The sequence below is a fragment of the Natator depressus genome, chromosome 2, assembly GCF_965152275.1.
Source record: "Natator depressus isolate rNatDep1 chromosome 2, rNatDep2.hap1, whole genome shotgun sequence".
NCBI classification, from domain to species: domain Eukaryota; kingdom Metazoa; phylum Chordata; order Testudines; family Cheloniidae; genus Natator; species Natator depressus.
The window spans coordinates 74,579,635-74,867,992 of NC_134235.1; the positions used below are offsets into that span (position 1 = coordinate 74,579,635).

Consider the following 288,358-nt stretch of genomic DNA (forward strand, 5'->3'; position numbering starts at 1 on the left):
GGTGTCATTGCTTCACTATTTTTTTAAAAAAGCCTTGCCGGATAGACAAACCCTGAATTTATAATGTAAGAAATAAGCAAAAAAATGGATACTTTTGGGGGGGTCGGAGGGGGCCTTTCTGCATGTGTTGTAATGAAATAAAAATGGGGAACAAGCTCAATACCTTTAAAAAGACTGAGCAAAAGAATCCTGGAATGAATCCTCAAATGTAAGAAGAATAAACAAAACAAAGAAATGATGCAAGCAGACATGTTTTCTTACAAATGCTGCTTACTTTTTCTTGTCATGTGTTAAAATCTGTAAGTATTCTACAGTGCATAGAATAGTAGGTTGTGCGTTATCAGATAGCATTGCATCGTTACTTCACTGATTAATGGTCTTGAAAATAAAATAACCTCTCATTTTTTGAAAGGTCAGTACATTCATTCTGTATTATGTTAGGATGCAGTTGACTATTGCTTTGCAGAGTTAAATTAATGAAGAGAAGATTTTTAACTCGCTTTTCTGCTGACAGATCATTTTGAAAGCAGCCCTTTAATTTCTAATGACTTAGATGTCACATGCAGGGAAGGTGGAGCAGATTTTTAAAACTAATCATTCAAATTCAGGAAACAGCTTAGTTGGGAGATAAAGCTTATAAACAAGGACAACAGGAATCTGTAGAGTATTGCAGCGATTTCTCATTGTCTTGCTTCCTACACTGGTGGAAATTTTGAAGGGTTTTATTTTTTTATTCTACCTGTCCTAACTTCTGATTTTGTACTCAATACCCTGATGTTAAGCGCTTTAGAAATTCATGTGGCAAATAAAAACAGTTAGCATTATTTACCAGAAAGATATAAGCGGTGCATTGTGTTTGAGCTCCGGGGTTCTCAAACTGGGCATCAGGATCCCTCAGGGGGTCGCAAGGTTATTACATGGGGGGTCGCGAGCAGTCAGCCTCCACCCAAACCCTGCTTTGCCTCCAGCATTTATAATGGTGTTAAATATATTAAAAGTGTTTTTTAATTTATAAGGGGGGGTTGCATTCAGAGGCTTGCTATGTGAAAGGGGTCACCAGTACAAAAGTTTGAGAACCACTGTCTTAGCTGTTGCTGGACAAAGGGCATGATCCTGTGTTCATTGCCCACCTAAAATGGGCACTGATTGCACTAGGAGTTTTTGAGGCACAGGGAATGCAGGATTGGGGAACAAGGCCTTGATTGTTCCTGCCAGATTCTCTCATAGAGGAGTCCCTCCATACCTGGATCTCCCATACCCACATGTAAATTATCACTGATGGATTTGTAAGAGACAGGAAGATAATTATGAAAAAGGTGGATAAGCCTGAGCTTCTCACATTGGTCTTAATACTGCTCTCTGTTGTGGGTATGTCTGCACTGCAATCAGGAGGTGTGATTGCACCATCTGCAGACATACCAGAGTTAGTTTTGATGTAGTTAGCTGGAATAACAATAGCTGTGAAGACAACACGGCATGCCCCACCTGCCCAGAACTCTGGGTACATACTAGAGTGGCTAGCGCATGATGCTCTGTGCTGCTGCTGTGTCACTGCTCTTGTTACTGGAGTTAGATTTGCAGCACATGTAGCTAGATCAATCACACCTCCTGACTGCAGTGTAATCATACCTGTGACATAAACCCAGAGCAACTGCTGCTAGTGGGGATACTCAGGACTTGCATCAATGAAAATTAAAGCAGAATTTCACCCATTGTGTTTGTTAATATGCAAGTATGTGTTGAACAAAGGTGGCGTTCTGAAAATTTTAGAGTAGCAGCAGTGTTAGTCTGTATCCGTAAAAAGAACAGGAGGACTTGTGGCACCTTAGAGACTAACAAATTTATCTGAGCATAAGCTTTCGTGAGCTACAGCATCCGATGAAGTGAGCTGTAGCTCACAAAAGCTTATGCTCTAATAAATTTGTTAGTCTTTAAGGTCGCACAAGTACTCCTTTTCTTTTTATTCTGAAAATTATTAATATTCATATATAACGAGTACTGGAAGTTTTAAGTTTTTGATTGCTATCTTCCAAATTTAGTAATGCACAGAAATTTATCCAGATTTTTATCCTGATTTTTAAGATTCAGTTAAGAATGGAACCCGATATGTAAGATATATTTGGGATGTGTCAGTTATTTTTCTGTGCTACATATTTTTCCAAAGAAAATGGGACCCTTTTATTAATATTAACAAAATATAAATAAATTATCATGAAGCATGGATAAGTATTCAAATTCCAGTCTATATTTTCTGTAGTTTAATACCTTTACATGAGAAAAACCAAATGTGACCCACTTTTTAGTAAGAAATAAAAATGAGAACCCAAAAGGTTTGACATATCCCAGATATAACCAGAATACTCTCTCATATAGATAACTTACATAGCTGTATCCAGACCTGACTGGAATTAGCCAGCTCTTGTTAAAGTGGTTTTCTTTGTAAATTTAAGTGACAGCTTTGATTTGGAAGTAAAATAAAAATTTTCCAATTTTCTGGCATCATACTTTACAGGGGTGATTACATCTCCTTAATGTTTAAATATTAGGTAACTTTTATAGTAATATTATTAACTTACCAAATAAAAGATGTAATGACAGTAAAAAGGAATACTTCCTCTTCATGTAGTATATGCTCATACATCACACTACTGATGAATGATTACAATAAGTGTAATAGGAGTTATATTTATATTTTATGACAAATAATAAGCGGGCAAAATATCAAATGATGTACTTTTCTATTAAAAAATTGCAGCTAAACATGCCTTAATGCATATGATATATTTTAAGAGCTCAAATGCTGGTGCTAAAAAATTGATCAGGTCAGGATTACATTCCTGTCAGACCCCTGGAATTTAGTATTTTCTGTAAGTAAATTTACTTCCTTTTACCAAAAAGAAAAGGAGTACTTGTGGCACCTTAGAGACTAACCAATTTATTTGAGCATAAGCTTTCGTGAGCTACAGCTCACTTCATCGGATGCATACTGTGGAAAATACAGAAGATGTTTGTTTTTATACACACAAATCATGAAAAAATGGGTGTTTATCACTACAAGAGGTTTTCTCTCCCCCTACCCACTCTCCTGCTGGTAATAGCTTATGTAAAGTGATCACTCTCCTTACAATGTGTATGATAATCAAGGTGGGCCATTTCCAGCACAAATCCAGGTTTTCTCCCTCCCCCCCCCCGCCACATACACACACACACACACACACACACACACAAACTCACTCTCCTGTTGGTAATAGCTTATCTAAAGTGATCACTCTCCTTACAATGTGTATGATAATCAAGGTGGGCCATTTCCAGCACAAATCCAGGGTTTAACAAGAACGTCTGAGAACGGGGGGGGGGGGGGGGGAGGTTAGGAAAACAAGGGGAAATAGGTTACCTTGCATAATGACTTAGCCACTCCCAGTCTCTATTCAAGCCTAAGTTAATTGTATCCAATTTGCAAATGAATTCCAATTCAGCAGTCTCTCGTTGGAGTCTGGATTTGAAGTTTTTCTATTGTAATATCGCAACTTTCATGTCTGTAATCGCGTGACCAGAGAAATTGAAGTGTTCACATTGTAAGGAGAGTGATCACTTTACATAAGCTATTATCAGCAGGAGAGTGGGGTGGGGGAGAGAAAACCTTTTGTAGTTATAAACACCCATTTTTTCATGATTTGTGTGTATAAAAACAAACATCTTCTGTATTTTCCACGGTATGCATCCGATGAAGTGAGCTGTAGCTCACGAAAGCTTATGCTCAAATAAATATGTTAGTCTCTAAGGTGCCACAAGTACTCCTTTTCTTTTTGCGAATACAGACTAACACGGCTGTTACTCTGATTCCTTTTACCAGTTACTGTTTTCCCTTACTTTTACATGCTGCTAAAGAGCAAGGACACAATGTGTATATTCTCTGTTATGGGCCAAACTCTAATCCAGGGTTTCTTAAACTTTATTGCACTCTGACCCCCTTTGGACAACAAAAAATACTACACTACCCCAGGAGGGGGATGCTGAAGCCTGAGTCTGCCCAAGCCCCGCTGCCCGGGCAGGGGTGCCAAAGCTGAAGCCAAAGGGCTTCAGCCCAGGGCGGAGGGTCTGTAACCTGAGCCCCACTGCCCAGGGCTGAAGCTGAAGCATGAGCCCCACTGCCCAGGGCTCTGGTTTAGGCTTAGTCTTGAACCCTGGGCAGTGGGGCTTGGGCCCCAGCAAGTCTAACACCAGTGCTGGCGACCCCATTAAAACAGGGTCGTGACCCACTTCGGGGTCCTGAACCACAGTTTGAGAACCGCTGCTCTAAACTAATTTATACCTGTGTAAATGTGGAGTCATTTTATGGGTGTAATCTCACCCTATGTCAGCTTAAAGTCAATGGCAGAGATTAGTGATACTACATGATAAGTTTCAGAGTAGCAGCCGTGTTAATCTGTATTCGCAAAAAGAAAAGGAGTACTTGTGGCACCTTAGAGACTAACAAATTTATTTGAGCATAAGCTTTCGTGAGCTACAGCTCACTTCATCCGATGCATTCAGTGGAAAATACAGTGGGGAGATTTATATACATAGAGAACATGAAACAATGGGTGTTACCGTACACACTGTAATGTGAGTGATCACTTAAGGTGATCTATTACTAGCAGGAGAGCGGGGTGGGGGGGGAAAACCTTTTGTAGTGATAATCAAGGTGGGCCATTTCCAGCAGTTGACAAGAAGGTCTGAGGAACAGTGGGGGGTGGGGGTGGGGAATAAACATGGGGAAATAGTTTTACTTTGTGTAATGACCCATCCACTCCCAGTCTTTATTCAAGCCTAAGTTAATTGTATCCAGTTTGCAAATTAATTCCAATTCAGCAGTCTCTCGTTGGAGTCTGTTTTTGAAGTTTTTTTGTTGAAGAATTGCCACTTTTAGGTCTGTAATCGAGTGACCAAAGAGATTGAAGTGTTCTCCGACTGGTTTTTGAATGTTATAATTCTTGACGTCTGATTTGTGTCCATTTATTCTTTTACATAGAGACTGTTCAGTGTGACCAATGTACATGGCAGAGGGGCATTGCTGGCACATGATGGCATATATCACATTGGTAGATGTGCAGGTGAATGAGCCTCTAATAGTGTGGCTGATGTGATTAGGCCCTATGATGTGTCCCCTGAATAGATATGTGGACACATTTGGCAGGGAGTTCAGGGGCCGGGTAGGACGGTCCCGCGGGCCAGATGTGACCCACGGGCTATAGTTTGTCCACCTCTGCAGTACTTAGTACCATTGCCCTGGCCTGTGTACCCATAGTTTTATGCAACTGAGCAATTCCCTCCTCATTTCCCTCAGCCCTGGTGGGTCATACTCACCATGGCTGGAGCTGTGAGTGGCGCCATGCACAAGCACTCCGAAACAAAAGTATCAATAAGTATGTCTTGTTTACAACTTTAGGGGAGCCAGGGAAGGGAGTTCTAAATCTTAACTTTTGGTTTCCTGGGGGCTATACCGACAGTGTGTGTTTTACCTGTAGCTATTGCCATTGCAGACTTGAAGGGTTCCCCCTCGACACTTGAGGAATGCCTGAGTCAGATAAGGAGAAGAAGGAAGAGGAATTGGGATGACATGTTCAGCAAGATCCTGCAAGCCAGTGTGGCATCAGACCATGAACAGAAGGTCTGGAGGATGAATATTGCAGACTGTATGGAAAAGGAAGGAGCAGTCAGGAGAAAGGCCAAGGAGTCGGATAGGGAGATGCACCAAGACATAATGGGGCTTCTCTGGCAGCAAACACAGAAGCTGCAGACTCTTGTGGACCAACAGATTCAACAATCCCAGGCTCACTTGCCTTTGCAGTCCATGGACAGCTGCAGCCTAGCACCTTCCCACATACCCCTTCAACATTACACATGGCATATGGAGTCGCATCCCTACCCCTACCACTCCACCCCTAAGGATATTAAGGACAACCATAGCTTCATATATGCTGATCTGTGAGAGCCACGGTTGATGTATGTGTGGCTAAAATGGACATGAATCTTCCTCCCTCTTCTTTAAGCTCTGTTCCATACATTTGTTAAGGTTTTAATGTATTTGCTTGTAACTTGCATAGAATATTAATGTGTTTTTTTACTCAATAAAACTCTTATTGTTTGGAAAATAATTCATCTGTCTTCATTCCCAAGATATGCTGCAGAATGGCTGGCGATATTGAAAGCACCCACTTACTTGTGATTGTGCACTTTGACACAACTCATAGGATCAGTGACAAACACAGTGTAATAATCATAAATGTGCAGCAAGCACCACAAAAGTAATAGGTGCATTGTCAGTGTTATCCATACAGTTGTGCACCAAATACCATGTAATTCCTAACAGGCTCCCAAACTTCAGGGCCAGGGAGAGCACGTTACACCATAACACATTACTATGGTGTGCTGCTAAAGTGCTCTTTCAAAGCCTCCCTGAGCTGTTGAGCGCCTCATGGAGCTTTTCTGACAGCCCTTGTATCTGGCTGTTCAAACTCAGCAGACAGCTGCTTCACCTCCACCCTCTACCCTGAGGGCAACCTTTGCCTCACTGATAGAATGCAGGTCAGAGCAGACAGCTATAACCAATGGGATATTTTTTTTCACTGAGATCCAATCTGGTGAGTAAACAATGCCAGTGCTCCATCAATCTACCAAAAGTACATTCAACTGTCATTCTGCACTTGGTGAACTGGTAGTTGAATCTTTCCTTGGTGCTGTGGAGGTGGCTGGTGTGTAGCTTCATGAGCCAAGGGATCAAGGGGTAGGCTGGGTCGCCCAGGATCACTATTGGCATTTCAACATCACCAATGATAATCCCCCAGTCAGGAAAGAAAGTCCCTGCTTGTAGCTTTCTGTTGATGTACTCTGTGGCAGGACAGTCTGATGCCAAAATAGGGATGTGCGTGCTGTGTATCGCTTCACTGCAGTTCGGGAACCCCATTGCTGCAAATCCAGCCATTAGGTCCTGCACACTGCCAAGAATCATAGGTCTGTGTAGCAGGAGACGATTAATGGCCCTGCACACTTGCATGTCAATGGCCCCACAGTGGATTTTTCAACTCCAAAACGATTTCCCACTGATTGGTAGCAATCCAGTGTTGCAAGTTTTCACAGTGCAATCGCCACTCACTTCTCTACTCTCAGTGCAGCTCTCATTCTGGGGTCACTGCACTGGAGGGCTGGCGTGAGCTTGGTACGCAGATCCAGGAACATGAGCTGTGCATCCAAATGTTCTGCCGCCATTGCTTGTCATCCCAAGCCTGCATTATGATGCAGTCTCACCAGTCAGTGCTTGTTTTGTGGGCTCCACCATTTTACATCTGCTCAGTGAATGCCACTAACATCTTGAACTGGTTCTTGCTATGCCCCATAGCAATCTGCCCTCCATGAAATCATCATGTTCTCCACGGCTCTTCTTGAGGCTCTGCAAATACCAGAGGATCATGCGTCCTGTGCTTGCAACACTCATGACAATAGCACAGAGCTGTGTAGGTTCATGCTTCTGTCAGAGATGGTGGACAATAAAATGTCCCGTGTGGATTCATCAGTTTTTTAAAATAGGCATGAAAATTATGTGATGGATTTGGCATAATGGGATAGAGAAAGTTACATGATGGGCACTTGACCCCTCAATCCCAGTAACCCCTGCGTGACTCCTTTCTGCCCCACCATGCATTGCCAAAACTGCCCAAAAGTCAGTGAACTGGATGCTGGCGAGTTGCACATTGGGATATCTGCCCATGGTGCTCTGCACTGTGCATCAAAACAAGCATGCCTGGTGGGTATCCGCAGCACTGACACAGGGACCCATGTATGCACAGACGCATGACATAATAACTGCAGTGGCTTTATGCCAACGTAACGTGTGGGCAAAAGTTTGTAGTGTAGACATGCAGTAAGAAGGATTATAAACAGCTTCTACTAGGGATGAATATTTTAAAATCATTAGTCCTGGATAACTTGCACCCAAGAGTCCTAAAAGAGTTGTCTGAGAAGATCTCTGGCTTTCAGATGTTATTTTTCAGTTAATCTTGGGCCATGTCCACACTAGAAAGTTTTACCGGTACAACTTTGCTGGCATGCAGTTGCCAACAGGGCTATGTTGATAGAGCATGTGCACACTTGGCTGTTTTTGCCAGAGACACGTGTCCTCACTGTGAGAGACTGTGTCTGCAAAAGACACAATGCCCCCAAAGTAGGCATCCAAGTGCCACTGTCCAGCACCCTGCATTGGGTGACAATTTTTCAGTGCATTGTTGGATAACAGCACTGCACTGGGATCAGGGAATTGTGGGAGCTTGGGGTCAAGTTTGCACAATTCCTTTTTTTCCATCCCATAATCTTTGTGGTGTTTTTTAAAATTCCCTAGGGGAAGGTGTGGTGCAAGGGCAGAGCCTCAGGGGTAGCGCAAGGGCTTGGGGGTGTGATGTTTCACTCCATATTCTTTATGAAAATATGCTTATGATATGAATATGACATAACTGAGATGTACTTTATGCAAGATGGGTCTTGTAAGATATCATTGGAAAAGTTATAATTTACTGAATGTGATTATCCAATTTGTATGCCTATATCATTTCTGTATCTGAAGTTAGGAATATTGACTATGTATCTGTATTTCAACTATGCAACTTTGGGTGACGCCTACTGCTAACACTTCAGGTACAACAATGGAAAAGCCAGACAGGGCGGACGGCCCACCAGTGAGTACAATGGACTGTGAAAAGGCTTGGCCTTCTTGTGGAAGCTCCATACTGTCACTGACTCATGGACACTACAGAGGCAGGTGGTCTTGTCACCTGATACTAAACATTACCTGGGACTTGTAACTTTCCACTGGAAGGGAAGGGGGGGGGGGTCAAGTTTGGGAAACAAAGGATTCCCATCTTAAGTAAATCTTATGTAAGGGTGGGGAGGAAGGCAAACAGAACTCCTCCTCTCCATGGCCTGTCTGCCCAAGAAGAAAGACTGCTAAAGCCACCTGAATGGAAGGCGCGGGGGAGTCCAGACTGAGACAGAGGTCCAGTCTGAAAAGAAATATAACTGGAATGCTGAACCGGAGAAACTTTGCAACCTGCCTAAAATAATATTTAGGGTAAGAAATTACATTTTGTAACCTGTTTCTTAAATATATTGAGCTTAGCTTGCATACTTTATTTGCTCAGTAATCTGCTTTGTTCTGTCTGTTATCTCTTGTATTCACTTACAATTCACCTTTTGTAGTTAATAAAATTTGTTTTGTTTATTATTAAATCCAGTTTCTGTAATTTCTAACTGGGGGGGAGATAGGGGGGCAAGAAGTTGTGCGTATCTCCCTCCACATTGAGGGAGGGCGTGAATTTCATAAAACCTTTGGGTTTGTACCCCTTAAAGGGAGTGGGCACCAGAGTATTGGGGAGAGCCCCTAAGGCTGAATCTTTCCAGAGTGGATCTCTGTCTCTTTGTGCAGTTAGGTGTGGCTCTGCCTATGTGCCTGGCTGGAAGAGGCTTGTGAGCCTAACCAAGCAAGGCCAGTAAAGGGGACCCAGGCTGACAGAAGAGGCTGACTCAGTGGCATCCCAGCATATCAGGTGACACCCCAAAGGGCCCAAACCTGTCACAGGGGGAAAGGGCAGTGCAAGGGCAGGGCCTTGGGTGGAAGGGGCAGCATGGGGTTTCGCCGGGAAGGGGCAGGACCTCGGGCAGAATGGGTGGCTCGGGGGTGGGGCCATGGTTCAGGTGCTGGTGCGTCCCGTTTCCCCCCCGCCCCTTTCCTGGTTAGGAAACTTCTGCTGCCCCTGCCAGCTGCACAAGGCGGAGTGGCACTTTTGGGCCCCAAAACAAGCACTGGGAAATGGAATTTTATCATATCTGGGACAATCATCAGTGGCTGCAGAACTTTTGGATGCAGACGGCCATATTCCTGGACCTGTGTGCTGAGCCCTTTAGGCAAGAGAGACCAGAATGAGAGCTTCTTTGAGAGTGGTGATTGAATACATCCAGGTGTCACCCAGGGGTGCAAATAAGCATGTCCTGAGACACACTGGGGAAATCTGAGAAGAGTTGAAGAGTTCTAATCTTGTGCCAATATTCGCAAAGGGCAAGTGGGATGACCCAGGTAATTCTGTCCTAGTTAGCCTGAAATATATCCTGGGCAAAATAATGGAAAAGCAGATGTGGGATTCAGTCAATAATGAACTGAAGGATAGGACTATAATTAATGGCAGTCAACATGGTTGTATGGAAAATAGGTCTTGTCAAACAAATTGATTTTATTCTTTGAGGAGATTACAAGTTTAGCGGATAAAGGTAACCATGTAGACTTCCGTAAGTAATTTGACTTAGTACCTCACAACATTCTGATTTAGAAGTTAGCACCATAATATATCAATAAATCACATGTTAAATAAATTAAGAACTAACCAGCTGAGTGATCTCAACAATAATAGTTAATGAAGAATAACCAAATGAGGGTTTTCTAGTGGGGTACGTAGGGATTGGTTTTAGGCCTGATACTATTAAATATTTTTATCAATTATGTAAATATAAAATTAACTAAATATAAAATCATTGCTGATAACATTTGTGGATGACACGAATATTGGCAGAATGATAAATAACAATGAGGACAGGACATTCATACAGAGCAGTCTGGATCTGTTGGTAAGCTGGGCCTGTTCAAACAAAATGTGTTTTAATACAGGCAAATGCAATGTCTGTACATCTAGGAACAACGAGTGCAGGCAGTACCTACAGGATGGTCCTGGAAAACAGTGATGCTGAAAAGGATGTGGCTCCTGCCTCTATTCTGGTTCACAAACTGCTCAGAGACCCTTGTGCTGGCCAAACATTTTGTGTAGTTTATTTCTAATATGGGTTCCCACCATCTTCAATACTATATACAGCTCTGCTCCAACAATCCTAGGGAGCCCCCACCTCCTGCAATAAGCAAGGAAGACATCCTCCCCTTGCTACCTGCTTTCTCCCCCTTTCTACTTCCTTCCTGTGCCGATTTGTAACCTCTGCCTAATGGCTTAATCAGCCTTCCAGCTCTGCTCCATCCACAAATTAGGCGCAGCTCTGTTTAACCAACTCCACTCTGCATTGTTTGATTGGAGCTGCCATAACCAGAGTGCTGGATCACATTCTTGTCTAGCACTGTGTCACAGTCAGAAAAGACAAAAAACTGAACGTGCGCACCTAGTGCGCTGCCGTGCCAAAAAGGGCTAATATAAACAGGGAGTAGGAGTAGAAGGGAGGTGGTCTTACCTTTGTATATGGCATTGGTGAGACTGATAGTGGAATACTGCATCTAGTTCAGGTATCCACATTTGTAAAAGGATTTGAAAAATTGGAGAGTGCAGAGGAGAGCCACAAAAATGATTCACAAAAAGAAAAGGAGTACTTGTGGCACCTCAGAGACTAACAAATTTATTTGAGCATAAGCTTTCGTGAGCTACAACTCACTTAGCTCACGAAAGCTTATGCTCAAATAAATTTGTTAGTCTCTAAGGTGCCACAACTACTCCTTTTCTTTTTGCGAATACAGACGAACACGGCTGCTACTCTGAAAAATGATTCAAGGACTGGCGAAAATGCCTTACGGTGAGAGACTTAAGGAGCTTAATCTGTTTCTCAAAAAGAAGATCAAGAGCTGACTTGATCACCATGTATAGGTACCTTCACAACAAGGAAATGCAGGCTACAAAGGCTCTTTTTAATCTATCAGAGAAAGGTACAACTTGAAGTGGCTGGAAGTTAAAGCCTGACAAATATAAATTAGAAATAAGGCACACTTTTTAACAACAAGGGTAATTAGCTATTGGCACAAACTACCAAGGTAAGTGATGGAGTCTCCATTGCTTGAAATCGTCAGATGAAGGTTGGATGCCTTTGTGTAAGACATGCTTTAGTCAAACAAAAGTTATTGGGCTCATTGTGAGATTTACTGGATGAAATTCTACAGCTGTGTTATAGGTCAGACTAGATCATCTAATGGTACCTTCTGGCCTTAAAATCTACTTTATAAATAATCGGAACTGATGCATCAGAACTAAATTAATACTTTTTGCCAAAATGTAGGTACATTTCTACTTCTATTTATTTTTAATACATATTATAATAAAAATTGGAGGTGGGTCAAAACGAGAATCTTGAAATGGAGCCCCTTTGAATTTTGGGAAGGATTCATTTTGAATTCTTGGCCAATTTCAAGAGCTGTTAAACTGGAAAATTCAGAGTTAGGTCCTAAAATATACCTTTAAAAAGGTAAAATTACAAAGAAAACCAAAGAGGAAGTGTTTGAAAACAGGGAGATGTAGAGTTAAGGAGGCACTCCCACAGAAGGCAACCTCATAAATTTAACGCTGTCTCAACAGGAATGTGAAGAAGAAATCCGAACATAATGGTACTTTACCCCTCCCTGACAAAAACAAAAAAGAAACAAACAAACTCATTTTCTTTATATCCGCTACATGTCCAAATCAGGACTTATATTCATACTCTCTTGTAAGACTCTGTGTGATCTGTATAGCAATATTGACCCACGGATAATCGCTCCTGGGTTGACTGAGATCACAGTGGACACACTGAGCTGCCTCTCCTTATTACCAACTGTATAAACACAATTAAATATACTAATACCTTGGGGGGTTTCCTCAAATCACTTTCCTGCAGTTTACACAAGTCACAAAAGGCAAATATTCCCTGCTCCCAAAAGAAGGATACAGCCAGGTGCTGCACAGGCATCAAAACAGAGTACAGATTATGTGGTTGTCTCCTTTAAATGTGAATTCAGTCTTCAGTAAGCTTGTTTGCATGATGACTATTCACCTACTTTACCTGGTTTGCTTTAGTAGAATATACTATAGGAAAGAACACTCTAGGAAAGGCCTATTGCATAAGGAAGCAGCTATAACAAGGATGTTACTTCAGCTCATCTCTCTAAATTTTTAACAACTTTAACCTTCATTATACTGAGTAATATTTTACAACTAAAGAATACAATTAAGAAATTGGATAAGGTAATTTTGGGTAGACAAATATTTCCTACTAACAACGTACTGTTGCCACGTAGCCGGTTCTTCACAAATATCCTGGAATAACGGTGTAATCCTTAATTTATATGGCTTGTTCATTAATAGCACCAATGGTATAAGCCCTTTTATCTGCTTAATGGACAAGGATCTGCTTAATGGACAAGGTAGATAAAGTGATGATTTTTAAAGAACTCGTATGACTACAAGCATTTGTTTTATACCTGGAACATTAAGAGCGCTTTACAATCCAAACCTTGTGTCACTGATTTATAGAGTTATTGATAACCCCTAATTTGTCTTTGTTTTATATGAGAAAGTGCCACAAAAATAACCAGAGGGGAAAAACACTGGAATTTTAATATTTCTGGTTATCAACATATGTGGAAGTAAGTATTTTGCAGACAAATAATAGTAAAACCATCCTCATTCTGTGTTGTCATTTCCGTCCATTTTTTTATAAGGCAGCTGTATCTCTGAATCTCTCCATAATTGGAACTACTACCTCAACTGCTACTGTTACTCCAGGCTGAATCATCTTTCTCTCTCACTTCCCACATCAACCAGATATGCCATGCACTCCACTTGTTCTTAGCTTCATCTGAAATCATGAGCTTCTCCTCTGATTGTCCTATATATAATAACTCTAGTCCAACTCTTATGCCTTATGCCACCACCCTTCATACAGTACATTAGTCCATCCACATTCTCTCTGTGAGTCAGTAATTCCATGTTCCTTAGCTTAGGCTTCTGGACTTTCTGTTCATCCTCACGTACTATTGTGCAATCAGCAGCATCTGGTGTGGTGCTAATTTCCTGGTTACCCTGATCAGTTTGAAGTAGAGCTGAGCAAATTATTTTTCACGGATTCATTTAATTAATTTTGCCTCTGTTTCAGTGTGAGAATGCATGACTGAAGCTGCAATGCATTTTCCATGCCCCCTCTCCAGTGCACATCACAATGGGAAATTTCCCTTGAAAATGGGGATCTGTGGCAGCAGCTAGCTGGGGATTCCTGGCAGCATCTCCACAGGAGGTGTGCTGTCAGAGAACTAGATAGAGGGGGGGCCAGGAGACCCCAGAGCTGGCATAAGGCCTCTGTGTGGAATTGCCCTGGTCTTCCCTGGACCCACTGGAATCTGTATGTGTGTCAAGGCATCTGGGAGTTCTGGGGGCAGAATCATTGCTCATTCAAAGAATGTGACAACTCTACCTTCAGCTGAATAATTCTAGGTTTTCCTTTCCCAGGGAGTGCTCCATTTCTAAAGAAATCCTGGCTCAAGAGAGTGTGGGGACTTGAGTGAAATGCTAGGTGTAGAGCTGGTTGGCAACTGGAATTTCCATTCTGTGGGAGATTCCAACACTTTGAAAAAAAAGTTTGTTGTGAAATGGAACGAAAAGCAGAAATTTCACAACTTCCCACAAAACAAAATGTTCAAAAACCTTTTTCGATAAAAGTGTTTTGTTTCAGTGTTGACGTATTTTTATTTTTTGTAATTTTTTGTTGTAATGTATGGTTTGTATTTCATATTATAATTTACAATGTATTATAAAGTAAATTTCAAAACAAAGTCATTTCAAAACATAAAATCAAAATGTTCCCTTCCGAAAAAGTTTCTTTCAATTTTTTTAAAACTAAATTTGATCAAAATTGGCATATTTCTGTGGAATATTTTGATTTTTGACAAATCATTTTCCAAAAGAAAAATGTTCTGTTCGAAAATTTCTGACCTGATCTAGGTAGGTGCATACTTTAACTTTTGTTAAAAAAATATTAGAGAAATATTGAGATATTGTCCCTGATAGGTTTGGCTGCAGCTGGCACATGACACAAGGAGTGGGGGAAGAAGTGCTTATATGCCATATTTTTTGCTTCTTCAATCTGGGAACCAGGACTGCCAGAGCTCGGTTTGGTCCTCTAGCACAAGACAGAATTATTTGGACTGCTCCATTACCAGTGGTAATGGGCCCCCAAAGGTATTTATGCTGGCTGGAAGGTGATGGAGCCTGGAATGCTCTGGCCAGGCTCCTCTTCATTCACACCCCACTTCCCTCTCCCAGCTATGGACTGTATCCATATAGAAGGCCTACAGTAATAGCAAGTATCCAGGAATGGCAAATTAAGATAATTCACTTCCAGCCTTTTAAAAGGCTATTTGGACAGTTCCAGTTTCCCCCAAACATGCCTGTCAAAAGTCAGAGTACTTTCTCCCAGTTACCTTCCAATTTCAGTGCCCAACCTTTAATGGATCCTGGGGTCAGTCCCCAATAAAAAGGTGCATAGAATGTGTATCTGTTGTATTGAAGATGTCATTAAGCCATTCTACGTGTTCCACAGCAACCAGCTGACACTCTCCTTGATCATCATGGATTTAAAATGTTTTTATAGTTCTACAGAAGTGCACATTATACAGGCACAGATGGGCATTTCAAGGGCTAGTAATTCAATTATGATTCAGAAATATTTGTATATTGGCAAAGTTAATTGGTTTCCTCTTTGGCAACAATTTTAAGATTCTTGCTCAGTATTACTGATTGTTGTGAATTGTTTTTTTTAAGGGAATGTTGGATCGTGACATTCGTAGGAAAAAGCATCTCTTGAATACTGTTTTTTGCTGGCACAGATATATTTATGGTGCTTTGGGGAGTTTAAATGTTACTTTTCCAGCAGCACTGCAAATTCGCATCATTAAAATCTGAGTGGCAAAAATGGTAAGTTCATACTGTAACTTTTCAAATCTGTTAGAATGCAATATAAACAGATTTCCTAGTTTATCTTGTTTCTTTGTTCTTTTAATTTTTTTGTTTGGCATGTGGTACAGTAGATGTATGCTGCTATTATACTATTGCTACTGTTATGCTGTATTAAAGTTTAAGATGGCATTTCTGTTGCCTGTTTTCAGTCACTTATAATGTACTAACATACATTTTGCAATGAAGTGTCTCACTTTTGAGCTGAGGAATGAATTCCTTAAAATGTTTAGTAAAATTCTGTTTGGCCTTTTTTGAATTATTTGAATGTGGTTAAAAAAAAGCTATGTCAGTGCAATATTAAAACTGAGATTTTAATCATGCAGAAGACAGGAAATTCTAGATTAACTTTACTCCCCTGAGCAATATCTGGAGAGAAATAAAGAACTCAGATCCCATCTTTTCAAGACATTTTTAATATTAATAGCCTGAAAAATAACTCTTGTAATGTTTTTTCACCATGTAATGTTTTGTTTGTGTGACTATAACCTAAGAAGATAATTCTTAGTGAGATAGGGAGATCTACATCGAATAGACTCTACTCTTATTCAGGGCCTCACAGAGGTTTTTGGAGGCCTCGGGCAAAATCTAAAACTAAGGCCCACCACCCTTCAAAACAAACAAACCAATCAACCAAAAACAAACAATCCGCTCCCCCGAACACCAAGGGTGCAAAAACACTAAAGGGAGGACCTGAGGAGGATGAGGGTTGGGGAACAAACCCACCTCAAATTCCCCTGCAGCGGCAACTCCTGTCCTGCGGAGTTGGGCCCAGCTCTCTACTTTGGGTGTTGGACCTGGTTCACAGGCTCACAGCACCATAGCTGAGTGGCACTGTCTGCAGCCCCATCCACCAGGTCACAGCACCACTCAAATTAGGGCCAGCAGCCATAATGGAGAGGTGGTAGGGCCAAGCCTGAGTGGCACTGCAACCAGCCCTACTTGCTTTGGTTGGCCTCTCAAATGGGGGCCTGGGGAAAACTGCCCCTTTGACCCCCACCTCTGGGCGGCCCTGTTCTTATGCTGTTGCTAAAGGGAAGTGCATCTGCTGTTTATTTTTCCAAAAGTAAATTGCTTATATGTTCTGATAAGCTGAACTAGCAATACCACCTGCAATGACAACAGCTGGAAACATCCAATGATCTTAACCCTCTTTTTATATAAGGAAAGAAAATTATCAAATTTATTATTAAAATACATTGAAAAGTTGCTCTAACCAAGTATTCCAGCACATTGCCATTTAACTACAAAAATATTACTAAAATATTAACTTAATAGCAAATATTTATAAATTCAATATTTCAGGGGATTTAAAAACATGGCTAGCATGGATAAAAGAAGTATTGTCAGAATGTTTTGTTTTTTTCACTGACTCTGGGAACAATAACCTAGGTGCTAAAAGAGATGGTGTAATCTGGTTTTAAATCAGAATTTTATCCATATGGTTCTGATTAACTTCTTGCAACTTGAGCAAATGATTACTTCTAAACTTTCGTCTATTGTCTGTCTGTACCAAATAGGTTTGCAGTTGTGCATAACTTGGTTTTAAGAGTGCTAGCCTGGAACTGATCATCACATGAGGATTTTACATGTCCATGCTCTCTCCCTCCTAGGTTTTCGTGTTCCTGCTGCAATATTGTTCTTAAAACTCGCCCTGGCCATAATGGTTACAGAAAAGTGCCACTTGATAACAGCTGGACAAGTTGGTTGGTTAAGATTTGTGCACACGGCTACTCTGATAAAAACCCTATTATATTTTAACCTGTCCATTCCCCCACCTGCTTGTTTGTGCCATCCACCTCTTATGTCCTATCTTTTCATCCATAAACTCTTTGGTGCCAAGACTGTCATTTAGTATTTTTAAACTGACTCAGATTTTTTAAATAATAAGCTTCACACTGTGTGTATATTCAGGAATTAGAGCTGTCGGCAATCCGGATGCCAGAAGTCAATAGCACCATCTACTGTAGAGACAGTAATTGGAATTCAAGAGCATCAAGGATAAAATCAATGGGAGTTTGCCATTGACTTCAGTGGAGCCAGGATTTCCCACCCAGGTGTTTAAAACAAAAACACAGCTATGGGATCTCAAGAGGTCCCTAGTTTCTGACTAGAGCTGCATGAAGGTGACAAAATTGTTTGCAGAATGGTCTTGTACTATATTACACAGAATATGTTTAAGTGTGATCACTTTTCTTAGTCAAGACAACCCCCCTGTGATTGTGCACTTGCAGGAGCTTGAAATGAACCAAAGCTCAACTTTGGCTTTTAGGATCCCAAGCAATAGGGAGTCTATGGTGTAAATTTCCAAGCACCTGGTGTAACCACTAACATGTATATGTATAAATTGGCTTCTGCCCATATATGAATAATTGCAAATGAACCTATTGGGTTCATTTGCAGATCTTAGTGTTTGCAAGTTTGATTAAGTTTATTTTATTTTTCTCTGCTATCAACATGTCCAACAGTAAGCGCAACATTCTGGAGCTGTGGAAGAACCTCTTCAAGGGCGTCAGGCCCCAGCACGCTCCCCATTGCCTGGCTGCATGGGCTGGGAAAAAGAATCACAACACTTCTAGGGTCAGAATCAATTTCAGGAGCAAGAGTCTGCTGGACGACTGCTGGGAGCAGAAGTGGGGTAAAGGGTGAGGTGCCTTAAGACACCATTATGTCAGTATCCTGCTTTTTATAATTTGAACTTTGGACATTATTTTCTGCCTGCAGGGTGTTTGTTTGCTTTGATCTCCCACAACCCTCTCTCTCATTTTCTGGGCTGCTAGCCTCACTCTCTCTTCCTTCTGCTTCTTTCCTTTCTTCCATCTGTCCTCTCACTCTTATTTACTCTCTCAAGCTTCCTCCCTCAATGTCCCACTTCCCCTTTCTTTTTTTCCTCCTCCTTCCTGCCATTGTTCTCACCCCATCTCTTCCCTAATAATAATAATAAATAATAACATAATATAAATGATTCAGAGCCATTATTTTTTATAGGCCGTGGAACTATGTTAACTTATTACTGTTACCCTTATCCTACCTTTTTATCCTTTCCTCCTACTATTTATCACACCCACTTGTAGACATTAAGATTTTCAAAGCAGAGATTGTTTCTTTGTACAATGGAGCCACAATCCTGACTGAGGCTTTTGGGTGCTACCATAATACAAATAATTAATAATAATAGCATGTATCTTATCCAGTGCCCCTTTGGCCTTGTAAATAAAAGTGGTTTTATCTGAATCCCTTTTGACTGCACCATGTTAAGGGACGGTGAATCTGGGATACAACACCCTGAAGCAAATCTGTGCATTGAAGATTGGGCTATCTGACTTCTGTTAGAAAGGCAGACAAGTGAATGATTGAAACAAAAACTCCAGAGCATAATAAAGCCCTTGTCTCATTCTAAGACAAGCCAGGAGACCCACCACAGAGGTGAAAATTTGGGTATCTGGGATAAGATCAGGGCTTATACTGAAATAAGTATTCCAGAAAAATTGTTCCAGAATAACTATTTCAGTACATTTCCAAGTGTAAATATTTACAGGATCTGAGCCTCACAGCCTGATCCAAGCCAAGTGAAGTCAAAGAGTATTTTTCCAACGTCTTCAATGGGCTTTGGGCCAGGTCCATCAGTCCTGCAAGATGCTGAGCACTGTGGCCCCATCATCTTGCAGGAGTGAGCTTTTAACGAACAATACAGTGATCTCATAGTTTTTCTTAATGTTCCAATTTACCTGAGAACTATAGTAGTCATTCAACCAGAGGAGAAGGTGCAGAATTGAGTTGAGGCAGGAGGCGGAGTTGCAGTGAAACCTGGAGTGCGGGAAAAGGTTCAGAGAACGTTGAAGGGGACTTGAATATGTTGGGGAAGACAATTAAATACTCTGTACTGGTAATTAATAAAGTTGAGGTTTTTTTATTTTCTATTAAGACACACCTCATAAAAATTAACATTCTCTTGGCTTTTTTCAGAATCTTATTTATGAGTAATGAAGAATAAATACTGCAAAAATAAGATTAGTCTAAAAAAGGTAAAAATAAGCTTTGTGCAGAATGTGATGCATTGTTCTGTATTTTACAATAAAATTAAATTAATACTTCAATATAATATTAGATAATTATGTGGTACTCAATATATACCACCATGGACTGCTCTCGCAGAACCTGTAGTAAGCCTAACCAGGGCTCTTTGCATTACATGGATCTGTGGCCATAGAATTTGTTACACAATTCACTCACTGTGGAATCTCCGGTATTTGGGATTTCATTTTGTTTTTAAATTATGTTTCTAGCTCTTATGATTGCAAAGGCTTGGTCTATACTAAAAACTTATATGAAACAAACCTCACCCCTGGCTGATACAGCTATGACGACAAAACTCCCAGTGTAGGTGCAGCTGTGCCAACAGAGGAGTGCTTCTGTTGACATGGCTAACATTGTTTGAGGAGGTGATGTTCCTGCATTGTCAGAAAAATTCCTTCTATCAGTGTTTTTATCTGTGTCTAAGCTAGGGGGCTATGTTGGTATAGGCTGTGTAGTGTAGACACAGCCATAGAAAACCTCCAAAACATGAATCAAATGTAAACCAATGCAGTGTCCTCTACCTGTGTGTTCAGAGAGCTTGAAACAATAGCTCTGAGAGGTGTGAGAAGAGGTTATTCATTTCAATCAGGGTCCTGTGCATACCACACTTCTATGGCTGTAGAATATGGCAGTTGCTCAAGATGTAATGGAATTCAGCATTTCTGTCACCAAATTCTCTATTTTGCTACAGTCAGGTGTCAAGCATTTTGTTTCTATCTCCTTGTTTCTATCTCCTTGCCCTGCTGGGTCCTGCTCACAGCTGCCTCTTGCTTGCAGTTATCCCCACAGTCACAGTGAGAGTAAATTGGATAAAGTACATGTTCCCTGCACTATTCCATGGAGGTAGACAGCAAGAAGTTTGCCACCCGGAGAGCGAGAACTGGAGTCCAGCTTCCAGCCAGGTAGGGGAGAAGAAAGTCGTGTAGGCTGTGTGGTGATAATGTACAAAACAGGTAGCCTGGAGAACAGCACAACTGTTGAGCCTTGGGGAACCAGGGAGATAGTGCTGAAGCTGGCTACAAAAGCTAAGGCTCAAGAAGTGGAGTAGTGCTGCCTGGGGAGCATAAAAAAAATCCCATCCTCAAAAATAACCATGGTTGGAAACAATCACCAAAAATATTGATGTAAATGAGTGTTTTCACCTATGAGCCTCAGCTGTGTTTTTGATGGACTGTGGGTGCGGGAAGGTGGAAACAAAGGAATACTGCAGTGGAAAGTAAGGTTGCTGATGTGAAATTTAGGTGTAGTCTCAGGGGTGCTAGAACGGAGGGTGCCAGGGGGCTATGGTGCCCCCACTTTTTACTGTCCATAAGGGCGGGCGATGGGTGAAGGGGGAGCAGGTGAAGAGGAGCGAACTGGGGACGAGGTCTTGAGGAGAGAGGCATGTGGGAACAGGGCCCTGGGGGGAGAGGCGGTTCAAGGGCGGGGGCTCGGGGAGAAGGGGCGGCGCAAGGGCAGGCCCTCAGGGGAATGGGCAGTGCGGGGATAGGGCCTCGGAGGGAAGGGGCGCGGCAGTGGGGCCACGGTTCGGCCGCTGTTGGCCCTCTGTCTTTCAGGGACCTTCTGCCACTCCTGCCTGGTCTATACTTAAAACTTGGATTGAAATAGCTCCAGAAGCCAGGGAAGTGAAAAATCCACACCCCTGAGCATTGTAGCTATGCCAACCTCTGGTGTAGCTGTAGCTAGGTCAATAGAAGAATGCTTCCGTTGGCCTAACTACCATCACTCAGTGAGGTGGATTTCCTACAGTGATGGAAAAACCCCTTCTGTTGCTGTAATCTGCGTTTACACTGTGGGGTTACACTGGCATAGCTACAGCACCATAGCTATGCCGCTGTAGTGTCCATAGTATAGACATGGCCTTTGGCCCGGTCTACATCTAAAACTTAGGTTGATCTAGGCCTAAGTTGTACCGATGCAGCTGCGCTGCTGTAAGATTGCTCATGTAGCCACTCTATGCCAATGGGAGAGCGCTCTCCCGTCAGCATAATAAAACCACCTCAACGAGTCGCGATAGCTATGTTACCGGGAGAAGCTCTATCTTTGATAGAGCACTGTGCACACTATCACTTATGCTCGTGAAACTTATGTTGGTCAAGGGTGTGGTTTTTTTCACACCCTGAGCAACATAAGTTTTGCCGACAGAAGAGGTAGTGTAGACAAGCCCTTACTTTTTATTAAGTGCAAGCTGAAATTCTCATGTAATCATATGACTCCAGTAGTGGGGTTTATGAAAAACATGAAATATCATGTGACTTGCAATAAAATCATGAGTGTTGGCAACACTACCATGGGTACCCTCTCCCCACAAAAGAGAAAACCTCCTTCCCCTGCGACCCTTTGTTTCTGAAGCTTTTAATAAACCCAGGTGAGTATCAGAAGTTTCGGTTCTCTGGCAATTCTGGTCAAACAGAAAACAATTTTTCATTATTTTCCCCCTGCAAATTGAAAAGTTAAAAAAAAAAAAATGTTTCCGGTTGACTGAAAAGTTTTGTTTTGATGTTGACCATTTAAAAACATTTTTGATTTTTTAAAAATAAAATTAAAGGAAATGTTGAAACAAAAAGTTGTTTTGAACCAAAATATCAAAATGTTTAGATTTTGAGGTTTTTCTAACTGAAACCAGTTGACAAAATCAACACAAATTTTCAAAATGTTTTGATATCACCAAATGTACATTATTTTCCAAAAAAGCATCAGCTGAATAATTTCACTCAGCTCTCGCGGTCAGGATTGTGGGTCACAGTGCTTTATTTTGCATTGTGCCCTCTGGAGACAATCATCTCTGTGATGTTCTGTTTGGTTCTGTGTGGTGTCCTCCTAAAGCCACATACTCTGTGGGATTTCCTGGTTTGCTCTCGCTATGCTGTCCCCTGGGTACTGTGTGACACTTGGCATGGCATGAATCATGTTGGCGTTGTATGCGTCTCGGGAATTATGTTCCTTGGCACAGGAACTGTCCACAACCAGCTGTTTGCCTGAACCCTGGAAGCTGGGGTCAGTGCCTTTGGCTGGGCATGGAGTCCCCTGGGTAGTTGAGGGCTGTGGTTTTGGGTGAACGTGATGCCCCCCGGCAGGTTGGGGTCTCTGCACATGTGGCTGGGCACGGTGCCCTGGCACGTTAGGAGCTGTGCATTTAGCGGGGCACGGCGCCCGCTGGAAGATTGGAGCTGTGCATTTGGGTGGGCACGGTGCCCCCCCGGCAGGTTGGGGCTGGACACGGGGCACCCGGGGCCGGGCGCTGTATAAGGAGGTAACGCGCCCTCCGGGGCAGAAGGGGGACGGGGAGCTCCCTGCCGGAGTGACAGAGGAGCGCGCGCCCGAGCACTCAGCCACGCCTATGTTGGAACCCCGAGAACGAAGGCGCGCGGCCCTCTGACTATGACGCGTGGCCCCACCGCAGCGAGAACTCTCGCTTTGCGCGCGAGGCCGTCACCGTCCCACTTCTGACCCCGGCGTTCCGCTCAGCTGACGGCCCCGCCCCTACCTTCCACCCCATCACGTGGGCGGCCGCGGAGGCTGCCGGGATCGGGCTGTAGTCTCGGTTCAGGCTCAATATGGCGGCTCCGGGCGAGCGCTGAGGAGCCGGCGGGGTAGATTTGGTGGCGCTTGGGGTGTGTGGGGCCCTGCTCCGGCCGGAACGCGTGAGCGGTTCGGGGCTGAGGGAGGCGGTTGCGGCGGCGGCGGCGGCCGGGAGAGCGGCTGCGGAGTGGCGCGGGGCCTGCGGCGGGGAGATGGCCCAGTGCGTGCAGTCGGTGCAGGAGTTCATCCAGGACTCGTTCGTGCCCTTGGTGGCCGCGCTGTGCAGCGAGGAGGCGGAGAGACTCACCCGCAAGAACAACCTGGGCTTCTCCGAGCTGGTGAAGCCCTTCTGCCGTCTCACCTCGGAAGGTCTGTGCCGGCAGCGGGTGGGACGGGGCTTGTTTACATGGCAGCCGCCGGGGCGGGGCAGGGGAGCTGTCACTTGCACCCACCCTAGGGCTGGGAGGGTATTGGGGGCGTCCTGCCCCCGCCCCGGCCTGCTGCTGAGGGCCGGGCTGAATGGTACTTGTCCTGCTCGCCACCCCGCCGTGCGGCCCCAGGCTAGGGTCGGGGGAAGGAGATGCGAGCCCCTCCCACACCTTGGCCGGAGCGGCTGCCGGGGGACAGATGCAGATCGGGGCAGGTGTCCCCGAGCCCCGCTGCCGTGTCACGCCGGGGGAAGGGGAGACTCGCTTTTGAGGGACGATTCCCAGTCAGGTCTTGTCTGACCCGGGGAGTGCGGGGAGGAGAGCTCCTGGATGTTGGGCTGCTCCGGCGGTGTAGCGGTATACACTTTTTTCGGGGCGGAGGAGTATTAACCCGTGAAGTTTTTTGTTTTAAATGCCAGTGTCGTGAAATTTCGCTTGGTCAGGTTTTTACCCAGAACGTTTGACATCCCACTTACTGCAGTACATGCCTGCAAACTTCTGGCAAGGCCCGTTTTAAAGGAACAGATGATTTTAAATTGAATGTCTTTTGTAAAGTTCTGCTCATGAGGAGAATTGCAGGTAGCTCTGCAGCATTTAATATTGTTTTGTTTTCTGAGCAGCATCAACTGAACTGAGTTTTATGTCAGTTTCTTATGGTGGAAAAAATTACAGAAGTTCAAGCAAGTCAAGTTCCTCAAAATACTTTTTGAATTGCGTCTGAGTTACTTTGTAAAGCATTTCAGTGGATTCTGCCAACTTGAAATCTAATCAATTTAAAATGTTAAAAGTAGTTCCATGCACTACACCTGCCCTGAATTCACCTGCCAGTCTTTGATGGCAACCATATTTTATTACTTTCAAAAATAGTTTCTCCCTCTTTTGTTGCAGTATGGAAAAAATCTGAAACTACAGAGGAATCTGGTTGACTGGAAGATGACAAACAAAATGTGCATAGTAAACACAATGTACAACATATTTTTTTTCTTCTACTGTCCTTTAGTTGTAGCCATTTTAGGTGTTGTAATAGTAGTAGGTTAAAAGTGAGCCCTTTTTTAAGGAGAGTAGCAGCAAATGTAGGCCTCCTCCAACCTACTGCTATCCTTTGAATTTCTAACAATTGCCAATAGGCAAATGTGAAAGTCAAACTCATATGAGAGAAACTTACATTTAATCTTTCTAAACTAAATGATCATGCTGGACCTTATTTGCTCTTGGGTTTGAGACATGCTGGTCTGTTGTTCTGCTTATTTACTGGATGTAACTTTATTAACTTCTCTTTTTAAAGGACACATAATGACAAAACTGTCTGATACGAATCACGTAATTTCTAGTACTACTTGTTCTATATTCAAGACCAAACTGTAGATCCAAATGTGTTAACATTTTTATTATAGATACAATTCTTGTCAAACTAAACTAAATTAAACTTCGTTAAACTAAAAATCATGCCAACTTTCCAGGTTTAATTGAATACTCAGATTGTTGTGTAAGAAAGTCAAAAGAAATATGTGCTGTTAAGGATCAACCTCCATTCCTGTATAAGCAATCCGTGGGGTTGCATGTGAATCATAGAAATGTAGGACTGGAACGGACCTCAAGAGATCATCTAGTCTAGCTCCCCCAGGCTGAGACAGGCCCAAGTAAACCTAGATCATTCCTGGCAGGGGTTTATCTCACCTGTTTTTAAAATCTCTAAGATGGGTATTCCATAACCTCCCTTGGAACCCTATTCCAGTATTTAAATGTCCTCATGGTTAGGTTAGATAGAGGGAAGAACTTTCTAATTCTCCCTTGCTGCAGATTAGGCTGATACTACTTGTCTTATCTTCAGTGGACATAGGGAACTGATCGTTGTCCTCCTTATAATAGCCCTTAACATAGGCTCCATCTACACTTGGAGCTGGGGGCTGTCATTCTTAGCTCAGGTAGACATGCTCATGCTAGCTCTTACTGAGCTATCTTGCTAAAAATAGTAGTATAGCCAAAGTGGCAATGGCGAGCAGCAAGGAGTGCTAGCTGTCCTGAAATTGTATGCAAAGGTCCGGATGGATTTGTACTCAGGGTGACTAGCCCATGTTGCTGCCTGCTGCTGCCCATTCTATAGTGGCTACACTACAGGTTTTTAGCACAATAGCTTGATGAGAGCTAGCATGAGTATATCTGGTCAAGCTCTGAATCACACCCCCAGCTCCAAATGCAGATGGAGCCATAGTTGAAGATTATCAGGTTTTCCCTTAGTCTTCTTTTCTCTAGACTAAACATGCCCAGTTTTTTAACATTTCCTCATAGGTCAGGTTTTCTAAACCTTTTATCATTTTTCGTTGTTGTCTTTTGGACTCTCTCCAGTTTGTCTACATCTTTCTTAAAGTGTTGTGCGCAAAACCAGACACAGGACTGTGTGGGACAGTTACCTCCTGTGTTTTACATAAGACAGGAAAGTTGCGGGAAAACTTATAATGGACAGGTAGGGAAAACCTTTGCTATAGGGGAAGTTTCTTCCCAATGTCTATCTGTTTACACTTGTCAGAGTCAGAAAGATTTAATTCCTTAACTTTTTGCATCCTGTTAATACATCCCAGGATATTAGCCTTATTGACAGTAGCATCACATTGTTGTTTTATAGTCAACTTGTAATGCCCTATAACCCCAGCTCTTTTCCAGCAGTACTTTTTTGCCTCGCAAACTATTCTCCATTTTGTATGTTTGATTTTTTTTCTTCTTAAGTGTAGTACTTTGTACTTATTGAATTTCATCTTGTTGATTTTAGACCAATTCTCCAATTTGTCAGTTATTTTGAATTCTAATCCTGTCCTCCTTAAGTGCTTGCAACTCCTCGCAACTTCGTATCATCTGCAGATTTTATAAGCATACTCTCCATTACATTATCCAAGTCATTGATGAAATTGTTGAATAATAGTGGACCCAGGACAGACTAAGACCCCACTAGATACATCCTCCAAGTTTGACAGCGAACCATTGATAGCTACTGTTTTGAGTACAGTCTTTCAACCAGTTATACATCCACTTTAATGTAAATCACATTTCCCTAGTTTGCTTATGAGAATGTCACGTAGGCCTGTGTCAAAAGGCTTACTAAAATGAAGATATATCACATCTACTGCTTCCCTCATCCAGTAGGCCAGTCCAGGAAGGAAACAGTGCTAGTTTGACATGATTTGGTCCCCTCTTGTACCAGTTGTAAATGTTCCATGTTTTCTAAATTACAGCTATTAACTTATTCTGTAGGCAGTGATGTAAACATGCTGTCTGTGTTTGTGACTTCAGTCACTACCTGCTACTTTTGTTGATACCTGTATAAACAGCCCTATTTACTCCATGACATGGTGGAACTAAATTCCAAAGCAATGTGGTTTTATTTTTATCCAGTGAAATATCTTCAATCCTCTGTCCAAACACATACAACTATAGCTCATAGTTGAAGATTTATTTGATGACTTTTGAGGATGTATTTTTCCCACTGTTTTTAGGCACCTTGTCTCCATTGTCCAGGCTGCCTTGTTCCAAACGTCCCATGTGTGTCAGGGAAGTGAAGAGCTTGTAGCCACTTGTAGTGGCTTGGCTCTCTGGGCTTTGGCTGCTGTATCTTAATTCAGCAGACGGAATACTCTGGCTGCAAGTTTGACTCCTGTTTTAGTTGCGTGGAAAATACAGGGAGTACACACTATAGTTAACTCCCTCTTGTGGGGAAAGCTGGAGAGCAAGAGGCTGCTGCAAAGCAGACAGCAGAAAATGTGATATCAGGTACTTAACTGTGGCCAAATGGAGAGTTCGGTCTATGCTATGGCATTGCTATGCCACCTGTGTCTATGCTATCCTCTTGGTCCTAGCTCAGGTGGCTATCCTGAGCCATTGCCTTAATGTCCACACTGCTAGTTTTAGCACCCCAGCACGAGCCTGTCTGCTCATGCTGAGAGGCTTGTTCCCAGCTGCAGTGTAGACACACCTACTGGCAATTAAATTAATGCAGCCAATTTGTAGCTCAGTTCTTTTTAAGATTAATTTATTTACTGAAAAAGTGTATTCCTACTTTGCAAGGGCTTGTCTAGATGGGGAAATAGTGCACAACAGCTAATCCTCAGTAGCTACTGTGAACATTCTTATTCTGAATTTAGTTTAAAACTGCACAGTGGAATAAGAGTGTCAATGTGGGGAGTTAATGTGGAATAGCTGTTATGCTTTGGATTCACATTATAGCTTATTTTGCAATAGCTTTCCCCTGTGGACAAGCCCTTATATAATGGGAAGATATGAATTGCCATACTGGACCAGATCAGTGGTGGTTCTAGTGTCATATTCTGTTTCTGACATCAGCCAGTACTAGGTGCTTAAGATAAAGTTGCAGGAGAACTTGTAGTGGAAAACTAGGGAATAATTTTGCTGTAGGGGAAGTTTCTTCATATTGTTCATCAGATTAGCACTTGTCGGAGGCAGGAAGAATGAATCCCTTAATTTTTTGTATCCTATATAATTTATACTCTTGTTTATATAAATATCTGTTTCTCTTTTGAATTTTGCAAAGCTATTGGTTTCAATGATGATTTGTGGAACTCATGAGCACAAGTTAATTATTCATTGTCTTTAAAAAATGGTTTTCTTTAATCAAGTTTAAATTTGTCACCTTTGAATTTCATCAAATATCCTATTTTATTATGGAAAAGAGTAAGTAACTATAGGAGTCCTCAGATTATTTTTGGTGGTATTTCAATATTTTGTATACTTCTATTGTGTCCTCTCATAATTGTTTCCTAACTGAACAGTTGCAGTTTCTTCAGTCTTCGTCTGGGAGCTTTTTCATGCCTCTCTGATAGTTGCTGGTGCCTGTCTCTGAACCCCTGATTTCTGCTGGCGCTGTGTGTGTGTGTGTGTGTGTAATTTTTTTTGAGCAAGAGTAACCATTTCAGGAATTAATATGAAAGTTATTAGATATTTCATGCCAGGTGCATCTCAGTTTGTGGGTTGTTGACTACTGCTACATTCTGAGCAGAAGTTTTAATTGACCCTTTATTTTTGTTTAATTTAATTGACCTCTGATTATTGCCTGATGATCAAAAAGTCACCTAGAACAGTGACATCTTAGATAGCTACCTGCTCCAAAGAGTTTACTATCATGTTCTCTGTTTGTACTGTGTCTAGCACAATGGGACCCTGATCCATGGCTGGGGCCTCTAGGTACTACTATAATACAAATAATATCTTTCATAGAAGTATGGCTTTACTTGTAAGATAAAATTATGCAGAATAGTCTTATATGCTTGATAGTACTAAACTGCTAAATTAGAGAGGGAAATCTAAAAGGGAATCTTAAGTCTCTCAGTTCCATTATTTTGAGTTTCTGGTATTTTGGCACGAGCTATCTCTTTGTATGTGTATAAAGCTCTTTCACACGGAGGGCCAATCACTGTTTGAGATTCTTGAGGTGCTACTGCATTACAAATAACTTTTATACAAAGAAATGACAGATTTAGATACTACTCAATTAGTTTTACTTTGTTTTGTACTGTTTTTATTCTGGACTGTTGCACCCCAGTTAACCAGCTGCCAAGGGTGAACTACTCTGATGTGAAATTTTTACAACATATATAGTCACTTTTTTAATATATGGTAAATTTGTAGTATGGATTTTTGTCTATAATTAACATAACCTATAACAACAGGCCTATCAAAGAAAATAGGTTCTGAGAAATAGCCAGAATTGTGATGGTAGAAAATCTTAAGCATGGGTTCAAAGTATTTTTACAAATGCTCAGAATCATGGACAACGTCCTTAAACATCCTGATTTAGGGTTTGATCCCGTGGACATTAGAAACATGGAAACAAGTGAGTTTTACATGAAGGAATGTGGTAATTGGGGCAACAAAATCAGTCTTACCTTTTTTTAAAAAAAAAATCACTTTCATTACATTTTCTAGTTATTACAAAATGTTAATGTGTGTGTGTTTTTTTTAATCTTTCTGAGATGATAAACTGAAAACATGCCATAGCTTTAGATTTGTTGCTTTCAGGCTTATTGTTCAAGAACCTTATAAGACATATGGATAACATCTACAAAATGTGTTTTGGTAATGTTTCTTTTAGAGTAACAGCCGTGTTAGCCTGTATTCGCAAAAAGAAAAGGAGTACTTGTGGCACCTTAGAGACTAACCAATTTATTTGAGCATAAGCTTTCATGAGCTACAGCTCACTTCATCGGATGCAGTGAGCTGCACTCTTCTTCAACCCTTGAACTCATCTTCAAATCTGGGAAAGGTAGTCCCAGCGTCACAGACCTGAAGAAGAGTTCTGTATGGCTTGAAAGCTTGTCTCTCATCAACAGAAGTTGGTCCAAGAAAAGATATTACCTCACCTATCTTGCCCCTCTAATATCCTGGGACAGGCATGGCTACAACTACACTGCATTTAAAAACTGAAGAAACTTTTTAAAGTGCAGCCATGGGATTTATTCTCCAACTCCTGGGAATTTTGCTAAGTTCTCCTTAAAGAAGGAGACACTTCGGTTCTGGGGTGAACAGAGTTGAGCTAACTAAAAGAGGAAGACTCATTTGATAACTCTATACCCATTTCTCTCCTCTGTGTGCTCCCTTTCCTCCAAATTAACTTCGCTAATTGTGGAAAATATTGTCACATTTCTAAAGCACTTACATTGTAGTGTCTTGCTGTACTCTAAACATAGAATTTCTTGTTCAAAGAATGCCCACAAAGGAAGAATAGCTGTCTTCCATTATCGACATACAGCTTGAAGGATCAGACTCCAAGTGGTGCAGGGGCAGTCCATTAACTTGGGAAGGAATATAAAACCTTATGTTTCATGGTTTAAACCAATCTTTAATGATTAGGGCAAGGCCTTCATGGGGGCAGCTTACTCCACCATATTGCTTATTGCCAATTTCCTTGCACTGTCTTCTGAAGCATCTGATGCTGACTGCTGTTGGAGACAGGGAAGTGGGGCTAAATGGACTACAGATCTGATCCTATGTGGCAGTTCCTGTGTAATGCGTCCTTAAGATGCCAAGACTTGGCTTTAGGGAGCGAGTTCCCCAATGAGTCCACAGACAAAGCTCTGGACTTGGGTCCTATGAAGAATACCCTAGGTTCAATCAGCCCATTCCTGTTGATTGCATCTCCAGAGTAGGGTTCAGAGAGCTGGTCTCTGAGGTTACCAAGCCTCAGCCCATTTAGGGTTTAATGGAAGGGACTGAGGAGCCAAACTTTAAATTCGCTTTCAAGCCAGTGCTGGGTCTAATGTAGAGTACAGAGTGCTGGTGAATGTGTCCTTGTCTCTGTCCTACTTGACAACTAAAGATGATTGTGTGAGGCATTCTGAAAAATCATGAAAAATTGTTTGCTTTTAAAAATTACACAAGTAACCCCATGTTTATTTCACATCAGCAGGTTTTTTGAAGCCCTGCATATGGTAATGCCTTTGGGGTGACGGGAAGGAATTGTAACAGCTATATTCTAGCTCTTGTAATTTAAACTGGTAAATTTAGGATTTATGGCAATTACTTCACTATAGTTCACTTTCTTGAGATGGTCCCTACAGTGACTGCATAATAAAGTGTAGTGGTTCTCCTCTCCATTCTGAGGTCTTAATGGATTTGAGTGTTAAGAATAGACAGGAATTCAAGAACCATTCTTCTTGGTCATGATGAACTCTTCAGTTCACATCTAGTAACTTTCTTCTTTTCTGGCTGTCCTAAAGTGAGAGGGGTTAGCTTTAATGGGAAGAGATTCTCAAGTAGTCACACGTGGAAAAGATAGCATAAACCTACCTGTGCTGGTAGCATAAAATTCTGCTTTCATAAACCACATTGCTTAAAATGTAACTTTTTCACATGGACACTTAAAACTTATCTACAATTTTCTTTCCCTTCTACCCATTTTTTCTTTAAATAGTAGGTTTGTTAGTCTGGGATAGTTATCTAGTGAACATATACTCTTAATGTCGTAACACCTTTTTTGATGAACTATTCTCTTGTTTTGTAGTATGTCAGTTTAACATGGAATGGCTGGCTAATCAGTAACTCTTATTTTCTAAAAAAAGAAAAGGAGTACTTGTGGCACCTTAGAGACTAACAAATTTATTTGAGCGTAAGCTTTCGTGAGCTACAGCTCACTTCATGCATCCGATGAAGTGAGCTGTAGCTCACGAAAGCTTACGCTCAAATAAATTTGTTAGTCTCTAAGGTGCCACAAGTACTCCTTTTCTTTTTGCAGATACAGACTAACACTGCTGCTACTCTGAAACCTCTCATTTTCTTTGACATAGAGCCCCTTTGATTTCTCTGCAGGTGTCAACTGACCTATTATTAAGTCATTCCATGACCAAAATTTCCTGGGAGCTCTTGAAATTTTTCTTGTTCTCTTAGGGATTAAGGCAGCACATAACACCCTAGATTCCCTTAATTGTTTAAGAAATCTAGTTACAACAGTAGACTCTCCCACAGAAAGGTTTTAATTAAGATATTTAGACATTTGTTTTTGACTGCCTGTTTACAAATCTTGCTTTTAACCATGTTTGATTCTTGGAAATTAAAAAAAAAAAATCTGAAAACTACTTTTTTGCATCTATGGAAAACCTTTCAGGGGAACACAATTTCAATGATTTTAAAATGTCTTGGTTTATTTTATTTATGAAGTAGGTTTTGTGCAATTTGAGAACTAAAATTGTTAGATTCAGAACCATAGCCCATGCGTGCATTAAAGCTGCATAGGAAGTTGGAATTAAAACTGGATATTGAACAGAATATATATTTTAAAAAGGAGCAATGTAAAACATCTAATGTTAATATATTTTTACTGTTGCAATTTTGATAGTCAAAATTTAATTTTGAATAAATAATGGATCTTGGTTTTTACTAATGGGCAGCTGACGAATATGCCATGGTTTGTCACAGCATTTACAAGAAATCTATTCTTGTCAAGAATCATTTGAGAAAAATCCTGACTTTATCCAAATACATGATTAAAAAATGATTGGTATTATTTTTGACACTGGCAGTTTGTCATCTTAGTATTTTTGACACACCATTGAGTGGAACTTCTTGCAGTTCGCTATGCTTGTCTCTTTTTAAAATCCAGCTAATACAGCCAAGTTTCTGGGCTTTGGTTAAATGACATCTAATTAGTTCATAAAGACATTCAAAATTAACATTACTTTTGTCATAGTTAAGTTTCAGCCATTGAAGGTAAGCTAATTGTCTGTCCTATTGTCAAGGTATTGCAGCATGTCTGGTATGTAACAGGAGACAGTAATTAGAGGCTGTGAGAGTTTGTAAACATAACACAGGTGTGATAGTTTTATCTCTGAATTATTTTGTTCTGGTTTGTGAAAATATTAGTTTTGTGAAACATCTCTCTGGAAAGTCACCTTTGATGGCTTGCTATTAGAGCTTCCACTGAAATAATTCTGAGAGCTCCATAACAAGTGTCTGGGAGCCTTTTTGATTGGCTTTTATTGAGGATTCTTTCGTAACTTGGGTTATTGTGCTCGCTCGTTACAACTGACATGCACATGCCCAATGTTTTCTTTGAGTTATGGAAGTAAAATGAATTGAGGAAGTTGAATCCAGGTCCTTAAATGTACTTGGCTGTTGCTCTACTCATCATTACAACACCTAACTGCTGGGTGGTCTGCTCCTCAGTGGAATTTTTAGCCTCAAGCTAGGTGCCTACCTTTTCCATATAATGCCTGGGGAGAGCTCAGTGCCTGATTAAGGGATTTTCAGAAGATGGAAAGTTGAATGGGGAGCTTCTTGAGCTAGCCAGGAGCAATGCTGAGGAGCGGCTGACTTGGTGCACCTGGCTGATGGGCCCATATAGGTGACTCCTTCCACTTGGGATCCTCAACCGTGAATCCTCTCCTAGAGTTAGGTACCGAGGCCAGCTCAACTGATCCAGTATTCCATGCCCTTGCAGCTGAAACCATGTGTCTGTCTCCTCCTCATGCTTGATTCCACTCTTGTTTGCCCTACATTTTTCTGTGCCCTCCTGTGTCTTTTGTGCAGATGCTCTGCTGCTCTTCCATCTATTGATGGTGTGCATCTGGGCTTCCTGAAGTGGGGGCTGGCAGGCAACAGTGTTAGGCATATTTAGAGCAAACTTTTGAGATTGGGTCCTCTACTGAGGTGGTTGTTTCTCTGTTTAGTTTGAGAATCCCACTTTGGAGCCACCACACCTTTGGCTTGTTAACTGTGGAGTGGTATAAGTGCTGGTATCAGACTGGTGGAGGCTTATGCATCTATGGATTTAGATAGTAGCTGAATGGTGGCTTTGAAAATGTCAGTGGTTCCTAAATGGTGGACTTAGCCAACTAAAGAGTTAGACACAGGTCTAAGTCCATTTAAGGATTGGGGCCCTAGCCTATATATTTTCATTTAATACTTTGGTATTAAAGACTATCTTATTCCAGCATGAAACTAGGGTGGCATGCAGAAAATTGTAATTTAACCCCAAAACAATCTTTTTAGTTATGTAAATTCTCTTTAAATGTTGAATATCTTTTTTGTCAAAGAAATGTTGATACATCCAGAACCAAAATACAGGTGCTGCAATAAAATACTCAGTTTAACAAAATCGTTCTCTCTCTCTTTTTTTTTTTTTTTTTAGTTCACATGAGAGATCCTAACAACCAGCTTCACGTAATTAAAAACTTGAAAATTGCTGTCAACAACATTATTACCCACTCACCTCAGCCAGGAGGCATTCGGAAGCTTCTAAATGATGTTGTATCTGTCAGTCAACCAGCTGAAGGATTAGTAGCTAATGTGATTACTGCAGGAGATTATGATCTCAACATTAGTGGTATGTAACAATTTATTCTGTTTATTTTTAATATTTTTTTTCCACTGTATCTTACATTGGAGTTTTCTACATTTTCAAAACATTTGCAGGTAGTAGCTTATTTTTACTTAATACAGTTTCCTTGAAGATTGAGTACTACTGCTAAATTATTAATATTGTGATGCTTATTTAAAATACTTCAGTAGTACACATTAGAATTTTTACTCCATAACTTGTTTAATCATATGTAACATGATCCCAAATGTTAATGTAATGCTAAAAACACTTGTTGATCAGATTTACTATTAAATCCGTTGTGGGTTGTTAATTGTGACAAGGAAAAGTTTTATCTATATAAAAAAATCCTCCAATTATTTTGGGCAAATACTCTTCCAACAGATTTTATTGCCATCTTTCAAGTTTATAAAGCTGTCAACTTCATTCTGAAATAAAATATTTAAGGCATTATGCACTGTTGTATTATAGAAAATTTTTTTTTTTTTACTGAGTGTAAATGTAAGCATATAGTGTATTTGATCTGGGGCATGTAAATCTGTGAAAACAAGTCTATAACACTGCCACAATAGTACCATCATATTTTGAAGCTGTACCTAACTTGTTGTTTTTGTTTTGTTTTCCTATACACATCCTCACTGTATTGGCAACTTCCAGTATTACCAACCCCAAGCTCTTAAAATCATGATTGTAAAAATAAACTTTGGGAAGTGGAGGGAAGATTTGCTTGCCTTCTTGTTTTTGAGCCTTTAAGATTGACATGTGTAAATTTTTCGCTGCAGCTTTGATGGTTAGAAACAGTTTTAAATTAAAGTTGTTAGAGACTAACAAATTTATTTGAGCATAAGCCTTCATGAGCTGCAGCTCACTTCACTTAGTCTCTAAGGTGCCACAAGTACTCCTTTTTCTTTTTGCGAATACAGACTAACACGGCTGCTACTCTGAAACCTATTAATATTGTAGGGCATCTTTCAGTTTTAAAGAACTAAACCCTGTAACATATGAAATGTTGGTGATTAATTTCTTAAATTTCAGTGTTCAGGGGTAGTTTCTTGCAGAAACAATTAGCTTGTAGAGCCAGTTTTACAGTTTCCATGTCTCTAACTGCCTATGAAAGATGTTGGTTAAGTCTTCCTTACGTAGTGAAGATCTTCAGAAATATGGAGAGCCCATTTAGATGCATATGGAATTCCTGTCTTGCATGTACCATAGTACATTATTCATGAGGAAGTCTCCCATAATATTCTTCCAAACATTGCAATTTTTTCAGGTTGAGTATATTTGAATGCAACATTGGAATATCTGTTTTTCCTGTAGTGCTGTAAATAGTGACCTGGGTCCAGTTATCTACTATTTTGAATACCTGTTTCAGAACTAAGAAACACACTCTCTCTCTCACACTCACACTCACACAGATTGTTTCTGCCTCTGTTCTTTCTGTCAAAACTTTGTTGTTTCTAATCATCCTTGTCAGGGGGCTTCCTGACAATAATATATAGGGAGAGCCATATATTCTGGATGCATGAATCTGTCTCCCCTAGAATACTATCTTTAAACTGAATTTTATTAGTTTTTTGTGCTTTTGTACCCTTCTGTTTTAGGACATTCTGGGGAACTAGCAGTATACTGCCAGGATATATCTGCTCTTGCTGGCCAATGTAAATCTGTTGTATTGTGTTAGGGCATGACAGACTCCCTGGTCTCTCTGCTGAAAGCTGTTAAGAAAAGTACTCAAAGTGGTGTTCCACAGCCTTCTCCCTCAACAAGTAACATGAATTTTTTTTTTAATATTGCTGTGAATTTAACTGCAAACTTGTGAGAGCCTGTGACGCTGCCTCTGATGGCCATAATACCTATTTTGGGTGTGATAACTGTAAAGTACTTTAGCCTCTTTTCTTAATTAAGACACTGTTCTTATTTGTAGTAGATGAAACTATTCTTTATCAGTTTACTACAAGGTATCAGTCTGAAATTTCAATTATGTGGTGTTTTTAAAATCTTTTTATTCATAGCAAAAAACAAGGAAATGACCAGCAACTGCAGTACAGCTTAAAAATTAAGAATCTTTATCGTAGAGAACTGTGATGCATTATACAATTTAGCTTACTTGTAAGAGGACCATAATTAGTTCTATTCATTACTTTTACTTCATCCCTATTCTGTTATAGCTGTCGTTGCCGTAATCTGAGAAATTTGGCAAAGGATTAGCTGGTTAAGGTTATAGTATCCTTTCATTGGAAAAACTGTGACAAATAGAAATGTTTAATGTATGGTTCTGCTTCTTCACGTGCAAACTCCAATGTCCATTGAAATCAATGGGAGTTTGAGGTGCACAAGAAATGAAGATCTCTGATAGTGAAATGTCTAACTTGTAGTATGAAATACTTAGTTCTCAGGAGACAAATTGTTTCAGACCCTGATGGCGGATGTGGTACAGTACTTTACTCTTACACATTACCAAAACATAAGAGCAGATAGTATATATGCACCTGACACTGGTTAGCTTAATAATACCATGTTTTCTCTATCAGATCGCTCAGTTAAAGCTAGTGTTCCTTGGTACAATAATTGGAAAGACACACTGATGGAACTGAACACATCCACGTTTTATTCAGGTATTTTTTTTTGTGATTGGTGCGGGTTTGCCAAATTGCCCTTTATCTATTCCTTTTCCATGTGCCTCGTCCACCTTTCCTTACCATCCTGCTGTAGCTGTTCAGCACTTTCTTTGCATAGATGTGTGTGCTCCTCATTTTTTTTCCCAAAAATAAAAATGGTTGGTGATGGTGTATGATTTGTCGTCTTCTATTATCCATATTTCTACTCTTGCTGCTAATTGACCCTATGGAATGACCAGAAATAATTTTTTAAACTAAGTGCAGAGTGAACAGATAGAGTTCTGATTACACAAAAATTGGTTTTTTTTCCTTGTTTGGTCACATGAAATTATACATTGTCAGACTGTTCTAGTATTTCAAATGAAAATACTTCCCTCTTTTATCTTTTTCAATTATTCTATGTGAATAGTAGTTTTGCTCATTTTATAACCTTAATACGAATATTGGTATTCAGTAAAAGTTCCTTTATCCTACTGAAGTTTTCTGTTTTTTGATTCATTCTCAAAACTTTATAAGAGCTATTCTGTCTTAGTTAATTATTGTTGCAAAGAAATGAGGTGACTCTTACTTAGTTTGCTAATTTATAACATCACATGCTGTTATAACTAAGGCTAAGATTTTGTCAGGGATATTTTTAGTAAAAGTCATGGACAGGTCACGGGCAATAAAGAAAAAATTCACAGAAGCCTGTGACCTGTCCATGACTTTTACTAAAAATATCCCTGACAAAATGGGGAGCCCAGCTACGGGGTCTCCACACCACCTGCAGAGGTTGGGCAGTTGCAGGGGGCACTTCTGAGCTCTGGGGGCCCCCACCACCTGTGGGGGCTTTGAGCTCCGGGGTACCCCACTCCACCTACAGCGGCCAGGAGCTTTGAAGGTGGCTTGGAACTCTGGGGGCCCAGCTGCCCTTGGTGGCTCAGAGCTTTGGGGTACTCCTGCGGCAGCTCCCGGGTCTCCTGCGGCAGCCAGGAGCTCCGGGGGGGACCCCCTCACCATTGGCAGTGGCCAGGAGCTGCAGGGGAGCCCCGTTACCCAAAGTGCTCACACTGCTTGTGGTGCCAGGGAGCTCCAGGGGGGGCACCACCCCGGGACCCTGCAGCTCCTGGCCAACAGGCCTGAGTTCATGGAGGTCACTGGGAGTCACGGATTCCGTGACCTCCATGAAAAAAATTGTAGCCTTTGTTATAATCGATAAAAATAACTAGATCTGTGCTCTTAAATATTTAGCTTAAAGACTGTACACAATGAAGTTACACCTGCAATTAAAAGAAATCATATTTGCTATTCAAGTTTCCTTTTCATAGGATGCTAAATATCTTTTCTTGAATGTGCTGGAACATCAGGTATATGTACTTTCTGATATATGCGCTTTCCGTTTACTCAAGAAGCAAAATGTCTGTAAGACGTGGATAAATTTAAACTCTCATTTCTTTGGCTTCTAATAGAAAGTAAATGACTTACTGCTCATCAGCAAACATTTTCCATATGGAAATATTTGCTACCTCAATTACATTTTCAGGTGTGCTTGTTACTGGTACTCTAAACCTCATGCACTGTAGTGAAGATTGGAGAGGGTTGGCGCTGCATTTTAAATGCAACACTGGGCAGTATTGCGTACATCTAGACAGATGCAATGTCTGTTTTTTTCCTAAAACCATGGCTAGAGTTCTACATAAAATCAGTTAAAAAAATCAATAACTTCCTTGCAGTATTTGATTTTAGAGAGAGATTTGTAGTATTTACTACTCCAGTTATCATGGCTTTGTAAATGCTTTTCAAGGCTCAGCGCTCTGTGTATTAGTGCATACAGTATATTGTGATAAACAGCTGGAATACCCTTGCTTTGTCCACTGTTTCCTGGAACAATGGGAGAGAACTTAGTTATGGGTGGCAGAGTCCCAATGTGAGACGCTGTCAAGTGTCTTCCCTTTCCATTATGCTTGTGACACCAGTACCTGCTACAATGTACTTGAGAACTGAAGGCTCTTGAAACTCAAAGAACAATTTGAAATGAAATGTGATACAGACTCTTGTCCTTTAAGTCTATTTATACGTGAATTGGTGTGTATACTACAAAACTATATTAGAGTTGTGGAATATATCTCTGTGCATGATGTGTATATACAAAGTATGGAAAGGAAACGAGTCATGCAAGAACTAGCATTTCGGTTATATGCTTGGCCTTAACATCATCCCCTGGCATAAAGTTCCACAGGTGGACTGTATGGTATAGAAAGAAGTCCTTCTTTGTTTGATTTAATACTGCTGCCTATTAGTTTTGTTGGATGACCCCTAGTTCTTGTGTAATGTGAAAGGGTCAGTAACACTTTCTCTAAACCATCCATGATTTTATAGACCTCTATCATATGCCCCCTTAGTTTTCTCCTTTGTAAAAATGAACAGTCCTAAATCTCTTTAATCTCTCACATGGAAGATGTTCCATATCCCTAATCCCCTAAACAATGTTTGCCCTTCTCTGCATCTTTTACCATTCTAATATATCTTTTTTGAGATGGGGCAAGTTGAATTGCACACAGTATTCAAGGTGTGGGCGAGCCATGGATTTATGTAGTGACATAATATTTTCTGTTTTAGTGATCCCTTTCCTAATGGTTTCTAACATTGTTAGCTTTTTCGACTGCAGCTGCACATTGAGTGGATTTTTTTCAAACAACTATCCCTGATGACTCCAAGATCTTTCTTGAGTGGTAACAGCTAATTTAGACCCCATCATCTTGTGTGGCTAGTTGGGATTATTTTTTCCAATGTGCATTACTTTGCACTTATCAATGTTGAATTTTGTCTGCCATTGTGTTATCCAGGCACTCAGTTTAGTGTGATCCTTTTGTAAATCTTCGCTGTCCACTTTGGACTTAACTATCTTGAATAATTTGGTATTTTCTGCAAATTTTGTCACCTCAGTTTGCCTCCTTTTCCAGATCATTCGTGAATATGGTGAACAGTACTGGTCCTAGTACAGATCCTTGGGGGATTCTGCTACTTACCTTTTTCCTCTGTCCAAAACTGACCATTTATTCCTACCCTTTTGTTTCCTATCTTTTAACCAGTTATTGATCCATAAGATGGCCTTCCCTCTTATTCCATGACTGCTTAGTTTGCTTAAGACCTTTTGGTAAGGGACCTTGTCAAAGGCTTTCTGAAAGTCCAAGTACACTATATCCACTGGGTCACTCTTGTCCACTGCTTGTTGACACCCTCAAAGAAGTAGATTGGTTAGACATAATTTCTCTTTACAAAAAGCTTGATATCCCCCACATATCATGTTTATCTATGCATCTGTTAATTTTCTTTCCTGTAGTTTCAACCAGTTTGCCTGATACTGAAATTAGGCTTACTGGCCTGCAATTGCCAGGATTGCCTCTGGAGTCTTTTTGATGTTACATTAGCTATTCTCCAGTTATCTGGTACAGAGGCTGATTTTAAGAGATTGGTTATATACCATACTTAGTAGTTCTTCAATTTCATATTAGAATTCCTTCAGAACTCTTGGGTAAATACTATCTGGTCCTGGTGACTTATTACTGTTTAGTTTTATTAATTTGTTCCAACACTTCCTCTATTGACACCTCAATCTGCGACAGTTCCTTAGATTTATCAGCTAAAAAGAATGGCACGGGTGTGGGGATCTCTCCAACATCCTTGACAGTGAAGACCAAAGCTAAATGAATTGTTTTGATCTCTGCAAGAGTCTTGTCTTGTCTTGTCTTGAGAGCTCCTTTTAACAGCTTGACTTTTCCAGTGGCTCCACTTGACTGCTCGGCAGTTTTCCTGCTTCTAATGTGTTTTTTTTTTGTTTTGTTTTTTGTTTTTAAAGTTGCTGTTAGTTTTTTGTCTTCGGCTAGGTGCTCTTCAAATTCTTTCTTGGCCTGCTTAATTATAGTTTTACACCTGACTTGGCAGAGTTTATGCTGCTTTCTATTTTCATCACTAGGATCTGACTTCCAATTTCCAAAGGCGACCGCTAACTGCCTCTTTTACTTTGCTGTTCAACCATGGTGGCACTTTTTTGGTTATTACTGTTTTTTATTTGGGGTATATGGTTAGTTTAAGCCTCTATTATGGTGTTTTCAAATAGTCTCCATGCAGTTTGCAGGCATTTCACTCTTGTGACTGTTCCTTTTAATTTCCATTTAACTAGCTTCCTCATTTTTTTTGTGGTTCCTTTTTTGAAGATAAAATGCTACTGTGGTGGGTTTCTTTGGTATTTTTCCCCCCCGACAAGAAACGTTAAATTTAATTACCTTATGATCACTATCACTGAGTGGTTCACCTGTATTCACTTCTTGGACCAGATCCTGTGCCCCACCTAGAACTAAATCAAGAATTGCCTCTTCTCTTCTGGGTTCCAGGACTAGCTGTTCCAAGAAGCAGTCACTAATGGTGTCTAGAAAGTTTATCTCTGCATTCCTTCTTGAGGTGAGAGATACCCAGTCAATACGAGGATAGTTGAAATCCCCCATTATAGCTTTTTCTGCCTTTATAGCCTTTGTAGTCTCGCTAAGCTTTTCACAGTCACAGTAACCATCCTGGTCAGGAGGTTGGTAGTATATTCTTACTGCTCTACTTTGATTGTTTAAGCAAATTTCTATTCATAGAAATTCTATGGTACAATTTAATTCTCAAGATTTTTATTTTACTTGACTCTGATTTCCTTTGCATATGGTGCCACTCTCCCACCAGCAAGGTGTACTGTAATTCCTCTATTTTGTACCCTGATATTACCGCACTCTGATTTTTTTTTTCCCTCATTCCACCAAGTTTCCACAATGCTGCTTCTATCAATATCCTCATTTAATGCCAAGCACTCTAGTTCACCCATCTTAGTATTTAGGCTTCTGGCATTAGTTTATAAACCTTTATATCTTTTGGCAATATTGAGTTGCTTGCCGTCATGTTATATTTAAATGAGACTCTTTAACATTTGACTGTTCCTCACTAGCTCCTACCTGTATGCTACCAGCTTCTTTCCTATCCTGTTTTCTGACATAACAGTGAAAAGAACTTCAGCTATATTGATATCACTGGAAAAGCTAATGGATCATGGACATCTCACCATACACTTATTGGAAGTGGGGAGAAAGAAGCTTGCAGATTAATTTAGTCACTGTGAGGAAATATGATACTCTGTGCACCTCTATGGCAAATATAATGTTATTTATGAAATACTAGTAATATTTACAAAGAAAACATAATGGCCATACTGGGTCAGGCCAATGGTCCATCTAGCCTTGTATCCTGTCTCCGACAGTGCCCAGTACCAGAGTTTCAGGGGGAAGATACAGAATAGGGCAACTGGAATGATTTACCCCCTCTTCCCCTTCTGGCAGTCAGAGGTTTAGGGTTGCCCCAAGCATGGGGTTGCATCTCTGACCGTCTTGGCCAATAGACATTGATGGACTTGTCCTCTGTGAACATTTATAGGTTTTTTTTGAACCCAGTTATACTTTAAGCCATCAAAACTTCCCATGGCAATGAGAGAAATTATCCTGTTTTGAGTCACTGTACACTAAAATAAAGTATGATTTGTTTTCTATGGCCTTTTTTCATATTTGACTTCTTGAAGTCACTTTAGAGAAAGTGTTCTCAATTAAACCAATTTGTTTGAGCTGTAATTGCTGAAAAATTGATCTGGTATTCTGACATAATCTATTTGAATATCACTCTTTAGTTCCTTTTAACTATTCATTTATGGAATTTAGGAAATTCCTTTTTACTACTTGTAGGAATTTTAGAGTATTATCCTTGTTTAAATTCTATCTCATTGGAAATAAATGTGATTTATTCTTTTTGTACATAAGGCATGAGTTCTTAATCTGGGATTTGTGAACAAGTCCAGGGAAGTGGCAACCATCCTTTCATCTATGTCTAGATATGAGTGGGGAAAGTCCCTACATTTTTGTGTGTTATAATATGAGGTGGAAAAGTTTGAGAAACACTGATGTAAAGGATTCACTTTGTGTCATTGTCTTTGTATAAAGTCCTACCTAACATGTGAAATTGGAAGTATTCCAAAACTTTATAAATTATTGGAACCATACACTTGAAGATGCAGCTGGGAATGAGATTTTTTCTCCATTCTAGCCAATTTAACTAAAATGTAGCAATTTTCCTATTTTCATGATCTTTCACTGTCAACGTATTTCCTTACTCCTGGGTCAGCTTTGTTTTTTTCTGACTTCTAAATTGCAATTTTTGTTTCTTTGCTCTGGTCTCTATTCTAGAATTTATTGTACTGTGTAATAATGTCAGAAATAATTACCACTATATTGCTCCACATTTTCAGCCCTGTAAAAATATTTACTTTCCACTCCTGGGAGACGAGCAAGTATTATTCTTGAAGTAAAATGGGGAAACTGAATCAAAGAGGTTAATTGATATGTTCAACACCTCACAATGAGTCACTGGTAGAGCTAGATTTAGAATTCAAGAATTTTTGGCTTCCAGGTCCATGCTCTGTGAACTAGGCTGTGTCTTTGTAGAAGTTTTGAGGGATACCTAAATTGCAGTCACAATATTTGGAAAAACTTTAGACAAAGATTCAATAATCCTACTTCTCCTCTGTATATTCCAAAATCAGTTTGGTTTCCAGTTCTATGGAAGATGGCTATAGCAGATGTACTGCATTCTAAAATTTAGGCACATCTGACCACTTGTGCTAAGGGAATCAGAGTCTTGACTATAAGTGATGCTGAAGAGGGGTTATTGTAGTCTTGGCTGAGTCCACATGACCCGAAAATATGGAAGATGTTAATATTTAAAAATACTTCAAAAAAGTAGTGCGGGTGCAGATTAAACCCACTTTCCCTCAACATCCATGACCCCTGTTCTAAGGTTGACAACCTAAAGGGGAAAAGGTCTCTTCAATCTTAATTTTTGCTTCTTCAATAAATTAAATGAGATCTACAGTTAAATATGGTTTAAAAACAAATCAGAAGAGGACAGTTGCATATTCATATCTAGCCCTCTATTAATCGTTAGAATTTGCCAAGTTATGTTGTTTCATTCTTCCTGTATATTTTCCAGTCTCATTAAGACTTTTATCAACTTTGTTTGTATCTTTCAGCTACTACTCCGTGGTTTGAGTCTTATAGAGAGAGCTTTCTTCAGTCCATGCCTGCATCAGATCATGAATTCCTAAACCACTATGTAGCATGTATCCTTTGAGTCTTAAATATGGACTATGGCTCTCTAAAGTGAAATGAGGCATAAAGTTACAGCTGATTCTTCATTGCAGAAACCTAGTATATAAGGAATTTGGCGGGTTGGAATGTAACTTTAAAGCTATTGATATTGCCACTGTGCTTTTACTTCTGTATAAATTCCTCTTCCTCAGTCCCTCTAGCTCTAGCACATATAATTACACACACTTGCTAAAGGAAGAAAGTGCCTGCATTATGTAGGAGAGTTATAAATTATTACAGACCAAGAGCACTTATTTACAGTGTAACCAGGTAATCAAATCTGTTAGTCATAGTACAAAAGATGGGAAAGTCCTGTTCCACTCAGGTGGAAATGACTAGGTCAGATGCACTCTGCTCTTCTCACCCCACAGCTGAGGAAGGCGAGTGTTCTGAGGTTTCTATTGGGAAGTTATCCCTGAGCCCTGCTTCAGAGTTCTATTGTCATATAAAACTTTGGTAGGTATCTGAAGCCACAGTCCCTCCTCAAAAGTCCCTCACACTGGTAAGGGCAAGGAGTGTGTTTTGGGTAATTTTTGTTTTTTTTCCTGTTCCAGAGCTCCCTGCTGCCACAACAGTGAGTTTTGACTCTGCTACTCTATCCTGATCCAGCTTCTAGTTTTGAGTCTCTCCCCTCAAGTGAAAACTAGTACACTGTTGTGTTTTATAAACAGCAGCAGTGATATTGACCTGATTGTGTCCATATCACTGTTGCTTACAGGGTTCTGAACATCAGCAGTAAAAACTAGCAGTGCTGGCCATTTTTATTCTGTAGTGGGAAGACCATACTGCATAAGGTAACTTAACACTTGGAAGTTCTAACTGAACTACAGCAACTTTCTTTTCTAGTTTATTGTGAAGTTGATGGCTTTTGTCTAAGTTTTGTACTCTTCCTGGATTACACATTTTTTTTCATGTCCTTCAAATACTAACATACATATACAAGTAACCTAGTTAGTATAGCACTAAACTTTCCTCTTGACATACTGTTACAAATATCTAGTAATCCCTTTCCTTCCCCTAGCTATATGCTATTAAGTAAGATTGCCAATATATCTTCATTGAACTGAGATGCTACAAAAGTTTAGGGTATTACCCCACTGTCCAATTTGACTTGAGCTATTAAACAGATTTAATACTTCATGGGATAAACTCCAATATCTCTTTTTCATCTTAACTCCCATTCAAACCAAAAGTAAATAGGATGCACACTGAGGATTCTATGGTGATTTCTAATATCACTTTTAAAAAGTCTGGGGTTTTTTAAAAAGTCTGTACCTGTCCTAGCAAAGAGCTTTTAATTACTGTAGAAATTATTCTTTAGTATTTATCTGTGACAAAAGGCAAGAAGTTCAAAGCTAGAGAAGTGTTGCATGATTCTTTAAACATGCCACAAACAAAATCTTGTTTTTTCTCAAACGGCCCCACATAAACAGCATTAGTACTGATATTGTGTGCTATCTTTAACTTGGACTTTATGAAAACAACAAGATAAATCTGTTAGTCTTTAAGGTGCCACGGACTCCTTGTTGTTTTTGTGGATACAGACTAACAAGGCTACCCCCTGATATTGGACTTTATGGTTATTCTGTAGGCCTTTTTTAAACTTGAAAGTTCAGATATTCTGTTTGAACTTGCCAATTTAATGCTGGATCAATAATATTGGAAACTGAAGCAAATATTTTCAAAATTAAGAGTAGAAAGTTAAGCTCCTAAAATACAGCACTTCTGAAAATCAGACGATATGTTTAAGCACCTAAATTTAGTGTACTTTAAAAAAAAATAAATAGTTCAGGATTCCTTGGTATGTTTACTAAGACTAGCATTGGGACACTCTCGGACAGTCTTTCTTTTTTTTTTTTTTTTTTTTAAACTAAGCAAGCTTCCCTCTTCCTTTCTCATTCTTACCTCTAAGACAAATTATATATTTCTTTGGAATATAGTTCAGTTATTACTGTGTCATGCATAGGGACAAACATGTTCACCTTAATCGCTTGTTGTTGGCTTTACTAATGAACTGGTTCTTTCCCCAAAATACCAGTGATTAGGTTATTAATATAAATATGTAAAGAAAATAAGTGGCACCTGGATGCCATTACAAAAAAGTCATGAGTTCGACAAGTTTAAATTAAGCTTCTACCAGTTTCCCCCCCACTATTTATAATTATAGAATCATAGAACTGGAAGAGACCTTGAGAGGTCATCTAGGCCAGTTCCCTGCATTCATGGCATGACTAAGTATTCTCTAGTATTATAATGTACCATTGGTTCCGCTGACTTTTTTTTTAAAGTTATAAATATGCACTTGTTTAAATTGCTTGACCAAATTTCTGCTGGAAATACACTTTTGCAGCAATCAAAAATGGATAATTATATAGCCATTAATATAGATGTAACCTTAAATGTAGTGAAGCAAGCAGGCTATGATACCATGAATTGATGGTATTTGTGATAAGATCATATCCTTAATGTGAATTCAGGTATGCTTGTAGTTTCTTCTGGTGAACCTGAACCTGTGGAGCAATTTCTGAAGCTGTCACAAGAGCAGCATAGAATTCAGCACAGCAGTGAATATGCATATCCAAAATGGTTTATACCAAACACACTCAAATATTATGTATTGCTGCATGATGTAAGTGCAGGAGAGGAACAAAGGTGGGTTTTTTGTCTTTTACCTTGTGATTTTACTGGACATTCAGAAAAGCTTGTTTTGCTGAAATGCTGACTCTATAAATTAACGTGTGTGTGTGTGTGTGTGTGTGTGTGTGCGCGCACGCATGTACAAAAAATTCAGTTGCCTATTTTAATATAATTGACCAGTATAGAGACTGGTCCAGGCAGATTTACTTAGTTAATATTTTGTCTCAAACTTCTTTTTGAATGTGCATGTGGAATACACAAAGAACTAATTCCAGTTTTATGAAGTAGGCAATATCTAGTATCTTTAATTTCTTTCTAAAGTGAATTATCTTAAAATCATCTGCATCTTGAATTGCAACCTGTTAATTTTTTTTATTATTATTTTTGGAAAAAACAAATCCCCCCCCCCAATACTTGTTAGCATCTATGTTTGAGATGACCTTCAATTAAAGCAGCTTTAAAAATTAAAATCTCTGTAGATTGCTAGATTATACTGCAAATAGCTTGGGCATATTGGGCATCACAGACTCGAATACTACTTACTCTATTATATATTATTTCTAGCATGTTGAAGAAAGAAAAATGTCTAATTAGAACAGTGTCTCAAATTTAGAGTGATTAAAGGCTACAATGGTGCTAGGAAATAAGGAGACGTTACCATTGTTAGGGTGGTATGAGCCCATCTCTGTCCTCTTGTTTTGCAGCTATGCATCCCTAAATGCTTTAACATAAACAAATTGTTTCATGTGGTAATCCAGTGGGTTACTATAATACATTTGGTAGTTTTCGCCTAAATTTTTCCACAGGTCAATAGAAATGCCATCATTAGGACTACTGTTAATCCTATCAGTTTATCCCTTCCTTCATACTTTTTTCTCCTCTGCTTGTTTCCTTTTAGTCTGTTACTGTCATATCTCTTTCCTGTCTGATCTCTTCTCTAGCTTCTAACTTTTCTTCTTGTCTTCCTTTCTCCCACCCCCTTCTTAGTAGAGAATAAGCAGTTACTGCCAAATAGTAGCAATTACATCTAGTCAGTTTCCCTTTGCACACCTTCCGAGGTAAAGTGTTTCTGCACTGGCATTCTGTTATGTTGGCTGCTACTCTGTCTCTGTTGTGAACTGCTATACAAAGTGTGCCTGGGAAGGTAGCAGACACAGCTGTTGGGAAGCATTTTGTAGATGCTGATGTGAGATTTGCAAGCAATTTATGTGGCCGAAATACACTAGATAACTTGCAAACTACACTTCTGTTCTACAACTTTTGTCTGACAGAAAATCTGTGAACACTGTGTTTTTAAGAAAGTAATTCAAGTAATTCAATACTTCCAGTGTGAGTCAAACTGACTATATTTGAGATGTTCCGTTTCAGAGCTGACTCAGTATATGAAGAAATGAAGCAGAGATATGGAACTCAGGGTTGCTATTTACTTAAAATAAATTCTCGAGGATCTAACAGGGGAGCAGATGAACAAATACCAGATCCTTGGAGTCAGTATCTCCAGAAAAACAATATCCAAACCCAGGTATGTGTTCAAAAATGTTTGAAATCTACACTGTAATGACTATTGTAATCATGTTGGCTAACTTTGTTTCTACAATTTTTGTCATGGCTCTGTATTAGCAGTGCTATTCCTGTGGAATTGTGCCATGATTGATCATTCACCAGGGTATTCCCAAACACAATAGCATAAGATTGATTCCCTCCTCCCCCCAAAAAAACAAAAAACCAACAACCCACAACTATTTTTTTGTTTCTGAGGGCATTAGGTCAATCTTCATTTAGAGGACTTTTTCTTATGTACCACTTAAATTTATAAAATTGATTATTATAGTAGTAGAATCCTTGAGCACCCAGAGAAATAATCTCTACACTTTGTGAATTTCTCCAGTTATTCTTGCCCTCCAGCTCCAGGTAGTTAACAGCGTAAGCGCTTTACATATGCTTGCTTTCTCGAAGTTTACTGAGGCTAACTTTCTTCCCATCAGTTTAAGATTTTGAAAGTGTTGTAGGAAATGAGTGAACAAAAAGAGGCCAAGAGGAAACAAGTAAGTGCTGCTTTAGCGATGAGGTCTTGAAACCAGTCTGATAGGGTCTATCTGCCTTTGGTGTCAGGACGTTTAGTAGTGGTGCATGTCAGTCTCTGAAGTATTTAGCATCCTCTTTGTCACAGGTATGTTGAGAAGCAGACTTCTACAGCCAAAGAACCTCTGATGCAGAGGGGTCCCTGCACTGAAAACAGCTCCTCTCCTTTGCGGATGTGACTCACCTCTTTCCCTGATCTATATTCACTGATAGAAAGTCTTTGACGAAAGTGTATTGGGGAGTCCCTCCCCAATTCCTGCTAAATATATGGTGGCACCTGAAATTTAACGGACTTGTTGTCAAAGCCACTCTGCAACTGAAGGCTAAAGTTGTTCCTACTTTCTCTGCTCTATTTGATATAACATCTCTAAAATATCTGATGATTTTCTAATGAGCTAACTTGGAGAGGTCCAGCTGTCATGAATTTGGACCTTTTCTGAACCTCTCATCTGCCCCTGATTCTCTGACTTTTTGTTTCACACTTCCAGGCAATTTCTCAAAGCTTTAAGAGTTAGCTGTTGAGAAGCTAACTTGTAAGAGGAGCATCCATTTAAAATATGATTTGACACTGCTTCCTAAAATGTAATATCTGAATAATCAAATTGCTGTGGGAAGAAAGGACAGGAATTACTAATGATTTGCAAACAGCTTTTTAAAAACTGGCTGTACTAATGCTTTTTGTTTTTCCTGATAGGAATCTTATGATGATGGTCCATATACTGTAATTTCAAATAAGAATGCTGACCACTTAATATCTGATGGCTTAGATAATGACATCCAAGGTATTTTTGTAACTTTGATTTTTGTTCAAAATTGTAAAATGCAAAATGTTAATGGAGGCATGTAAATGTAAAGTAAAATGTCATTTATCTTGTCTCCGTATAATCTCCTTGGAGCAGGGATCATGTCTTAGTGTGTTTGTAAAGTGCATAAAACAGTGGGCCTTGATTCTGATTATGTCTTGGTACCTACTGTATTATAAACATTAAACAGTGTTTGCTGGATTCAACACTTTCTGCACAATTGTAGTTGGTATAACTAAATTTTAAGAGTTGATATTTGGTATTCCACAAGTGTATTCTAGGGGTGTGACGAACTTCTGGCAATCCACAAACTGAAATTGTAAATTTGGAACTCTTTCTTGGAAAGTTTATTGGTTGCAATGATGTTTAAATATAGAATAACACCTGGAAGATCATATTATGACAGGGCCTGACAAAATGGTGTCTATAAAGGACAATAGTTTAACTAATCTCTTAGAATTGTGTCAACAGTAGATTTCCAAAAGGCCTTCGTCAAGGTCTTGCACAATAGTCTGCTAAACAATTGAAGTTGTCACGGTGTGAGAGGCAAAGTATTGTCATGGATCAAAAACAGGCTGAGAAATGGAAAGCAAAGAGTAGGATTAATTGGCCATTTTTTTGTCATAGCAAGAGGTTAACAACAGGGTGCCTTAAGTTCTGTACTTGGTTCCATGTTTTAATACATTTATCATCTGGAAAGGGTCGTGAGTGATGAGGTACCAAATGTACAGATTAGAGTTATTTAGGTTAGTAAGGACAAGAGAGGACTCTGAGGAACTTCAAAGAAACCTGAGCAAACTGGGGGAATGGGCAATATGATAACAAATGAAATTAAGTGCCAGTAATGCAAACCAATTCACACTCACATGGTCTTAAATTTTAACTATAACCGCTCAAGAAAGGGACCTGGGTTTCACTGCAGACCTTTGCTTTGTGTGCAGCTGTGATCAGATAAAACAAACAAAATGTTAAGTTGTACAAGGAATGGGATGGTAAAGAATACGAAGAATATTATGCCTTTATATACATTGGTGGTATGGCCTCATCTGGACTACTGCATGCCTTACTAGTCACCCCATCTCAAAGAACATTGCAGATCTAGAGGGATGTCAGAAATGTGATGAATGACAAAGAGCACTGGAAAAAACTCTCATCAGAAGAGTGAAAAGTTTGGGATTGTTTACCTTAGAAAGGAGACAAATAAGAGGAGACATGAAATTATATACAATAACGCATAGTCTGGAAAAGATAGATTGAGAATTTCTGCTCTCCTTGTCTCATAACACAACAAGGGGGCATTCAGTGAAATTAAAAAGTGAGAAATTTAAAACCGATAAAATACTTTTTCATACAATATGAAATTAAACTGGAACACACTGTTTCAGGAAGTTGTAGAGCCCAAGAACAAGATTCAAATAAGGATTAGTCACTTACATGGAAATCAAGAATGTTCAGAATTATCAACAACAATTTGTGGAAGAGATAGAAAATGTCTAAAATCCTGATGCATGAGGTTTACTAAGTACTAGAAATTAAGATGGGACCTAATGTGATTGTGATGTGATGTTACTTTGCGTAGTCATAAAGTTTAAGACCAAAAGCGTTCTCCAGATCATCTCGTCACATTTCCTGTGTATCACAGGACACCAGTGCCACCTAGCATCGCCCAGTGTGAACCCAACAACCAAAATTAGACTGAACTGTTACAATTCACAGGAGACTAGAATAGGAGGGACCAAGGTCCATCAGTACCCAAGGCCCTCTCAACAGCAGGGAAATGATTGAGAGATACCCAGATCAGTGGTTCTCTACCGATGGGCCGCTTGCGTGGCCCAGCTATGTGCTAAAAAAATTGAAAGATTCCCGCTTATTGCCTCACTCCTGGGTCCCTGCAGGGGCCAGGCCAGGGCTGGCTGAGGGGGAGATGGTGCCACAGAGTCCTGCTGGAGCACTCCCTGCCAGCAGGAAAGGCAAAGCAGCCCCCTGTGGTAGGGGAGGAGCTCAGGCAGCAGTCAGCCAGCAGCCTACTGCTTCCTCCCTCCCCGCTCTGCAGGGATGCCCTTAGAGTGCCGCTGCCAGGGGCAGTGCTGCCTCCTTGCTTCTGGGTGTCCATGCCTGGAGAAATTGCAGGGGGAATTCACAATTACCTTGCGGTGATTAACAGCCCAGAACAATCCTGACTATTGTACAGTAACTGATTGATTGATCTTCCCCCCACCTCCTCTCCCAAGTAATATACATCCTGGGCACTGGTATTACATACTGTGTGAATGTGGCCACACAGCACCATAGGTGTTGGAGCTAAAGGTGCTGGGGGTATGGCAGCACCCCCTGGATTGAAGTGGTTTCCATCCTGTACAGGGTTTACAGTTTGGTTCAATGGCTCTCAGCACCCCCACTGTACAAATTGTTCCAGGACCCCTGCATAACACCTACAGAGACGCATATGCGGCCTGCAATGGTGAATAGGTTGAGAACCACTGATCCAGATAATCCTGGCAAGTGACCTGCACCCACAAGCTGCAGAGAAAGCCAAAACTCCCCAAGGTCGCTGCCAATCTGAGCTGGGGTAAAATTCCTTCCTGACCCTGTATACATCAGTCAGCTAAACCCTGACTATGTGAACAAGAACCAGCCAGCCAAGCACCTGAGAGAGAGAGAGAATGCTCAATGCCACCTCAGAGCCCAGGCCCTCCCTGGCCAGTGTCCTGTCTCCACCATAGCCATCCCTGAGCCTTTCTGACCCCTGCAGGTGGCTGGCTGAAAGCCTGAAGCATGAGCTTGGGGAACATAAAACCTAAACTGGAAGTGAGCCCCAGGGCTCCTGAGCCCTGCTCCCTGTCATACAATCACATTCTTAATCACACATCTGCCTATTGTGGGTTTCTTCCATCTTCTTTTGAAACATCCGATGTCGTTCACTGTTGAAGACAGGATATTGGAGTAGATTAAACCTTCAGGTTGATCCAGTAGAGCAATTCCTATCTCAGCTTCTAAATGTTAAATTAATTTTCTGTAGTTCAGAATATTTTTTGAGTATTGTTGCTATCAGTGCATGTGCTTGAGGTATGTGTTGTGCTACAGTCTGGAACCTTCTGGCAAGCGCTGATCATTGAGGGGCTATCTAGACTCCTCCAATCATGGAGCATTCCTGGTGAGATTATATATAGAGGCATGTCCCCCATGAACCCTCTTTCATCCATTAACCATGTAACACACTGGAATTTCTCCAGTATGTCAGCTTGTTGGCAGTTTCCTTTTTTTAGAGCAGGCTTCTTGTAAATAGCTGGATTAGAGTAGAAGTTAACAAAACTAAACAAACAACCTTGTTCCAATGGAAGGTGCTGGAAGTGGACTTTTATTTTGTTTTGAGTATCATAGACTATCAGGGTTGGAAGGGACTTCAGGAGGTCATCTAGACCAACCCCCTGCTCAAAGCAGGACCAATCCCCAACTAAATCATCCCAGCCATGGCTTTGTCAAGATTCCACCGCCTCCCTAGGTAACGCATTCCAGTGTTTCACCACCCTCCTAGTGAAATAGTGTTTCCCAATGTCCAACCTAAACCTCCCCCAATGCAACTTGAGACCATTACTCCTTGTTCTGTCATCTGCTTCTACTGAGAACAGTCTAGATCCATCCTCTTTGGAACCCAGTTCAGGTAGTTGAAAGCAGCTATCAAATCCCGCTTCATTCTTCTCTTCTGCAGACTAAACAATCCCAGTTCCGTCAGCCTCTCCTCAGAAGTCATGTGTTCCAGTCCCCTAATCATTTTTGTTGCCCTCCGCTGGACTCTTTCCAATTTTTTCACATCCTTCTTGTAGTGTGGAGCTCAAAACTAGACACGGTACTCCAGATGAGGCCTCACCAATGTCGAATAGAGGGGAATGATCACGTCCCTCGATCTGCTGACAATGCCTCTAGTTATACAGCCCAAAATGCCATTGGCCTTCTTGGCAACAAGGGCACACTGACTCATATCCAGCTTCTCGTCCACTGTAACCCCTAGGTCCTTTTCTGCAGAACTGCTGCCTAGCTAGTCGGTCCCTAGTCTGTAGCAGTGCATGGGATTCTTCTGTCCTAAGTGCAGGACTCTGCACTTGTCTTTGCTGAACCTCATCAGATTTCTTTTGGCCCAATCCTCTAATTTGTCTAGGTCCCTCTGTATCCTATCCCTACCCTCCAGCATATCTACCTCTCCTCCCAGTTTAGTGTCCTCTTCAAACTTGCTGAGGGTGCAATCCACGCCATCCTCCAGATCATTAATGAAGATATTGAACAAAACTGGCCCCAGGGCCGACCCTTGGGGCTCTCCACTTGATACCGGCTGCCAACTAGACATGGAGCCATTGATCACTACCCGTTGAACCCGACAATCTAGCCAGCTTTTTATCCACCTTATAGTCCATTCATCCAGCCCATACTACTTTAACTTGCTGGCAAGAATACTGTGGGAGACAGTGTCAAAAGCTTTGCTAAAGTCAAGGAACAACACTTCCACTGCTTTCCCCTCATCCACAGAGCCAGTTATCTCGTCATAGAAGGCAATTAGATTAGTCAGGCATGACTTGCCCTTGGTGAATCCATGCTGACTGTTCCTGGTCCCTTACCTCTCCTCTAAGTGCTTCAGACTTGATTCCTTGAGGACCTGCTCCATGATTTTTCCAGGGACTGAGGTGAGGCTGACTGGCCTGTAGTTCCCCGGATCCTCCTCCTTCCCTTTTTTGAAGATGGGCACTACGTTAGCCTTTTTCTAATTGTCTGGGACCTCCCTCAATCGCCATGAGTTTTCAAAGATAATGGCCAATGGCTCTGCAATCACATCCGCCAACTCCTTTAGCACCTTTGGATGCAGTGCATCTGGTCCCATGGACTTGTGCTCATCCAGCTTTTCTAAATAGTCCCAAACCACTTCTTTCTCCACAGAGGGCTGATCACCTCCTCCCCATGTTGTGCTGCCCAGTGCAGTAGTCTGGGAGCTGACCTAGTTTGTGAAGACAGAGGCAAAAAAAGCATTGAGTACATTAGCTTTTTCCACATCCTCTGTCACTAGGTTGCCTCCCTCATTCAGTAAGGGGCCCACACTTTCCTTGACTTTCTTCTTGTTGCTGTCATACCTGAAGAAACCCTTCTTGTTACTCTTAACATCTCTTGCTAGCTGCAACTCCAAGTGTAATTTGGCCTTCCTGATTTCACTCCTACATGCCTGAGCAATATTTTTATACTCCTCCCTGGTCATTTGTCCAATCTTCCACTTCTTGTAAGCTTCTTTTTTGTGTTTAAGATCAGCAGGGATTTCACTGTTAAGCCAAGCTGGTCGCCTGCCATATTTACTATTCTTTCTACACATCGGGATGATTTATCCCTTAACCTCAATAAGGATTCTTTAAAATACAGCCAGCTCTCCTAGACCCCTTTCCCCCTCATGGTATTCTCCCATGGTATTCTCTCAGTTCCATGAGGGAGTCAGAGTCTGCTTTTCTGAAATCCAGGGTCCATATTCTGCTGCTCTCCTTTCTTCCTTGTGTCAGGATCCTGAACTCGACCATCTTATGTAACTTTGGTTGTAGGAGCTGCTCTAATCTTGTGATTAACTCAGGAAAAAAAAAAATCTGGATGCCCACCTTAGAAAAACTTCCCAGTCTTAAACCTCTTGTATCTGATGCTTGGGTGAAGGACACTTACCTGTATGATGCTCCAACTTCTTTAAGTTCTTCAACCAGGTCCACAAGAGTTGGGGAACTGTGTTCCAATCCATACTTACGGTCAAAGCCCTTAAAGCTTCCAATGCATATTCAGGGTCATAACAAGCTTCAGGGCCTTGCTGAAATACTAATATCTGGCTGTCTCTGAATCTGGTGCCAAGAGGGGGTAGATGGTTTACTTCAGGGATCTCAAACTCAAATCACCACGAGGACCACATGAGGACTATACATTGGCCCGAGGGCTGCATCACTGAAACCTAAGATACATTATAATAGCCCTACAGAATAGAAATGCTGGTGCAGATCCTCAGCTGTTGTAAATAGCCATACCTCCACAGACTTCCACTGAACTCTGACAATTTACACCAGCTGATGATGTGCCCAGCTGTATGCAGTGTTTATGTTTAGCCCTAAGGTCTAAAATTGCCCCTCTGTCTCACCTGAGGCCTTGTTGGAAATGGCCCTGAGAATCAGACCACAGGATTTGAAAAGTAAGTGACTGGAAGAGTAATCAAAAAGCAGAATGAAAGTGACTGGGAGAATGGGAAGAGACAGAATGAGGGAAACTCACTGACATGGGGGAAGAAAAGAATTGAGTCATACATAAAGAAGAAAGTTCCTGTCCTGTTCCACAGAACAGACAGATTTAAAGTAACTAACATCATTCACAAGAATGAGTCCATTTACCTCCTTCGTACCGCTGCCCCAAGAATCTCCTCCCCCAATGAGTAGCTCAAAGACGTCAGTGCAAATTATATTCTTTACGTCCCCCACTAAATTACTGCTGAAAAAACACTAAATGTAGCTGTGCTGCAAGGATCCATTAATTCATATTTTACCTCTCTTCCCCTTCCCTGCCCCATTCCAACCCCTTCCCCAAATCCCCTCCCCGGCCCTGTCTCTTCTCTGCCTCCTCCCCTGAGTGTGCCACGTCCCTGCTCCTCCCCCTTCCCTCCTGGAAAGTCCTAAGCACCACCAAACAGCTGTCTGGCGTCGGGAAGCACTGGGAGGTAGGCATAGGAGCAGGGACGCAGCGCGCGGGTGGAGGTGGGGCGGGGGTGAGGAGAGCTTCCAGATTTTTCCCTGTGGGTGCTCCAGCCCCTGATTTAGTTGTATCATAACATTTTATTTCTTTGGCGTTGAGAGACTGAGAGCAGAATACACAATTGTTTCTTGGAGTCCCATGCTTCTAAGAAATCCTAAAAGTGCTTTTAGTAAGAATTCGTTGCCAGAGTTTGATCTTTGTCCGATAAAGGGCAAGGCCTGTCAATCCCTGTTAAAGTTTTATCTACTACAAGGGAACAATAGACACACCAGTCTGTGGTGATTTCCAAGATGATGTGGTGGATTAATTCTCAGTGTTTGCAGAAGGGTTACTTCTGGATTGATACCTATTTTTCTATAGTTTAGGGGATGGATTGGAGCACTCATCTAAACCAGCTAACCACTCATAAGTGTTAGCTCTTTCAAGGCTTGGTACTGTTCTTAAATCTCCCAGGAGTGGAGCTCTTTACTGACCATACATAGAGAAATGATGGTTACACAGCTGAAATTGGAGGGGTTTTGAGTAGACTTTCAATTTTTATATATATTCCAAACAAGCCACCTAATCCACATGCTTCCCCATCCTCCACGCTGGAAAAGAAGTACTACTCTAGATTCTGAGATATGATCTTACATCATTTTGTCTGAAATGATCAATTGCTTGAGGAAGCTAGTGAACAGGAGCAGCAAACAGGAAAGTTTTGCAAGGGAGTTCTCCAAGTCAAGCAAGTGCAACCATGTGACCCTTGGGTGAGTTTGTTGTTTGTTTGTGTGCCTGCGGTGCACCTGCTTGATTGACATTTATAGTGTGGTCTGTTCTGGGGACCATGTGCTGGGGCAAGCATCCTGCTAGGCTAGGTTGAGAGTTTACTAACAAGGCTTTAGCCTGCTCTTTTCAATGCAAGCATCTTATGGTCCTCAGAGGCAGAGTATGGGTTCTTGAGACCAGAATGCTGAACTGGAGGAGCTAAGGTAGACAGAGAGGTACATATAAGAGACTTTCAGGGACATGGTAAAGTGGTCCCACCCCTTTGTACTGTTGAGGAAGATTAGTCTTGAGGAAGGAGCCCCTCAAGGTGGAGGGAAATGATCTCATAGCTGGGACCCTGCTTCCAGATGATGTCATGGTATCCTCTTGCACTGAGGATGCCCCTCTGGAGGAGGGGACCCCAGTTATTAGGAAGAGAGAGGTAATAGTATTGAGGGATTCATTATTAGAAATATAGATAGTTGGGTTTGTGAATTACCTGGGTGCCGCATGGTGAATTGCCTGCTGGGTGTGGAGGTTGCGGACTTCGAGACATCTAGGTAGACTGCAGAGTAATGGGGAGGAGATAGTGGTTGTGGTACATATAGGTACCGATGACATAGGAAGAGGTAGGAGAGCTCCTGGAGGCCAAATTTAGGTTAAGTAAGCGACTGTAGTCCAGCACCTCCCTGGTAGTATTCTCTGAAATGCTTCCAGTTCCATTCGGGGAGCCAGTTGGAGAGGCAGAACTGCAGAGGCTCAATGTGTGGATGAGACCAGTGGTGTCGGGAGGAAGGATTTAGGTTTATTAGGAACTGTGGAACCTTTTGGGAAAGGGGGAACATATTCAGGAGGGATGGACTCCACTTAAACCAAAATGGAACTAGATGGCTGGCAGGTAAAACTTATCGGAGTTTTTAACAAGAGTTTCCCCTAGCCTAATGGGGAAAGTTTGGACAGAGACATCCCTTAGGGAGAATTTATTAAAGGAGTACTCTATATCCTAGTAAAGAGGAGAGGATAGAAGTTGATGAAATGAGTGTCATTCAATTACTGGACATGAAGCCAGACAACTAAATATTGACAGATTTTTATAAGTGCTTGTATACAAATGCGAGAAGTCTAAATACTAAGCTGGGTGAACTCAAGCACCTGGTATTAAATGAGGGTATCGATATAATAAGCGTCACAGAAACTTTGTGGAATGATGATAATCGATGGAACATGGTATACCAGGGTACAAAATATATAGGCATGACAGAGTAGGTCATGCTGGTGGGGGATTGGCACTAGGTGAAAGAAAGCGTAGAGTCAAATATAGTAAAAATATGAAATGAATCAAACTGTATTATAGAATCTCTATGGATAGATATTCAATGCTTGAATAATAAAAAAATATAGCAGTAGGAATATACTACCCACCACCTTACCAAGATGGTGGTGGTAATTGTGAAATGCTCGAGGAGAGGCTACAAAAACAAACACCAATAATAATGGGGGATATCAGCTATCTCCATTTTTACCAGGAACATGTCTAGACACCCATAAATGACTGCTTCTTGGAGAAATTAGTCCTGGAACTCACAAGGGAAGAGGCAATTCTTGTTTTAGTCCTAAGTGGCACACAGAATCTTGTCCAAGAGGTCATTAGCTAAACCGCTTAGTAATAGCAACCATAATGTAATTAAATTTAACATTCTTGTAGGGGAAAAGTGCCAAAGAAACCCACCACAGTAGCATTTAACTTCAAAAAGTGGAACTACAAAAAATGAGGAAACTTTTAATTTTGTTTAACTAGCAACAGTCACAAGGTTGAAATGCCTGCAAACTGCACGGGGGCTGTTTAAAAATACCATAACATAGGCTCAGATTAAATGTGACTAAATAAAAACAAACAAAAGGACCAAAAAAATGCCACTATGACTAAACAGAGTACAAGAGGTGCTTAGAGGCCAAAAACCCCCAAAAGGCATCTTTTTTAAAAATTGGAGTCAAATCCCAGTGAAGAAAATAGAAAGCATAAATTCTGCCAGGTCAAGTGTAAAAGATTTTAAGCTGACCAAAAAAGAATTTGAAGAGCAACTAGCAAACACACAAATGAACATCAAAAAAATTAAGTACATCAGCAGCAGGAAGCCTGCCAAACAATCAATGGGGCCACTAAGCAATCAAGATGCTAAAGGAACACTCAAAGAAAACAAGATTATTGGGGAGAAGCTAAATTAATTCTTTGCATAAGTCTTCACTGCAGAGAACATGAAGGAGATTCATATACCCTCAGTTTTGTCGTCTAAACAGAATGGCTTGGAATTGCCCCAGATTGAGATGTCAGTAAAGGAGGTTTTGGAACAAGTTGGTACATTAAAACAGTCATAAGTCATCAGGACCACATGGTACTCACCCAAGAGTTCTGAAGGAACTCAAATATGAAATTGCAAAACTACTAACCGTGGTATGTAACCTATCACTTAAATCAGCCTCTGTACCAGATGACTGGAGGATGGCTAATATAACAAAGATTTTAAAAAAAAGTCTCCAGAGGCTATCCTGGCAATTATAGGCCAATAAACATAATTTCTGTATCAGGCAAATTGGTTCAAACTATAGTAAAGAACAGAATTATCAGACACCTAGATGAATACTTATATGAAAACAATACAATGGCTCAGTCTCTGAGGCTTTCCAGATTCGTAGCGGAGTTAAGCAAGGTTGTGTACTTGTCCCACCTCTGTTTGGGATCTTTTCACTGCTACTGAAACAAGCTTTTGGTTCCTCAACTGAGGGGATCTGCTCGCACACAAGATCTGATGGAAAGCTGTTCAATCTTGCGAGTTTCAGATCTAAAACAAAGACTCGAGAGGCCCTTATCCAACACCTCCTCTTTTCCGATGACGCAACAGTTACAACCCACACAGAAACTCATCTTCAAAGCCTAATAGACAGTTTTTCCAAAGCCTGCCAAGACTTCGGGCTTACTATAAGCCTAAAAAAGACTAACCTAATGTGACAAGGAGTTGAGGAAGCACCATCCATCAAGATCAACAGTTATGAACTTGAAGTGGTAAATGAGTTCACATACCTGGGGTCCACTATCCCAGTCAACCTTTCACTTGAAACAGAACTCAGCATCCACGTTGAAAAAGTCACCACAACAGTGTCTAGACTGAACAAGAGGGTATGGCAAAACAACAAATGAACAGACAACACATGCACAAAGACCTGTATCAGCACACTTTTGTATGGGAGCAAGATGTGGACCCTTTTTTCTCATCAGGAAAAGAGGCTCAACAGCTTTCATATGCATTGTCTTTGTCAAATCTTTGGGATCTCCTGGAGGGACAGAGTCACCAACACTGAGTTGTTCAAACAGGCCAGCATATCCAGCATGCAAACACTCCTCAAACTCCGCTGGCTTGGGCATGTGTGCCGAATGAGTGTTGGGCACATCCCAAAGGATATCCTCTATGGTGAATTGGCTTCTGGAAAAAGGCCCAAAGGATGCCCCAAATTGTGTTTCAAGGATGTCTGCAAGTGAGACCTCAAAGAAATGGACATGGAGGTGGACAAATGGGAATATCACACTTAAGACCTCAGCCTTTGAAAACAAGAGTTTAACAAAGGTCTCCGGAGTTACGAGAGGAAGCAGTCCAGCTTAGCAGTGGAGAAAAGAGCTCGCAGAAGGCAGAGCCCAAATGGTCGAAACATTGCCTTTAAATGTGATAGATGTGGCAGAGATTGTGGGTCTCTTCAGACACATTTGTGGCTGCCATAAAACCAACTGAGTAAATTCTTTACCTCTCAGGGGCGCATACCCGTGATCTCTCGAGACGGAAGGATGCCTACTACTAGATGAATACGAGAGGTTGGGGAAGAGTAAACACGACTTTTATAAAGGGAAATCATGCCTCACCAAACTATTAAAATTCTCTGAGGGAGTCAAAAAGCATGTGGACAAGAATGATCCGGTCTGTATAGTGTACCTGGACATTTTGAAATCTTTGACAAGGTCCCTTACCAAAGGCTCTTGAACAAAGTAAGCCGTCGTGGGATAAGGGACTGAAAAGTGAGGTGGAAACATTTGCAGATAATACAAAATTACTCGAGATAGTTAATTCTAAAGCTGATAGCAAAGCAGTACAAAGGGATCCTCACAAGACTAGGTGACAAAATGGCAGATGAAATTCAATGATAAGTGCAAAGCGATGCAGATTGGAAAGCATAATCCCAAGTATCCACAAAATGATGAGGTCTAAATTAGCTGTTACCATTCAAGAAAGAGATCTTGGTGTCATTGGGGATAGTTCTCTGAAAACCTCTGCTCAGTATGCAGTGGCAGTCAAAAAAGTTAACTATGTTAGGAACCATTAAGAGATAAATAATAAGATGGAAAATATCATAATGCCACTATATAAATCCATGGCTCTGCCACACCTTGAATAATATGTGCAGTTCAGTTTCCCCATCTCAAAAAAGACTTTAGAATTGAAAAAGGTGCAGAGAAGGACAACAAAATGATTAGGGGTATGGAGTGGCTTCCATTTGAGGAGAGATTAAAGACCGGGACTGTTCAACATAGAAGAGAGATGACTAAAGGACCATATGATAGAGGTCTATAAAATCATGAATAATATGGAGAAAGTGAATTAGGAAGTTTACTCTTATTTATTCCTTCACATTACGCAAGAACTAGGGGTCATCAATGAAATTAATAGGCAGCAGGTTTAAAATAACCCAACATAATGCACAGTCAACCTGTGGAACTTGTTTCCAGGGGATGTTGTGAAGGCCAAGAGTATAACTGAGTTCAAAGAAGAATTAGATAAGTTCAGGGAGGTTAGGTCCGTCAATTACTATTAGCCAAGATGGTCAGACGCGCAACCCAAAGCTCTAGATGTCCCTAAACCTCTGACTCCTGGAAGCTGGGACTGGATTAAAGTGGATGGATCATTCAATAATTGACCAGTTCTGTTCATTCCTTCTGAAGCATCTGACACTGACTACTGTCAGAAGACAGGATGCTGAGCTAGATGGTCTGACCCAGTATGAATGTTCTTATGTTCTTAAATCACTTTGCTCCCCTCTCTCCCATCATGGCCATAGCTTTCAAGAGGGTTCTGGGTCTTGGTGCAATGTGCTCTATTGACAATCTGGTCAATCCACAGGTTTACGAGAACAGCTTTCATTTACAAGTTGGCACAACTAATTACATGAATAATCATATACATGCATTTAACAAAGCTCTGAATAGGGGAAGGTAGAGTAAGCATATGTGTGACAGGCTATAACATAAGCTGGTAAAGATTACTTAAAATCTAAATTTTTGTTTTCAGGAAATAATGCACAACTAGTGAAATAGAACCTTTTATTTTTCAGTAGATGGTTTATCAAATAACTTTAAGGCTCACCCTCTTCAACTGGATCATCTCAGTGATACTAGTACCAGTTTTGATGCCACTGAGTACATAAAGACGACTGCTTCGCTGCATGAATCAAAGAAAACCAGTTCTGGGACTCCTCATGGTACATGTTTAACGCTCACAGATCATGATCGAATTAGACAATTCATACAGGAGTTCACGTTTAGGGGGCTTTTGCCACATATAGAGAAAACAATTCGACAGCTTAATGATCAGGTAAGTCGCTCAGTAAAACAATTTTTGCCTACTTAATAAACGTTGGTGCCCTGAATCTTTTGTAGCATGGATCTGATCATCCAAAAGACTACTTATCTAAAATAGGGTTATGTCCCTCCGTATCTGTTAATTTATTTTTAAATTTTTTTAATTATTCAGTCTTACGTCCCCATCAGATTTATCAGTGGTTGGTGCTTTATCAATGGTTGGTGTGTGTAACTAAAACATGAATATGAAAACACATTGCTTTCATAGTAAGGTCAGTGTTTGGTACCTGCATGTTTGGAAAAAATAATAAAAGTAGGCTTTTTAATATTTTAACCTATAACTTCCAGTAGTCTGTTTAACTCTTTAGGTTAAAAACACTTTATCTGATTTTGGACTGTGTAGTGCATCAAACAGACACTATTTCTCTTCATCCAACTTGAACTGAAAATAAGTCCCTGTAAATTTTAACCGTGACTCAATTTGTGGCATGATGTAAAATCATGCCAAAACATCTATTTGTACACCAGCAACTGTGGTGATAGCATAGCTGTAATATAATTTAGTTACTTTAGCAAAGCCAGTAACTTCTCCACTATCAAGAGCATATGCCTCAGCTGTGAGGTACTTTAAGACACTATGGTATTTTTTTCCTCAGCCTTTAGATACTTTGACTTCTCAACACAAATGAATGCTCAATAACGATGATGACTAAAAACCATTTACTTTCATCTGTGACTGGCCAGAATATTGTGCCCCTTCCTGTTTGCTTTGAACTGGTCAGAGGTTTCCAGGCTTCCTTTCGCTTTTACCTATTAGTGATTCCACCTCTGTCAGAAATAGAGGGACATGTACAACTGACAAAGTGCAGCAGCTTTCTTGCTTATTAAGACAAATTACAGTAGCCACATTTTTCAACTGCTTGCTCTCTTCTCCTAATATTCAAATGTCTCCATGGGATTGGATCTAGCTACTTGAGAAGTTGCTTCTCCCTCTGCATCCGTTACTTCCCATGATAGCACATGGGAAGTGTTGAACAACAGGAGGCAGCTCACATGCAAACAGAACTTCCACAGGAGCTGAACCTAGAGCATGAAAGTTACTCTCAGAAATCAGAGTGACTAGATCTCGCTGCCTTGGGAACCAAATGTTCTCCTCAGAACCAAATTCTCCTCTTTAGAATTCTCAAAGGAGCAAAGATATTATGGTGATGAGGACCATATGAATACCAAATAGATTAAGGTCTGTACGCACAGTAATCCAGTTACTTCTGTTGCTTGCTGGGAAGGAAGAAAGGGTTGCATTTTTGTTTTTTAGATACTTGGGAGTCCCTGAATCCTGCGATAAGGACCCACAAATACTTAAAGATTCCTCCCACGTAACCTAGGATACTGTTGCATGAGCACAAACTACTTCACAAGTAGCTAAAAGCATCTGTGCCATAATGCATCTATACAAGGGGTTGGAGCTTACAATCTTACCTTTGTAACACCTGATGTCTCAATGCTAAACCATGCCATTGTATTGTTCTTTAAGTTTAATTTCTTTAGAAATATTGCTCATCTCCAAACCTTTCTTTTGCACTCCATTGATTAAGTCCTGTGATTAAGCTTAAGAGTTAGTTCATGATTCACAGAATGACCTCACTGCATATTACATGGTGGGGACCTTTGGCAGGTTTAGCAGAGAAGGTGTGTTGCCCCGTTAAGGGCAACTAGAGAGCCAGTGTGTTACCTGCAACGTGGAGGCAGTCCTATTCCAGGTCAGGGTGGGGATGCTAACCCATCCCCCCTCAAGGTGACTGGAAGGTGTGGGGGGGCTATTTGTGCCCATGTCTGGGCAACGAAAGCCCTCTTTTCACTGGGACAGGGCTGAGCAGCACCCCCATTCCCAACCATGAAAGTAGTTGAAATACAGGGTTTTCATCATGATCTTCAGAGGGCGTTAAGGTAGTCGTTCTTTTCTCGGGTGGGGTGGGGGAGAGGGAAATGAATCTTTCTCCTGACCAATCTGGTGGTGAAGGTAAGGTGGGATTTTTTTTGCCTTCCCCACAGTGGGTTGGGGCTTGAAGGGGGCCAAAAACAAAAGGGGGTGTACATTGTGATGTCTCACAACTCCTTATGTAAGTATGGGGCAGGTCCAGTGCAGGTATTCCATAGAGAATGGATATGATGATCAGATAAAATGGATTGGAAAAAGATTTAAAGAAGGTTTTTGGTTTTTTTTTTAAAAACCTGTGGAAGTGGTGGTGGGGAATTCAGGGTTCCTGTGACTGGTACAGCTGGGAGTCAGCCCCTCCTCCTCCTCTATAGAGCCCCCTCCACCATTCTAGGGGATGTGGGGGCAAGGTCTCACAGTGGGTTTGTTGTGGACCAGGATGGTTGAGGAGGAGGGATGCCAGCGGCCCTACATGTAAATGATTATGGAATTACCTGCACTGTACACTTTTATCTCCCAGTATTCCCAGACGTTTAGGAATAAAGTTGCAGCCTGATTAAACCACATCCAGTGTGTCTAGTCCTCTTTCCGGCATTGCCAGACAAAGGCATACATTTAAAAAAATGTATTTTATTTGTAAGGCAAAATAGACTGAAACTTTTTAAGGCTGTTGAAAGGAAATGTGATGCTCTTCACTTCACATAAAAGAAACAAGCAAACTAAACCTTTCCCCCAATTTAGAAAAGGTTTAAACTTTTGTGGAAAATTTCCTGCTGGTGCAGCTCCACAGGTGGGAAAGTCTGGAAAAGGCAGCTGCAACCACCAGCATTTAACCCTGTTCAAAGCAGGGCTGACCAATAAACATGGTGTGTATAGAATCACTGGTTGCTGCGAGCGCCTTGTACGCTGTATAATGATGATGGGAAAATTTTACCGGAGAGCCTAGTGTGAGTGTGTCCTCATCTTGTGTTTGGGACTAAACACAACGATAAAAGAACTATATATTGTAATCAAGAATAGATGACAAGTAGTTGAACTGATCGAATTCTTTGAAGTTTTCTAAAACTGAGTACATTTATGAAATAAACTATACTGCTAAAAGCTCCTTTATATTGCTATAATTACAATCCATGCAAGGGGTGTACTGCTTTAACTATATCAGTTTTTGTACCATCTTGCACTTTTAAACTATGTACACAAGTCTCCACAGAGCTTCGGAATTTGGATGTTTCTGGGTCATACTGAGAACTTTTACTGTTTCTATTAAAAAAGGAATTCATACTTTATGTTGCAATTAATTCAGTAACATCATTGTTTTGTTGTTGTTGTTTTCTCTTCCAGTTAATATCCAGGAAAGGTTTGAGTCGATCACTATTTTCTGCAACAAAAAAATGGTTTAGTGGCAGTAAAGTTCCAGAGAAAAGCATAAATGAGCTAAAAAATACATCTGGCTTGTTGTAAGTAAAACTATTCATCTTCCATTTGTAAGTGTCAGTGAAAATACTAAACATTTTGATTTGGAGAAGCTCCCTAAGTGTAAGTTATGTCTTCAGAATGGTCTTAGTTTAAAGCTGACTTGAGCAAACATGAATGTACTGTAGCTTTCATCAGCAAAATTTGGCAAAATTGTTGATATATTTACTAAAAATGCATGAATTTGGGCAAAACAAAGCATAGCAGAATTTTATTTGGTCTTAAACTTTTTTCCTAACCTGAATTAAAATAGAGGGTGAGAGAAGTTTTGTTTTTGAACAAATCAGCTGTACTAATACAGTCTTTACACTTTCCTTATTTCAAACGTTTTTACAAAAAAATTTCCATGGACAAGGATGGAGGAACACATATTAAGAGAAATTAGATTAGCCAGGGCCTTGTCAAAAATTTGCACTGGTTGAACTTAAATCAGTTTTTAAATTGTTTTAGTTAAAATGGTGCAAACCCATTTTTGGACATAGTCATTTTAGTATATGTGTCTTATTCCATTTTATCTTAAACCTGTTCCTAATCAACATGGAAGCTAAACCAAAATAAACCTGAATTAAACTGAAATGAATGTCCACACAGCCTGTTTTTGGACTTAAAATTTATATACGGTAAACCAGAGCAACTTTTTTGAGTATAACATGAAACTAATGCATGAGGACAGGTAATCCTCGGAAATGGAAATTTAGGGACAAGCATTGCCTGGTAAACACCTGTCCTTAGGCACAGAGCTTGAAGTTGTTACTGGATGCCAACTAGCCAAGGAATAAAGAGAGAGAACCCAGTGCCAGGTTGGGTTCTCTACCTTCTCCCAGATTTTCTCCTCTTAATTCTCCCTCCCCAAAATATATTGGTCTCTCTAGCACACTCACATTGGGGCTTGGAAGTTTTACCAGAGGACCAAACATATTAGCCACAGACAGTTATGAGAGGTGTAAAGCCTTGCTGTTCAGTAATGTCTGTGACCTGAAACTGGGAAAGGAGCTGTGAGTATACGGGGATTCTTGCCACCATGCTGCGTGTGGATGCTGCTCAGGGCTGCTCTTTCATATGCTTCTGTCCGTAGTAGAATTGCACTGGTTTAAAAACTGACATGGCGAAACACATTTTTTCTATCTGGCTATTGGTTTAGCTTGGGCCTATAAACTTACTTATGCAAGCTAAACTAGTATAAGCCAGGGTTTAAACTGATAAGAGTGAGAATGGCGTTAGGCACAGCGCAGAAAAGAGACTAGACTCCATGATGATGTCATCTCTTTGAGCTTTGGTCAACAGCTGGAGAGGTAGACTTATTTGGTTTTCATGGCACCCCCATAGTTAGGACATGTGTAGGGGATGAAAGGCTATGGAGTCATTGGTGTGCAGCATTACTACTTTAGCTGGACAGTGGGGAATTGAAGGGAGCTGCCATTCCCTTTACTGTCTCTGTTGCTGGGCCAGAATAAAGCCATTTTGTGTTACAGTGATGATGTATCTCGGTGACTAATTGCAGTTGCAGCTACTTAACATTTTGCATTGTTTCGGCCAACTTCATAGTATAAAAGAAACTTCCTTGGCCTGGCTGTTGACGTAAGCTGTGTCTGCTCTACAGGTGCTACAGCAGCACATCTGCAGCATATACACTTGCTACAGCAACAGAAAGGGTTTTTCCATTGCTGTAGTAAATCTGTCCCCTTGAGAGGTGGTAGTTAGTCTAACAGAATTCTTTTGAACAGAGTGCAACATTTTTCGCAGCCCAGAGTGGCATAGCTAGCTCAACCTAAGTTTCAGGTTTAGACCAAGCTCTTTCAGCTGGTGAATGATAGACTTGAAGGAAGTCTCATACAGTCCACAGCCAGAAGGATGGTGGCTTCACTGTGTTTGAGTAGCTGTACTAAAATGAGCAAACATGGAAGTAATATAAACATCCAGCCAACTTGTTCCTCCTAGGCTGGGGTTGCGTGGCAGGGAATGACTCTTCCTTTAATGTTTGTTTGTTCTTTTTATGCTGGCATCTATCTTGTTTGTCTTGAAAATTGGCACTTAAAATGTAAATGATATTTTTGTTTTTGTTTTTGTGTATTTATAGGTATCCCCCAGAAGCACCAGAGCTTCAAATCAGGAAAATGGCAGACTTGTGTTTCTTGGTCCAACACTACGAACTGGCGTATAGTTGCTATCATACAGCAAAGAAAGACTTTTTGAATGATCAAGCAATGCTTTATGCAGCTGGAGCACTGGTTAGTACATTACAGTAATATAAGCATTCTGTGCATTGCTTATAGTAATCTGTTGAATATTAACAATTCTTCTAGATAACAATATACAGCAAAAAGAAACTGCAATTTAAAAAAAAAAAACTTAGTAGCTCCAAATATGAAAACATAGCCAAGTTTTTTGTGGATGCCAATATCTAACAAAATCGCATCACGCTCCTTAATATTTTCCCTAGTTCTGTGTAGAGAATAGTTACTGTCGCTACTTAACTGTGTAGGAAAAAGCTTAACACACTTTTGAGGGAGAACCTCCTTTTGGTATAGGTTAAATTTAAATAGTTCTCTTATGGTAATGTGCAGAGTAGTTCTTTTAATTATTTTGAAACATATAAAAAAGATTGTAGTATTTTTTACTTTGATTGTAAGATTTCAAATTGACAAAATACTTAGTGATCTGGAGCTTTTAGTAAATATATTACTATCCATGTACTAGTATAGCAAATATACTGGCATTTCCTATTAAGACTCCTGAGGGCTTTACTCTGTTAATGCCTATATAAATCCCTTAGGCAATTTCTGTTATTGCCTTTTAGCTTCATGTGTAAATTCATGCTCCTACAATCAGAGAATACAGACCTAAATATTTAGTAACTAATGGGGTTACTAAAAAAAACATTTTGGTTTTTTGTGCTCACACTTGCTCTTTTTTTTTTTTTTTGAAGTGCTGTTGCCGAATTTGAGTCACTAATTTCCAGCAAGCATGAGTATTTGTTAATGGGTTTACTTGTAGCATGGATACATATACATATATACAGAGAGAGAGAGAGATCTAAGAAGGTGTACTTGAAAAGTTCATTTAGATACCCTCAAACCTTTCAGTAATATAAAGTAGCTTAAATTTACATGGCACCTTTCTTTCATCTGCAAGGGTTCCGAAGCGTATATTTATAAACTCTCCATAGGAGTCTGTTCAGCTGCCATGGAAATGAACACGTTTTGGGAGGGTTGAAAGGTGGGAGTTGAACAACTGGAATTTTAGAGGAGGAGGTTGTGTAGGAAGAACATAACTGGAATTTCCCAAGATGCTTTCATTAACCTCCAGTTTTGTTTACAAAAAAACAGACTTAAGTACCACAAAAGGAGAGAACCACTGTAATGTGGGAAAGACTGCATCTCCAGTAGGATAGTGACACTTGGACCTGTGCTACAGTAGTGACTCAATGCTGACTTGGAGGGAACTATACTGCCTGCTGAATCATCAGCCCCATTTCCTGCAGCATTTAAATCTTCCTTGCAGGTTTTCCAGAGTTGTAAGAAGGATTGTGCCTGTTCAATTTATAACTCTGTAGAGATCACAGCCCTATGTGGAATGGCAGGTGGTAAATAAACCAGCAAATGAAGTTCACTGGCACCGTACTGCAAATTCGGGTGTTATTGTTTAAACATCCAATCTCCCAAAACCTGCGTGTCAGTTCAGGTAAAAAGTCTTTATGGCTGATGCTGCCATAATGATATTTTGGAACATTAAATTACATTTTTATTTTATCCTGCAGGAAATGGCAGCAGTATCTGCTTTTCTTCAGCCTGGGGCGCCTAGACCGTATCCTGCTCATTATATGGATACAGCAATTCAAACATATAGGGATATCTGCAAGTAGGTGGTGGTTTACCTTCTGTTCCATCCAGTGAATGATGATGATCAGTACTATGGCCTAAGTTTGCTTTCACTACACAATAGTGCAAATTTAACGTCACTTGCCTACCCTGTGTTCTAGTAGGTATATAACCAGTACACCAAGGAAGTAAAACTGTGATAGTTAGAATTTATTCAGACTTTAGTTAACCTATTTACCAGTATGGTTGTGGGGTGGAGGAACACTTTATTCTTGGCAGAGTACAAGTTATTGGCAGAGACGTAATTAAAACTTGTGCCTCTGGTTCTCAGGCTTGTATTCAGTCCATTAGACCACTTTGTTGCTTTGCAAAAGTTTATTTTAGGAACTTTACAGGGATGTGTTCCTAAGGAAAAAGTATCGTAACAGCTTTGATTTAAAAGCATATGAAGTTCTCATCCAGGAATATATATTTTTATCAATATTATCTAGATTAAAACATTTTTTTGGTCACGGAATTATTTTATCAGATTAAAATAGTATAAGAAACAGATACATACATTCCTACATAGAGCAAAATAATATATGCTGGTCAGGTACTACACAACTAGAATTTGCCAACTCTTGTCAGGCAGATTTAAAGGCTTTCTACAATTTACTCCAAAAATTTTGTTATAATGCACATAATTAATTTCTTGTCCTTTTAGGAACATGATGCTGGCTGAGAGATGTGTGCTGCTTAGTGCTGAAATTTTAAAAAGCCAGAGCAAATATTCAGACGCTGCTGCTCTTCTGATACGTTTAACCAGTGAGGTAGAGAAAACTTAATCTTTCTGTTTTCCCCACAGTAAATGGCTTTAAATAATAGTGCTAAATTTTTAAACCAAATAGACTTCTTGTACATGGGTTGCTTCCGAAGGTGGAGATGTCCAGGGGCAGAAGCTAGCTGGAATAAAGTTTGAGTGTTGGGGTATAGCTCAATTTGCCCCTGTAAACCAAGAAAAGTCATTTTTATATGCTTTTGTGCAACTTGTTACATAAATGTACCTAGTTTACCCTGTGTTCAATCTTCTTCTTTCACTTGAAGTGATGTACATTATTTTTTATTTAAAAAAAAAAAACAACCAAAAAAACCCTGCCTGAATCATACATTTGTTAGTCCCTATCTTCATAATCTATTCTTTATGCTTGACATCTCTGTTAGTACTTGAGAGGGATTAGACTTCAAAAAACAGCACGGTAAAAAGTTAGCATGTTATTCACAAACCATCTGTCTTCATGTTCTAGGTGGGTGAAATGGTGTCAGTAAAGGCTGTAAAACTAAAGAAATAAGGTTCTGTTTCAGTTGGGGTATCTTCAGTAATTACTGGTTAGGGTCATTTTAGCTAAGTATTCCGTGTCACTTTCAGTTCTGATAAGTCTTTCTCTTAGCTGTAGAAGCTTGATAAACTGTAGGATGGGATGTAGTCTACCTCACTGTGTGCACATGGCACAGCTCAAGATCAAGAAGTACAAAGGTGGTGTACAGTTCACCATTGTGCTTGCCTGCTCTGATTCTTGGTTGTAAGTTAGAGAAACTTGTTGGCTGCCAATGACCCCAGAAGTGTTGTTGTGGCATCCTTGCTAATCTTACTAACTTAGCTTTGACAGCAGGATGGAGGTTTGGCATAGTCATAGTGTCTTCTGTGCTGCTGGAGGATATTCTCTCTTCCCCTAACCCCTGAACTAGGGTGACTAGATGTCCTGGTATTATTGGGACTGTCCTGATATTAGGAGCTTTGTGTTTATATAGGCAAATATCTTCCTTCCTCCCCCCGCCCCCAGAAAAAGGTGTCCTGATCTTTTCATACTTGCTATCTGGTCACCCTAACCTGAACAGCCTAACCTGGGTTGATTTACCTGTTGCTGACTATTCTGTCTTCATGGCCAGGTTGCACTGGCAGTGTGGCATGAAATGGTCATACCACACTAGTATTTTGATTGTACATACTTTTCAGTTCAGACTCTGGCCAAGTTTCTCTAAATTTGTCCTCGGTGCTTATTTAACAACAAATTGTGTTGGTAATTCTGTATTTCCTTAATAGCTAATAGAACATCTATTCATTCATACCTTTTGATTTTTTACTATCCTAACTTAAATAATGGGAAGATGTAATGACAAATAGACATTGAAATTTGCATAAGGAAATTGAGTGCTGCTGACTATGCTGAAGGTTTATTGTCTTTCTTTCATATCATGAATGATAGGCTTGGATGTTTTCAGTGCACAAGATCTCTGCGATGCATGTAGTACTCTAGTTGTGACCAAGCCTAGTTACAGCCCAGAAAACTATTTTTAAAAGGTAGACTTCTGTATCTAATGTAAAAAGGAAAAATGTCCATGTGTATTTTAAAATAACAAGGTAGAGAACTACTCCATTTAGTAGTAGCCTAATTGATTTTAATATATCTGGTGGTCAGAATCATTTTATAATTCCAAAATCACTAATCTTTCTGGGATTGGTTGGTTTTGCCACACAAATTATCTGTTTGACTCCATTTCATGCATCCAGTTAGGTGAAATTCAGTTAATGTAATTGTGTGCGCTTGGGTATATGATTTATGACTGTACCCAAAATATGCAATGGGTGCTGTTTATCAGCTATCTGATTTTCTTGCTAGCTTTAAAAACAATGACAACTCAGGTGTCAAAATGAAGTGGAACTAATGACCTTAAAACAAATGGGTTGGGAAACTTACTGCCAACTTTTTCAGATAAATTTAGTGCCACAATTGCACCTTCTTATATTTCTGTACTTGTTCTTATGTTAAAATAAAATGTATTAAAGCTGACATTCTTGTTTTTAATTTTTCTGGGGGAAAAAATGGCAGCAGCTCACTTGGATGGGAATGGTAAGTGTTAGAAATTTCTGCCTGAGTAGCTGAAGGCTTTGGGAGTGTTGAAATAAACATGTTCTGTCAATCCTTTGTATATCAATCTGTTTCAGCATTTTCCGGGTCACTGATAAAGTAACAGGCTGTATATAGGGTAGAATTTACCCATGCTAGTGGATTTGTGTAGTTTTGAAGAGGGACTCTAAAGCATAGCTGTACTCACACTGAAATAACTTGTAAACGTAAGGCTCAGATGAAGAGAACAATTTTAGTATTTCTTAATAAAACAGTTTTTCATGTGTATAATTTACATCTATTTAACAGGTGTAACATCTATAACAAATATAGGGATGAAAATAACACTGTTATATCTGTATAAGGAGGGCTTCTCAACTTCCTTATTTATTATAGGTAGCATTCTTTGGCTGTTGCTCTAGTCCATTTTGATTCCTTCTATAAGCATTTGTGATGGGGCCACATCCACTGTTATATAGAGTTATTCCTTGGCTCTGGAAGCAAGGACAGTACTAATAAAAAGAGATATGCTTGCTGTTTTGGATTACATAAAGTTTTTATTTTACTTCCAGAATGGGATTCAGGAATTGGGTCTGCCAGTGATTCTCTTAAGAATACAGGGAGTCCTTGGACTGACAACTCAATTCTGAGGAATGAATTGTGTCATAAGTTGAAATGTTGTAAGTCAAAACCGCTTTTTCCATAGGAATCAATGGTATGAAGGGGGGATTGGTTCCTGAACCAAGGCTTGATACTGTTTTCACCACAATAACCCAGATTTTTGTACTAAATGAATTATAGATGACTAATGTTGTAACATGAATGTATTTACTGTACACTGTATTTTGTAAACAGCATTCAAATAAACATGTAAACTCTCATATGCTGCTCAGAATGCCAGCAACACAGGCTCAGAAAGCCAGGGAGAAGGGGACACATGCCGAGCTTCAGCCAATCACTGTTCAAGCTTTCTGATTAGCTCCCAGCCCCGGGCTCAGAGCCAATCAAAAACAAGCGGCAACAAGCTACCTTGCTGCCTCAAAGCCAATCAGAAGCAACCCCTTCCAGATCCACACCAGTATAATGCAACCAGGAAGTTGATATCAGGTGAGCTTTATGAAAATCAAGCATCGTAGGGGTGAAAGGGGCAGTCAATTGGAAAGTGTCGTAAGTGGCGTCCGATGTAAGTGGCATCCGATGTAAGTCTGAGGACTCCCTGTTTTTGATTGTGTCATAAGAATCAGAAAACCAATAGGTTGAAATATTCATGGCACCATCTTGTACGCTCCCATTCTGCAAGTAAAATACAGAAAACAATTATCAGGTATACCATTTTTTCATAATAGCTTGTCTTCAAAACTGTGTGTAGGACAGGGAACCTGATGACATTGTAAATGCGTGCAGGAGGGATCAAAGTGTGGATGGATCAACAGGCTGGAACATGTTGCCTATGATAAGTCTTCCACTGAGCAGTAATGTGATTTTTATTTTTTTACTGTTTAAAAGTCTTCTTCAGCTGAGTCTTATCTCTTATAAGAGTTTGTATTCGTGAGTATAGCTACACTTTGTTACTACTGAAGTTTCATTGGTATATTTCAAATTTGAGTTTAATGATTTTTTCCCCTTAAATAGGATTCTGACCTTCGCAGTGCCCTTCTGTTGGAGCAGGCTGCACATTGCTTTATAAACATGAAAAGTCCTATGGTTAGAAAGTTTGCCTTTCATATGATATTGGCTGGCCATAGGTACAGCAAAGCAGGACAGGTAAGTGTGTTTCATATTCCGAAAAAATACGGACTGTAGGTTGTAGTTAATCTGAACTGTGTTAAAAGCAGCAAGTTCCATGTCATGCTTCTGCGTAAAAATAACCTGTGACTTTGTAGTCCACTGTGGATATTATTCTGTATCAGAAAAATCATATATTGATCTCATTGCCCTTCTTGACTGCCAGATTAATTCATCCTGCCTTGAACAAAGTGCTCTCTTACATCCATGTCTAAAATGATGTTGCTCATTACCCTGAATGAAATTTAAATAGTAATCCTCATTTCTGTAGTGCTTTCCATCTGATCTTCAAATGCTTCTTAAACAATGAATTAGACTCTTCCTATTTCACAGATGGAGAAACTGAGTCACAGAGATTAAAGTGATTTACTACATCATAGCAGTTAATAAAAGAGCTAGGAATGGAACCCAGTTACCCTGACTGTGGCCTGTGTTTTAACCACTAGATCAGGGATCAGCAACCTTTGGCATGCAGCCCGTCAGGGAAATCCGCTGGCAGGCCGGGATGGTTTCTTTACCTGCAGGGTCCGCGGGTTCGGCTGATCGCAGCTCCCTCTGGCCGCGGTTCGCCGTTCCAGGCCAATGGGGGCTGCGGGCCAAGGGATGCGTGCCAAAGTTTGTCAATCCCTGCACTAGATAATACTTCCTCTTTTAAATCTGTTGAACTAATTGGCAATTAGTTAAATTCACAAATGCAATTTTATACCATTTGCACTTTAACATGAATTTTTTCAATTCCAGCTTCTTGTGTTAATTTATATTGTGATTGTATTTACCTTAAGCTTAGGTTAATATAATAAATTTGACTTCTTAAAGTTGAAACATTACTGTGGAAAGCCCAATCCTGCAACTGGCTCTGTACAGATGGATACATGTGGAGCCTCACTGAAGTCCAACGGGGCTTGATAGTGGTAGGGCCATCTTAAATGGGGAAGGAAAAGTTTGTCTCACTAAAACATTAAGAGCAGCAGCTGTTTCTGCACTTGGTATATGTATGTATAAATAGTTACAAAATGTAACTGTTTTCCCTCTTTGCATATCTTTAACTTGTTTTTGGTCCTGCTTCAGCTGAAGATATGAAGGAAAGCAGTCTTGACTACTGTCCACCTTTGTAATATAAAACTGTATGTTTGAAATATCTTTCATTGTGGGTTTGAGCGACTCTCAGAATCTTTCTCTCATAGCCAGGTTCTCTTCCTATTTTAGGTTTTCCCTCTGTTGTGTTGATTAGAGATAGGACCAGATTTTTCCCACAATAGTGGTTTTTTTTTTTTTTTTCTTTTAAAAATCTCAGTAGTTCTACCACTTGGAATGCTCTTTATGCGACCTCCTGTATGACCCCGCCCCCCTTTTCTTTTTGCTGAGCTTAATGAAACCCACAGCTTTTCTATTTCTCTAATCAGTGTGACTCCAGCTTGCTTGGACTTTGTAGTTTCAAGGATCTGACTCTCTCTCCAATAGAGGTTTGCTGCTCCACACCTAATGGCAGATTGATACATAAGCTTCTGCAGAGAGAACAGATAGGCCCTCCAGCTGCACAGTATACCAACTACTACAGTACTAGCATCCTGTTGTCCGTTTTGTTAGGATTCCTCCATATACCAGTACAATTTTCCCTCCCTAAATATCTTAAAAAATCAGCCCTATTATTTCAGTCTGAACTATCATAGTTAAAATGTCAGGTAAATGGGTTATTACTGTCATTTTTCATGACTTTATGCAATCATACTTGTTTGTTTTGTTAATATTATCTATAGTTCTTAGTTTTTAGTGCACCAGCTCTAAGTTTACTTTTAATTAAATCAACATTTTAAAGATGCCAACTTGAAAAATCACATTTTGTTTGAGGATAGCTATAACTGAAAGCTAATGGAAAAGTACTTCCCACTGCCCCCCCCCCCCCAACTTTATTCACTTTACATACTTAACACTGTGTATAACCAGTGCAGCATTTTGGTTGCTGTTCAGTTGCTCTTTTGGTGTCATGTACTAGCAATTTGGGTAGGGGGTGCTCTTTGACCCCGTCTCATACTCTCTCTGGCAGGGGAAAAACCTTTGTAAACTTCAATAGGGGAGTAGAAAAACCCCTTAAAAATAATCAGTTCCTGGGCAAACTATTTAAAGATGTGCTAACAAACTTGATTTATTTTAAACTGATTAGTATTACAAAGTTAAATTGACCTTGTTTCTTGAACAGATTTTGGAATAAGCTTAATGGTTGATTCACACCCAGTTTGTGTTCTTTGTACAATAGCATCACCCTCTTTTGGGACTTCTGTTATGGAAAGGTAGGATTAAGTTTGTGACTGGGTCTTCATAGGAGCCCCTCCAGCAGTGATTGTTATCTAAAGAGCTGCCAATTTTCTAAATTGGTAGAGCTGCTGGAAGGCCATTGGGCTTCTTGCTGTTGGGATTGTGTTCACCTTTTTATTGCTAGGGATCAGTTCCCACGGTTCCACTGGAAGAAGGTGGTAAAATTTGGGAGTCAATCTAGCTCAGCACATAGTTGTTTAGCTTTTTTCAAAGGGTGTATAGTGGCTGTATTTTTCTGTTGGTCTCTAGATGGAGCTGCAGGTCTAAATTTGTGCTTTGACATGTATTGGTATTTCAAGTTTTTTACATTTTTATATATTCAAGTATGTATGCTTTATTTTTGGCTGATTGCTGTATGTGCTATCAGAGCTAATGAAACTGCATCATTTGGACTTCCATGTCATTTACAATTGCCAGCAAAATATACTTATTGTAATTAACTTTACAGGAAGCTGTGTCAGATACTTGGTTTGCAAATAAAAGCACAAATTAATCAGAACTCTCCATATCTGTTTAGCAAATGTGATAAAACTGTCATTTCTCTAAGATCAGAATTTATACAAAATAGTGAAGACAACTAAACCAATTAAATTTGGAGTGACCATTTCATTAATGTTGTAGTGGCTGCAGTGACATTCACATTTAATTTTGCAGTAGCCTTACTTCTGCTGTCTCGCTGGCATAAATCTGAAGTCACTCCACTGAACTGAAAGCAAGTGTGGGATAAGAATCAGGCCCCTAGTGTTAATGGTAGTGTCATGTTTTGTAGTGGCCTCCTGAGAAACTCTGAGCCTAATGGAAGTATCACAACTTTTGTGTCATTAAAAAAGTTTTTAATTTTTAAATCCTATTTGTGGTACTGGCCTATTAGGTGAAAAGCTGGGTGTAACAAGGTGTTGATACGGCCAAGAAGTGGCCTGAAATTGATAAAATCATGAACGCATCTTTAAAGTAGTGATTTAAGATCATTAGAGACACTAATCAGTTGTGTTTTTTGTTATCTACTCTGTATCTTAATTGGCAGTTAAATCAATCCTAAAGAATAGGTCCCTAGTATTGTGGGATTTCCTGACTTTGATGTGGGATCGTGCAGAAGCTGGAAGTCTTCTGTATGGTGACCGAAATTAATGGCTTACAATACCAATGTTTCACGGTTTTTTTCATTGTCACTTTTTAGTTAACATAAGATATCCCAGAATTATGCCTTGGGGAAAATTTCGGAAAGATTGGTTAGCTTATTGGAGTGCTGAATTCCACCGATAGCCTTGTTATTTAAGGGTGTTACAATTTAGTTTACCTCAGTTTATATTTTAGTTTTGCAGTTCATCATTAAGGCTCATTAATCTTTCTTTCGCATCCCAGTGTATCTAGGTGTGTAACTTACGACATTTGGAAAATTTTCTTGCATACAGAGAGGAATTCCAGTGGGAAAGCTTGGGAGACCTTGGTTGAATTCCTGCTCTGCCATAGACTTCCTTTGTGACTGTGGGCAAGTTACTGGGAACTTGTCTACACTAGAAAATAGTATTACTGGTATAACTAGGTCTGTTAGTGGTGTGAAAAAAAATCACACAGCTGGCAAAAGCTGTAATGTAGATGCAGTTATACCAGCAAAAAAAAAAGTCCTTTGGTCATTCTAACTTATTTGGTTTGGTATATAAGCTGTGTCTCCAGTAGGGGGTTTGCCAGCATAGCTTTACCAGGTGTATATCTATACTGGCAAATCCTTTTTAAGTTCAGACAAGGCCTTATGCCCTCTGAGCCTCCATTTCCCACCTGTAAAATGGAGATAATACATCACAGGGATATTGAGAGGATAAATACATTAGTTGTGAGGCATTTCTGAACATAAGAGAGAGGAGAGATGTTTACTTGACCTTTAGGCATATGTACAACTCCTTGAGTATGTGTTTCAGTATTTTAGCACTTTTGAGTGCATGCATGCTTCAAGTTAGTAGCCATTACTGAATATTTTAAAATTTACTGCAGTAGAATGTAGATTTAATAGTGAGTACTGCTGTGCTAATTTAGATGGAAAAGGCCAGAGGCATTACTATAAACCAGTCATTGTCCAATATTAAATGTTGTTAAACGAGGTCCAGGGTTTGTTACACAGAGACCTCAGTCTGCTTAGTACCATGGCAAACACATAATTAAAAATCTTTTAAATATTTTATTAAAGATATAGTAAAGAAGGAAAATCAGTTCAAGCATTTGAAATATAAAGTATTAAATAAGGCTTTCATTTTAGCATCCCTTGTTCTCTTTCCTTTTCGCTGGACAGGGTTTTTAAAGGAAAACACCCCCTTGTATAACAGTCTCTTAGATGCTACTAAGGGTGGCAATAACTGTCCTTTTGGCGGGGGGGAAGTTAATTGAGATGAGTTGCTGTTGAAGTCCTTTAATCCAACGAGGTGTCGGGGATTCAGCTGGGGCTGGTGAAGTCATCTGGCTCCCTCTCTCTGGCCTGGTCTAGTCAGGACACTTCTCAGGATCAGGATGATGGAAGTCTGGGGTCCCAGGAAATAGTGGGGATGGCAGCCATCATGGTGACGTTTGCTCCAGTAGCCTCCATCTGTTCTCTGTTTTTGGTCTTTCGAGAGTTCTTCTCCTCTTTCCCCGCCTCCCCCTTGGATTATATCAACATGACCTTTTTGGTTTAGACTAATCCAATTTCTCTGTCTGGTTTTCTTGCATTTTTTCCCATTCACATTTGTTGTTATACATTATTGTGATGTTATGAATTTACACTCACTTTTTACAGTTAAACTCACAACTAGGGTAAATTTGTAGGCCCAGTTGTCACAACAGTACTATGTTATAGCAACAGTCTTTTCATTGACCTTTGGGTTAATGCTGACTGGATATTGTGTTTTACCTCCTTGCTTGCATTGCTCTCCTACCTTGAATAACAATTAAAAAAAAATTGTTGACTAAAATCTTCATTGATGTAAATGATTTCTCTATTTGACTCTGTCTGCTAACGTTAAAATTAAATTGGTTCAATCACACAGTAATATTTGAGGAACAGTTTCAATTTCATTTTCTTGCAGAAGAAACATGCCTTGCGTTGTTATTGTCAAGCCATGCAAGTTTACAAAGGGAAAGGTTGGTCTCTTGCAGAGGATCATATTAACTTCACTATTGGTCGTCAGTCTTTTACTCTTCGTCAACTTGATAATGCTGTGTCTGCCTTCAGGCATATTTTGATCAATGACAGCAAACAACCTGCTGCTCAACAAGGGACCTTCCTCAGAGAATACCTTTATGTTTACAAGGTAAGATGAACATATTTTATTCTTAAAGATTAGCTTAAAATTCTGTTATCTAATAATCATCTTACATAAAAACAGAATTCAGTGACTTTTAGCACTTACAATATCTTTTTGATTCTTATGTCATTCTTCAGTTTCCAAGATGAATTTTACTATGTATTTGAAGAATTAAAATACTATATTTACTTTCACTGCACCGATCATATGCATATTATAGCAGGGGTTCTCAACATTTTTTGTTCTGAGGTCTTCCCAACATTCAGCAAAAAATCCACAGGCCATCTGTGCCACAACAACTGCTTTTCTGTATACAAAAGCCAGGGCCGGCATTAGGGGATGGCAAGCAGGGTAATTGCCTGGGGTCACAAAGCTACATTGCTCAGGCTTCGGCTTCAGCCCCGGGTTTCAGCCCCAAGTGGTGGGGCTTCTGCTTTCTGCCTTGGGCCCCAGGGAGTCTAATTCTGACCCTGCTTGCAGGACCCCCTGAGACCTGCTTGCAGCCCCCTGGGCGGCACTGGACTCCTGGTTGAGAACCACTGTATCATAGAGCAGATTATTTGTGTGTTCCACAGATTACCCATTTGAAGATTAAATAAGGTCAGAAATCAGATGGTTCTGTTTCAGTGCCAGTCCCCATAGTAATCAGGTTCTTCAAAGGGGCCTGGATAACACAGAGGTAACTGTTAGTAAAACACTGTGAGATTCTTTGCCTGAAGGGTACCACAGTAATACCATGCTTTGTATTTATGGTAACTGATGCACAAAGATACAAAATCCCAGGCCTTCCCCCCCCCTTTTTGTGTCTGAAGTTCCTTGCACTCCCAGTTTAGTTTAGATGTTCACCTGGTAGTAGACATCTATGTGACAAATTGTTATTCCATTGACCTGTAGATCATGGTTATAGTGTGGCCTAGGTTGATGTTGAGAAATTGAGGAATTTTTTTTGTAATTTATAAACTTTTTGCCTTTCTTTACGGGTCATTCCGTTAAGGCCTAAAAGAAAGGATATGTATGGAACTCTCAAATTACCTTTATACTCCAGGTAACCACTGTTTTTCTGCTGCTTTTGTCACCTCTGCTTTCATAGATACCTTTTGAATGCAATGTTGAGTTTGCTGTCACTGGTACAAGTCACATTTTGATGTTTAAAAAAATATCTTCAGGAACCACCAGGGTGGATTTGATTTAAACCAGTTTGATTTAAATCATGATTTAAATTACTAGTCAGGAAGACTCAATTTAATTAATGGATTTCTACATAAAAGTGCATTCTTGTTGGTTATAACCTTAATACATATCCTTCACAACTCAGAGATAGAGTAGGTTTCATTTTTAAGGTGATTTATTCTGAAAACTTTTCAGATTAGTTTTACAGCTATATCAGAAAATGACTGACTGTTTGGTTATTTCATTTACCAAAGGTAATTGAAGCAGATATTTATGAAGTCATTGGGAGGTGAACTATCTCAAATTCAACAGGTTAATCATTAATATTTGGAGGCTTTTCTTGCTATGCTGTATTAGGAGGAGAACATCACCAGACGGACATTTAAATTGTTTTATTTAACTAAAACAACAGTGTTCTGGATTTTTTTTCTTCAACAAACATAATATTTTAACAAAACAAGCATATGAATTTTTGAATTTAGTTAAACGTTCAAGTTTTTTAAAATCAGGTTTGTTTTTGTTTGTTTTTTTAACTAAAATAGTTAAATGAATTTAAAAAAAGCCAACAAAAATTAAATTGGCTGTCAGCCAGGTCAACATGAGAAGTGGAAATATTGGCTTCTGCAGCTAACTCAGTCGTCCTCACCTTCATTTTCCTGTTTGTTCATAATCTGGAAAAGGAAAAACAAGCTTTCCTGCTTTTTCAGATCCCAAATGATTTCTCAATTTGGAATGAATTAGTCCAAAGGAAGAAAATATTCTTTCTACACTAGCAGAAGAAGCTACTGCTGTTAAAAGTGAGATTATCACTTCAACAGTCTCTGAATCCAAGTGCTTTAGTGACTTCCACCAGTTCTCTGGTGTGACTTTCTTTAGAACATCATCAGCAAACATATATTTCTTGAATGGTTCACCCTTAGCTCTGAAGTTTATTATAGTTGGCGTTATGGAGAGATGATTGCTGGATGTCCATGTCGTAGCCAACTCCTCTTCTTCAGCAGTTAAGGTTTGACCCTGGTACTGAGTATTGAGAATATTTGCAAGAAAATGGGCTGGAGGTAGTGCTTGTCCCATTTGTTTTTTTAATGCTTGTAATTTAACTCTGTCATTGCAGATCTCTCTTTTTAAGATCTCACTTGGTTCCTTCCAAATTTCAACAGCGTCAGCAATAAAACAGCTATTTCCCTGCATTTTGTTCAAGGCTACAGAAATAGGCTTCAGGGCACTCAGCATGTGTTCAACACTTCTCTTAAGCCCAATGTTGAGAACTTTGGCTGTGACAGTGCCATCTACTTTTTCACAAACTGTCATCAGATTAGGCCAGTTCTTGATACAATGCTCAAAACAGTCCACTACCGAGTTCCATCGCACGTCTTGTGGGAGCGTTAGCTTGGTTCCTCCCACTTTTTTCAGAGCAGCTGCTCTGTGGTTGTTACGGAAGTATTTTGCAATTTCAACAACACTAGCCTTTATTTCTGGAATACTGAAGTCTTTGGCTAGGAGGTGCATCAAATGAGCACTGCAGCCGTATGTTGTTAGCTTGGGACTCTCTTCACTGTCTTCTAAATTTCTTCTCATCTTGGATACATTTGCAGCATTGTCTGTGACCAAGCTCATACTAGACATGTGAATTTTTTTCACAGTTTGTTACAGCTTTTACTGCGACTTCTTGGAAGTGTTCTGCTGTGTGTGCATTCCTGATGTATCAATTGTTTCTGTAAGGAACACATTCCCGTCTTCTGTTGTTACACAAGCACATAGAACAGGATCATTGTGGACATTGCTCCACCTATCAAGACTTTGTTAACAATTTTACCCTCTAGACCTTTTGCACACCGCTCAATTTCTCTTTCATACACTTTATCCAGCAATTTGCCTGCGACATCTGCTCTCTTGGGTGGACTGTATCCTGGTCTTAATGGCTGAACCATGTTAATGAAATGTGGGTTCTCAATCATACAGAAAGGAGAGTTTGTTTCATAAACAAATCTGGCAATTTTTTCATCAATTACATCTTTTTATAATCTGGTTCTTATCAAAAATTTATCTATGGTTGTTTCTGGATGATGGAGATCTTTTTGCTAGAGGTGATATACTGTGGCTATGTGACATACATGATGTGACTGAAACACTATCATTGGTAACTCTGAAACGATAAAAAATTATGGTGATCTTGAAGGTGGATAGTCTTCAGACTCCAGTATGTTGAGGATGGATTCTCCTAAACAAAATAAGTCAATGCAGTTATTTAATTATTATTACCATACTGCTCATTTAGTATTATTACTCATTGCATTCACTGACAATCAGTGACTTTAAAGGTGAAATTGTAAAAGGAACGTCTGTCTATTTTAACAATTAATTTATTTTTTATCACAACTGCATCTAAAATGATAGTACCATAGAGTAACAACTATATTTTTTGCTCAAACATGAGAATTCAAGAATAGTCCAGAAGGAAGACAGGCAGTCCTTAAGAAAGAGGTATGAAATAAAAAAGTTTACCAGTCTGAAGAGCCTGTATGTTCAGACATGTTCCTTTCATTATCTTCAACACAGCTTCCTTCTGAGAAGGAACACTTCTCATAATGTTTCTTTCAGGCAACCAGGCTTTGCATTTCTTTGTTGCACTGTTTGCATTTTGCACGCATGCCTGTCTTACCCACAGGTAGAGGAACTTCATTAAAATATTCCCAAACTGGGTCTCTTTTACGGACTGTTTCCATTACAGCTTTTCCCTTCCAGTGAGAGAATGGCATCTCAAATCAGTGAAGATCTCAAATCAATGAAGGCTATTCTCAGAAAGACCTCAAGACTTCTGGAATATGCTGCTCAAACAGTTTCACTTTTGTTTCTCTTGCCTGTCCCTCCCTTTTCACCTTTATCTCGAGACTTCTCCTTGTCCAGATCTATTCCACCCCCAACAATCTTCTATTCATTGAACTTTTTGAAACTTTGCAGTTTTAGAGAGAGGTAAGGGACTGACTCTGTGTGTACACAAATTTTCAGAGGGACAGTAGGGTTGAGGTCTGTTGTTTCTCACCTCTATATATTTATTTTAAAAACCTTTTTTGCTGTTAACAAGCATGTTATCTCTGGAGACACAAATCCACAGTTTGAGAACTGCAAAACTAAGCATCTCTGATGATATCTTCTAGACTGAGCACTGAGTTCCATTGGATAGATAGAAAGATTACCCAAAATAATCTACACAGAAGCCCCTGGAACCCCATAAGATTGGGTCCCTAATCCATGAACTATTGGAACTCATTTACAAAACTTTTCTTAAACATTACATGAATTTGTCTCATACTATAAAATTAGAATTTATAATCCCTATTCCATGATGAGATATCTTTGAGCTATAATGTGTCTTAATTAAAACTATCTTTAGTTAGGTTTTTTCCTCAAAAAGCATTTTATCAGAAAAATCTGATTTTTTTTTTTTTAAATCATTTATTTTTATCCACCCTGGTAACCATTACAGTTCATTGGCAACCTTACTTAACTCTTATTCCATCAAATTTTTAAAAAGTACCTGACATGTTATAAAAGTATTACCAATATGTACCCTTGGGTATTTCAGACATCTGTCAGAGAGGGTAGCGAATAGAGTTCATGGTAGTGAATGGGTTTTTATCCCCAAATCTACTTAGCATTGTTCACTTCTAATTCAGTGGCAATATGCTTAAAAGTATGCCCCAACTGCAGAAAATCAGCATGGATTAAATTAATGTATGCTTTAGGGCAGTAGTTCCCAAACTAGGGGCGCCGTTTGTTCAGGGAAAGCCCCTGGCGGGCCAGGCCAGTTTGTTTACCTGTCGCGTCCACAGATTCGGCCAATCGCAGCTCCCAGTGTCCGCGGTTCGCCGCTCTCAGCCAATGGGAGCTACAGGAAGCGGTGCGGGCCGAGGGACGTGTGGGCCGCCACTTCCTGCAGCCCCCATTGGCCTGGAGTGGCAAACCACAACCACTGGGAGCTGTGATCGGCTGAACCTGCGGATGCTGTAGGTAAACAAACCAGCCTGGCCCGCCAGGGGTTTTCCCTGAACAAGCGGCACCCCTAGTTTGGGAACCACTGCTGTAGGGGAATCTAGACTTGAATTTCCAGCCAGCAGTGGGTTAAAGTAATTATAGGATGATAGGGTGTACCTGACTCTGAAACATAGTACACCATATGCTCCTGGGGGAATTCTGCGTTATTGAACATGTGCAGAATTCATGTCTGGCCACAGAATTTTTTTTCCACTCAAAATACATTCTGCCCAAGAAGTGCTGCAGTTCAGCCTGTCACCCACTAGAGGCTGCTGGGGTGCCAGAACAGCCAGCAGCAGGAATTCAGCTGGCTACAGGCTCTTCTGGTGCCACAGTGGCCTCTGGTGGCCAAAAGGCAGAACTGCAGCACTTCTTGGGAAGAATGTCTTTTCTTGGGGAAAAATAATAGTGTGCAGTGGCACAGAATTCCTCCGGGAGTAGAAGTTCATTACAGCACCTTGCCTGTGGAAGCAGGTTAGGACAGACAGAGTGGGGCAGACCGGTCTGCTGGGTGATGGTGGGGGGGTGTGTGTGTCAGACTTCAGTTTAGAATGGCTAGTGAGGGGGATAGGTTGGGGTGTGGGCTCAGAGCCAGAGAGGTGACAGCATTGAGCCAGGGGCTAAATGGGAGTAGTGGTGCAAGGCCACATGGGGGCGGGAGAGGAGGACTGCAGGGATACATGAGGGTTGGGGGATAGGGGCAGATATGCCTGACTGAATGGGAGAGGCTTGGGGTCAGCCAGGGTCTGCATGGGGGAGGCTCCTAACTCCCTAACAATCCCTGCTCACCCCCCACCCGTCCAAAAAAACCTCACCCTGTTCCGTACTTCTCCCCCACACATGCAACAACCACCAAGTTCACTCAAGGCTCCTTCCCTCTCCCTCAGCTCCTCTGTTACCCCTTACTCCCCCAAGCCTTTGCACTGCTTCTGACAGGTGCAGGAAACATGTTTCAGTATTGTAGTTTTAATATGCATGGTAAGAAACAAAAAAAAAAAAAATTGTCAAAAGTCACCAGAATCTTTTTTTGTGCGTTTCTGTATTCTTACAGACCTACTTGCTGACGGGTATTTTGAAATAAATTACCAAAATTGAAACTGGCATGATTATATTGTGTTGTTTTAAGAAATAAAATAAGCATAATTTTAAAATATGGTGCACAGAATTTTTAAATTTTTTGGAGCAGAATTCCCCCCAGGAGTAACCGTAGAATGAGTGCACAGTGCATGCAGTACCACTTTCTGCACACACATTAAATGTCAACTTGAAAAGCTTATTAAAAAAAAAAAAATCAAATAGTTAGCAAATTGTATATGTAGACTTTAATATTAGAAGTAAATACTTTGTATCCTAAATATTTTAAAATTAATATCATCTTTACCCAGAATCCTGAATTAATGAATGCTTTGCAACCGTTGGCCTAAAATCCTCCAAAGAAAGCACAGGGAGAGAATCTGATGTCCACATGTTTTGCTTATGATTGCTTTTGAATTTCCGGGTATATTATTGCAGATTCAAAATCTAGCACTAAGCTTACAAATATTAAGTTCATATTTAACAGCTTTGCAGATTCAAAATCATTAATATACCCGGAGACTTAATTAGGAATGGTTCCATCTTAACCTGGATTTGGGAAATATACATACATGGTTCTGTTTTTCCAAAACATCTCTGCACTCTCGCAACCTATTTTGAAGGGGCCTTCTTAGATACTTACTCTTGTCCCTACTACCTGTGCAGAGAAGATTAAATTCAGTGAGCTGGATCTTTGTGTCTTTGCGTATGATTAGGATTTTGTAACTTGTATGTAACAAACTTTTCTTTGTTTAGTAGGAAAGATTAATTTGAGAAATAGTCTCTTAATTTAAAATATAAAAGAGGGAAGTACAATAGATTCTTTATTTTAATAAGCAATATTTGGGTATGTGAATTTACATCTCACAAATAGACAGAGTACGGTATAAAGATGGGTATCATTAAAATTACCCAGTAATACAGAACCAATGTACTTTGTTACTAAATATTGAAACAAAGAACAGAGCTTTACAACATAATGTTTATCACAAACCTGTTGACAAAGTTAAGGTTAGATTCTTTTATGTTGATTCTTTTATTTACAAACCTTTTCATAGATTTCCCCCCTCTTAAAATAGGGAGATATGTCCAGTCCTTTTATTTCACTGTTTATTTTTTGAGTTTTTTAAACTATTTTGGCAGTTTAATGTTTGTGCAAAGAAATGGATAAAGCATAGCATAGATGCAGTAGATTTAATGTTTTTGCTTTTTTATTAACACATAGCAACTGAACTTGTAAGTTGGTCTCCAGTTTTTGAACATGGATTGTAAAAAGCATATTTATGTATAGGCAGTGCATCTAAGGGAAAAAAAAACAAAACAAAACAACCCCCTCTTCTCATTCCAGAATGTAACTCAGCTATCACCCGATGGCCCTTTACCACAACTTCCTTTACCATATATTAACAATTCTGCAACACGAGTATTCTTTGGACATGATCGACGACCAGCAGAAGGTTAGTGAAATTTCAGTGACTGTTTGATACAACTGTTTTTATGATGGACGAAAAGAGATACGAATAAGATAACCTACAAGAAACTTCAGTGTTCTTCTTTGAGTGCTTGTTCATCCCATTCCACATTAGGTGTGTGCGCGTTGCATGCACGGGCGTCGGAAACTTTTTCCTTTAGCGGCTCCTCTCAGGTCGGCAGGGCCCCCGAGTGGCGCCACTGTGCCGTGCGTATATACCCCTGCCCCCCGACCCCCTCCAGTTCCTTCTTACCATCTGTAATGGCGTTGGAACAACCTCTTTCTCTTGTATGAGAGGAGTCCCTTAGCCTTTCTCTTATATGTAGCTGTTATCAGTTAGTTAGCATACCTTTGTTGTGGACACTTAAGTGATTAAGTGCTTGGAGGCTTCCAGCACCCACCCCAGGCTGCGGGGCATGTCGCAGGCCCATGGGTTTAAGGCTTGTGCCGCAAGCCTATGCCAGTTAGTGACCCCCATGGCTCTTGTCTACGTTGTCTGGGGGAAGAACATCAAACTGAGCGGTGTAAGATTTGCAAGGCGTTCAAGCCAAGAACAAAGAAAAAAAGAGACTTTTTTTCGTTTAAAGCAGTTGTTGATGGAAGCCGCTTTGCAGCCACTGGGCCCGGAGTGCCTGACATCGGCTCCGGCTTCCTCTGTGCGTAGCGCCCCGGAACTGTCTGGAGACCCGGCACCAGCTAAACACCGAAAGCTGTAGGCCACACAGTGCCAGACTAGGCCCCAGCACCGCTCGTCCTCCCCGGTGCAGCCAAAAGGAAGGTGCGGACATTCGCCTCATAGGAGGCCGGCGCCTTCCAAGGCCCCGAATGCCAATAAGAGTGGGAAGGCCGCTGCACCGGCACTGGCACCAGTGGCTCCAGCACCACAAGTCCCACCGAGCCCAGACCTAAGTGAGCTCAGTGCGGACGATGGGCTCGAGGACTTAATGGATCAGCCCTCCACGCCTGGCACCTTTGAGGCGGCAAAGGACCTCATTGAGCTGTCGGCGACGAGCCCCCTCCCATACAGGGAGAATCCTCTGGCACCCCGGGTGCCGTCGAGGGGTAAGCCAGCAATGGTGTGCTGTTCGAGGACACCGACCCAGCATCGCTCCCAGAGTTGATCCCGGTCAAGCGCCACATGCAGCTTGGTCAGGCATGCCAGACTGAGACTCAGGACTCTGCAGGCGTGGCTTGCTCGGGTGTACTCATCAGGCAGGGACCCCCTGGACTTGGTGGTGACAGCCCCAAGGGATGTGCTGGACTCTCTGCTCTGGTGGCAGTCCCAGCCTGTGGTTTGCGAAGGCATCCCCTTTGCTGCTCCACAACCAGACCTGACGCTGGTGATGGACGCGTCAGACCACAGATGGGGGGCTCAGCTGGGGGACCTCAGGACTCAGGGCTTGTGGTCCGGAGCAGAGCGGTTGCTCCATATCAATGTGAAGGAGCTCAGGGCGGTTTGTCTAGCCTGCCAGACCTTTCACGCCAGTCAATTGGTCATAGTGTGGCAGTTCTGACAGACAACACTACTGCTATGTTTTATATAAACAAGCAGGGCGGGGCCTGTTCCTTGCTGATCTGTTGCGAGGCTCTCCTCCTCTGGGACTTTTGTATAGCCCATGCCATTCTCCTCGAGGCGTCATATCTCCCGGGGGTGTGACACGAGCTGGGGGAACTACCTCAGCAGGTCATATTGCATGCATGAGTGGACGCTCAGAGTGGATGTCATGCTTTCGCTCTTCCACAGGTGGGGGTTTCCCCGGGTTTTCCACCAGGGACAACACCCAGTGCCCGCGGTTTTGCTTGTTCCAGGGCCACAGCCCAGGCTCAGTCGCAGACGCATTTGCGATCCCGTGGGGAGGGGGCTTGATGTATGTGTTTCCCCGCTCCACTTGGTACACAAGGTCCTGCTCAAGGTACGCAGGAACAGGGCACCGGTGGTCCTCATCGCCCCGGCGTGGCCCCGCCAGCACTGGTACACAATGCTCCTAGAGCTGTTGGTGGAGGCCCCGGTAGTCCTGCCCCTACATCGGGACCTCATCACACAAGATGGTGGGCGGCTTCTCCACCCCAGCCTCCAATCACTACACCTGACGGCGTGGAAGCTCTGTGGCTAAAAGCCTTGGAGAGCCAGTGCTCCTTTCCTGTGCAGCAAATTCTGCTTGGCAGTAGGAAACCCTCTACCAGGGCTACCTATATGGCCAAGTAGAAAAGGTTCTCCTGTTGGTGTGAGCCCTGACAGGTGCAGCCATGCCAGCTCCTGGTGCAAGCCATCCTCGAGTGCCTCCTGCACCTCAAGCAGCAGGGGCTGGTCCCGTCCTCACTCAGAATGCACCTGGTGGCCATCTCCGCCTTCCATCCGGGGTTTTCAGGGGGCTCGGTGTTTTTCCACCCAGTGGTGGGACGGTTCCTTAAAGGATTAGAGAGGATGTTTCCGTAGTCATGCCCCCCAGTCCGTCCTTGGAACCTGAACTTGGTCTTCTCTAAGCTCATGGAATCCCCGTTCGAGCCCCTCGCTACCTGCTCCCTCCTCCACCTTTCCTGGAAGGTGGCATTTCTGGTTGCCATTATCTCGTCCAGAAGGGTGTCTCAGCTGAGGGCTCTCACCTCTGAGCCACCGTATACAGTTTCACAAGGATAAGGTGCAGCTCTGACCGCACCCCAAGTTCCTCCCTAAGGTGGTCTCGCAATTCCATTTGGGCCAGGACATTTGTCTGCCGGTATTTTTTTCAAAACCCCATATGGACCTGAGTCACCTCAGCCTGCACACCCTGGATGTCTGTCGAGCGCTGGCGTTCTATTTGGCGCGCACCAAACCCTTTCGTAAATCCGCGCAGCTGTTCGTGGCCGTAGCCAAGGGGACGAAAGGCCTCCCGGTGTCGGCGCTGCGGATCTCGTCTTGGATTACAAGCTGCATCTGGACGTGCTATGAGCTCGCAAGTGTTCCGGCCCCAGCAGTGACGGCCCACTCGACCAGGGCGCAAGTGACTTCCACAGCTTTTCTGGCACAGGTCCTGATCCAGGAGATCTGCAGAGCAGCCACCTGGTCCTCGGTGCACACCTTCACGACCCACTGTGCAGTCAGCCAGAGAGAACGCGGCAGTTGGCAGAGCAGTCCTCCAATCAGTTGTTCCGTGACTCCTACCCTTCTCCAGAGGTAAGCTTGTGGTTCACCTAATGTGGAATGGACATGAACAATCACTCGAAGAAGAAAAAACGGTTACTTACCTTCTCGTAACTATTCTTCAAGATGTGGTGTTCACATCCATTCCACCTCCTACCCCTCTGTCGGGGTCGCTAGCAAGAAGGAACCAGAGGGGGTTGGGCAGCAGGGGTATATGTGCACGGCGCAGTGGCGCCACACAAGGAGTCCTGCCAGCCCGACAGGAGCTGCTAAGGGGAAAAGTTTCCGACACTCGTGCATGTGACGCGGGCACACCCAGTGTGGAATGGATGTGAACATCACATCTTGAAGAACAACAGTTATGAGAAGGTAAGTAACTGTTCTTTTCTCCAGCCTGATCAGTCATAGAATCATAGAATACCAGGGTTGGAAGGGACCTCAGGAGGTCATCTAGTCCAACCCCCTGCTCAAAGCAGGACCAATCCCCCCAATTTTTGCCCCAGATCCCAAATGGCCCCCTCAAGGATTGAACTCACAACCCTGGGTTTAGCAGGCCAATGCTCAAACCACTGAGCTATACCTCCCCCCGAAAGTTTTTCTCTTTTCAATCCTTTAAGTTATCTCAGCTTTATATATCTCATAAGCTAGTTTCGAAGGTCAGACTTATTTCTCTTGTTGCTGATTACTAAATTATAATTAATTTTCCTCAAAATCAGGGGAGAATCTTGGGTTTGAAATGCTTTCACCCCATAAGTTAGGTCCTTATCCCTGAGGTACAGTCAGTATCCATTACTAGGGCCTTACCAAAGTCACAGTCCATTTTGATCAATTTCACGGTTTTAAAACTGGTCAGTTTCACATTTTCAGCTGTTCACATCTGAAATTTCATGGTGTGGTAACCATGGGGGCCCAACCCAAAAGGTACCCAGAAATGGTTCTGATCTCCCCGGCTGCCCTCCCAGCTGCCATACAAGGGAAGGACAAGTCCTGTCTCACCCAAGCCCAGCAGGGACTCTCAACTAGGTGCTCCCTGGCTGGGGTGCTTCCAGTAGCTGGGGGATATCGGACCCACCTCTACAAGTCTCCTCCAGCTGCAGGAACCTCTAGTGCTGGGTAGGGAGCTACCTGCAGTAGGGAGAGGCAGTCGGAGGTGGGTGTGATCTCAGACACACACACACCAGCTGCCATGCAAGGGAAGGACAAGTCCTGTCCCTTCCCAGCCCAGCAGGGACTTGCAGCTAGGAGTCCCCTTAGCTGGGGTGCTCCCAGGACTAGGTGGATATTGGACCCACCTCCGCAAGTCTCCTCCAGTTGCAGGAACCTCCAGAGCTGGAGCTTGCTGCAGCAGGGGGAGGCTCTCTGAAGTGAGTCTGAGAGTGAGAGTGGCCATACAGTAGAAGGACAAGTCCGCTCTTTCCCCAGATCAGCCGGGACTTGCAGCTAGGAGCTCCCTGACTCGGGTGCTCCCAGCAGCCAATGGGAGATCAGATTTCATGGGGAAAGTCTTATTTCATGGTCTGAGACACATTTTTCACGGCCATCGAATTACTAGGTCCCTACCAATTACCCTCTATTTTGATTGTTTTTAGTAGCTTGGGAGTAGCTACTGGATATTCCAATGTGAGTCCATATAAACATCATGAAATGGATCCGTAAATAATTACACCTTATGGAAACTTGAAAATGAACATGATATATGTTTTTTTTAAAGGACATCTACAAATAAAATGAAAAGCTTTGTTGCTAATACTTAATCATCTGCTCCTTATTCTCCAGTATGCCACAACTATTTCCATGCCAAATAGTTATGTCAGGAGCAGAAGGTTCTGATGCCATCAGAAGCAGAATTGGCAACTGGGGAATTTGCCCAAACCAGAGATCTGTATTTCTTTGAGGGCCTTTGTATATTCTGATTCCTGTCTTCAGCTATTCAGTATTATGTATTAATAATACTGTAGGGGGGTAATTAGAGCTTATTTCTAAAATGTGTCAAGGAATTCATCAAGGGTAAGTGCACTTTTTTTAAATAGAATGCAGATAAATCAGTATAAATTAATAGGATGCCTGAAGTATATTTCTCCAGGCCTGTATCCATAATCCTTAAGTTATTGGTCCTCTTAGCTCTGATCATTCAGTCTGTGGGTTCCTTCCTGGGTACTTTAAAAGTTCTATCTTAAGATTCCCCCTTTGCCATCTTATATTCATGGAGTAGTTAGGTCCTTAACCTTATTGATCAATGTGGACACAGCAGACAATTACAGGCAATTGTAAGAAATTCCAGAAGAGGTAACCTGCTAAATTACTTTGTTGGTGTACCCTCGGTCTCCCCAACTGATGACTTCAGGCTTCTGATTGGCTCGAGCGATGGACGTAGAGTTGGTGGGAACTGAAAAGTCCCACTGTTTCTTAGAGTTCCAGTCAAATCAACCCAGTCAATTGGCTCTTTTCAGTGACACCAACAGAAGAGATCTCTGGCTGACCCCTTGTATCGTCCTTTTTAATTACCCAGAAGGGCAGATTGATCCTGCAATGTCCCTCCGAGGCAGTCTGAACACTTTTACATCTGTCTGCTGCCAGGCTTTGTTATAGTCTCAGCCCGTGAAATGCTGATCCACCATGATCTGTGATCTTCCACAATACCAGTGTTCACTGAAAGTATGGAACTATTGACCAATATGGGAAGGCTCTTGAGTGTGCGAGAGAACTTTCAAAGGAGCTGGACTTGGTCTGTACAGGGCAGTCATTCATTAGGCAAGAACAGCTATGGATCTAGAAGTTTCAGAAATAATTTGACTTTGCTTTTCAATAAGTTCTGCACACACAAGCATACATACAAAAGAAATCCTGGGCTGGATTTTTTTATACATGTTGCGTATAAAACTCGGCTCTTATGGATAGGATTTTCAAAAGCGTCTGACAGCGCAAGTCCCACTGAAACAGACAGTAGCCTTTAACTAGATGAGCACATGTCTACATGCCTTGCCTATACTAGAATTTCAAAACACATTAGCCACGTGTTAACTTAGTGCTAAAATCACACTTTAAATCATAATCTAGACGGGGTCAACGGGCCTGTGGAGTGATTTGGCCGTTAAAGGTGCCATTACTGAAACTTTTTTGCCAACCACCACACTGTTACACCAAAAACTGAAGAAAGTTTGAAAGATAAATAAATGCATAATGTCCAAATACTTTTCACTCTTCAGTGTACATAACTTTCAAATGTTAGTGAGTTATGTACATATACTAAGGGAAAACATATTTCCTGTCATTTGAGGGAATTTTCAAGTTTAAGTTTTAGGAAATCTCCATTTAACTAGTTCTAGAGGATTTTCTTTCAGAGCTGACTTACTGGCATAAAATTTACAGAAGAAAAAAGAGATTTGCCTAGCCTTCTACACAGTGGTATACGTTATTTTACTTGATTCTTTTTTGTAAATAAGTGAAACATGCTTTATGTAGTGATTGTGTCTGAATAAAATGTGATGTATTTATAGGAGATTAGTAATGACAACATTTTACTGTGTATTTTTGATTCTTGGGGGAAATATGTTAAGTAGGCTAGGAAAAGAGCACACAGAGACAAATTGAGTGTGATTATTATTTCTTAAATGGCTTGGATCCATATAAAAGTCTTAATGAAAACAACTTTAACTGAGGAAATGTGTAAAAGAAATTGTTTTGATGCTTTTGTATATACTATGTGGTAGAGTTCAGATGAAATAGTAGTAATGTTAAAGAATAAATTAGCCTGAAAAATAAGAGAAAGTAAGGAGATCCAAAAAATACCTATATTTTGCAGTAATGTAGGAGTGCTAACTTGAGCATGATTTTTATGAATAATTGAAGGATCTGTACTAAGTTACTGAGCCAGGATAGAAATATCTATATTTGATGGTTAATAGCAATGATGATCCCTTGCTGGACTAGGTAGCATTCTGAACTTTTAAAAATATTCAGTTATACAAAACTTTATAACCAGAGTATCTTCTTTGTAACAGGGTTTATTACAAGCCCATTTTTAGATGCATATAATGAGTAAGAGTATGTGCTGGTCTAGATTGGCATTAGGTGTTTCATTCTGAGAGCCAATTTGCTGTAGTAAATTTCCAAGAGGTGTAGGTTGGAAGGTACAACACTTGCCAAGGATGACCCTCAGATCTGCTATTCGAGTATTTCCCAAATGTTCTGAAAGTGTTTTCTCCACCCTCTATTTGTGGTTGAAGGCCTACACATTAATGTATAAATCTTCCATGTCCTCCCACCCCCATTAGGTCATCCCTAAATCAACTTTGGGAAACATTAGCGTAGATCTTCATAATGTAATACTTCCTCTTGTTTCTTACATGTTTTATTATGCAATGGAATTCTTTATATCGACATTAACTGTCACTGGCATTTGAGTTAGCTCCCATTAAAATGATTTGGGTAGTCAGCATCTCAGAGCTATTGATTCAGGCCCAAGCAACCATTGCCGCATTGGTTACGTGCTTCACCTTTTGAAGATTTTCTTCACAACCATAACAGATTTCACTTTTTCAAAGTAAAAGCTAAGACTCTGGTGAACAGTTGAGATGTCTGCCTGCACTATACACTTTGGGAAACACTGATCATAATCTTCAACTGGTTCTGTTTATCTGTGTGCCAAATAGTCATAATACTTACCTGCCTCCTCAGGTAAAATGTCTGAAGTGTTTTGAGATGCTCAGATAAAATGCTGAGTGCAAATTAGTATAACTTTTTCTGTATTTTAGTGTAGATTTTTAGTCTATAAACTGAACTTTTGCTGTCTTAAATTACAGTTTAGCTTTTATTCCACTTGCACGCTTAAGTGTGTTGGATCATATTAAAGAAGTTCTGTATTAAAATCACAAATGAGTTTGATTCCCCATAGTTTAAATTCCAGGGTATTACTAACTAAGAGGTCTCCTGGTTTTTGGTACTGTTTCTCTCCCTCTATGTGTGAAACTTGCAAGCTGCTAATTGTTAGTACATTCTAAGACAGAGTCTGTTCTCAAAGCAATTCTTTGTAACAACTACTACTCACATGGAGAGAGACTCAAAGCAATACTCTGTAACAACAGAAACAGCACCCAGAGACTCCCCGCCCTTTTGTTGTATTCATCTCGCTTTGTTAACAATTCTGATTAAAATAGAGATAGGGGATGTATGTGGATGGATGCTTGGTGTGGATAATAACTGAATGATCTGGAAGGTGCCAGCCTGAGAACCCAGTGTCCATCGGCTGAAGAAGGCGTCAAGTGGAAATAACCAGAAGACCCCCGGAGGGCAGACTGGAATCCACCCAACAGCCTCAAGAATGGGAGAACCAAAGAACAAGAGAACATCTAGCAGCACGGAGCCGTCCGAAATGTGCTATCTGCTGATTGATTCAGCAACAGCATGATGAAGCAATTCCCATAGACTGGCATAGGAAGAAATTCCTATAAAAATGGACTCTAGAAAGTGAGAACTTTGGGGGGGGGTCTGATTCTGCAAACCAACTTCCAGGAGCATCAGATGTGCATCTGACGAGGCCCTGCTCCCTCCTCATGTCCAGGCCACCTGGCCAGTGGCTTGGCATGAGCAACTCTAAGGCTGGTAACTATGATGATAACCTTGCAGAACCTGTGTGTGTGTGTGTGTGTGTGTGTGTGTGTGTATGAATGTGTGAATAAATGAGATTGAACGGAATGTTATAGCTATAACTAACTGCTTACTATGATTCTTCCTGTATTCACAATAAATGTGGTATTTTGCCTTTCCCTTTAATAAGATCCTGCTGGTTTTTATTTTATTGGTATGACAAGTGTGTGTATTTAAAAAAGATTGTGTGAACCTCTTGAAGATTATCTGCATCTACATTTTAAAATCAAATGGCTTGAGAAAATGTGAATATATTTTGTGAGTGTATTGTACTTCACAAGTACATGTGAATAAGGTATCTCACATGACCCACTTGGGAAGTGTTATAAAATTAATCAGATATAAAAATTGGTTATGAACCTTGGGCCAATGGCAAGCTGCCAATACAGCCCTTTATGTTGTAGCTGTTGCGCACCACTCTCTTATGCCACTTAATTTTGATTTGTTCTCTATTAGGTGAAAAGCAGGCAGCGACACATATAAGTCTTGATCAGGAATATGATTGTGAATCTTCTCACCAATGGAAGGAGCTTGAAGAACAGGTTGTGGCTGTGGTTAACAAAGGAATAATACCATCAAACTTTCAACCAACGCAGTATTGTTTGAACAGCTATTCAGATAACTCCAAGTTTCCACTTGCTGTAGTAGAAGGTAAATTTATAGCGTATGGATTCTTTAAAGATCAGAAGTCTTTAAATGTAAACTGGAAGTTTAAGTAAGTAAGCAGGAAGTTTTCCATTGCTATTATGGAACTAACCAAGCTACTTTTTGTGATAGGGCTTGTTTGAGGTGAATATTGAGTTTCAGATCATATTAGGAATATATAGCGTGTAATCACTTGTTGAAATATGTACTCCTACATAAAGTGCATAATAGCTTTTTTTTAATAGAACCAGTAACAGTGGAAGTAGCCTTTAGAAACCCATTGAAGGTTCCACTTTTGTTGACTGATCTATCGTTGCTTTGGAAATTCCAACCTAAAGATTTCAGTGCAAAGCATAATGGAGAAACAAAAGAGTTGGTGAGTAATTAAGAACGTTTAACTGCCAAACTATTTTTTTACAATTTTATTCTTAAACTTACTCTTCTGTGGCATAATATTGAGATGCTGCTTTTATTAAAAAGGCAACACTTACCATATGAGTTACTTTAGTTATTTTCTGCTGTAATTTTTTTTGGGGGGGATGACTATTAAAAGCTGGCAAATGCTTAGTCTTTTAATGGTAAATAGTGTAAAAGTTTGAAGTACAGATATTATGTAAATATCTAATCTCTGATTTTAATAAGATTATTTAAATTATACACCCTTTAAAGTAGCTTGAGTCATCTGTTCTCAGATAGTTGAAACTTGGTATAACAGCAGCAGGATGAAACTTTTTATGCATTTTTAACTTTGGCATCAATACCTATTTTTTCTTACTAATTAGGTAGGATCACTTAATCTGCATATTTATAATCAATATCTGCAATATTTATAATCAAGTAGTATAGCTCTGTGGCCAGTTGATTCCTTATGTTACATTTGAGTTAGTTTACCTAGATTTTCAGTTCTCATTGGCTTTTTTTTAACATAAATTGTTTCATGTAGTCTTTTATGTAACATGAATATTTTCTGATACCTTTCATTATTATTTCAATAACTTCATAATCAACGCATTGATATTTAAAATAGCCTATACTTATCATGGCACTCTGGATAATGTCTCTTGTCGGCAGAATTTCCTCTTAAAATGACCCTTGTTGTTCAGAGATCTGTCGTAAAGTTTTAGTTATTCTGAAATGTTTAGTACATTTATTTCTTATCAAGTTGATTTCCTGTGAAAAGGTGTTGTTTAGACCACTTTCTTAATCTCTCAACTGACTACTGGTTTTTTTACATAATGTAGTCCCTCAGTATTAATGATTGATTTTATTTCTAGCCAACCATAGAAAGAGGGAACTTCATACTTGTGGTTTGGCTAACTGTCTCTTTCTGAAGACTTTTATTTGCTGTGCAAGGGATGCAAGCCTATATAACCTTCTGTAATTCTCAACGAAATCCATAGTTCAGCGCTGATGATCTCACAACATATGATGAATCTCAGATGCACTGTCATGATGTAAACAACAGAATTGGTCTTTGGAACTCTGTTAATTAACGAAGTGACTCACTAGGCTTGGAAGGTTGATCAGTGCTTAAAAATTACCTATCTACCTTAAAAGTGGCAATAAAGGAAATCTGCTGGCGCTGGTCGCATTTCTACAGGTTCCTGTTTACGGTTTCAAATTGTGCATGCTTTTGCTTGTTTAAAGTGCCCTAAAACAACACACTGTTGCAAGAACTAACATTTGTAGCAATTTAGTTCAGAGGAACATTGTTAATAAGGATATAAAAACAGCTCTTCAACCAATTGCCTTTTTCCCTTCCTTCCTCCCCAGGCATGTGGAAATGACATGATAGGAGCTGAAGTAATAGCTGAGTTCTTAATTAATAGCGAAGAGACAAAAATGGTAAGTAGGTAAATGTTTATATTTACAGTTTGAATGCACAGTATCCAATATTGTATATTTAGATACAATGTTTTTCTTAGAATATCTAAACTTGTCTTTCATTTCTATCAGACAGAAGGTAGTTCCATTTGGAATAATTTCCTTTTACTGCAGTACTTGGTGCATCAGTATTATCCTTTGTTTTTAAGATCTGTTATAGGCTAATTCCAGATTAGAAATGTTTTCTTTCTGAAGAGATTTTTTCCTGTGTGCTTGATAATTTCTCTACTGATGTGCAAATGAAATATTCTGCAAAAATGTAAAAACAGAAATCTTGTAGATATTGAGTTAGTTATGATTAACACTTTTCTGATTTAATTTGTGTAATATACAGTTGCATCTGATACGTGATTATATAATGTTGCTATGAATTTTTGTAAAAATGGGACATTGAATGTAAAAAATAAGTGGATTTTTTCTTAGTAGCAACAACAACAAAATTTAACATATCTCCACAGGCAAGACTAAAGCTCTTTCCCCATCAAACAGGGGAGCTACATATTCTGGGAGTCGTTTACAATCTTGGCACTATTCAGGGTACTATGATGTTAGATGGGATTGATCCTTCTATTGGATTGCAAGCAGGTAAGGATATGGCATTTCCTTGAGAAATGGCAGAGAACCTTAGTTTGTACCACAGAACAGAACTAAAGTCTGCCAGGTAAACAATGGCAGCTGGTGGTGGTGGAGGGGGCATGTCTAAAGAAGGAGGGAGAGACTGATAAAGTAAGTGGACACAAGTGGCAGACTGAAGCAGAACCTAGAAGAGGGTGGAAGGGAAGTAGAGGTTCACTGTTACCTAAACTACGTTCCCTTCAGCATTTATATCCTGGGTTTAAGTTAAAGACCAGGAAAATTAAAAATCAAATCTAAAGCAAGACAAATTCACATTTACTATGTTTTGCATTCTTTAGCCATTGCAACTTTCTTCTTCTCTTGAGTCCCTCTCCATTTATTTCTCTTCTAGCTGTCTTCTCCTATCTCAATGCCGCTTGGGCTTTCATCTTTTCCTCCTGTTTATAATCACCAGCTTTCTTTCCCAGTATTGCTTTGAAAATGTGAAGTTCTCAGGCATATTTTGTCGTCAAGCTATAATTTAATCAGATTTGATATGACATTAAAAATTACTTCAGCCAAGAACTTCTTAAATGTTTCAGTTTTCACCCCTTTTTTCTTTCCTAAAACATGCTATTCCTTTCGATACATACTTTGTGTAGAGTAAGCCGGATGATGCTACTTCTGAGCCCCCTGGTTAGTGTCTCTTACTTTTTAGTCTTTCAAAATGGCCACATTTAGTGAGCTCTATATAGCATGTTTTACACTCCTTTTTACTTTTCTTTGACCAGTGTGGGGGTGGGGGGTGCTTTCATATAATTTTTAATTTCATTTCAAAATAGGTCTATATCTTTCCCTCTTCTTCCTTCTAAACCATCTTCCAGGAAAGATTTTGTTCTCTAACTTTATACAGAAGTTCAATTAAGGTTAGGAGTGAAAAAAAATATTTTGCTATCTATGCCTGTATGATTGGTCTCAATCCAGTTCCTAGTTAAGAGCAGTCAGAAAACCCATGTAATTGGGTTTTCTGACATTTCTGAGAGGATAAGAACTGATTAGGAAAAAATTGAACTATCTTGTTTTGGTCCTTCCAAAACAGTTGGGGCATGGCTTCCATGCAGGTGCAGATTGCACTGCCAGTGCAGTTCCTGTTTCATGAATACTACTCTCTAAGGGTGCCATTTAATCTTTAATAATTAGGGCCCTACTAAATTCACAGTCCATTTTGGTGACTTTTACAGTCACAGGATTTAAAAAATAATAAATTTCATGATTTCAGATATTTAAATCTGAAATGTCACTGTGGTAACTGTAGGGGTCTTTATCTAAAAGGGGGATGTGGAGGCATCATAAGATTATTGTAGGGGACTTGTGGTATTGCCGCTCTTACTTCTGCAATGCTTCTCTCAGCAGCGCTGCCTTCAGAGGTGGGTGGTTGGAGAACGGCAGCTGCCAGCCGGGAGCCCAGCTCTGAAGGCAGCGCCAGCAGCAGCAAAGGAGTAAGGGTGACATGGTATGATATTGCTTCCCTCGTTTTTGTACTGCTGACTTCGGAGTTGGGCCCTCAGCCAGCAGCCACCACTTTTCAGATGCCCATTGCCACCCTTACTTCTGCACTGCTCCTGGTGGTGCTGCCTTTCAGAACCGGGTGCCTGGCCTGCAGCTGCTGCTTTCTGGCCACCCAGCCCTGAAGGCAGCTGAGAAGTAAGGGCGGCAATACTGTGACACCCCTACAATAACCTTGCAACCCTCCGTGACCCCCTTTTGTATTGGGACTCCCAGTTTGAGAAATGCTGATCTCCCCTATGAAATCTGTATTGTATAGGGTAAAAGTACACAAGACCAGATTTCACAGTCCATGATGCTTTTTTTGTGGCCATGAATTTGGTAGGGCACTATTAATAATCACTATGTTCACACTTAAAATGAAAAATAGTAAATGGTTTTCAAGTATATCTTCTTTTTTAGAAAGCCGTGAAATTGAAAGGATTTGAGGCTGAAAAAATAACGAGTAAACTATATTGTTTATGTAACTTCATGGTTTCAAACTGCTGGTTGTTATTTCAGGAAAATTTGTTTATAATGGGATGTCTGTACGAGGACGACAGGACTTAGAAATTCAGGGCCCTCGACTTAATAATACAAAAGAAGAAAAAACATCCATTAAATATGGACCAGATCGACGTTTAGATCCTATTGTAACTGAGGAAATGCCCTTGTTGGAGGTATCTTATATTCTCCCCTGATAATAATTTGAGCACATAGTCAAATGTTCCACTATACCTTTATAAAATAGTAATTTTTTTACTTTTGGTTTAACTTTATTTATAGCATTGCTGTCTTTTGACCTAACATCCAAAATGGCAATCTTATGGGGCAGAATGTAGTGGATTAAGTAAATCATTCTTTTACAGCTGCACCAGTTTTTCAAAGTACCAAGTTTGTATCTAATTCAGGTGAAACTTCAGAGTTACAGGTATCATTACAAATTTGTGACCCTGTTGAAGTATACACATTTCTGCCAGAATTTGAGTTAAGACAACTTTATTAGTAAAAGTTGCAAGGAAAAAAAATTAGCATTTTGGTTTCTCTATCTCCAGTTGCAAAACCTAATTTCCCAAGGTAGAGCCTTATTTCCTGAGTATAAAGGGGGTCAGTGAAAGCAAAAATGAAACAGAAAAATTCCTTCATTTACGATGGTTCCGTATGATTCCCTTTACTGTTAAATTTAACATTGACAAATTAGAATTTTAGTTTATAAATACTGTGGCGGCTTCTTCAAGTTATTTTCAGAAATATGTTACTATTAAATTGTTAACCTTATACATTTTTTTCCCCAATGCAGGTGTTCTTTATAAATTTTCCTACGGGGCTGCTCTGTGGAGAAATCAGAAAAGCATATGTAGAATTTGTGAATGTGAGCAAGTGTCCTCTTACTGCATTGAAGGTTGTATCAAAACATCCAGAATTTTTTACTTTTGGTGGAAATACTGCTGTTTTAACACCACTGAGTCCCTCAGCTTCTGAAAACTGTAGTGCTTACAAGACTGTTGTGACAGATTCTACCTCTGTATGTACAGCACTGATGTCATCAGCTTCTTCTGTAAACTTTGGGGTTGGCACAGGAAGTCAGCCAGAGGTGATACATGTCCCACTTCCTGACTCTGTTCTCCTCCCTGGGGCTTCAGTCCAGCTGCCAATGTGGTTACATGGACCAGATGAAGAAGGGGTTCATGAAATAAACTTTTTGTTTTACTATGAAAGTATTAAAAAACACTCAAAAATGTGGTAAGTTTTTAAACTAAGTTTTTCAAACTAAATTAGGTCTTACTAGTAAACTACTTGACACTGAATGTATTTAGGTATGTTAAATATTTCTGGACTTAAGTGCCATAAAAATGAAAGTGGTGTCTAACTGGTGTCTAACTTTGCTGTAGTAATAAAGCAAAGCATAAACATTAGTAGCTATGTATATATATATTACACTGAACTCACTGCTGCTAGATTAACTTTCTGGTTAAATTGTCAAACTGATTGATTGCATATATTTTGGACAGAGCAATTTTTCAAAGTACTACGCTCCTGAATGAAACAAATCTCCATGAATTCTTAGCAAAGGACAATGTATGTGAAGTCAGGCTTTTGCCGTGGAAGCATATTTTAGTTCTTGCTCGTGGGTTGTCTTACTTTCCTAGGGGAAGAGAGAGTGGAGTGGATGCTATTGGATACTGTAAAAGGGAAGCTCTGTCCACATCAGAGCCTCAAGAAAGTTTGCTTTCATTTCAGAACTTGACCAGCAGTTCCAGCTTATTAATTTCTTCAACCAATATTCAAAAACAAATAGTCTCTTCACAAATACAAAATCACAGTAATGTCTTTTCGCTTTCTTACTCAAGATACTTGTTTTGCTACTCATCTGGAGAGAAGGTGGCCTTACCATTTGTGATTTTTTTCTATACTTTTTTTTTTCCTTTTCTTGTTACCACTTACAAAATAGCAGCTAATCAGGTTGACATAGGCAAGAAGAGATTGTCCACACTGGAAGAATGACAGGAGGCCATGCATGTGGGTTAATTAGGCTGCACCTTTATTTCCTTTTAATAGCTGGGAGTATCCGGAAACAAATTGTACAGTGCAGGGAGGAGGGGTCAGCTCCCTGCTGTTCAAGACATAGGGGCGCCAAACCCCCTTCCGCAGCTCCCATAAGGAGTGTTTTCCTTCAAATCCTTTTCCAATCCCTATTACCTGATAACCATATCCCTTCCATACAGAGTTCCTGCATTGGATATCTGCCACAAGGAGCCATCAACAAAATGCTTGGCTGCCTCCCCCACTCCATCACCCTCCAGATTCCCAGATATCCACAGATTCCGTCTTCCTTTTTTCCCTTTTAACAGAGGTGAACCATATTTGCATCCATTGTCCACTCCCAGGTTTCCAAAGAGTGTACAAGATGCATCAGCTGGTCCCATAACATGCCCTTCCTTATTGTGCCTTGCTCCTATGGCTCTACGGAGAGACTTATACTGCTTCTCAGGTTCAGTCCCTGTCCTGGGTAATACAGTTTAGGAGTAGCAGCAGATAGAGGCTCAGTCTTTTGTAAACAGGCTCTAAAGAACCACACTATCAGTTGATCAGGCGTCAGTTGTCCAGACAGTGGAGGAGTGAGCCTTCAGGAGACACTAGTGAACCAATACATTCACCTAACGTTTTAATTTCTATCTGCTCATAGATCAGAGTGGAGAATTCAGTGTTTTCAATCCCTCTTTTCCTTCTCTGCCTTTCATTTTTTTTCCCCTTCATAATTTATGTCCTGGCTTGTTTTTACAGTTTCAAGTCAGTGCAGGGATGCTGTTCATATTCTTGGCTTGCTGCACCTTCTCAACCTCTAGCTTTACCTAGATTAAGTCCCTGGGACTTGGGAGATCTGAGTTCTGTTCCCAGTTGTACCAATACTTCCTGTGTGACCTTGGACAACTTACTTCGTCTTTTTCACAGTTCCCCATCTGTAAAGTGAGAATACTTCACTACCTCAAATAGACGTTGAGGATGAATTAATGGGGCTGAGCTACTTATATATTATAGTGATGTAATCCATAAAAAGAACCTAGCTACAGTTCCGTTTACCTGCCAAATCTAACAGGAGAAGAGCTCTGTGGAGCTCAAAAGCTTGTCTCTCTCACCAACAGAAGCTGGTCTGATAAAAGATATTACCTCGTCTCTCTCAAGTCTAACAGAAGAGAATTCTGTAAACTGGACTGAAGAATTCTTTATTGTTTAGCTCCCCATAAATACCCATCCTACAGGCTTAAGTGGGTTGTGTCCTCAGAGCATATAGTGTAACATATATGTAACATACCATCAAATATTGATTGACTTTGCTATGGGCATATTATACTTGTGCACTGTGAGTTTCACAGGCCGCCTGTCCTATTGCAAGTGCAGAGTGTCTCAATAAAAGGTCTGCAGAACTCAATTTCTGGTGTATTGCAGACTTCAGGCAGGCCTGCTGACCTTTAGAAAATGGTTGTATCTTTATCAAGTACTTGCCAGCCAGAAAAAATATAAAGCTCACAATAGTTGACTTGCTTTTGCACTGCTAACAGGATTAGAAATAAGCCTTTTTTGCTGGAGTAAGTAGTTCTGATACCTGTGCGCATCCAGAATCTTATGTTTTTGAATGTGGTGCCATTTTTAGTCTTTTTAGACTAAAACACTTCAAAGTGCTTGCATATTCAGCATGTGTGTGTGGCTGTAGCTAATTGAAAGTTGTACTTTTCAAAATACAGACTGATCTATGGAACCTTTGGGCACTAAAGGAATTAGCATATGTTTATCAGCAATGAAGTACTCACTAGACTAACACTTTTAAAATTTAGGACCAACAGCCGTAAACTCTTTCTTTCTGCATCTGGCTAGATCTGAACCTGTGTCAGTGTTGTGATTCTTGTATTTACACTCTCCAGGACCTTGAGCCTAATCAGTAGTACAGGTTTTCAAACACCTACAAACATGAGTGTCAACTTGCTATATCTTTTATCTTGGAGTCCGGAGATGCTATATAGCAAAGGATGTCTTCAGTGGGAGCTGGAAACAAATTAATGGCCTGTTTACATCTGCCTTTAAATGTAAAAGCATAATAGTTAATGAGAATTTCTCTGATAAACCAGTATTGCAATTTAGAACCTGATACTTTCTTTCTAGTCATAGAGTATTAAGACACACTGCAGTTATTTGTACCAGCCGATCTTTGAATGTTCGAGCTACTGTCTGCAGAAGTAATGCCCTTGAGGATGAAGGCAAAGGGGACAATATGCTGGTATTTGTGGATGTGGAAAATATCAATACTGTAAGTTTGTTTAGAAAAGGGGATTTTATTTTCTTTATACTCTTTTACCAAGATTTACTCTCATGGCTGGATGTGTTTTTGTAAGTATATGCTTGGTCTGCTGATAGACAAGTTTCTCTTTAACATGCTAATTAAAGCAAATTATTCTGCAAAACAGATTTATTACAAACATGAAGTTCGAAACGTTCAATAAAATGCATTGAAACAATTTTAGGACTCTTCAACTACAAGTGGAATTTCACTAAATCAAGTTCAGTGTAGACAAGTTCCACTGTAATTCCTCCCTCCCCCCAAATGTGCTGTAGGAACTGTGATAGGTGCCAATTTTTATTTGACTGGAGAGGGTGTGTATTGTAAGTTACATTTGAAGCATTCTTGATGCCCATCAGTTGCAAAGCATGGATAACTAGCTTTGAATGGCATAACTAAGCCTTTCATTCTATCACACAAGTTTTGTTGCTAACTGCAAATGAAAAAATGATTCAGTTCAACATTATGAACTTGGAATCTGAGTCTTTGACTCTTGCTTACACCTACTAGCCAAACTCTCAACCTGATAGATCCCCCTAATTGAAGTAATGGGTGCTGCTGGTACAGTAGCTTGGCATGATCTGTATAGCTGTGGTTTGCAGTCTTTCCACACTACACCCAAAAACCCAAATGTACTTTCTTGTTACAAGCCAACGTTGAGAGACTGGGTCATGATAAGAAACGGCAGATGGGTTTTTTGTGAGAGGCTGTGTCTTTGTAGATTTGGTATATGGGCACTTGTAAGTGTGCTTCTCACTGGCCACATAGCATTTAACTCTTGTTCACTGTAACACTGCTTCTGGTGCTGTGCTGGTATTAGTTCTAAAGAGGGAGGGGGAGCAGCAGTAGAAGGAGTCTGGGATAGCTGATCTTGTGCTCTGTACCCTTACTGGGTTCTAGTGCTTTATTCTCCCTCAACCAGCTATGAACCAATTGTGGGTTGCATTTTATTAATTGTGAAATCCTGATCTTAAGAGTCAATAAGTGCCTTTTTTTCTTCATTTTTTAAAAGATGTTCTACCACCAACATATAAACTATTGTAAACTAATATACAGTATAGTGTTTAAATTATAATTGGGGGGCTTATTACCTTGAGGCCAGCTGTGTAATCTGGCAGAGTCCTTCTGGTAATGTGGTGTCACCAGTGTGGCCTATGATGGGCTGCCACAGCAGAGCTGGCTGGAAGATAAGATCAAAGAAAAATGTTCAGTAGTTCTCTAACCTGGCTGTCTGAGGGAATTCCACACACAGTGCTAAATTCAGCAAGCTTTTCACTATTACCTTTGGCTCATTAAACCTATTAATATTGAAACTTGAATATTTCTTAATTTGTAGTAATATTTGGGTAGCACTAGAAATTGATACTGTTAAGTAACTTTTTAAAAATACATTAAATGTTTATCACATTCCATTGAAGGGGAGAGAGATTTTTATACTGATAAAGTGAGGCAGAAAGGTTAAATTACTTGTCAAAAGCTTTTTAATGAGTTTGTCAGGTACAACTAGAAACCAGGCTCCTGGCTTCCATTTCTGAGTTCAGAGCACGAGACCATTCCATTTTACTAGAAATTATTGGCATAAATTATGTGTATTTAGGAGTTTCCATGCTCCAGAATGGTGAAGCTACAGTGTCTGCACTAAACAGCAGAATAATATAACTGAATCCTTACCGATGAATTTTTAAACAGTTGGGTGCTAGCTGAATCACTGAACTGAGCCAATATTTCATATGCACAGGCACATTGTCTTACTGTTCTTTTGGCTGGTTTTTAAAGTTAATGTTTTTTGAGCAGTTGTCAATGAGGGGATGTGTGAGGCAGGAATTCTGACCTCAGTAGGCATCCGCAGCCTCAAATGAAACAATTTTAATTAGTGTTTTAGTTGCAACTGAATTGTGCAGAATGTTTTTATCATTCTGGGAAATGTTAAGAAAAACAGGCGTTTAGGCCACATTAAGTCTTGAAGTTGATTTAAAACATAGGTTTTGTGCTTCTGGCCCATGTGTTGTGGAATATTTACCTAAGTAATTTTAGACATAGAGATATGGATAAATCAGAGTGTCCTAGTGGATGGAAAACTGGACTGAGAATTAGAAGGCCTGGGTTCTATTCAAACTCTGCTGCTGTCCTGCTGTGTGACACTTCACCTCTCCATGCCTCTGTTTCTCTTCCATCCTTCCTCTTGACTGGTTATTTAATTTGAAGGCTCTTCAGGGCAGGGACTTTCTTATTGTCTTTGTACAATGCCTAACACAGAGGGACTCCAATCTGTTGTAGCCTCTGGATATACCTGTACAAATATTATGGATTAGGGCCTCCCCAAAGATGCCAGATGCCTCATATATTTTGAAATAGGGCTCTTCATTTGTAGAATAAAAAGTTGCTCCTTTTGTCAGTTGGTTTAGATTGGCACAATTAAATTTCTCATTCTTATTTAGAGTGAAGCTGGGGTTAAAGAATTTCATATAGTACAAGTATCAAGTAACAGCAAGCACTGGAAGTTACAGAAAGCTGTAAATCTCTCTGAAGACAAAGGTTTGTATTTTTATCAGGTATAAGCTAGTCACTGTTCTGTTTGGCAAAGAACAGTTAATCTTATGAGATAAGGCATCAAATTATACTGTTTAAATATACTTGTTTTCTCTTTTGTCTTTTTTTAAATAAATTTCTTGTAATTCTGTTTTACCATTTTAGAAACTAATTTGTCATTATCATTAAAAGACATTTCTGCTCTGCCAATAAACTAAAAATCCATCTGTATATGGATAGTTCAACCAAGCTGTTTGGATTGGTTGACTAGTGGAGTTTACGTCTCCGGTTCTGCCGATCTCCATCTGCCTTGCTTCCTCTGTTATATTACATTTATTTATTTTTATAGCGGTAGAATGATACTTAACCTATTCGGTTATCTGTTTCCTTTATGTATTTTTAATTTAATCTACTTCAGTTTACACAAATTTACTTTATCCATACCTGTAAAATTGGCTCTCTGCTTATTTGAACATGAGTCCAAACATCTGGGCTTCCTGTTGCACTAGAATTGATGACCAGAACAGTCAGACATTACTATGCTGTAATTGTTTCCTTTCCCATACCTGCTTCTCCTTTCTCTACTCTGACATTTCCTACTCTAAGTTAGAAGTGATTGGAGGTGCAAATGAAAGTCTTTCATTCACTGACTCATGGTATCCGTATACCAGATAATTATAGCAAGATGGATTCTTTGTATCTGTTAACTTGGATTCCATTTCTTATTTGCTAAGTAAATTCTATTATAGTTTTGGAGACAACTAACTTGTACAATATTGGTTCATGAGTGGATTCTAAATAGTCTCCTATGTGCATCAGGCTTACAGATTGCAAAGACTGTGGTTTTGGGAGGTGCTCAGGTGCTGTGGTAGTGGAGACCATATAAGTATCTAGCTCAATGGGAAATGTTTTTTTCAACATCTTTCTTTCAGATTATAAACTTGCCAGTAGAGAGAGAGGAAAGCTATGCTTTAAAGCAGTAAGATGCAAAAACTCTGGAGGTAGGTTCACTTACTTTATTGGACGGTGGTTTTGGGTGGGATTTTCAAAAGTATTTGTGCCTTCCATGAAACTTAAGTGCTCATGGTGTGACTTTGCATGCAGATGAAGTGACACTTTCTCTCTTTGTCGTTTAGAAAATTACACATTTGCAGACATTGTCTTTGGAAATGAGCAGGTATGTAAATTGATACAACTTAATACTTTGTCAATATTAAATACCTGTCTTGTACATATGACCCAGTCACAGCCTTTATTACCCAAGAAATACCTCCGTACGTGGCATACAATTATCTTTTGCACTTCATGTTTATGCTAGTATTTTAAAAACACAAATTCTTATACCCTGAAGTCTTTTTCTCCTTGCTTCCTCAGTGTACATAGACAGAATAAACAATATGGATATAGACAATATGGGAGGCAGCATGATCCAATGGATAGGGTAGTGGATAATCTGGAGACCTAGGTTCTATTTCTGGCCCTGCCACTGCTTTGTGGCACTGAGCAGTTCACTTCACCTCTTTCCCTTCCCACCCTTTTCTGTTTTTTCTGTTTAGATTGTAAGCAGTTCAATACCTAGGATAGAGAAACCCTAATCTGTTGTGGCCTCTAGATGTTACTGTAATAGAAATAATAAAAATAACTATTACATTTGTTGATAGTTTTAAAAATTTGTTCTGCTCACATATGTGACTGTAAAAAGTATACCGGGGGGGGGGGGGGTTCCATGAGTGTTTGTGAATTCCAGATATGCTTGTTGTGTTGCAAGTAGATCTCTTCCCTAACTGCCAGTCCTGCAAACCCCACCTATCTCCAAAAAGTCAATCTGTATTTTTTGTCTTGTGCACTATCACTAATAATAAAGACTTCACAGTCAGATATACCTGTGCAACACAATCAGTGGGATTGTGTAGGTATATTTGAGGGCAGAATTTGGAAGAATCTATATTCTTTCATAGTTATTGAACACTTATAGCAGAGGGAGAGTGGAGCAGGGCAGGGGGAACTGTGAATAAAGTAGCCCTCTGACTCTGAATGCAAATGGAGAGTAGGTTTGTTGAGTTAAAGGTGCTAGTTTTATGTATTTACAATATGGTATTGCCTGGATGATGATTGGGGCTTGCTGTGTTAGGTTCAGTACAGAGAAGGTAATGTCTGTCTTCAAAATCACTTTTCAGCATAGACTTATGCTTCAAATGTGACCACTGTGCCCAAATTTTTAAACAGTTGTGCCTTCTTACATTTTATTTTTTTTAACTAGCTTGTATACCTGACACTTCTTCAAGTTGAGATTTCACTGATATTGCTTGTTAGATGCAAAAATACCTTATGTGATTGTGTATAATATTGGTTTAATCTTACTTTAAATGCATAGTATATCTTATCCGTTCTGTGTCTGATTTTACTGAACTAAGAGCGTATCTGATGCCTTCAGTCAAATTGATCATAGAGGAGCCTGATTTGCTCCCATTGAAGTTGGTGGAGGTCTTGATGATGACTTCAGTAGAAACAAGATTGAACACTGATACAAAGCTTTAGGGTATCTTTCTGTCAAAACCAGTAACAGTTCATGTTGAGCGAAGGGAATGGTTCATATTGAGACTTTATAGAACAGTATGTGTCTATAAAAAAAAGATTTGTTTGACTTTGTACGTAGTTGAAAGGAAGCACATTCTATAGAAGTAACTGTAAATGTGACTTCTGAACTTCAAGAAGAGAGCACTGGTAGACACAAAGTTATTCTTTTGTAGTTTCATATGAGCACCAGTGGGGAAACTCATAAAGCTCCTTTGCTTTTTTTCTTTACTTACATATTATAATGCCATTTAGTAATTTTCTCTGCCCATCAGATAACACCCAGCTTAATCTGTATCACCTGATCCTGAAGTAGCAGTTTCTCTTGGTGTCTGCTTATTTAGCAGATCATCTTTGATTGCATCTGAACACAGATGAAACAAGATGCTGATTCTTATCTTGAAATAAGGGTTAGTCAGTTTCTCTGCATTTTTAATATTTTCAACAGAACTGTTCCATGGAACACTAAGATTTCTCTGTGAAAACATGCTGATATATTTGAAAGCTTTTTATTCTCTTAGGAATGTGGGTTGGCTTGGTTTCATCTATAGCAAACTGTTCCAGTTCAATGGCATTTTTTGTAGATTTAAAATACTTAATCATAAGACTTTAAACTATTAAGACACTCTCTCAGTCTTTCACAATCAAAGAATGTAGGGTTTGCAGTGCATATACTGGAACAGAATTTTGTATCATTGACTTGTCATTCACAGCAAGTAAAACACAAGCATCTAATTTTATTTACAATCTTAGATATCAGTTCAGCTATAATAAGTAAAAATTAAGTTAACATTTAGTCAGTACTCAATGTATAGATGAGCATTAGTGGAAGACAAGCATGTGCACTTAAATTGTTGCTTTTTAGAAATTTGGCAAACTAATGCTACCATCCCAGGTATACTAGAAAGGAAAATGAGTTCAAAACTGGCCAAGATACAGATTCTGCATCACCACTAAGCTTTGTACAGTTCCATGTGACGTTATGTGAACTAACTTACATATTTACCATAGGATCATAAACTTCATCTTATGGTCAATACCCTCTGCCACAAACTGTGCTAAGGATGGGATCTGGAGGTGCATAAAGCTGGGTGCTTGGTGAAGGCTGTAGGTGGGTGCTGGGTAGGAGCTGTCTGGGGGAGAACTTACTTATAACTGTAGCACCTAGGAACTCTAGTCATGGACCAGAACGCCATTGTGCAGGTGGTTCACAGACAGTCCCTGCCCATGAAAGTTTACAATCCGAGTATATAACAAGAGACAACAGAAGGTTATAGACAAATAGATGGAGTACAAGGAAACAATGAGATAATATTGTCAATGATAGTGGTCTGAGTACACTAGCATTCTAACCATTGTCAAGTTTTTGTTAGTGTATCATGGCAAGGGGAAGGTTTTTTCCAGGAGGGATTTGAAGGAGGATAATGAGGTAGCTTTCCATATGTTTATGGGAATTATCTCACAAGCATGAGGGGGAGTATGGGAGAAACATGAAGGTGCTTATTTGAAAATTTAGCAAATGGATGATTGGCATCATGGTCCAACTGAAGGTGGGAGTTGACCTTGATTGTGAATGAGATACGATACGTAGAGTGGGGATAGGTTGTGTAGAGCTTTAAAATTGAAGACAAGCAGCTGCTGGATGCAATAGAGAAAGGGGGAGCCAGTGGAGGGATGCAAAGAGAGGGGTGACATGAACAAAGGAACATGCAAGGAAAAGTCTTTGCAGAAGCATTGAATGGATATCATTGGGGCAAGATTGCACTTGTCCAGGCCAGAGAACAGGGTGTTGCAGTAATTGAGATGTGAAATGAGACCCTGGATAGGGATTTTAGCTGGATGATGGAGAAGAAAGGCATGTCTTAAGTCTTATTTCTCAAGTCTTATGCAGAAAGAATCAGCAAGAGTTAGACATAATGTGGAAGTCAGGTCCTAGAGAGAGGTCAGAGCCAAAGGTGAGGCAAGATTACATACCTGAGTGACAAGCAAAATTTTGGGCTAAGGGAGAGGGCAACTGGAGATGGTTGTTCAGGCTGGGGAGTTAGTGGGGGAGTTTTGTGACTCTGCCTGGGGGATAGCTTGTGGGAGAAGACAGGGACAGCTGGGAGTATGGGGGAATTTAAGGGGGAAAATGTGAATGAGAGGGATTTGATGGGGAGTAGTTGGGGAGAGGGGTATCTGGGAGGTAGCTGGGGAGGGGCTCTGTTGGAGGATTTCAGAGCCTGGTGGATGAAAGTGTCTGATAAGCTATCTTGATGCTGGCTGGGGAAGGGGAGCCTGGGACCAGTTTGGGATCCCAATAATTTTCTATCACTGCTTTGTTATACCCTTCCAGGCTACTCTCCTCCCTCCCCCCATTAAAATCCATTGGGGGGGGGGGGGAAGGAGGCCACAAGGCAGAGGCTACTTACTCAACAGGCACTATAGTGGCTTCTTTTGGCCATGAGCCACAATTGCAACTTGCTTGTGCAGTCTAGCTCACTGCACAGGTCCATGGCACTTTGTAGCCCTGATGTTGGTGGTATGAATTGTACTGACTGAACTTGTTGGTAAGGAATTTATGAAAATACAGATATCTTGAGATATTTTCACAATCAGAAAAACACAAAATTGCTTTTAGCTAAGTGTCTGTGGAAGACAATAGATCTTAAGCTGAATGAATTGGTCCAAGTCATTACTTTTTAAAAGGGCATCACTTCCAACATTTTTGTATTCTACTTTTTTTTTTTTTTTGAGCCTCAAATTCCTAACGATTGGGTTTGCTCCACATTGCTCAGCATAGCAGACCCGATCAGTGGCTGAAGATTTTAACTGTTTGTTCTTGATGGTCATGCCAGTTCCCTGTGGACTTCAGCTCTCTTCTGTGTTTGAGACATAGCAGGCCATGTGTTCGGGTTTCTTTGCATTTACTTCAATGGCTGAAAGGCTCATGAGACAGGGCCAAAAATGCCCCAAATGCAAAGCCTTGCTAATTTCCCCCCATTTTAGCATTGATCTGCTCAGTATGCAGGAATTTAAGGTTCTCTGAAAGGTGGCTTTTCTGTCACATTCTCCTGTGCCTGCCTTGCTATCATGCACCAAATGTGTCTCTATATAAAATTCAGGAGACTGACCATTCCCACTGTGCCTTATCCCACCATGAACTTGGGTGGCTGAGTGGCAATAGAATTGCAGGTTCATCTGATCACCACAATGGAGCAGGGGGACCAGGAGGTATAAGCAGCAGTAAGATAGCCCCTCTGATATTTACTCAATTGTTAGTGTATGTTTCCCATCATTGGCACGGGTTTAAATGGCAGTCTTTAGTCCAGGTTTTCAGATATATGAATACAAATACTAGTTAAGTGTAAAAATCCTGGGCAGTTTCATATAGTAAGGCCCACAAAAATGGCAGGGCAGTATTTCTTCTGTCTGTGTTTCAAATTTAATAGAGTCCCTGAGTCTCATCAGTCTCCCTTGCAGGAAAACATTCTAGAAACACAGTTTTCCCATAAAAATAATGAGGAGTCCGGTGGCACCTTAAAGACCAACACATTTATTTGGGCATAAGCTTTCGTGGGTAAAACACCCACTTCTTCAGATGCACGGAGTGAAAATTACACATGTGGGCATTATTATACTGACACAGACTATTACTTCCCCAAGCCCAGGGTTGATCATTCCTCTCCCATGGTCTGAGGAATCTGCCAATACACAACAGCTAACAGCTTTGCACAAGATAATATAGTTTGGACATTTTGACAGACCTCTGAAGGGTGGGGATGAAGGAGTAGGAAGACACACCAAATATTGCCACCACCTCCTTGTCCAGTCTTCTCCCAAGGACAGACTCCTCAACTGCTACTTTATTCTGTGAGATTTGGTTGAAAAAGTTCTGGAGTAAGTGATGGATCGTAGTGATATATTTTTTTTTTTTTTTTTTTTTTCCTGTCCTCCAACTTCATATTCCCCTCATAATGACCTAGACCAGGGTTTTGGCCACTGTCTCTGTCAAAGTTCAAGCCTCAATTTGGGTATAGTTAAGGGCAATGAAAGAGGCTTTCTTGGTTAAATTGGGCCTGCAAAATGAAACATGAAGTGTTATTACCCCATGTATAGACTTTGCAGCCTTAATATTTTAATGGCTTTTTGGTTTTTTAAGTTTGCTATTTTATACACACAGGAAGTTGTATCCTAATTTCATGCTGGGAACCACAGTATTGCTATCATCAAGAGCTCAAAAATTAGTCTGGCCTGGGGGGAAAAAAAAAAAGAAAAGAAAATCATGAGACCCAGTTTTTTTTGGTTTTCTTGCTTCTGGTTTCTAAGCTTTCAGTGTGTACTCAGGACACAATTTCAAACTCTTCTCTGACCATGAGGGCTAATTTTTTTTTAAATGAAAGTTGAAATTTTTATATAGTCAGGACTGCAGGATTGGGAAGCCTCAAGGAAAACATCAAATGCAACACTTTAACCATATTGATGCCCTCGAGAGTCATCAGCAGGGCTGGAACCTTTAGCACTACAGCACAGGGCTCTCTCTCTTGAGCAATGAAGTAACAAATAGCAGTAGTTCATCTTCCTCTGCATCAGTGTTTCTCAACTTTTTTGACCGGCTTTCTGCCTTTCTAAACTGTGTCATGGAGATCCACAGACCGGTCACTGAGAAACACTACTCGATATGGACCAGCCACTAGAGAGAGATGAAACAGATTTTACCAGTGGGTTTCACAGTGGTTTGCAGGTAACAGTATAATGCTAGGACCCCAGAATCCTGGGTTCAATTCAAGATTTGAGAGGGATGTGTTGTCCAGTGGCTACAAACCCTGTGTCTCCTTTCCCAGTCTTTCTCCTAACCTCTCTGCATGCCAGTCAGGCTACTTTTCTTCTCTGGGCTGTTTGGGTTCCAGAAGTGATGGCATTGAGAGCACAGAAGTGTCTCTGGTCTCAGTGCTGATGTCTGGCCCCCAAGAAACAACTTCAGTGTCCTGCTGCCCAGACGTTGAGCCTGCACATTCATTCTGTGGGGGTGATGTGTGTATAGTCTAGTCACCACATAGAAGATCTGTGGGAATGGCGCATGTTCATTGCTGATCAAATCTTTGGAGAAACTACCTGCCAAACTCTAACAAACCTCTAATAAGCATGAGTGAACTGTGATATTCAGGCTTATAACTTGGCCAGATTTCCCTGGGGATCGCAAACAGCACATCCTTTTCAAAAATCGTGTTTTGCTCCAAATCCTAGGAGTGCTAGAGCTTCCTATAAAAATGGCTGAAATAATGTAATAAGGGTAAAATATGGGTATGCACTACAACAAAAGAGGTGTTCTTAATTCTGGTTAGCTAACTAGAGTTGGTTAACTTGAGGTAAAAGCCTAGTTAAGACAGGGCAGTTGTAATGTTTACATAAGTTAGCAGGTAGTTAAAGCCTGTTGGGGAGTCCCAAACCATGATCAGTTCAATAGGGCAGGCTATCATTTGGAACAGGAGCCCCTCGGTTCCCCCTTGGTCATGGGATGGAACTGGACTATCTCCATTCCTCTCTTCTACACTGGCTTATTTAGAGCTGGTATGGAGTTAACTTATGTGGCACAGAAGATTTGCAAAAGCCCATATGCATGATTATTTTGCTTACCAGGGAGTTAGTGCTGAGAAGCTTCACAACAGAGGAAATTCCACCTTCGTAGACTAGACTTGAATCAGTTTATTACATGTACTGAAAGCAAAATGTGGTGTTTTCTTACAGATAATCAGTTCAGCTAGTCCGTGTGCAGACTTTTTTTTCCGAAGCTTATCCTCTGAATTAAAAAGAACACACACACAATCGAATATGTTTCAAGGAGCTGTGAAACAGTCATTTGATGAGGCAGTCAGATTGATACAAAAATGTAGTAAGGTGGATTTGAATATTGTTGTTCTCTGGAAGGTATGTATGGTCTATTCTCAATGATCCATATAGTAGCTTGATTATGAAACATGATTAGTAGAAAATAAGAGCAAATGAGATTGTTTATATCTAATGCAGTGTTCTTGAGATGTACGCCTAATTTTCAGACAAATGTTAGCTTTTGTTTTCATTAAACTTTAGTTTGTCTGAAAACAGGAAATTAAGTTAATTGAAACCAAGGTTGGGACGCTACTGAAAGTTATTACTATAATCAGAGCCATTTTTTGAAACATGTCTAGATTTAAATGTGATTGGCTTAATACTTGAGAGATTCTGTCCCTTCCATATGTGCCTATGTTTCATCCTGGGTGAATGAGGCTTGCTTTTTGAAAGATAGTAAATCAAGTCCTGACCTCTTTGAACCTTATGCAGCCAGAGTCTTTATCTCTGTGGATACACAGGTAGACCCTCCCACACTTTGCTCACATTCTTAGAGGGTTTATTTGAAGTAATGCTCCCACTCACTTTTTAAAGGGGTGGCTCCAATTACCAAGTATAAACACTAAAAATGTATCAACATAACAAATTACACTAAATCTAAATACTATGTTTGGCAATATAAAATTCCAACATTTGTTCGGGAGTTTGCATGCTAACTTTTATATATATTTTTTTCACCTCCACGAAGCACCAGACTTTTCCACTTCAGTTATGGAAGAAATTGTTGAGGGTGAAAGCCTGCTGTTTTCCTAAATTGACTAGCCCATACATGCAAGACATGTTAGACAGCAGTAGAGCACTGCTGGATTCCTGCTTTAGGGTTTCTCTTCCTGGCTCTGGGGACAGATTGTGGTTACAAACAGTATAGCTAAATGTAACAATGCCCCCATTTGGGATTGTCTGCAGGGACTGAACCTGACACCTCTACCATTTGAGCTACAAAATCATGACCTATTAGTATAGAATAGGGTGACCAGATGTCCCGATATTATAGGGACAGTCCCGATTTTTGGGGGCTTTTTCTTGTATAGGCACCTATTACCCCCCACCCCTGTTCCGATTTTTTACACTTGCTATCTGGTCACCCTAGTATAGAAGCAGTAGCAGAGCCATAAAATCCTTTATGTGGCCTAGCTATTTACAGATAACACAGAGCCCACTCACTGTTAGTGTGTAACACAGCACCTTTTTTAAGAGTGTAGTTTTTGAAAGACACAATAAATGGGACTTGGCTTCATTATATTAGAGACCTGAGGTCTAGATCCAGCTCTGTCTCAAGTGAGCTTCTGCAAACTGTTACCCCCCTCTACAGTGGGGGAATAAGTGTCCCTCCCAAGGTAGTAGCAAGAGACTGTGATTCATAATGAGAGTTGTGAAGAGTTCCTATAGAGGGAGTTGGCAACACTAAAAAAGTGTTGACTCTTGTAACTGCTGACATGCAGTGGTGTTCCAAATGAAGAGTAATTGCAAAAACAGTAAGATTCAAAATTCCCTTTATTTGAAATGAAATAAGTGACTTCCCCTGAAGTTCAGAATGCGTTCATCTAGGATCTGACTTCAGTGGGAGTCTTGCATTCTGAGGCTGCAGAATAGGACCTTGGTAAACACAGTGGAAAATACGGGTTCCTCCCACCCATGATAGCAGCTTAGAAGCTGCCAGGAGACTTCCATAAAATCTCCCTTAAAATATGCTGCAATGTTAACTAAGCACTGACTTGGTAATCTTTAGTAGTGTTGAAATAATTCTAAAAATACACCACAGTGCTAGAATGGAGCAAAACTGATTTAAATAAGTATATCTACAATGTATCCTAAGATTTTACATAGTTCACCTGAGATTTTGTTTAAAGTGAATTTTATTGTTAATTATTTTTGTGAAATACACTGCATACCCCCTCTTCACAGTTCCTTGAATTAGAAACATTAAGGCAACACAGAGGACTGTTCTAGATGGGATTTATTAATTAGCTCCTTAGCTTTCTACTGCAAAGTAATTGCACTTTATTGGAAGATGAAGTGCTTCCTTTATTCATAATTTTGTAAATCTGTTGGTAAAGATTATGGTGTACTTTGAAATATTTCTAAATAAAAGGTGGTATAAATGCAAGGTCATTATCACTTCTAAAGTTTGTATTATAAAAGAGAATAACACTTTTGAGGTTTGCAGCAAATTAAGAAATATTAAATGTCTGTTATCTTTGTATTTAGGCGTATGTTGTGGAAGACAACAAGCAGCTTATTTTAGAAGGCCAGCATCATATTCTTCTTCACACATTAGGGAAGGAGGCTTTTTCCTTTCCTCAAAAGCAGGTAATCCTAATACTTTTTTGTATTTAAAAACTGCTTGCTTTACAAAAGCCTTTACAAAGTGTTTGGTATGTTTCCAAAATGTGTGTATCTAAATAAGTTAATGAAATTACCTTGTAAGGGCTTCTGTAGTAGTAATTTTGTAAAGCTCTTGTAAGTATACATCTTGTAAGTTAAAAGGAATCTGCTAATTTAAGACTAATTTCAGCAACATACTTTCAAGTCTTAACTGACACAACTATAAAAACAAAACTTTCAGTGGAAAAGTTAAATACATCTAAGGTCTTAGAGCAGTTGTTGTTAACCTAGTTACCATTTTGGGCCACATATGCAGCTCTCGGTGTTATGCGGGCCACATCCACACTATATTATATACTACCTGTGTGGCCCTGAGAATGTTTACATGGACCACAGTGGTGTGCTGATTGGACCACAAGTGGCCCGCAGACCACAGGCTGAGAACCACCCTCTTAGAGGTTTTCTGCTGGTGCCGTGTAACGTACGAAATGTTGAAGGGAGTTAACGTGTAATATTGGCTAGGTGTTTTTAACTTATGGAAGTGTAAGCAACAGAAGTGATTGTTTGACAAAGACACGAATAAAATTTTAATTTTAGATACTGTCGTATGGCATAGTTCGTAATTATACTTTTGATATAAGCACTGAGGATTCTCTAAATACCTGTTTACATACTAGATCTGAATAATGTCTTGGAAGTTTCAGAGTAACAGCCGTGTTAGTCTGTATTTGCAAAAAGAAAAGGAGTACTTGTGGTTAGTCTCTAAGGTGCCACAAGTACTCCATTTCGTCTTGGAAGTTGTTAGTGTACTTCAGTGATCTGCTGATAATGGGAATGTCAAGTATATGGAAGAGTGTCGTTGAATGCGCAAGCTTTTTAAACATAATTAAACAAACATAGGATATTCAGACAAATCTGTTAAGAGCTAAAGTTCAGTGTTTTAACACTTATTGGCTTTACTTAATTTTTAGTAGTGTTAATTACTGGACCTCAAAATGATTAACTTAATTTCATGTTAAAGGAAAAAAGGCAGTAAGCCCATGACCCATGTAGATGAGATGTAACTGCATAATTGCCTTAAACAAATTACTTCCTTGAGTTTTTTTGCAGGACTAAAATCAAACTGGATGAAAAAAGTTCAGAGCTCTTAATACAATATTGTATTAAGAGGCAATAGAGAAGTCAGCATGTTAGTGTAAGAAAGGTACCTGGTAATATAATAGTAGTGAAACTTGGGTGAGTTCCCTCTGACACAAAAAAGACCCAATCAACTTGGGTTAAAATAAATAAATAAAATAAGTTGTTTCCAAATTAAGGACTTTGAGTTTTGATGCACTAAGGGATTTAATAAAAACGCTTGAATCTTTTTTATTCTGATGTATTCTGTGCACTAGTGTAGCTTTCCCTGTAAAACTTAGTAGTTATAAGAATTAATAGAATTATCAGAGGAAATAACTAGAGAAACTGACAAAATTAAGAGATCGATCAATTACATTTTAAAATATCTGTTCTCACTGATATCACAAAAACAGCTATAGAAGAAAATGAATAATTTGGGTCTGCAACAAAGTGGTGATTATATGAGTATGTGTAGCATTGGTAATTACAAGAATTAGTAGTGTACAAAACTGTATTAACTCAGTGTAATACTGAACACATGAATAGTCCAATGTATTTGTGAATGTGAAGAAGAATTTAAAGCGAGTAATGTGCAAGGTAAAGGTAGGTGAGTCTCAGTAACTAAAAGTTAAGTAACACTATCCTGCCCATTTTTGTTTACATGTTAGCTATCTTAATTTTGTTTTCCCCTAAATCTGTATTGTATGTATTTCCTGTGAGACCTTCTGCAAAAATGTATAGCAAACTTGACTATATTTATACTGTTAGCTTGCCAGGACAAGAACTAATTTTTTTTTCTAATTGCATCTGAAGGCAGATATGGTTATGTATCTAGATCAGTGGTTCCCAAACTTGTTCTGCTGCTTGTGCAGGGAAAGCCACGGCCGGGCTGGGCTGGGCTGGTTTGTTTACCTGCTGCATCCGCGAGTTTGGTGGATTACAGCTCCCAGTGGCCGGGGTTCGCTGCTCCAGGCCGAGGGACATACTGGCTGCTGCTTCCAGCAGCTCCCATTGGCCTGGAGCAGCGAACCACAGCCAGTGGGAGCCGCGATCGGCCGAACCTGCAGACGCGGCAGGTAAACAAACCAGCCCGGCCCGGCAGGGGCTTTCCCTGCACAAGCGGCAGAACAAGTTTGGGAACCACTGGTCTAGATATTTACATAGCCCCTGTCAGTGCAGCATCTGAAGATGTAATGAATTTGTCCTCACAACCCCTCTATGGGATGTATTAACTCCATTTTATAGATGAGAAAATGAGGCATAGAGTAAGTGGCTTGCCTTGTGTCTCGTAGCAAGTCTGTGACAGATGTGGAAGTTGAACCCAGGTCTCCCTAGGTTCCTGTCCAGTACCTCCCCTATAAGAGCATCTTTCCTCTGTGGTATCCAAATTCCATTTATGCTTAAGAGGAGCAGGCTTCCGAGTTCTTAACCATTTCGATACGAAATGGTTGTATTTTTGTCAATAGTGTCTGGTAACCGGTCAGTACTTTTAAAAAAGCTATTTATGTAAATATTTCACTATTTTATCTAAAATTGTACACATTATAAAGCCTTTCGTTCTTGTGTAATCCTCATACCATGAAACTGGCTTATACAATGGATTTTGTGACTACTAAAAAAAAGAAACCTCTGCCATGCTGAAAAGTAGCTTTGTTTTGAGAAATGGCTGAACCATTTTTACTGAAACTAACCCCCCAAAAATTCAGCCCTAAGCAGACACCTGGCATGGAAAACTTTGTCAAATTTAAGCTATTTTGACTTAAGTTAGCAACTGAAACCAATGGCTTACAAGTGTTGGGCAACCTTAACTATTGGCCTCACTGTCTGTAACTGAACAGAAGAGATTACAAGGTGGAATCATGCTGCTCAGGGAGAAATTATTCAGCCATTTTTTTTCAATTACCAAATGCTTCTAAACTGAGAACATATAATTGCCTTTCCAGCAGTTGCCAGCAGGAGATTATCATCCACAACTGACTGAACCATAGCAATTTTCAAGGAGACTGTAAAACCAAGATGCTGACAACATGGAGTCCATAATAATTCCAGCAGAACTCTTTAAAAAAAAAAAAAACTTAGTGTAATCCTGGACCTAATCAAATTCCAGTATGAATAATTGCATATTACCAGACTGATTAAATTGCACTTGCAACATCAAATGGATACATTTCCTTCCCTAAACTTTTGGCCAGGAAATTAGGAATTCTAAATCACTCTTTGCTATCCTAGCTAGCACAAGAGTAATAAAATCATATGCTTCAGAGCATAGCTTGTTCCCTGTGGAAATCAGAAAGATTTTTCCCCTTATATGTACAGTATTATGCCACTGTCTATATATGCATTATGAGGAGATGGAGTTTTCACTTTCATATTATACATTAGGTTTTGGTTACTGTTGGATGCAGAATATTGGACTAGATTGGTCAGCTATCTGTTTTGGCACATCTTAGTCTTAATATTTTGTTCTAGTAAGTTATAAATAGAAATTATAACTGACAGTGCTGCTACATCCATGTGCTGTGCTCTGACGCATCTAATGTTGCTTAGCAACATTGCTTTTTAAAAACTTGATTCACGTGCAGTAGTGTAGTAGTGTCTTTAATGAACAGACAGTTTGAATCTGTTTATCCTCTTGGCTTTCCCCGCCTCCAAGCCTTCACATGAGAAACTGCTCTTGAGATAAAATTAGAATCAAAGAATGCCAAATGTAGCTTACTCCTTTGAGCAGCTCAACAAAGAGACGGGGGTGGGGAAAAAAAGGAAACTAGGCCAGGTGTGACTGAGTTCTTTAAGAACTAAGTGGTACAATACAGTTTCTAGCAATACTATGAAGCAGAAATTAGAAATAGGAATTTATGAATATAAACTGAGGATTGGGTTTTTATTTATAAAACGGAATCAATTCAAGCAAACTACTAATACAGTCGAACATTTGAATAGAGATGTTACAGTAAAAGCTGTCTGGCCTACAAAATTACAAGCTTTGGCAATAAACCTACCATTTAAATACATATACATATACGTATTGTGACAGGGTTGGGCCAGATGGCTACAGGGGAGTGATAGAAGGAAGATATATTAGCCCCAGATTAAGTAGGTCCGTTTTCCCTGGGTAAGGTAACAGGGAAGGTTCCAGAACAATCAGGAACTTTTTGGAAACAGTTAAGGCAGACAGGCTGATTAGAACACCTGCAGCCAATCAAGAAGCTGCTAAAATCAATTAAAGCAGGCTAATCAGGGCACCTGGGTTTAAAAAGGAGCTCACTTCAGTTTGTGGTGTGTGCGAGGAGCTGGGAGCAAGAGGCGCAAGAAGCTGAGATGAGAAGGCATACTACTGGAAGACTGAGAAGTACAAGCATTATCAGACATCAGGAGGAAGGTCCTGTGGTGAGAATAAAGGTGTTGGAGGAGGCCATGGGGAAGTAGCCCAGGGAGTTGTAGCTGTCACACAGCTGTTACAGGAGCCACTGTAGAAAGCTGCAATCTACAGGGCCCTGGGCTGGAACCCGGAGTAGAGGACGGGCCCAGGTTCCCCCCAAATCCTCCATCCCCCCAACTCCCTACTTGATACCGGAGGAGTTGAACTGGACTGTGGGTTCCACCAGAGGGGAAGGTCTCTGGCCTGTTCCCAGACCCACTAGGTTGATCAGCAGAGACCGCGGGAAATTGTTCTTCTTCCTTTTCCCCATGCTGTCCAATGATGAAGCTAACTGAGTGAACGGCAGATTTGAGCCACGAAAGTGGCCAAACTGAGGGCTGCCGTGAACCTCTGAGGCGAGCAAATCCTCCAATAAGCGCAGGATCCACCAAGGCAGAGGAGGAACGAACACACACACACACACACACACTCTCTCTCTCTCTCTCTCTCTCTCTCTGTATATGTATATATATTTTAAATATATAAAATAATTTTAAAAAGGATGTTCATGCTCTACTGTTGGCTTAGATATCCTAGTACTAAACCAGCTATGTCCATTAATATGTAAAATTTGTGGACAAAGGTCCATCTATGAAGGTACTCATTATAGGATAGGAATTACTGCAATTCAGTGAAAATTAGTCAGGTATTTGTAAGAACTTTCCTTGCCACTGCCTCTAACACTGCCATACTGAAGCTCTTTTTTAACACTTGGAGTCTTAACCTGTCGTCTTCATCTGCAGTGACCAATTAGCTTTAGCTAGCCAAAGCTCAAAATGTGACTATTCCCAAGCTATAATTGCCTTGGCTCACTTCAGTTTTCAGCAGCCTGAATCTCCTCCCCCTTTGTTTCCCAACCTACAGTAACCTGAAATCCTTTACTTTTTAATTTTCCACATTCAAGTTCAGCCACTTCTCCATATTATAATATTCCTTACTGTTTGTCAAAGCATTTTTCTCTTGATCACATGGATAGAAATTCAGGCTAAAGGAATCTCAAGGCAAGAAAATAATAGACTGGAAGGAGATTGGGCTGGATAATGTTGCAATTTTAATTAAAAGTAGGGCTGTCAATTGTAGTTAATTCAAAACAAATTAACTTGATTAAAAATTACTTTTAATCACACAGTTAATATAATACCAATTTAAATTTATTAGATATATTTTTGAATGTTTTTCTACATTTTCAAATATATTGATTTCACTTACAACACAGAATAAAAAGTGTACAGTGCTCACTTCATATTATTTTTATTACAAATATTTTCACTACAAAAAGATGAAATATTTTTCAATTCACCTCATTTAAATAATGCAGTCTTTTTTTGTGAAAGTGCAACTTACAAAAAAAAATCTACATTTCTAACATAACTGTACTCAAAACAATGTAAAACTTTAGCACATACAAGTCCACTTAGTCCTACTTCTTGTTCAGCCAATTGCTAATACAAACAAATTTGTTTACATTTACGGGAGCTGCCCACTTCTTATTTACAATGTCACCTGAAAGTGAGAATAGGTGTTCACGTGGCACTTTTGTAGCTGGCATTGCAAGGTATTTACGTGCCAGATATGCTCAACATTCGTACGCCCCTTCGTGCTTTTGCCACCATTCCAGAAGACATGCTTCCATGCTGATGTCTGGTTCTGCATGATAACGATCCAAAGGTTTAGCGTTTCAAGCCTCTGCCATACACTTGAATACAGGTAGTATCTCAGACTGTGGCCTTGCCTAGGCGTGGGTTTAAAGATGTGGTTTTTAGCTCTCCACTAGGCTTTAATTCTGCCAGGTTGCACAAGTTAAAGGTAGTGTTCCTTATCTATAGTAAAAAGAAAATAAATTGGTTAGTCTCTAAGGTGCCACAAGTCCTCCTTTTCTTTTTGTGAATACAGACTAACATGGCTGTTACTCTGAAACTTATCTATAGTAGACTCTGTGCCAGCACGTGTTAGCTAACACATGCTAATATCACACCTTTAAATCCAAGTCTAGACAAGACCAAAGACTGGGTTGGAGCAATTTGGTTTAGAGAAGGGAACCTTGGGGCAAAAACTGGTAACTGTGAAGTGACTATTTGTAAGTCCTCAGAGGGAGGAGGTAGCTTGTGCCAGTGAAGCTTCATATATGGAATAGGAAATTGGAGGATAAAATTGGGTATCGATGGGTTATTCAGGCTAAACATAATTTATAAGAAAGTGGGATGTTACAAATAGATCAACACTTTTGGTTCACATCATGAGTCTCTATGGAAAGAACACAGGAGATCTTCCCCCTCTAGTACCCATTTCGAGACAAATACTTTGAGGTTGCCACTTTTATATTGTGGGTATTAGTATACTCTTATACCAGTGTTTATTAGAGGGTTCTTTTACAACATGATCACACCAGCAAAATGGGTTCCTCTGAACTTTAGTTTTTAATAGTTTAAAAAAATGCGCTTTTCAGAGCCCAATCGCTCTCATAATCTTGCACTGAAGCCATACAGCTGAATTTGACACCCCAATCCTGTCTGTGTTTACTCTTCCAGCTAAATAATGTAAAAAGTATTAATTTTAAATTAGGTTTGAGCAAAGTATACAATGCAGTCTTGTATAACATCTTTCATGTAGCCTTCATTTCAAAATGATTAGGAATTGGTATGAATGGTACTTAAAGTTAACACAGGAGAGCAAAAAAGTAGGCGGGGGGGAGGGGAGGGAATAGCTTTAATCTGAGGTTTGAAACGAGAGCTCACTGATTCTAATTAGATTCTCCCAATATTTCCAATTTCTCCAGATTCCTTTATTTTTGTTCTCACTGGCACTTCACACCACTTAAAATCTGGGATTTTTCCATTTCTCTCTAGCGCTTGCTTCCTCTGTCCTTACTCAGTTGGTTCAAGAGCCTTCTCTTTGCAGCTCTTGTAGCCTTCCTATTTATCTCAATCTTTCAAACTCAGCTAAGAGCATGTATTTTTCTCCTTGGAACTGCATGAGACTTGTGTAAAATTATATTAAGTATTCTTTTTGCTAAATACATCAGTTAATTTTAAAACCAAGTATTTTTAACATTATCCGGAAAAGGAGTAAATAGCACATAAGACATTGTCAAGTGACTGGGAGGAGTTGCCATTGAATCTGTGGACTTGAAGGTGCCCAACACCTCTTGAGATCACGTTTATTGTACAAAAACTTCAAACTGATTTAAATAGTTGAAGGTGAATGTGCTTTTAAAAAAACTTTTACCTCCTTTTGGCACCCATCTTGTTGAAAAGCAGCACCTTTTGACACTTACTTGGGAGACCTTTACAAGTCTACCAAGTCTGCTTTAATACTGGCTTAACAATTTAAAGTTAGTTTGAACACACTAATTCTTAGACTTTGTGTAAACCAATATTAATGCAGGATGGAGATTCTAGTGTGGTTGCAAAAAACATTCTAAAACCACGTTGAAGAAACCAGCATAAGGTACATGATCATTAGTAGTACAGGTGATGGTAAGCTCATTTGAAATACAAGCAACAGAGATCAGGTATTATGTAAAGATATTTGCTTTTTCTCATTTAAGTTAAAAATGTGTTATAACTAATTCAGTTAATCTATGAAGTTGAATGGTAACAATGTTTCCAATAAAAAGAAAAGGAGGACTTGTGGCACCTTAGAGACTAACAAATTTATTTGAGCATAAGCTTTTGTGAGCTACAGCTCACTTCATTGGAGGCATTCAGTGGAAAATACAGTGGGGAGATTTATATACACAGAGAACATGAAACAATGGGTGTTACCATACACACTGTACGGAGAGTGATCAGCTAAGGTGAGCTATTAGAAGCAGGAGAGCGGGGTGGGGGGGAGCCTTTTGTAGTGATGATCAAGGTGGGCCATTTCCAGCAGTTGACAAGAACGTCTGAGGAACAGCGGGGAGCGGGAATAAACATGGGGAAATAGTTTTACTTTGTGTAATGACCCATCCACTCCCAGTCCCTATTCAAGCCCAAATTAACGGTGTTAAGTTTGCAAATGACTTGTAGCTCTGCAGTTTCTCTTTGAAGTCTGTTTTTGAAGTTTTTTTGTTGAAGGATGGCAACTTTTAAAATCTGTTATTCAATGTCCAGGGAGATTGAAGTGTTCTCCTACTGGCTTTTGTATGTTACCATTCTTGATGTCTGATTTGTGTCCATTTATTCTTTTACATAGAGACTGGCTGGTTTGGCCAATGTACAAGGCAGAGTGGCATTGCTGGCACATGAGGGCATATAGCACATTAGTAGATGTGCAAGTGAATGAGCCCCTGATGGTGTGGCTGATGTGGTTCGGTCCTCTGATGGTGTCACTAGAGTAGATATGGGGACAGAGTAGGCAATGGAGTTTGTTACAGGGATTGGTTCCTGCGTTAGTGTTTCTGTGGTGTGGTGTGTAGTTGCTGGTGAGTATTTGCTTCAGGTTGGGGGGCTGTCTGTAAGCGAGGATTGGCCTGCCTCCCAAGATCTGTGAGAGTGAGGGAATGTTTTCTAGGATAGGTTGTATATCACTGATGATGTGCTGGAGAGGTTTTAGCTGGGGGCTGTACCTGACGGCCAATGGTGTTTTGTTATTTTCCTTGTTGGGCCTGTCCTGTAGTAGGTGACTTCTGGGTAGTCTTCTGGCTCTGTCAGTCTGTTTCCTCACTTCCCCAGGTGGGCACTGTAGTTTTAAGAATTCTTGATAAAGATCTTGTAGGTGTTTGTCTCTGTCTGAGGGATTGGAGCAAATGCAGTTGTATCTTCGGGCTTGGCAGTAGACAATGGATTGTGTGATATGTCCTGCATGGAAGCTGGAGGCATGTAGGTAAGTATAGCAGTCAGTAGGTTTCCGGTATATGGTGGTGGTTGTGACCATCACTTATTTGCACTGTAGTGTCCAGGAAGTGGATCTCTTGTGTGGACTGGTCCAGGCAGAGGTTGATGGTGGGGTGGAAATTGTTGAAATCCAGGTGTCCTCCTTCCTGTGGGTCCATATGATGAAGATGTCATCAGTGTAGCGCAAGTAGAGGAGGGACACTAGGGGACGAGAGCTGAGGAAGCGTTGTTCTAAGTCAGTCATAAAAATGTTGGCATACTGTGGGGCCATGCGGGTACCCATAGCATTTTGTACCCGTGTGCCAGTATATTTATGCCTGTATCTGTAATTTTCACTCCATGCATCTGAAGAAGTGGGGTTTTTTTACCCACAAAAGCTTATGCCCAGATAAATCTGGTAGTCTTTAAGGTGCCATCGGTCTCCTTGTTATTGATATTAGTGGAATTCTATTTAAATTTGTTCCTGAGAACAGAGATCTCTTTTGCTTACAAGTTGACAATTGTATGGTTTATGCAGTGTTGTTGAAGCCTTGTTTGTCCCAAGATATATTAGAAAGACAAGGTGGGTGAGGTAATATCTTTTACAAGACCAACTTCTGTTAGTCCAATTAAAAGATATTGCCTCATCCTCCTTGTCTCTCTAATTCTGTGGTTTCTTATCTAGGTTTTCTTAAACTCTCCAGGTTGCTTAAAAAGGAAACTCAGTGAGATGTTGTTAGTGGAGAGCCAGCACTCTGAGTGCTTGTGTTTTGAAAGCCTTTCCTCCCAAATATAGTAACTGTGGGTGGAGTCCAGACCCTATTGAAGTCAATGGGAGTTTTGCCATGACTTCAGCATAGCCAGTATTTCATCCTCTGGGTACAAAGAGGGTTGTCAAAGTGATGTCTTATTTAGGAACCAAAAGACTAGTCTTAAATTTGGGGTGTTAAATTGTCAATCTGTTGCCAGTCTTTCAGTACCAGTGTAATGTTGCTTTGAACTAAGGATTTCAAACATGTTAACTAATCAAATAATGAAGTGTAATGATGCCAGACTTACTTTGTCTACCTGTTTTTCTGTAACTTATCCTATTGATTTTTGTCTGCCTGTTCAGATAAATTTTGATATTTGTTTTTTGTAGGGTTTTAAAAAAATACTCGGGAATTCTGATTGGGAGGACTTGGAACAGGTAACTGACTTTAGGGGGAAGAGCAATTTCTAGGGTGTTGATATATGCTATCCAAGATAATATTGAATATTCTCCAGTTAGATAAATCTTATAACCTTCCCTCCACACCCTACATGGAGTTGTATAGTCTATAAATATAGCTAGTGTTACACATGGTGTCACCTTTCAGCAAGATGGATTCCATTTCAGCAGGACCAGAAATGCCAACTGAATTAAAAAGATAGTTTCCAACTATATTCCATTGTTAATAAGAATATTCTTCTTGCTTCTTGAGCATTTAGGTTGCTGGTCTGAGTGCAGCGAATTACAGTTTTTTGGTTTAAAGGGCATAATCTTAAATTTTTTTCAAGCATATGCTGTCATCTAATGACCTATGCCTAGTATGACCAGACCTGGGGATGCTACTATAATGCTAATTAATTATTATTAATTATTTATTATTATTAATTATTAAAATTTCCTGGGTGAAATTCTAACACCATTGTAGTCAGTGGCAAAGTTTCCATTGACTTCAGTGTGGGCCAGGATTTTCCCTGCTGTCTTTTATTGACTCAGGTCACAATCTCAATGTGTTTCTCATAGTGTTTTTTGTCTTCAGTATTTTAAGAAATTATTGTCATAGAAGTTGTTGACACAAGCGTAGCAATAAACTAAGAATACTGTGAACTGTTTCTTAGTGAAGTGCAGAAATGGGATTAATCAATCAACTCCTTGTACTTAGCAGCTGCTGGCATGTTGATTACTGGGGATGCATTTTATGTCACTAATTATTGACTCTGCATCAACGGTTCATAAGTGAATGAGGAAAGCTAACCCCTCATCAGTAACTTTGATTGGAGCAGATAACAGACTGGATGGTGTTGGACAAGTACCGTATGATCTAGATTCTGAACCAGATGCAGCCAGGGTGATGCACTGAAGTTACACCTTTCCATATCATCTAATCCCCTCAGTCCTGGAGGTTGATATCCCCCAAGGGGAAGAGTACTCCACCACCTCCCTTCCCTTGGGCTTTCTTCTGTCTGGAGGGGAAGGTAGCTTTCATTTCTGGAGGAGCTTCCTAGGTTCCAGCTTTAGAGATGTACTGTATTACCACATGTTGCCTTCCCACCCAATGTCACCCACTTTTGGAGCTTTCCTGGCTACCTGTAGTTCCTTAGTGGCAACCTCCCCTTGGGTTTGTGAAAACCCAGGATTAACTTGGTGCACTATCTAAACATTGTTCCATTTTTATCTTACCAGTAATACATTGGTTTAAAAAAGCAGTTTTGGGAGAAGGAAATTTAATAGTCTGCCTGTGATATAGCAGCCCAATCGTAAGAATTGCACCACTTCCTCACCTAAAGCAGTAAGACACATTAATTTCCTTAATTGCCTCCCATAAACATTGGGACACAATAGTGTGATCTATTGGAAGCTACAGTTCTTAGGAGAAAATAGTACCTTCAAGTTAACATCTGTCTGGTTAATCCCTTGTTGTACGGTGTGTTGTGTTAGTGTATTTATAAGAGTATTTTAAATGAAGTTGTCTGAATATTTGTGTGTTCTAGGAATCACCAGAAATGGTTTTCTTAAAGTTTTTTCGACCAGAAAGCTCTTCACTACCCACAAGACCAACACCAGACCAGCTTTCTAACCTTATCAAGACTAGTCTTCATTATCCAGAGTCCTTTAATCACTCATTTCATCAAAAAAGGTTTGATTAATATGATGTTTTAAAATATTTCCAGATTCCTTTAGGAAACTATTTTTTTCTGTTTCTTTAATAAAAATCCTCTTTAGATCGTGCTCTGAGGAAGGATGAAATAAAGGGATAAAATAAAATTGCCATGAACAAGGAAAAATTCAACACAAACACAAGCTATAAAGCAAAAAAATGATTTTTTTGTAAATGTATTGGTAAAATTGCAACACAATAGTATTTTCTAGCAGTTGACGATTGGACACATGAAATGAAAATGAAGTACTGTAGATCAGTGGTTCTCAAAGCCGGTCCGCCGCTTGTTCAGGGAAAGCCTCTGGAGCGCTGGACCGGTTTGTTTACCTGCCGCGTCCGCAGGTTCGGCCTATCGCGGCTCCCACCGGCTGTGGTTTGCCGCTCCAGGCCAATGGGGGCTGTGGGAAGCGGTGTGGGCCAAGGGACGTACTGGCCGCCCTTCCCGCAGCCCCCACTGGCCTGGAGCAGCAAACCGCGGCCAGTGGGAGCCGCGATCGGCTGAACCTGCGGACGCGGCAGGTAAACAAACCGGTACGGCGCGTCAGGGGCTTTCTCTGAACAAGCGGCGGATCAGCTTTGAGAACCACTGCTATAAATAAGAGTAGTCAATTACTTTTTATCAAGATCCAAATTTCTTGGTCAAGGTTTAGTCAAAGTCCAGACGCCAGAGAAAATAATAAAAAAACAATAATAAGAAAATTAAAAGGTTTCGGGGTCCATTCAAATGCATCTGGTCATCCGAATTTGGCCTGTGGTTTGCCAGTTGACTACCCCTTGCTTTATATAATTTCACTTTAAAAATAAATAGGAATATTAAGTTAGATAACTCATTAAGTAGCTAATGAAAGTAATGATGAAGAAATCTATAATATCTTTGTCTTCACAGCCTGAGAAAATCACAGCATAAACAGTGATTAAGAAGTGGGTTGAAAGTGAACGCTATATACGCTGCAAAATGACAATATTTGAATGAACAGATAAAAGAACTTCTTGCTCTAGTTATTAATTTTTAGTTACTATGTCTGTAACATATCCAAATGTTCTAAATGTTAACATGAGTTGGATATAAAGTATGGCAGGAAAAGGATGTTTAACATGGCTGAAATTAGAAACTTAGTGTAGTATCAATGAACTAAAGCACTTGTAGAAAAGATTTTTCATTTTGATAATTGTGTTCCTGTAGCTTCTATTTTGTGGTTATCCGCTTCTTATTGTATTGACAGTCTTGTCAATTTTTTGGTAAGCATTAAACTAAAATAAAGGGAACTAGTTTAGGTTTCAAATTTAGATTGTTTTGGAATTTTATTTACAAAACTTGATATTAATGATTTAATTGTTAGCAAAAAGATGTTTTGTTTTTGTTTTTTAGAATGTATACATTTCCTTGTCGTGCTTTGGCAACTTAACTATTACATTCTTATGCTAGTACAATAGATATTGAAGTGAAACTAACTAACATAAGTGGAATGACGTACAAAAACGACTGTTTTAATGATGAGAGCCTGCACTTATTCAAATAGGGGTCTAATTCTGGTCATATTCCAATTTGGGTTATGCGCTTACTACCTAAATTTCCCCTGCAGAGGTCAGTTCTTGAAGGCATTCTTTACTTCCAGTCTTAAAGTGTTCACTGGTAAGCAATCCTATTGATGCATTTGAGTGATGAAGTGATACCGCTAGTTCATGGCCCACAAACTGTGAGGCGCACCCCTCTAGCAGGGTGCAGAAGAACGTTTGAGGGCGCAGCGGGACCCGGGCCAGTCGCCATAGTGGGGGGTGGGGCGGGAGCTGCCACCGAATCCCGCTCCTCCCCCAACTCTTCTCCAGCCCTGTCCCTAGTTGTAATCTCGGCCCCGCCCCAGCCCCCTACTGTGGCCTGGCTGCGGCTTTGCTCCAGGCCCCATCCCCGGCCAAAGCTCCATTCCTGACCCAACCCCAGCCCTGGCCCCTGTCAAGGTTCCTTCCCCACTCTGAACTCTAGGGTACAGATGTGGGGACCTGCATGAAAACCCCCTAAGCTTATTTTTACCAGCATAGGTTAAAACTTCCCCAAGGTACAACCTATTTTACCTTTTGCCCTTGGACATTATTGCTGTCACCACCAAGCGTCTAACAAATATGTAACCGGGAAAGAGCCCGCTTGGAAACGTCTTTCCCCCCCAAAATCCTCCCCAAACCCTACACCCCCTTTTTGGGGAAGGCTTGATAAAAATCCTCACCAATTTGCATAGGTGAACACAGACCCAAACCCTTGGATCTTAAGAACAACGAAAAAGCAATCAGGTTCTTAGAAGAAGAATTTTAATTGAAGAAAGTAAAAGAATCACCTCTGTAAAGTCAGGATGGTAAATACCGTACAGGGTAATCAGATTCAAAACATAGAGAATCCCTCTAGGCAAAACCTTAAGTTACAAAAAGACACAAAAACAGGAATATACATTCCATTCAGCACAACTTATTTTATCAGCCATTTAAAGGAATCAGAATCTAACGCATATCTAGCTAGATTACTTACTAAGTTCTAAGACTCCATTCCTTTTCTGTTCCTGGCAGACACACAGACAGAGAGAGCCTTTGTCTCTCTCCCGCCCCCCCCCCCCCCCCCCACCTCCAGCTTTGAAAGTATCTTGTCCCCTCATTGGTCATTTTGGTCAGGTGCCAGCGAGGTTATCCTAGCTTCTTAACCCTTTACAGGTGAAAGGGTTTTTCCTCTGGCCAGGAGGGATTTGAAAGGTGTTTACCCTTCCCTTTATATTTATGACAGCCCCCTTACCCTTCCTGGGGAGCAGACCAGAGAAAGCGGGGGCGCGACCCTGAAAAATTTGTGTATAAAGGTGCTGTGGGATCCTTCTGGAAGGAGTGTTCTGTATAAAACCATTAGTGTTAAGTGTATTCAGGTAGAATTCTTCAGGATACTAAATACAAAGCAATACCTAAATTTAAAAAAAACAACCTGCAATAAGTTGGACTCGAATGTCCATACTTCTCCAGCTAGAGTTGAGCACTGTTCACCTGCCCTGGCTAAAATGCCTGTATTTCTTCAGGCAACTAAAGCAAATAGTTTAAATAGCCCTTTTAGTCAACAGTATGCAGAAGGGGATAGAAATATATGGAAAGAAAGTGTAAAGATATTATTGCAGCAAGTCAAAATTTAGACCAGCATGTTGGGCCAAATGTTCTTCACATTCTAAAATTTGTTATTAATGCACCTTGCTTTACATGATCTTTTTATAGAAAGCTTGCAAAAATCAAGCTACGCTATGAAGTATTGCATTACCAGATCTCATTTAGACAAACTGAGGAGAATTTTTTTCTCTGAGGTCATAGGCATAAATATACTGCAGTGAATTTCCTTTTTCAGAAGTAAAAATGGTTATCTGACAGCCTGCAAGAGCTGATATTAGACTGTAATAATGTCATACAAAATACCACTATGTATTTTAATGTTTACAAGATTTAGTAATTAAGAACATAAGAATTCTTTTAAAATAGATTTGTTACATTTTGTAATCCTCAGGACTGACCAGTAATATGTATAAATCTTGCATCGTAAAACAAATTTTCTCTTGCAGCCTTTGTTTAGTACCTGTCACTCTTCTACTTTCCAATTGTTCTGAGGCTGATGTTGATGTAATAATTGACTTGCGGCATAAAACAACAAGGTAATAAACTTCTAAATGTTAAATTACAACAAATGTTTATTGTGAATATAGGTCACAGTGCTACTAAGATCTCTTAATCCGATTTTATTTACATCATTTTATCAAGTGTGTATTAAATGTATCAAATATTTAGGATAGGACTTTCATCCTCACTGTGTTCCCATTGATGTCAATGGGAGTTTTTAATCATCTCAATAAGAACGTAATTAAGTCAATGTGAGTATTTTTCAAAAACCCATGTCCATTTGGAAGTAAAACAGAAATGGATTGTATTGCCAAGAGGGCTGGGAGCAGTGACTGGATTATAAAGAAAGGTGCGACAACAATGTTTTATTTTTTTGCTGTTTAAATCTCCTTGTTTTGGGGAAATATTTCCTACAATGAAGATATCAGCAAAATGAGAGGAACATCAACACACATGTTGTTTTCGTTAAAAATTAATTTTGTTTAAGACAATTTCTCAACTGTAACAAAAGTTAACTTTTAAAATGCTAAAATAGTTATTTTCATCTAAAATTCTTCTAAAATGGTGTACAGTAAGAGTGCATTGTTTTGAAAATGTGTAGATAATTGCTATGTTAGAATTACTGTGTAGAAATTCATATTGTAGGATAAGCAATACAAAATTTGACAAATTACTTCTCATCCTAACAAAAATTATAACTTCTTTAACAGCACTTATCACAAGTTCTTAGTTTGTATCCACTGCTGCACATGACTATAGTTTTTACTTGGAAATATAGCCATGCATCTGAGTTAGAAACATTTAAAAACAAATAATGAGATTTTTAAAATAGAAGTTGCATAGAAAGAGGCAAAAATCAGATGCCTCTGATGCACTACCTATAGTAGAGCTGGTTGAATTCTGTGTATAATTTCTTCTCTTGGAATATTTTATTCCACAATCTATGTAAGTGGTTGAATACCAAAAAATATTCTAAGTGCCTGATTGTCATCAAACTTGACTTAGTGTAATTAAATAGCTGAATAGTATTCTCAGCACTTGTCCCAATTAGGCGTTCTGAAAAGTTTCCCAGAGACAGATTTTGAAGGGCAATAATTGAGACAGATTTAGCAAAACTCAGTGTAATCAGAATGCATTTGCCCAGTGCCAAGGGGTTGCCCCGTGTATTTAACCGGATGGGTATGAAACTCCATGTGCCAGGCTTCTAATACAAATGTTGACAGATAGAAGAGTGTAAGGACAGTAATCCACCAGGAAATCCCAATTGAACAATTTTTGTAAATAACTCATTTATATATTAGTTCATAGAATTAATGGAGAGCTGAGCACTAGTCAGCTCATCTAGTCACTTTTTTCAAAAACATCAGACAGCCAAAACACCAGAGATACAGTGCATTTGCATACCAGTTAATACAGGAAACCTATTACACAGTGAAGTAAAATTTTCTGTAGGACAGTCATTTCGAATGTGTGCATGTTTGGTAGACATAAGCATAAGAGGTTCAGAAGTAGATATCTGATTTTTTTATTTCCCCCTCCCCCCTCTCTTTCAGTCCAGAAGCACTGGAAATCCATGGTTCTTTCACGTGGCTTGGACAAACGCAGTACAAACTTCAGCTTAAAAACCAGGAGGTCTGTAGCTTGCAGTTGAAAGCCTGCTTTGTTCGTACAGGAGTCTATAATCTTGGAACTCACAGAGTATTTGCCAAGTTAGCAGACCAAGTTACTTTGTTTGAAACAAGTCAGCAGAACTCCATGCCAGCACTGATCATCATCAATAACATTTGACCAATTACCGGCAAGATCATACTAAAAACCAAAAGAATCTGATTTTTCTTATTCTGCGGATTGACATTTATTCCAGTTTTGGAATGTTACCCCAACATCTAACTTACAAAAGATCGTGTAGGAGACAATAGCAAAATATTCAGACTACTTGCCAATTTGTTTCTTAATGCAAAGCACGTTGGACAGAAAATGCATATATCCTTTTTAATGTCTCTTGCATCTCTGGTAATTTATACTCATAACACTGAACTAAAATACTCCTTATAAAACTGTTTGAATTTACTTGTGAATCCCAGGCCCTGTCCAAATAATAATAAAAAAAGCAGCTTGACTGCTGTTACAACTTCCAGCATGATGTTTTAAATATATTTTGTGGCTATATTAAAAGACATTTCAGAAGACAACCCTTGTTGTCTCTTTTCCTGACTAAAGCCATTATTAATCAGAAATGCCAACCTTACTGTGAAGTTTGATAGGTTGTTAAATGCAATTTATACTGGGTCTTTTTTGGTTTGGGTTTTTTTTTCCGCTTTTCAGTTTTTAAAATTAGTTTGGGGCTTTGATATTGTGTCCTCATGTTCTAATAGCCAGTGATCCTTATGGCTTACACACAACTTCACCGAAGATGTTCTGAAAATAATTTTGAAACCAGTATGAGTGTTCTCATTCATCTCAGTACAGAATGCACTATTTCACAACCATGAAATTGTCATTTAAATTGTCATTCACTTTATTATGTAACTATAACAACTGAGTTGATCTGTTTTAAAAAAAAATCTACTCAAGTTAATTAAGCTTTTCAAGAAATGTATTATATTTATAACAAATGTACTGTAAATAGAATAAAACATACACCATATTCACTGTATAGACTCTGTTGCATATTTTTTTCTCGCATCTTATCTACAGCAGTAGCCTGTCAACAAAGATTAGAAGCTTAATTAGAAGCCGTACGCTAGTGTAAATAGCAGTGGCGCAATGCATCCACACTAGACGTGCTGGTTTAGGTGCAGTTCCAGCCCATGTACACATACAGCATTCTAGTCAAAAGCGGCTGTTGCTGTTTGTCAGAAGGCAACCCCGCTTGGAGTGTCCTCTTGCAGCAGGCCACGGTACAGACATGCACCTACCTTTGTTTCCTCTTCTGTTTTACCGTGAAAGGATCAGTCTCTATTTTCCATACAAAGTTTCATCTCTGGGCATAATTTGTTTCCCTAAAATCCTTGTAGTAAAACCATTCTCAGCAAACTTACAGTAAATGTGAAGGTGTATAGAAATCTTCTGCCCCTCTCTCCAGGGATGTCATTCAGAGGCACCCACCTTGGAGTTCACCAGCACTCGGTTCCCAGTTCTTTCTGCTTTTGTTCCAGGGTCCCACTCTCCAGGCCCTTCCCACTGAGAGTGACCAGTCTCATGATTCACGTATTCAGACACAGTCCAACAGCTCACATCCCTTTTCAGCCTCATGGTATTGACTCTCTGGCTCAGGAAGATCTGCAGGTTAGGTCATCTGCTGGCTTTAGCCCTTCTCAGCTTCCCTCCACAGGTTCTCTGGCTAAGGACCGTCAGCAAACTAGCCCGTTCGCTGGCCTCTAGGCCAATCCCTCGCTCTTCCCAGGGAGGGCTTGCAGAGCTTTCTGCACTTTGCAGATTGTCTCTCAGAAGTGGCTCTCATCAGCCTGTTTTCTTTGCTCCTCCAGTCTGTGGTTTCAGGCAGCCCTGACTAACCAGATTTTCTCCTCAGATTTTCCCTTTTAAAGCCCCAGCTGCTCCCCCACCTCCGCAGTTGGCTAAACTGGAAGCACATATTCATAGATTCAAAGGCCAGAAGGGACCATTGTGATCATCTGGTCTGACCTGTATGACACAGGCCATAGACCTTCCCCAAAATAATTCCTTGGGCATATCTTTTAGAAAAACAGCCCATCTTGATTTAAAAACTTCCAGTGATGGAGAATCCACCATGGCCCTGGGTACATTGTTTCAATGTTTAATTACTCTCACCTTTAAAAAAATGTAAGCCTTATTTCCAATCTGAATTTGGCTAGCTTCAACTTTTGGTAGAGGAGAACTGGACACGCTGGACACTTACAGGGATCAGCCACCCTGTGACAATGCACTGCTCTGAGTCCCCCGGTTCTTGGCACAACTCTCTGAATCCAATGGGATGGCAAAGCTCAAGTAGCTGCCATGTCCTAGGGATTTTTGCCATTACTTGGAAAGAAGGTCATGCAATGGAACATGGAGGGGTTTATGGAAAGGGCCACCAAATGTCAACCAAGTGCAAGAAGGAGGGAGCTGCCATCGGTAGTGGAAGCAGAGTTGGGAAGGAGAGGATCTTAAGGAGGTAGGGGAAAGTCTGCACTTCTGCCCTCATGTGAGGCTGCATCCACCAGTCTTGCAATAATGGAGGTGCCTTACATAAATGCAGAAGGCCCTCCGTCCAACTCCATACATGTAAGTCCTACTCCAATGTTTTTTTTAAAAAAAAGCCAGTGTTTTCCACCTTCACCAAAACCTGCTTTCCTGCTTGTCTCCAGGGCTGAAGAGACTGAAAAAGCCTTGCAATCTTTGCATGATATCGGACATCTCTGGTCCTCTGCTTCATCCATGGTCTCTAACTGGGTTACGCTAGATGTGTCATTGTTCTCCTTGTAATTTGCCAGATGGATGCTATCCAGTAGCATCCGGGGCTCTGTGGCTGGGGAAAAGCCAAGAATATGCTCCAGTTCATTAAAAAATGGGTAGGGTTTCCTCCCTGCTCATGAGGTGGCTGTTGGCATCTTAGCCTTGTTACATTGTATCTTCAGTCCTCTTATTTTCTCCTGGCACTGTTTACTGAAGTGACTAATGCCATGTTCAACAAGGCATTTGGATACCCAGTCAGAGACCAGGGTGTTTCAAATTAGGGTTTAGCTAAAACGCAATCATTCTCACCCCATATACTCATAAGTGTGCAGATGTCAGCCTTGGGCTGGTTGGCACATGATGCTCTTAAGACACATGTTTTGTGCTTTCTTTAAATACACTGATTGCAAAGAATTGGCAAGAAATAGGACCCAGTTCTATTGTACAGGTAAGGGGGCTTATGGCAAACTTGACCCTGCTCAGCTGGGTACAGAAACTCTGCTAGACAGGCCACGTATACAGTGATTGGTGTACTGTGGGACCGTAGTCAGAGGACTCTTTGAACCCTTCAGGTAAATAAGCCAGCACTTGCCAGTATGAACTCCCATGCACTGCTGGGAGCATGTTAAATGTGGTGACTTAATGGTGTGCCAGGAGGCTAAACAATGGCTAGCATACCAAACTTCTGTAGTGTAGACAAGACTTGCAGCTGCCATTGGAACCTGCTGCATCAACATGGATGCTTCCATGTCCTCACTCTATCTGAGTCCAATGAATTTATCTTTTGAATGAATGCCAGGTCTTTAGACGGAAGAGCTGACAAATACTAAGCTTAGCAATATTTACTCATAGATCTGGTTTACAGGGCTAGGACCTCATCATTAGAGGAGAGAAATATTTTTTTCAGTATATGACTACATAGTTAAAAGGAAATGTGCTGATTGTTTTTGCTCAACAGAACTGTATGAAAGGTCCTATTGAAAAGCACTTTTTGCAATATTTTAACCAAAAAGGACAAACTTTTTAATTAAAATAGTCAATTCTGAGCTAACTGCTCGTGACAACAGCCTTGCTCAAAAGCAATACTTATGTTTCTAGCAGTATGGGATCCCGGTACTTTAGATTATGAAAATTGTTTGCCTCTGTTCTGGAGATGTCCACCAGTGAGGACCCACATGATGATTTTATTATTAAAGCTCAAATGCTCATTTAAATTGAACTTTATCTGCCAGTAAGTTTCACAGTTTATGGCAATACTGTTCATTTTCAGAATGCTGTGTTAAGCAGAAAATTAAAAAATAAATTGAATAGAAAAGTTATTACAGGATACAAACGTGGGGGGGGGGGAGAATAACTGTTGTCCTTAATGAATTGCCAGAGGACGCAATGTGAGTTCAAGAAGCTGCTGACGAAGGCAGTTCTTAAATGTTGGCAGTACTCATTAGGAAACTATATTTCAGTATAAGCAGTGGGTATTGTTGCAGAGATGGTACCTTTTAGGTTCCGCAGCAGTGCCAGTTGCAGAATAACATCTTTACCCGTTCATCTGTGAACTCAACTCCTTTTTTGGCTACCACATTTCTCTTTCTTTGGAATATATGTAAATATCACTACTTTGAGGAATCTTCCATCCTATTTCCTGCCCCACTGTGGAAAGATAAATGTAATATCTTCCACGTGCATCCAAGAGAAATCACTTGAAGAGGAAGATGATAGCAATGTCCGGGAAGAAATGAAGGGGGATGCAAATACTGAAGTTGGGGAGTACAGCCGAGTAAATAGTTGGCAACTGCAGAAACTGGCAGCTTATACTAGGGAGGGCTACTAACCATTACTGATGGGGATAGCACAGGTATAATATCCCTATCTTAAATCATGTTGACTGGAAATTGCTGAAAATTAGAAGTACCTTACAAGTTTCAAGCCAACTGATCAGTTTCTGTCCATGGTCTCTGCCTGAGTTTCCCTTGTGTTCAGGCCGTGTTTCTAAACCAGCAGGTTACAGCCCCCAGAGGGTCAGAAAAGGCAATTGGGATGAGGTGGAAACACCAGAAGGTGTTAAAAATTTATTACGATGTAAAGCAAAGGCTCACTCCCTGCATGCCCATACCCTTCAAGGTCAAGTATTCTTTAAGTTTCGAAACACTCACGTTACATAGGCTTAGCACTGATATTTTATTTTTGTTCTCTTTTATAGTAAAGTGTAAGGGGCTTGTGAAACTTGACTTTGAATATGGAGTGATCAACCTGGAAAAGTTGAGAAACACTGATCTACCACATTTCATAATGCTAGAGGCTACAATTCTTATGTATAAAGTATATAAGAATCTCTTGTATATTATTATGTATAATCTAGCGAGCATCTGTATGGTCTCAAGTTGCAGTGGGGGAGGTCTAGGTTGGATATTAGGAAAAAATTTCACTAGGGTGATGAAGCCCTGGAATGGGTTACTTAGGGAGGTGGTGGAATCTCCATTCTTAGAGGTTTTTAAGGCCCTGCTTGACAAAGCCTTGGCTGAGATGATTTAGTTGGTGTTGGTCCTGCTTTGAGCAGGGGGTTGGACTAGATGACCTCCTGAGGTCCCTTCCAACCCTGAGATTCTATGATTCTCTATATATAAAAACAAATTGTTTTAAAGTGATAGTGTGAGTGCTTATTCGTGTTTAGTGCGGTAGTATCCACACGCTCGAAGCAGGATTAGAACCTTGGTGTCCTCGATGCTGTTGAAACATGAACAAAGCTTGTCCGCCTCTGAGGCGCTTCGAGTATAAAAAGAACAATTTACACCTAAAAACCATTCCAATAGATACTGAAACTTAGTCTGAAGTTGGGGGGAGAAGCCAGGAAAGAGCATCCTGCTTTCTTAATCATCCATTAAACAAACAAGTAGAGTGGACAATTTTTTTAAAATTGTGTTTTGTTTTTGAAGATTTTTGAAATAGTGGAAAAGAATATTGACTGACAAACAACTAAACGAACAAATGAAATCGTGAGTAATGACACCTACACCGTAAGGTATGTGTCTACCCTGAAGTTAGACACCCCTGTCTGGCGTGTGCCAACTGGCTCTGACTTGCAGGGTGCTCAGGCTGTGGGGCTGTTTAATTGCAGTGTAGATTTCTGAGCTTGGACTGGAGACCGTGCTCTAGGACCCTGCAAGTTGGGAGGGTCGCAGAGCTTGGTCATCAGCCTGAGCCCTAATGTCTACAATACAAACACCCCCTTTGCCTAAGCCCCTTAACCCAAATCAGCTGGCACGGGCCAGCTGTGGGTTTTTAATTGTAGTGTAGACATACCCACAGAGTTTGAGAAGTGAGGTGGCTGAAGAGCTGTGTGCATGGATGTGACAGAATATACCCTGTGTTCACACGCTACATACTATTGTAATAATTTTGTACAAGGCATGTCTTGTAAGGTATCATTTGCTCGTCAGTATTATCCTGATAAAAATGTATGGCAGCATGGTATGTAAAGTTATAACATTCCCCTGCATGGTGTTAACAACACACGTTCCAAACCCCACAGCCCTGCCCAAACAGAAGTTGGCAAACAGTTCTATCCTAAATGAAGGAATATGTGCTCTGCTTAATTTGCATTTAAGCAGTAAACGGTCATCAAGCAGGAAGGGAAACAAAGACAGCTCAAACAGGGGAGAAAAAGCCAGCAGGAAATATCCTTCCACATAGACTTTGTCTCCTAGTGCCCAGCTGGCAATGTTTTTCAAGAGGGGGACCCTGAAACTATAAAAAGGAGGGACAAACAACCCAAGGGTCTCCTCTCTCTCTCTCCCTGCCCATCACATTCTTGGCACTTGAAGGACAAAGGAAGAGTTTGTTGAACTCTGGGGAAGGGGTGCTGACCTATAAGGTTTGGTCAGTAAGACTGCTGAAAGCATGTGGTGAGACACCTTGCTTGAATCTGATACAGTTTAAGTATTAGTGAACGTCTTGGCTTTTATTTGTCTTGTCACTATTTTTTACTCTTCTGCCTTGTTACTTGTACTCACTCCAAATTGCTCTGTAGTTAATAAACTGTTTTATCTAATCCAACGTGTTTAAATTGAAGTGTCTGAATAACTATTCGAGATAATAAAATGGCATATTATTCCCTTTGAGGATTAATGGACTTTAAATATTTGTACTATCTAGGAGAGGGCTGGACAGTACAGGACATACATTTCTGGGGGAAATCTGAGACTGGTGTGTGTGTTGGGGTCACCCTGCAGTATAACCAAGACTAGTGAGAGCCAGACTGTAACCCAAGTACGGCTGGCAGGCTGTAATTACACACAGACACTCAGGGTCTGGCTTGTATGCTGGAAGGATGTTTCTGAGTGGCCCAGGTAGGAGCTGCTTCAGCAAGGCATTGTAAGGCACCCAAGATTGCAAGGAAGGAGTGACACAATCCCTCACTGGTCTGGATTGCAGCCCGGTATGTCACAATGGATTAATTCTGTGTATTCAACAAAACTAAGGTTTGGGTGGTGGGGTGGGGGCAGAGTTGTGGAAAAGTTAAATTACAGTAAGAGCATCTTAAGTTAGAAAAAGTCATCTGGTCTCTCTAAAAATACATTTTTCCTTGGAGATTTATATTAAAAATTGCTTTTAACTTGAGACCATGTTTTGGATATCAGCCTGCAGTCAATTGTTACAGCCAAGTTGTAAATTTTCTCAGAATAAATATGATGAAAATAGATGATAAAAATTCCAAGAGGACTTGAAAGTTATATATTAAAGCATTGCTTAATACCCATTTAGCATGTGCTGGTTTTTACTTACTTAGGAAGTCAATACTTGTCACAATCCTGAGTTAAAACTTGATCTGCATCAGATGCATCTATGTGACTGTGCAGGTGAAATCCTTATCAATTATTAAGTGAGTAAGTCTGTAGAAATTCATGCATTCATGCTGTCTAATAATTATAGATATGAATAGCTCTCACCAGATGGAGGAAGGTAACAATTAAGCAGACACTTAGGGCTAGGTTTTGTTTCAGTTACACTGGTGTAAATTGTCAAATTTTTGTGTGTGGTTGGGACCACAACCGTCTTCAGCCCTTCTTTGTACATACAACAGATACTGCTAGCTGAAGATTCCAAATGTGTGTGTATGTAATTCCCAAGTGCATACATCTGTATAGGAAATCATCAGATAGGAAAGAGTCACAGTTACTATGGTAAATAACAGGGCTTTCTATAGCTCTTCCTTTACCAGATAATTTACAGTAATGTCAGCTGAGCAAAGTGGCAAACTTGTGTGAATTCACACTAGAGGTTCTAATATGAACCTTGTGGGATCCTGCAAACCAAATAGTGGGGAAAGAATTATTTTCTTAGCTGAGAGCTCTTCATCCCAATGCATATCAATCAGGTTTTCTTAAAACATAGATTCCAGCTTAAAGGAATTTTGATCAGAAGATGGCTAATAGTATTCAGTGTTACAGAACTGAATTTCAGTGCAGCTAGCTTTCAGCAATAGCATCTCTATAAAAACAAAGCTTTTCCCACATTCTTCAGTCTTCATTTTAATCTGTGTGATTAAGTAAACAATTTGTTAAACGTTGCTTGAAATTTTGAGATAAAATTCCAAGAGAAATAAAAAGTGATTGGTATCAGTTTGTTTGTTTGCTTTCAAAGCTATCTTGAGTTTTTGATTGTACCAAACAAGCATGTATTGCATAATGAATTGAGTTAAAGGCCCAGAAATCAAATACTTCAGGGAAATTCCTAAGTAAATATTTCTGAATAATAAGAATCTAACCAATAGCCCATATTGATAGACTGCAAGATTCTCGAAGTAGGATTGACATTCACTATGTATAATGCTGAAATGAGAGTAAACAAAATTCCTTGGCCAGTTTCCTCAGAATAGACTAAAACTTGATCAAAGTGAAAATGTCTTGAGTTTTGAAGTCGGTGCTTTAGTTTAAAATGCACTGTGACATGGCAAATTCAAAGCTTTCATGAATTTTACTGTAAGGTAGCTTTTAAATGGCTCAATTTGCTTATGAAGTGTACAGGAAACCGCTTTTTCTTTCCAAGCTTTAGACATTCTAGTATGAGGGACAAAAGGATTAACTAATTGTAAAGACAAAAAAATCATATTCTGAGATTTGGAAAAACAATTTTGGAGTGTTAAACCACTACTGACAGGTTTCAGAGTAGCAGCCGTGTTAGTCTGTATCCGCAAAAAGAACGGGAGGACTTGTGGCACCTTAGAGACAAACACATTTATTAGAGCATAAGCTTTCGTGAGCTACAGCCCTCTTCATCAGATGCATAGAATACAACATATAGTAAGAAGATATATATATACATACAGATAAGTTGGAAGTTGTATCCACTGTCCTTGTGATTCTGTATGCTAGGAATCGTTCAGTTAGAGGGGATTGACCCTAATGTGATCTCTTTTCAAATAATCTATTTTTGCATCTAAAATAGAGGGATTGTGAGAACAACTCCCTTAAGTAATTTACACAGGCAACATAACGGTTTGGAAACAGGATAAGCAAGTTCTCTTTACTCTTTAGAGAGAACCTGTTAGTTCCCTTGTTACAACTGGTTTAAGGCTAAAAGTTTCTTGCTGCCCTACTTCTTTTCCCTTGCTTTTAAAAGTCTCCTTTGATTTTAATTAAAGTTGCTTTAGACTTCACATTTGGTACACTTGTTGAACTAAACCTTACTTGCTTCACTTAAGTCTTCACTTAGTTAAGTTAGGTTTTCTAAGTCCCAAGAACTCCTAATATGGATGTTCTTTGTCTCTTTTTTATGTATATATTTTCCAAGAGACCAAGAAACAAAAAATTCCAAAAAGTATTATGGTAAGCTGCAGTTAAGGTTGAATGCATATAAGTAAACTCAAGAGTAAAAACCATACGAACTCTGTAATTATTCCAATACAAGCATTACAAACCTAGGAAAAAATTAAGTTTAAATCTAAAATAAATCAAAATAAGGCATGGAAAAACACAAGGCATATAAACAACCTTAATTATGGCCTGTAGTTATATTGCAAGTGGGGAAAAGCACTTTTTTTTTTTTAATTAGGTATATCCAGTCTGGGTTTTTAAACACTAAAATACCAACATAATTGTATGGTTATTGGATGGTGTCGCTACCAGGCAGAGTTAGGATTATTCGGGTGCTTTAAATGTGCATTTCCATACCTTAACACATCTGAATTTCATTTAAGATTAACCCTAATGCTGAATTTGTAATTTTTTTGATTGTTTCTATTCTTGAAAAACAATCTCCCCCACCCCACAAAGAAACAGAAACAACCAACCCAAAAAGGGAAAAAAACAAAAAACAAAAAACCCACCCCACACCAAGCAAGCAAAAACAACCCAGCAACCTGGGAAATTCCATGCAAGAGACTGGTCAGAATGTTAATTATGCAAACTTAAGCTATCAAAAGTGCAGAAATGCCAAAGTTGAAGTTGCATGTCTAAGTTTAACTTTGCTCTGTGTATATACACATTACAATACAGTCCTTAATGAATTTCTGAAATACAACATAGAGCATATGTTTTGTTCTTCTTTTGTGCTTATATTATTTTTGAACTTAATGTCATCTTACGTTAGGTACAAAGTTGTTGCTAATAAAATCTGACACTAGAACACAATTGATGTCCATGCTTTTACTATAATTACTATATCCTCGTATCATAATAACGGTAATTGAATTGTGTACTGATGAAAACTTTCCTTGATTCTTTGGATTCCCCCCTGGGGATGTGGATTTATAATAAAATTCTGTTTCACAGTAGGGAGTGGTGCAAATAGTTTGAGTCAAAAATAATTGTTTAGACTTCACTTTGGTTCAGTTACTTAGATTATTGGCTTCAGAGACATTTGAAACTAATTTTAGATCCTGGAGAAGATACTTATGGATACTTTTTTACTTTATTTTTTATTTGTAGTTTGGCATTGCCTGTTATGTTTGTTTGGTATGGCAGCAATTTCACTTAGCCTTAACCTGCTCCTGTTAAAGTAGATGAGATTTAACAGATATTGGGGCATGCTCTACTTCACTATTGCTGATCTCAAGGATAAGAAAATGGGAGAGCTATGGCAGGTCAGCCAGTCTTGTGCTAAGAAGCATAGGACTCATGAGTGAGAATCCTCCATGGGTAGCATGGTATGTTTACCGAAAAAGTATAACCAAGAGTAACATTTGGTGCAATCAAATGAAAGCTTCTGGAATCTTCAATGAATATTTTAAGCTTTAAATATACAATAATGTGAAACACGTTCAACTGAATGTGGGTCAGAATGGCTGCGATGTTAAGGAAAGTTAGTGTAACTGAAAATGGATGGTGCTAAATGGCCTTCATTATACGGTTACCAATTCCTTTCTGTTTATCTGTTACTTTTACACTGGGCCCAGGAGTTAGCCAGCTTGTCCAATAATTGCATACTCTCATACTTCCCTCCAAGGAGGTTTTTCTTCTTGCTGGCTTTGTAGTTTGTAGGTTTTTTTTAATTCACATGCAGAGTGAATTGGGATAATATTCCACACATTATTTTGCCATTAGAATGTGTCTAGAAACTGTTGTAGAAACTGAATATAGAGTCAGGTTATGGGTTAGGTGGTGCACACTATGCAACGTGTTAGTTCTTAGTTTGCTTTCCAAGAATGTGGTAAGGGAAGGATTTTTGAGGAAGGCGTTGAAAGAGCAGGAAGTTTCCAGGTGTACAGGATCAAAGGGAACATTCTAGGTATGGGGCAGGTGAGGTGAAAACAGGAGTACTTGTGGAGGGGAAAAGTAAGAAAAATGGCATGGAGGGAGGCAAAAATGGCAGAGCACGTGGCCTGAACAGAGGAGTGGTGGGAAAAATGAGAGTTGTAGACAAAGGCAGAGTTGGGAGGAGCCTTGCAAGCAAGAATGAAGGGGTTAAAATGATGAAAAGGTTGTAAAACTAGTAGAGATGTGTCCAGATGGTTGATGTAGTCAGAGGAGTGGGTGAGGAAAATAAATTCGGTGGCATTTTGAATAGACTGGAGGGGAGCAAGGTGACTATTGAGAAGATGGTTACTCTAGCCTAGGTGAGATTATCAAGGGACAATTGTGGGATTTGACAGTAGAGTTGAAAAGTAATGGATGGATTCTGAAAAATGTTGTACAACAAAAAGATGTACAATTTAGCAACAGTCTGAATGTGAGAGGTAAAGGAAAGAGAGAGCCCAGTAGGGCAAGTCTGAAGAACAGAATCATATTCATAATAAATTGTTTAAAAATCTGTTTGCCTGAATATCAAACATCCACGTAGCTGTTATCCAGTAGCTGATGCATAATTGCTTCTAGAGTTCCAGGATAGCTATTGATTGGTTATCGCTGACTTACAAGTCCAAGATTTCATTTCTTCTAAGTAGGTTTGTGCTGGTTATTAAAATAAGCTTGGTTGTACATCATTTAAGAATAATCAAATGTGTTTGATTAATCTTATGCAATTCATTTACTCTGCCAGTTTATTCAAAGGGATACCTCACAATATATGTCAACATTTTTTCATCAATCCAAAGAGAGGTTGTATTTTGTGCTTTCATTACCATATTCGCCTTCTGGGAGGGCAGGTTTTCTCCTTAATTCCTGCCCTGACTGCATCCTATTCATTTAGTTTTGTGACACAATTTTGCCACTTCTTGCAGTCTGTTGAATCCTTTTTTCTTGTTTTTTTTCTTGATTACCTTTCCAACAACAGGTTGAAAACTCAGCCCAACAGAACACCTTCCTTCCTTCACTTGCAAATACACACGGGTCTCTTCCAGGTTGTTGATCTAGACAGTTCAATCCCCAGCGTGAAAAGCATGGGGGTTGGATTTTACAGAAGGGGGGTAATCATGATGGAACTCACTTTAACTATTCATCTTACATTCCATAGTCACAGAACAAACTGTTACCATTTTTTTTAAACTGACAAATTTTTATTTTTAAATCTAATAATGTCCATATAATATGCAGGTAAAAAAAGCAAAAGTTCTGTTTTTATAAGCAAAACACATCTAAAGCATCTTATCTAAAGAAACTATATTGTTTCTTCACTTGCTCTACACCTAATAAATACAAGAAATCCACAAATGAGCCCTCAGTTAGCAACAAATAAAAATTAACAATTTTACTACAGAGATGTAAAGACAGTTGTCTAAAATACTTTTGCTACATTAAAATGTTAATTAACATTAAAATACTTTTTTCTATAGTCAAGACAATATGAAATGTGTAGACAAAATCCCAGTTGGTTTCTTAAACGATGAATGTTGTTTTTGGTTTGTTTCTGTTGCATGCCGTTGTCGTGTTAGCCCATACGTTGTGCCTACCAGTAAAGTTTTTTTAAAAATCTATTAATACCACTTTGAAAGGTCCTTGCAAGTGTAGGGGTGGGGAGAAAGGGGAGGGGGATGAGAGTCTCAATGGTGAGGAGTATGAATTGATTATGGCAGTGGGCCACAACAAAGTTTCATGGTACATTCATTAAATAGGCAATACTTGGTTGACCACATGACACAACAGGAAACCATTGGTCTGTCAACTAAAAAACCTAACTTAATGAACTAACCCAGGGGCCACATTCTGCAACCTTTATTCATGTTAATTCGTATTTACTCACGCTAGTAATCCCATTGAAGCCAAGTGCTATTCAACCTCAGTAATGTTTTCAGAATCCCTTCAATTCTCTCATATTGGAAAATAATTGTACTTCACTGTTTTGATGGAGAGTTCTTTAGAACCCAATAGAAGTGTCAGTATTCTGCCATCCAACAAATGAAATGGAATGGGATATAAACTAAAATTAATATTGCAAATGGTGGGAGAGGAGGAAAATATACACCCTAATCACCACAGGAATGCAAAATAGAGGAAACAGGAATCTCTTGGATTTCCATTGACATACTGTCCATGGAACAAGCACTGGCCATGCTCCAAGAACATCTTTATTCTTTTTTTGAGGAAAGGGTCAGCTGGATTAGAAGATCCAGCTCTTGAATAGGTTAATATAATTGACCACATCAATAAAAGGTGACACACTCAAAAGCAATATATTAGCAATAAAATAGCTGGCTGTAAGGATTGTTCACAAAAGCCAAGAGATGGAAGATTACCGCATGAAAAATGAGAAAAAGAATTGGGGAAGATAAATGAGTATGTTAAAATAGATCTAAAGGAACATCCACCCTTTAACAATCTAATAGCTTGGAGTAAGAACATCACCCCTCCAACATCTATAAAGTTAGAAAACATATAACCGTTCCTTTTATCATTTCCTCTTTCATGCACAAGCATTCCTTATTTTAACCTGCCTGCCTCAATTGGGTTTATTTCATTTAAAAAAGAAATTGCTCTCCTGAACTATAAAACTAGCCTATGAGAATTCTTAACACTACCCCCGTTAATTTCCCTGAACACCATACTAGGTATCTAAATGATTATGCTCAAAATACTTTAACTTTTGGGGATTTTTTCATAAGTGATAGTTTATGTAAGAGGTATCCCATCAAAATTGCAATCAGAATGATAGTCAGAAAAGCTGTCAGCATTGTCCAAGCATGTAAGAAAGTCTTTGGGAGAGCGCCAGTGACATATACACTGACAGTTGTAGACAATTCACAGTAACTGTATAATTTGTCTACAACAATGACTTTAAAGATATAAAAGCCATTATAGTGTGAAAAAGTGATCTTGTTCTTTTTATTTTGAGCAAGAATTTGATATTTGGCTGAGGGTGATACTAATTTAGGTCCATCGTGATTCTTACAGCTTTCATAATTCATTCTGCTCCATGCAGTATGTGGATTTGGAGAATCTTGCTTTTGTATCAAAGCAGTCCAATTCTGAGGTTGAAAGATACAATTGGCTTCAGCAGCTGTCAAGAGATAATCATAATTATACATTCCATTGACTTCAAACACAACAAAGTCAGCAGAAACGTACTCCACAAATGTATTGTTTTCCCACAGTTCAAGGACTGGCAGCCAAGGAGTATCATAATACAGCAGAAGAGGACACCCCAGTTCATTATACTCGTACAGAACTTCAAGATCACTTTGACCTAACTGTGGTGTGGCAAGAAAATTTGGATCATATAAATTGTGGCTGATAGAATAAGTGAAGTTATCTTGCAGTGTGCCTTGATTAAACAAGCCTTTGCTGCATGCTGTTGTGTTTTTAAAAACTTTAATATGTTTAGTAGGTGGGCAACCTACTTTGATAAGTGCAGACAAAGGATGCATATCAATGCAGCAGGCGCCTTTGTTGGGGATGTCCACAGTAAGGACAGACATCCCGCCAGAGGGGAATGTGTCACTGAAATGAGGGTCTGCCATGCCAGAGAAACACTGCTGCAGCAGCTGCATGTGCAAGCTGTACTTGGTGTTCCTGTCATGTGTGTACCCACCCTCTGTTATCTTTGCCTCGAACCCTAGCACATGGGGGTTGCTCACAGTCACCACTGGAAAAGCCCCAGTGCCCGGCTTTGGCACAAACGTGGCACTAAGGTTCAGCTTCTGCTGCATGTCGATATAATGGATCTTGTTGTGGAAATGGCCCTCGAGGATCTCAACTGGGCACTCTTGCAGAAATGGCCAAATGTCCATGAGCAGCCACTGCACATTGAAGGTGCATTTCTGGAAGTTATAGGCCGAGGAACTATTGGTAGGTACAGGGCTCAACACGGTTAGCATCCCTACCTTGTCGAACATCAGCACCGCATTGCACAGGCCTTTCTGGTGGCCGTTCTCTCCAATGTGCACCATAGTTCTGGAGACCATGTCTAGGCTGCCATGGAAGAGCTGATGGTCCTGGGTCAGGACTGCAATCTCGCTGTTGCTGGTGACCACGTGGCAGAGGCCGCTGCCAGGGAAAGAATGGGAGGTTCTGGGAGGCACCTGTGACTGCTGCACAGTCACTGGCTCCACAAGCAAGCCATTATTGGCGGAGATCAGCAGTGTGTCTTTGGTCCAGAGGATGGTGAAACCCCACAGGCGAGGGTGCTGGATACTCCGGACATCTGGGCCCCCTGTGGACTTCAGGTGGAAGCCCATGGAGATGTGGCTGTACATGTTGCTCATGTTGCCCCCAGTGTATGTGAAATAGGCCCCTCCTCTTTTCCCTTCCCTAACACTTTGGGTGTGGTTGATGAGAATCCCAATCTGGGAGAGGGAAACAAAATTGTAGACACCAAGCAGCACCCCGTGCACTTCTGGGCTCAGCTTCAGAGGGGTGAACGTGTAGCCCCCATCCTCTGACAGGAAGATGTGGCTTTTGGAGGCTGAATGCCCAGTCTCATAGGCAAAAATAGTCATACTGATGGCCTGGCAGTCTGGGTCCTGCCCTGGGTAGCAGCAGTGGGTGTTCGAGAGCTCAGTGACCAAGGAATCGATCCCCTGTACTGGGAGCCATTCCTCCTCCCCATCCACGAAGATGTAGAGATAGACCCGTCCATTTATCACCATTGCTAACCGATCTTTCTTCACAAAGGCCGTGGCACTGACTGAAGCATTTGGGGTCTCTAGCTCAGAAGGGATGGTCAGTGGCAGGAGGCTACTTTCAAATCCATCTGTGCTGAGGAAAACCACCTGTCCCAGGTACACAGCTGGACTGGGGCGTCCCCAAGGGTCACCATCATTACATGGGTACTGTAGAAGGGAAGGTTCAGTGTGGGTGAAACTCAGGATGGTGCCTGTCACTTTGTCCCGGGCACTGAAGGACAGACCTGAGTACGCTAGCTTCTCAATAGTGCATCTCCAGGAAGCAATGCCTCCCATTTCAAAACACAGCCATAGCCAGAGTTCAGCTAGTGAGACTGGCCAGGAGTGGGGCATTTGTTGTGCTGCTGTTATAATATGCCTTACTACCAACTTAGTGTGGAGGTTGATACCTTGTGCTCCTTGTGGACAACAGCTCAAAATGGCTCCTGGCTCTTCTCCCTCCTGCTGTAAATTAGAAGGAAGTTCCGAGAGGCAGTTGGTGGCTGGGCTGGGCTATGGGTTGGGTGTGGCTGTTGTTCTGAGTGTTTCCTATACAGTCTCTGTCATGTGTAAATGATGTCTGAGGCTTGCAGTTTTGTGGCTGATTCTACACTACTAGCAATGACCCCTTCTGCTAGATTTACCTCACATTTGCTCCACCCCATGGGGCAACAGCCCTAGTAGTCAGTTGTGCCTAATGCTAATTTTCTGAGGGGTTTGTACTTATCACGGGTGCTCATGATCACAGAATCACAGCAACTATGGACAATCCCCCAAACCTGTAGTTTCTTGAGTCTCGTTCCTTCCCAAGGGGCAACAACCCTAGTGAGCAATGACGCCCCCCCTCCCAGAGGCTAATAGCACTGTATTCACCTCAACTGTGCTTCCCTAATCTCTTTGTCACTGTACCTGGTTTGGGTCACAGCTGAAAATGCCCAATTCAGGACAGACTGTAGGAAACAGAGCAGACACCCCAAAACTGGTGGTTTATTCTATCATTAGAGGTCACCAAGCCAGTAACAAAAGTGAGCTACTGCATCACTAAACTAGTTAACAAGGAGCCAGAACAGTGACCTACAGGCAATCCAGCTCCTATCACCACCGAGATAACTGGCCTTTGTGACGTCAGGTTATTAAAACCAAAAGCACCACATGTAAGGTTTTTTCCAGTTCCAGAGAACCAGCCACACACCCCAGGTCAATCTATAGTTCAGATCTTACCAAATACCATGCTGCAGCCTAAACTAAAGATTGTTTAATAGAAAAGAAGAGAGTTATTAATTGGTTCAAGGAATCGTACACATTACAATTGATTTCAGAGTGTAGGTCAGGATATTAGCAGTGAAGGTAATTCTGCTAGCTTGCAATAAATCTCTCTGGATCACACAAAAGACTGGGGGAGTCATCAGTCTTTTTTATTCTTTATTATTGCTAGAAATCATAGTCCAGGGATGGAGCAGGAATGAAGTCCGAGAATGATGGGACAGTCTGCAATTGATACCTCTTAGTCCAGGTGCCTGGAAAGTTACTGGTGCAAACATGGAGTCCTGGGTCTTGCTGAGTCATGAGCCATTCATTGCCTAGATGCTGCCTGAAGGGATCTCAGGAGGGGTCCCTAGAAGAGCTGAGTCTCCTTAATGGGCCATCAAGCAGACTGGCTAGCCAATCTGTTTTGTGCAGGGTTTAAATTCTCAGAGATTATGTCCACCCTCCACCCTCAATCCCTTTGGCACTTCTGGCTTCAGCTGTGGGGTTGCGGGGAGGCAGTTGGGGTTTTAGCTCTGGGGTGGGGCACCGGGACTCAGAGATTTAGCCTGGGGAGGGGGCATTGTGGCATGGAGGCTCGGGGCTTCAGCCCCATGGGGCGCACTGGGGCTCAGGCTTTCAGCCCTGCAGGAGGTGCCGGGGCTCCTGCAAGTTTTTAAAAATTTACCAGCGCTTGGCTCCAGACAGCTCACACTGAATTTAAACTCTGATCTTGGGGGTGTTACCCAGAAACACAAAAGATTTGAAAAACAAACACACAGTTTCATAACTTAATATACAATGATACATGCATGTAAACAGGATAATCATACTTTAGCAGACTATAACTTTTCCAATGATATCTTATGTCATAAATATAAAGGGAAGGGTAACCACCTTTCTGTATACAGTGCTATAAAATCCCTTCTGGCCAGAGGCAAAACCCTTTCACCTGTAAAGGGTTAAGAAGCTAAGGTAACCTCGCTGGCACCTGACCAAAATGACCAATGAGAGAACAAGATACTTTCAAATCTGGAGGGAGGAGAACAAAGGGTTAGACTGTCTGTGTGATGCTTTAGCCGGGAACAGATCAGGAATGCAGCCTTACAACTCCTGTTAAGTTAGTAAGTAATCTAGCTAGAACATGCGTTAGATTTCCTTTTGTTTAATGGCTGGTAAAATAAGCTGTGCTGGCTGGAATGTATATTCCTGTTTTTGTGTCTTTTTGTAACTTAAGGTTTTGTCTAGAGGGATTCTCTGTTTTGAATCTGATTACCCTGATCCACCCCTGTCCCCTGACTGCCCCCAGAACCGGGCAGGAGGGTTGCGTGGGCCACCGTAGTGGGTGCCCAGCCCCCCCAAGAGCCAGAGGGATCTGCCGGAGGGTGAGGTGGGGAGTCCTGGCGGTGCTTACCTGGGGCAGCTCCCAGGAAGCATCCGGCAGGTCCCTCTGGCTCCTAGGGGCAGGGTAGCATAGCTAGGGGGGAGTAGGGGGAGCGGCCGCTCCCCCCACTGATCATTTCAAAAATGGCACCTTGGGCACCGACTCTGTGGGTGCTCCGGGGCTGGAGCGCACCCACGGGGAAAATTTGGTGGGTGCTCGGCAGCTCCCTGCCCCAGGCCCAGCCCCAGCTCACCTCCGCTCCAACTCTGCTTTCTCCCCTGAACGCGCCGCCCCCCTCTGCTTCTTCACCCCCCCCCCAGCTTCCCGCGAATCAGCTGTTCGCGTGGGAAGCCTGGGAGGGCTGAGAAGCAAGTGGTGGCTTTGCACTCAGGCCCAGGGTGGCGGAGGCAAGCTGGGGCGGGGAGTGGTTCCCCTGTGCACCTCCCCCCCCCCCGGTTTACCTGCTGTAGCGCGGGCGGCCCTCCTCGCGCACTGCCCCACCCCAGCTCACCTCCACCTCCCTGGGCCTGAGCACGAAGCCACCGCTTGCTTCTGAGCCCTCCCAGGCTTCCCGTGGGAACAGTTGATTCGCTGGAAACTGGGGGGTGGAGAAGCAGAGCAGGACGGTGCGTTCAGGGGAGGAGGCGGAGGAGGAGCGGAGGTGAGCTGGGGCCGGGCGCGGGGCGGGGAGCTGCCAGTGGATGCTCTGCACCCATGAAATTTTCCCTGTGGGTCTCCAGCCCCAGAGCACCCACGGAGTCAGCGCCTAAGGCACCACTTTTGGCCAGTTGTTAAATTTAGAAGCCCTTTTAGAACCGGTTGTCTCTCGCAGGACAACCAGTTCTAAAAGGGCTTCTAAATTTATCAACCGGTTCCAGCTCACCACTGCCTGTAAGGTATTTACCATCCTGATTTTACAGAGGTGATTTTTACCTTTTCTTTAATTAAAATTCTTCTTTTAAGAACCTGATTTTTCGTTGTTCTTAATATCCAAGGGTTTGGGTCTGTGTTCAGCTGTACAATTTGGTGAGGCTTCTTATCAAGCCTTCCCCAGGAAAGGGAGTGTAGGGCTTAGGGGGATATTTTGGGGGAAGACATCTCCAAGTGGGCTCTTTCCCTGTTCTTTGTTTAACATGCTTGGTGGTGGCAGCATACGGTTCAAGGACAAGGCAAAGTTTGTACCTTGGGGAAGTTTTTAACCTAAGCTGGTAAGAATAAGCTTAGGGGGTCTTTCATGCAGGTCCTCACATCTGTACCCTAGAGTTCAGAGTGAGGAAGGAACCTTGACACCTTACTTGACATACTTCGTACAAGATTTATCACAATTGTGCAATAGTGGTCATACATCAGTGATAATACATCATTATAAACATGGTCACCTCTCTCTTTTATACAGTGTCACACCTTTTGAAGCTGATCCCATTGTGAGACGTTGTCCCTCTGATGTGTGTGTACCTTAGCCATGCAGCTCACCAACTGTCATGTTAAGATCCCGCTTTGCACTGAGTTGCTCTTATTGTTACATTTGTTAGTGTATTTCCCCTGTCACTTTTGATTTCTGCCCATTTTATTACTGGAAATAAAGTGGCTTCATGATGCTCTCTTGGGCTCCTTGAGCCAGCTGTATTAATGGTTGGGGAGGGGAGGGTTACCGGTGAAATATAATTTTAACAACAGTAATATTGAAATATTTTTGAAAGAAAAAATGAATATTTAGCACTTGCATCTAGATGCCTGAAATGGCGGTAGGGTTAAGCATCCCTGCTACAAAATCGGCATGCATTTTCAAAGGAATTCATGTGGCTTGAATAATGGCTCACAGGAGAGGAGGTTGAATAATATTAGCCAACACAATCATGTAACTTAATGTATATCAAGATCTTCCAGACAATTGGAAGTAAGGGTTGGGGATGAGAAGACACTGTAGTCAGCAATCACAATTTTATTACAAGTGTCACTATATTTGGTGGGTGGTTTTTGTTTTTGTTTTTGAAATAAGTCTCATGATTTTCTAAGCTCTGCCTTTTATTTGCCTTTATCTAAAATGGCCACCGAGGCCTGCTCCTAACAATGGGACTGAAGCCAGAGGCCGCCTTGTCCCTTTCACTTCTTGTAGGTGACACAGTATAGACTGCCACTAGCTCTCATGGTTTCATTACAAGTAACATGATTTGGTACCTGCTGGAGCCAATCTCACTATGATATAAGAAGTCCCAGCACTCGGGTAAATTTTAGCCCTGACTAAGGGAAATCCCCTCTAGGTGGCTGCCTGCCCTACTTCCCTTCCTCCTGGGGTAGAGCAACCAATCAGGGGTAGTGCAAAAAGCAGGCAGAGCTATCCCACTACCCCTTTAGGAACTGAGGCGTTTTGGGGTACAGGACGGGGGAGAGGGAGCATTTGATACCTTCCTTACAGGAGAGGTGAGGAGAGGAAGGAGCAGAAAGACTGTTTTGCATACAGTGGCTGTGTCAGTGTGTGTGTTATGGGTTGTTATGTCTTACGTATTGTTATCCTTTTTTGCTGGAATACATAGTTGAAGAGCAAGAGCCTCCTATTATTTTATATAAGTCAAGCACGTTTTATTCTTCTGGGAGTCTGCTTGTCTGCTCTTAAAGTGCCCCCATGCTTACCTGAAAAGGGTTTTTCTTTGTTAGCCTCTGGCTTTCCTGTTCATTTGTGTAGCAAGATGCTCTTCTAATTGTATGAAACAGTTTGTGGAGGATGCAATCAAGTCGTCATGTGATTTTCACTAAGCTTCATAAAACTGTCTCAAGAGCATCAACATTGCTGCTGTTTTTGTTATTGTCAATAGAGGAAGTGAAGTCTTAAGTCTCCTATAAAGGCTTGCTCTGGTTCCTCAGACAAATCGCCCCGAAACAAATTTTTATGGCTTCAGTCTTTGGGCCATAGAGAGAGAAAGCAATTATATGAGTGACTCTGTAGCCTGGTAGGTAGTGCGCTCACCTGGGAGGTGGAAGACCCAGGAACCAGTCCCCCTGCACCAGTAACTTTTCTGATTATTTCTCCACAGTGGAACACCTTCAACAGGAGAGATTGAAGGATTCCCTACATCAGATTATCCCATAGCCCAGTGGTTAGGGCACTCACCTCAAAATTGGCTGATCCCAGTTCAGAGATCTAGATAATATTTAGTCCTGCCATGACTGGAAGGCACTGGACTAGATGACCTCTCGAGGTCCCTTCCAGTCCTATGATTCTATGAAAGCCTTTCTTTCCCTCAGGAAGGGAGGGGGATGGGATGAATCTGGTGTTAGCCACATCCCAGCTAAGTACCCTAGCCACTAGGCTAGAAGTTATGAAGGAAGAAGTCCTCCCCCACCTCAGCATTTAATGTAAGTTTATCTATAGAGGGCTGCAATGTGCGTAGTCAGAAGCAGAAACATAGCTCAGCAACTCTTACTGCTAAAATACAGGTGCCAGGTGAGGTTAGATGCTTTCAGGGCTCAGCGGCAGCTGAGTGGGGGCCTTATGAATCCCAGTGAGGCCTGATTCTGGGATTTAGATGCTTAAAGTGTCAATTAAATGCCTAGGTCCTTTTGTGAATTCAACCCTTAGTTTTAGAAAAATTGTATTTGTGCACTGATGAACAGACATGTGGCTGCTCTCTCACTTGCTTGTTCCAGTTAAGCTAATTCCTTATTCTTGAATATTGCTGCCATCTAGTTAGGGCTGCCAACATTCTAATTACAGAAAACTGAACCACCTTGCCCCGTTCCCTGCCGTGACCCTTGCATGAGGCCCTGCCCCACCCCTTCTCAAAGGCCATGCCTCCCGCTTGCTCTATCCCTCCTCCCTCTATCTCTTGCTGTCTCCCACCCTTGCTCATTTGCTCATTTTCATGGGGCTGGGGCAGGAGGTTGAGATGAGGGTGTGAAGGTTGGGGGTGTGGGCTCTGGGGTGGGGCCGGGGATAAAGGGTTTGGGCTGCAGGAGGGGGCTGTGACCAAGGGGTTTGGAGTGCAGGAGGGGGCTCAGGGTTGGGGCAGGGGTTTGGGGTGTGGGCTCTGGGAGGGAGTTTGGGTGCAGGAGGGGGCTCACGGCTGGGAGTTGAGGCATGGGAGGGGGTGTGGGATCTGGGAGGGAGTTGAGGTATGGGAGGGGGTTTAGGGCTAGGGCAGGGGGCTGGGGGGGAGGAGGGGGTTTGGGGTGCAGCCTCCAGGCGGTGCTTATGTCAAGCAGCTCCCAGGAAGCGGCCGGCATGTCCCTCTGGCTTCCTAGGGGAAGGGGTGGCCACAGGGGCTCAGAGTGCTGCCCCCACCCACAGGCGCCAACCCTGCAGCTCACATTGGCTGCGGTTCCTGGCCAATGAGAGCTGTGGAGCTGGCACTTAGGCATAGGGGCAGTGTGCTGCCCCTGCCCTAGGAGCCAGAGGGACATGTCTTCACTTCCTGGGAGATGAGCTGAGCGGAATCGGGTAGGAAACCTGCCAGCCCCACTGTGCCATCAACAGTTTCTTACTCTAAATACCTCTGTGGTTCTCATATGTACGTTGCCAAGTTCTTTGGAATTTTAGCTAGAGTTAAACCTATAATATACATTGCTTCCACTAGAAATCTCAATGTGCTAATATATTTTCCAACTGCTCGCTACTTGTGACATCAAATTATTTTCAGGGACAGCAGTATTTCTGGGAGCTATAAATTAGGGTACAAGAGAGGAAAAATCACAGCATTGTTTTCTACATCTTTTTCTCTTTTTTCACCACGAAGTAGTGACCAGACCCATACCAGAATTTATACAAAAATTGATTTCTTGATGAAACATTTAAATAAAGATTTAATTATAATGTGTTTATACAATTTTACAAGAATAAACTCATTAATGTCTAACACATAACTTGGATGTTGAGCTCCCCTCATTAGATTAATATTACTTGACACCCCAGTTGAACAATTATAATATGACAGAGGCTGATTATAAACTACTGCAATGTTATATCTAAATTCAATTGACTTTTATGATTGTATGACATATCCAATGGGGTTTACTTTGTCAGACTAGAATAGAGGTGTTATGCTTCCACTGCGATCCATTGCCTAGACCCTTTTAGCATATTTCATGCCCGACAAAGTGGGATAGTTCATCTTTCATCTTTATTATACTGACTAATAAATCTGAGCTGTAGATTTTCATTTACTGAATGAGCTAATCTAGATACAGACTTTAAATGGAGTGTTGAGATAACCTTTCAAACACATGTGAATAGCAAGATAGAGTATGTCTATACTACGAAATTAGGTCTATTTTATAGAAGTCTATTTTTAGAAATCGATTTTATACAGTCTATTGCGTATGTCCACGCTAAGCACATTAAGTCGGCGGAGTGCGTCCTCACTACTGTGACTAGCATAGACTTATGGAGCGGTGCAATGTGGGTAGCTATCCCACAGTTCCTACAGTCTCCGCCACCCACTGGAATTCTGGGTTAAGCTCCCAATGCCTGATGGGGCAAAAACATTGTCACGGGTGGTTTTGGGTCCATGTCGTCTGTTGCCCCTCCCTCCGTGAACGCAACGGCAGACAATCGTTTCGCGCCTTTTTTCCATGCAGACGCCATACCGCTCAGCTCAGCTTACCATCGGTGCTGCTGTCAGCAGACGATGCAGTACGACTGCCTACTGTCATCATCCACCACTTCTGTTGCAGGTCTGCTCTTCTGCTCTTGTAAATGAGCTCAGTCGCAATAGAAAATTTCTCCATGTTGTTGTCATCCACCGCTTCTGCTGCAACTCTGCTCTCCTGGTGCCACGATCCACCTCGCAGGTCCTCTCGTCATTCTGTATAAATATCTATTCTTGTGGCATCCGTCTTCATCCACCGCTTCCGCTGCAACTCTGCTCTCCTGCAGACGCCATACCACGGCAAGCATGGAGCCTGCTCAGTTCGTTGCTGCTGTTGTGAGTGTTGTAAACACCTCGTGCATTATCCTGAAGTATGTGCAGAACCAGGCTAAGAGACGCCAGCACAAGGACGATTTTGATGAGGACATGGACACGGATGTTAATGAAAGCACGGGCTGTGGCAATTGGGACATCATGGTGGCTGTGGGGCTGGCTGATACAGTGGAATGCCGATTCTGGGCCCGGCAAACAAGCACAGACTGGTGGGACCGCATAGTGTTGCAGGTATGGGATGATTCACAGTGGCTGCGAAACTTTTGCATGCGTAAGGCCACTTTCCTGAAACTCTGTGAGTTGCTTTCTCCCGCTCTGAAGCACAGGAATACCAAGATGAGAGTTACCCTGACAGCTGAAAAGCGAGTGGCAATAGCCCTGTGGAAGCTTGCTATGCCTGACTGCTACCGGTCAGTCGGGAATCAATTTGGAGTGGGCAAATCTACTGTGGGGGCTGCTGTGATCCAAGTAGCCAATGCAATCATTGACATTCTGTTATTAAGGGTAGTGACTCTGGGAAATGTGCAAGTCATAGTGGATGGCTTTGCTGCAATGGATTTCCGTAACTGTGGTGGGGCGATAGACGGAATGCATATCCCTATCTTGGCACCAGTCCACCTTGCCAATCAATACGTAAACCACAAGGGGTACTTCTCAATGGTGCTGCAAGCACTGGTGGATCACAAGGGATGTTTCACCGACATCAGCGTGGGATGGCTAGGAAAGGTGCATGACGCTCGCATCTTTAGGAACTCTGGGCTGTTCAAGCAGCTGCAAGAAGGGACTTACTTCCCAGACCAGAAAATTACCATTGGGGATGTTGAAATGCCAATAGTTAACCTTGGGGACACAGCTTAACCCTTGCTCCCATGGCTCATGAAGCCATACACAGGCAGCCTGGACAGTAGTAGGGAGCAGTTCAACTATAGGCTGAGCAGGTGCAGAATGGTGGTAGAATGTGCCTTTGGACATTTAAAAGCTCGCTGGTGCTGTTTGCTGACTAGGTCAGACCTCAGCACAACCAACATTCCCATTATTATTGCTTCTTGCTGTGTGCACCATAATATCTGTGACAGTAAAGGAGAGACATTAGTGGGAGGTTGAGGCAAATTGCCTGGCAGCCGATTTTGAGCAGCCAGACACCAGAGTGATTAGAAGAGCACAGCAAGGCGCTCTGCGCATCAGAGAGGCTTTGAAAACCAGTTTCATGACTGGTCAGGCTTCGGTGTGACAGTTGTGTGTATTTCTTCTTGATGCAAACCCGCCCCCTTTGTTGATTTTAATTTCCTGTAAGCCAACCACCTTCCCCCTTTCGAAAGAAAGTAACTATTGATATGAAACCATGCATTCTTTCTTTATTAATTTTAAAAAAAAGTGAGATAACTGACAAGGTAGCCCGGGTGGGGTGGGGTGGGGTGGGGGAGGAGGGAAGGACAAGGCCACATTGCTTATTGTAGCCACACTACAAATCTAACTGTTTGAATGACAGTCTTGTGTTGCTTGGGCCATCCTCTGGAGTGGAGTGGCTGGGTGCCCGGAGCCTTCCCCGCACCGCGTTCTTGGGCGTCTGGGTGAGGAGGATATGGAACTTGGGGAGGAGGGCAGGCAGTTGTACTATGGATGCAGCGGGGGTCTGTGCTCTTGTTGGCTTTCCTGCAGCTGCACCAGATGCTTCATCATGTATGTTTGCTCCCCCATTAGCCTTAGCATCGCCTCCTGCCTCTGCTCTTCGTGCTCACTTAATGCTTTCCTAACCTCTAACACTGAATGCCTCCATGCATTCAACTGTGCGGGAGGACTGCATGAGCTCAGAAAACATGTCATCACGAGTGTGGGTTTTTTGCCCTCTAATCTGCGATAACCTCAGGGATGGAGATGATGGGGGAGCATAGAAACATTTGCATCTGGGCAGAGATAAAAAGGGAGAGTAAAATTTAAGATGATACATTTGTCATAAATATAAAAGGAAGGGTAAACACCTTTAAATCCCTCCTGACCAGAGGAAAAACCCTTTCACCTGTAAAGGGTTAAGAAGCTAGGATAACTTCGCTGGCACCTGACCAAAATGACCAATGAGGAGACAAGATACTTTCAAAGCTGGAGGGGAGGAGAAACAAAGGTTCTCTCAGTCTGTGTGTTGGCTTTTGCCGGGACCAGAGCAGGAATGCAAGTCAGAACTCCTGTAAAGGGCTAATAAGCAATCTAGTTAGATATGTGTTAGATTCTGTTTAGTTTAAATGGCTGAGAAAAGAACCTGTGCTGAATGGAATGTAGATTCCTGTTTTTGTGTCTTTTTGTAACTGAAGGTTTTGCCTAGAGGGATTCTCTGTTTTTAATCTGATTACCCTGTAAGGTATTTACCATCCTGATTTTACAGAGGTGATTCTTTTTACTTTTTCTTCAATTAAAATTCTTCTTTTAAGAACCTGATTACTTTTTCATTGTTCTTAAGATCCAAGGGTTTAGGTCTGTGTTCACCTATGCAAACTGGTGAGGATTTTTATCAAGCCTTCCCCAGGAAAGGGGGTATAGGGTTTGGGAGGATTTTGGGGGAAAGACGTTTCCAAGCAGGCTCTTTCCCTGTTATATATATTTTTAGATGCTTGGTGGTGGCAGCAATAAAGTCCAGGGGCAAAAGGTAAAATAGTTTGTACCTTGGGGAAGTTTTAACCTAAGCTGGTAAAAATAAGCTTAGGGGGTTTTTCATGCAGGTCCCAACATCTGTACCCTAGAGTTCAAAGTGGGGAAGGAACCTTGACAACATTTCTGAGAACAAAAGGGACACTTTTTCACAGTGAATCAAGCAATTCACAGCAGACAGCACAATGTCACATTTTGCCTTTTATATTGAGTGCTTGCTGGGGGGAGGGATAGCTCAGTGGTTTGAGCATTGGCCTGCTAAACCCAGGGTTGTGAGTTCAATCCTTGAGGGGGCCATTTAGGGATCCAGGACAGAAATTGGGCCTTGGTTCTGCTTTGAGCAGGGGGTTGGACTAGATTACCTGTTGAGGTCCCTTCCAACCCTGATATTCTATGATGACACATAACACACAGCTGGGCAACAGAATTCAGATTTCATGCAGCCATGGTAAAGCAAAGGGTATGCAGGATTGGCTTCTGATGCATAACATGTGGGAATGGTTTCACACTGCAGTGCCATCCTTTCCCATAGCAAGCAATGGGTTGGGTTTCACATTTAAAAGGAGGGGCTGCGGTTTTTCAGGTGGATGTGGAACACACACCTCCCCCACCCCACTGCGTGGCTATTCTCCGGGATGATCCCTTTTAGCCAAGCGCAGACAGCCCAGCATGAATGGGATCCTTTTAGTGTTCCCTTACAAAAATTCCCCTATTTCAACCAGGTGACCATGAATGATATCACTCTCCTGAGGCTAACACAGAAAGATAAAGACCGAATGTTGCTTGAATGCGACCAAAACCCAGGACCATTCGCTGCCACGCTTTGTGCTGCAATGATTCCAGAATACTTTCAGAGTACCTCCAGGAGAGCTTCATGGAGATGTCCCTGGAAGATTCCCGCTCCATCCCCAGACATGTGAACGGACTTTTCCAGTAGCTGTACTGGCCGCGAATGCATCCCAAATCTTCAGGGCAAATCAAACATTAAACACTATTGCTTTTAAACCCTGTACTGTAGTTACAAATGTGCACTCACCAGCAGTGTCTTCTCCAGCTTCAGGGTCGGGGATCCCACCTTCGGAGGGTATTGGCTCCAGGGTGATGAAAAGGTCCTGGTTGCCGGGGAGAACGGATTCACTGCTTGCCTGCTGCGCATTCTCCTCCTCTGCCATAAAATCCTCCTCCTCCTCCTCTGCCACAAAATCCTCCTCCCTGTTTCATGAGACTCCCCCCTTGCAGGTTTCCATGGACAGTGGTTGGGTAGACACTCCCCCTAGAATGCCATGCAGCTGATCATAGAAGTGGCATGTCTGGGGCTCTGACCCGGAGTGACTGTTTGCCTCCTTTGTCTTTTGGTAGGCTTGCCTCAGCTCCTTAACTTTCATGCAGCACTGCTGTGTGTCCCTGTTGTAGCCTCTCTCCAACATGCCCTGTGAGATTTTGGCAAACATATTTGCATTTCTTCTTCTTGATCGGAGTTCTGCCTGCACAGATGCTTTTCCCCATACAGCAATCAAATCCAGCGTCTCCCTTTTGGTCCGTGCTGGAGCTCGTTTGCGATTCTGGGGGGACTGCATGGTCACGTGTGCTGCTGAGTTCGCCATGCTGACCAAACAGGAAATGAAATTCAAAATTTCCTGTGGCTTTTCCTGTGTACCTGGCTAGTGGATCGGAGTTGAAAGTGCTGTCCAGAGTGGTCACAATGGAGCACCCTGGGATAGCTCCCGGAGGCCAATACCATCAATTTGCGTCCGCATTACCCCAAATTCGACCCAGCCAGGTCGATTTTAGCACTACTCCCCTTGCCGGGAAGGAGTACAGAAGTCGATTTTAAGAGTCCCTTTAAGTCAACGGAACGGGGTTGGTTGTGTAGACGCATTCATTTTAAATTCGACCTAGCCCCGTAGTGTAGACTAGGCCTGAGTGATTCTAAATACTCAGAGAAGCATTAAGTTATGCGTAAAATACTCTGTTTACTGAAATATATGGCATATGTAATGATTATAATTCATGTGCAGCAAATCTTTTTAGTTTTATTTAACATAGTTAACGAAAACTAATTTCTTTAAGAAACAGTATGAAGTTGTAGAAAGGGAGTAAATACACCTAACCAACGGTATTAACATATACAACAGATTCTCAGCTGGTGTAAATTTGCACTGCTGAGAGTTGGATCCTGAGTCTCTAACTGATTTCTGCATTTAGCACTATGACCATTACACTGCCTCCATAGACAGCTGTATCTTTCAGAAACAAATGCCTTCTGAGCCATAGGGGTATTGAAAATAGTCGTATAGGAGACATTATTTGCTGTTGTCTTCCCTTCACGCCCCAATAATAGGCACCATTTAAAACCACGAGACGTTTCCAGTTTTAACTCAAGTTTACCACTCATACAAAAACATTTAAAATAAGTGTTTCCAAATCCAGAACAGCAGCTGAATCCCCTCTCAGCGCCTCACAGGATTAGACCTTCTTTTGCATTTGTTTAATTTGTAGTTGATGAACACTGGTAAGCAAAAGCTTTTGCTTTTCTGAGTAACTAGCCTGAATTTGTTGTTGCAATGTTCTTTCTGAGGGTGTTAAAATTCAAATTAGTCTTTTTGATAGTCTTTTCTATCATAAGAGTGACTTAGTACTCAGCATCTCCTATTTAAAACAGGGTGTCTGCACTCCTTGCTCTGGATGACTTTACACAGTGATGTATTCTTTCCTTTGCTGCCTAGTGCACAGGAGAATATATGCAATGGGATAAGGGCAGGAAGGCAGCTACGTGATAGAAAAATCCTTCACCGCAGGGCCACTTCCCTCCTTTATGTGGCTGGTAGGCACTAATTGCAGGAGCAGAGGAGCAGCACATTTTCCTCTCTTAAACCAGAACATTTACAATGCAGAAATGCTTATGAATTACAGCTGTCCTGAAACAGCTGTTGCTCCGCCTCTGTGTCTTGAAAAGCCACCAAAAGGGTGTGGGCAGCTGGATAGCATTTCCCAAGCTACTGGAAACACATCAGGTGCAGGAGGCCTTGGAGGAAGAGCCTGGGCAGGGTGAGAATCATGGGACAAGGCTTTTGCTCCTGTGGATCTTGGTCCCCCACAACTATAAGCAGCCCCACTGCCAGCTGTTCTGCAACCAACCTCAGCCTCCAGAGACAGTGATGGACCAGTGGTCCAGAAAAGAACACACTTCTTTGGAGGGCTGCACTGCCCTGCCACATGATGGTAAATGGGAAGATCAGAATCTGGACCATAACTTCATTCAGCCCTAGCATTTAAATAGTAAACCCCCATAGCCAGCAAATATATGGCTTTCCTCATGGAGAATGCTCTGAATTAATGGTTTTAAAGAAACCACTAGACAGCACTAGGCAATTCCTTTTGTTAAACAGGTCATTACGCCTGACTCATGTGTTTAGCCAGCTATGGATACTTAATGATGATAGTGCTAATTCATCATGATGTTCCCTACCCAGCAGCTGCACAATATGCCTTAACCAACGTACCATTTCCAAAGACCCTGGAAATTCACTTCACCCGTATTGTCCCAGAAGTCCAGTCTTGTCTGGCACAATTTCAATATAATCCTTTGAACTCTTGAGCCTCCCATCACATTTTCATCCTAGAGAGATTACATACAATCCTGGCCCACAATAACACATCAACTTTGCATTTAATATAATAAGTTTGCCTGAGTAAAAAGTAAGTAAGGTCTCCAGGATTTGGCGCAGTAAAATGAGACATGGACTTCCTCCCTCCATCCCTAGCATTTTTCCACTCAGCTCTACGTTTCTCTTTACATAATTTTTCATTTATGGCAGTTATGGGAGTCAGTGCCCCAAATTAATTCAGTAATACTAATGACTCCTAACTTGTCTTTGGTTTTGATTCACCATTAGCCTACAGTTCCAGTCTTTGATCACAAAAGAAGGGTGCCAAAAGAATATGCATTTTTTTTATCCAAAGTACAAAACATATGCTGAGGAGGAAGGTGGTTGAGATGAAATTCAATGTAATAAAATCTTGAAAATGCCTCTGTGTGGTGAGACTGTGCTGCTTTGCTCCATGACCTGCACGAAGTTGCAAAGTTACAAGTGAGAACTTTAAAAAAGAAACAGAAAATCATAATACTCATAAGAGTTTGAGGAAATATGGTCATTAGTTCTGCAGGTCTATTGTAAGATGTCTCGATATTAAACTGAACATACCATGCTTAAACGGATTTTATTTGTGTTGGTCAACATCGATTTCACCACACACACACAACCCGAAGAAAAAATGTATCTATCAATACTTGACATTTCAGACAGGCAAAGTGAGAAAAATGATGCTTGAGCATTTATTAGATTTAAGATTTAAGATTTAAGATTATTTGTATATTTTGTATATGTGATATGGATTTGTGTTTTAATTATTATAAAACTTTAACTTTTGAATCTCAGTGTCTACTGTCATAAATTAATACTGTCTGATGCCCGCCCCTTGTCTGATACCACCATAATTTCCTGCAACTGTGAAAATTAAAATCAACGTTGAAAAAATGCTTAAACCTCACAATTTTGCACAACTGCAAAATTTTAAATGGATAAAAACTGAAAAAATGTTTACGAAGAAACATTGAGATCTGCTGAAGTTATACAAAAAAATCATATTCTGCCAAGCCTACATAAACAACATAAAATAACTTGTTTCAGAGGAGCAGCCATGTTAGTCTGTATTTGCAAAAAGAAAAGGTGGACTTGTGGCACCTTAGCGACTAAGTGAGCTGTAGCTCACGAAAGCTTATGCTCAAATAAATTTGTTAGTCTCTAAGGTGCCACAAGTCCTCCTGTTCTTTTTATAAAATAACTTGAATCTGTCCATACATGGAGCTCTATACCAATGGTTCTCAAACTTTTTTTGGTGGGACCCCTTTTGAAAATAGTTCAGGCTACGACAACCCCCCGCTCCATACCTTGCCACCCTTACATCTGCGCTGCTGCTGGTGGGAGCACTGCTTTCAGAACTGGTTGCCTGGTCAGCAGTCGCTGCTCTTGCAACACTCCCCCCCGGACTCCCGTACAATAGTCTTGCGACCCCCCTTTTTGGATCAGGACCCGCAGTTTGAGAAATGTCGCTCTGTACATTAGCTTATGCATTCATCCCTGCTTGTCTTTACCCTGATTTTTAAAAATACAATAGAAAAAAGAAGATAGTTTATGATAGTCAAGTAATAACTGCAATAAGTATGATAATACCAGAATACCATCAGGAACACTCAAGGAGTGAACCAGCTTTTGACAGTACTTGTAATACACTTAATTATAACTTTTTCATGCTGGCTTTCGTGCACAGGGGTCCATACATCAATGACTCTGTGGTAGGTTAGCCAGTGGAAGACCCATGTTAAACCCAAGCATTGATCTATACATGGGCTCTGACTTTACAAGGCATGTAACTTGGCCAGTGCAGGCTCTTCAGTCAAGTGTTTACAGTGTGCATCAGCACAATACAAGGCCTCCTTGATGACCATGAAAGATTTGTCTACTCTGTCCAGGGTCTGTGGAATTCTTCCATCTGGCTTAATGTTATGAGCAGGACTGCTGCTTTATTATATTTGCACTATAAGCATAGACGCCAACTCCATAGGTGCTCTGGGGCTGAAGCACCCCCCCCAAAAAAATGGTGGGTGCTCAGCACCCACCAGCCCCAGCTGTTTGGTAACTGGTGGGACGCACTTGAGGGAGGGAGCAGAGTGAGGGGAGGGCTTTGGGGGAAGGGGTTGGGTGAGGTTGGGGCCTCAGGGCGCAGCAGGGGTGGAGCACCCATCGGAAAAAATAAAAGTCAGCACTTGTGACTATAAGGTCACTTTCTGTGTGACAAACTAACCCAGAAATTAAAATGACATGTCCCTGAGCTCATCTACTTGTTGCATCTTTTTTCCCCCCTAAGTCCAAAATAATGTATCATTTTACTTTTAATCTTTTAATACTTGTTCTGATGAGGTATCTATCCCACACAAGGCCTTACTAGGTTAAAAGGGCCAATTAACCCTGTGACAGGCTGCACCTGCAGGAGAATCAGGGCTGATAAGGCCTAATGGGTGATGAAGCCCAGCTGGGGGAGAAGCTGTGCTCGGCATAAAGAGAGGAAGGGGTAAAAAACTGAAGGTGTCAGAATGTCAGGAACTAATCCTGTCCCCTGGGCCATAAGGAAGTGCCACAGTGGTGAGTAGTGAACCCTGTGACACTTGTGTAATCTTTAATTACTATGCATTTATATAGTGTTCTGCAGTAGCCCATCTAGACACAGTCCAATGCCAGACAAATTCAGATTTCTCATGCCAAAGTCTCTATTTGGTATATTTAGCATTGGTTAGAATAGGAAGAAAAAGTGACTCTAAAGATGTGTGAACAAATTTTTCTGTGGTAGTACCACCATTGACTTCAGTGGACTTACACCAACAAAGAATTCAACCTGTGATGGCTAGAAAAACCTGCTATACATCACCCCCCAGCCCCACTTCCAAATCACTCCTGTATCCAGCAAAGTGTGACATCTTTAGTGGAAGTGTTGCCTTACAAACATGATATCCCAGAAGCAGACAATTATAATTTCTTATTATATCCTCTTACTTCAGGGTGGTGATTCAAAAGTGGTATTTTTAAAAGTGACAGTGGTAATTATAAAAACTTATAGGTAGAGGATAAACAGCAAATTATTCTACCCATGGGCTAAAACTTGTCTGGAACAGCTGGTATCTCTAATTATAAAATTTCTGTGCATCACTGATGTCTGGATGGGTTTGAAATCTAGAAATAAGAGATAGATATGACAGATGTTCTTGCTCTCTGATAACCTCTTTAGCTTAACCAATGCATTTAAAACAGTTCACAGCTGTTTATCTTTACTGACTGTTAATTACTAATTGTGTATTCATAATCTTCTTTCCTTGTTTATGTTTGAGGGTGGATTTCCCACTGCATCCCTCTCTAAGATTTTCTTTCTGTATCTGAAAATTTTTTTTTTCTCCTTTTAAATACTTAGAATGATAACCGCCTTTTGCCTTTCTGCTCTGTGAGGAGGCCAATCAATCTAATTAATTAGAATTCAGGTTGGATCTGGCGCAAAGAAACTTAACTGATGAAAAGTAAGAGAGATTGAGAAGAGAAGATGAATGAAAGGCCAGTTGCAAATACAACATACTCATCTCTAGCAGGGTTTTATTGAGGATAACACTGCTGTTCATCAAAAAATTGAGGTTATGGAAAATGTCTTAAAATGTATTCATATAAAATAATTGGGTATCCTGGAATCTGTGGAAGAGGAAGAAATTTTTGTTTACGGAACTCCCTTACTCAGTCTGACTCCCAATTATCTACTCTGCAAGTATTCTGAATACCTTTTTAAATCTTCCCTCATTTAAAATATTTGATGCAAAAGCAAGAAGGATAGAGGAGAACACTGATTTCTAAAGGTCAATATTGATGCTCCTTTTGGGTCCAAGTGGTTGGCCAGTATTTGGGGCCTTGCAGGATTTCCTTTTGCTAGGAGGGGAAACAAATTTTTACAAAACATGTACACAGAATCCTGCTTCCCTGAATACAGTAGAAACAAACAAAGTGTTTCCTTGCTTGAATTACCAAACCTGCCTTTCCAGTCAGTTCTGTGCCCAAGAAGCTCTGTGTCTTGACTTCCTCCCAGGGTCGTGCTCAGCACTGCCTCTCACTTTCTGCTAGCTTTTTCTTTCTCACACATAGCTTACCAAATAACTCCCTAGCCCCTCTGTTTGCCACCAGTCCCAGCTAATTCCCTCAGTCCACATAGCTTAGCTTCTGACCAGACCTTGCCATGTATCCCACTGCTGTGGCAGGTGGCTGGAAACAACAGAAGCCATCACTACATAGTGGCATTTAACTGCTCTCTCCTTTTAGTCTGATCAAAGGGTGCTTAGCACGCACACCTGCTTTAACAAGGCCTTTGCTTGTCTATAGATCCAGCACCTACTTGATGGCAGCCTTTAAGTTCAAGACTAATTATGATGTGTATATTCAGGTTCGCATTTTAATAGTTTTACATCTTGGAAAAGAAAGGACTTGAAAAAGGAGCAGTGTAATGGAGGTTTTGGCATTAGCCATAAAGTATGGCACAAAACATGTGTATATTAAATGTAAGCTCTTTTTATTGGCATATTCCTAGCAATATCTCATTTTGTTTTTAATGTTTACTTCCCAGGATTTAATCGAAGAATACTTTTGGAAATTCAGTTTGGTTCTTGTCCTCACTGTGAACATGGAAGTGGATCTTTATCTATGATTAAGTCGGGCTTTTGCTTCTTGCACATAAGCTGTCTATTGCTGACCAGCTGGGTGGTTCAGACTACTTGCCTAAACTGCCCAAGAGAAATCTGCTGCTGCTGCTTGCCTGGTATTCACACTCCTGCTGGGGCAGGGAAAGGGAGGAATTAAAAAGAAAAGTGAGATGCTATTGCATCGCCCTGTGACTTCAGAATTGGCAAAATGCTTCAAAGGGAAGAATATACATTAACTATGTTGCTTGATCTTGAGTAATGGAATTGCTTGGCACCTTCCAGCTCACATAGATATAACGGAAATAAAGGCGGTACAAATATTAAAAGCCTTTTCGCTCCAGGCTAGATCCACTGCGTGAGACAAGGAGGCAGAGCCCTCAGCTGATGTAAACTGTCACAGCTCCATTAGAGTGAATGAAGGATATGCCCCAGAATATCTTCATGGGACATCAGGAAACGTGAGTGAGAGTAACACCACGAGGGTTAACAATAGAAACCACCATGAGGCACCTGCAATATTTCTCTTTAAAGGCTTTATAGCATTTCACATAGGAAACACAAACAGGTGTCAAAGCACATGAGCCAAGAATTCATTTTTAGCATATAATACCACATTACTGAATGCTGAACCGCATCTGAATAGGGTAGTCTGACTTTTTCCCCATGTACTCTCCAAGTAGAACTGAGATGTGTAAGAAAATGAAATCCTATGCTACATCGATTAGAAAAAAGTACATAATATCCCCAGACATCAAGAAAAATGCCCTTTTGTCTACAAGGAAATAAAATCACGTGTGGCACACTCTGGCAAAAATTGCTGTTTTCCTACCTTAGGCCAGATCTGGTGGGGAATTTAGAATTTTTAGTTGCATTTGTAAAACAATTCTTTTTGCTGCCTTCAACCAAATCGTAGTCCACTCCTGTCCACCATGATCATGCTACTGTCCATAAGGATGGCCTGATGATTCTGATGTGGGTTAGTGAGATGATTCTTGTGATCTTCCCCAAACTTAACTAACACTCACACCCACACTTTTTTGTGTGTAGTCTATGTAAGCTTTAGGGCCCCATATAGGCCTGCTAGCTATGTAGTGCTTCAGGGTTGAAGCTAATCTCCATATCTGAGAAATAAGGATGAGATTTAATGTGGGAGGGCAAATTATCCCACATCTGCCTACCATGAGGTTCTTACTTCTTCCTCTGAAACATCTGGTACTGGTTATTGCCAGAAACAGGACACTGACCTAGATGGACTCTAGGTCTGATTCAGTACGGTAGTTCCTATGTGGAGACCAGGCTAGTTACTCTGGAGTCAGTGCACAGTTGCCCACATTTAGAAAAAATTGGAAAAGGACAGTTATCCAATTAAGATGAGGATTTGTGGGCCACCAGCATCTCAGCATTTTCTTTGTGACTAGATTGGGGGTGACTCTGCATCCTAGTGATTTTTTAGAAGAGTGCTGTAAAGTGTGCAAACACTACTATCCCCATTTTACAGCTGAGGAAAGGAGGACAGGAAGGTTAAATAACTTGATTAATCCCATAAAAAGCGTCTGTATCAAAGCCAGGGTTAGAGTGCAGGACGTAGCGTTCTCAATCCTGTATCTAGTCCACTCTGTGCCCCTCAGCTATTTAGACAGGAGAATGTAACCTCTAGTCAAGCTGATCCTCTGGCTGCTCCGCTGAGGAATTTGGCTCAGCTGCAGGTAGCTGGTGTGGAGAGAGTAGAGAGGAAGGATGGTGTGATGGTCTCAGGGTACCCAGGGCTCCAAGTCAAATAAATATTAGTCTCTAAGGTGCCACAAGTCCTCCTTTTCTTGTCACCAGAGCAGTGTCTTCCTTGTGCTTAGCTGGATGTCTGCTCCCTGACACCAGCAGCCCATTAGCCACTCAAGCGCTTGCCTCTGCCCTCTGCCAGCCCTTATTTTGTCTTGCAGGCTGTGACCGGGGTCCTAGTGGGGAGCCAACTGTGGTCACTCAATTAGGGTAAACTGCAAAGAATGGGGCAGCCAAACCCCCAAAAGCTGGTGGATATTCCAATACCTAGATTCACCAAGCCAGCATATAACAGCTTCTTTATTACCTTACTGCTCACTCAGAAGTCCAAACAACACAGTTCCCTTAAATTGATTCAGCCTCAGGCCTCCATTCAAGTACCCACATCAAATATGATGAAAATTTCTGTAAATCTTTTTTCATCATATAAAAGAGAAGGTTCTACCAATCCCAAAGGATCGGACACATTACCTCCCAGGTTAATGAATGTTTCCGATCTTACCCAATTACACACTACAGCCAATTAACTAAACTAAAATTGTTTAAAAAATGAGAGAGAGAAAGTATGGTTAAAAGATCAATATATGTACAGACATTAAGCAATTCATTGAGGTGCAGATTCACAGCAGAGATGGTGAGCTTCGTAGTTGCAAAGAGTTCCTTTATAATTCAGTTTATAGGTCGTAGTCCAATGTCCAAATTTCTAATTCAGGGAGTACCAGAATAACTGGGACTTCAGTCTTGCGACTCAAACTTCCCCTGATGAACTGTAAGCAGATCTGAGATGACAGAATCCGGACCCAAGGATCTTTTATACAATTTCATGTTCTCTTTGACAAGTTGGGATTTCCTCAAGGAACAAAAGGTAATTAGGATGACTTTGAAGGAGGTCCATCACTGGTACTTAGCGATACAAATTAACATAAGGCCATTTGCCTTTGCCTCCACCATTCACAATATATTTTAGAGAGAGATGAAAACCGAGATATCCTGAGATATCCCATGTTTACAATTCATTTAAATTATATCAGAATACAGTATAGGGGGGACTGTTGATTACATTGTGGACTGTACTCATACATATGTAAATACACAAACAAACATTCTCGCCCTACATGTCTTTTGAGAGTTATTTATTTTGCAGGATGTTTAACCCTTTCTATCCATGCGTCACACGAGCTAACAATAGATACACCCCAATCCCTGAATCCCTTTGAACTGTTCCTTTGTAGGGACCAGCCCCTTCTCCACTGAACACCCACAGAAATAACAGGTCTGCTCTCCCCAAAGGAGCAGTACACACCAGGTTGTAAGAGTCAGCTCAGGACCAGCACTTTGCATAATACCACTGCGTTGATATATATTTATAGTGAAAACATGGATAAGTCTAGTATCCAAGCTTCAAGTCATAGTGAGTAAGGGTATTGGAAACAAAAGATTGTGTATAAAACAAATTAAAAACATGCTTTCCAGAGATTGGACTTAACTTATGGGTTAACGTCTTGTTTAAAATCCTTTGCAGCATTTTCAACCAAGGTTGGCTGGGATCTCATCTTCATGAATGTAAATACATTGTCGCTTTACTTCCTATGTGCAGGATGAGGGGGTGTCTGCTTAGCTTCCTACCAGTGCTTAATTTGTGCCTGGGCTTGCCGGGGCTTAGCCCCGCGACCTCTAGGTTTGGCAGTTCATAGCCCCAGCACCTCTGGGCTTGCTGAATCAGTTATGAATGTAAAAAGATTGCTTGAGCCTTGGCACTTCTTTCAGAACAAATTAAGCACTGACTCCTCTATATACCTCCCAAAGTTCATTGTCTGCCTTCAGGCAGGATAACCACACATGGCCTGGGTTTTTTTGAGTGCTGCTTCCCTGTTGATTCTACATTTCTTTGTAAACATCTGACTTTGTGTAAATGGACATCCATCGTTACTTTACAATGCTTAATTTATGTGCTGATAGCAATCTAGGTTTTTGATTGCCTGTCCGGACGAAAACCTCTTTTCACCTCTGCTGGTGATTAATGCCTTGATACAGCCTTAAACATATTTTTTGCTGTCCTCCAGGCTTCTTGTGTGACTTTGGGCAATTCACTTGGTCTCTTGGTCAGTTTCCCGCATCTGTAAAATGGGAATAATAGCACTTCCCTACATCTCAAGGATGTTGAGGATAAATACATTAAAGATTTGCTCAGACCCTACTGCAAAGGGAGCCACAAGAACCCTATAATGTAGCTGGTGGCAAACTGACCAATACTGGGCCCCACAACTCCTAAGAATAGAGGGAGTTCTGCCCACAGTTCTCAGACTCCAAAAACCAGGGATCTGTAAATAATCTGACTGTTCAACCAGTAGATTTTTAGGGCACCAAGTGGACCAAGTATCCAATTACTCTGGTATTTCATGCTTTTATTTAAATACACGTAGGTATATTGATAGTCCATTAGTTTGTCACTCAAACTTTTGTGTTCAGATCTCCTTGCTAAAGTAGGCATGGTCCATAGTCTTTGGAGTAATTTACTATACATGCCAATATTCTAGCTTTAAAATTTCCTGAATGACTAGCAGTTTCTGAATTCTAAGTGTTGCCTACTTAAAGATGGCTTAGTAGAAGGAATAAAAAAGTAAGCTTTTCGTATCTCTTCACATCCTATTCAGCCAGTCATCTGAGGGCAGATCAAATAATAGAATGGGAAGAGGCATTGGTGTTTAAGCCTAGCTGAGCAGAGGAAAGGAACATGGTGTGAGAGCCAAGCTCAAGAATTAGGCTAGGGAGGAGAGTTTTGGTAGAATGAAGAGCTCTGGCTGGAATAAGGAAAGGGCCTAACAGTATTAATATCTGGACCTATTGTTATAGCTGTGTCATTTCAATAATCTGTAGCCCACTGCCACTAGCCTCCCCTGTTTCTCCTCCTTCCTTTCCACCCTATGGCTGGCAGGGTGTTAACTGGCCACTTCACCTTGAATGGTCCCTTGGAATATGTGACTACTTAGCTAAACAATCTGTTCCAACCTCGTATTTAGCAGTGACACTGAGTTTTCCAGCCCTGAAAAAGACCTCTGTAGCTGGAAAGTCTGTCTCTCTCTCTCTCCTCTTCCCCCCTCTCCCCCCAAATTGGTCCAGGAAAAGCTCTCCCCTGCTCCCCCACCTTGGCTCTCCAATATCTGGAAAGGTAACTGAGGTGGGGACGGTGCAGGCTGAGCCTTCAGGCCCTGAGGCACAGCCCCGCCTAGCCCAGGAAGGCTAGGCCGCCGGGCAGGCACCGAGCCGCAGGTGGTTCTGCCCAGAGCCACCAGGTTGCATCCTTGTGCAGCTCTCAAACCAGCCCCTGTTCCCGGAGCGCGTGTGTGAGGCTCGCGCGGCGCTAGCAAGAGGCGGCTCGTGAGCAGCGAGGTCCCTGTGCCGTCATCCTGGGGGCGGGTGAGGCACGTGGAGACAACCGCGGTCTGCGGGGTGTTTCCGGGGAGGGGGAGGAGGGAGCGGTGCGGCTCTGCACGTGGCGGAGTCTGGGCCCGGGCCTGTTAACACGTCACGTGCCTGCCCGCTTTGTCCCCGCCAGCGTCTGCTTCTCACGCAAGCCGTTTCCCGGCAGCTCCCCGCTGGGCAAAGCTATTGGCAAAGCTCGGGGGAATGTGGCGGACGTTAAATGTGACCTTCTCTTTGTCTGACTCTGCTTTTTATCCATTCCTCCCCTCAACCGATCGCTGGCTCCCCCCTCTCAAGTCTACCTGGCACAGATCCTGGGCTTGTGGCCAAAAGCCACTTGCAGGGAAAGGGCCTCCAGGCCTCAGCCCGTCTGTAACTCCGACAGCAGTCCGTCCCCCCGCTCTTGCGATACAATCTAGGGGGAGGAATCCCCTGGAAAAACCCGTTGTTGTTGTTGCAATGATCTTAAAAATCGGGCGCAACCAGTGTCTGTGGGAGCCCCAAGGAGAAGGGAAGCTCCAGGGGATGAGACAGACTAGCAGCTCGGGCAGCACGGCCTGCAAAAACAGCGAAAAGGGATAAAGTTGGGGCTACCTGGCCTGGCTATTTTTGGTCCCCATTTCCCAAACCGTTTAGTCAAACAGAGCACAAACCTAGCTGCTACTGCCCTAAACAATGCCAGACCCTGAAGCTTCCCGAGCATGAGCGCTCGCAAAAACTTGGATCTGGCACCTAGACCCAGCCCAATCTTGGCGGCAGAAACTAGTGCGTCAACTGGGAACACGTCTTAAAAGCCGACCCTGACGTATGCTGGCCCATCATGCTGCAAAAACCCCGCTCTGGCTAGCGCATGGATCCGACTGTTTTCATCCAACAATTTGGTCCTCGTCCTCCAACTTCCATGGCCTGAGTAGGGAACAGCGCAAGAAGAGCGGCTACCCTTGTTCCCTACTTAAATGGTACGATTTGGCTTTGGGAGTCTCCAATTGCCAGGATGCAGGAGCCAGATCTGGGTACTAGCGCTCGCCCAGGCTCTTGAAGCCAGGCTCTGGATCTTTTCGAGCGCAGTAGAAGCCGCTCTCGAGCCTGTATTTTGGCGGTCGCACCTCGGGGGCTGGAGCCTGACGGGCAGCAGGATCCGTCGGCGTCCCGGTGAACGCAGCGTTCGCCTCCCGCACAGCGAAGCCTGAAAAGCCGGGCAGGGCGCAGGCACCGTCCGCTGCCGCCTTGCAAGGCCCGGGGGCTTCTGAGTGTCCGCCCAGGGCTGCGGGGTGGGGGCGGGCCGGAAAACTCCCCCAGATCCCACCAGCCTGCGCACGTCGCTCCAGTATAAGAGGAGGCCCCTAGACGGAGCGGCAGTCTTGGGGTTGCCATTGCCATGGCAGTTCCCGCCGAGGCAGGAGAAGCAGAAGCGGAAAGTCCTGCCGTGGCTCTCTGCGCTGCTGCCGGCGCTGTCCCTGGGCGGCGGCCGCTGCTTTAGCCCCGCGCCCGGGGGCCAGGGCTGGGACAGGCCGTGCCGAGTGCGCGCCCGCGGACGAGGAGGTGGCGCCTCTCGCCAGCTTCTCCCGGGCTCCGGCCAAGGTAGGTCCTCGGCGGCTGGAGAGCCCCTGGCGGGCGGCTGGGAGCTGGCTGCGGCCGGCAGCGGGACAGCGGCGGGCCGCCGAGCAAGTGCAGCGAAACGGGTGGAAACAGGAGCGGGAGTTCCGCATAGGCAGGGCGGGGGCAGCTAAGAGCGGCTGTGCTGTGAGATTTACCGCAGGTCCGGGGATCCTGGCGGGGATCTGGGAGCGTGGCAGGGCGAAGGGGGTCTGGTTCCTCCCGGCCGGGCAGGGGAGGGTGCAGACAAAGGGTTGCAAGCACGAGTCTTGCTTATCCAGGTACGCTTCTCCTCGGGGAGACGTGAGCGGCGGCTTGCAATGGGTGTGTACTTGCGGGACAGGGGAGAGGGTCTGGGGAGTGGATGGGTTAAGTGGGATCAAGAGATTAAAGGGCACGGCGCAGGCTGCAGGGCACACAAAGGCTATTGGCTAGATCAGGAGCGTTGTGTTTGGTTCCTCTTGCACTTCTCCAAGGACCACGGGACGGAGCGCTCTTTCTTGCGTGATCACATAGTGTATTTCTAACCTCAAGCTTGGCGGTTGCTCCTAGTTTGCCGCTTGTGAGGTTTTGAGAGAGCTTCACTCTGATGCTATTTGTTTACACTACAGAAGCAAAGGACAGCACCTCCTCGCCTTAATCGCAACTGGTCTGGCTTGTCCTAATAGAAAGTTTTCGTTTCTCCCCCTCCTTCCCTGCAAATTGCCCAGGCCCACTTGAGGACAGAGATCTAGCATGAGAGACCAGGAAGATCTCAAGAGAGAGATCATTAATTTCTTTAACACGTTATCTGTATTACTTCGTTCAGCATTTCTGATCTACATTTGCAAGGAGAGAGGTGTGTGTTTATTTGGGGCTTTTGTTATTACCACACAAATTCTCCAATCTTTTTTTGTTATCCTCAACTTGGGGCTCAATTTTGTAAATGTCCATGTGTTAACTTTACTGCTGCAAGTAGTTAAGTGTTTATAGACTAACTGCCTGACCCTATAAACTCCTGGTTTGAAAAAGGAATACCTATAGCACTATATGAATAATACATATGTAGTATTGCAAAAGAGCTATGTACAGTAACAGATGCCAACACTGAACCTTGTGGTCTGTAATTTCTGTGGTTTCCCCATTCAGACATTGCCACCAGTTTTTACTGACTAAACACTGAGTAAAGTGTCATCCCTATCCCCTTACACTTTTTACAATAGTAATATCAAAACACTTTTCATCTTCCAAGCACTTTAATTCTCAGGACAACCCTGAGGCTAAATATTATCTCCATTTTACAAATGGGGAAACTAAAGCAGATGGTAGAGCCAGATTAAAAAAATTGCAACAGACAGTTACTAATAAACATTGAACTGTTTTTTTTCCCTATTCTTGGATTGCTTGTGAACATGCTCAGCGTTGCCTGCTCTCCTGAGTCTCACAATATTTGGTATTTTACTTCATGCTCTAGCTCTTGAATTCAAATTTATTACATGAGAGACTCAGTTCTCATTTAAAAAATAACAATAAATTCTGGTTTTGGTGAAAGGTTTGAAAACAACATGACAGCAACTGTCTCAAAAAAACACAAGACAAAGAGAGAACCCAGAATTGATTATTTTAGAATATCATGACTTTTAAGTCAATCTTGTGTTAGGTTTTTTTTTAAAGAAGGATGAATGTCATGATTTTTAAATGTTTGGGGTTTGTACTGATTCGTTCTCTTTGCAATTATTTGTACCTCTTCACAAACACATTTCAGCCTCTGACAAACTAAGAAATTGCTTGCTCGGATTCTTCCTTGGATTATTTGATAGCAGATTTTGAGATTTGATTTGTGGATTGATTGGGGAAGTTTTTATTTGTTTGTTCCCTCACTGAATGACCAAACCTTTATAAACTGCTTCTGTTGTGACCTAAATGTAATTTAGCTAAGAAACAAGTTTATTTGAGTGATTACATAACTCTTAGCTGCGAGCCCAAAACTTGCTCTTTTGTGAACAGTCGTACAAACAAAACTTTACTCAGATAACTGTTCTTGAGGAAAAGAGTCGAAAGGGCACAAGTAATGTGGAAGTGAAACTGTTAATATTTGTCTACCTCTACAGCCCAATTTGATACTTAGCCACCCTGACAACGTGCCCAAGTATCCTCTAAATAAGGGTATTATGCAGCACTTCCAGTGTTGGAAGATCTGGCCTTCATGGAGTAGGAGCTATTCCACGTGTACTAATAGACTTGCAGAGACCTCACCGTTATCCCTGCACTGAAGTGATCTCTGCGATGTCATCTACCAAAAAGAGACAGACGTGGGCAAAGAATAGATACATTCTGTCTCCAACCCCTTTCTTCTCCATCCTGTGGCACTGTACACTTCTGCACAGTGCTTGCCCCATCCTGGAAAAGTTCCTTCAAGTTCTAACCGAGCATAGCAGGCCCCCAGCTGCAGGTACAATAGTTGTATAATTCATCCACAACCCAGCAAGCAGAATTACCTGTGACATCATGGGCACATGCATGGGTGGCCGGTGACCTGGCTGTTGGGGGAGGCTAGCACCTGGCCCCTCCCCTTGTGCCCAAGGCCCCATCCGTCCATCTCCACTTCTCCCCCCTCCTCTGCAGAGCCCAGAGCGCCCCCCAGCGCTGGGTGGCCAGGTCCAGGTGGTAGGAGTGCTGGAACAATTTTAATAGTGGGGGGTGCTGAGAGCCATTGAACCAAACTGTAAAGCCTGTCTATAATGGAAACTACTTCAAGCCAGGGGGTGCTGTAGTACCCTCTGCACCTCTAGTTCCAGCACCTATGCCGGGTGGGCAGGCAGCCCAGCCCCACTGCCAGCCACCCCCAGTCCCTGTGCAGGCCAGCCAACCCCAGCCAGTCTGGGTCAGGGCAGAATGCTGTGCACTGCGGGGGGTAGGGGGGGGTCTGCGGGGTAGGGACACACCAGGCTGGTTGTGGAGGCATGGATTCCCCCAGCCTATGATACCTGCCACCCATGGGTACACTTACCTTCCTACGGGAGGGTGTAATCTCCATGAGAAATGGCTCAGAAAGAAAATGTCTAAGCAGTGGATGAGTAAAGCTATGCCCATATGCCCACAGTACAGGGTGCCTAGAGACAGCACAACTATGACAATACTGTCGTGCCACTTCCAGCTAGTTTGATTGCAATGTGGCTTGTACTCCAATACGCTCTAGAAGTTATGATACTCAGGGAGATGCTGGTAGTAAATTCAACCTGTTTTTACACATAGTAGAACAGGTGGACCTCTTGAGTCACCTGTTTTCTGCAATTACTATAAGTTGCTGTTTGCTGTGCATTAAAGCATACAATTTCCAGCACTGTAACAAAGGGTTCACAGAGTAGTTGCCTGTCAAAGCATATTGACCTACTGGCAATTATATGCTGTAATAAGGCACAAGCTGGCCCTTTATTATATATATCATACAGGGCAAGCCTGGCCTGGTTTGGATTCAGGATAGAACAAGGGAATTCTGTAACCAATATTTCCCTGTAGGCTTGGGAATTACAGGCAACGCATGATGGGAGAGGAGCTAGGCAGCCTCTTCTCAGTATGGAATGAGATCTGGGAGATCTGTTGCTGCACTTAAGAGAGCAGATCTGGTGTGAGGCTCTCCACAATTAGAGCTGGAGAAGCACTGTCCAAAGAAGGATGTGAAAAAAAGTTTGTGAGGAGGTGGGCTATAGAAGGGCCCTGTAAGAAGTGAACCCAGGAGGAAAATGCATGAGGCAATATGGCTCTGCAGTGGACTGGAGGCCCACTGTTGGTGCTGCTCCTTATGTAGGGGTCCCAGGCAGCAAATTTTGGGGAGGGCAGGAAAAAGCTCATCTCTCTTCCCCCCGCAATGACCAGGGAGGAGGACCAAGTCTGGCCCTAGGGAAAGACTAGATTTGTTGAGTCCTGGGAGATTAGGGTACTGTGTCAGCAGGGTAAGGCTATTTTGCCTAGAAAGGGGGAAGGGTTACTGAGCCCTAGGAGGGCAAAGGAGTATTTCAGTATGGACACTTGTTTGTTTGCCTTGGAGTTGGAAGGGGAGGACTTTATAGTTTAAACTGCCAGTTCAGAGACTGAGGGCTAGTTCCAGCTTTCCCACTGACTGTGGTTAATATTTCTGTGCCTTTTACAGGCCTTATTATGAGCCATTAAGGTACCTTGCAGAGTAACTATCATTACAAATAGAAAAACTTGTGCAAGTTCTCAGGTCACTTCCCACAGAGCTGGGAATAGCCCTGCTGTCTAATAGAACAGTGCCAAGTCTCAACCACTTTGTCACACAGCCATTTGGAAGGAGCAGGCCAAATCACATGCCACTTTAACCTGTGTACTAATGCCGTGTAGCTAGAGCATAGAGGGGGATTTATGATTCTGCTACTTCTGTGCTAGGAAGTCTGGCTAGTTAGCTCCAGCAGAGAGGTTTATGCTTTTATATCAAGAGGTCCCACGTACAGTCTCTGCCAATGACCCAGCGAGGGGCACTGTTACATTTGGCTATGCTGTCTGTAATCGCTAGAAAGACCACAATCTTCTTCCAGAGTCAAAAACAAAAACCAAGAATCCTGATGCTCCTCATTCTACTGCTGTCTCTCTTGACCTCTTTATAATCCACTGATGTGTGTTATCTATCTCCATGGTCTGTTCACATAGAGCATAATAGCTTGTTTTTTTCTCCCTCACTTAGACCAGCAGCGAGAGTAGTAGAAATGATCTTTGCTGTTTGTTTGAAGGTTGTGGTTTCAAACCCTGCTGATTAACCTTGTGGGGGAGGAAGGAAATAGGTATATGTATAAAATTTAGTTCAAGATCTCAGGAGTGATAGCTGGAATGATTTTACATTGCAACATTATATTTAGAAATGAATGTGGATGTTTTGCTGTTGTATTTTCAGTGTTTGTAATCAATAAGAACAGAAGTGGTGCCAACTCTTGTGATTTTTTTTTTTTTTTTTTTAATTGAAGTATCACAATATTTGGTCTTTAAGAAAGACTCAGCTGCTGGAGTCAGGTGATTACATGAGTCTCAACTTTCACTTTTTAAAAAAAGTAAGTTGCTAGCCCTCATGACATGGAGAGAAGCCTGAAAACATGACCTGAGTGTACCCCAAAGGCTCTAAGTCTAGAAGGCAAATAACAAGAACCCCATATACGTATGTATATATATGTGTGTGTGTGTGTGTGTGTGTATATATATAAATTTTTGAGGCCTGAGTTATCATTTATGAATGTCTGGGATTGGCAATGTTAGACAGGGTGTGGCACTTTCTGTGGATTATGTCTGAGACTGAGAGAACAGAGGGAGATTTTTGCTGAGCCCAGAGGCTGCAAGACCCTAGCTGTGTCAACACCAGAAAGGTCAGAGCTTGTTTTAATAAATTTATATTTCAAGAAAGCAATCTCATTCTCTAAGGTGTAACTCTGGCACTTAGGAAACTTGATGTCTCCAAGCACTGCTAATGAGCAATTGAGGCTTTCACCTGTAGGTCACCAGTTTGAATCCTGCCCAGCTCAGCAGGAATTAAAAGTTGTTTTTCTAATGGATGTTTGGTGATTGCCATATAAGAGGTATTTGTGATGTGGGTGATGGAACCAGGACCCAAACTCACCACCATACTTCGTTCTAGATTGTGCAAGCCCTTTAGGACAGGAAACATTCTATACAGTGCTAAACACAATGGAGTCCTAATCTCAAATGTATCCTCAAGCAAGAGCTCCTGCATCAGGGACCAAAATCACATGTATTAAAATCAAATTAAGCTTGAGAGAGTTGGCACCACTGTTGTTGGGTTAACCACATGATTTGGGGGGGGTTGACTCATGATTTTTGAAGCTTGGGACTGGCAATATTGGGAAATTGTAGGTCCTCAGTATGCCTGGAAAATAAGTTGAGCTGCTCATGGGGCCTTTCCTGTGGGTGACCTTAACTCTTCTGCTACTGAGTTACAAGAGCTGTGTGTGTGACTGGGGCTTCATTTTATTTTTTTTATTGAATATGAGGTTTTGTTTATTTTTCCTTCACAGATTTAGAGCACTACACAGTGGCTTTTCTCCAGACTCTGTACTACAATATATTATTGGGTCTTGAGTGGTTTGCCAAAGGATGAACCAGAAGTCAGTACTAGGATTAGAATTTGGGAGATTTTTGTCTTCCAGTCTTGTGTTAACAATGCTCAACCACACCCTTTACATGTATGTGTAGGCTCTAACCCTTCACTGCTGTGCCCTCGAAATTCAGTCCTGTGCAGAGCCAGCCCTATGCCCTGCTTAAATTCTTAAAACAGGCCTCAAGTGGGGATATAGTGTGGAGCCTCTCGAGGGGTGAAATTTGATCTGAAGGCCTTTTAATTGAACCTGGATTGCATGGGTCATGGCAGCCAAGGTCTTAACTCAAATATATATGAAAAGAATTACCTTCTGAAATCTTACCTAGTGGCTCATATTTATACTGGAGAGAGGAAGCCCTTTTCAAAGTCAATAACCTATTTGCAATATAGAAACATATGAATACACTTTTTCAACAGGCTGTATCAAAGGGATTCTCTTAAAATAGAAATCAAGACAACAGAATTTGGATATGATTAGTTTCCATTGAAGTCATCTTCCCGCTGACTTCAACAGGAGTTGGATTGGGCCTTAAGCAGGAGAGAACACTAGGAAAGGATTGAGGAATAGTAAACTGATTACAGAACCGAAAACAGAAATGAAAAGATGAGAACCAATCAAGACATAAGGAGGAAATGGGGGGGAGAAAGCAGAAAATTTCTAGAGAAACGAAGGCCTTTGGGAATCTTGAGAAAGAAACACAAAGGATGAAATCCTGGCTCCATTGAAGTCAATGTCAAAATGCCCACTGATTTCAAGGGAGGCCTAGGATTTCACTGGAACAAGTTGTCGATAATATTACAGGATGTCTTTTTTTTCAAAATCAGTTACCTAAATTGCATCCACAAAGGGCTGGATTATGCACTTATATATATGTAATTGAGGAAGCATACTATTTAATGGGCTGCTTGGTGTGCAGACATGGATGCAATTTCATCCACATTATGGTTTGATGGTGAAATATTTGGTTTATTACAATGAAGATTTGGGCAGCATAAGGTACATTTTCAGGCCAATGTGTAGAAAATAGGTTAATAATTCTTATTTGTGTGTTGCTGAAAATGTATTTATATAATATTTGAGTTATTGTAGGTTTGCAAACAAGCTTCCTGCCATGTACTTTAGGGTCTACTTATAGCCCCTGTTTAGGATCAATAAATGATGTATTTAGAGTACTCACAGTTGCCATTGATGACAGACCGGCTTAAAGCCACTTTGCCAGTGTCTTGTGGAGATTAGGAACTGTCAACAAGATATCACCTGAGATACAGGAATTGTTCTCTGAAGTCCTTAGAGATAATAACTTATTGATATAGTATTCTAAGATTTGATTTTTAGAGTAGCCGTAAGGTGCAACTGCATACAAATAAACCACAAAGAGCTCAGTTTTTATGGTTTGCGTTAATGCTTCTACTTGCCTAATTTTTTATACCTGTTTTCCCTTTATTATAAACTCACTGGCTTTGCTCACGAGACTTCCCTTTTTGTGTGAACTACCCACTGGGCTATATAAGCCATAAGGTGTTGGCAGAGCTGTGTGCTTAAATGGCAAAGACAACAGTTTATGCCCTTTGATTTTTCATCTGTTCGCAGATCTGGCTGTGCATGCCTCACTCAGTTTCCATGAGATTTTTGTCCCACCTGCTTCCCTGTATAACTCATGTTGATGGGGCTTTCTGTTCTGCATTCATACCAAACAGGATTGGTGTTCAAGCAATATTGGCATCTGTTGATTCACATTTTCTCCCCCCAAAAAGTATGATTTGTGCTGAGCTTCCCATCAAAACAGTTTTTCTACCCAGCAATTTGTATTAACATGGAGGTAACTTGCCAGCTGGGAATGGCAGTTGTGGCCATAAAGCCGTGAATTTACCAAAATAACAATGTCCTAACGTAATGTGTGGTGGACATCCTCGAGATAGGATAAACAATTTGCTATAATACTTGTTTCAGAGATCTTGTAGCTCAAGTGGTAGAAGCTTGTCTTTTGGAACTGAAGGACCAAGGTTCTAATCCTAGCTCCTAAACTGTGTGTGAGATTGATATATAGCTGGGGCTGTTACACATAGATTTTATTACAACCAAAGATTATCATAGTTAGGCCCAATACTCCCTTCCATTATGCAACATGTTGGAGAACAGAGGCTCTAAAATCTCAGGAAATGGAGCAAAGAGTGGTACATACAGAGTCGACAGGATTAGGTGGGATAACCTGCCACCACTACTATGTAGTTGCCAGCATGGAGGGAATGGTGTCATTATGCAAGTGGAGCTCTGTGTTTAATGAAGAGTATGACTGGCTGGCTGGTCAGAGGAATTGAGGAGTATCTGTTCTGTGTGGCATTTTTTCACTTCCAGTGTGGCAAAAAACACACACATTTAATTGTAAAAAGAAAAGGCGGGCTTGTGGCACCTTAGAGACTAACACATTTATTTGAGCATAAGCTTTCGTGAGCTACAGCTCACTTCTGATGAAGTGAGCTGTAGCTCACGAAAGCTCATGCTCAAATAAACTGGTTAGTCTCTAAGGTGCCACAAGTACTGCTTTTCTTTTTACATATTAGAAGAGATGCTAAAGAAATGTAAGAGCCCATGTGTCCTATTGTTTGTTTTTTACAGAACCTCTACAAAACATCAGTGTGAGGTGTCCTTGCAGCCAATGAAGAAAGAAGAGAAAATTGTTTGAGGAATGACCCCCTCTTGTTGAGCTGTCTGTCTGTAGGTGCCTAAGGCCATCAGATATTTGTCAAATGTCACATTTCACAGAAAGTGAGGGGGTCTTTTCTTTTTTTTTTCCCTAACAAAAATTAATAAAAGAAAATTCATTTCAATGGATGGGCAAAGGTTTGGGATGGCTTTTATTTATGTATTTTCCCTGTGTTAAAATGTTTGGTGCTAAAATATTCAAAGAAACCGATTCGTGCTTCAAACAATAGGCTGTTAATGAATGTCATGCCATCTAGTGGACATAAGGAAAATGGAATATCTAAAGTTCTAGACGTAATGACAAGTCTCTTTAGCCACACTTACTCAACTATCTACCAAATGAAGCAGCAGGATACGAACACTAATGTTTTTATGGTGGTGGTTGGGCCTAGCTTAACAACATGACTTAATGCCAGAAGATCCACCTGAATACCCCTCTCCATGAATGTCCTTATGTTCTGTTTCTCTTTGCTTTTTGTATAGTGGAATCAGAACCTTCAATTTTTTTGTTACTGGGACATCATGTGCAACTCCATTGCCATGACTTTGATACTTAGTAACATAGCACTGCCCCATATTCACTGTGAGAGAGCCTCTGTCTTGCTGCTGGCTAAGATCCATGAGAATAGCGACCTGCCTTTGTACGCAGACCTGTTCAACCACCTGCCCCCTCACCTGTCTTCTAGATGCCCTTTATGGTCACTTAGGCCACCACACGACATGACAGTGGAACCCGCTTGGTACAACAAGTGGTTAGTGACGACAGTTGTTAATCACTCTCTTATTTCGGACCCAACCATCTGTCCACCAGGTTTTGATCTGTGGTCATCTCTGAACTGGTTTAGAACAAGACCAGACAACTCTCTTTAAATTGAGTTGTTCTAATGACCTGCGATACAGCTATAGTCAACTTCACTCTGTCACTTATCCTTGACAAGTGCCCACTGACTTATTTTGATGGTGGGCTATCGGCTCTCCACCTGGCGGCTGATGGTGCCATCAAATGGCTGGGCACATTGTGCATATGCTGGGAGAACCTTAATAGTATCGAAGTCTAGTATAATGTCCTGTTTGTTTTTTAAACATTTTAACAGTATTTAAACAGGTAGAGCTGTCAGTGGTGCTAGGGGGTCTTACTCATATTGGCTTTTTAGATAAATAGAGAACTTAATACTCTTGGAGGATCATATAAGCTAATAGTTTTATCATCAGACCTTGTGGAAACCTCAGATGAAGAGAGAAATAGCTGTGGTGTGTGCAGAATTATTTGTAAAGTACACTGCCCCAGCGTGAGCTGGCCCTTAGAGAAGGTTGGGGCTTCTTGCCATGCTCAGCTCCCCTCCCCAGGTGAAGGGGATGAGTGCTGAAGTCACATGACAAGGGTCATGTAACCAAACCAGGCCTGCTGGGGGATGAGAGCAGAGGAAGACTCTGGGAAGAAGAAATGAGACCTGGGAGTCAGTGTGCCATCAAAAGTGAGAGGGCTGTGAGTGTAGAAAGAGGCCCTGGGAAGAAGCAAGACCACCCAGTTTTTAGGGTTTGCAGGGCTGGGACTCCATTATAGAGGGTGCGTGTGGGTTCCCTCTATACTGTCACCTATCCAGGTGATGCGTATACCTCTGCGCTTGGAGAGTCAATTTATGCTGCCACCTCACGAAGTGATGTAATGACCTCAGAATAAGGGGAGGATGAAAGGATTGACTGGAGCCCAGGAAGAGGGCAGTGTTGGAAATGTATCTTTTGTCAGAGAAGACAGACCCTTGGGGAGGAATGGCTGTGTTTGGTGAGACCAGGGTGGAAAATGTGTGTGTTGGACTCTCTGGCTTATACCCCAGAAGGGAGGCACTCTTGAATTTGGCCACAGGGTTGAGTTACCTGAGCCACCTAAAGCACTGGATGCTGGCTGTCCTCTGTTGGAGACAGGGTAACTGAGGAGATGGACTGAGAAGGGGAATTTAAGGCAGTGGCTGGGCCTGAAGCCAGATGAGGTAGATTCCTACTACAAACACATTAAATAAAACCCTCTTAAGGTATGGTAGAAACAAAGTCAAAGCTGGAGAATTTAGGCCCAGTCAACTTCAGTCTTGGGCCATGAAGTGGCCATAAGGGCTCATGCTCTGCTCACTGAGTTTAGAAAATACCCCCTGGTTACTAGAACTCAGTGAGAATTAGGGCAGAAGAGAGAAGGAGCAGCTTGCTACCTTCACCCTACCTTGTGCTTCTGCTGCATCTGCTCCATTGCCAACTCAGCTACAGCACGGGCACACCCAAAAATATCCCAAGCCAAGACCACTAGTAAATTCTCTAGGCCCTAGCAGACAAACATCCATGTTTTCTTTCTGTGACTCAAGTCCCACAATCCTTTGTGGCTGTGAAGAATTGTGGGTGATGGAACAAATTGATGTTTTTATACTTAATTTTGAAGGCTGTATTTTAAAAAAAGAAGGAAAAGGTATCCTTATAAACTGCCTGCTGTAGGGGTATGTCAGATGTGAGTCCAGATTGTTTTATTTCTCAAGTTAGAGTTTACTGAATGTTGTATTTCACAAACTATGTGACAGGAGTATAGTTAGCAATGTGAAACAGCTGAATTGATGATTTGCTGTCATCTCCTCCTGCTCTTGTAGCTTTTAATAAGGAGATATGCCATGATACACAATATGGTCTCTCGGTAAAGTTTGCAAAAGTAGGTGTCTAAAGCTAGGCAGCAAAATAAGTGTTGTGATTTAAGGCCTGAACACCTGTAATTTCCCTGTAAGTCAATGGAGTGGGATGTTCAGCAACCAGGATTGGGCTTTGTGATGGGGTGTAAGAGCCCCACACTGAACCAGGGTGGGGAGCAGAGCAATACTGGGCTAAGGTGGTCCTGCCCCCAACAGATGCAAGGTATATTCCCAGTGGAGGAACAGTTTTAAAGGACACTGGTGTAGCCCACAAGAAATGTGAATGAGCTGCTTGGGACACCAGGAAGCAAGGCTGATGCTGAGAGCTATGCCAGGAGTTGGGACTGTTTTGTGAAGGCAGATCGAGCAGCAGACATTTGGATTCCACCCCCTTCTTTGGGAGTTGAAAGCCCGAAGAGAGAGTGACTGACCTGAACTGGATACTAAGACTGAGGACAGTCTGCCAAGCCAGCAACAATGCCCCCAGCTAAGGAGCTTCAGATTGGTAGGAAGTGACCGGGGGAAACATAATTTGGGGTAGCTCAATAACTGGGCTGGACACTTTGATGAACCACTAGGGCCCTGGGTTGGGACCTGGTGGAGTGTGAGGGTCTGGATTCCCCCTACCTTGCCTGTCCCGCTTCTCTGTAGTGACTGAGCTCTGGGGGGGCAATCAGAGCATGAGGGGGTGATTGAGGTCACCATTGGGGGCTCTCTGGGATGACTAGACAGGCAGAAACCATAAGGCCATGAGCTGACCATTAGGCCAGCTGGTCATCAGACCTTCCACTACAGGCTGTAATACAATCGGTGTAGATAATGGAGCTCTAACAATGCACCATTAAAAAGTCTAATGAAGAACAAAACCTAATCGTTCCCATATGGGACTTAATCTTGACCATATCCATGCTGTAGGATGATGGGCATACAGAAGTAAAGTGCTTCTCTTCAGGGTATTCCTACAGCATGTGAGTGGATGGGAATGCCCTAGTGGCAACAGAAAGCTATTTCAAATGTGTAACATTTATGTGTTCATGTGTAACATAATATAAGGTTCCTTGAGGGTTGCAGAAAACAACATATTGTGACCATTTGCAATCAGCTCATAGAGTAGGTCATTGAAAAGATATTCACCAAATAAATGTGAATAACAATTTCCAGGAAAGTGATCATCTCCTGTGGTTACTCTGTGAGCAGGAAAGGAGGGTAAACTAGGCAACAAGCAAATTATTCACGTCACTAATGCCAACACTGTGGTGAAGAGAAGATTACTGGAGTGATGTTTTGAGTAAATTGTGTACAGTACAGATCCAAAGTAGATGTGTGTTGTCCGCCCCTCCCCCCCCCCTTGAGGGCCTAAGTCACTTAGGTGTCTTTTGAAAATATTTGCTGTGATCTCGACAAGGTTAAATGTCTGTAGGATCAGGGCCTAAGCTACTGATTATCCTGTCTCTTTCCTTGCCTTCCCAGATGTCTTTGGGCACCACTCTTGGCGATATGTATCTGTTACCTCTTTTTGACCTGAACGGCTAGTCAAAGTTTTGGGTTGTGTCTAGGGCTGTCCCTAGCTATTCTGGGGCCCTATGCAGCCCCTGCACTGTGTGTGTGTGTGTGTGTGTGTGTGTGTGTGTGTGGGGTCCCAGGCCTCCCGGGGGGGGGGGGCTGGCTGGCTTGGAGGACTGAGGGGGAACCACCCGCCAGCACTTGCCAGCGGTGGGAAGTGCAGCAACAGTGCTTTGAAGTTTCCAGTGTAGCCATGCCCAAAGAGCGTGCAACCTAAATAGACGAGAGAGACAAAGGGTGGGAGAAGGTTACTACTGTTATCCCCATTTTCCTGATTGGGGGGGGGGGAACTGAGGCACAGAGTTTAGGTGACTTGCCTAAGATCTGTGGCAGAGTTGGGAATTGAGGTCAGTTCTCCTGAATCACAATCCAGTGTCTTAACCACAACACCATGCCCTCTAAGGGATAAGACACCGGTAAGCCTGTCCAGGTTTTAACTCTATCAGAGTTCAGCTTGTAAGGACAGAGGGAGGGAGGGGTTGGGATCCGTTGTGACAGGTCAGGCTCCTCTCTAGACTCAGACTCAGAGCTGCAGCTGAAGAGCTCTTGTTGCAGCTTACTTGTGGGTGGGTGGGGTGGGGGAGGGGAGGGCAGGTATATGTGTGCAAGGGTGGCTGTAGGTTGCTTCAGTGGTTTCTCAGTCCTGGGCCAATCCTCACCAACCTGATCTCCCACACAACTAAGAGTGGTCTTCAGGCTCCTCTGAATGGTGCAGCTCTTTTTTTGCTTGAAGGGGCCACCATGGTTGCCAATGATCACAGGAGTATACTGGAGTCCTGGCCACACCCTCTTCCTCCTTCTCCCCCCCTCCCCCCCATTCTTTGTATACCTGAACGTCTCTCTCTCCTGCCATGATCTTTCTCTGGTCGGTTAAACTGGCCTTGCACTTCAGAAATGGCACATAGGTGCCCTAATGCAGCCTCACCGCTGGACCCTAGTGTGTGTAATCTTTATTCAAAAAGAGGGTGGTTGCAAAACTTGCTTCACTGCCAGACAACAACAGACACACATGTATGGCATGAAGAAAAAGGACCCATTTTGGAACAAGGGCATGTTTAGGTTTGTCTCTCTAAGGTGCTACCATAAATGCAAACTCCAGCTGTATAATGAAACCCAGCAAGGCTCTTTTCTCCTTTGCAGTGACCACAGTGAAATGTAAATGAAATAAAAGTGGAGCAAGAAACTACCCAGAATTATTCTGATGAGTAGGAAAACATGTTTTTGCCTATTGCGGTACCCTATAGAGAGCAGAGAAAGTAGATATGGTGTTAGCTTGTTTTTTACCCACTGATTAACCTTAAATGCAGGGCAGACAGAAACTATTTTGGAGAAAATAGATTTGTGCACATGGAAAAACTCTGCTGTAACTGGAGAGATGCTCTCCCGGTAGCAGTCCTGCAGAGGCATTGCTTTATAAGGGCAGTTGTGGCTACATTTGCAACAGTAGCTAAATGGCAAACATTCAAATTTTTTGCAAGGCAAGGTTAATTCAATATGTTGCTTGAGCCCGAACTGCTTTGTTAGCTTTTATGAATGTCCTTGTTATCTCCCCACATCGCTGTTGAATGCGCAGGCTTGCAGTGGTGAGTAATCTCTCTGCTGATAAATAACTATTTGATATCCAGTAAAAGTGGAGGGAGTGGGTTGGGGGACATTGCATGATTTTTGTTTCCTCATGCAAATAAGACTGATGTTATGAATTTGAATAGCATGAGTCGTTCATGGGCAGTACATATACTACCAAAGCCAACGCCACTCACTTCTGGATGTTTTTGTATGCGTAATACTTGCAAACCGAAAGTGTACCATGGCATTTCTTAGTTCTACCCTTTTAGTCATGGATCTGTTGTTCATCACAAAGTTAATAAATAAAATGCCAAGTGAACTGCGAACCAGAGCTGGAACTGAAAGAAAAGTGGAGGTAACCCGCTTCCTCCCCGCCAACGCCCCCCCCCCCCCCAAAAAAAAAGATGGTACTCCTCCAGACATGAAAGTCTGCCATAAATTTTTCACAGTAGTCTTCTCTGCTTTTCTCTCAGTTAGAGGTAGTGGGAAGTGGAAGCATGGCATAACCATTGAATTTGAGCACTTCCTTATCTACACTAATTACTTAGCACAGTAGATAATTCCTTTATTTACAATTTAACATACATCTGGGACAGTGAAGGTCAGGATTATGCTTTTTTAGAGCTCTTGATAGCGAGTTCACTCAGTTACCATTTTTTGCTGAGCTCCTCACCCCATCTGTGGCCCTTTTACACTGGATAAAAGGGCTGGGGTTCTATATCTATCCGGCAGATAAAACAGTGCAGGCACTCAAGCAGATAGCCGTCACATTGCCTTCTGTGGATACACCAAGCTTTGTGAGGGTAAGGGGCTTGCTGTGGGTAGTGTTGCCAGGCTTCTGGTTTTTGACTGGAGTGCCCGGTTGAAAACAGACCCTGGTGGCTCCAGTCAGCACTGCCAACTGGGGGCCCAGAGCTAAGGCAGGCTCCCTGCCTGCCCTAGCTCAGTGCAGCTCCCAGAGGCAGCCACTGTGGCCCCTAGGCACATGAGCGGCCAGGGAGGCTATGCGCGCTGCCTCTGCCCTGAGTGCCGGCTTCACAGCTCCTCTTGGCCAGGAACTGCGACCAATAGGAGCTGCGGGGGCAGTGCCTGCAGATGCGAGGGAAGTGCACGAAGCCTCCCTGGCTGCCCACGTGCCGAGTGGCCACTTCCTGGGAGCCGTGATAAGCGCTGCCGGGACCCTGCACCCCAACGCCCTGCCCCAGCCCGGAGTCCCCTCATGCACCCAAACTCCTTCCAAAACCAGCCTGGAGCCCCCTCCTGCCCCCAAGCCCTTCATCTCTGGCCTCACCCCAACCCCCTGTCCCAGCCCGGAACCCTCTCCTGTACCCCAAGCCCCTCATTCCGGCCTCACCCCAGAGCCCTCATCCCCCCCCCCCCTGCACCCCTGCCCCAGCCCGGAGAAAGTGAATGAGGGTTGGAGGAGAGCAAGCGATAGCGGGAGGAGGGATGGAGTGAGCGGAGTGGGGCTCGGGGAAGGGGCAGGGTGGGATGTTTGGTTTTGTGCGATTAGAAAGTTGGCAACCCTAGCTGTGAGCAGGGATGGGAGGGGTGTTTCAGCAGCGAGGCCATAGTGTGCAGCATTGCAGAGATTCTGGGCAGCACCAGGAGAGTGCTGTAACTTAGACAAAGCGCCCAGAGATAGATGTGTCTTTGCACGTATTTCACGGGTTTGTGGCTCACACTGTGTTGCACAGCGGTCTGTCAAAGTCCATTTCTGCCTTTCCTGCAAAGGCAGGAACATGATCACCACAGTGATGAATCTAAAACAAAAAGACAGGTTAGATAGACATTATCCAAAATGTTCTGGGAACATCAGAAAACATCCTGATTAGATTAAGGTCTAAACTCAAGCAGGGAAGAGCTGGGCCAAAAATAGAAGTCTAAGTTAAATGCTTAAATATAGATCTAGGAGCATAAGTCACGTGATCACTTTTTAAAGGGGGATGGGCAGGGAATAAAAAACTGACCACCCACAGTGGTTTGAATTGAGAACAGTACATTTTTTAACTTAGTTTTAGGTGGTGCAGGTAGTGAGACGGGGTTAAGGCTGTCAAACTCTTTCCACTCCAAGACCTTTGTTTTCAGTTGCTTACAGACATTTGGGCTAACATTTTCCAGTCCAGGGTGTCTGCCTCATGCTGCCTCTATCTTTTGTTGTCATTCCCACCTGTGTAAAGTAGACATAAAATACTCCCATGCTTATTTGGTAGCATTTTACACCCACTTCTCTCTTACTCCACAGGGATGCTAATGACATCCCCAGGTGCAAAGCAGCAGAGAATCAACCTTGATATGTACGAGATCTTTGAAGACAATAAACATGGAACCTCCCAATGCTATTTTCAGAGTCACTCTTCAGAAAAGGAATGGCACCTTGAGCATGAGAGGCCATATCCTATTAGCATATGCAAATCATGTGAGGCACTCTTTTAGATTTCTGAATGCTGGAATGTTGACACAAAATAAACTTTTTCGGAATGGCCAGCAAGCTAAAAAACCAGTTATTTGCATTGCTCTAGTGTGCATAGGGTGACCAGATGAAACAGACAAAATATCGGGACACATGGGGGAAGCGCAAAAAAAAAAGGCGGCTGGAGCCGAGTTGCCAAAGCGCGCCCCCGCCCCCCCCCCAAAACCAAACCAAAACAAAAAAACCTTGCCGGAACAGCCAAAGCCGCAATATCAGGACAAATGGCATCCTGACTGTGCATCAGTCGGGACACGGGACAAAGAATTAAAAATCTGGACAGTTCCAATTTTATCGGGATGTCTGGTCACCCTAAGTGTGCAGCTCTGGTCAAGTCAGACGGTGTCTTTAGTGGACTTGCTCCCATTTACACCTATGGATTTTCCCCTATGTGACCACTGCTTATGTGTTGAGTACTTGGATGTAGCCTTCTAATCCATGGCCACTTGCCTCATGCAGTAAGAGCTGTGTTTCCTCTGGCTGCGCTTCATACAGCTTCATACAGGCTTCAAGTGTAAACAATGGCATTTGCAATTTGATCTATTGTGTATCGTATCCTGGGGTCAACTCCAACAGCTAGTCCCACCCATAAGCACCCCTGACCACACTCTGAGAGCTCGGTGCACTTGCTGATTTATGTAGTAGGAGATGTGGAGCATGGGATGTACTTACTTTCCTGTGTAACATAACAATACACAAAACAGAAAGTCATTTTTATTTTCATACAGTCAGGCATTCAGGCCTATAGGCACCATTATGTTAGGATTTTCTTTGGAAAAATGCTGTTGGTTTATGTTTAATGTATGTGCCCGGATAAATGGACGCCTGCTATCCTCCAAAGGTGGAAAAAATGTGAGTACATATTGTCTTCCTGAGTCTGTTGATAACCTGAAGGTTATGGACAAAGGGAGAGACTCTCTGCAGGTGTCCACAACAGCCTAATGGTTCTTATTCTATAATCCTTGTTAGTCATTTTGTTGGTAGTGGATTTATATACAGTGTTTCAAACTGTTCACTCAGAAAGTACAATTAGTTTAGTGGTTAAGGTATAGTAGATCAGTTTTCATTAGTGCTGGAGTGAGAATTTGGGTGCCCATGGACTGCACTGGAATTCTTATTTAGTGGTGTTTTAGGAGGTTGAAATCCATTAACAAGCTCAAACTGAGTGAAGAAGGTGTTCCACTGCTTCCTGTTTTGTCAACCTCTTTTGAGAAGTCAGGGCTCCCTGGCTTGATTTTTGTCTCCCATCTGGTTGAACCGCTGCAGTACATCATGGGAGATGTAATCTGCCCAGGGCGTCCTCCCCATAGAGGATAATGGGAGCATGAAACACCTGGACAACAAACCTCGAGTCACTGAGGCAGCTCAGGGGAACGCAGATTAAAGTCAAACTAAGCTGAAATGAAATGTGCTGATCTAGTTCAACAAACCTAAATAAAACATGTAGGTGTGGGAATATCTAAACTGTTGAAACAAAACATTGTGATACTTTTAAACTGAAATTTTTCTGAACTTCCTGTTTCTCAATTTTTTGATATTTCAACTTTTCTTCCCAATTTTGGATCAAAATAATTTTTGAAATATTGGATTTCCAATGGGATGAAAACCTGGAATTTTCAACTAGCTCTACTTTTTAACTTTTCTTCACTCTAGTCTGAGCTTTCTATAGGTAAAAGAAGTCATTTCTGGAGGAAGGGAATCCGACTAACATGGCTCTCCTGTATACCTAGTTTGGCAATACAGAGAGATCATTGAAACAATTCTTAGTCCTGAGCAATTCCTATAGATGAAAAGGAGCCTATTTTTCTGGCAGCATACAGTATTTAATATATTTTTGTAATTAAACTGCCAGTTCCTGTGTTATAGTTGGGGCGTTGGTCTACTGGATACATTCTAAGATATCTATAGAAAGTCAGAAGGTTTTTTGTATGGTATATTACCTGTCTAGAAATTATTAATATCCTGTGACATTGAGTTCAAATCAAAGACTTCATTGCAAATCTGGGGAAAATTCCCCTTTGAATAGAAAGACACGCATTTCAGATGCTTAAAAAGAGCTGTTCTCAGTCGACTGTTTAATACATTCAGAATGTCCAAATTATATATGGTCAACATTATGAAACCAACTTGCACTGTAATTTTAGTGGCTTAGGCCCCAAATCCAGCAAAAAAACTGAAATTGATTGGACTACTTGCATGCATAAAGTTAAGTGCTTTGCTGGATCAGGACCTTAGCCACTGAGATCACTCCTGTGCATTTATGATCTGTCGTTTCCCAAGGGAGCTCTGATGTTATGTTCCATTCTTGTGGCCTAATTCTTAACCCCATGTCTTGGGTAATTATCCAGTATTTGGGACATTGCCAGATTGTTTCCATTTGGAGGAAAAATTGATTATGAGAATCAGGTATTTCTTAGGTGCAGTCCTGTTTATTTACAAAGAACGTACACGAAGTCCTGTTTCCCTGAACACAGTGGGAACGAATGAAAGGAAATTTCCTTGTTCAGAAATCCATGCCTGCCTTTTCAAGGAGTACTCTGACTAGGAGCGACAGAAGGTCCCTAAAAGTGGGGAGGAGGCACTGGTGCCCGAATTGTGGTCCCACCCCTTCACGCTGCCCCTTCCCTCTGAGGCCCCACCCTCTGTCCTCCATTGCTCGCCCTTATGGCCAGTGAAAAGTGGGAGGGCCATGGCCCCTTTGTCCCCCTTGTTCCGGCACCCCTGATTTTTCCCCCAAAGAAGCTCTGTCTCTTGGCTTCCTCCCCAGGGCCAGGCACCACTGCTGCTCCCACTATCTGCTGGCTTTTTCCTTGCTTTCTGGTTTTTCTCTCTCTTTGACTCACATGCTCCTGCAACCAGTCAAGGTAGCAGCCCCTACATTTGCAATCAGTCTCTAGGAAAATCCCTTAGGCCTCATGGCTTAGGTTATGCTCAGATCCTTGCCAAGCTGGCCCCTGCCTGTAGTGGTGGCTTCTTTTGTTTCAGCTGTCACCAAACAAAGGGGGCATTTAATTGTTCCCTCATTTAGCCTGAATGAAGGGTGCTTAGTACAACTATCGACTTTTACTAGGTCTGTGATTGATGGCTGACATTAATACTTTGCAGCATAACACTACGATACTGCCATAATGAAAAACATGTATCTAAAATTTGATATTTTTCTAACACGTTTAAAATTCCATCAATATTATAACTGCACATTTGCAGTTTAAAAATCTTTGCTCAGTGAGCATATGGGAGATGTCTATGCCATAGCTATCTGCTAGCTCTCACTAGAGCCTAGATTTTTATTTACTTGTCTCTTGCCTCCATCTCACCCACTTCCGAAACTGAAGATGGATCAATCAGTTTGTTTTAGCTGTACGTGTAGCCTTTTCATAGTTGAAACACATTCTATCTCCTAGGACTACAGATCTTTGAAAGACAGAGATCCATGGCGTGAACTCTAGTGTTACTTTCTGGAGATGGTGAGGATGATAAAGAAAATACAGATAGGCATTGCCTCCATACATTAGGGCTTCAAATCTTGTGTCTGATATAGGCTAGAGAATACTGCATATAAAACTCCTGGGAGTTGCTTTTCTTCAGGCAGAGACGCTTCAGTGATCAAGCAGAGCAACTCTGTATTTGTTTGACTTGCAATTACTGCTAATTATTCAGTTATTTGTGGAAAACCTCTTGCTAGTTGGAATTAAAACTACTTCTTCTAGAATATCCTTGTTCAACAAAGATTAGCATAATTTGTTTGACAATGTAACTATGTTTATATTATTACTCTTTCCCCTAGTGCCAAACAGAATCTAATTTCCCCAAACTAAATCAGATTTTTAGGCCCTGAGTCAAATTAATTGTTTTTTGACATTAATACAATGTTCAGTTGAACAGCTGCAAACATAATCTGCTACCACCCCTAAGAAACATAAAGGGACTAATCAGGACATTAGAGTTTCTACTAATCTGAACATTGTTGGCAATAGAAAGGAGCAAATCATTTGAGACATTCTTCCCCCCCCTGCCCCCCCTTAGTGAACAGACTGAGAAATAATGAAATGATTCATTATTTGAAATTGTTTGTAAATGCCTTCTGTGAATAATTCTTGGTTTGCATATTGTTTACATATTTGCAATCTGCACTATGTCTGTCTCTGATTGGGTGTAACTAATCAACATAGGAGGAAAGTGGTAGGTGTAGTATATCTTGACTTTAGTAAAGCTTTTGATACTGTCTCGCATTACCTTCTCATAAACAAACTAGGGAAATGCAACCTAGATGGAGCTACTATAAGATGGGTGCATAACTGGTTGGAAAGCCATTCCCAGAGAGTAGTTATCAGTGGTTCACGGTCATGCTGTAAAAGCATAACGAGTGGGGTCCCGCAGGGATCAGTTCTGGGTCTGGTTCTGTTCAGTATCTTCATCAGTGATTCAGAGAATGGCATAGAGAGTACACTTATAAAGTTTTGCTGATGTTACCAAGCTGGGAGGGGTTGTAAGTGCTTTGGAGGATAGGCTTATAATTCAAAATGATCTGGACAAACTGAAGAAATGGTCTGAAGTAAATAGGATAAAATTCAATAAGGACAAATGCAAAGTACTCCACTTACGAAGGAACCATCAGTTGCAAAATGGGAAATGATTGTCTAGGAAGGAGTACTGAGGAAAGGGATCTGGGGGTCATAGTGGACCACAAGCTAAATATGAGTTAACAATGTCATACTGTTGCCAAAAAAAGCGAACATCATTCTGGGATGTATTAGTAGGAGTGATGTAAGCAAGACACAAGAAGTAATTCTTCCACTTTACTCCATGCTGATTAGGCCTCAACTGGAGTATTGTCTCCAGTTCTGGTGCCACATTTCAGGAAAGATGTGGACAAATTGAAAGTCCAGAGAAGAGCAACAAAAATGATTAAAGGTCTAGAACACATGACCTATGAGGTAAGACTGAAAAAATTGGGTTTGTTTAGTCTGGAGAAGAGAAGGCCGAGAAGAGACATAACCGTGTTCAAGTACCTAAAAGCATGTTACAAGGAGGAGGGAGAAAAATTGTTCTTCTTAACCTCCTGAGGATAGGACAAGAAGCAATGGGCTTAAATTGCAGCAAGGGAAGTTTTGTTTGAACATTAGGAAAAACTTCCTAATTGTCAGGGTGGTTAAGTACTGGAATAAATTGCCTAGGGAGGTTGTGGAATCTCTATCATGGGAGATTTTTTAAGAGTAGGTTAGACAAAGATCTGTCAGGGATGCTCTAGATAATACTTAGTCCTTCCATGAGTGTAGGGGACTGGACTCGATGACCTCTTGAAGTCCCTTCCAGTCCTGTGATTCTATAAGTCTGTGCAAACCTGGTAAAGTGGTCCATAATGACCAGGACATACTCATACCTGCTGCTTTTCTCAAAATGAAGAAAGTCAGCTGAGACTAGTTCAAATGGTTCTGTGTTACTAATAGGATGTAAAAGAGCTTTGGTATATTGGCTCAGTCTCCTCTGTTTCAAGGAGTGACAGGCCTGAGTTACATAGTGCTGAATATCCTCCTTCATATGGTGCCAGTAAAAATGGTTTCTAGCGATGTTAATAACTCGGCAAGTAGGTGACCCATGTTTTTTTTGTAACTCTGCATAGGACCTTGTCTTTGGTACCTTTCAGATATTACCAACTTGACTGTGAGTAATGATTTTTGAGATAAAGAACACCAATTGACCAAAATGGATTGTGAATTTGGCAGGGCCCTAATCCCAGTCCTATTTCCTTCCAAGTAGCTCTAAAGACTTGTTCCAGGACCAATTGCTTACCCACTGCCTCTATTACTTCAGGTTCTGAATAGCTCCTTTGTAGTCCTGTTTCTATCTTATGGAAGGGATGAACTCTAGCTTCGGCATTTCCATTGGCAGCTGCTGCACAGTTACCGCACAGAGAGGGAGGTGGCTTCTCAAATAACCACATCCTAGAACACCTACGGATTTATACGTTAAAACCAATGTCTTGAATTCCATCTGGAAGATAACGGACAGTGGATCATAGAGCACTGACACTAAGGATTCCAGGGAGATACTGTGTCTAATGTAGTGGTGGCACATTCTGTTCTAGCTTCATCTTCTGGCTGATCTTCAGATGTAGCTCCGTGCACTACAGCAATGTAATTTAGATATGACAAAACAAACAACTGAAATAAATGGTCACAGACATCTCCCCAAGCATGGATGAAAACAAAATCTGTTGCCAACAGCTGCTCTCTGAACAGCTAGGTACTACTCAGGCTCTAGAGCATGGGTTCTCAGGACAAATTATTTGATCGCCTCAGAGTGCGGCCACCAACTCTTGCTAGTGGCCGCTCTCATACTTTTTCCTAAAATATGTAATTTGTGAAAACAAATATGCACATATACACGTCCAAATCATTGTAATTTATTTATTGCTAGCTAGTAAGTCTGTTATGAAAAGTAATATTAACAAACATACAAGTATCATTATTCACAGCAGGCTTATTCAGCCCTGACAAGCCTGGGGACAAATTAAACTCTGGATGGGGGGTGGGGTCAGGGGAGACAGTGTGGGGACAGAGCCTGAAGCTGCGTGGCTGGGGCCCACCACTGCGATACAGAGTCCAGGACTGGAGCCCTAACTCCCACAGCCAAAGCCTGCTCCCTGCCACCCCAGGGCTGAAGCCCGAAGCCTGAGCCCCACCATCCCTGGGAAGGTGGGGAACTCACCAGGTGCCTGCTCCTCCAGTGTTGTGCTCCAGGTGTCTCCAGATGGGGATGGGGCTGCCAGCAGGGGTTGGGCCCTAGCAATCAACACCAAGGCGGTGCATCCAGGAGCACAAGGGAGGGGGAAGGGCTGCTGCTTTGCTCGCTCCCCCAAATCATAGTCCAGGAGGCTGTGGCCGCAAGAAAAGCCCCTAGTGGCCACATTTTGAGAAATTCTGCTCTAGAGGCTCCCTCATTACGAATCTGTGTCGTCATGTTGATTGTTAGACTCCCTCAGTCTTGCCAATTCCCTTTGTAGCCAACAGTATTCTCTCTGTATTTGTCCAGGTTGGTGGTAGCCACTTTTAAAACCCCAGAAAGGATGTTCTAATGGATCAAATACGTGATGACACTGCAAATTCTGTTCTCCTGTATTAACGGTTGTGTGATGGAACAATTAAGATATTACTGTAATTTATCATTTGGATTGTCGTCATTCTGGTCTGTTGCTGTGCCATCACATCTGACCTTGTCAGCTCTCATAAACTATAGGATCTGCTCTTGGGCAGGAGCACAGAGAAAAATTTGAATTGTATATTAAACATTTCTAATTTTCTCTTTGTTGGTTGATTAATTACATAAGTCATCCGTTTGGGGTGAGAAACAAAATCACCTGAAATATGCAACTAACTGATGCAAAATTTCCAACCAAATATACATTTTGATATTCAATTTCAGTGACTATTTTAGCGTTGAAGCTAAAAATGTTCTTTTTGCTTGTGTTCACATTAATGAAGCTCAAGCTCCAGAATGCTCCCTAATATCAAACACAAATGGGTTATGAATAGAGCTGTGTGGATAACTGATATTTTTGGTTTACTCACAGTCCCTTCCCCCCCTGTCCCTGTCCCCCCCGCAACAATCAGGTCAACCCAAAAAAAAAAAAAGTATGAAAGCTTTGTATAAATAAGCATTCATTTGGGCAGAGAGGGAGAGAGAGTGTGACTCTCTAGTCTGATGTTTTAATACAAAATGGAGCAGCTTCAACAGGAGATATTGAGGGAGACTCACCCCAGAATACCCAATGGCTTGGTGGCTAGTGCATTACATTAGAGGGGGGAAGACTTGGGTTCAAGTCCCTGCTCCAGATGCCTCCTCTGGAGTGGGGGCTTGAACCCAGGTCTTACAAATCTGAAATGAATGCACTGGCCTAGGGCTATGGCAGATAAGTAGGCCACCTCCTCGGTTCTGCGAATGGTGCCTAAGTTTCCTTGTGAAATTAGCCCAAAAATATTAAAACATTTCATTTTGGCATTTCTGAAATTTTTTGGTTTTGCATCTGAAATAATTTGCTGAAATTGACATAAATTTGTGAAATGTATCAGTTGTCCCAAATCTGCATTTTTTTTTTTTTTTTTGGTTGAAAAATGCTTAGACCAAAAAATGTGCCTATCTTGAGTTATTAATACAGTCAAAGCAAAATTTACTTTCTTAATCAAACGTTTGTAGAAAAATATCTTCCCATTTTCTTGGCTTTACTAACTGCCCATTGCTAGTAATTGTATTTTACGCCCATAAAATTTGCCTACATTTTCAACTGGATACTGCATTCTTCATTTATTTTTGACCCAAACTGGGGTGCACTGTTGCTATGCTCCATTTAACAGCTACCACTTGATAGGTAGCTGGATTTTAATAGCAAGTGAAATTATTTCTATGTTTTGCAGTAGGTTTATGGTGTACAAATAATGTGGTGTACTATGAAGTTTTATCAGTACAGAGGACCCAATTCTGCCCTCATTTTCACCTGTGTTACTCCCTTTGAAGTTAATGGGAATTGAACGTGCATATTTGAGGGCAGACTTGAGACATTAGTTGTCATATAAATGACACTGATTTACACTCCCAAAACTAGAGTAATGTAGAACACCATTGAAGGCTGGGTCTGCACTACAAAATTTTGTTGGCATAGCTATGTCGGTCAGGGATGTAAAAAAATCCACATCCCTGACCAATGTAGCTATGTTGGCACAGAAGATCTCCTTGTGTCCGTATAAGTTACTTCTTCACTAGGGGGGGTCTTCAGGTATAGCTATACCAGTATAGCAGTAGCGGCAAAGCCTTCCCACTGTAAACTAGCCCTAAGTCGTCTCTCAGTTTCTTTCTTTCTTGTTGGTGCCATAGGTTAAGGTCATAGGTCAAGTCTTCTAAATTTTTAAAAATCATTTTTATTGTTCTTCTCTGGACTTTCTCTACTTTGTCCACATCTTTCCCAAAGTCTGGTGCTCAGAACTGGACACAGTGCTCCAGTGGAGGCCTCCCCAGTGCTAAATAGAGCTGGACAATAACCTCCAGTATCTTACATACGATACTCCTGTAAACAAATCCCAGACTATTAACTTTTTTTTTGCAATTGCTTCACATTGTTGACTCATATTCAATCTGTGATCCATAATAACCCCCAGATCCTTTTCAGCACTACTACCACCTATTCCCCATTGTGTAGTTATGCATTTAATTTTTGTTTCCTAAGTGAAGTACTTTGCACTTCTGTGTATTGAATTTCATCTTGTTGAGTTCAGACCAATTCTCTAATATAAGGTTGTTTTGAATTCTAATCCTGTCCTCCGAAGTGCTTGCAACCCCTCCCAGCTTGGTGTCATCTGCATATTTTATAAGCATACTCTCCACTCCATTATCCAAGTGATTTGAATTAAAATATTGAATAGTATTGGGCCCAGGACTGACCACTGTGGGACCCACTAGATGCACCCTCCCAGTTTGACAGTAAATCACTGATTGCTACATTTTGGGCATGGTCATTCAACCAGTTGTGCACCCATCTTATAGTAATTCCATCTAGAACTCATTTCCCTAGTTTGCTTATGAGAATGTCATGAGACTGTGTCAAGAGCCTTACTAAAATCAAGATATATCATGTCTACTCCTTGCCCCTATCCACTAGGCCAGGAACCCTGTCAAAGAAGGAGGTTAGGTTGGTTTGGCATGATTAGTTCTTGACAAATCCATACCGGTTATTACTTATAACCCTATTATCCTCTAGGTGCTTACAAACCGATTGTTTAATTTGTTCAGTATCTTTCCAGGTACCAAAGTTAGGCTGACTGGCCTATAATTACCCTAGTCCTCTTTGTTCCCCTTCTTTTAAGGACACTCGCATGCTACAGTAATGGTCACTAATAAATCTTAGAATCAGGCTTCTGCTGTGAATAGTCACTGCTGCAGCTGATGGCTAATGAGTGATTTATAAAAAATAAACTGAATAAAATTCAAATTTCACTTTCTATTGACTTAGTTCTGTTTCAGAGAACATTCCTACCAGTAAATGTATTTGCTAATAAAGCTAAGGAAAATAGACAACTAAGAAGCATGATTGCCATTGGAAGTAAAGATCCAGACCCTTAAGTGGTCTGAATTATTGTAACTACATTGATTTTTAGTGAAACTACACTTGTTTATATCAGGTGAGACTCTAACAGTTTGTTTAAAAAGAATCCATGGAATAGTGAGAGTGAAATTTAAGAATAGACTTAATTCAAATTCAGGTAAGAAAAGCTGAAGTGAAGACAGACCAACTGAATGTAGATTACCTCTACCTACAGCATTGCAGGAATGAAGCAGGCTGTGACCTTATTACTAACTATGTGTATACAGTGGTTGGCTCAGATCCAGAGTGTTAAGTACAGACCCTACTTGGACCATGTGCTAAGATTACTTTTGTACCTTGTTTTTTCTGACATTTCACATGCTGCGCTAAAATACAATGTGCAAAATTGCATGAATTACATCATTTCTTGCTATTATGCTTATGGATGTGGGGTGAAATTGCCATTAGGGCACTTAATCATATGACAGTTACAGAACAGGGAGAGCAATGGACCTTTATTTTTTATCAAGAAGCATAATCAGAGAAACTTGAGAAGGGGGAAGAGGCTGCCAGTAGCAATTATATCTACCATTACCTATGGCAATATTGATTGCCATAGGTAATGGTAGATATAATTGCTACTGGCCATGAAGTGTTAAGGGTCTGTACTTAACACTTCATGGCCAGGCTTAGGGAATGTTGCTTTACTTTTGTTAGTCTGTGTATAGGAACTGTAATTTGTCTCATCTACTGAGGCAAAGCTCCAGCTAAACCTTACCAGCCCCATCATCCACATTGCAGTAGCCTCCATAGGCCATGAAAATAGGAAGGGACATGACTTTCTTGAGACCTCAATAATGTATTTCTTACAGGTCTATATAGTATCTCTTAGAGATGTGTAGATCCTGCAGTTCAATTCACAACAGATTGAACATGAAGAGATGCTTCACTGCCAAATGCAATGCACTGCAGCTCATTTTCTCCAAGGGCCTTGAAGCCCTTAGCCACTCCCCTCCCCACTGAAGGCCAAGGAAGGCTCAGCAGTTTCTCCAGCTGCACTGAGACCAATGAAAGTTAAGAGCCTAAATACCTTTGACGACGTGGCCCTTGTTGACCTTCTCCCCAGGTTTCCTGGCAGCATTCGGTGATTGCTGGCTCTAGCATGCCCTTCTAGGGCTTCCTAGTTGTGGGCTTCAGTCCTCACATGCTATAAATAGACTTGGAAGGATTCTGTTTTTATTGGTAATATTTCTATTGGTGATAGAAATTTACAGATAGGCAAAGTAAGAAAACTACTTTTTGGAGAATTTACTAGAGTTTGATTTAAGGATATTTACTTAGTAAATATTTGACATGTGATGTTGACAATTTGTAGTTTAATGGTTATAATGCTTTCTCTTTTTAAATCTCAATGTTTGTCTTTAAACAATGGTCTGACACCCTCCCCCCCAATAATTTCCCACAATCATGAAATTTTACATCAATAAAACTGGAAAAAATGGTTAAAATAAACTAATATCCATTGAAATTATATAAAAAAAATCAAATTCTGCCAAGCCTAGCTATACAGTTGTTCTTGGGGGAAAGATGCATTCTAAATAGGGTAGTGGGAGCTGGGAAAACACTAGTGGATGCACTGCTAGCTAGCCAGACTCTGGGCAGGGGCAGAAGTGCTCTGTAGTCCCTAACATAGTAGCTAGAGAACCCCTGGCAGGATACAAGTGACTGAAGTTCACCCATTAGAACATGATTCCAAATTCTTCTTGTGCTTTGCAGGCAGTTCACTGGTTTCTCTAATTTATTTGTTGTTGAATGTCATTTGCTGAAGAATTTCTTGAGGGCAAATTCAGAGGCTGTCATAAATATAAAGGGAAGGGTAAACCCCTTTAAAATCCCTCCTGGCCAGAGGAAATCTCCTCTCACCTGTAAAGGGTTAAGAAGCTAAAGGTAACCTCGCTGGCACCTGACCAAAATGACCAATGGAGAGACAAGATACTTTCAAAAGCTGGGAGGAGGGAGAGAAACAAAGGCTCTGTGTGTCTGTCTACATTTTGTCTTTGCCCGAGATAGACCAGGAATGAAGCCTTAGAACTTTTAGTAAGTAATCTAGCTAGGTATGTGTTAGATTATGATTTCTTTAAATGGCTGAGAAAAGAATTGTGCTGAATAGAATAACTATTTCTGTCTGTGTATCTTTTTTGTAACTTAAGGTTTTTGCCTAGAGGGGTTCTCTATGTTTTGAATCTAATTACCCTGTAAGGTATTTACCATCCTGATTTTACAGGGGGGATTTCTTATTTCTAATTACTTCTATTTTTATTAGAAGTCTTCTTGTAAGAAAACTGAATGCTTTTTCATTGTTCTCAGATCCAGGGGTTTGGGTCTGTGGTCACCTATGCAAATTGGTGAGGCTTTTTATCCAACATTTCCCAGGAAAGGGAGGGTGCAAGTGTTGGGAGGATTGTTCATTGTTCTTAAGATCCAAGGGTCTGGGTCTGTAGTCACCTAGGCAAATTGGTGAGGCTTTTTACCAAACCTTGTCCAGGAAGTAGGGTGCAAGGTTTTTGGGAAGTATTTTGAGGGGACAGACGTGTCCAAACAGCTCTTCCCCAGTAACCAGTATTTGTTTGGTGGTGGTAGCGGCCAATCCAAGGACAAAAGGGTGGAATATTTTGTACCTTGGGGAAGTTTTGACCTAAGCTGGTAAAGATAAGCTTAGGAGGTTTTTCATGCAGGTCCCCACATCTGTACCCTAGAGTTCAGAGTGGGGGAGGAACCTTGACAGAGGCGTTCTGCGGAATCTCTTACAGTCAGTCCCTTAGATTTACTTAAGCGCCCTCTCTGAAACGTGAGGGAATCCAAGTTGGTGTAATTTAAGAACCAACCAGCCAGAAGAAAGTGTAAATAAAGTAGGCATGTCCTGCTTTAATTTTCATCTTCTAATGCTATCCTGTTAGGGGCCAGAAGAGAGGATTAGAGCAATTAGACTTCTTTACACACAGACTCAGTGGGACAAATTCAGAAATGAGAGTGTATGTGCAAGATGGGTAGAATGACTTACATGTTGGTAAGAGGGTGTGAACCTAAGTGAGTCAAAGCATGTAACGAATAACTTCAGAGAGTATACTGATGTACCATAGATGTTGAAGGGGTGGGGAAAAAGTGTAAATTATACCCGTTAGACTTCTATATTTTCATAGACTCACTTAGGGCCTGATCTAGCTCCCATTGAATTTTAGATTTTCTTCCATAGTTCTTGGCCTTTTGTGCCTCCTATCTTTGGAAAGTGCTGAACAGTCACTCTGTGAAATTCAGCCCCCCTTTAATGTCTCAAGCTGAGCCTCCAAAAATCGAGGCATACAGAGTCACAAACACTGTTCCCTCTAAGCTGTACGCGTGTGCGCATGCACACAGATCCTAAACCCTGCGCACACGGCGAAACACCGCACTCACAAAAATTTGCACAGAAGCACAACAATTTGCACAGAAGAAATTTTTGTGCACATGGCCTGTCAAAAATTAAAGGGAACACTGGTCACAAGACATTTTTTGGAAAATCTTGATGTATTCATGTTCTGATGAGTCAAAGGGACACCACTCAAGGGTGACAAACTAAATTCCTCAGCAACAACCCAATGCCACATCTCTCATCTTCAAACTTGTCATTGCGAACACTGGAAAAATCAAACCAACTCCCCCCAACAACCAGCTTATTGCTAGTCTTGCAGAAAGCCAACAGAGAGATTCTCAGGTGCTGAATTCCCATTTTCTTGTTTTTCAGATGGGTTCCTATCTTGTTAATGCAACATTCCAGTCCAAAATAACAGAAGAGGCAGATATTATTGTTGGACTGATTTATACAGTGTTTGGTAAGTGTGGTTTGTTTCATGATTATTTCACATTCCAAAGGTTTGATGAGAATGTAGAGGGTTTGGAAATGGAGTTAATTACTGACATGGATTACTTCAAAGTTTTCATAACAATAAAATAAAAGAATAGATTGACCTAATTACAACTTCTATAACATTAATTAGTGACACATTTTTCATCAAAAAGCAAGTACAGTACCTGTTCAATTTTAATCTACTATAATAGTTTGACAGTAATAACAGTGTTTAACTTTGGAAGTCATTAAACATTTTAAAGAATGATTTACTGCAAAATATTGTGTGGTTGGTTCAACTTATACCACCCGAGGTTCTGGTCAGCACTATTTTGTATTTCTGGTTATGGTGTTAACATTGAATCCTTAAATCCCAGTTCAGCATCAAAATCTAGTAGTGCAAACCCCTGTGCGCATGAGGAGTCCCAGGAAAGTCACTGAGACTCCTCATGGGCACAGTGCCCCATGAAAGTAGATCCAGATGCAGGTTTAGAGCCTTATACATGAGCGATGAAGCAAAGTTACTCCTGGATTTGAATTACTTACTGAATTTCTTTGCATCTAAAATGTCAATCATTGACTTCACTAGATTTGAGCCCACTTATACCATTGGTGAATATGGTCTTATGAATTCTTTATGGGCGAGAAACAAAATGCATATTCTAGCTGAGAAAAGGCCAGATCCTTGGTTGTAGCTGAACTGCATACAGCACAAATTGCAGGGAGATGGGGAGAAAGTGCCTTAAAATCACTGTTTCAACACCTGATACTACTCATATTGTGTGGAGGGCCAGTCCACCTGGTAACTGCTTTAATTTATGACTACTGACAGCTGGGGATTAGTATGATGTAGAAGGATCCCTTTCTCCTTTTCCCCTGCTACATTGTCAACAGGGAATTGTGTAGATATCTCTACATTCATTGTATACAACTAGAGGACCTCCTTTGCACTAGTATGGTCTTCCCAGTGATGGATGCTGGATTTTGATCTGTGTGATGCAAATCCAGATGGGAGAATTTGATCCCTAGTCTCTGCTTTTGGTGAACCAAGCCAAGTGTTTCAAATGCGAAAACTGAGGGTTGTCTGTAAAGAACATCTTCTTCTAAACAACATTACCCCTCAAGTCTGGGAGCACCAATGCAGTACATCAGTCCTGCTTCATGTCTGGAAAAGCAAATAAAGAATCCGAGAGGAGAATTGTGGCATGACTGGCCAATGAATTGTAATTGGAAAGATAACTCTGTAGCTTTGCAGGAACTGGTACATATATATATATATTATAAAGTACTTTCTGATTAGAAACAAACACATGAGTCTTGCTCTTTGCTCATTGCAGGTGAAAACTAGAATTTTCTGGTGATGCTTTCATTCTGTTTCTGATATTCTGCATGCAGATCATCGTCAACAAAGCAGGGTGAAAACTTGCTCTCGCTGGAAAGTGAACTGCACATGAAATGGTGAAAATTCCATCTACTTCAGCAGTACATATTATGCCCCCCTCTCCCGCCTTTTGCTAAAGAGGCATTCAGCAAGGTTTGTTGCCAACTAACTAACTTTTTTTATTTTCCCTTTCAGATCCCATGATAGCCAACCCTGCTCAGATCACTGGCTCGCTTCAGTGTGACTTTCCAGCATGCACTGTTAGTGGTGTCACAGCTGCCGCAGGACCTTGTAAGAGAAAGGAGCTGGCCTGTTGGGCACGGGGGTGTCAGGTAAGTTGCGTTTAAAAGAAGTACTGTGCAACTTTCATGTTAGATATAATTTTGTAATTTCCCCTCTTCCTCCACAATTTAATAACTAAAAAACTAACAACAAAGTTGACCTTCCCCAATATCCATGCTCCAGCAGAGTCCTAAAGCAGCTGTGACATCCACATGGTGCATGCTGGGACATCCTATCAGAGCTTGAGCTGGTAATCCAAACAGGGCTGGGTGCTGTGGGACCTTGAAAGCAAACAGAAAAGGTGAGTTGTTATGGAGCCAAGTGATGATCTTAGACCAGCTACTGAGAACATTCAAGTGTTACTAAAGTGGATGGAATTTTCATGTGCTAGTTGCAATCCATTTTGATAAGTGAAAGTAATTTTAATGTTTAAGTTCCCACACCTTCAATGGCCACATGTGATCTCTTAGATCATGTCTCCTGTAGAGATATTAGTCATGAAATATTTGGTAGAGCTGGTGGAAAAACGGAAAAGCTATTACACAAAAAGCTTACCATTTCAAAGGTGTTGCCATTCTGTGAGGTTTGAATCAAAATTATTGGCAAAATATATTTTAAAATGTTGATATTTTGAATTTTAGCTCCCCCCTTTTTGTCACTAAATGAACAATACCCAGTTTTTTCTTCATTTTTTCATTTCTCTTCTTTGTGTTTCCTTCTTCCACTCTAAGTTTTCAAAAGTTAAAGAATTTTTCAAAAATTGCAGTGGCAAAAGGATTTTTTTTTTAAATGGAAAAGTCAATATGTATTAAGCAACTCAGGATATTGTTCATTCTGTGCTTTCAGTGGGGGTGGGGAGGAAGCAGGTGTGTGCATGCGGGAAATCCGATGTTTCAAAATTTTAACGTTTTTGGGTTTGGTGAAAAATAAGGAAAATGTTTAAAGCAGTTTTTGAAAAGTTTTCAGTTTAGAAAAAAGGCCATTTGAACTAAATGTCGGATTTCCCACATGCACCCACCTGCTTCCTCCCCACCTTCACTGAAAGCACAGAATGAACAATATCCTGAGTTGCTTAATACATATTGACTTTTCCATATAAAAAAACATTCCTTTTGCCACTGCAAACTTTTGAACAAAATGTTTTGACCAGCTGTAATATTATTACAATTGGACTAGATCTGGGGAAGTTTAATCCTGCTTCTCCTCTTCCTTTTCAAGAAAGTCTCCACCCTCAGACACCTGGGATAGGTTTAATAAAGTAGAAAACAGTTTGTTACTGCTTACTACAATTCCTTGTTAATCAAAATAACAATGAATTCAGCTAGCATAGTCCTTCAAGTGAAAGCAAGATTATTTGTGGAGAACATTTGAAAAAATACTTAGAGGATGGGGGTGGTGGAAATAAAATCCTACTGGACTGGTAAATATAAGGGTGTATTAAGTGAAGTAAAGCCTCTTACTGCTGTGCTGAAAGGTCAATGCTGGGTTTTGGCATTGGGATTTGAATACATGACTTTCTAACCTAGAAATCAGCATGCTACTAGGTAAGCCATACTTTTCTCCACACCTATAAGAACTAAGTTTTATCCTACTTGTTCAGAGCTAGCGAGCAAATTAATATTCTTTCTCAGTTAGTCATGTTGGAATGTTAGAAATAGTATATCTTCTACTAGAATTATATCAAATCCTAATCAAATGAACTTTTTATCTGGAGATAATAGATCATTTAAGTTAATTTCTCCATGATTCACTTTGTATCCTTTAATCATTATCGCAAATGAATCTTAAATAAGGCATTTCTGGGAAGATGTACCAAATAAGGGGTATTAAGTGTTCAAAAAATTTGAGTTGAATTAATTTCATCATAGAAAAAAGATCATCCCATAAACACTGAATAGGTTGGCAATGCATTACTCCTTGCAAAGAGTATTAAAAACAAAAAGTCAGTAAATGAGAGTAATGAATTCCTCTTTTTATTTTATATTCCCCTATAGGAATATGCTCCTTGTGTGGAAACAGTATTCTTTTGTATGTTTCCTACAAGAAAAAGAATTTGCTAAAACCAGCAGAATACTTCATGATCAACCTTGCCATCAGTGATCTTGGTATGACTCTGACCTTGTACCCTCTAGCTGTTACATCCAGCCTTTCTCACAGGTTTGTTCAATATGCAAATGGTATTTAACATCCACTGCACAGACTGGAGGCCTCTGCCAGCAGAGAGGACTGAATTATTCTACCACTTCTGTAGAAAGTACAGGGAAGATTAATTACAGAGATTGAGAGAAGTTTGTTACATAAGAGCAGCTTTCTGAGCTACTGGCTGCATTTAGTTTTCTAGGCTGAGGCCACTGCAATTTGTATCCCTCTTGGGAAAGGAGCATGGGGGTATTTCTTCCCTACAGTCACGATACCTGCTGGCTGAAATCGTGGCAGGAATTGTAAGAACTATTGGAACATAGCTGTTTAAAAAAAAAAATACAAATCTAATATGCAAACAAATCTGACGCTGTATGTGACTCCTGGGGATTAAAGTTATGGTTAATGTCCAATTCACAATTTGGTCTTCTTTCCAAGTTAGCTCTTCTTTCTCTTGCCTCTACCTCCCTCATCCTTGCCAGTTTAACTGAATAGTATTCCATAATATCTGGCTTTTGTGATCTTTACATGGGGCTCAGAACCTCTAATAAATTCCCTTGCTGGACCCTAGGCAGTCTCTGGTATGCTGTGGAGTTTTCCCGTGGAAGCTCTTTGGGATTGTGGAGAGGAAAAAGAGGGTGCTTGTGGGACAGAGGAGAATATGAATCTAGCCCAGAGTCTAATTTATTCAGATCAAAGGGATTTAGACACCTACCTGCCACTTTGGATGCTGAAGTCCAACATTTAAGAGCAAATGGCATTTGCAAAATATCAGCTCAGCTGCTGCCGCCGAGCCCTGTAGGTACCTTAGAGACTTTAGATGCCTACATTTTAGTGGCTGAACATGCTCATAGCCAAGTCTTGACCTGCCCATCAGCTCTGTGCCTAACTCCCATCTACGCCCCAGCGGGATTCACGAGTTAGGCATTCCCCTATTGGGCCCCATCCAGGAGGTGTGCTCAGAGCATGTTGAAATTCACACAAAATGGCTGGAGGGTGAGGGGGGCACTTCCTGGGGAAAGTGTTGATTTTTTTTGGATGAAATTTTTGTTTAAAAAAAAAAGGGGGGGGGGAGGGAAGGTTTGATAAAGATCAAACAGAACCTGACCTCAGGGGGATGGAACACTGCAAATGTTTTGTTTTGAAATGACTTTGTTCTGAAAGGTGGTATAATATAATTTTTAAAAACCCCAAATTGGGATGAATTTTATCAGAACAAACTATTTTGAAAACTTCGTCTCGCAGGAAATTTCCAATATTTTTCGTTCCGATTCAGAACGGAACCCCCCCACCCCCCCTCACCCCCGCCAAATGTTGGCATTTCCTGCAGAGCAGCTCTAGGAAGCAACAAGGTAAGACGCAATCTAGCGTGGCTAAATGGCAAGGTTCAAGCGGAAGTCTTTCATGCCAAACTGTGATCCTTGTGGGAGAGCATGCGCAAAAGCTGCCGCCACACTGCCTAGCTCAAATCAATGCTATTGACTGTTTACTTTCATGACTGTATCACCCCCTGAGCAATTTACTTCCAAGTGCTACAGTATAAAATCACCTCTATTAACTCTTCCCTGTGACTTGGGGGAGGGGGAGAGAGGGATTTATGAGATTCCATCTCCTTACTGCAAGACTATTCTAATTAGTGCTGCTTTCGGAATGCATCTCTTATCCTCCACTAGGGCCTTGTCTACACACAAACTTGTGGACACTTTGATTTTGATTTGGGTAGCTTAATTTTGGTTTATCTTAAACCAGTTTCTAATCTACTTAAATTAAACTGGAATTGGCTACTCTTATACAGAAATACATGCCCACACAGGGGACTGCATTCGTTTAACTAAATCAGTTTAAATTCATATCTTTAGTTAAACTGCTGCTACGCTCCATGTAGACAGTGCCTAAAAGTGTTGCAGAGGAAGAGGAATGAGGAGAACTGAATTCTTAGCAGCTAGTGTCAGAGAAAAAGGGGTGAAAGAGTTTGGCAGAAAGTGGCTGAATTGAACAGACTCTGGTTTTTTTTTTTTTTTTTTTTCTTCTCACCTCCCCTCAAAAATGAAGGCAGGCAACAATTTTCTTAATGGCACTAGGATATTCCAGTAAGAACGTCCTCCTTCAGTTACCTGCCGACCAAGCATTAACACCACGATGATGCTCACTACTTTCAAATAGTAAATGTCAGCATTGTAATAATGACCACTACAAGGGACTTTCTACCATCTGCCTTTGAATTACAGGAAGAATGCCAGCATTTAAATCTTGACTCTCTTGTTTTTGTTTGTTTATTTTCAGATGGTTGTATGGTAAACAAGTTTGCTTGTTCTATGCATTTTGCGGTGTACTTTTTGGGATCTGCAGTCTGTCAACACTAACATTACTGAGTACTGTGTGCTGCCTCAAAATTTGTTTCCCAGCTTATGGTAAATTAACTTTCTTCTCTCTCAGATTGTTCAGTATTTGTCTCTTGGACAAAGACAGCCATTGGCTAGTCGAGGTGTGTTACATGGGGGCCAAATGATTTATATATCTGTTCTCCCCAATAATTGAGTTTGGTGCTATATAAACCTAGTTTATTATATCCAAACCCACTTACGCTGAGGTAAATGACTCAGAAGAGGGCCATGAGATAACTGTTAAAATGAAAGCAAGGTTGGGTTAAATTGATACCCTTTTTAAGATTCATTTTGTACAATTATCTTTGACTTGATACAGGTATGAGCAGCATTTCAGTACCTTAATTTTTTGTAAATGGTGGAGATGCATACTATATTCTTTTGACCTTTTCAGATGTTTTCTTTTGTTCATCCACTCAAGTTCTTTCTTTATTACCTCACTCACGTCTTAGGATAAGAGGAATGCCAGTCAACGTAACATAGGAAAGACAAATGTAGCATCACATTTTACTACTATTCAAAGAACAGCTTTAAAATCCCTGAAGATGTAGTGTTGCAAGAAAAATGTGCCTGATTGTAGTAAGTGTAGCCAAGCAAATGGTGCCCCTCTCTTTCATATTCAGTGCCAACAGAACTACTTATTTTTAGTGAGATAAATTTTCCAGAACAAAGATGACCTTCTCTTGAATCAAGACACACGTCAACTAACAGTATCTTGTTTCTTTTCTTGTCTGTGCCTGGTGTTGGATTGTTTAAAGACATAATAATTGTGAGGGTTAAATATTTAATTAATGTGAAAGTGTGTTGAAGATGCAACATCCCTGTTAAGTACATTTAATGTCTTCTTTATCATATAATGTCGTCTTATCATATAAACTGAAAAATGGCAGATATAAACATTTTAGGCATGGATCATGAGCTCTGACCTACAAGTACTTGGCACTACTTGTGTGGGGCAAAACATTTAGTAGAATCTCTCTAGGTGACAGCCCTTTAATTTGAAATCAGGGTGATCATTCTTTAGATTCATTAGTGTTAACATTGTGTTTGGAAGTCATACTATGAACCATTCTAAAATGGAGCACATTTTGAAGCTGCAGGGAGCCGGGTCCTTGGCTATGACCAAGGAACACATAACACAAATTGCAGTGACAGGGGATGTAAGATGACCATGAAACTTCCCTTTGCAATCACCCCTCGCTCCTCCAGTTCTGTGTTAATTTGTGCTGGACTGGTTTCCCAGCATAACTCCGAGCAGCCTGAGGGTGCCAGCTTTCATTTTAAGGTAATCTGATTTCTTTTAAGTTCCCTTGAATATTTCCTTACATCTTTTATGTTTCCACACAAAATATCAATTGAATTTCAGTGAAAATCGCTTATTTATTTCACGATATGAGAGAGGATTTGCAAATAGCATGATCAAAGATCCCTGCACTTATTGGACATATGAACTGAAAGCTTGATTTAGTACAAAATCAGCTTGAGTCTCTCTCAGATGTACAGTATATTCACTGTATGCAAAAATACCATCAGTGGCACCTCATAACAGCATAAGAAAAATCATCTCAAACTGAAATCAGGAAATAAGAGTTACAGTTTGAGTATCTGAGATGAGTGGTTTCTGAAGTACCGTGTGTGTGTGTGTGTGGTATTTGCTCTATTCTGTTTCCCTGGATTTCCTGATGCAGCATTTCTTGAGAATAAGCTGTCTCTTCAACCTCCCTTTGCCCAGAAGCTTAGACAAAGGTGAACAAGGTGGGACCTGAAACATCTTGTGTCTGCAGCTCACCCAACTTGCAGTTATTTAGGGTTCAGAATATTGCAAACTCATTTTATGGTGCCTTTAGTTTGAATAACAAGGAGGTTTTTTACTGTTTATTTATATTGTGAATATTCTTTATTTGTGCAGGGAAGACCCAGTCTTGTTGGACCAGAACCCCATTTCACTAGGTGCTATCCATGATAGGCAGTGATCTCAGCACATCCGTTGCTTACCTGTTAAGGCATCACAACAAAGGGAGAGTTTAATAGGGGATTTGAAGGAGGACAATGAGATAGCTTTGTGGATGTTTATGGGGGGCTCCTCCCAAGCATGGGGGGTGTGTGTAAACAATTGTAATACCCAGTATCCAATAAAAAGGGCCTATGCATTGTTTTCTGGCTTGCATAATTCAAATCCATCATGCCGCTGCAAGCAGTTCTTCACTGATTGTTTCATGTCTTCCAGGGAACAGATTTAGGCGAAAACATGGACGAATCTTGATAGCCTGCGGATGGGCCTATGCAGCAATTTTTGCCTGTTCGCCCCTAGCTCACTGGGGAGAGTATGGACCAGAGCCCTACGGTACAGCTTGCTGCATTGACTGGCATTCATCAAATGTAAACACGGTGGCAGTGTCTTACACCGTAGCTCTCTTTGTCTTCTGCTTTATCATCCCCTGTGGGGTAATTGTTACATCCTATACCCTCATTCTGATAACTGTCAAAGCATCCAGAAAAGCAGTGGAACAGCATGTCTCAGGTCCCACCAGAATGAGCAACGTGCAGGCTATTACAGTCAAGGTATTTGAAAATTTTTGATCTTAAGCCGCATTCTGCATGCACGGGCAGCACCATTTAGAGTGCTAGAGAGATCCCGAGAGAGGAATGAGAAAGGAAAGAAGACCAGTCCCACTTGTTTCTGAAACAAGCATGCAATGTTACCTTGTGCAGATTCACCACGTGCAAGTGAATTGTTCCTGCAAAACCCCTCAAGTGATAGCTATGAGGTTTCTGTAGCCTTTTCTTTAGGCTCTGGTAACAAAGGTATGGCAGAAGTTTTATTAGAATTTTGTGAAAATTTCAGACCTTTTTTTCTTTAAAGTTCTAGATATTTTACGAACTATTTTGGAAGACTGTAGGATTTCTTTGGAAAACCTGGATTTAAAAGGGAAAAATGTATGCTGAATGCAATAAAACTTCGAAACTTGCGATAGAAAAATGTACTATTTGTAGCATGCAAGCAAATTCTGTACCTAAACATACAGTTACCAGTTATTTGGAAGGAACTCTTAGAGAGTTACATTTTGGCCGCCTGTGTTCAGGTCATCTTTCTTTCGGCTCCCAGGTCCATCTGTCTTTCCCCTTGTTTTCAGGGTTGCATACCTCCCGCACGTCTGTTTGCTTTTAGAGTTCTGGGGAACACTTATCTTTCTATTTTCAGAAAGTTTGAAACCCTGTCATTCCTACTATGATACTTTATGGATATTGTCCCAGATAGGCAAAGAAATGAGCTGTTTTGTAGTGACGGATGTGTAGTAACATTGCATTGCAGTGTTTTTTGTAGCATATAGTTTCATTTTAAGCTTGCAGTATTACTCATAACAGCCTGGTAGCATTATCTAGATCAAAAAGAAAATCAGATCACATTAAAGAAGTGAGAAATAGCTAAATATTGAGACTTATGCTATGTGCTCAGAAATCGGTACTAAAGGAAGAGGATTGTGTTTTAACAATAGAGAATTACTGAGCATGAACAGGGCTAAACAAATGAGCCGATAAATGTTTGGGCTCCTGCAATATCCTGAGAGAATACAAGGTTAAGGAATTCATTTATACTATTAAAACATATTTTGAAAGATTCTTGCATATTGGATGCAATTGTGTCTATTAAAAGAAATGTAGACCAAATCTGATAAACTTTTATATATTTGGAAAAAGGTTTTGAAGTGAGATATTTTAAGCCACACATCTCACTGTCCCATATGTTAAAAATAGGGCTCCATTTAATGCATGACCATGGAATTTGCTCCTTGCCACCAAATTGTGCATCTGAATTTAAACAGAAAAGAAGCTTTCATTTACAAATATATCTGAAAACATAGCCTGAGTGTAAACAAACACAATCATGTCTTCCTGAAATAATAAGAGATGTGAACTGATCCGTTCCTCTCCATGGACTGTTAAGTTTGAAACCTGAAGATAAATCATGGGAATTCTCCAGAGTAACTTTGACTTCTGGATAAATCTGAAAAAAACAATACATAAAACAAAGATCCATCTCTCTCAATTGATGTGGTGGAACCTCAGTGTGAGTCATTTAAACTAAACAGGAGAATACAGTGCTGGGAACAAGCTTGCATTGGGAAGGTGATGGACTCTGTTAGCTTTGTGCATTGTTTGGAATAGAGCTGGTTGGAGCAACATCAGTGGAATCATATTCTTATGGAATATGCAGTTCTGCCAAAATTGAAACACTTTGTGAAATCTGGTCAGTTTCACTTGTGTTTCTTTCAGAAAGCAAACTAGCCAAATCCAACAGTCAGAACATCCCATTTTGACAATTTCAGAATGAAACGTTTCAGTGTTTTTGTTCAATGTTTTTGGTTTAAAATGACTTTTTGTTCTGCAATTTTTAATTTTAGGTTAGAATATTTAATATAACACACACATTTTAAGTGAAAACTGAAACAAAACAGTTTTGTTGACATGAAACATTTTGAATGACATGAGGAAAAAGTAAACCTCAGAATTTTCTTCAGAACAAAGCCAGATTTCGAAATCTCAATATCCTTTGCAAAATGGAACTTCCATCCTCTTTTCAGATCTAGTTTGGAGCTTTGCTTGGGCATATATTTTACCTCTTGTTTCTGCCCACTCCCATCTTCAGTGTCCTCTGCTTTACTCCCTGTTTCTTTAATGGGTCCTTTTCTTCTTCTCCCACAATAAGGAGGAGTTTTTAAGAACAAAAAGAATCTTAGCAATGGTATTAATCCATTACTAGATGGAAATGCTATAATTGTCAATAACAATGCAGAAAAGGCAGAATTGTTCAATAAATACTTGTTCTGTATTTGGAGGAAAAACAGATTATGTAGTCACCTCAGATGATAACTCTTTCCATTCCTCTAGAATCTCAGAGGATGTTAAACATCAGGTACTAAAGTTAGACATTTTTAAATCCGTGGATCCAGATCACTTGCATCCAAGAGTTTTAAAAGAGCTGAACAGTTAATGTTGATTTTCAGTAACTCTTGGGACTCTGGGGATGTTTCAGAAGACTGGAAGAAATCTAATGTACCAAAATTAAAAAAGGATAGATGGGATGACCCCAGTAATCACAGACCTGTCAGTCTGACATTGATCCCAGGCAAGATAATGGAGCAGCTGATACAGGACTCCATAAAGAACTAAAGGAGGGTAATATAACTAACGCAAATCAACATGGGTTTCTGGGCAGTAGATCCTGTCAAACTAGCTTTTTTTTTTTTTTTTTTTTTTTTTTTTAAGTGAGATCACAGGTTTGGTTGATAATATATTACATCAACACTATTACCTTTTAGAGTTCTGTAAGGTGTTCTTAGCACCACATAACATTTTGATTAAAACAACTAGAATGATATAAAATTAACATGGCACACATTAAATGGATTCAAAACTGGCTAACTGATAGGTCTCAAAATGTAATTTAAGTGGGAAATCATCATCAATCAAGTATGTTTCTAGTAGGGCCCTTCAGGGATTGGTCTTAGCCCTACACTATTTAACATTTTTATCAATGATCTAGAAGGAAATATGAAAAAATTGTTGATAAATATTGCAGTGGACACAAAAATTGGAGGAGTGGTAAATAATTAACAGGACAGGTCACTGATTCAAAGTAATCTGAATTACTTTGTAAGCTGTGTGCAAGCAAAAAATATAGGCTTACATGATGGGGGACTCTATCCTGGGAAGCAGTGATTTTGAAAAAGATTGTGGGTGGTGGTGAGTAACCAGCTGAATGCATCCAGTGAAGTGAGCTGTAGCTCACGAAAGCTTATGCTCAAATACATTTGTTAGTCTCTAAGGTGCCACAAGTACTCCTTTTCTTTCAGCTGAACATGAGCTCCTAGAACAAAACTGTGCCTAAAAGGGCTAATGCAAGCCTTGGATGCATGAACAGGTGAATGTTGAGTAGGAGAAGAGCTTATTTGACCCCTATCTTTGACACTGCTGCAACCATTGCTAAGAATACTGTGTCCAGTTCTGAAGGATGTTGATAAATTGGAGAGGGTTCAGACAAGAGCACAAGAATAATTAAAGGATTAGACAACAGGCCTTATCAGAGTGATAACCTTTTTTCTTAAATTAAATAGATTGAGTTCCTTGAGTTTAAGGGGTGACTTGATCATAGTCCATATGTACCTATCTGGGGGAAAATACATAATAATGGCTCTTCAGTCTCGCGGAGAAAGATATGACATGATCCAATGGATGGAAGTTGAAGCTAGACAAGTTAAGATGGGAAATAAAGTGTATATTTTTAACAATGAGAGTAATTAACCACTGGAACAGTTTACCAAGGGTAGTGGTGGATTCTTCATTACTGACAATTTTTACATCAAGATTGGATGCTTTTCTAAAAGATCTGATCTAGGAATTACTTTGGGGAAGTTGTATGGCCTGTGTCATACAGGAAGTCAGACTAGATTATCACAGTGGTCCCTACTGGACTTGGAATCTATGGGTATGTCTACACTACGAAATTAGGTCGAATTTATAGAAGTCACTTTTTTAGAAATCGTTTTTATATAGTTGATTGTGTGTGTCCCCACAAAAAATGCTCTAAGTGCATTAATTCGGCGGAGTGCTTCCACAGTACCGAGGCTGGCATCAACTTCCGGAGCGTTGCACCGTGAGTAGCTATCCCACAGTTCCTGCAGTCTCCGCTGCCCATTGGAATTCTGGGTTGAGATCCCAGTGCCTGATGGGGCAAAAAACATTGTCGCGGGTGGTTCTGGGTACATGTCGTCAGGCCCGCCCTCCCTCCCTCCCTCTGTGAAAGCAACGGCAGACAATCGTTGTGCGCCTTTTTTCCTGAGTTACCTGTGCAGATGCCATACCACGGCAAGCATGGAGCCTGCTCAGCTCACTGTCACCATATGTCTCCTGGGTGCTGGCAGACACAGTACTGCATTGCTACACAGCAGCAGCAACCCATTGCCTTGTGGCAGCAGATGGTGCAATAGGCCTGAAAACCATCCTCATAGTGTCCGAGGTGCTCCTGGCCGCCTCAGTAAGGTCGGTCAGGAGCGCCTGGGCAGACATGAGCGCAGGGGCCTAAATTAGGAGTGACTCGACCAGGTCATTCTCTTTAGTCCTGCAGGCAGTCCTATTGTACCATCTTATGGTGAGTAGGCAGGAGATGTGGATGGCTTGCAGTCCTACTGCACCATCTGCTGCCAGCCAAAAATGTAAAAGATAGATGGAGTGGATCAAAACAAGGAACAGACCAGATTTGTTTTGTATTCATTTGCTCCCCCTCCCTCCGTGAAATCAATGGCCGATAATTGTTTTGGTGAGGTCTGTCAGGGGCACCTTGAAAACTTTAATGGAGATTCAGTCCTGCCTGAAATACCAGAGGGAGGGATAGCTTAGTGGGTTGAGCATTGGCCTGCTAAACCCAGGGTTTTGAGTTCAATCCTTGAGCGGGCCATTCTGTGTGACAGTTGTTTTTGTTTCTCCTTGATGTAAAGCCACTCCTTTTGTTGATTTTAATTCCCTGTAAGCCAACCCTGTAAGCCATGTCGTCAGTCGCCCCTCCCCTCATCAGAGCAATGGCAGACAATTGTTCCGCACCTTTTTTCTGTGCAGACGCCATACCACGGCAAGCATGGAGCCCGTTCAGATCACTTTGGCAATTAAGAGCACATTAAACATCACACGCATTATCCAGCGATATGCAGCACCAGAACCTGGCAAAGCGAAACCTGGCGAGTAGGTGATGTCAGTGTGGTGACGAGAGTGATGAGGACATGGACACAGACTTCTCTCAAAGCACGGGCCCTGGCAATGTGGACATCATGGTGCTAATAGGGCAGGTTCATGTGGTGGAACGCCGATTCTTGGCTCGGGAAACAAGCACAGACTGATGGGACTGCATAGTGTTGCAGGTCTGGGACGATTCCCAGTGGCTGAAAAACTTTTGCATGCGTAAGGGCACTTTGTGACTTGCTTTCCCCTGCCCTGAAGCACATGAATACCAAGATGAGAGCAGCCCTCACAGTTGAGAAGTGAGTGGCAATAGCTTGCAACGCCAGACAGCTACCGGTCAGTCGGGAATCAATTCGGAGTGGGCAAATCTACCGTGGGGGCTGCTGTGATGCAAGTAGCCCACGCAATCAAAAATCTGCTGATATCAAGGGTAGTGACCCTGGGAAGTGTGCAGGTCATAGTGGATGGCTTTGCTGCAATGGGATTCCCTAACTGTGGTGGGGCCATAGACAGAACCCATATCCCTATTTTGGCACCGGAGCACCAAGCCGGCAAGTACATAAACCGCAAGGGGTACTTTTCAATAGTGCTGCAAGCACTGGTGGATCACAAGGGACGTTTCACCAACATCAACGTGGGATGGCCGGGAAAGGTACATGACGCTCGCATCTTCAGGAACTCTGGTCTGTTTCAAAAGCTGCAGGAAGGGACTTTATTCCCAGACCAGAAAATAACCATTGGGGATGTTGAAATGCCTTTATTTATCCTTGGGGACGCATCCTACCCCTTAATGCCATGGCTCATGAAGCCATACACAGGCAGCCTGGACAGCAGTCAGGAGCTGTTCAACTACAGGCTGAGCAAGTGCAGAATGGTGGTAGAATGTGCATTTGGATGTTTAAAAGCGCGCTGGCGCAGTTTACTGACTCGGTTAGACCTCAGTGAAACCAATGTTCCCACTGTTATTACTGCTTGCTGTGTGCTCCACAATATCTGTGAGAGTAAGGGGGAGACGTTTATGGCGGGGTGGGAGGTTGAGGCAAATCGCCTGGCCACTGGTTACGCGGAGCCAGACACCAGGGCAGCTAGAAGAGCACAGGAGGGCGTGGTGCGCATCAGAGAAGCTTTGAAAACCAGTTTCATGAATGGCCAGGCTATGGTGTGAAAGTTCTGTTTGTTTCTCCTTGATGAAACCCCCCGCCCCTTGGTTCACTCTACTTCCCTGTAAGCTAACCACCCTCCCCTCCTCCCTTCGATCACCGCTTGCAGAGGCAATCAAGTCATTGTTGCTTCACATTCATGCATTCTTTATTAATTCATCACACAAATAGGGGGATAACTGCCACGGTCACCCAGGAGGGGTGGTGGAAGAGAGAAGCACTGGGAGGGGTGGTGGAGGAGGGAAAGACAAGGCCACGCCGCACTTTAAAAGTTTAAAACTTATTGAATGCCAGCCTTCTGTTGCTTGGGCAATCCTCTGGGGTGGAGTGGCTGGAGGCCCCCCCCACCGCATTCTTGGGCATCTGGGTGAGGAGGCTATGGAACTTGGGGAGGAGGGCGGTTGGTTACACGGGCTGTAGCGGCGATCTGTGCTCCAGCTGCCTTTCCTGCAGCTCAACCATATGCTGGAAAATATTAGTTTGATCCTCCAGCAGCCTCAGCATTGAATCCTGCCTCCTCTCATCACGCTGCTGCCACCTTTCAACTTCAGCCCTCTCTTCAGCCTGCCACTTACTCTCTTCAGCCCGCCACCTCTCCTCCCGGTCATTTTGTGCTTTCCTGCACTCTGACATTGTCTGCCTCCACGCATTCATCTGTGCTCTGTCAGTGTGGGAGGACAGCATGAGCTCAGAGAACATTTCATCACGAGTGTTTTTTTTCGCCTTCTAATCTTCACTAGTCTCTGGGAAGGAGAAGCTCCTGTTATCCTTGAAACACATGCAGCTGGTGGAGGAAAAAAAAAGGGACAGTGGTATTTAAAAAGACACATTTTATAGAACAATGGGTACGCTCTGTCACGGTAAACCTTGCTGCTAACATTACATACATAGCACATATGCTTTCCTTCCAAGGTTGCATTTTGCCTCGCCCCCCACGTGGCTAGCCCCTCCCGTGGCTAACAGCAGGGAACATTTCTGTTCAGCCACAGGCAAACAGCCCAGCAGGAACAGGCACCTCTGAATGTCCCCTTAAGAAAAGCACCCTATTTCAACCAGGTGACCATGAATGATATCACTCTCCTGAGGATTACACAGAGAGAGAAAGAACGGATGTTGTTTGAACGCCAGCAAACATACACTGCAATGCTTTGTTCTACAATGATTCCCGAGTATGTGCTGCTGGCCTGGCCTGGTAAAGTGTCCTACCATGGTGGACGGAATAAGGCTGCCGTCCCCAGAAACCTTTTGCAAAGGCTTTAGGAGTACATCCAGGAGAGCCACAAATGCCAGGGCAAATTAATCATTAAACATGCTTGCTTTTAAACCATGTATACTATTTTAAAAGGTACGCTCACCAGAGGTCCCTTCTCCACCTGGCGGGTCCGGGAGGCAGCCTTGGGTGGGTTCGGGGGTAATGGCTCCAGGTCCAGGGTGAGAAACAGTTCCTGGCTGTCGGGAAAACTGGTTTCTCCGCTTGCTTGCTGTGAGCTATCTACAACCTCATCATCATCATCTTCCTCATCCCCAAAACCTGCTTCCGTGTTGCTTCCATCTCTATTGAAGGAGTCAAACAACACGGCTGGGGTAGTGGTGGCTGAACCCCCTAAAATGGCATGTAGCTCATCATAGAAGTGGCATGTTTTGGGCTCTGACCCGGAGCGGCCGTTTGCCTCTCTGGTTTTCTGGTAGGCTTGCCTCAGCTTCTTAAGTTTCACGTGGCACTGCTTCAGGTCCTTATTATGGCCTCTGTCCTTCATGCCCTGGGAGATTTTGACAAATGTTTTTTGCATTTCAAAAACTGGAATGGAGTTCTGATAGCACAGATTCCTCTCCCCATACAGCTATCAGATCCCGTACCTCCCCTTCGGTCCATGCTGGAGCTCTTTTGCTATTCTGGGACTCCATCCTGGTTACCTCTGCTGATGAGTTCTGCACTCACCTGCAGCTTGCCATGCTGGCCAAACAGGAAATTGAAATGCCACAAGTCCTCCTTTTCTTTTTAGTGGAACCTAACAACCCACTCAAACACTTAGGTTCATGAGTGGATACTCTCTAGTCTGAGAATAGGATGGCTTGCACAGATCAGTTTCAGATTGTTGGAGCTTTGCCTAATGTGTGAGTGCTAGATTATCAAATTGCCTTTTAGATGTAGAATAGGAGCTACATCTGGCTGCACTTATGATCACAAAACAGAACTGACACAGAAGTAGGGTTGCATGGGTACAACAGAGGTAAGAATTTGGCCCTAAACGTGTTTCCTTGATAATTGTATTTGAAACATACGGGTCTTTATGATTAGACGTCAGGATGGCATAATCACTGGGGGAAGAAGTGGTCTTTCGATGCGGCAGCTCTTTCAAAGAGTTTTATTCTTTGGTTGGTGCTGAGTATCTGACCTTGGCTGTGGCTCTGCAAAGGTCTGAAAGCCTTTAATTCATTCTCGGTCTTCAAAATCTGGATGCTAAACTGGAAGTGACAGCCTCACACAGGCTTAGGGGTAGCAGAGAGAAGAAGACAGGCTAGTATTGGTCAGATCATTTTGATTTGCAGGGAATGCGCAGGGTAGGTGTAAACCTCTTTGGTTTTAAAATCCAAGTTGAGTTTTTAGTCAGCCCTTGAGTGGGTGCACAAGGTGAGGAAAGGCACAAAGGGCTCCCCATCATCTTGTACTATTGTGCACCTGACCGTAATGTCCCAATGGGTGCTAGGTGCCTAAAAGAGGGTGAGATGAATGTGACCATGGCTGTGCCCCCACCCCACTGAGTGCGCTAGAATTCCTCTTCCTAAGACTACAGGTACTGTACAGACCAGGAGCAAAGGAAGGGCTGAGGAGGAAGGTACAGAAGACAGGCTATAGCCCTAAGTGGAGACCTGTATCCTCAAGTGGGTGTTGAAATGTACTTTAGCTCTTAGGCTGCATATTAGCATGATTAACCACGGAGAATATCACATCAAGAGTCTGGGCGGAGAGGCTGCTGGCAGAAAGAAAGATTTATCGCTAATTTATACAGATCAAAGATAACGTTTATACTACACGTCACCCTTTCTATTTAGAGTTACAGGCAATATTCTTAAGTGCCCCTATAAATGAGAGGCTAGGATGGAAGACAGATTGTTATTTTGGTAAAGTGTGTGCTCTGTTATGGGTCCACTTCAAAAAAAAAAAAAAATTGTCCCTCAGCCAGCAATCCGTGATTAACAAAGCAGACATGACTGCTAGCTGTTGGCTTTGATTAATAAAAAGACTTTTGAGATATTTTTAGTACATGGCAATTGCAGAAAAAATACCTTGTTTTCTGCATAATTCAGCCGCAGTAAGCTTTTTGCTAGTCTTTGAATCCTGTTCAGTGTGTCTCTCCAAGCACTCTCAAAGGAGCTGGTGAACAAAATACCACCAAGCCACCTGAAAGTATTGCGTTGCTCCAAAGGCCCAATCCAAGGGCTGGTGAAATCCATTGGAAATATTCTCATTGACTTCAGTCGGCTTTGACTGACTCAGACCCCAAATGAGACTCAGTAGTGTTGTTGAAATCACAAGGCAATTTTCCAAACTATATAACTCTCATTGGAGCTTTGTGCTCTGGGAGTGGGAGAAGTGGAGAGAATATGTGGCTTTTATTTTCCAAACAGGTTGCTAATTTCTTTTGCTCACTATCTTTTTTCCTCCTTCCTATAGTTGAACAATATATTGGTTCTTTGTCCTGTGCTATGCAAGGGATCAGACTAGATGATCTTTCTGGTCTCTTCTGGTCTTAAAATCAAACAAAACTGTTTTGGCCTCTGTTCTCATGCATTTGGACCAAGTATCCTAGATACTGAAGGTAGTTGCACTTAACCAGTTGGGAGCAGAACTTCACAAGTTGTAGGAAGGAACTGTTTTTGTACTTTCTGTTCCCAGCAAAATGCCAGAAGGGTTTTGGGGTAACAGCAATTATGTGAAAGAGAAGAGGAACATAGAATTTATTACCTCCAATATAGCCTTTTCCACTTATGTTTTTAAAGCCTGCTACCTGTGTTAGCATCAGAAAATGTAAAAGATTTTTTCCCCTACCAATCAGGAATCTGGAGGCCTTTTAAACTCTGCAGGAACAAATGTGTTATAGAAATATAGTGAGAAAACTAAAATACCTATTGTAAATATTCGTTTTTTTCTGCAAACAGGAATTAATTCAGTTGCCAACCAGAGTGAAATGCACTGTACCACAGAGAAATGATAACGAGCCATGTGATTTATGTAAACCACAGCATGAAGTGCATGTTAATGAGACTTAAAACTTCAGACAGCCTGATTCTTCCAACTGCTTATGGCTGGTGCTAAGGTCTTTGCTCAGAAGCTCTTGCAAAATATTGAGTAGAAATCAGAAAGTACCTTTTAGCCTTGCAATGTACTATTATTAAAAGGCAGCTGCAGTTCAGTGGCAGAAGAAGTGATTCCTGGTTTACATAGGGGCGCATACAGCATGAACATGGAGGAGGCTGGATGCAGGAGAAGACTTGTGCCTTGCCTATGGCTAGCATGGAACTCTGCCATAGAATCATAGAATATCAGGGTTGGAAGGGACCTCAGGAGGTCATCTAGTCCAACCCCCTGCTCAAAGCAGGACCAATCCCCAATTAAATCATCCCAGCCAGGGCTTTGTCAAGCCCGACCTTAAAAACTTCTAAGGAAGGAGATTCTACCACCTCCCTAGGTAACACATTCCAGTGTTTCACCACCCTGCTAGTGAAAAAGTTTTTCCTAATATCCAACCTAAACCTCCCCCACTGCAACTTGAGACCATTACTCCTTGTCTTGTCCTCTTCTACCACTGAGAATAGTCTAGAACCATCCTCTCTGGAACCACCTCTCAGGTAGTTGAAAGCAGCTATCAAATCCCCCCTCGTTCTTCTCTTCTGCAGACTAAATGCATGCTCAATGAGCTGACAATGAGAGCAGCAATGAAAGTGCTAGCTCCCCGAGTCTGTGGTTCCAGTCCCCTACCACTCCCTCTGTGTAGACACGCACTCCCAATCCAATATTCAGACCCTTCCTATAAGGTCTGTGGAGGGACTGGATTTCCAGCCAGCTTTCTAGCAGGTTCAGGAAGGACACTCCTAAATCATAAGGAGAGAGAGAAGGGGAAGGGAGCTGGGAGACTCCACTCCCAAACCCAAAGATAGTGGCAAGAACTACCACCTCCCCACCAAGTCCCCAAGAACAACTTGAGGAACAGGAAGTGTGGGAGGGAGTTCAGGCATGAGCCGAGGGTCTAGGGAGCAAAGAATGGCCATGGTAGCTCCTGCAGCTAGCAAAAACAACTGGGGGTTTGCTAACTTCCATCTTTCATAATATTCAAAAATTGTTAAGACTGTGAGAGCAGCCCTTTAAAATGGAAAACGAGAAGGTAGCACGTTTGATCTACTAACTCAAAATAGCCATTTCATCATTGGATACGTCTGCGTAGTTCCTGATGTAATTCTAAATGGACTTCCTCTTCCTTAAACTACTATGTGCGGGGAACACGGAATGTACAAATAGCCCTCTACCTTATCTGTCTAGTCCTTTGATTGCCATGGTGTGCAGCATAGTGACAACCATGATGTTCCTAAGTGATCTGTTGTTAGAGTTGTTAAGTTTAATAGCATTCAATTTATATTTTTTATAATTTCAACTGATATCAGTTTGTTCTTTTTTATTTTTATCAATTTAAATTTTCACAGCTGTGGAAAAATTGAGTTTAAGCATTTCTTTTTTGATTTTTATTGATTTAAATTTTCACAGTTGCAGGAAATCTGGGGATCAGACAATGGGAGGAGTCAGACAACAACTTAATGACAGTCGATATTGAGATTCAAAAAGTTAAAGCTTTATAACTGGCAAAATACAAATTGTCAGTAAAAGTGAATATCCTTAAATCCAACTCTAATAAGTTCTCAAGCAGCATTTTTCTTACTTTGCCGATCGGTAAATTCTAATCATTATAATTGGAAATATTTTTTGTCCATTTGTGTGTGTACGGTGAAATTGATGTTTATCAACATTTATCAGTAAAAATCATGTCCTTCTAAGCCTAAGTATTATACTTTCTTAAACTCCTGCATGTTTGGCTTATCTCTGTTAAAAGCATTTCCTCCAATGAGAAAAACAGATCATTTCTCAGTACTGCTGCATATAAATCTGTGTGTGTGTGTGTTACTAGAATGATAACCTGCCTACCAAAACCAATCAAAGCAAATATAATATGTAACCCCCACAATGCTTGTTACCCTTGCTTACAGGGAATATACCTGTTTTATTGTGAAGCAAGAACCTGAGTGGGTGAGAGAGAGAAGAAAAAAAAGTGAGAGATTGGATTGAGTTCTAAAAAGGAAATACCTTCCCTCCGCCCAGAGGTGGAGTGTAATCCTAATTGTTTCTCTTATCTTCCTGAAGTAATAGTAGTGAAAAGAAAGTCACTTTAAAATGTATATAAAATTCCAAAACATAATACAATAATTACCTGGATGATTTTATTTTCTATGGCCATAATATTTTCACACTTGGATGGCTAAAGTTACTCCTATCTTTATATTTAGGCTCCTAAATACAAGCTTTCAGTTGGGCTGAACACTTTCAGCTCCTACTCCCACCCCCTCCTGGGACTACCCTCCCCTGACTGCCCCCTCCTGGAACTCCACCCCCTATCCAACCCCCCTGCTCCCTGTCCCCTGGCTGCCCTGACCCCTATCCACACCCCGCCCCCTGACAGGCCCCCTAGGATCCTGACCCATCCAACCCCCCATACTCCTAGTCCCCTGACTGCCCCCTCCTGGGATCCCCTGACCCCCAACCCCTATCCAACCCCCCCTGCTCCCTGTCTCCTGACCGCCCGCTGCCCCCTTACCATGCAGGTCAGAGCGGCAGGACAGGCTTATTGGAAAGCCTGTGAGGTGGGCGGGTGCAAGACGCACTGCCTGCGCGGCGAGCTGAGGCTGTGGGGGAGGGGTTGGAGGCTAGCTTTTTTGGCCAGGAGCTCTGAGGCCCATCAGGACAGTCCTGCGGGCGGACTTCAACAGAATTTGCAAGTTGTTAGTGCTTCCAAAAATGGGTCCAGTTGTATTTCGGTGCCTAAATAGAGATGTAGGAGAAATCCAGGTTTGAAGATTTTAGCCTTAATCTATCTGGTGGCTTTAAAGAAAGGCATCCTTTTTGCTGTATGCATTTCTTGCCAATCACTTTCTACTTTTCTGATCTTGACTTAACGTCTTAGGTTAAATTCTGCCTTCTGATATGTGTATGCAACTCCCATTGAAGCCAGTGGGGATTGCATCCATGTACCCGAGAACATAATAGGGCCTCTTAGGTTTAATTGTTTGGTCTAACAAAAATATATCTTGCAATTCTAAATTCCCCTCCCTGTGCCTGCTTTGCCCCCATTTTGCTGTCCTTGTTCCCTGAAAAATAGCTCATCGTAAAGCATGTAGGAATGTACATCCAATCAATCGCTTAACTGGCTGGAAATTCTGAAAGCAGCTCATTTAGATTAGAGGATGCCTCACTCAATGCTGAACATTTTTGAAATTCTTCACCTAAGTCAGGGCTTCTGTCATGCTGTTGTATTGGAATTAGACAGGTTAGTAAGATCTGAAAGCTTATATGTAGGGCCCTACCAAATTCACGGCCATGAAAAACGTGTCACGGACCATGAAATCTGGTCTTCCCCTGTGAAATCTGGTCTTTTGTGTGATTTTACCCTATATTGTACAGATGTCATGGGGGAGACCAGTGTTTCTCAAACTGGGGTCCTGACCCAAAAGGTTGCAGGGGGGCCGCAAGGTTATTTTAGGGGGGGGTCATAGTATTGCCACCCTTACTTCTGCACTGCCTTCAGAGCTGGGTGGCTGGAGAATGGTGGCTGCTGACTGAGGACCCAACTCTCCAGGCAGCAGTGCAGAAATAAGGGTGGCAATACCAGACCATGCCATCCTTACTTCTGTGCTGCTGCTGGTGGCAGCTCTGCCTTCAGAACTGGGCTCCCAGCCAGCAGCCGCTGCTCTCCAGCTGCCCAGCTCTGAAGGCAGCACTGCCGCAGCAGAAGTAAGGGTAGCAGTACCACAACCCTCCCTACAATATCCTTTTATCATTTTTCCTCTGCTTTGCATCTGTCCTTATTGGACAAAACAAAATGGAGGACTTTTCAGCCATCTATGGGAGCTTTTTGCTCAAAGACAAACAGTGATTCAGACCTTCAATAGTTAGAATGAAATGCTTGCATTTGGTTCACGGTCACAAAATATTGCTGGAGTGTATAATAAGGCAGACTTTCCTGAACATGTATAGCTAGTTCAAGCTAGATCTGCTTACAGTGCTTTTAAAATCATTTTAGTCAGGATGAATGGCTAGAACACTTCTTGGAATAAAACTCTGAAATGATGCACCATATCATTAGAATGTATAATTATATTTATGGGTTGGCTTTTCCTAATGCTCATATTTGCTCGCTTGCTCTTCTTTTGTATTTCATCTAGTTCCTCATTAATTATCATTAATAGCAGTAGTGAATTTCAACATGTAGAGTTTATTACAAATTATCCTGTTGTATATGTGTGCACAGGTGGTAGTGATGGGGTTGAGGGTGGAGGAAGGGCTATTACTCAGGAGGGTAGAATGGGTGGGAAGGCTATATTTGTACAGCACCATTGCTTCTCACCTGCAGCAAAGGGTCTAGGGCTTTGTTTCCAGGTCTTCCTAGTTGTCCATGAAGGAAGAATGGGTTGTTTGAAAGACCTATGCTATTTTTAAAGGAGAAAGACAAACATTTTATTTTATTTTGATCCATAAAACATACCAATGAGCTTATATTTGATCCTTTTTACAAATACGATGGCTAAATTGACACAGATGGAATCCTAAGGGCCACATGCAAAAATACATGCTCACTTGCATGCATGATTACAACTGCACATACACATGGGTTTTTATGTGTTTAAATACCAGTTTGCATTTTGGATACACAATCTCAGTATGTGCATGCACAAATGCATACACACTTTTGCATGGGAAAGTGAGGCATTTTCCATTGAAAATTTGGCTCAAAATGTCTTTCCAAAAATTAGCAACAAATATTCAATACAAATAATTTGAATATTAGATTTTGAAAAATTGAAGGACTTACCTTTTAAAACTCAATGTAAAACATTAATATAATAGTCTGATGCTTTGAAATAATTTAGTATCTCTCAATCATAGATGTGTGGAACCAGTTATATATTTTATGAACAAAATATGAAAACACAGTCCTTGCAAAGCATACTACAGACATCCACAATAATCCTAAAAGTTGAAGTTGTGAATCAATTGTATGTTTTGTGTAGTTTGCATTTATTACTCAAAGGCAGCTAATAATGCTTATTTTCTAACAGGACTGAGGTCAGTTTATTTCTCCCTCTTGGTAATAGATTAATTTGCTGAATGTAATGCCACAGAGAGGTTATCAATGGTACAGACCTCTTACTGGCCTTTTCTCTTATTTAATGTTTCATTATGATCTGTGTGAGAAACTGTCTCCTATTTCAGAGAATACGCATCTCTTTTATCTTGAGTACATCCTGGAGCATGAGATTTTGATTACCTTTATCTTAACATATGTAACTACAGTTCTGGAGCCTTAAAATTCCTTCTGTCATGCAGAGGCTTTCCTGGTCCAAACTATGAAATCTATTGAATCATTTTGATATCTTGTAAAAACAAATGCTCCATCCTGCAGGACAGGTGAAATTTTACTGTTCTAAGACTGTGTAAATGTTGTTAGTCCTAAAATTATCCAGTCGCCCCTGCTGATTTGACAGTCTCATGTGGCAATGATTACTACAGGTTGACTTTGCTCTGTGTGCAGTAACATTTCCTTTCCTTTGTTGTAAATGCACTAGCCAGGAATATTGTGACTGAGTGGGCAAAATTAAAATGCGGAAGTGTTCGCATTTAAAAAGATTTAATAATGCACCATTTATTTAAAGGTCTAATCCAAACACATTAAATGCATTATATACTTGGAATACACTCATCATTTGAACCATTTTGTAATAGACCCTCAGATGATGTAAATAAGTATAGATCTCTTGAGGTCCATGGAACTACACTGATTTATAACCTCTGAGGATCTGGGCTTCCATGTGCAGGTAACTTTAATTGTGCAGCTGGAAAAACAATCTCTCCTTTTCTTTTCTCTACACCTCTGAGACATAACATCTTAATCCTGCAGTCCATACTTCTTTCTTCAAAGCTTTCATTGCAGTCTGTTAAAGTTTTCCTTCAATTACCTCTTCAAAACTCAAGTCTTATTCACAGACACAAAAGGTCAGAAGGGACCACTACGATCATGTAGTCTGATCTCCTGTCTCTGCAAACTGTAGAATTTTCCCCAGAAACCAGATTAAAGCATATTCTTTAGAAAGGTATCTAAAGACTCCTAGTGACGGTGAATCAATCACCTCCCCTGGCAAGCTGCTCCTGTGTTTAATTACACTCATGGCTAGGAATTCTTATTTCAAGGTTGAATTTATCTAACCTCAACTTCCAGCCGTTGGATCTTGTTATGCCTGTGCCTGCAAGATGGAAAAGCCTCAGACATCTTTTCCATGTGTAAGTATCAGGGCCGTTCCTAGCCATTTGGGTGCCCTGCGCAGACCCAGGCCTCCCCTTCTCCTCCCACCAGGGTCTGGGAGGCAGGAGGTGTGGGGGGAGCACTTTTGGGGGCCCCACAGGCCCAGAGTGGCCCGGGGGATTAGCAGGGGGCTGGGAGCAGCCTGCTCCGCTTCCCTTGCCCCGGCCCCAGCCGTGTCTCTCGGGGGACGGGGCTTGGGGGGGAGGGATTCCCCCACACTCACCGGCAGTCCTTTCCCCAATCCAAGCGACATGGCTGGGGCCGGGACAAGGGAAGCGGAGCGGGCTGGGGCCATGTTGCTCCGCTTCTCGCTGCCGGTGAGTGTTGGGAGCATCCTTTCCCCAACCTCCTCGCACTCACCAGCGGCAGGAAGCGGAGCGCCGTGGCTGGGAGCTGGTGGACTGGAGCGGGCTGGGGCCGGGTTGCTCCGCTTCCCGCAGCTGCCGGTGAGTGCGAGGTCGTGGGGGGAAGAGGTGGAATGGGGGCGGGCTGGAGGCGGAGGAGGGAAGAAGGCTAAGAGGTGGGCCCCCCCGCCCCGGGGCCTTACACCCCCCTAGGGACGGCCCTGCCCCTTGCAGTGAGCGCAGCCCACGCGGGCGCCAGCTGAGGGATAGGGCTGGTCGCCGGGGCTGGTGCTGGTGCTGACATGTATGCAGCATGCAGCTGCCTAGGGCACCATGAAATTTGGGGCAATTTGGTGCATATGCTGCGTATGTCTAGGGACGACCCTGGTAAGTATCTCCACACACCTCTCAACTTGCTCTTAGATAAGCTGAATAGACTGAACTCTTTAAGCCTCATATAGTAAGGCTTTATTTCCAGCCCCTCCTTTGAATTCTCTCCAGTATTTCCACATACTTCTTGAAGTGGAGACATCACTGGCCATGAGTATTCTGGGAGTGGCCTTACCAGTGCTGCGTACAGAGGCAAGACCGCTTCCCAACTTGATATTCCCTTTTTATTACAACCAAGGATCACGCTGGCCTCTCTTTGTTGCAGCATTTCATGGAGAGCTCATGTTCAGGCAGTTATCTATAATGACTCTGTGATGTGTGTACAGGCCCCACACTGGTGGGGAGGAGGTTAATGAGGACCTGTGGACCCAACTGGCCCTGTCCTGCTACCCTGGTAACAGATGTTGGATGTGGAGAGGGGAGTTATGGAGAAGGCCCTGCTTCATTTGGGGCTGACCCAGGATGGAGAACGGAACTCCGCTTCTCCCTTGGTGAGAGAAGACTGGTTTCAGCCAAGCGTCTGAGACCACTTGCTGCCTGGACCAAACTCGTGGTGGATGGAACAACAAGGCCCACGGAGACTGATCAAAGGACTGGCTGCATGAAGACAAGCCCTGCACAAAAGGGTGGGGTTCTGCTGAAGTGTCCTTGGATTCACCCTATTTTGAGTTTTAGAATGCATTCTTGCATTCTTTTGAGTCCTAACAACATGCCATGTGATACATATTTTACAAACTGCATCATTGACTGAGGAATAACTAGCTAAATCTGGGCGAGCACTAGATGTTTAGAAATACCCATTTGGAAATATAAATATATGTATAGCTTGTGTAATAGACCCAGGCCAGTTGGGTACAGCAGCGTAGTAGAAGGCAGATATACTGGCCACTGGATAAGCAATTTTCTGTTCCCTGACTGACCAGAGCAGGGGCTGCTCCAGGCTAGGGTGGACACATGACTCCAATTAGCCTGCAAAGAGTCAGCTGAAGCTGTTGGGCTAATGCGAACGCCTGACTCTAAGGCCCCTCTGATACTATAAAAGGGCTCACGCCGGTCAGGCCGAGGAGAGCCAGGGAGCCAGAGGAGAGGAAGTGCGGCTGAAGGGCTGGGTAATGAAGACACCCTCAAGCCACTGAAAAGGGATCCCTAAGGTAAGGGTGAAGAAGGTGTTAAGAGAGAGAAGCGGGAGAGCTGTGGGGAAGTGGCCCAGGGAAATGTAGCAACTCTGGCAGTGAAAGGTCGGCTGCCAACAGCTGCTGCCATTATGGTCCCTGGGCCGGAACCCAGAGTAGAGGGCGGGCCTGGGTTTCCCCCAACCCGACACTACAGAAACACCTCAGGAGGGGAAGACAGGTCCCTGTCAGGACAGGAGGCTAAACTGTTCGGGAATAAGCCCATAGGGACAACAGAGACTGGGAGTTCTCTCACTGACCTCCTTGCTGGCTTATGATGAAAAGGGCTGAGTAGACTGTAACCCTGGCCCTAGAGAGAGAAGGGCTACATGGAGGGTTGCAGTGAGCCTCTGAGGCTACCATAAACTGCCTGGAAGCGCGGGACCCACGGGGACAAGGTTGGAGCTCTGTCACACTTGCTACTATACCACTTAGAGTGTTAATTATTTGGTGCAGGGGCTGACATTTCATCATGTCTGTATATGGTAGCTAGAACAATGGGGCCTCAAGTCACTGCCTCAGTACAAATACATAAAATTCTGCACTATATATAGTTTTACATTTTGTTTTTCATCTACTTGTTATGTCTTGTTTTTAACTACTTTTAAGCTTTCGCAGACAGGGGTTTTCTTTACTTTGTCTGTAGAACACCTATGAGAGTGGGACACTGATTTGATAGATCTTAATTTAATAACAATTAATGATAAGTTCCCACAAATGCTTGCAGTCATTGGAAGATAAGATTGTTAATGTTTGATTTTTAATCTTTGTTCTTCAGTAGTGGGCCCATAGTAAATAGCGGTTTGAACCAAAGGCCACTGGAGTCAGTAGAAGTCATCTTTCCATTGACTCTAATGGGCTTTGGATCAGGCCTTAGGTTCTTGATACTCTCTACAAACCTCAGGGAGTTATTTGTTGCCTTATGGAATGATTTCATTACTTAGATAGGACATCTTAACGATCTAAAAAATTATTTATACCCTTTTTGTTAGGCTTTTGAATGTTCGTCAAAGTCACCTCTTCAAACTGTCCCTCGTCCAGAGTCTTATTTCTCTGTGATCCATTCTGGATTAGTGTCCTCATAGTTGTTGCTACTGCAGTTTCAGCAATGCTGAATTACAGCCTGAGTCTAAAGTTAGAGAAATCATTACCTTTCTCATTTTAGTGTGTGGAACAGTTGGCCCAAAGCCCACAGTTAGATTATCAGAAGATCACAAAGTCTGTTCCTGCTTGATTTTAATGTCTTGCCTGGGCTTTCATTAGATAGATGTGTGCACAGTTTGCCAAGGGAGATGGTATCACCTTCACCAGAAGATATTCAAGGCCAGAAATGACATCCATCTATCAAGAATGGTTTAACAATAAATTAATCACATCATGGAGGGGGATGGGTTAGATGACCCATCAGATCTCCCTGTATTGGTGTGAAAGTTATATCCATTTACAATCACTTCTCTGTTTTGTGTATATAGCTGATATGTGAGTAAAAGGAATATACAAAAATATTAACAAATCACTTAGGCTGAATGATGATTTTTGGATAAAGAGAAACATAGATTTCTAAATGACCAGCATATGCTGGTCAAATGCTATCTTTCTAGTCAAGGACAAATGCTTTATCCTTTCACTACCTAAAATGTTTCTTTGTAACCCAAATGTGAAAGTCCAGAATCCTGTATCCTATTCAGCATGTTTTTGGTTGAGAAAAGGTTATACACTAAATATAATATTGGGGATCTGATAAAATTGTGAATGCTAACAAACACGCCAGTCAAGTACAGCTGGCTTTAAAAGATAAGCCCATAAAGCTGAGAGTATCCATCCCTACTGTTCAGATTGATTTGAAGAGTAGTCATAATTGTTCCTACAATTCTACATTTGATCAATGTGTCTTTAGGACACAAATACCTAGAATCCAAAAGTCTACTCAATAAAAATTAAATGCATAAAGACTTGAGTAACTATGGCTTAATCCAATTTAACATCTCTCCTTTTAGGGGCACTTTATATATAGCTGTTTTGTGTAGTAAATGATCAGGCTGCTTGCTTTACACACTATATTTTGGTGAAATCAGCCTCTGCCACTCAAGAAACATTTGCACAATTTGATCTTGTAAATGGTTTCCACCATGCTTTTGTAACCTTCCAAATCAACTTTTTGATCCTGTCTGTAGTGGAATGTGGTGGTGGTGAGGGGTGAGTTGTTTTTTTTTTATTTTTTGGGGGGGGGGTTATATCGGTGTATTTTCACCAGTGGAGCTACACCAGTGCAACCCTTGAGTGTACGTACACTGCACTTCGATGGGGCTTGCACTGGTGCCAGTTACCCAGGTCACATTGATGCTAATCCTATTTTGCACCAGTGCAAACAGTGCATTACATTGAGCTGTCCCCAATGACACTTAGATCTTTCTTCTGAATTGTTACAGCTGATTGAGAACATTGCAATATTTATTTTTCAGTATGAGTAGTTCAGATTATTTCTCCAAACGTAATTCATTTTTTACAAATGTAAAATAATTCACATCTGCCACCTTGATGCTAATTCGTCTAGTCCTGTTGAATCCTGCTGAGTCTTGATTAACCTTGTTAATTTTGTACCACGTGCACCTGTTGCCACTTCATTGTGTAATTCCATTTTTTCAGATCATTTATGAATGTTCTAAACATCACCAATTCTAGTATGGAAATGTGACCAGTCCACTGTTAACCCTTTACCGTGACCATCCTGCTCTTTGTGTTGTCTCTGCCAGCTTCTAATCCATTACAATCCAATCTCACCCCATAATTACCTTTTTTCAATCGTCTCTTTGTCAAAGTCTTTTCAAAAAGTCCATATGTCACCCAGTTCCCCTTTGCGATGGGGTATATAAACCCTGCATTGACATGGAAGGGGTGCAGGATCTACTTTGGGCTGGAGTAGCCCAACCCTGTTGCACCTGCATGTCATGTCAGGAATGGAGAAGGTGTTTAAAAGGAGGAAACTCCATTCAGTAGTGGGCAGTCCTGGAAAGAGAGCAGGTTGTTGAAGGGAGCCCTGGGAAAGCAGCTGGGAGAGGCCTGGGAGCTAGCAGAGACTCTGCCCTCACAGAAAGTGAAGACACATCCCCTGTGCTAAAAAGGGGGAAGAGATTGTATCCTAATACTTGTGCTGGAGACCCGAAGAACTTTGGAGTGGACTATAGCCCATCCAGGGCCCCTCTAAAGAAAGAGAGGCCAAATATCTTGGCTAGAATTGACTATAGGCTTTCTTCTTCTTCACCCTTTTGTTTAATCTCTTGCTAATTTTGGATTATGTGTCTATTTCACTTGGGACTCTGAAATGGGGAGAAATAGTCTTGGCTGGCGGGCTGAGAGCCAGTCATTGCTAGGTTGACATCAAATGCTTCTGATGGAAGGACTGGACTCATGTGTCTGCACTTTTCGTGTAGCATCCAATGGGGGGACAGATCCCTGACATCCAGCTTTCACAATTTTTTTGACTTGATCAAAGAATTTTAGTAATTAGTGATGTATGATTTTCCGTTACAAAACATTTTTTCTTTTCTCATTGTCAATCACTTTCAACAGCTGGTGATGGGACACTAGATGGGAAGGACTCTGAGTCACTACAAATAATTCTTTCCCAGGTGTCTGGCTGGTGGGTCTTGCCCATATGCTCAGGGTCTAACTAAATGCCATATTTGGGGTCAAGAAGGAATTTCCCTCAGATTAGATTGGCAGAGACCTTGGGGTTTTTTCACCTTCCTCTGCAGCATGGGGCATGGGTCACTTGCGGGTTTAAACTAGTGTAATTTGGTGGATTTTTTGTAACTTGAAGTCTTTAAATTTGAGGACTTCAGTAACTCAGCCAGAGGCTATGGGTCTATTACAGGAGTGGGTGAGCTTATGTGGCCTGCGATGTGGCCAGACTAGATGATCGTGATGGTCTCTTCTGGCCTTGAAGTTTGAGTCTATGAATCACGTTTATCTATATGTTTTATAATTCTGTGGTTAGCTATCTTTTCAACCAGTTTAAAGACTCATTGATCTGTAATTCTCAGGATCATGCATACTACCATTTTAAAAAAAAATAGATATGGGTGTGACATTTGATACTGCACAATCCTCCAGTAGTGGCTGATTTTAATGAAAGATTGCATATTTTTATTCATTCTGAAAATCCTTCAGAATGCTTGGATGAGTTCCATCTAGTCCTCATGACTCATTGCGCTTCAATTTTTTGGAACAATTTAGCAAGGGTCATACTGGATTCACCAACACTGACCATTTTAAAATCAAAATTGGATGTTTCGCTAAAAGATATACTCTAGGAATTATTTTGGAGAAGCTCTATGGCCTGTGTTATACATGAGGTCAGACTAGATGATTACAATTGTTCCTTCTGGCTATGGAATCCATGAATCTCTAAATTTATGAATTTGCTCCAGGACCAACTCTTTTGACACCTCAGTTTTTGACAGCACCTCCTCTATTGCCCGAGAAGAGCAGGTCTAAGGCACGTATGTCTCCAGCATTCTCTGCTGTGAGGATTGATGCAATCAAATAATGCAGAAAAGCTGAATGTCCTTATTTGGCTTCATTGCACCCTATAAACCCTGGTCCTGATATACTTAAATAATTTCTTGCTGTTTGTTTTTGTCTTTGGCTATTTGCTCTTCAAATTTTCTCTTAGTCCTAATTACATTTTAACATTGTAGCCTTTCCTTAAATTAAATGGATAGCACTGTGTTAAACAATAGCACCCTCTTTAGGCCTGAGGCCTCGTATGGCTAAGCCAAAATCTACAGGCCTTAGCCTGTAGGCCTTGCATTACAGCCTTACCTTGCTTATATACCTAATATTCACCAGGGACACTGATTTAACACAGAACTATCCACTCAGTTTAAGGAAAGGCTACAACCTCCATAATTTATGCTCCTTTATTAGTTTCACTGGGTTGGATTTCCATTTTTTGAAGAATACTGGGTTGGCTGGAATAACCTATTCAGAATCTTGTATTACCCTTATCACTGTAGGAGCTGACAGCCTTCCAGTAGTGTGTTAATTGCTGTTAAACTGTGCAATTTAACTGTAGTATTTTTCTCTGCTTTTCTAAGTTCTTTACTTAGGATGCACGCCTCTTGTGGTTCTGTTATCCTGTGCTTAGCCTCCATGCTGAGTTTTTCACGCTTTTAATTTCCTCTTTGACTTAAAGGAGATTGTTTCGACTAGCTTCCTCAGTTTTTGTTTTACATCCACATTTCTAATGTTTAGTGTCTTTTGCACTGATTTTTCTCCAAGGATGTTGTACTTAATTATCCTGCAGTCATTGCTACTCAGTTTCTCAACCATGATCACTTCTTAAACCAATGCTTTTGTGTTACCTAAGACTATGATGATTTCTCCTCATGTGAGCTCTAGAAATAGTTGTTCCAAGACCCCATCATTTAAGCAGAAATATGAACCTGTTGAGTAGAAGGAATACACAAACAAGCGTACTCCTCTCTTACGCTGAATGACCACCTTATGGGTGAAGATGAAGATAAAATTGTTTCTCCAAACCTTGTCGCATTTTGATATTTAACCTGTTTGTATGAAAATAGTTCAAGTCATCTGTTATGGCTTTTTCATTATATTTAGTTGCTTCTTTGGCCTCCCCGGCAGTGTGCAATGTAACTTTTTCCTGATCAGGAAGCCAGTAATATAATACCTTAGACCATTGGTTCCCAAACTTGTTCTGCCACTTGTGCAGGGAAAGCCCCTGCCAGGCCGGGCTGGTTTGTCTACCTGCCACGTCCGCAGGTTCGGCCGATCGTGGCTCCCAGTGGCCGCAGTTCGCCGCTCAAGGCCAAAGGGAGCTGTTGGAAGAGGCGCAGGCCAAGGGACGTACTGGCCGCCGCTTCCAGCAGCTCCCATTGGCCTGAAGCAGCATACCATGGCCAGTGGGAGCTGCGATCAGCCGAACCTGTGGACGCGGCAGGTAGACAAAGTGGCCCGGCTCGCCAGGGGCTTTCCCTGCACAAGCGATGGAACAAGTTTGGGAACCACTGCCTTAGACGTTGGGCATCAGCAGTTGTGAGGAGTAAATCGCCTGCTGACATCAGGAATGTCCCCACCTTTCCCAGCATAAGTCTAAAAGCTTGAGATGCCTTGACATAATAAGATATTAAAGATGAAGAAGTTGTTGCTGCTGCTGTGTGGTCTGGGATAATCTGAAATACAAACTTTCAGACTGCTAGTTGGTTTATTGCTGTAACCCAGGGATATGCTTTTATGGCAACTGAGCATTGCAAGTAGGTGGTGCAGCATTTCAGCTTTAATAGGGTATATTAGTGAATACTACACCTGTTCATAGGCCTCCACATGAAGGGATACACTTTCATACACAGTTGCAGTCGATGCATTGGGGAAAATGTATCTCCACTTGTTGCCCCCACAAAATCCTACAGCTGTTCTTACAAAAAGGTAACTGTGAATTACTATGTATGCACTTGAAGAAGCTGCACAGTCACCTCATTGTCCACCTTCAAATCCCTTCTTAAAACACTTCTCTCCTGGTGCCTACAAAAAACTTGACATTGGCTAGGTAGCTGATGGGCTGTGAGCGTGGCTTATCACACTGTCATAGTCATCTCATGGGTACCTAGTTCTTCCATGTCAATTTGAATCCTCTTTTGTCTGATACCTAGATTATGAGCTCTTGTTTTTGAGTTTGTGTGGAGCCTAACACAACAGGGCCCTGATCCCTGAATAGGGCTCCTAGAGGTAAGCACAGTACAAATACTAACAAATGTCTGTCTACCTACACTCAAACACTGCACGTGAAAAACATGTAGGCCCAGGTCTGGAGGCTAGTTGAGGGAATCATGAAATATCTTTTGCAGAAATAATTTACAAGCCCAAATATTCAGAATTTGTGCCCACATGCATATGGCTGTTGCAAGTGCAATTGTGATAAGCTCATGTACCAATTCTGTCTGTGTGGTTTATAAACATTTGGGTCATATTGTTGGCCAGGAATGTTACTATATTAGCCTGACTTGTCTTGGACGTTGGCAGGGGACACTGCAAGATTTCAGAGGCCATTTACATAAAGCCAGCCTTTCCAAATTTAGGGCCAGATCATCAGCTGATGTAAAGCCCCATTGAAACAAATGGAGCCATATCGTTTTATGCTGGTTGAGGATTTGCCTCTTCATTTTCCCTTAACTGGCCTCACTGTTCCAAAATATCTTGTGTTGCCATTCTGCTAAATCAGCTTTAACTTTAATTAAAGTATGGATTGCAGTGGGGCACTAACAACAGTAAATCGGTTACTGGATCTAGTGAGGGGTTGGGAGATTGCTCTGGTAACATTACTGCAATATTTGCTGGTTTTGCACTCCAAAGACACACAGACTCTCACCAGACAGCCACTAGACTAACAGTGACAACGGTTAAGTTCGGTTGCGATGTCTCATGAAAAATGCATTGTGTACTCTGATACAGCATCAGGCATAATGACTATAGCTGTGATAGCCTGCAACACCTCCTTGGCAAGCACAAGGCAGTTCTTGTAAAATTAAAAAGTTCCTGAAATTTGCAAATTTAGGGCGAGACTAATTAAGATCCTAGGAGAGAGCCGCATGTTTTAAAATAGATTGTACTGCACAGCTTGTACGTGTGCTGGTTTTAGTCTGGCCTCAGAAGGCCATTCTCAGTACCACCCTTACATAAACCTTATAAAGCTTATGCTCAAACTGGTTAGTCTCTAAGGTGCCACAAGTACTCCTTTTCTTTTTGCGAATACAGACTAACACGGCTGTTACTCTGAAACCTGTACATAAACCAGTGGAACTTGTGAAAATAAACATGCTTTTGGCAGCTGAGAGTTTGTAGCCTGAGCCTGCCTGGGGGAATGGTTGAGTTTTAAAGGCAGATGAGCTAGTTACCAGCTCTCTGTAGTTCTGAAATACAGGCACAGAGCACAATAGGCTTTTGGAAACATGAGGACATTCATTGCCAAAACACACCTTGACCTGCTTAGACCTGACACTGCTTTAGGTGAAATGGATTTTCTCCATCATTTCTCATTTTGAAATTGCAACTCTTGGCCAATTCAGAGCTCATGAAGCTCATTCAGAAATCTGACACTTATCTGAGTATTCTTGTCTGTATATATCTTTTAAGTATTCAGTACAGTTTATTTCTGAATGATGCTCAGAATGGTTCAGAGTCGATTATGGTCTCTCTGTGTGAATGAAAGTTTACAATATATCTGGGATTTTTGATGTTTGTATTTCAATTCTGGTATTTACTCTCATATTATTGCTTTATACATATATACTTTTAAAATGGTGGGTTTTCCCCAAATATTTTTTAAAAGCTGCTATCAAAACTTCATCAATCAGCTGTGCAACAGCAGTTCATATGAATTCATTCATTTGAGTCAGCTGCTGGTTTAAATATTTTTAACTGCTTTTTAAAAAATATTAAATGTATTTTTAAAACCTGTTTGTAAGAGCCAGTGGCCTGACTAAGCCATCAGTTACCTGTGTACAACTCCCATAGAATTCTTTATTCTGGATACTGGTGATGAGATGAGCCACCACAGATTAAGTTTTATAGATTTATTAGACTTTAGTTTAACTTCTTTCCTTTTAACTCTATCTCTAAAGGAATGCTACACACAGTAAAGTCCATATAAACTGATTATTTGGTCTAGGAAATAGAAAAATCTATTGTTGATGGTCAGAAGAGAATTTCCTCTGATTTTACATTTTTCCTCAGTGTTTACAAGGGCAATGGTTCTCTGACATGAGAAACGGATAGGTTTAAGATGCTAGAGCTGTCCTCAAAAAGTTCCATATACAATGGAGCCTGGTATGCTTCTTATCTGAAACAATTATCCAAGTTCAGAATAGCTGTGTACTGAGTAGACAAGATGAAAAGTGAGGAAGGCATAGAGAGAGACATCAGCAGATGCATTAGTCATGATAATGTCTTATGTCCACACTATTTTGGAAGTATGTTTCTCACATATGCTGTTTTATCTAACACCACTTCTTTCCTCTTTCCTTTCATTGCAAGATGAGCATTGCTGTATGCATTGGATTTTTTGCTGCCTGGAGCCCATATGCCATCATAGCCATGTGGGCAGCCTTTGGATCCATAGAAGCGATTCCTCCCCTAGCCTTTGCTGTGCCAGCTGTCTTTGCAAAGTCCTCAACACTCTACAACCCAGTTACCTATCTTCTTCTGAAGCCCAATTTCCGAAGCACCCTTGCCAAAGATTTTGGAGTTCTCCAGCAATTATGCATCAGGACTTGTTTTTGCCTCAAGGCCCTACAGAGCTGCAGTTGTAGGTCAGTTCTGGAAGTCCGCCTGAATTCATTTAAAGGGAGAAATGAGTCCAGCTGTAATTCGGTGCAGACTGTGGAAGGATGTTCTTACTTCCCTTGTGAAAAGTGCAATGATACTTTTGAATGCTTTAAGAACTATCCAAAATGCTGCCAGGAGAGGTTAAGCACTATGGAATGCACTCCTCAAGAAAGTGTGTCTTTGGAGAGTAGTCTCCAGGCAAAACGGAAGCAGGGTGCCAAGAAATCTGTAAAGGTGGTTGTTCAAGGAGAAGAAAGCACTCAAAATGATAACTTTGAAATCACCTTGGAAACAATACCTGCACACAGCAGATTTGCAAATCTTTAGACTTTCATTTAAGAAACAATAATGTAATGGTACCAGACTTCTGAATGTAACCTTTTCTAAACAGCCCATCCACTGCCACTTTCTATACAGTTTTCCTGGTTCCCTCACCTGTCCTTTGATAGAATACCTAATGGAGCATGAACTTGTTAAAAAGAACGTTTGACTCTCACAATGCAGACTTCAGTAAGTATCTTGTGCTAACTGTATTCAAACAGTACTTACTTAATATTTATATTGCAGTGGTGCTCAGAGGCCTCTATCATGATTGGGGTTGAATTGTGCTAGGTTCTATATAAACATACACAAAGCTGCAGTCTCTGTCCCAAAGAACTTGAAATCCAAGTAGTTAGTCTTACGTTCCTCAAGAGACACCACCCAAACCATCAGTGAAATAAACTGCATATGTTTAGTTATATAAATAATCATGTGGCACCAGCACATTTTGGTGAAGTTTCTATGGTGGTTCATACGGAAAGTACTGGAATGCCAGTGTCCTAACCATTTAAACTCTACCAGTGATTCTGAATAATCATCATCATCATGTTCCCATTACGCCTCTGGCGTTTAGGGCAGTGACGAAGCTCCTCCACTCCTGTCTGTTTCTGGCAAGTCTTTCAATGGTTCCCCAGCTGTGCCCCAGGTTTTTTCAGCTCGTCTTCCAGAGCTCTTCACCATGTTATTTTCAGGCGGCCTCGTTTTCGCTTGCCTTCAGGTGTCCATCTTATTGCTACTCTGGTGATGGAATCAGTTTCCATCTGAAGAACATGGCCAATCCATCTCCAACGCCTCCTGGCAATGATGGTGCTCATATCCTCTTGGCTGCATTGTGTCAATAGATCGTGGTTTGAGATTGTTCTGGGCCAAAAGATACAGAAGATTTTTCTGAGGCTGGTTGTATGGAATGAAGACAATTTGGACATGTCATACTTTCTCATTTCCCAGTATTCTGCACTGTAAAGTAATGTTGAAAATACACAGCTCTGATAAATCTTGAGTTTGGTTTTGGTGTTGTATTTTGATGGTTTCCAGACTGTTTTCCCCCCTGAAATTCTGAGTAAGCAGCTATTTAAATGGATGTTATTGCAACAGATAGGATATAGCTTGTTGACTTGGGACCTATAGTGTGGCTTCTCGCCCTCTGCTTAAACTGTCTCCCCCTTCACCCTCCATCTATTCCCATGTGCATGATGCTTTTGATGTTTTTGCTAGTTTCCCATAGTTGCAGAGTGTTTAAAATGACATGAGCAGCTGTTTGTTGCAGAGTACAAAACATTTAGCTTGTATTAGAGAAAAAGCTCCTGTGTGGCTAAAACACCACGCCTCTTTAAGAGCCATGCACCCTATAAACAAGCTGTTTTATTTTGTTTTTTGAAGGATGTGCAAATTAAAACTGAAGTTTCGATTAGCATTTTCTCTGAAGTCTCTCAAGGTGTGTTGTCAGTGATCGGAGCAAATCAAGGGCCCAGTCCTGCATCACTGAGGTTAAAGGAAGTTCTGCCACTGACTTCAAGTGGAATAGGATGAGGCCCTAAGGACTCAATACTGCAAAGGTTCATGTTTCTGCATAACTCTGTGCACTGGATCAGCATTCATGTCACACTCCCAGTCAGAACCCGGCCCAGGCTTATGGATCCTGGTCACATGTCACCTGATGCATGTTGCGCATACGCTAAGAAGAAGACTCTACGCCTGTGGGTGTCTACATAGCATCTGGGAGGGTACTTCTCAGCCTCAGTAGACCCAGGCTAGCTCTGCTCGAGCTGGCACACCAAAAATAGCAGTGTGGCCACGGCAGCATGGTGGCAGTTTGGGCTAGGCGCCCTACTACAATCCCAACGGACTCCCCCAGGGGATACTCAGCTTGCCTGAGCTGCCCCGTGTGCTGTTGCAGCCACACTGCTGTTTTTAGTGTGCTAGCTCAAACAGTGCTAGTGCGCATCTCTGCGTGTGCTGGGAAACACCCTCCCAACTACTGTGTAGATATACCCTCTGAGTAGCCCTACTGGTTTCAATGAGATTTCTTACTGCATGCACACAAGTCTCTAGAGGATTGGGGCCTTAGATGATTGGCTCGCTACTATGAGATGAAATACCTGTATGTTGTGATCAACTGGAATATGATAAGAATGCAGGACTATATAAAACAGGAAAAAACAACTCAGTTAACTCACGCCTTCAATTGACAACACATGTTGGGGGAGAAAATAAGAGTAGTTTGCACTATACAGTGTCTATGTTCTCTGGAAAATTCATGAGTATTTATACAATGATTATTATATAATGTAAAGAAATCAAGTTAATGTATCACTGTTTCTTCCCTCCAAGTCTGCTTTGGAGTGCCTGAACTAGTCATAAGTTCTGAGTGTGGAGTAAAACATTTGCTTAAAAATCAACATGTCACTTTCAACTTTTCTTTTCTCTCTACAGTTCAGATTTCAGATGACAGGTAGAACATTTTTTGTTTTACAATGAACGTTGAACCCTCAGCTTATTTCTTTTTGGAGTTAATAGGAGCAGGATTGTGCCTTTGAAGAGAATTATGAAGCAATGCCCAGTGTCCACAAGCAATCAGACTGACAGTCCAATTCAGAATTATGTTTGTTGTTTGAAAAAAGTTTTTCTTCTTATGTTAAATGCTTTTTCTGGTGTGATCAGTCACAGAAAATTCTCCCCAACCTGTCTGCCTTTGGATTGGTCCATCCATCATTTTCCGGAGTTAGACTATTTTTATGAGTTACTTGCAAATAAATGTATTTGCAAATCATGATGCTGCTGATTACAGGGTCTTCTTGTCATTATTTATTATAATCTTATGAAAAACTCTGGTGTCAATTATTGGAAGAAAAAACTTTTTTGTTTTTCCAAGTGAAACAATAAAAGGAGTGATATCATCATATCTGGGGAGTGAATTCATACTTATTGTTGCTGATGGTCTGGTGCGATTTTTAAACACATTGAGTAAAATCAACTTTCAAGGACAGGTTTCAGAATAACTGTCAGTAGTAACAGCAGTAGTAGTAAAAGGAAGGGGATTTCTGGGCAGGTGGTAGTTTTTCATGCCCAACACGAAGAAACTAGTGTAAAATGTCATGCCTATCTACAGAAGTTGGTAAAGGATATTACCTCACTAATGTCCTGGGCTCAATATGGTTACAACAACACTGTGAAATACCACACTTCTCAAAGTTTTTAAACATTTTGTAAGAGAATATGGTTGCTCCGGATATTTGTAATGGAATATGAAGCCTTTGGCTCTCAAGGTCACCAATTCAAATCTGACCCAATCAGAAGTGATTGAAAGTCATTACCATCTGATGGCTGTTTGGAAGGTTTGGTGATACAAGTGGGTGATCTCAGATCCTAGCAGATGGCTAACCTCATTACACACACAAATGCTATCACAACTGCCATGAAATGGCACTTTTGTTGTCAGGCAGGTGGCTAGTAGGAATGATTGATGTTAATATTACTGGTTAGTTTAGATCTTTAAAAACAAACACCTTTGATTTGAAACCAGCTGATGATTATGCACATGATTATAATTGTTATAAAGAGGACAGTGATCAATTTTTCTTCATGTCCACTGAAAGCAGGACAAAAAGTAAGCAACTTAGTTTGCAGCACAGAAAATGTAGGCTAGATATTAGGAAAAACTTTCTGACTATATGGATAGTTAAGCACTGGAACAGGTTATCTAGATAAGTTGTGGAACCCCATCACTGGAGGTTTTTAACAACAGCTAAGACAAACACCTGTCAGGGATGGTCTAGATATACTTAGTACTGCCTCAGTGAGGGGGCAGAGGCTGGACTAAATGACTTCTCGACATCCCTTCCAGCCCTATGTTTCTATGATTCTATGACAGCTAGTCTATGTAACCACATGAAACTATTACCTTCATCCTCCCTCTCCCAGACCTTCCATTTATTTGGTACATTTACTTGTTATGTCTTTGTGTTAAGATAGGTTGTACGTTCTTTGGGCAGGGACTGTCTCTTGGTATGTGTTTTTACAATGGATCTCCAATCCTGCCTCAGAGCGTCTGGACACTACAATAATAAGAATAATAAATAACGATCGTGTCAAGGTCAAGGACCGAAAGAGCATAGAGACTCAGGGTAGGTCTACACTTATGGTGGCATATAGAGTACAGACACTGTATGCCCTGTTAGCATGGATATAAATAGCAGTGTAGATGGTGAGGTGCTTAAGTTGTATAGTCAATTGCTTGATCACACATTGATACATTATGAAATATACTCAAGAGCCCAAATAACTGATGTCAGTCAGGTTTGCTAATGTGGTACAGGCAAAAGGTTCTATATGATACCTGTGTCTGAAGAGCTATCCTGTGCGGTGATGTTATATTCACCTGACACAAAGTTACACCCCATAAGCCATCTTTTTATACCCCACTTGTTTTACCAGTAAAAGGTACTATATATGTCATTTGAAACTGGATTCAACCCATCAGCTTTTTACCTTGTTCTTCTGGTACCCTGGTATACACCTTATCTTTGTTTTAAAAGCATGCATTCCAAGTCATGATGTATCTTCATCTCTGTACATTCCAGGTATTAAGGAATGTGAAGGTACCTCCTAGGTCTCTACCAGGGTAAACAGACTTGTGAGGGTAACTTCCTTTCTGTTGCTATGAAAAAATAACCATATGTTTTGATACTGACACTTTCCCCATCTACTTAAGCCAAAGTTTACTTCAGCTAATGGAAGGTGTTATGGGATATGTAGCATAAGTGAACAGAATTATAATAAAGGTGCAGGCCAATTTGGGCTATCTAACTACTATATCTATGCTTAATAATATTTGTGTTTAATGCTTAAAATATGGAGAGAGTGCAGATAATACCTTTTTATCAGCTGTTTGAGTTTGACTTCCACCTCAGATGTGGTACTTTCTGCCTCCATATCCTTGTTGCTATTAGTGACCCTAAGCTTTTTAATCTCTGCCCCATCCTCAGTGCTCAGTGGTCCCACACTTCCTTGCTTTCTTTTTATTTATATGGCTATAGAATTCTTTGGTTTTAATTCCCTTTCCAAGTTCCAATTCTGCTTGGCTTTTAGCAGTTCTCACTTTGTCCCCACACTTTCTGACCTCCAAGAGGTAGCTTTCTTTGCTGATCCTCCCCATCTTCCATTCCCTGTAGGCTTTCTGCTGTCTCTTAATCATCTGTTTGAGATTCTTGCTCATCTATCTTGGTCTGAAACCCTTCCCTATTAATTTTTTCTCGTTGCTTAGGATGCAGGCTTCAGATAGCTTCTATAACTTTGACTTAAAGTAATTCCAAGCCTCCTTCACATTCAGATCCTTGAGTTCTTCACTCCAGTTCACTTCCCTAACAAATTCCCTTAATTTTTTTAAAGTTTGCTCTTTTGAAAATCAAGGACCCTTGTTGCAGATCTATTTTTGTTTATCCTTTCATTTAGTTTTAAACTGGATTAGCTCATGATCACTCAAACCAAGGTTGTCCTCTATAACCAGTTCTTCCATGGAGGTTCTCACTACTCACCAATACCAAATCTAAAATGGCATCACCTCTCGTTGGTTCAGCAACTCTTCGGTGAAGAAATCTTTCAGCTATCACATCCAGGATAATCTGGACCCTATTATTAATTATTATTATTATTATTAGCACTTATTCTCCTTATCTGGGAAGTTAAAGTCTCCCATAATTGCAAAATTCCCAGAAGGATTTATTTAATTAAAAACGTTAAAGAGGTCTCCATCCATATCCAAATCAGATCCTGGTCTGTAGCACACCCCAAGCACTGTATCAGGGGAACCTTTAATAGCTTTCTTCCCCAAAGTGATTTTGACCCAAACAGACTGTCTTATACATTCCATCTCTTCTAATTTCTTTACAGTGTACTTTATCATTAATATACAATGCTACTCTGCCACCTTTGCCTTTATTTCTGTCTTTCTTGAATAGCACATGCCCTTCAATACCTGTACTTCTGTCATGACTACTATTCACCATGTTTCTGTTACCCTATAATATCTGGTTTCACTTCCTGGACCAGTAGTTTGTTAACCAGGCTCCTTGCTTTGGTGTACAAGCATCTTAATTATTGCTGCTTGGCTTCGCTCACGTTCCTCCCCTGATTGGGTACAGTCATTCTAGTGCTAATTATCACCTATCTGACTACTATCAGCACTATCCTTCATCTTAAACTCCATTCTCCTACCCACTGCTGTTCCTTTCTCCAGTGATGTATCAGATGCCCAACCAGAATTGGAATTTTAAGTGTCTTTACTGTTGTTCCCTGCTGTATATATTGTTTGTTATTACCACAGCATCTAGGAGCTCCAGTCCTGGACCAATCCCTACTGTACTAGGCAGTATAAAAACACAGAACAAAAAGACAGTCCCTTCCCCCAAGGAATTTATAGTCTAAATATGAGACAAAAGACAACAGATAGATACAGGCAGATAGGAGTACAAGGAAACAGTGAGACACTGTTGATCAGCATGATAGCCAATAGTCTCTGCGCACCAGCAGTCTAACTGTTGTCAAGTTTTCTGATAGTCATCATGGGACTGGAGAGTTCTGAGGAGGGATTAGAAGCTCAATAAAGAGGTGGCTTTGCGGATGTTCTCAGGGGCTCCTCCCAAGCATGAGAAAAGGAATGACAAGCATGAACAGTAGAGGATACTCTGTGTCTTTTGTATACTTCAACATATATTGCTCCAGTATGTAAGAGACGGGGATTTGTCTTCGTTCACTTTCCAGATTTTATGGAATCCTAACAAGGATTGTGCTGTTGTTCTGTTTGTTTATTTGATTCTCAATGGGGTGTCTTTGCTCTGGAGTTGAGATGTTACTGAAGCAGTTAATACAGGGGGAGCAAATATTGTAGAGTAGTATATTAAGTGAGAATCCAGTTTACAATTATTAGATATATGAAAAATGGTCTTTTGGGAAAGCTGAATTAACCTTGCACATTTTTGAAGGTTACCATATGCCCATTTGAGATTATACAGAGATATGAACTTTTTATGCAATTTAACCATATTTTGCACATAGTATCACCTATTCCAATTTTTAATTGGGAATCCAGAATGACTGGGTTGTGATAAATCATTAGCAATGATTGCATATGTTTCTACTGAGCTGCAGAGGACAAGTTGATGTTTAAGAGCTGGAAGGAGAGACAAGGCCTGATTCACAATTCTGTTACACTGGCTTTCTGCTGATGTAATTCTACTGGCACAAATCAGTATAACACAGTGGAGGATTAGGCCATATAAATTTTTGATTCTTATGGCATTAATTAAATCATTTCTGAAGTAAAACAGCATTAACCCAGTAAATTGTTTTGGCACAGTACATAGGACTTTATGTTAAAAACAACAGCCCAGATTTCAGCCTGCACCAAGGGCTGCTTAGTAAAGATTGTGGTGACTGTCAGGTTGCCTTGACACCAGACCTGGGGTAATTTAGAGCAGCTGTTCTAATTTATACCAGTTGGCTGTGGTTCCCAAGGGACTGCATGCCATTTGCAAGTAGGCAAGATCTGGTTTAAATTTTCAAATTAAAATTATTATTGATTGAAAAATTGTTTTTCTGCAAAAAATGGACATATCATAAAAATTCCCTTTTTTCGATAAAGCTAAAAGCCTCACTTTTTTTTTTCTTTTTCAGTTTTCCTCCTCTTTTCTCAATCAAACTAGCATGCTAAAAAAGAAGGTAGCTGCCACAGCACGAATGATGAAAGGTGCTAGACATCCCAAATATGTACCTAACATCTCTGACAGGCACACACTTGGGGTGGCTAGCCCCCCTCACACTGCTGTGACTACCCTCTATTTTTAATGTGCTAGTTCAGTCAGAGCTAGCCCAGGTATGTCTCTTCAAGCTGGGAATCACACCCCAAGCTCAAAGTGTAGACTTACTCTTTGTATCTTTAGTTCATCTGGTTTGAAAAGCATTGTATAAGTGTGCATTATTATCATCATCGTCTTCAACTTCTGAGAAATGACTTTCCCAGGTCTTATCTTCCTAGTAGTATCAGTAAACCCTTTGCAAAAACTTTGTCAATAAAAGACAAAGCTTCAGACAGGAAGTTTTCAAGAAATGCTAGATTTACACATCAAAATCTAGTTACTCAAACTTTTCATTCTACTGTTCATGCTATAGCAGAAAATATTTGGAGGGTATGACGGGGTGTGCATACCCTGCACTGGACAAGATAGGATTAATCCCACATAATAGGCAGCAGAAGTCCCACCCCTCAGGCCATGCTGGGCATGCTCCAACTGCTGCCTCTCTATAGAAGGGAGCAGCCCAACTCATTCTAGGCTGACTGCTAAGGAGGAAGGACGCTTGACGGCGGCTCCAGCCTAGGAGCCACTTCAGCCCCTGATTGCAGGAACCAGAGATCCCGAAGCCCAGACTGGAGACCTGTTGCCTACAGCCGGTCGACTGGGGTCTGAATCCCAGCAAGCTACCTGTGCCGAGGAGTTCAGTACGCCTGATGACGAATGGACCCCAGCTTCAGGACACGTGGTAGGAAGCGGTCCAGTGAGGCGGGGTGAGTGGTATCTCCCACCTGAGGAAAGTCAGTGTGTTGTAGCATGATTCCCCGCTGACTGGGTGGTGATCACACTCACCTTTGACAGGGCCCTGGGCCAGGACCTGGTGGAGCAGAGAGGGCTTGTGTCCCCCTACCCTGACTGTCACCACCCCCAGGGTGGTGGCCCCTGACTCTGGCCATCGGGCCGAACAGCCCTGACCCCAAGGGCAGCTGTATAGACTCTGGCCATTAGCTGAACAGCCCCGTCCTGTCCCAAAAGAGGACAGGGTGTGCATACCCTGCTACAGAGGGCTTGTTGTCAGTTTGTTTTAAATATTGTCACAGGAATTCCATGAGAGTGTTCCAACAGCATGAATCATACATGGTAATTTTCCATAGAGATGCTTTCTAAACTTTTACCAGCTACCTTTATAAAACTGAAGGATCCAGTCAGTGAAATTTCTACTCTGGTAGCATGGACAAGTCAACTATTCCCCTCCCCCTGCCCCCTTCAGTAACATTCCAATCCCAATATCAATGAAAATGCAACTGGCTTGTAAAAAAACTGCTGTAACAAATCCAGGTTAAAATATTCTTCATCCACATTAGTAAGGTGACAATATTTCTCAAAGCAAAAATGGGACACTGCACAGAGCTGGTCTGAGGCCCCTGGGGCTGGGGTTGATAGCCTGAGGCCCGCCTGCTGCCCAAGAGTCAGAGGAGCCTTCAGCCTAATGTAGACAGCCCAGAAGGGCTGCCTAAGTCATGAGAGCCTCCCCAGGCTACCCTACAAACAGCAGTATTACCCAGAATTTCAGCAGCACTACATGAAGTGGAACTGTGTCCAACATCCCCACTTCTTAGACCCCCCGCAACATATTCCCTTCTGCCAGGGCAGAGCATTCTAGCATCCAGGATGAGTAAGCATATTTGTACCCCTTGTCATTTTTTGTCACTTTTCTACCCCATTTCCCCCTCCCCCACAACTTTGTGCCTTGAGCAGCTGCCCCATGCGCCCCACCCTGGTTACAGCCCTGTGCCAGGGCTTGCAAGGGCATCCTTGAAAGACTGGTTTATGAATTCTCCCCCAGCTGGAACTGTGGCTTTTAGAGCTCCTTTACATCTCTCTGGCCCTTTTGCCCAGCATATGTAGGGATGAGAATCTCACCAGAAATGGTCTAAATGTATAGGCTTCTAGCATGGTGACACTTATATGATGGAAAAAATAAGACACATATGAAATCAAATAAGAGGTATATTTTCAGCCTGGTGATTTAAGCCCTTGCAATCATTGGAAGCTGCATGGCAAAATCTACCTGCACTGGTCACTAAGGGCCTGCTCATGCTATCTGGGAGAGCTTTGCATGTGGAATGACTATAGGACTGGCCCTAACCTTGTACCATAGGAACCCCATGATGTTCTAAGCGTACTTCCGCTATTTCCATATATTCGATGTCACTCTTGTGCTCAGAAGCCCATGTCCTTAGAATGACTAAGGGCAGCACAAAGTAGCCAGCTCAGGGACAGGAGAGCCAGACAGCTCAGCATGTGTGTGATTTTTTTAAGGACTCAGCTTAACTAATTTTTTGTATATTTTTACAAAAAAAAGTCCTTCCATTTTTTCCCTTCATCTTTTTAAAAGTAAAGAATTGAAGGGCCTAAGCCTTAAATATGCCATACAAATCCTCAAATCCACAATGAGCCTTAAATATGCCATTCAAATCCCCAAAACCACAATGGCTGGTAACACTGGGCTAAGAGACCAGCAATTAAATCCCTTCTCCTTTATTTCTTTAAATACACAAACACTCAATGGGACGCATGCCTTCCTCTTCTGCCTTCTCTCCAGCAACCCTGTGCAGCAGGGGTTGCGTGGGAGGGACTAGCAGATATTTAGCCTCTTCAGTTCAGCACCATAGAGTGCAGCCAGGAAAGGGACTAGCAGATGGGGCTGGAGGGAGGGTCTAGCCCCTAAGAGAGTTCCTCCCATCATTGAAACTATGGAACAGAGCTGAGACCAGAGCCCTGCTCTTTGGGCAGAATCAATCAAGGTAGCCTCAGTGCAGAACTACACCCTCATCTCTGGAGCAACTGGAAGAGCCCAAGTTGGAGAAAGCAGAGGCTGAAGAAATGAGGAGCTGGACAGTCAGTGATTTCAAGAAGGCAGCAGATAGGGGGCCTGTGATTGGGGAGAAGGGGTGAAAGGGAGAGCCTGCCACCAGGGAGCGGGTAAAAGGGAATAGTGGGCCTGTGAGCCACAGTATTGCTAAATCTCAGAATTTCTGGGTTTTTTTCCCCCCTAAAGCTCTTTCTCCTGGAGTCAGGTGATTGCAAGAATCTCAGCTTTTTAAAAATAAAGCAAGTGTCTAGCCCTCATGGCAGAGGAGAAAATCTTGGAAATGTGACCCCTCTAGGATCTAAAATAAGAACATGCCTAAAAAGAACCTACACTGTATTAATAGTAGAATCTCTTGATTTTTGGAGGCCTGACTCATTATTTTGAATGCTTGGGGTTGGCAATCCTGGACGAGGGATGAAAAGGAAGCAGGCAGGCCTGTGATCCAGCAGCGTGGCTGAGGGTTGAAAGAGGGGAGCAAAGGAACATGTAGCCTGCAGGGTGGGGGAATAAAAGGGAGCAGAGCAGAGTGGACCTGCCTATTTATTGCAGGAGGAGCTGGGAAGCTATTAGGAAGGAGGGGGAGAATGTGTTTATTGGGGGAGAGGGAAGATGTTTAGCTGGTTGAGCTTATTTGGGGAGATCAGGAATGATTATGTGAGTGTGTGGAGGGAAGGTGAGGGCAGAAGTAATTTTTCAGAGGGGGCCAAGGAGAGGAAGAAATAGTATCTGATTACAAGCCCCAGCGGCAGTGCTTATTTTGGCTACCTGGCCACCACTGTCTAAAATAGCCGTTGGGCCTGATACCTATCAGCCTTATAGTGGAGAAATGCCAGTGAAGTCAGTAGAGTTTCACTGGACTGAAATTAATGTGAGTTTAGGGTCAGGACCTCATAGCAGGGGCAATTTTCCACTTTTGCCCTGGCCCATTCATGCCTCTCTGGCAGTGTAAAGGGGCAGACATGATCTCCAGAGTGTAATCCTAGTACATGGTGTGGCACTGCTACAAGATCCCTTCCCTGCCCCCACACACCCAGCCTCCTGGCCACTGGTGAAAGCAGCTTGAGGCAGGGAAGCTCTGACTGCACCAGCCAAGGTCTCCTGCTCAAGGCTAGGTGATGTGGATGGCGAGGAAGGGCATGTGAGCAAATTACTCTGTGCTCCAGCTATTCTGATCTGTATGAAACCAATAGGGGCTATTGCAGCCAGAACATAATCTCCAAGGTTGCGCTAACTTGTGCCCAGGGCCGAGTAGGCTCTTGGACAGCCAGAGAAATATGGGAACGAAAAACTGATTTACAGCCCCGTCATTTCTACTCTCCATTCCTGCATCAAGTACAATAGAGAATTGGCCCTGCATTTTGTGCTTGTATACTGCTTACAGGCGTAGCTAAACTGATTGATTGTAATCTCTCCTGCATGCCACAAACACAGGTAAAGGAGAGGTGAGGAAGGAAAAACAGCATATTCTTAAGTGATTTCTCATATGGATCACAAGTTATTCAACATCAGCAGTTGGATTTCCCTTTCTTCTCAACAGATGCTTCAGGAAAAGCATCTGATGAGCGCTTATTCTTATTCTCTGCACAATTGATATAATGAAATATCCTGTTGGAAGTGATTGAAAGGATTCCTATTTTGTAGAAATAGTTTGCACAGTAGCCATCATTTCCAGTTCTGAGTAAAACAGCTACATGCATCTCAGAGGAGTGGCTCAGTCTCAAGCAAAAAGAAGCACTCAAGGCAGTTAATTGGCAGTTATAATCCCTGTCTGCATAAAGAAATTGAACTACTGCTGTCAAGGTTACTCAGCAGAGGGACCAGCAGAGCCAATACTGACAACTTCACTAAGACATCACCAAGCCGCAGTATTTATTCTGAAATTGTACCGCAACTAGTTTTCTCCTGTTTATGTAAGCAGCCAGAGGGATCCACTGCTGAAAACTATTGAGCAATCATTCAAATTCCTAGCGTAGATGGAGGCTACAGTTTCTGGTTGAATGGTTCTGTAGTTAAGCTGAAGGGAGAGTTATTTAGGATGGTATTACTCAGATAGTAAACTCGAGGGACTGACTTTTGTTGTGGGTTTGTTCAGGCCCTAGAACAGTGGGGGCCTAGTCTATGGGTCCCCTAGGTTCTACCACAATACAAATTATAAATAATCAGTATTGACTTTGAGCTTTGGCCTGCTAAACCTAGGGTTGTGAGTTCCATCCTTGAGGGGGCCATTTAGGGATCTTGGGCAAAAATTGGGGATTGGCCCTGCTTTGAGCAGGGGGTTGGACTAGATGACCTCCTGAGGTCCCTTCCAACCCTGATAATTTAACGAGTGACTACATCTTGTGCCATAAAGGAGAACCAGGGAATGGCAAGGAGAATTAGGGAAAAGGAAAAGAGCCTGGAAAAAGAGCGAAGTAAAGAGAATTAAAGAGGGGTAGGTTGAGGAGAACTGTAATGCAGAAAACGGGGGGGAAAGAAAATTGGTTAGGGAATGAGAAAGGTAATGAGAACTGGAAGAAACTTTCCAGCCCCTTTCAACTCAATGCTTAGGTTGAAGAGAAAGAGAAGGTGAGGGGAAGTGAGAAAAAGAAGTTGGAGAAAATAAAACCAGAGAACAATGAGAGAGGAGTGAGGGGCGGATATAGAACAGGGTAAATGTGCCCAGAGCAGGGAGTGAGGGAGAAACTGGTGATCTGTCCCAGCGTTGCATTTTCAGAAATGGTTACCTTAGTCATGAGCAATAATTTCTGGAAGCAGGAGATGCATAATGGATCCAGGAGTAGCTAATAACAGGAATAGGATTATTGAAGTTTAGTACTCACCAACATGGAAACTCCTGGCCTAGCTCTTGGCTGCCCAGAAGGAACAGCTGGAGACTTGCAGAGCATGCGTATTGCCTTCCAATGCTTTCATTATAGCCAGGAATGGCAGAACCTTAAGGTTTCCGATGCTCAGGGTAAACTTCCTTCTTCTTTTTTTTCCCAGAAAATTCGTAACTCCTCTTTTCATTTCCTCTCCCTTTCACTTTTCCTATCCAGGCCTCAAGCCTGAGTGTAGCTTTGTGCATGGAAGTGCCCTCTGTACATACAGGAGTACCTTTACCTGTGTCAGTCTCATTTAGTCACCTGAATTATGTTTGCAGGACCAAGCTCCGTTCATTTAATTTATTTCTCAGTCTCTTGCGCCTTCTATTTTTTTTTACCTTTTCCTTCTTCTTTTTCCATCTTTTCTTTTTATCTGCCTTTGTCTTTCGAGCACTGTTCTCTTAGTGCTTCTTCACTTACCGTCAGTTGTTTACCAGATCTCAACAGTTCTCTTTTTATATCTTTCCCTTTTCATCCCCACTTATCCTCTTCTGCTTTGGTTTCCACCTTTTCCTCTCTAAAGATGCAGGTTCCCATTAAAGTTACAAGTGAACTGAGTCTCAATTAAGCCCTATTGACCATTGGTCTATATCGTAAAAACACCACAGCATTTCCTAGCATTTGTTATGGCTAGTAATCTTTAATTCCATCCCTGTAATAGTGCAGTTTGAAAAGATCATTGTCTGCTGCTTTGCAAACAGATTTCTCTATTACTTGTTCACCAATCGCTGGTGTAATCAGTCCTAATCAGAGGCTTGCAGGAAAATCATAATCACTGTCCTGCCTTCACCCTCATTTATTATCACGCTTCCAAAAAACTGCTCAGCTCTCTTAGGCACTAATGCTCAGGAATGCCTAAAAATTCCACCTCCAGCTGACACATCAGGTCATTCCCAACAACTTATTCCCTTTTCTAGTTTGCAGGGACAGTAATAGGATTTCCCTATTAGAAAAACGTACAGATGTTTTGCAAATCTTTGTTTTTTAATTGGCACCACATTGGCTTCTCCCAGGCCTCATGCAGAGGTGTCCCACTTCCCACAGTATACCAACCTCGACCATGTTCTTGAGATAACATTCAGGCAACTGTGGTATTCAGTTCCACTTGATTTGGATGGGTGAGGAGAAAGTTTGAAACCTCAGTTAGAGCTATGATGTGATGGAGACAGGCAGCTTTTAACTACGGGCCTGGAATTAATTTCTGTAGGAGTCGACTTGGATAAACATTGGTAATACACTCCAGCTACAACCTTGGGAATACTTTTGTACTAAACAGAGTCAAATATATATCTGGCCATTGTTCTAGTTGACCCCTCCCCCTCAAAAGCCTACACTTCAGGAGTAGAGAGGTTATTTTACCTCTGTGTTTGGCAGTGGTGCGACTGCTGCTGGAATACTGTGTCCAGCTCTAGTGTCCACAGTTCAAAAAGAATGTTGATAGATTGGAGCATGTTCAGAGAAGAGCCAGGAGAATGATTCGAAAACAGGCCTTACAGTGATAGCTCAGTGTATTCAGCTTAACAAAGAGAAGGTTAAGGGGTGACTTGATTACAGTCTCTAAATATCTACATGGGGAACAAATATTTAATAATGGGCTCTTCAGTCTAGCGAGAAAGGTAGAGCAGGATCCAATGGCTAAAAGTTGATGCTTTTCAGACTGGAAATAAGGTGCACATTTTTTGATGGTGAAAGTAATTAACCATTGGAACAATTTACAAAGGGTTGTGGTGGACTCTACATCAATGCCAATTTTTTCATCAAGATAGGATGTTTTTCTAAAAGATACACTTTAGGAATTATTTTGGGGAAGTTCTATGTCTTCTGCCATAGAGGAGATCAGGCTAGATGATCACAATGGCCTTGGAGTCCATGAATCTATACAGTGATCTTTGCTAGCCCCTGGTGAAATATACACATCAAATCTGTTTGCTTTGGTAACACTCAATTGTTTAGTTGCATACCAGATGGCTTCTCATCTTACAAAACTAAACTGTTTGAAGCTGTTCAGTCAGTTCATAAATCAGCAACATATAAATCTCCTCAAAACTGTCAGCATCTCCAGTGCCTACAGAATAGGGACTTATTTCCATTCTTGTTCTATTTAACTTCACAGTTGTATGTCATACGCCAGACCAGGGCATCGTCTTGGTTCATTTGAGGCCGACATCAGATTTTGAGACAAATTGTACTTGACTAGTTCAGCTCGGATTAGTTTCAGTTCTGGTGGTTTTCTTGCAGAATGACATGATTTTCCTCTTACCTAGCACAATGTTCTCGCGGTCCCTCCCACTTCCATATACCCCTTACTTAAATATTAAATGCAAAACCCACATTAATGGAGCACTGAAGGTTACACAATTTGTTTTTAAAAATGTCATGAATTGTGAAAGTTATGGTTTCAATGACAACTTTGTTAATCATATTTAAACCATCTACATCAGTGGTTCTCGGGGCCGGTCCGCAGCTTGTTCAGGGAAAGCCCCAGGCGGGCCGGACTGGTTTGTTTACCTGCCACGTCCACAGGTTCAGGAAAAGGCTTTAGGAATCTCACACTTGGCTTGGAGACAGGGGGGTCTTTTTACTAACTCTACATATTCACAAAAAGAAAAGGAGTACTTGTGGCACCTTAGAGACTAACCAATTTATTTGAGCATAAGCTTTCGTGAGCTTTCGTGAGTGTTTTTATACAGCACTATCTGTGTAGGCATAAAAATAAAGAGCCACGGCTTGATTTTAGCAGTGTTCCAAGTAGTACAAAAGCCAGATGTGACCATCTGGAAGACCTGCCTATGTACAATTTATGAATTGGTTATTTTATGAACTCTTTGTATAACTCCACTTCCAACGCATAGTAAATCAACCATAGTCAGACAAGTCCCCGTCACGTATCATACACCCTACCTGGAAAAAGCTACAGAACAAACAAAAGGAACCATTAAAATTGTAATGACGCTGCTCTATCAGGACAATGGGTTTGTTAAAGAAGGTGCCTGAGCTGGAAGAATCCAGTTATATTCCAGGTGATCTGCGGGGATGGGGTTTTGAAGCAGAACAAAGAACCCAAAGGTTGATGCAGCCCTTTAAAAACACAACGGCTGAGAAATTGCGGGGGGGAGGAGGGGGGAAAAGAGAGGGAGGGAAGACTCAGAGAGGGACTCAGAGAGGAACAAAAAGACAAATTTATGGCGGCTTGTTGACTGCCAGACTAGCCAAAGGTGAAGAATGCTGACTGTAGGTCAGAGAGACTTCATGTTCTAAAGGAGAAGCCATGTGCAGGAGAGGCAGGATCCTGGACTCCTTAGAAGACTCTTTGGGGCAGGGAGTTAGTTAATAACCACGATGATGTCACTTCCCTGCCTTAAATAGCTTTTGCATATGCAGGAACTCTTTGTTTCAAAGCTTGGTTCTTATGCCAAACAGTGGAAAAACACTGGTATTGCAAGATAGAGTCCAGCACCCCCGAACCTGAAGCAAATACTCACTAGCAACCACACACCACACAACAGAACCACTAACCCAGGAACCTATCCTTGCAACAAAGCCCGTTGCCAACTGTGTCCACATATCTATTCAGGGGACACCATCATAGGGCCTAATCACATCAGCCACACTATCAGAGGCTCGTTCACCTGCACATCTACCAATGTGATATATGCCATCATGTGCCAGCAATGCTTCTCTGCCATGTACATCGGCTAAACTGGACAGTCACTACATAAAAGAATAAATGGACACAAATCAGAAGTCAAGAATTATAACATTCAAAAACCAGTTGGAGAACACTTCAATCTCTTTGGTCACTCGATTACAGACCTAAAAGTGGCAATTCTTCAACAAAAAAACTTCAAAAACAGACTCCAGCAAGAGACTGCTGAATTGGAATTAATTTGCAAACTGGACACAATTAATTTAGGCTTGAATAAAGACTGGGAGTGGATGTGTCATTACACAAAGTAAAACTATTTCCTCATGTTTATTTCCCACCCTCCCCCTGTTCCTCACACGTTCTTGTCAACTGCTGGAAATGGCACACCTTGATTATAACTACAAAAGGTTTTTTTTGTTTGTTTGTTTGTTCCCCCTCTCCCCCCCCCCCCGCCCTTCCTGCTGGTAATAGCTCACTTTACCTGATCACTCTCCTTACAGTGTGTATGGTAACACCCATTGTTTCATGTTCTCTGTGAATATAAAATCTCCCCACTGTATTTTCTACTGCATGCATCCAATGAAGTGAGCTGTAGCTCACGAAAGCTTACGCTCAAATAAATTTGCTCGTCTCTAAGGTGCCACAAGTCCTTCTTTTCTTTTTTGCGGATACAGACTAACACGGCTGCTACTCTGAAACCTGTGCACAGGATGTAAGCCCTAATACAACTATTGGAGCTAAATGAACTATTCTAGCTGTAAGCAGTTTCTGGAGCAGAAAGTCCTGAGTTGTTTGTTCTGGTAGCTGTGAAGTTTATAGCCCAGATCATCAAAGATATTTAGGCATCTAACTGCCATTGAGTTCAATGGAAGTTAGCCACCTAAATATCTTTGAGGATCTGGGCCTATGTGAATTTTTCCATAAAGTCTATGGAGCCACAGAATCACTGCAGTACCTCCCAGAACACTAAAGGCCGCTCAGCAATTATGCTCAGCAATCAATGGATCTTTAATTGTTCCAGCCAAAAAAAATGGTCTCCTTCACTCATGGTTTTCTTCTGCAGCTCTTGTAAACTGGATCCATCTGTCAATAATATTCACAGGTTTTCCTAGATTTGTTTGAACAGCTTTCAGAATTGTAAAGAGGATTTGTACACTTTAAAAAATGATGCAATATGTAATTAACCTCGTTGTCTCCATTCAAGTAGCAACCTAGTAATATATACATACAATTTACACAACAGCACAAGTCTTCTAAACACTGAGGGTATACATGTATCTTAAAGGACCTGCTTCAGCAAATGACTTAAGCACATAAATGTCTTGCTGAACACATCCTCACTAGAGCTCGCCATAACTCACAATTTCTGTTTTGCAGGAAAATCCAACATCTAAAACATGCTCCTGTAGAACACTTCAATTGTGATAAGTCAGCATTTTCCAGTGGAAAAACATGTTGGAAACTTTTCAAAACAGCTCTAATACTCATACACATACCTGAGGCAGAGCTATAAAAATATATTGACAGGCTTGCCCTTCACAATAACATATTTATTATTAATAATATTATTATTATCAAGCTATTATTAATAATATTATTATCAAGCTAAGTCTATTTTATCTGCAGTACATTGAATGGCTTGTAGAAGTTATGATCAGTTGTACATGTACAAAATGGGAAATGTCTGCCTAGAAAGAAGTACTGAGGAAAGGGATATGGAGTCATAGTGGACCATAAGCTAAGTGAGTCAACAGTGTAACGCGGTTGCAAAAAAAACAAACAAACATCAGTCTGGGATGTATTAGCAGGCGTGTTGTAAGCAAGACACGAGAAGTAATTCTCTACTGTACTCTGCACTGATGAGACCTCAACTGGAGTAGTGTGTCCAGTTCTGAGCGCCACATTTCAGAAAAGATGTGGACAAATTGGAGAAAGTCTGGAGAAGAGTAACAAAAATGATTAAAGGTCTAGAAAACATGACCTATGAGGGAAGATTGAAAAAACTGGATTTGCTTAGTCTGGAAAAGAGAAGACTGAGAGGGGACATAGCAGTTTTTAAGTACATAAAAGGTTGTTACAAGTAGGAGGGAGAAAAATTGTTGTTCTTAACCTCTGAGGATAGGACTAGAAGCAATGGGCTTAATTTGCAGCAAGGGTGGTTTAGGTTGGACATTGGGGAAAAACTTCCTAACTCTCAGTGTAGTTAAGCACTGGAATAAATTGCCTAGGTGGGTTGTGGAATCTCCATCATTGGAGATTTTTAAGGGCAGGTTAGACAAACACCTGTCAGGAATGCTCTAGATAATACTTAGTCCTGCCATGAGTGCAGGGGACAGGACTAGATGACCTCTCGCGGTCCCTTCCAGTCCTATGATGGCATTGACTGGAAATAACTCTAATGTTGCTAGTATCAGCATATTTTGGAGCAATATGATTTTTTTTCCAATTGTACTGCTGATGTTTTAAAGGTAATATAGACAACTTTTGGATTGATGGGGGGTTACTGAATGTGGAGTTGTCTTAATGGTTTACTAGAGTTGTCCTCTGTAAACAAAGTGGCGTTGCATACTTATTAGCCAGCAAAAGAACACCACAAGAATGAGAAGGATACAGTGTTTGCTCTTAAACACCCGGCTCCAACTCTTCCAACAGATGTGCTAGTGCTGACCATTATGTCTGTGCAGTGACTCAATTACAGAAAACATGGTGTCCTGCTTATCTTTCGGCTAAGACATTTTGCTGAGGTGAATAAAAATCTCATTAAGCATTAGCAAAAAACAAACTCAGTTTCATCACTTTTTCCTGGTCCTTAAGTAGAACAAACCAACTGATCCAACCACTGACACAAAGAGCTCCCTACCTCCATTTGTCAATAATATTTGCTTGTGAAAAAAATCTTGGTGTGTCCCTCTGTAAGCACAAGAATCTTTAGTTTAACACCCCCAGAGACACATTCATGGGCCAATTATTAAATAGCCTCTCTCTTTGGTACCCCATTTCCCTACCCCATCCCTCATTATCCCAACAGGAAAAAGACCAAACAAAAGCAAAGAAACCAGATGTGTTAGTTGATATTTTTATCGAAAAGTCTATTCTAGGGATGCTTTCTCATCCCAACTTATTTATTTTTGATTGACAAACTCTGACTGTTCACTACTCTGGCCTGGAGAGAAAAGTATGGTATTGCCAGGCTCCAGCACTGGATGCATGATTATGACTTACTAATTTGACTTATCTGACACCTGTGTTCATGTTTAGGTGTGGAACAGTAGAGTGACAAAATAAGGCTCAGCTGGAAGCCCACAGTCTGAAAGATAATTAATGGCCAATGAGAACTATACATTTTGAAAATTAAAAAGGATTATCACCTATAAAAAATCTCTGGGATATTGTACCTAGTGCATTTAAAATGACCTTTACAAAGGGTTAATCACAATGGGACATTCAGACAATGTAGCAAATATCTCAATCAATTTTAGTTGAGATATTCATATTAATTGTTTACTAATATAGGCTTCTGTCAGTGCAGCTTGTCCAGCAAAAGCTGCGTGGGACTGTGGATAGGCATCCCTTATGCCATCATCTGGTATTCCATATTGTGGGGAACTTTCCAAGTGTATTGTGGGGCTGTCTCTGTGTATTGAGAAATACCATCACTTCTCCCAGAGAACTGGGGGAGTTTGAGATCAAATTTCCACAAATCCCTTTTTAGGATGGAACAATCTCCTCTTTTGGGTGCGTGCACCATTTTTCCTTCTCATTGGCAGAAACTTGGATACTGTACTGGTCAGTGGCACCATCTTGGCCATTTAAGGACAGGACATAGGATTCTTTTGTATTTGTAGAACCACAGCGTCGGACACCTAGGGAGGATGAGTGGAAGATAAGAGTGAATGAAGCTGACTAGTGAACTTCCCTAACTGTGGTGGGGGCAATATATAGGGTGCATATCCCAATTCTGACCCTCTCCTATGTTGCCTCTGAGTACATAAACAGAAAGAGAACATAACATAAGAATGGACATAGTGGGTCATACCAAAGGTCCATTTAGCCTAGTATCCTATCTTCCAACAGTGGCCAATGCCAGGTACCCCAGAGGGAATTAACTGAACTGAACAGGTAACCACCAGGTGATCCATCCCCTGTCGCTTATTCCCAGCTTCTGGCAAACAGAGGCTAGGAACACCATTCCTGTCCATCCTGGCTCATAGCCACTGATGGACCTATCCTCCATGAATTTATCTAGTTCTTTTTTGAACCCTGTTATAGACTCTGCCAGAGGATGTTGTGAGGGCCAAGAATTCCACAGGTTGACTGTGCATTATGTGAAGAAATACTTCCTTTTGTTTGTTTTAAACTTGCTGCCTAACAACTTCATTTGGTGGCCCTAGTTCTTGTGTTATGAGAAGGAGTAAATAACACTTCCTTTCTTACTTTCTCCACACCAGTCATGATTCTATAGACCTCATTCATATCCCCCCTTAGTCACGTCTTTTCCAAGCTGAAAAGTCCCAGTCTTATGACTATCTCAACTAATATATCTGAACTAATATGAATCTCAACTAAAATATAATTAAAATAAAACTAAGTAACGAAACTAAAATATCTCAATCTATCTCTCATCTAATAATTCTATCTAAAAGTATGATTACTACATATACCAAACAATTTCCCACTAATATAAACTTGAACATCCAGTTAGGACCAGACTGTAACCTTAAGCACAAACCCGAGCAGGGGGTGGTATGTAAGCTGAACCAAACCCAGGGGTAGCTCCTGGAGGCATTGTGGCTCAGAGATGCACATCTGAGTCTTGTTGCCTTTCCTCCTTGCTTGTATGGGGGTAGTAATTTACTGCTGTCCTATAGCATTCTGTACCACCTGAGTGTGTGGAGGAGTACATCAAAGCTCAGCTTCTCCCTGCCCATTGACTCCAAGGTGGAAGTTAACCAGTAGATAGTTCACTAGGCCAACACAAAACTTCTGCACCATTTAAAATCCTCAGTCTAAAGTATAAGCCCCCAATCCTGCAGCTGTACGCACATGCTCAACTTTACACACTGAGAATCCCACTGAAGTCAATGGCAGCTAGATCAAAGCCCAAATTGGTAAAATATTTAGGCAATTAATACCAGAATCATTCAATAGGAATGGCATCCTTTGATGGTTGACTAAATATGTGGCCATTAATGCTGCTGAGACTTTGCCCAGCCACGTCAAAGGTAGTTTTTGTCATCTGGCTTGTCTTGTCGATATCTGAATTCACACAAAACACTATCAGATTAAGTGATTAATTACTCATCTTTATTTTCCATTTTTTAAAAAACAATCCATATTGCTTGATTTTGCTAGGGTCAAGATTTCTTTTTTTAAAATACACTAATAATATTGCCATAAGGCTTGATCTTGCAGATTCTACTCACATGAGTAAGGGCTGCAGGATGGGGTTCCACTGATGCCTTTGTTTTAAACACCTTCTGCATGTACTTGCATATAAATGAAACTTAAAGAATGACAGGTTATCACTTGGTTTTTTGTTTGTGTGATTATGAACTATATATAGTTGTCATCTGCCAGATGTGCAAGTCCAGGGACTTCAGCTGTTGTCTTTATTATTTAAGATAGTGGGTGAGATTTTTCCCCCCATTCAGTTTGGGAGAAAATATTCCACCCTTTTCTAGAATCAATTACATTCATTCATATTTTATTTTGAATAGTCTTTTACTAACTCCCCCCCAACATATTGAGAAGACATGAGCTGGTCACTCCGAAAAAGTCAAAACTTACTACAGTAACTACTTAAGTTACTACAGCATGGTACTGGAGAACCATATGTATTCCTTACTGTCACACGGGCTGGCCCTTGTAGGGACCAGCCTACCTGTGACAGGCTGCTGTAAGGGAGAAGGAGACAACTCAGAAAACCTGGAAGTAATTAAATTCCTAGGGGTAGTTGACAGCTAATTAGCTTTACAAAGGGTTACCAGGGCTCAGCTGAGGGATGTTCCCAGCAATGGGGAGCTCCTGAGAAGCGGAGCTCCCAAGAGAGTTCACTAGAATAAGGGGTCTGGTAGGTGTGCTCCCAGGTAACTCCCAAACAGTAGCAGAAAGCCCAGTCTGGTAGGAACTGCATGTGGTCCAAGAGGAGAGCTTCAATAGACAGATTTCTGCAGACTCCTGGCTCCAGGGGAGGTGAGTGAACCCTGCTGGAAGGGAGTGGTAGATCCAGGTGGGAACAGAAACATTGACTGACTCTGTCTCCAAGCTAAGATGCCGGTATGAAGGTTTGCTTGTATTTTTATTGGGCCTTTGCTTAACAAATGAGACCCCACAGAAGGAGCACTGTTTCCTAGCCTTGGTGAACTTATCACTGACATTAGGGGACACTGAGGCAGGGAGCATCTACAGTGCTTGGCAAGCAAGGGGCACTTTAGGGCCGGTACGCCCTGTGACACTTACAGATAGAGGTACTGCAGTACATCAGATATTACAGTGGGATAAATCACTTTTGAATGGAGACCCCTGTAGCTTCCTCTGACCATAACAGCAAGAGCATGTAGCTAAACAATCTGCTAACCAATTGCTTTTTGTTTGTGGACATTACTTAAGTTGTAGATTCATTTTATTGTTATATTTAGATGCTCTCCTTACTGAGACATTTTTATTTGACAATTCCCATTTGTGATGTCATACGCCTGCAGTGAGAAACAGTTGTTAGAAAAGACTAAATTCATGCTAATATAGGTCACAGGAAGTTGCGTACAAACATAGTTTTACTTCTCTTTCCCTAACCCCCAAACATCTGCTTGTCAGTTTAATGTTATAGCTATGGGCAAAGTAGTGATCTGAAATGTCCCTTTGGTTCCCAGATAAACTTACCAAAGAGCAAAGATGGTGGAACTTGCTGAAAAGACATTAAGTGAACTTTATGAAACGGAGGCAAATATGAGGGTAATTGAGGTTGTGGTAACCTTGTTAAACATGCTGTCAGATTCTAAGTCTCATGTCAGAGTGACTGTTTTCTGAATGAATAATACAATCCCTAATATTTGATTGCTAGCCCCCATAATCTAGAACGGAACCCATTTCTGATCCCATGGAAATCAAAGGCCATGTTCATACTGACTCCAATTCAGCAGAACCAGCCCTGCTCATCTGAATTTTATTGCAAAACAAAAATGTCTTCTGCTGGCTCCGTGATAGCTTTTCTATGTATTATCATTGTTACTGTACAATTGTATGTAGTCACATCAGTGTAAGATAAGTAAGTACAAGACAAAGGGAATTTGCTTTAGTGAAAACTGAATAAGGTCTAAAGAATCGAGTCCTAAATTTGCCAGGTATAGCCAACTAGCAAATCTCCTTACGCAAGTTTATGGGAGTATCAGAAATTAGTTTTATACTGGAACCGTCTGTATAAAAAATACAAAATGTATATCATGTACAACTGAATTTTAAAAGCTTCTGTATTACATAGTGGGAGGTATTGCTATTGAACTGAATGACCTGAAAGCAAAATATATCACTAGAATACTAACAGAAGCTTTAATATACATAATCATCCAATGACAACCTAAAGAAACTCCCACTGTCATGAAGTGACTAAATAAGCTCCAAGAAATTCAAGTGATGGTTTGTTGCTACTCAGGAAATAGTTTTAGAATGATGGGAGCTAATGAATCCTTTGTTAAGTGAAGCAAGTCAAAGGATACAAGTTGTATAACCAATTTTATTCATTGTCTCAACTGTATCCGTTAAGTGTGATGTTTGTTTTCATGGTCCCACAATATGTTCCCTTTATAAAGCAATACTAAAAATTCATGAGCATCTTTGACAGTCAACAGCTTGCTTTATAGCTTTCTTGATGTACCCTTGGAGCATAGTTCTCAATATTTTATAATTTAAGTTAAACTCTATTTTTCTAGGGAAGATAAATGAGGAAATATTTAACTTATTTTTCATTATAAAAGTTTTCTTAAACAAGCAGTATGTGTAAATTCCTTGGGGGGCAAGGACCTCCTATTCTCAGTTTTTATTGAACCTAGCACAGTGGGATCTTGGTTCATGACTGGGGTTCCTAGGTGCTTCTACAGTACAAATTAATAATAATTTTTCACTATCAAGTAGCAGTTGGTCTGTGTGAGGCAGATCCTCAGTTGGCCTAAATTGATGCACCAATTTCCACCAGCTGAGAATTTGGCTCTGTGTACCTATTCTGTCTTAGCTGACATTATTGTTCTTAAACTCTGTTCTAATGAAGGTTTCCCAAGAAACAGGACACGAAATGTGTATATACATATATACACACGTGCTATGTTATAGCACTGTGGAAAGAGGTTATGATGACTAGCACCAGCACCATGTACAAGAGCCCCCTGGGAGCATCATACTTCAGGTAGACATGCTTCTTCCTGGAATGCAGGGAGCTATGAGTTACGACCTCTAGTGCAGGCACTGCAGAAGAATAAATGGGCTGGTTTTGGGCTTGCCCCCTGACAGCTTGGGAATTGTGGGTGAATTGGGTGGGGGGTGGCTTGTAATTCCCTCTGTTCCTACCTTTGTGCACAGCCAGACCCAATTGAGCTCTACAACCAAATAAACACTTTCTAGCAGGAAATATGCTCCAAAAGCAACCTTTATTTACGTGAAGACCCTTAGTCAATAATTTACTTCACAGCCTAATATATCTTGAAGTTCACCTCAATGGAAATCAATATTTCTTTATTATTTTGCAGTCTGGTGCTTAACCGTATTGATTAAGAAGCAGAGAGTGGTTTGTCTAGAACAGATAATAAGGCCCATTATGCTGATTCAGGAAAATGTCAACTTTAACAGTTTTTATAACTAAGGCTTTCCCCTTATACAAATAAAATGATACCCTCTCAGCTTAATAGCTTCCAGAAGAATGCGCCATCAGCATTGCCTCTCACATTCTTCATACCTGTTATTCTAAACTTGGGGCTTCTTCCCCTCTCCATTTAGCAGCACGTATACACCTTCTGACTACCAGTAGCCACAAGACCATTTTAGTGAGGATAAGTCCAATAAAGTCATCACTGGATCAAGTTAAGCAGCTTTAAGTCCCTACCTCCAGCCCTCTGGCTCTCCTGCAGTTCACTTGTTTCTCTCCAAGTCTGTCCTTTGAGTTTTGCCTTGTGGGAGCAGATTGACTTATTGGTTAAACTGTGACCTAACCAACATCACAATTTGACAAGTTAATCAGCAGCTGCACCATCCCTAGCCCTTGTGGAGGAATCAATGGGAGATGACTTTGGAGTGAGGGATGGAATATCTGAAAGCCTTCTGCTGGAGCCAGTCCCCATCCTCCTGACTGTGAGGGTGGGAAATGAGATCAGGCTACTGTCCTCTTCAGGTGACCCCAACATCTGCCCATAGCATTCATAAGCATAGAGACTTCTACCAAGAATCTCTTCCTGTTCAGAACTACATCTGCAGCACCAGGTTAACCTGCTTCTGCAGGAAGTGCCAGGCAGGGCACACTGCTTTCTGTCCAGTGACTGTTCTGTAAGGGAGTCTGCAAGAGCACAAATATCCTTAGTCTGTTAATCAACTGATCACCCAGCATCTAGATGCATATGTCCCACCTGACATGACACTTACTCATGAGGAATACCAGGAATCCATCTCATGCTTTTGGTGGTGGTGCCACTATGTTCGTCTTGCCTATTCCCATTGCTGAATTGGTGCTGTTGAGCCACACTTCGCCCTGCCTCAGTTTCCCTTCTTGGACTTTTTTTTTTAAATAAACCCTACACAGGCTTTTATCTTCCAGTAATACCCTAGTTTATTATCAATTGAAACAAAGTTCTCGGAGTCCAAATTTCAGCATTCCCTGCCAGCTAGCCCCCCCTCCCACATGGTCAGTCTTTTCACCCTTGTGCTATGCCTACACGTGGAGCTAGGGGTGTGATTCCAAGCTCACATGGACATACCAAAGTTAGCTGGTGTGGAGCTAAAAGCATCAGGGTAGCATGGGCGGTCGGTCAGGGCTAGCCACCCCAAGGGTGTACCCACCTGGACCCCCTGGGTCATATCTCCCAAGATTTTGGGTGGCTCAAGCATGAGACAGGGTCACTCCGGTTTGCAGATGGAGAGGGAAGGGCAGATGGGCCAAACCTGAGTGGCTTTGCAACCCTGTGCACTCGGTCACAACACCGATCAAATTTGGCTGGTCCACTCCTCCATCTCGATCCATAGAGGGGTGTATGGGCCAAACTTGAGTGACGCTATGCCAGATTGCAACACCACTTGGTCTGGGGGCCCTCTCAAATGGGTCACCAAGTCAAACTGCCGTTCAATCAGCACAGCAGGTTTTGGGGGTCAAAGCAGGACAGTCCTGCAAAATCAGGGACTGTCGGGAGATCTGTGCTGGCTACATATTGGGGTGGCTAGGCCGAGCTGCTGCCTGTGCTTCCCCAGCTATATTACTGTTTTCAGTGCAGCAGGGAGACTGTCCCCTATCTTTCAACTGAATGTGAAATTCTAATTGGACTTGCCTAAGAAAATTGCATTATGTTGCCATGTGTGAAATGCACAAAATTGGTCCACAAAAGTACCAATTTTGCATGGCTTTAGTTCTTTCAGTTCATCGGCATGTTTTGTCTTCCAGGATGCTTTGAAGGTCTTCCTATAGACATGCGATGTGTGCTCTTGTTTAATGAGAAATATTGTTGTTATGACAACTTAGCCCTTCTGGCAAAATACATACAATTCATTTTTAAAATGTTTGCACTGAAGTGGGTTTCTTTGAATTTGCTATACATCTGATAGAGACAGAACCACAAGAGACTGCAGTTTGAGAGAAAAATAGGAGACCATTTTTTTAGAATAAGCATTTTCTAAAATCTTTATTTAAATGACTCCTGGTTCCCTTTTTATTGTGGAAGTGTTTCAGGTGAAATGTCAGAGAATCAAAGGTGTCCTATAGCTCCTGAAAAGTCAGTTGTAAAAGGGAGTGACTGTGCATCCTGAAATTGGAACGATAAAACGTTGCCCTGGACAGGTCAAATGGTAAACCTTGGCAACTATCTGGGACTCCAATATAATCTACCCCAGAGAAATTGCAGTTCAACACCAGAACTATCTGAGATTCTGATGTGAGACTTACACCCAAAGTCTCGTGCTCTCATATTCACCTTAAAATCAACTTCCTGAGTTTCGAAGCAAGCTGGTGGTGACAGTAGCAGTCCAGCTATGGAAGTTGACTGTAGCAATTTATAGCTTACTTCGATAACTGGCTAGTCTGGGGATCCTGAGAAGCACAGACGGCGGTTTGGTGGACGCAGAAACATTTTTTACCTTGTGGTAAAATACCAAGGATTTGCTACATCTCAGTCTGCTTCTGGACAGCTGTGAATGGAGTGTCATTTTGTGAAAATAAATCATCCAAGGTCTCTAGTTCTGATTCCAGCTCCACTGCCCTGTCCAAGGGAGGCAGCATGTCCTGGGTTCCAATGGGCTGACTGAAGTACTCTTGTGAGTAACCTGCTGTCAGGACCCTGGTATGGAACCCAGCCCTACCAAGTCCTGTGGTGGAATCCTTAGCCAATGCACCACAGTGGTGCTCTGAGCCACTGCTCCTGACCAACAGCCTTAGTGCTGAAGACCCACAGCAGCCACATCTCAAGCCCCTGATTGGATGGAGAGGCAGCACTCTCATTGGGTACAGGATGAGGAAGTTGTCTGAGAACAGACCATTGCCTGCTGGTTGCTGCCTAGACCACCTTGCTCTTGCCCTGACCCTGCCCGCCTGATGCTTCCTTGTTGACCTGTTGCCTTCCCTGGCCTCCCTAGCCCACTGGTCTGGCCCCTGGGATTGAATCTTCTGGTTACTGACCCCTGCAAGAACTTTGCTCATTGTTTTGAGCTTCCTCTGCTACCAATCGACCTCCCTGGCACTATCTGACCACCCACACCCACTTGGTTACTGCTCTGGACTCTCCCCTAGCTTGCCTTGGCCACTGTGCATTACACAGGCTCAGTAATGTATGTTGCTAGTGAGGGGGAGCTATCGATAAAATCTAAACATGTACTCTGAATCTCCAAACCCTTCCTTATGTGAGTAGTCCTCATACAGACAATCCCATCAACTGATTTCACTGGAGTGACTTTGTGATGGGTTGGATCCCCCTTCTGAGATGCCACCTGATGTATTGGGATTTCACTGAGCCTGCCTGCTCCACTAGCCTGGGCTCCCTCTCTCTGTTTTGCTGAATTAGGCTCCCCAGCCTCGGGCAGCACACAACACACAGGTAAGGACACACCAGCTGTAGAAACACACGGAGTCTGCAAACAGCTCTCTGAGAAGACTCCGTTAGGAAACTGACCATCACTCAAGTGCAAATGCCCTCTGGAAAGTACACCAAAAATAATATTGTCTTGCGTTATAGAGAAATCTATACAACGTAAGCTCATAAATTTGCCCTCTCCCTCAATGTGGAGAAAGATATGCACAACTTTTTGTTCCCTTTAATTATAAATTGCACAAACTGGGTTTAATAATAAACAAAAACAACTTTATTAACTATAAAAGGTAGAGTATAAGGGACAGCAAACAGAACAAAACAGATTACCAAGCAAATAAAACAAAACATGCATACTAAGCTTAAGATCTTAAAGAGACTGGTTTCAAGAACTAATTTCTCACCCTAAATTTTTTTGTTTTTAGGCAAGTTGCAGAGTTTCTGTAGCTTAGAGTTCTATGTATTTCTCTTTACAGACTAGACTCCTCTGTCTCAGTCTGGACTTGGCCCTTGCCTTTCCCTCAGCTCAGTTCCTTTCAGCAGTCTTTCTTCTTGGTCAGGAAGGCAATGGAGAAGAGTCCTGTTCGCCTTACTCTCCAGCCTTAAATAAGATTTCCATAAGGCAAGAATCTTTTGTTTCCCAGTCTTGACCTCCCACTCCTTTTAGTGGAAAATTACTAGAAGTCCCTGATGGTGTTTAGTACCAGATGACAGGACCACCCATCCTAGTAGTGTCACAGCTACATCCCAGGACATGCCTCAGGAAGGGGAGAGATTAGTATCTTCAAAATCTTATTGTTTCTTCCTAATGGCCCACCAAGGCTGATGGCCTGTTGTCTGGTGGGTGTCTTCCCAAATACACTCAGTTGTAATTGTTACATGGTCAATATTCCTAACTTTAGATATAGAAATGATCATGCATACAAACTGGATAATCACATTCAGTAAATTATAACCTTTCTGATGATACTGTACAAGACCCAGCTTGCATAAAATGTTATGCCATATCCATATCATAAGTATATTTCCATAAAGAATATGGGGTGTGACATCACATACTTGTCTAAGGACTACACGTCTGAGATAGCTTGCATGTCTGATCCAAAAGTGATCCATTTTGCTGAGCTTTCTGCATTCTCACTGTGAGATAGGAGGTGTTTTAAAGAAGCGAAAGGTCCTTAAGCCAGGTTTTAGAGAAATTTCTGAAGTCCTGAAAGAGGTTACAGAAGAGAATTCACGAAAGACAAGAACCCTGAAAGCTCTTTGAAAAGCTCCAAAAATCTGAGTAATACCATAAGCATATGCAAATTAAGGAGCTGATCTTGAGAATTCTTGCGCATGTGAGAAGTCCCAGGGACTTGTATGAGAGAGGGTTTGCAGGATTGGCCCCTGATATTGCATTTAGGGAAGAATGATCCACCACACACAAACACTTTTATAGCAAAGAAGTCAATCTTGCAATATAGAGGATAAAATTCTGATACCCTTACTCACCTAGTCACTTATTCCACAAGAAGTTCAACTGAAGTCAGTAGACCATCTTATGGTGTAAGATACAAGACAATGTGGGGTGTTAGGTTCCAGCCCAGAGTGAATAGGCATTGGTTATATATAGTCTTACCTCGTTGTATGACTCTTTAAACAGTCCTCAGCTACTATCTTCCTGCCCCCCATCCTTATTTCAGTCCTACTTCCTAATACAATAGAGAAAATATGTAATATAGATCAATTTTGTTTCATTAGCTTTTTACAGTAGTTACATGATTTAAGTCTACATGAGCATAATAGAAATACCTCACAATTTTCATTTACAATTTTAAAGTCATGATTAAAAACAGATCTACCCCACTAAGATTATTCTTATCATACAATATAATGCCTTTCAAATACTAATGTGGAAGGGGTAAGTTGATTAAAATATGCTTATTGCCTTCCTGAGGTTCTTATGTCCATGGATTAACAAGTTTCTGAAGAACATAAAATTTCTAAAATCCAGCTTTGCATGTCTTTACTCTTAATTTTAAAACTAGTCTTATCTGTGATGATGGAATAATTAGACATCGTTTACCACAGTCATCAGTCACTAAAATATCTCCAGTAAAACTGTACACCATTTGATGGTTCTTGTGCTTTCACAACAAGCCTCTTTCAAGTCTATAAGGACTGTGACAATTTCCTGCTCCATTTCAGTTCTTCCCCCCCACCCCCCATGTGAGTTTAGTGCTAGCAAACTTTCAGAGCAGGACTGACTACTCTGCAAATTGAAGTATTTTATATGTCTACAGAACAAGGTAGCAGGAGCAAAACCTTGACCATGTTGTCCCACTGATATGCCTAAATCATAGAGGGATTGTCTTTATGGGATGAACTGGCAGATGAGCCTTCTATGCAATAGGAGTGGATGAACCTTATAAAGTTGAAGGTTTTGTAGACCTATGCAAAATATTTCAAAATGTTTGGGGGGAGGGAGGGAAAGAAAGAGAAATAGCTTGGTGACCTGCCTGGGAAGGAGGCATGTGACACTGACTCTTGCCTTCCATTGGGGACTGGAGGTGGGTGGGTGTTGGGATAAAGGGGTAGAAAATTTCCCCAGGCAGGAAAAAAGGGATTGCTAATGGGAGAAGAGAGACTCCAGCTGGAGAGCTTAATATCTTGGCAGGGATCGGAGTGGAGAGCAGAGAAATCTCCTGTCAAGTGAGCCCCTTCCTGCATATGGTGAAAAAGGATGATTCCCACATCAAATGATATGCTCCTTTTTCCCAAAGTCCATATTGCAGGGCTTCCCCTAAATACTGAGAAATCCCACCCATTGGGGCCTGATTCTCTCAGGACCTGAGCTTTAGCCTAGCTATCAAGGTCCAGATTCTGGGGCCTGGGGGACAGCAGAACCTTCTTCCTCTCCAAGTTATATGTTTCCCTGAGGATTGGAGTCCCTGCCTGGTGACCCCCCCCCCCCAATGATATTATTTTGGACTCTTCTAGTGCTTTTCATCCAAGAAGGTGGGCAAATGTTGTGTCTTTTGCAGGGGGGTGGTGGAGAGGGGAGGGAATGAGGGAATAAGAAGGGAAGCGATTTGCTTGAAGTCACACAGCAAGCAGTGGGAACAGTGCAAACCGAAACGAATTTTCCTGACTCCCGCTACCCTGCTCTGGCCGCTAGACAACACTGTGTCTATGCAGATACATTCTTAAGCAACTGTTCAGCTTGGGATGGAACGTCAACGCTAGTAAGCTCATCCACTGCTTAATTGTGAACTCATGACATTTGAGTGGATTCAAATTTAGGCAATATGAGCTTCCCCATTTTTACTATTCAGTCTTTACGCTCTCCACTGCAAAAAGGAGTGGGTTGGTCATGTTTTTTGTTTTTTAACCTGTACACTGGGAATGACACTGAAAGCAACAAAGTATTGCATGTGATCCAAATGGCCATCAGATGGTAACTTCCAGTCACTGTTGACTCTGGAGTGGCTCTGAAGCAGAGGTGAAAGGCCCTGAATCACCATGTCTCTGACTCATGTTCCATTTCTCCTTGGCCTCCAATATTTAAAACTGATTATGAAATTCATCTTCCAGATGGTAAGTAGTCTTTTTACTAACATTTCAATAGATGATTGGGATCAGTAAGATCCATACATAACTCCTCAAGTGATTGATCTATTTATTTATTTATTTTGGCATTCTGCCTTTCTTGCTCTTTCTAATCTATGGACACGCTAATGTGTTTAAATCTGTAGTGTCCAAGTTTTATATAAAAAAACCAACAAACCAAAACCCAAACTGCTCTAAAATGCAATTAATTCTCCCCCCTGCTTTAAGTGCAATCATGGGCACCTTTGTTCCTTGCCAAACTCATTTTGTTTAGGCATCACAGCTAATTTTGTCAAAAGACCTGGATGTGATCCAAAGCCACTGAAATCAATAGAAAAGACTCCAGTGGACTTCACTGGGCTTTGGATCAGTCTCATGTTCCACTTAGTATCACGTGTATAGTTCTACTAAGGGATTGTACGTCAAGTCTTGGTACCTTTAGCTCCAAACTCCTAAAAGTTTAAATTGTAGTTAGGAGCCTAACTCCTTAATTCTGAGTTTATTTACACTACACAAACCTCTGCCTCATTTCAATAAGATGAACTGATACAAATAAACATTTCAATTCCCCAAAGATCCAGTGACACAAATGTGCTTTATTTAATAGGTAATGGACAAACGTGTTTTTCATACTCATAATTTGCTTTGTGTCTTGTTTTTAACATGTAATTAAACAGCTTTAAGGGCTGAAGGCAAAATCGCTAAGAAATGATGTTGTTTTGGAAGCCATTAACATTAAAAAGAGACTTTCCTTTTCATCTTCAGGAAATGACTTATCTAGCAGTAATTATTGCAATGCCATGGTGTTGGATTTTCTCTCTTGTTGCACTTATTCCTCTTTGAGAATGCTCTTTGACATCCATCACGCTTTCAGAACAAGTAAAAAAGAACAAAATCCTAAAACTGAGCACTGTCACTTTATCAGTGCAGAAATAAAATCTTCACAATAAAGAGAGCTGGATTCCTTGTCTAGACTCTTTTGTTTTGGCCCAAATGCTCTAGACTTGGTGTGTGGGTTGGTTGTTTTTTGTTTTTGCTGTCCTCCCTTCCTGAAATTTTCCATAGATGTGATTTTAAATATATATACCTTTTATTGTACCCTTCACTGGAGTCTTTTTTGCATATGTCACTTTGTTCTTAGATATTTGACTTGTTGTTATGATTGTCATTTGCTACTGCAGTAGCACTCACAAGCCCCCAGGCAGGATCAAAGCTGTGCGATGCCAAACGCTTTGCAAATGTAGTAAGACAGCCCTCCCCCAAAGACCTTCCAGACAACATAAGACTAGATGACAATTAATAATAAACAAATGGAAGGAGGAGGGGTGGAAGAATGAGTAGGTCTAACTTTAGGGTCCTATTTCTGAAAACCTTGACTCCCCATTTCTATCCCCACAGACTTTTGATCTTAAATTTGTCACTAGTTCAGATCTGAACTTTGCCTGTACCTGACCTTGGACTGGTGTAAACTTGGAAGGAGTAGGAACAGAAATCCTATCTTTGGTTGATTTGTCTGGAATGATTTGCAATATTCCTCCACACCAAATGCATGCCAATAGAATCTTTATACCACAACACACCATTATGTATTTTCTCAATATATTTCTATAACTACATCTCTATGTATTGTTACGGTGTGTGTATGTAAAGTTTGAGACTTTATATTAATGACATTTTTGACAATATTAGCTCCTTCAGATTGTTTTGATCATCTAAATTTTGTTATATTCTTCATACTTTTTAATAATCTGTTCCTCCAACAGCACAAGAATGATCAGAAATCAGTAAGAAGAAATGTATATTGTCCTGTCTCCTTCAGTTCAAATCACACAGACAATGTCTTTTGTAATCAAATCTGCCATTGCTAATAAGAACAAACAACTCACAAGTGTGCCAAATTTATTATGAATGTTGTAAAATCTGTTTGTTTATATTGATACAATGTAGAAATTTAGTATTTGGTATTTTGCATTATGCCATAGCATCAACCCTAATACAGAGTGACTGCAGTTACTTTGTGGGAATGCACCTCCAGTACATAGGAATCTAGACAATAGAATATCTGATTATTATTTTTAAGACACCTGAACAAAAATGCAAAATGTTTGTCTCAAATCTTGATATTAAATAATGTCAGAATTAGTCCAATACCTCGGAGCCTAACATTTTTGAAATCTCAGTTGTGCTGCTGCAAAACTCAAGTTTTCTGTCAATTTAAAATAAATAGAAGATTAGATTGTCAGCAAAACTCAGTGTCAAATGCTAATAGCAAACTAAATTAGATCTCTTTGGAAGTTCTGTCCTGACAAAGTGCGTGAAACCCTAGCTGAATCTGCCATCTCCAAAGTGTGTAGATTTAATAAAACATGCATTATTGTAATTCTGCAATCATAAAGATGATCCAACATTGCTGTTGCAAATGTATGTGCATATTATTTAAAACCCTGATTCAGCAAAGCACTTAAGATATATAAGCATTCTTTATGCACAGGAATAGTTTCAATGAAGTCCCTCACCTACTTAGTTATGTTAGGTGCTTAAATGCTTTTCCGGATCTGGGCTTGATTTTGCTCAGAAATGGTTCTAGAGATGACAGACCATATAAATATGTGCTGTACACGTCATACTAGCATGTATTTTTATAAGATGTTCAGAAGAGATAAAATAGAACACGAATCCAAATGGAGCAATTCTGTTCTACCATAATTAGGCTGCCATTTCCACTGCTGACTTCTTGTGGGTTTTTTATGTGGAAAAACATTCACTTAGTTGGGAATACAGATTCAATTGCACAGTTTAAAACTTTGTATTGATGAAATGTTTTAATCTAAGACCTAAATCCTGCTTGCTTGCTGTGGAAAATACAGCTTTAGCATCACAAGACGACTTCTTGAGCTGCTGTTCATGGAGCTAGCTGGGAATCTAGATTTGAAATTTTGCAGTATTCTTCCATGCCAGATACAGGAGGTCAGAGAGGGAATAGTCTGAAGTGGTAAGGACACAGCAAGAAATTGCAAAGGATGTTGCAAATCTCACAGGAATGGTGAAGTTTTGTCTCATTGCTACCTGCCTGCTGAAAATATTCAGCTGATCTGAGTGAGATGTGAGTGTGGAGTAGAGCTGGGTGAATACCACAAACATTTTTCCATGCATACTTTTTCAAATTTTTAAATGTGGCTTTGTTCAAGACCATTTAGGTCTTGAAGACTAGTCTAATGAATGAGTTTAGTGGCAGGAAGGTTCTTTAAACAAGTTGCAAGTGGATGTTACAGAACAGGTAACAGTAAACTTTGAATTTCTGATCATATATACTTTCACAGAAAACCTGAAACTAAGAGTCACACTCACACAATTGGGGAGCAGGAAATATACCATCTGATTCGTGTGTCCAGTCAAAAGAGCATCACTTTCAAATTGAAAATACAGACTATCCCAAATAAGCTACAGCCTAAACATTAATTGCAGAAATTATTTGAATGTTTTTGAGGTCATCCCAGTCTGACAGCAGACAATTGCAGAACAGAAAAATTGGCAAAGATTCATCAAATGAATTATTCATTACAAGCCATTCACCAGCTCTACTGTTGATGGGTTGCTATGTTAAAATTAAGGGATTTTATAACTGTGGGTTTAGAACTCTGAATTTCACTGGGATTTTGTTGATGATTTTTGGACTGATATGCCAGTGGGTAACGTTTTCTCTGCTGTTTTTGTTGTGCATAAAATATGCTCTGAGATTGATTTTATTTTACTACCCAGAGACAGCACTGGGTATGTCTACACTGCAATGTAAACCCTGGCTCATACTCAAGCTTTAGCCCAACCCCCCTTTCTGTTTACACACAAATGGCTCACTTAGGGTCCTAGGATCCTACAGGGGTGGAGGGTCCAAGTCCTGAGTCAACCCAGGGTCTAGGGTTCAAGCCCTTTTGCTTTTGAAGTGTAGATGCAGCCCCTCAACTTGGATTCTGGGAATCTGCCAAAAGTATCCCATGGGCCAACTTTCTTTGTCCCAAGAATTTCCAATCAACTCCAGTGAAAACTGAAGCAATACCCACCTACCATGCTCCTTGGTGTAGTACAGCAGCTTAGTGAGTCAGCGTTTAACCCTTTCACTGTCTTCTGACTACCGAATTGCAAACACACCGTCGGAGAGCCTTCTGTGTTTGCAGTGAGACGGAACAGAACAAGCCTTTGGCAAAGTGTTGCTTCATGGTCACAGGAACGCAGCCAGATTTTGGTAAATCTCTGATGCAAGTCCAGCAAAACTGTGGACTTCAGTAAGAGGACCAGGAATGACCATGCATACCAACACAGTGAAGAAGCTGGCAATGCTGCAAATTTATCAGACTGGTTAAGCAGCTCAAGACTGAGTATAGGAAATCCAGGGACCAGAACCACACCCCGGCCAACTTGCTGACATTGTGCCCATTTTATGAGGCATTTGATGGGTGCTGAGCACTGGGCCGCGCACACAGTCAACAGGGGTGCATGATGATCTGGTCAGCCGGGATGGCCCCAGAATCCAGCATGGAGACAGATGGAAGCCAGGAGCAGGGGCCAAGTGTGGACAGCTAAGTGACTCTATTGCTGAAATTGGTCCCACCAAAGACTTCGACGCAGTAGCAGCAGCAGATCTTGGGAGGTGTGCTCAGAGGAGCTGTTTGATGTCCTCCCTGAGGAACAGCCCACTACAGAATTTGCAGCAGACACAGAATGGCCAGAAGCCACCAACACTTCCTGCAGAGCAGCCATTCTGGTCTGTGTGCTCCCAGCGACCAGAGCCAGCAACATGGATGGAGGTACCTTTTTGAAGAGCTTCTCTTGCTTGCACTTTCACTCCTGTGTCAGGAACAAGGCAGAGCTTCTGTGAGACACTGATGGAATTTTTGTGGCCTTTTCAGACATACTCAAGGCATCTAATAGAGCTTATGGTGGAGGAGGAGGAGGATACAGACTTTGCAACCTTAATGTTTTTTATCTTAGTATTTTTGTGTGTGTGTATGTATGTAGGCTGTAAGATCCATGGGCCTTTTTTGCTTGGAAAGCATTGTCAACAGCTACAGTATGGTATTTGTCACAGGATGAGCTGAGCCTTTTAAGGGATTCAGGTCCTAACAAAAATCTGCACCTAGTTTTTCTCAACCCCACCAAGTCATGTGACAGATCTGGTGAATGAGCGCTAGGCCTGCTGGGAACTATAAAAGGAAGCTTTGCTTTCAATAGGAGAGAGGAAGTTGGTGGGAGCTTTGGTATTGTGAAGTTCTCTAGGAACTGGGGGAAGGATTAGCAATGGCTGTATACTGAAGTAGTCCAGAAAGGATGTGTAGAAGAAACTAGGTAAGGGCCAGAGAGGAGGCCTAGTAATGGACTCTGAAGGAGGGGTTTGTGTACTGTGGTATGTGGTGGAGGGGGAAGCCAGATAAAGTCTGACCAGCAATAGAAACTGTATGAAGTGGTGCAAGAAAATAGTGGAGAAGGGAAACCTTGGATTTAAGGTAGATTGGGTCCCAGGGTGGGCTCCCCCTCCGAGAGGTGGGGAGGGTACCCTGGCACTACTAGAAGTACTATTGAGTCTGGGGGAGGGCTGCTGATGGACTATTGAGACTGGGGTAAAACCGTTTCTAGGAGGCATAGTGACATCTGAATATTGGAAGCCAGTGCTGTATATAACTCTCACTTGTCTGTGGACCAGTTAGAAGTTGAGTTAACTGAACTGTGTCTTTGAGCTTAGGCACTCAGAGGCTCATTCCCTTAGCTCCATAAGTCCTTCTGGGTTCAATCCTTACTATGGTGCTGTTTATGTTAAATAAATAGTTAACCATTCATTAATACGTAAACTTGCACCTAATAACTATGTAGCCTCTTCGACTACACAGTACTTCTGCTCCTATTTATATATTGCTTAAAGGACCAAAACAGGGTTCTGTCTTCTTTCAGGTAGGTTTCTTATCCCTCTATTTTTTTTTTCTGCTGAAAAGCCTGCACAAAAGTGACTTTTGGGGAAATTCTTCAGGAACATTAAGGAAATCTGTATTCTAAGATGAGTGCTTCCTGTACAAAAGAGATTTTAGATCTTAAAAATAACTTTTTCAGTGGTCCCTGGCTGAATTAGTCTTACCAACTACTACTTGGTATTAAATGACTTCTTCCCAATTTATGTTCCGTCTAGAGCATTTGCTGAATTCACAGTAATACTAGAATTTGTCTTAACATCTATTGTTCACATTTGGTTGCTACTACTGAATCTTTCACAATACTTGCTTCACTTCTTCTGTTACAATGACAATAATTTATCTTTGAAACATACTGGTCTTTCTCCTAGTTGAATTTGTCACTGCATATTTCTTAAGTCCAGCATTTGCCATTTTCCCAACCATGTAATTCTTGTGTATGTGTTCTTTTCTCCCCATTACTTCTAACTGTAAGTGTATTTGACACCTGCATGGGAAAACCTTGAGCACTTTCATGGTTTCTCTCAGGTTTCAGCTAAAAATTACCAAATCGGTGCCCTGTGTATCTGTGTGCTGCACCAGGGACCCAGAGCAAAATGCAGGATTTTGCTAGTGTGAACCCCAGAACTGTATTTTATTGGTGTCTGTGGGTAGGTAGTGAGCTGCTTGTTCTAACACTGGAAACTTTTCCCTCACAAAGTTTCATCTGTTGCACTATAATGTGATATGCCACATTAGGTTAAGTCAAGTTAAATTAAGCACTACTTCATTGATGGCTCAATTTACACAAGAGGATTCAGGACACCTTGTATGCAAATCGACACCAGGCAATTCATTAAGGCTCAGACTTTGTCCTTGTCTCATTTTCTATTCCTATGTGCAAAATAGTAAGGTTCTGAGGCTTCCAGACAGGGCCACTGTAATGAAGCTATCCAAAATTCTAACTTCAACTCTGAATTTCATTTTTCAAAGGCCTGTATAGATGTTATCTAGGGAAGGGACTGTACACTCCTGTGTGTGCGTGTGTTTTGTGGTGGTTGTTTTTGTATTTATTAGTAAGATGAGGGATAGATTTCAGTGGCTCCCCATAAGGTCCTGCTATTATATTATCGGTCCTGAGTTGTCCTCCAGTTAAAATCAATGGCAAAATTCCCATAGATTTCTATGAGGCAGGATTGGGGCTTAAATCAAAATCCCCAAAAGTGGAATTGGAGTTCCTGGTGAAAGATGAATG

The 288,358-nt window shown here is 41.5% G+C and overlaps 3 protein-coding genes across 15 annotated transcripts; 2 read left to right on the top strand and 1 right to left on the bottom strand.

The window, feature by feature from the left end:
• The first annotated feature begins 23,409 nt into the window (after positions 1 to 23,409).
• On the top strand, positions 23,410 to 138,341 carry TRAPPC8 (trafficking protein particle complex subunit 8). 13 transcript variants are annotated; one of them, XM_074944438.1, is made up of 33 exons: positions 23,410 to 23,449; positions 23,582 to 23,738; positions 34,425 to 34,619; positions 37,145 to 37,228; positions 44,319 to 44,408; positions 46,914 to 47,088; positions 48,442 to 48,595; positions 49,850 to 49,937; positions 62,829 to 63,088; positions 66,353 to 66,468; positions 68,562 to 68,712; positions 70,242 to 70,342; positions 71,009 to 71,114; positions 73,173 to 73,193; positions 74,823 to 74,954; positions 80,342 to 80,566; positions 88,188 to 88,296; positions 97,534 to 97,728; positions 97,968 to 98,098; positions 99,496 to 99,567; positions 100,065 to 100,191; positions 102,229 to 102,386; positions 103,007 to 103,449; positions 106,366 to 106,510; positions 108,979 to 109,075; positions 110,002 to 110,070; positions 110,206 to 110,246; positions 117,371 to 117,550; positions 119,720 to 119,821; positions 130,311 to 130,358; positions 131,909 to 132,054; positions 135,648 to 135,737; positions 137,256 to 138,341. In XM_074944438.1, the coding sequence occupies exons 2-33, from the start codon at positions 23,582 to 23,584 to the stop codon at positions 137,488 to 137,490; spliced, it is 4,443 nt and encodes a 1,480-aa protein (XP_074800539.1). In that variant the 5' UTR covers positions 23,410 to 23,449; the 3' UTR covers positions 137,491 to 138,341. The 13 variants fall into 13 exon arrangements, with proteins under 13 accessions (XP_074800539.1, XP_074800538.1, XP_074800540.1 ...); XM_074944437.1 differs by lacking the exon at positions 23,410 to 23,449 and having other exon boundaries at positions 23,460 to 23,738; XM_074944439.1 differs by lacking the exon at positions 23,410 to 23,449 and having other exon boundaries at positions 23,460 to 23,738; positions 62,832 to 63,088.
• Positions 138,342 to 151,552: 13,211 nt separating this feature from the next.
• Positions 151,553 to 153,940, bottom strand: CATSPERD (catsper channel auxiliary subunit delta). Its single transcript, XM_074943108.1, has one exon. It carries the CDS (start codon positions 153,938 to 153,940, stop codon positions 151,553 to 151,555), a length of 2,388 nt encoding a protein of 795 aa, XP_074799209.1.
• Positions 153,941 to 178,746: 24,806 nt separating this feature from the next.
• On the top strand, positions 178,747 to 251,030 carry LOC141982408 (opsin-5-like). Its single transcript, XM_074944450.1, has 6 exons — positions 178,747 to 179,215; positions 210,775 to 210,862; positions 214,534 to 214,696; positions 216,962 to 217,089; positions 219,290 to 219,624; positions 247,536 to 251,030. The coding sequence occupies exons 1-6, from the start codon at positions 179,213 to 179,215 to the stop codon at positions 248,151 to 248,153; spliced, it is 1,335 nt and encodes a 444-aa protein (XP_074800551.1). The 5' UTR covers positions 178,747 to 179,212; the 3' UTR covers positions 248,154 to 251,030.
• The last annotated feature ends 37,328 nt before the right edge of the window (positions 251,031 to 288,358 follow it).

Bases quoted from the DNA above. Each gene is read 5' to 3' on its own strand.
- TRAPPC8 (XM_074944438.1), top strand. From the start codon at position 23,582: ATGGCCCAGTGCGTGCAGTCGGTGCAGGAGTTCATCCAGGACTCGTTC. The intron at 97,729-97,967 runs GTAAATTTATAG...TTTTTTTAATAG, and splicing joins TCCACTTGCTGTAGTAGAAG to AACCAGTAACAGTGGAAGTA. The intron at 106,511-108,978 runs GTAAGTTTGTTT...ATTCTTATTTAG, and splicing joins ATGTGGAAAATATCAATACT to AGTGAAGCTGGGGTTAAAGA.
- CATSPERD (XM_074943108.1), bottom strand. From the start codon at position 153,940: ATGCCCCACTCCTGGCCAGTCTCACTAGCTGAACTCTGGCTATGGCTG.
- LOC141982408 (XM_074944450.1), top strand. The intron at 214,697-216,961 runs GTTTGTTCAATA...GTTTATTTTCAG, and splicing joins ACATCCAGCCTTTCTCACAG to ATGGTTGTATGGTAAACAAG. The intron at 217,090-219,289 runs GTAAATTAACTT...CATGTCTTCCAG, and splicing joins AATTTGTTTCCCAGCTTATG to GGAACAGATTTAGGCGAAAA.